Source organism: Haliotis asinina, chromosome 5 (assembly GCF_037392515.1).
Source record: "Haliotis asinina isolate JCU_RB_2024 chromosome 5, JCU_Hal_asi_v2, whole genome shotgun sequence".
Taxonomy (NCBI): Eukaryota; Metazoa; Mollusca; class Gastropoda; order Lepetellida; family Haliotidae; genus Haliotis; species Haliotis asinina.
Genome location: NC_090284.1, coordinates 14,685,463 through 14,968,452, shown reverse-complemented (window position 1 = coordinate 14,968,452; position 282,990 = coordinate 14,685,463). Strand labels below are relative to the sequence as shown.

Genomic DNA, 282,990 nt, shown 5'->3' with positions numbered 1-282,990 from the left:
CATAAACATTACGCGTAAATACCGATTACCCCACACAACGATAAAATTAGAGAGAGGTAGCAATTTTGTCGTTTGTAAAGTTTAAAACGATTCATTCATTCAGAAGACCTTTTAAATGTCAATAGCGCGACCCACTACCCTTAGCCAACTGCAGAATCTGTGTGGTTTATTTCCACACTAACAAAGGCAAGGCTGAAAACGGCCATTTCAGGTGGTTTAATGGGGGTTACCATAGTAACCTTTACTCTAATTTGACAGTAATTACTGACTTCACCGACCCCGCCTAATGATTTCATATTGAATTCTAGTTTATACACCTTCTCTACAGAACGTTTCGAATTATCCTCTAAGCTTAATTTCTTTTTATGTTACCGTTTACGAACTTGTTATTTTAGTTATTCAACGAGACGGGTCGTCGACCTGCATCCGTTATAATGTTATAGGGCAAGGCATAATTATAGACGTGAGAAATCAATTGAGTCGTCGAACAAGACACCCTCTAATATTGCGCTCATGAATACAACGTTACACAGATTATCGAATATTTACTTTATCTGGACGCATCAAACGGTAAAATCCAGTTTAGTCCTAACCCAGTATAATGTCCTGTGTTCTAATGTAGATACGAAACATAGGCAAACTATACCAAATTCTAAGAGGACCCATATTTTTAAAACGTTACTGCGCTCAATGATGCATTGATAAATAAAAACTGAATGGCGAACCATATAGAATACCCTCATGTTTGATGAGGGATGAAATTAAGCAAACAATAAATATTTATTGGACGATGATTGGTCTTGCACAGTGATTCTGTAACTGATTTCAGTGCAGTCAAGTTTGGGGAGCATTTTGAATTTTTCTGTCAAATTAAATTTTCACGTTTTGAAATTTTCAAGTCTTTACCTCGGCTTTCTGCCTACCCAATAAAGGGACCTATCCGGTCACAAACAACGTTACGTTAAAGCTACATCGGTCAGGTGGACTGAAATAATATCAAGTTATTTAGATAGATTTATGGGTCAATATACCCTCTACATAGTCTACAGCGGGGCGTATACGATGACATATAACAGGGAGCAGGGACTCCATATCTCATTAAGCCATTTCTGATATGGTTGCTTGGGACTCGCGGCATGGCGTACACTGACTTACTACAGAAACTGCGGTAAAAAGATAAACCAAAGTTTGAATATGGCTAAACCTAACCCAGCTTGAAAAGGTTTATTACCATGTTTTCATATTGTTTTTGTTTTGTTTGGTTTTTGTTGTTGTTGTTTTTTTGTTGTTGTTCTGTTTGGGTTTTTTGTTGGTTTTTTAGGGCGGGGGAAGGGGGTTGGGGGTGAGGTGGGGCAGTTGTTGTTTATTTATTTGATTTGGTTTTTTGTTTGTTATCGTTGGTTTTGTTGCAGTTTACAGACGAGTAACGTTTTCATGGTGATTGTATTGTTTTTATCAAATTCAATTTTTCAGTGAATATATATTTTCTATCGCCCTACAGTTAATATACCTTGCAGCTTAATACAAGGCTGGTGCCCCCACCCTATCAGCCCCAACTCTGCCGAGCCCTACCCTTCCGATCCTCCCAGCTGGCCACACAGTAACGGAGCTATTTCATCTACCATATCTATTTGCAGAAGATAACAACGGTTCTCCCTGCATGGCTGTGTACTTACCCGTCAAACTTGGGGATTACGAGCAAACGTAGAGAGGCTCAAGAGCGGCCCGTGTATTGTATTGAATATTTGATGAAGATAGCAAACACTGTTTGATTATCACAGTCTTATGTGATGTTATGTATTCTCTTCGTTATATTGGTAAATATGTCAAAACTGAAGTATTTAACGTCTAGACATTATAGTGGCGCTTCCACCGATTCATATTTGAAATATTCCCTGGTGTTAAATAAACAGGTTTCAGTTTAAAAAGCTTCCGAAAACCGCTTAAGTTTGCCTTTTCGACACACAGCCGCCATGATAACATTTAGCATCGCAAGAGTAATGCAAGTCTTGAAATAAAGGGTTCATCCTAATGTACTAACGAATGACAAAATACGAAAAGAATTAATGCAATGTAATATTTGCAGTATTCATCTGAACACTTGCAGTTTGTTGCGTATGTCCTCGAGGTCAGATGAAAAGTGAGTAAATAATGTATGACATGCATATTGCCTTGACGAAAATGAAAATTTGTATGATATGATTGTACATTGGCCGATGGTCATCCTGACAAAATATACTCGTCCATTCCACGAATGACCTCTTCAAGAGTGTGACATACGTTCGTTATTAATTTAATATAACATCTTTATAGAATGTTTTTTAGAGAAACCACCTTCTGCATATAAGGCAATGATCGCGAGTTCCAGGAGTTTATATCTCGAGAAACACATGATGAATTCATCCCAAAGAAAGGCTCGTTTTCTCTACAACGAGGGTTATACCACACAGAAATGTCACCACTTCAGCTTCATCATGTGCAGTCTTCAATACATATATACTGTTTGAGGTTAAACGTGCAAAATAAATGCTCATGAAAAATGTACCTTGCATCAGAGATCATACAATATAATATATTATTATATGGTCTCTGCTTGCATCAATACAACATAGCACGTATATTTGGGTGCCAAGCAGAAAATTACATGACACAGATTATGTTTTTTGCAACCCTCAGACTGCAAATAAGAATTATTATTTAAGACACACTTTGTGGTTTAAACTTTCAATATACCCTATTGCATCGTCTACTCACGTCACTTTCTCCAGCTCCAGACCAGTACTACTTGCATGTAACGCTAAACTGATAATAAACCCATACCCGTGCCATGTTTTAACTACGACTTACAAGCATCTGTAAGATTTAAGGTTTTTGTGAAATAAAACAAACACGTCTTCTCGAAGTATTGATCTATTCTAAGTTGTGTTTGTCTAGCTTAATACAATCAGTTGCCACTGTCCAGAACCCAAGCGTCCTCTGTAAGCATAACAAGGTCTGGCCAACCTTTGTTGTCAGGGATCGCCTACTCTCTAATAAACTGTTGTTTGCATTGTATTTACTTACAGTTTCTTTTTGACACCTTGAACAATAGGCCCGGCTTGTGATAGGTTGTTTGTTATTGGACGTCACGCTATACCTGGGACGCTGGTCTTCCACAAGAAGTTGGTTACTCACGCGTATGTGATATACCACATAGACTATAGGCAGCAGTTGTCGTAAAATGTTAGCTTAACAGATATACATGTATATGTATATCGGGCGAAAGAAAGTATACTCTCGAGGAAATTCACGCTTCTCTCTGGTCGTTACCGTGTGAACCGTGAAGATCCGGGTTGAAATTGGTCTTCGACAAACCATGCTTGCCGTGAGAGGCGACTAACGGGATCAGGTAGTCAGACTCGTTGACAGGCTGACACATGTCAACTTATCATAGTTGCGTAGGCCGATGCTCAAGATGTTGATCACTGGATTGACAGGTCCAGACTTGATTTTTATTTATAGATCGCGACCATTTAGCTGGAATATTGCCGAGTATGGCGTTAAACAACAAACAAACATTACCGTATATTCGGAATTTTCAATCCTGTGTTCCTTCACGTCATGTGCAGGTCAGCTGATAAGAAGTGTCCAGTGATATAGTGCCACTGATGTAGCCTAGGATGCTCACATCAAATACATCACAATGGAATAACAACTCACGTTTCTGTTTGTATCAGTGAAGCCAGCATCAAACATTAGTGTGTACCTTGTTTCGTATTTTTTTTCCTTTGGTATATGCTGTAATAGTTGCGTCCCACTTATTCAATACATAAAGAATTGTCTCTACTTTACTTTGTTTTGCTAAGAGTTAATGTTGTATCTTTCGAAATAAGTGTGGGTTTCGGGTAAGATTAGGCCCCAACTACAAGGAGACACGGAGATGTTGGGAGTTGCTGCCCTGAAGTTCACCCTATCTGACTTCCAATACATAAAGGGGTCCATGATGGGATCAAGGAACCGACTCTGACCTGCAATAGCCACGTGGAGACAAACACTGGATACTGATGACTTGTTTTGACCTGGAATCTGCAAACGGAGACAACATTGGATAATAAGGACCTGTTTGGACCTGAAAATGATACCTAGGGCTTGTTTTGAGCTGGAAATGGATCCTGAGGACTTGTTTTGATCTGGAATCTGCACAGGGAGAGGAACATTAGGCAATGGGTGCTTGTTTTGATCTGGGAAACCTTCACAGGGAAACAAACATGTAATGCCAGAGACCTTTGCTTCCCTGGAACCCCTGTTTCAGGAAGATACAGTTAGAACCTACAATACTTGAGCATGACAAGTATACTGTACTGGATGTCATTGCTGTCCTGGACAACCGCACGTGGAGACACGCTTTTGGTAACGGAGATCTGTCCTTGACCTGGATTCCCTTAGTGAGACAAGCATTGAATATTGGGGAACTCTTCAGACCCCGACTCCCTACATGGAGACAGGAATGAGTCAGCGGGGACCTCTTTGCCCCGCACTATCCCACTGGCACTGTGAAGTCAACCAGATCATCTCCGGCAGACGTGTACAGTGGACCTATTCCACAACCATGAGCGAAGATAAGATCGCTCTAAGTCTCATGAAATCACATGTACCTGCAATCAACCATCAAATCTTTTCAGTTTGCGCTGATAGTACACCATGATTCAGCGATCGTATTCAAACTCGCAGTCTCTAATTCGAAACACTTCATGCAGGGTAGATACTCAGTGAACAGTAAATCACACCCCTATCTCCTTGGGTTAACGTAACCTTGATAAACTGGGCCAGTGAGTGACTTAACACTTTATTAATTGACCTAATACACGTGTATTATCTTCAATGTCTTTGTCGGGGAGGGTGTGTTTGAGTTACACCCTGTTTTGCATGCTCCGCCACACTCCGTGAACTTTCGTTTTACGACTTAAAAACAACCCACAACGCATGCGCCGCACGCGCACAATATATAATGATATATGTTTCTATGGAGTCACGTGGACTTTATTCATACGAGTCAACGAACGAAACTAAATGTCAATATAATTGTGGGACATGTTAAAAAATAAACGCATATGTTTGCGACAGTGAAAGCCTGTAAGTGTATATTTTGACTAGGCAAACAACTATGTATCTTATTCGGGACGACGCACAAAAGCTCAAGACATTTCAAGTAATGCATGGGTTTAAAAAGTTAATATATTTCTTAACTGTTCAAGAAGTTATATATCTTTAACAACACAGCAAGATCAAAAACGCCAGTCGGTATTGCGATTTCTGAGTAGCCTTGTTGTTTAAGCGTTCATTCGTAACGCGGAAGTTCGAATCCCAGCTTCGGTATAATGTGTGACGTCTATTTCTAATGTACAGCCTCGCGACAATGCTGGAACATTGTTGAAAACGGAGAACATGCATTGTCCCTCACAGCGAACCGCAGAACATATATATGCCATTGCCCATTGCTCTCATGATTTAAACGTCTATATATGTCATGTGGAAAACATTTGACCAGTGAATGAGTTCGAAACCTGGTGTCACGACGATGATCATCACTAGTCTCCCTGCTGTCCAGGACTCGTGAAGATCCGGGGGTAGAATAGGCCATCAGGAACCCATGCTTGCCTTAAAAGGTGACTATTCTTATCGTAAGAGGCGATTAACGGGATCGGGTGGTCAGACTCGCTGACTTGGTTGACACGTCATCGGTTCCCAGTTTCGCAGATCCATGCTCATGCTGTTGATCACTGTATTGTCTGGTCCAGACTCGATTATTTACAGACCGCCACCATACAGTTTGAATATTGCTGAGTGTGGCGAAAACTTAACTCATTCACTATAGTCCAGCAACCAACCAAAGTATCAAGCATCCATGCGCGAACACCCAACACACCATGCACTTCCCTCACCTCGTCCATTTTCCCATGACCGGTGAAGATCTGTGTCAGAATCTTCTAACCGGATCGGATGGCTCGCTGACTTGGTAGTTGGTTGACACATGTCTCGGTATTCCATTTGCATAGATCGATGCTCATGTTGTTGATCACCGGATCGTCTGGTCCAGAAACGCTTATTTTGCAGACCGACTCCATATCGCTGGAATATTGCCGAGTGTGGTGTTATAAAACAAACAAACCAATCACCTTTAACCCATTTGAAGCTGCATTGCATCCCGTTGTATTACTCACGCGGCGTTACATAGAAAATCACCCACTGACACGACCACTCACAATTTACATGTCAAGTGTCAGGGTGAAGTGTCAAATGGGACCGATGTATTTATTACAACAGAAAATATGAAAGATACTATCAACACTGAATCATCGAGTAACCACAGCAAGTTAATAATGGTGGCCCTTTTCGATCGTAGCGCTAGAGCGCTCGTAGGTGTATGTTAAAGTATGAGAGTTACGATCAACTTAGAGCTACGATTGGTTTGTGGAACGGGGTCGGGGGCCTGAATTTTCTTATCGCTGAGATAGTGATCAGTTAATGATTGTGTGTGGCAATTACGACCATCTTAATTAGCGCTATGAGAGCTTCGAAAATCTAGGACCTGAGTCTTGATCCACAAAACCTTCGCAACGTTACGGCCTGTCGTAACTCTATGCTTTAGCATTGGCTTAGGACTGGTAAAGTGCTAAGAACGTTTTATGGATCGGGCCTGTGCCTCAGCCACACACAATTTTTCTGTTTGCTGACAGGGTGTTCAAATTAGCAGTACCAACTCTGAAGTTCAAATGACTCCTTTTAGACGATTCATCCAGAGATTACCTAAGAAAACAGTAGACGCTCACAATAAACACAACAAAAGTCAGATTTAAAATATGTCTTGTTAATTTTCAGATGAATCGACACATATGATGTATCGGGTTCTTCAAAGACCGACATCGCTTGATCAAAATTCCACGATAGTATCTACCTGAAACCGACATTGTCCTTCGTCCGTCTCATGTTGCGGTGAAGGCCACCACAATAGAGTGGCACTTCCCTAAGATTGAGGCCCTCGACCGTGGAACGTGTACTTGACGTAACGCGCAGCACTTCAAACCCACCGTCAAACGTGCTGTGTACCTGACCTCGCAACCTTGTGACCTGCGTGTAGATGGCGCCACACATCGTAAATTGTGTTGACCAGCGTTGTGGTCACCGTTCGGCCCCGACTGACACGTGCCGAGGTAATTGCACGCCCCCTTTACTTTTTACGGGATGGCGACAGGGCGCCCCTTGAAGATTGCAATGACAAGGGCTGTATAGACCAAGACCTCGACGAACTCGTGATAAAAATACGAGGAACGTTGTGGGGACGCGTAGAACAGGTCCGCCCAGTTAGAAAGAAGGTCACACTTAGCTGACCAATCAGGAAGGAGATACATTTCGACCCTGCTCGCGTTTTTCATACAGTGAATATACATGTCCTCTTGAGACCCAGGTGATATAGGATTTCCAAATGACAACCCTTGTCAAATAGGGAGATCCAGCGATGTGACTACGCTTCAATGCATATATCCAAAGATAGCTAGTGTGTTTTAAAAGAAGTAGTCATTAAAACGTCCCAGGACAGACTCACACTAGGGTTTATTCCCGCATTAAGGTGACACGCTAGTAAAACTCAACGCATCGTGACTACGAATATCTGTAAGAATGATTAAGGCTAATAATGTGTACTCCATTGCATAACTGCACGATATTTCGAGACGGTTATCTATAATTAGCATTCCCTAAGTCTTGTCATGTGTTTTATAACTCTTCCTCACTACCCCGACCCATGTCCTTATTTAGTGTTTTCATGTCCGTCCTCGAAGATAAAAATGTAAATAGACAAACCCCCACCCAAAGGCATGTTGGGTATTCTCTGACCTGTCACTACTGAGAGTCATCTGGGAGTAATAGTTTTTCACACACACACACGCACACACGCACACACGCACACACGCACGCACATACACACACCTCTGCTTCGCCCGCCCATGCCATTCCCCGCCCACAATAAGGTGTCTTAATTAATTTCCACCGTACATAAATGTCTCATAGCAGATTTTAAAAAAGACAACTGATGTGAACAGATGTGTTCAAGCAACAGTTTTGTTTGAGGAGGGATTGTCGTGGTATATCATTTATTCTTTCATTCATTCACATGTGTATTTCTTTCTTTTGTTCTTTTTCTTTCTTTCATGCATCCACATGTAATCCTTGCTCTTATCTCTTACTATAATTCATTCATTCAGGCAGTCAGTCATTCAGGCTTTCATCGTAAAATTCTGACTGATACAGTAAACTGGCTGAAGTACTGTTGAACGCAGCCGAAGTTGCGCTGGAAACAAACCAAGTCACTGTGTGGGTTGGAGTATGACGAGGCACACGTTAATTAGTACAAATGGTAAAGAAAGCAGGCAAGTGACATATCCGTGTTATAGATTATCCCTGATAATACTGATGTGTGTGTGTGTGTGTGTGTGTGTGTGTGTGTGTGTGTGTGTCCTGATACGTATGCTACAGATCCACTTTCAACCAAAATGGGACTAAATTTACTAAATCTAACCAACGTCCGTTAGCCTACAATCAGCAATATTTTACAATACAAGTGTGTTGAATGGATGAAACATTCGTAACGAAATAATTACAGAGGAATATAACCAAACTTCAAAAATCAAAGCCTCAAAGGACAAAAGCTGGCTAATAACGCCAAACGTTTAAAGGTCTTTGGTCACTTCCCACCGACAGCTGAAGCACTCCCTATGGCGTTATGTTGAAGATCACAGAGAACCTCCTGACCATTCCTTCCGCTTCGTGTGCACCTTTACTGCTCAGCCGCCTCCACCGTCTGCTGAAGATGGCGTTCCCTGTGATGTGCATAGGCCGTCAATGGCTGGAGGTTCCGGATGCGGATGCTGGTTTTAGGCATCCCCGCAGATATGGTCAGTATAAAAACGCTTAAAGGGTTATCAGACCCGCAGCTGTTATTTGACTTGAGATTCGACTGCAGATTTTGGAAAGATAAATATCACCCTGCCTTAGCCAAGCTTTAGAACTGATTTGTACGATATAGTCGAAAATCGTGTCTTAATTGATGCATTGTAAAGGACATTTCCAAAATGAAAGCACGAGTGACATGTTGTTTTGGGTTTTATTAACAAGTGTACGCTTGGTGTGGACTTACATGTTTTTTTACGAGTGCCAGGCTAGTGTAGGCTATGTCCACCTGTTTGTATCCTTCTTGTATCATCACTATGCCTGATAATGATGCATGTCCACAAGCTTACGGTACAGTCGGAATCGCGCAAACGCCCGTGCATTTGTTAGAGACATCCTGTGGAATCATTACATGTCGATTTTATCAAGATGGAATTATTTGTTTCCTCCTGCATTGAAATATTCACAATCATCTGACTGGATGTGCTGTCATACATGGTGTTTCAGGGTATGTGAATAAATGTTGCAACCAGAAGCAGCACAGGTCGACCCCGTATCTGGCATTGACAAATCTTAACTGAGAGCGTACGACCGATCTACTCTATCGGGATACGATGGCCTGAGATCAATCTACGCTATCGAGGTACGGTGACCTGAGATCGTCGGGGTACGTGACCCGATATCAGTCGACGCTATACTGATATGGTGTGATATCAATGTGCGCTATGGTGATATAGTAACCCGATATCAGTCTACGCTATTGAGTTACGATCATCTGAGATCAGTCTACGCTTTCGAGATACGATCTACTGAGAAAATTCTACGGTAACGGGATACGATAACCTGAGGTCAATCTACGCTGTAGCCACACGATGACGTAAGATCAATTTATACTAGTGAGATACGATGACCTGAGATTAATCTACGCCATATGGATAACATGACCTGAAATCAGTCTACGCTATCGGGACACGATCAGCTGAGATCAATCTACACTAACTGGATACGATGACCTGAGATCAGTCTACGCTATCGGGATACGAACAACTGAGATCAGTGAACGTTATAGAGATACGATGACGCAAGTTCAGTCTACGCTATCGAGATACGGTGACTTGAGAGCAATCAACGCTAAAGAGATACGAAGAACTGAGATGAGTCTACGCTACACGAACAACAGAGATCAGTGAACGTTATAGGGATACCATGACGCAAGATAAATCCACGCTATCGAGATACGGTGACCTGAGATCGGATGATAGGGTATCGAATACCACCACATGAGATCCGTGTAGGCTATCGTACTATTCTGGCACGGAATCACTCTGGCATGAGATCAACCATGTTACAAACCAGAGCATCCAATATCTCTTCAGGCAGCTTGTATAACAAGGTTAGCATCACCATGATATTATCTTCCATGGAGCATACAAAAGTCTTTGAAATTCACCCTAGTTCGCTTACCCGAGACTGTTACATTATTTGTTCTTATCAATGACTAGTAACATGCGAGGTCTTTTATTCTGAACAAACTCCAATTGCTTAAATTTTTCTACTAACCGGAACTGAATAAGACTGACAGAGAGCGTAAACACACTAAGCAGAGGTTTCTGGCAATAAACACGGAAGATTGATTAAACACGATTTACCCTTACACCTTCTCTCTGATCTTAAACAGACTTACTTCTCAGGCTACACAGGGTTGTTTAATACTAGGTAATGTGTATCACATTATAGTCATGCTAGAACGGATAACGTATAAAACGGGGAATCAAACTGGAATGTTTCACACCACAAGCGAACGCACGACCCGTTCGGCTAACGTTAGTCGACCACAAGGACCTCGAAACGACCCGTACCGTTAATAAGCCGAAGGGATGTGTTTTACTATGTAGTTATTTGGGTTACCGGTGCATTTTGCAAACAAACTGTTTGTGAATATTACTGTATGCTTTAGAACCGCAGAGAATCTACTACAACGAGTGCATGAACATTACTTGTTCACACAAGTACACGACCGGATAAAGTGTAACATGAATATTTAGATACACTTGAGCATTGGTGAGCTTGATGAAACATATAAATCATTAGATTATGTATATTCATGCACACTTATATTCCATTATTTTGGAACTGATTGTTACTCCAGTGTATATATTTATGAATGGTCTAATTGTGTCGTTTATGATGTTTTTGTGACACAAGGTGAAATCGATCAATATTTAACAATTTGCTATTGAGTAATGTTTAAAACCAATACGATTTGTGTAATCTGAAACCACGTATGCCTTTTACATATGCTTATGCATACAATGTATTTATATACAGGAATATATATATATACTTCTGTGTATATTTACGCTCCTGGGTGGCGTGATTCGGATTGGATGTACTTTCATGTTTATTCTCTGTGTTGTGGCGAGACTGTGTGAACACTCAGGTAATGTGCATAAATGAATATTCTAGCAGTTTGTTAGTTCGTTCGTTTCCGTTAGTTAGTTTGCAGTCGAACGTCAACCCAACCCAAACTGCCTCACGATCTGCTGGAAGTTAACAGTGTTTTTCATCCTATCGGGTACCCGTTAACTGATGAATGAACAGGGCCACCTTTCAAACAAAGTTATCTGTCAGATTACACGTGTAACGTGTATTAGAGGGTACAGTGAGGGATTCTAAGTTCAAGCATCGTTGAGTATCCTTGACCCGATCTCCCCTTAATGGCAACATTTCGGAATGGAGAATCAGTCTTCACCGACTTCTTAGAATTTCTTTCGCTCCTGTGCATGCGTCATTTGATAGAACAGCTATAATGTTATAGCATAGTCTCTACGAATCAGTCACCAGACGAAACTATCATGGCAAACAGTTCCTGGATATTTATCATAACAGTCTGGGGATATAATAGCGCGGATAACCCACTGTCTTGTAGGACCGTGGATGTTCTTCTGCAACATTTCACCTTTAAAAGATATACTTAAATATCTAAACAAAAATGTGCATATGGCGGTGGTCAGTAAATAATCGGATCTGAACCAGACAATCCTAGGGCAAGAGCATGAACATCAATCTACGTAACTCGGATACGATGACATCTGTCAACCCAGATATCGAGTCTGACCACCCTATCCAGTTAGTTACCTCTTTCGACATGCACGGGTTACTGAAGATCAATTCTTACCCGGTTCTTCACGGGTAAGAGGTATATGAAACCAGAGCACTAACTACTACTGGGCAAAATAAGTTAGGGATATTGGTATTTTTATGATTGATATATATCAGTGTGCCAATAAATACATATATCACTACTAATGATTTCAAAATTTACATATATCCTAACTATTTTTGTCCAGTATATATAGCAGACCGCACCTTTGTATACAAGCTCTAAATATGTGGACCGTAAAAGTACATGTGTATGTTCATCAGAACCGAAAGGTAACTAATGGTGGATCTCTTTACATGGCGCAAACGAAGGCTGCACATTTTCGACTACTGGAAACCATATACTTTATCTTCTTACTGCAAATCTAGTGACACTAAATGTAAGTATGGACCGGAGACTCTAAGTCGCCATCTACTGCCCATCAAGTAAACCATTCCCTCAAGTACACAATGCTTTGTTTGGTGTATTTTCGCGGCTGGCTATAGCACTCATAGGGCAAGGTCTAAGGTTACAAAAACAATCTGTCTAGTTAATTTGTTTGCGAAACATGTCCAGCATATGTTTATCCATAACAATGAGTCAGCGGCCATTCTCTGAATCTCTCAATCCCGTTTTGTTGTCAGGATCACAAAAAACACCTAGGGGTTTGCCATAGTAAATCATATGAATGCCGACGGTACATTATGTGCATGTAAGTGGGAACGCCATTCAATGTATCTCGGCTCCATATTCACCGATGTAGTTACAAATTGGGTGTAAAGAGATGGGAACCTGACTTTACAAACAGGAAAGCCTATGAACATTCAATAGACCACCATCTTCAAATATATATTTGATTCTTTTATGTGTCTGAGCCGATTGATACGGCTTAATATATTCCATCATCAATAGAGGAGCCGTCGTTTCCCATATGGTTTCCGTGGCGTATGGTGTGAATGTGTTTTCAGGCAAACCAGGTTTATGGTATTCCAGTCAGCAATAAATCGCCATGCATACAGCCAACTACATTTAATTTTCAGAATGACATTAAGGATTCCATTCGCAATGGTCAAGTACGCTCATTTGTAAAAGTACGCCCAATTTGTATTGACGCCCTTTGTGTGAAAAATCAATTACATTGATGTAGATAGAGGATTCCTATATAGGGCCATCCCCAGGTTGTAAAATCGTCTCAACGAGACACGAGCTGATGTAGCCCCAAGTCAAACGTCTAGACAAAAGAAGAGCAAGATGACTATCCTCATCAACTGCAATTGAGTCAGTCTTTTGTCATAGCCTGTGCCCCGGGAATAGGATACGTGAAGACCGGTAAAATACTCGTGTGATTTTCTTTTTGTTGAAGGTTTTACCTCTCAGTGTAACCTACTTGCTGCTCAAATTGCCCTTGCATGTTATTTCAAAGATCTCGCTTGCTGGAGTTGGTGCGGTTGAGTTACGGTTACAGACGTGTTATTGTGTCACAGGTAGAAAGTTCTCCCGGGACAAGTATTCCCACGACCTAATCTCAATTCCAGCTATCACGTCCCTCCCCCTGTCCCCGAACGCTAATCTGCAACCACCTCAGTCGCCCCACACATCCCCGGCGCCTTCCAGCGAGGCCGTGATTCGGGGGTGTCGGGGGCACCCGAGACGTGCTAACAGTAAATTGGGAGCCTAGCGTATTATAATATACACCTGTCTGTGAATGGTAATCACAGGTAGGGAGCGTCTTATTACCTGGATTCTGGCAGTAAATAATGGCATTCTTTCACAGACGCCCTGACAACTCTCAGTCACAGCGGGAAATGGCTTCTGTATAGGGTGCAATGACAATTATTTTTTAAGTCGCCATAGCACTCAAAACGTGTAGGCTTCAAGCTGAGCTGGAACATTCCTATATATCCCTGTCTCTGCATGTACCGATTTGCTTAAATAAAAATTCATACACATTTGACACCTGAAGCAATTGAATAGTCCCACAAAACCCATGCCACTTGTAAATGCGAAATGAAAGAAGAAACTCGACTAGTGCTCAAATGAAAGACACTTAGAAAGTCTGCACCCTGGTTTATTAATCCAATATACGACCGCGTCGCTAGACAACAACTGTCAGTGACAACAACTGACGCCACAGAATTATTCTTTCCCTTTTCACCAACAAGCCACGAGGTCCATATTTCCTGAATAACCAGGTCGTGTATTTCAATATTACGTCAAAAGTAGGTATTGTGAGTAAAGCCTTCATTCATAGGTGTCAACTAACGGCTTACCCTCTAATATAAACTCCCAACACTGATACAGCAACATTTCCACGACAAATAATGCAGAATAACCATGCCATGAGTTTGTAAGCAAACGGCTTATAAAAAATGTTATAATTAGCGTGTGACTTGGTTTTGTGACCCTTTTGGTAAGGGACAAAAATGACTTCCACGTTTTATATCCATGTTAGGAATCGAACCCGGTCTTTTTAGGGTGGAAAGCGGACCACCTTGAACCACCTAGACAACCATCTCGCCCCCAAAATGTTATAAATGTCTTGTTTTCGCGAAATCTGTGTTTCAATTTTTTATCATTTATTGTACACATCTTGAAAAGAAAAAGTAGCATTCTCGTCGTAAATCAATTGCTTATTGTTGAGCATCTCGTACCTCAGGCCCCCTTCCCTCTTAAGCCGTGTAAGTGAGTGAGTGTGGCTTCACGTATATAATATCACCAACCATAATTATCACAAGGACCACCTGTAATGGGCTTAACACGGTGTATCCAGCATTTGAGCCCTGGTCTTGGGCGTGGCGCTGTAATCACTTCTCTATCCCATCGTACCCCTAAAGGTAAGAATGGTACTTTTTCCCTATGTTGTGAAACGTTTATTTCACCTTCTCGAGGCGAACTATTTGTCTTTAGATCGAGAGTTGTATTTTAAAAGCACCGAGTGCTATAGCATCGAGTTATGTTGTGCACCATGAAAACAAAGTAATATTTTATGTCTGACATATGTTTGTTCTCTTGTCCTTTAACGCTGCATTGTAAATCAAATTTATATGCCGTCGGTCTGTAAATAATCAATCGGACCATGCAATCCAATGACTGCCCCCCATGAGCATCGATCTACGCAACTGGGTCAGGATGACATTCACCTACCAAACCAGCGAGTATGACCACCCGGTCAGATCCAGATCCCTTTACTCGCCTCTAAAGACAATGGTGGGCATATGGCTAATTATGTGACCGGATCTCCGCGTGTTTAGTGCATTGAACTAAACTGTTAGTCATAGTTCCTCTCGTAATGTTAGTCAAGTGGTTACGGAGTCGTTAGTTACGCCGAAGAGGGGCGGTGGGGTAGCCTTGTGGTTAAAGCGTTCGCTCGTCACGCCGAAGACCCGGGTTCGATTCCCCACGTGGGTACGATTGTGAGGCCCATTTTCTTGTGTCCCCCGCCGTGATATCGCTGGAATATTGCTAAAAGCGGCGTAAAACGAAACTCACTCACTCACTACGCCGAAGACCCCCGGTTCGATTTCCCACATGGAGACAACGTGTGAAGCCCAGTGATGGTTTTCCTCCGCCCTGATAGTCCAAGAGTATGAAGAAGAGTTTAATTCTATGTCAACCATTATCTTGTAGAATGTTTTTGTAAGTCATTCCGTCCATGAACCAGCAGTGAATATCGGGAATATCTGATTTCGAGAATACCTGAGTTGTGAAAGAAGAATTATTCGTTATTCCCCAACGATTTACCAATGCTAAATAAAAAACAATAATAACAGGGCCCTGAGCTGATGATGAGCTGTACCAGCCTGACTGTGCCAGGATCACCCGAACATTCTCTGCTGCATTCTATCCTAATCTGTAAAACGTAGTAACAATAAAAAGGAAGTAATATCTCAAACCGTTATGTTTCTTGTTGGGGTATTCCTTATACCCGTTATAATTTATGTATAAACAGCTGCTGGTCGTCATATGTGATAGGTATATGCATATTGAACTATAGTGTAATTGTGTGTCCCATGTGGAGATTGTTCTTAACAATAAACCTTATTCGGCATTCGGCTAGCTTAAGGGCCCATACCATATTGTCGCAACAGCTTTGAGACACCTTTAAACGGCGATATACTTTCACGTACATATGTATTGATTTGATAAAATATGTTAATATGAATCTCATTTGCTTTGAAGTATTGATAACAGTTGCGAGTCGGTCCATCCAACTCATTGTGCTGATTTTTTCTTATTTAGAAGAAAATGTATTACTTATGAAAATAGAGAAAACACCTCATTTAAGAAAGATGTAATTCTCGTGACAGTGCTTATAACTGGTTGTGTGAAGGGTCATATACGAGGCGACTTTATGAACTGGGTGGTCTGGAGCGATGACTTGGGGAACTACTGGCCATTATCCAGAAGCCATGGGTCGATGTTCATGATATCAATCACAGGTTTGTCTGATCTAGAAACGAATATTCGCCATACACACGTATCTAGAGACAGTGTTGTTTGCAACGTTAAACAATGGATGTGTGATCAAGGGATTGAAAGTTGTATACATTCCTCGGAAAACCGGACATCGCCAACTGTTGTCGGCGTGCTATATTTTACAAGCGCTTCGAGAGCTTATGATTCGGTACACGGGCGAGATTATAAATACATATGACACCACGTGGAATAATTAAAAGATGATGTACTATTACTAATCAGATATTATCTTTAATGTAATAATGATCACTGTACATTTTCATGATGATAGAGACTTGAAACCTGTGAGCATGTATGCAGGTACTTGATACAAACTGTTTGGTATATGCAACTACCTCTAGACCTACATGTACTATTGTCCTCCATGTAATAATCATCACTATTTACCACTAGTGAACCCCAACATGCATTTATGTATGTTGTCAATAAGTGATGTATGCAACATCTCCTGGAAATATAAACTTCAATAAAAAAGATAAGAGTATGGCAGCCTTATTTCAGAAAACGTTGAAAATAAAGCTGTTGATATTCGGAGCACAGCGAGAAACGATTTGTTTATAAAATTGAGTGAATGTCTTCTAATTTGTACACAACAGAAAATAATAGAAGTGGTGTTTTGGCGTTTTTCCCATTTCGGTTAAAATGTACATATTAAATAAATCCAAACCAAACTAATACATGAACCTAACATATATTATATTAATATAAACCGTTAAGAAACGACCAGATACAGACTGGTATCAGTGGGACACTTTCATTCAAAGTAAACCGTTTTCCTGATTCACAACAGCCATTCGTGGGGGAGTAAAGCCTCTGTTACAGGACTGGCATAAGGTCTGATGCGCGACTGCATGAACGGCATGAATAGGCTGACATAAGGACACAGAAATAAGGTTGTCTTATACAAAAATACATAAAAAAAATATTTGTCTGCAAAACAAACCCAAATTGATCCGAGCTTATTACGTCCGTCAGTTGGGGCAATGGAGACGCACCAGATCACTCCATTCTTGAGTAGGAGTTCTATTCTGCTTATTCTCAAGCGTCTAGGAGACGGACTAGTGTTGGTACTGCCTCGCTGAATTAATTAATTATTAACGTCCCCTAACCTTAGCGTTTATTAAAACCGCAATGCTTTTTTCTCTCTCCATTTGCTTATCTTCCTTGGAATCAACCAAATTAGAAGAGTATCTGCGACTGGCTTCAGTTGGAAAGTAGTTGCATTTTCTGCTGTGTGAAAGAAGAAGGTTTTTAAAAGATATGGCACCTCTAAAGACATCGACAGTTAGTTTTCAAGTAAAGTACACTCGTGGGCAAGAGAAAATGAACACATTTTATTTAGAAGTCTTGGCAAAGTTGTTCAAGTAAATAAAACCCTTTTAGGCCGAAACGGCCACACACTGATTAATCATGCGCCCAAACGCAGGATGTTGGCTGTGCAGAGGCACGTTAATTTGCGAAAAATTGCAAAGCGTGGTATCTCGGAGATTCTGCAGATACTTGTCAAGAACTGGTACAAAAAGCAGGGAATATGTGGCCAAATATCTCAGCTGACAGAAAACCTCTGAAATTATGCCACTGTTAACAACCCAAAAGAGAGAGAGAGAGAGAGAGAGAGAGAGAGAGAGAGAGAGAGAGAGAGAGAGAGAGAGAGAGAGAGAGAGAGAGAGAGAGAGAGAGAGAGAGAGAGAGAGAGAGAGAGAGAGAGAGAGAGAGAGAGAGAGAGAGAGGTATGAGGCAGATGGGCGCCAACAACAGCCATATTGAAAGACCCATAACTGTACACGTACTCCCATCATCAGACTGTTTCAGCGTTGCAGGTAGACTGGCAGCAACCAAGACAGGCCACAACCAGGCAGATCGCCATCTGCGTACTCTTCATCACGGCAACGGAAACGGCGGCAACGGCTCATGTCATGTCATGACGTCTACGGGTAGCAGGTGTCAGAGCTCGACGTCCCCTGCTCGGAATGGCCTTTACCCAGGAACATAGCCGTCGTAGGTTAAAGTGGGCAAGGGCTGTGCGTCGCTGGCTGCTAGGAAATTGGCAGCGAGTGGTTTTCACAGACGAAAGTCGATTCATTATGTTCAATAATGAGGGCTTGGGTCAAGTATACCTTCGCAAGGGAGAAAGACCAGCTCCGAACTGCGTCAAAGACGTGCAATCGTTTAGAGAAGGCGGTGTGATGGTGTGGGAGGTATTTGTGGGTATCAACGTACACGATGGGTCGTAATACGTGGAAACATGACGCTCAGAGATACAGAGAGGACATTCTTCGCCAGCAACAAGAGGGAACACCTCTGCAGCATGACAACGCCAAGCCTCATATATAGCGCGAATTGTCCAGAACTTTTTGAACGCCCATGATATCTAAGTTCTTCCATGACCAGAAAGTTCACCGGACTTAAACCTCATAGAGCACCTGTGGGATCACCTGGATCGCCAGGTGAGAAGAAGACTACGACCCCCAGCGAACCGACAAGAACTTGCAGACGCTCTCAAGAACGATAATAATTCCAAATGACCTCATTCGTTGGCTGACGATGAAAATGCAAGTCTGGGCGTGTATTGCTGCTAGAGGTGGTCACACTCGTTGCAAAGGATGTGTATGCGTGACCAGAGTCAGAGACATGCCATGACTGTTGTTGTGTCTGTGAGCTGTACTATTCCTACCCCGTTGTCCATTACATGGCACCAGAGACCATATAATAGATAATCTATTATATGGTCTCTGATGGCACGTACTCTTCTCTTCATCATAAACACTCTTATAAATACTGTTGGTGCATTGTCCCAAATGCTTGCATCATTAAATTACTATAACTTATAAACATTGCATGTTTTGCTTTGATTTTATCGATTATTAATAGGCGGGTTCACTTTCTTTTGCCCTCTAGTTTATATTTAATGTTTCAATTGGACACATTTTACGGACACTTCTTAAGATACTTAGAGTTATCTCCCCTCTGTATCGTCAGCACTATTTCATGTCTTCTCCGTTTTCATTGGTTGTTATTGTTACACCTCTAACTTTTTAATAAATTATCATCAGAATAATTCAAAGCCTAACCATAATAGTTGAATTCTTTTACGACCTATTAATAATCCAAACAATTATTATGTATTTTGTCAGCATTCACCTAATCCTGTATAATATTTTTGTTGTTCCAAACTACGTTCCGGCGAAAAAACATTCAGCCAATCAGAGATCGCGTCTTTTAGATCTACGTGACACATTGATCCAAGGGCTGTGGCTATATACACGACATCGTGTATATAATGCTCTTATATACACGACAAGACAATGTCGTGTATATAAGTCTGTTATATGCACGACGGTCCTTTTATATAATGGTGCCATTCACCCTGCAATAAACTAATTTAATATATGGTAGCATAATAATTGATACTGAAGTTTTTTTTGCGTCACTACCAGTGTCGACTCAAATTTCTGTCTAAAATTTGAAGTTATGGTACAAATGCTGTGTAGATATATTTTCGGGGCTTTTTATAAGACTTTGTGAAATGAATTTAATTATTACTAATCTTGCATGCAGATATATTTTGTGCTGCGATTTTTTAAATTTATAAATAAACACAAACTAAGTTCATTCAATATTCGTACAAGTGTTATTTTCAACATATTTGTACATGCTCATATATTGAGCATATCTGTAACAAACAATACGATATCTGCAACAAAAGATTTATTTTCCGTAAGTATTAAATGTAGTATTTTCCCTTATAGAAAGGCAATAAGCTCTGCAAGGCAGCTGGTCAGCAGTTACATATGTTTGGAGATGAAATGCTAAAAAGCAGCGGTTACCCCTGTATATGTCAGATGACAAAGTACACACCTGGTGGGAACTAAGTAATTAATTAATGAATATGTAATAAGGAATAAACCACCCTGAAACCACAATAAGCTTGTGATTGTGTATGTGAGCGTGTGATTATCCGATTGCTAATCTGTGTAAATGATTGATTGCGTGTATGCATGGGAGAGTGTATGAGTGAGGAAGAGCATTATTGTGTGCATGCGTGCGTCAACGTGGTTATAACTTCCATGTGATTGTTTTCTCTTATTTTACTGTAAAGCTGTGATATTCTGTCATTTTAGTGTCTCACAGGCCATACAGCCCAAGTGCTTATATATTTAATGTATGTACATATTGTAAAAGCACGTGACACTTTAGAAAACAGTTTCTCTATATATGTCTTAGGAGAAAGGCACCATGTCCCATGTCTGTGTTAGGAGAAAAAAATCTACAAGGCAATTTCCTTTGAGTGTGTTTGGGGACAAAACTCTACCAAACACAGGGTAAATGCGAGTGTTAAGAGATAAAACCATACTAGGCAGCTGACATCTCTAAATGTATCAGGCGATAAAACTCTACAAGGCCGCAGATGCCTCTGTTTATTTTAGGAGAAATAAGTAACCAAGGCAACGGTTACACCAACCGGGTATCAGTGTGTATTAGGAGACAAATTCTACTACGCAGCGGGTACTTGTGTGTATTAGGAGATAAACCTACAACGCAATAGGTACATGTGTGTATGAGGAGTTAAGTCTACAAGGATGCGGGTATCTGCGTGTTAGGATATATACCACCCAAGGAAGCGGGTACCCGTGAGTCTCAGGATATAAAATCTTCAAGGCAGCGGGTACCTGTGTGTATTAAGAGAGAAACTCTATAACACAGAATGACAAGTATGTGACATATTTTAGTCCAAATAAGTCTTAACATGTCACGGAATACACTTATGCAATATGACAATATTATAATAGAAGACACGAATACAGTACAGGTGGGACAACAAACATATATGCGGAATGACACTCATATAGGTGGGACAACCCCTGTGCAGCTGGAAAAACACCCATGCAGGTAGAACAACACTCATACAGGTGTGACAACACCGACATGGGTAGGACAAGACCCATATAAGTGGAATGATGCTCATGCAGGTGGGACAACACTTATATAGGTGCGACACTCATACTGGTAGAATGCTCGTGCTGGTGGAATATCATCAGGTGGAATGACACTCATGCAAGTGGGACAGCACCGATACAGGTGCAATGACACTCATACAAGTGGAATATCACAATGGTGGAATGTCGCTCACATAGCTAGAATATCAAACAGGTGAAATGACAGTGAAATGAGTTCCAGTCATATAAGATTCATGACGTGTTTACGGTGTGATTTCAGTGATATCCCTACTGTATTTGAACTTTTGCAAAGGTATATCGTTGTTTACACCTTCGCATATTTCAGGGTCTGCAAACGCGTCGCGATATAACAAAATTTGCGACAATATAGCCCACGATGTGCGTTTGAAAACCATCACATACAGTAGGGTTATCACTTAAATAGCACCAGCACCAAATAATAATAGAACTACATGTATGTCTACGTTCTGAGTAACAAATCTTCTGCAGTCACACATTGTATATAAAACATCCAGTCATTCACCAGTGACGAATGTAAACAAGACGGGGTTCATACTATGGAGCAAAGTGGACACATGTATCGGCCTTTCAGTTGCTCTTCAATTCCAGCACAAACGAAATGGCACCAACGGTCACAACCACCGCAGGAGACCTACTGATGTTTCTTTTGCCTTTCGGGGGGATCACTACAAAATGGTAGGTCGCAAAGAGTGTCTCGATTGTCCTTCATTTTCTCCACAAATGTAGCGGCTGCAATTCCCCTGAAGTACTCGCAGTGACACTGTCGGAATACACAACACGACATGCCAATGAGTACCGTCACAGCATTCTGAAGCATACTGACAAATAAGCAAGGTGTGTTTCAAGACTCCACTCATTTTAGTTTGCCCACTTCACATAAGATATTACTCTGTTCATTAAATGTGTACTGAATTGTAGATAGACTTCTCAATGGATGTGTCAAGAGTGTTTTTATTACAGCCGTTTTCTGTATTGCAGCTCTTTTTTGTTTTTGTATTTATTGTTTTTAGGAACCACTTTACCATAAGAACAAATACGCCACAGCTACTTCCATCCGCCTGTAGGCTACAGGGCACTTCTTTTTGTGTCCAGCATGCATCCCCAGGATATCGTTTTTTTTTCATGAACTCCCTGTAATATATATATTTTGAAAGGTATGCATAATGTAGACACAGTAGCGTTTCACATTCAGTACATTTACGATGATATATATTTTTGTATAAAACACATAAATGATTGCTGTGGGCAAAATACCAGGAACTGGACATGACATGCCCCTAAACGTAATGTGATTTGTGCCCTGTCCACGTATTGGTTGTGTTCTACAGACTGTTCCCAAGAACATAGCCTGGTACAGATATGGCAAATGTCCGAGGCATCTATTAAGCCCAACAGCAAAACTGTGTATCTGGGTTTTTTTTAATATGCATGTACAACGCATATGAGTAAAGAGGTACTCCTCTGCGGAATCATGGCACTATATTAATTTTGATTGATTAGATTAGATGATTAGTCTGGCAAATAGAAAGAATATTAGGTAAGTGGACACCTATTAAATGTAATAAACCTAAGAAAAGTTGCCTGACGACTATAGTCATCACAAATAGTTGACGAATAATTGACGAGTGACATTGGCGTAGTCGTGAGTATCGGGTACTGTTGGGTCCGTCTTGTCGAATTGAGGCTTCACTTGCAATTAAATGTCGACTTCACTCGCAATCCATCGTGGAAATGTTAACTACCGACGTCTTCAGCCTGACCAGCATTACCCAACAAAGATAATGGCCGTTATGTCATTGTGACAGGTACATACCATATTGTGTATAGAACGGCAGTGTACAGGGAGGCAGGAACCCTCACAGATATACTTATGTCACGTTGTAAGTTGGACCATTTTAGGTGGATGTAACGGAAGAGGTCAAATTGTTAGTACTTACCGCCAGTGTGAAATGTATCTTGTAGCTCTCACTGTTGACTTTATGGAATCCAGAATACGTATATCATGCGTCCTCATATTGGCAACCATAAGTATCCAGTGGTGACTAGTGCAGATCGACAGAAGGACCTAGTGGTATTCTGCAAGTGGTACCTATATCGAAGTCAAAACTCATTACTGTCAGAGCATTTATTTATCACCTTTATATAACCTCAGGTGAATTTCATAACTGCAAAAAGTTACATGTAAAACGACGACATATGCCAGATGATACTTACCTGATTGAAAAAAAACAGAACGTTGAGCAGAAAACTGTTTCTTTTAATACACCAAGACTATGTCAAGTTATCCATTCTCCGTTAAATTGCAACATGATTTGAATGCCGATAGCGTTGACAGACATAACAAGGACAGTTCATGCTTCTCTAATTGTCATACTTAAAACAAAGTTACGTGAACGTTCTTGACATTTGAATAGATGTAATCATTTTGCTGACTCTCCAATAGTTGGAGTATAAATATCAAATCGTCCCATAGTTTTCCTAGAATGATTACCCTCCCATAGTTCAAGAAGAGCGATGACCCTCCCATAATACAGCAGGATTTGCACAAAATTATGTTGTGACAAATTCCCGGACGACCTTACACCAGGAAATGTGTTTCATGTTCTCAACTGTCTTAATAAATAACAATAGATTATGTCATGGCCGGTATAACGTTTATTCTCAACTCAGAATGTCAGCGACAAGACAACACCGTCCCTCAGAACAAGTTTCAAATCACGTTCCTTTTCCGAAGCAGTGCCGTCATCACTCTTGTTGGTGGTGGTCAAAACTGGTGCAGCTGTTGGTGACGGTGCCGTGTCTGTCTCAGTAGGCTTGCTGACTGTCGATAGAGCCGCGCATGTACTTTTACTGGACTTCCTCTGAATGACACCATCTACGCGGGCTTCCATCTCTGCTGAGGTCCTCTACAATAAAGGAATGAATTATAGGTTATGGAAATAGTTCCCTTGAGATTTTTCTTATGCGCACACTGAACGATTTTCATTCTTTATATTTCGGAAAAGCAAACAATACAAACAACATTCAAATGTATCAGCTAGCCATGCCTTGCAGCTTCAGATTGCCAGAGACTTGTGTCCTGTCCTCTCAGCTATCAGCTGCTCGTCTAGGCCAGAATCATAGAGACGTGTTACTGTAGTCGCCCTCGGTGAATGATTTGAATAAAATCCACCAAATCCTGCCATTTTACACAGTCGTCCGACAGTGCCTCTCAAAGGGTGCAACTCAACCGGAATATCTGCATACCACGCATCTCTTCGAATAAATTTCAGAGGCCTCAAGTAAAATGCGGTGCACTTTCCGTCTTTAGGTCTTAAAATAGGATCAATTTTCAAATGTAATTACCATAAACACACGTTTCCAAAGTGTGAAGGTAGGGAGTTTAGTTTTACGCCGCACTCAGCAATATTCCAGCTATATGGTGGCGGTCTGTAAATAATCGAGTCTGGACCAGACAATCCAGTGATCAACAACATGAGTATCGATCTGCGCAATTGGGAACCGATGACATGTGCCAACCAAGTCAGCGAGCCGGACCATCCGATCCCGTTAGTCTCTTACGACAAACTGAGTCGCCCTTTATCGCAAGCATGGGTTTCTGAAGGCTTATTCTACCCCGGGACCTTCACGGGTCTCCAAAGAGTGCAACATAGTATAGTTAAAGTGATTAATGATACTGTCCCTTGCATAGATTTAAGCATCTCATTTTAATTATGCGTTAGTGAGTGAGTCTACTTTTACGTCGCACTCAACAATATTGTAGCGTCATGGCGGCGGTCTGTGAATAATCGAGTCTGGACAAACAAGTGATCAGTAACGTGAGCAATTGGAATTAATATACGATTATGTGTGTCAAACAAGTCAGCGAACCTGAACACTCGACCCGTTAGTCGCTTCTTACTAGCAAACAAGGATAAGATGGACTGGAGCAGAAAGAGTTTTACGAGAAGCATGCGCTGTATACGGCAATGACTAAACCCATTTGGTTTGTAAAAGGTAGAGCAGATGAAACTAATTCTGCGCGTAGCTCATAAGACTCTGACGTCTATACAAACTATGAAGATATATCAGGAAGCATATTTTCCTGCCAAATCCATTGATACCTCACCTGAGTGACACGTATTTTTCATAAAGCTGGACAAGGCATCTGTCTGGACACACTAAATTCTGGGAGACGTAGACACATTTTCTTTGACACTTTCGATGTTTTAAGCCACCTCTTTTGGTTTTCGATACATCCTCCATGTATCTGAGACGTTTTGACCCATCTACACCTACTGTTATTTCGAACTGTGAGTTTGGACCCGTTCTGAGATACCTATGCTCATCGCCTTCTCTAGGAGCACAATTGAGGCCAATGAGGTACATCACTGTATCTAATAGCTGTTGCGGACTGTGCTCCCCTAAGATCTCCTTCTCCCACAACACGTCCTCCTTATCTACACTGATCACTTCAGCCTGTCTTTTCTCTATTCCAATTCCGTGTCTAGCCAGCGACTTCATTCTTGCATCTAACAAAGACCTTAATCCCTGAAAGAAGTAAGACTCGAAAAGGTTTAAATGCGTCCATTTCTTCTGATGTAATACTGCAGAGAAGAGACAATTTCGTAAAGCGTATTTCCACGATATTACTCGCCCTTCTGATTTCTGACCTCAGCTATGAAAAACATCAAGTTTTATTTAGTTCACATTCCTTCTGAGCCAGTGGCATAATGCCAGGGTTTAAATCCATATCCTCTCTCCTACCCCTCTTACGCCGTTCTCTCACCCACACTTGATACAAACGAAGTGCCCACTTACTCTTGCTTTCAGTATTCGATGAATATGCTGAGTCGCACAATTTCTTAATGTCAAAATCTGATGCTGGCTGACCAAACCTTGCTGAATTAAAATCTACGCTATGTTCTGGAGTTTCAGGTGTCGGGGGTTCTTTTCACGTCACTTGCGGGGGAGGGTTACAGGGCAACATATTAAAAAGGTTGGATTCAATTTCTTGGCTTGCTTTGTACAAATCAGTATCAGAACCAGAAGAAAAAGCTTCAAGATCAACCAGTTCACATTTTCCCACATCAAAGTTTGGAACTGCATTATAATCACAATCAGAATTTAATAACATCTCAAAATCTGAATTAACGTCAACCTCAAAAGTGTCTGTGAAACGGTGTTGTGTAACAAACACGTCGATGTCGGAATCACTCATACTGCATAGGCCTACCGAGTTTCACGATGTTCATTGATGTACGTGTCATGATGTACGTGAATATATAACCACCGCCCTCCCATAGTTGAGCACGTTTATTTGCGTGTTTGAACGACACTTTTGGTCATGGCCATGTACAGCTAGAACAGTCCTCCATTAGTTTGGCTCGTGAACCTCGCTATTATTTTCGCACGTGAAACTTGTCTCGGCCTAACGGCCTCGAACAAGCTTCACGTGCGAAAATAATAGCGAGGTTTCGGACATTCTCCTATACATAATGCCATACATTACTGTTTCTCCACATGCAATTAATACATGTAATTATAACTAAATTCATTCTTCTATTTAAAGGGATTCAGCATGAACACATTTATGGTAACAGCGTGTGCGTGCATGGTGGGCGAACTGGTTGAGGCACCAGGCTCGTGATCTAGCAAGTTTGAGGTGTCGGTATCGAGCCCAACTATACTGACGCTTTAAGTGATGTCACAACCCCTAGTGTACAGTACACGACCCTGTACGCTTAAAAGAATACAAGAATCCGTTGGCAGATGACCAGATGATGGACAGTGAAATACGTGCAAACACTTAGTTACGGGTTCAGGAATGCGCAGTAAAATTGGACAAAGCACTGTAAGCGTCCCAGCTGATATATGCTGATATATAGCAATTGTATCATTATAAATATTGTGTCAGCTCATTCTATACTTGCTTGTATCTCTATATTTTAACATGGGAGCGACGTTCGTCCATTCATGACTTGTATATTTTCATGAATAAAATATGTTTAAAGAAACAATGCAATGGACATATTTATGTATTTTTGGGTCTGTATGACAGATTATGGATAGCTTATACGTACTACTTACCTTCTATAATCAATACTCTAGTGTCGCACAAGATACCTACTGCAGCGGATACCTTTGTATAACACCAGTTTAGGCTGCAGAAAAATAATTAAACGTTTCTCGGGCACATGTTTTTCAAACGTGACGAGGGCGGTTGGACCTTGTTTTTTAATTTTTGATAGAAAAAAAGGTGACGAGAGAGGGAAACGTTTTTATTTTTTCTCTCTCAGAAATACCGCTTGGAAAGTTTAGCACATGTTAATGAGTTGTAGATTCAGTACAACTCGTTCTTACAGACACTGATTCTTATAGTGGACAAATGTATGAACGGGACGAGGCAAAGTCAAACTTATTATTTTTAAAATGACAATAAAAATTGTTACGCTCACAAATAATATTTCACTCTTTTATATAGCCTTAAAACATCAACATGTCTGGTTCAGTGCATAACTAATGCCCAAGCTGATACCAATGGATCAGTCCAGAGGAATCAATTAGACAAATGGTTATGTTTATTCAGTATATTTATTACAAGTTCAGCAGAGATATAAGAAGAAAGTAAGTAATAAATAGTAAATAATAAATATGGTACTATGTTCATCATGACCATTCGTGACATATTAAGCACAGCGTTTCCACAGAATTTACACAACAAAATATTTGTATCTCTAGCATGTACTACTTATGGCCATTATCATTATAACTGATCGTGTACATTCTTGACACTTTCAGCACTGGATTTATATGTAAGTCTGATACAAGACCCCTTCATCTTGTGAGGAGATTTTCAAAGGTAAACATATCATGGATTTGAATGAATATTGGCGGTAATGTCTGCTTACGGTTTGGTGAAAGTGCATTAAAGTACAAGTATAAACAGTAGCACTTTCAAAATTTAATAGTGAGTGCTGTTAAGGTGGAGGCATGTACTACTTACCAACTGAGAAATGTATTCGTGTAATATGCGTCTCTCTCTCTCTCTCTCTCCCTCTCTCTCTCTCTCTCTCTCTGCCTGATTACATTGTGGAGATCAGTTCCGTAGCCCCTACTATTGGACAATATGACGGAATATCTTGACTGGGAATAATATATAACTGATAATTTATTTTAAAAGACATTCGAGAACCAAAAATATAATATTGCAATAATAGAATACGAGACAGGGCCCAGTTCAATGTAGCGCTTGTCCTCCGACGGCACAAGGGCTTGTAACCGGTGTACAAGCGATCTACCAATCACAGCGCGTCTTGCAAAGCGGGGAAGGAAATTATCCAGTCGTGTATATTGTACCACAATATACACGACGTCGTGTATATAGACGATTCGTGATCCAAGATCCAAGATGGACGGGAATAAGGATGAAAGTATACGGTGTGTCAACATCGCTCAAAAATTCATCGCTGCGGGTGAAAATGAGAAAGCTATTAAATTTCTGAACAAAGCCTTACGACTCTACCCACTTGAAAAAGCTAAAGGTAAGATAACAATCACCACTGATGTTGCGATTTTAGGTGATATGGTGCTGTCGGTTTTCCCAATTTTCGCAGACCAACCTAATTTTCCAAGAGTCCGGTTTAGCCAGATCGTCAGTGTAATGGAAACTTGTTGACGACCACGCCCAGGTAATCCTTGCTAAAAATTATATTGTCGTGATTTTCATATTAATCAAACCAATGTATCTACGTTTCAACTTGTTTTGTTTCATTTTCAATGTTAACCTGCGGGATCTGGTGAACTGGAACCGAATAGCTTAGGTGATATTTACATCTGATCACATGGTCATGGCTTTCCGTAATTTTCAGTCTTGACCGTAAGCATCTCATGCCATGGTGACCTCCCCAAACCCCTACATCCCATAACCTATATAGTTTAGTATTTTGCTTTCTCGTTTGGCATTTACTTTAGGTCTTATCCTCAATCACAGTTGTTATGTCAAGGATGGTAAGATTCCTGTTGCTTTATTTTGCTATTGTCTCGTAAAACTATCTATCAGTTATACAAGAGTATACATTCCTACACTTTATAACTTAAGACAATAGAGAGCTGAAATATTGTACATTACTTCCAAGCTATAGCATATTGCGGATTTCCTCAGCACTACAGACAGTAAGACACTGAGCACTGACAAGTTAAAACATCAGTATTGGATATCCCTGACACTATTTTACCGCTAGATTCATTGTATTATTCTTTCAATAAAAATTAGTATGAGAACTTTTCTTTCGTGTTCATCTTTGAATTAAAGTAAACATTCTGTTGATCAGTAGTTTTGGTAATTTCAAATTCATTAAATAAGGTAAAATGATTAAAATGACAGATCTGGAATGTTACACTAACATGATTGTTCCATTCTATGTTTATTTCACTGCCTGTCTATTTCATAGTTTGGATAAACACTTTGTTAGTGTCATGAGAATAAAGCTGTTACTAACACTGGATTAATTTGTCTAGTCTCTGGTGAGAGATGAAATGGTGTCAGACATTCAGGTTTCCGTTATGTGTTTACCAGTAGTTAAACCTCAATTGCAACTGGAGTATAGTAAACATCATCATGATCATGGTTCAACCAGATATTCAGTATGAACGTGATTACATTGGCCACTATTCAGTACAAGTTATGCTACTAATGGCTTCCAATGTAGTTATGTACAACAACGACAAATACAACTTACTTTGTGAAGTGTGTAACTTTAGCCAGCTTTTGGAAAATTGCGTCATTGTTCACATCAACCTCCTGATGCCTACTCGAGCAAGCAATTTTGATTCTGAGAAATATATATTGAACTGTTTATCATATTTGACTTTTGAGGTTACCACACACAGTGAACAGACAATGACAAACAGCGTTAATGAGTCAGAAAATGAGATCAGTTTCACTTGACAATAATAGAAGTCTTGATCAGTGATTAAATGTTTTGAAAACACAATGCTGTCATTACCAAAAACTGATGCACTCTTAACTTTGTATTTGAACATGTTGAAGGGAGACTTTGACAGTGGCAGTTACATTTTGTGAACATGGGTGCTCCTTGTGCACATGCATCAGAAGAAACCCTTGGTTCAAGTATTACATTGTCAGTTCAGAATATTACGTCTAATGGTATGACTGAAAACAAGAGCAGTCTAAAAAAATGGATAATCAGAATTTTGTTCAGGGGAGCAGTTGTTAAGGATTATGAAGGGTACCATACAGTTATTAACTATTATTGAAATGCAGAGTGCATCACCAAATGCATTTTAGACAAATTAATGTGATGAAATATGGTTAAATGTATGCACAAAGTAATTATTGGCTGCTTCTAAATTATGTCATCCACAAGGTTATTTTTCTTTGTAATGCATGCATAATGTATCATTATGTCTCCAATGACATGAATGATAATAATGTCTCTGGTTTGCTGTAATCTACTTCTCCAACATGTATGAATAATGGATTGATATTAAGTTAACAATTATCAATCTATATTGATAGCACACCCTGTTGAAAACCGACATTATCTGTTTCTTATTTGTTCATTTAATTATACTTCAGTCTTGCTGAATGATTTACAAAACAATGAAGGGGGTAGAGGGGGAGGAGAACCCCCGCCCAAAAATGCAGAGGGCATACGACAGAGAACAAGAGGAGGCACCGATCAGAAAGAGAAGGCCGAAAACCAAGAAAATGAGCCGGCTGACTACACACAAGAACAGCTGCAGCTGGTCAAACGGTAAGTGAACTGCAATGAAAAACTTTATCATGCTTACTATAAATTTTGAGTATTGGCTTCATTTTATATTGGTTATTTTAAGTTGACTTTTATCTGTTGACAGATAGGTGACTACATGTACCCAATACTTGTAGAAAGCATATTTAAGTGTTGAACAAACTTTGTGGATAACAATAAACTTCTTTTATTTCATGAGTGTGATGTTTCGATACAGACTCTTGTACTATTGTCCAGCGAGGTTTCAATACAGAATGTATGTCAAAACCTCAAACTCACAAAGTGAAAAAAGTTGTTATCGATAAAGTTTGTTCAGTATTGTACATCCCAGCTTCTAAAGTGACACTCAAACAAGAGTCTTGTTTTAAACTGGTCTTCATACTTAAATGAGGGATCTTGTGGCTACATGTGTGAATTGTGTGGTCTCTGATTACAGACAATGTAGATTCTTTGCTCTTGCTGGCAAAAACTGCTACACAAGACCACACCTGATATTGCTGGAATACTATTGGGATGTAAATGATATTACTGTGTGTAATATTGCCTTCACATTTTGAACCTTGTTATTTATATTTTGTATGCCCTGTAGTGTTGTAGACACATGCATTCAAAACATATATTGCATCAGCATGGTATCAGTATACATACTTTTGGACAGATTGTATGCATTTCTATCATGGCACACATGATTCTGATCGGTAGGCTTAAATTTCAAGTATCCTTAATTCCCATGAACATAGTGATATGATAAGATAAGCTACAAATGAGAATGGGAAAGCAAGTTGACTGCCGACACATCGATGCTTGCCATAAATGGTTACCATGCTTGTCGTAAAAAGGCGACTATTGGGATCGGATGGTCAGACCAGCTGACTTGGTTGACACGTCATCGGTTCCCAGTTGTGCAGGTCAATGTCCATGTTGGTGATCACTGGATTGTCTGGTCCAGACCCAATTATTTACAGACCGCCGCCATATGGGTGGAAAATTGCTGAGTGTGACGTAAAACAAAACTCACGCATATGACAATGCCTGCCATTAGCCCAAGGTGTCTACTTTCGATATGAGAACAACAATTTATCAAACATTTTTTCAGCTGTAACCGTTTCAGAATACCTACAGTTAAGTAAGACATATACTAAACACTCGGTCAAAGCCAGATAATCATTGGTCAAACATGAGCATTCTTTAACATGTTTAAGTGTTAGGAAATTTGATACCACTTAATAGTCTTATACATACTGTACACATCTCATTCTGAAGGGTTCAGTTCCAAATTATAACAAAAGTTATCTAAGGGCACTCAGACCACATCAGATTTATAGAATCATAAGAATCATCTCCTGCAGGATAAAGAAATGCAAGGACTACTACGAGATCCTAGGGGTAAGTAAGGAGGCCACAGAGACAGATCTGAAGAAAGCCTACAGAAAGCTGGCCTTGCAGATGCACCCAGACAAGAACAAGGCTCCTGGAGCCACGGAAGCTTTCAAGGGTATGTACACAGAAGGTTCTCTTTGAGGGTGGGGCCAGCATGGGTCCCAAATCAGTGTAATTAGTCTTCCTCTGACTTGCTTATTTACAGGCCAGGAATAATGGAATTTACAGAAATATTCTCATATCTCATTTTGTCAGATTCCCTTTCAAAACTTTCATGGTAAAATTGGAATTTTTGTAAGAGTAGCCTAATATCTGACTCACTGATTCTGGCCTTGCTAATATTGTAGAGAAAGGGCAGATCTAAGCTCCCTCCCAAGGCAAGATGTTTTGGTTACCTCTACAGCTTTATCATTGTCATCAGTGAGCAAGTGTCTGTTACAAAAATCTTAACTTTCCTGATTCTGTCTTATGTTAGAAAATGCATGTGTACATGTCTTTGAAAATGCCATTCTAGTGAATTGAGTGAAGGTTTACAACTGACTGAACTGTTTATTCGATGAATTTACTGAAGAGATTACTTGATAGTTGAAATAGAATTTCAAGTTTTCAAACAATCACATGGATACGGGATTATTCTTGCTGCATGGCAATCAGAGGTTCAAATATCCGATCACCCGATGCCCAGGACAAGTCAGTTTTCATTATGGACAATCAAATAATGGTATCATGCTTGTCCTTGGGCTACTAGATAATTTCCCCTAATGATTTCAAACTACAAATACAGTTGGATTTTATTTCATATCTGCTCATAATGTAGTTATAATAAAAAATAAATTTCACAATAATAATGAAGTAGAGCTATCATTCTTGGAAATTTATCACTCTTCGATAAATAGTCCAGTAAACTTTACCATCAAACATTGTGTCATAAAATCGGGGCAAGTGGAAAACTGGTCAGGACAAGTTACTTTCTTAAAGTCACTTGCCCTGTGGCAAGTGGCTTTTATAAAAAATTTGAACTCCTATACTGGTTTTTAAACATATTGATCTTGTGGTTGTGAGCAGTGTGCAAAATAGTCACAGGCCCATCTAGCCTGTGGCTAGTGAAAATCCAGACAGTCACTGGCCAGACTGGATAGTGAAATTTCATGGGTTCAACTTGTAAATATGTCTGTCTTTCCGGCTTGTTAAGATGTTATACAGTTTTCGGTCATGCAAGATTATGACCTGGTAAAATGTTCATCATATTTGCAGCTTAATGATGAAACATATCATCATATAACACGTCACAATTTAATTCTGGACTCACAAAAGTCCAGAAACTCTCAGCACTGTGGCCACTCTCTCACAAGGGATTTCGCAAAATTAAACAGGCAGCTGTTATGTATATGTGCTAAGGATGAAAAAATGAAAAACATTTTTTTCGAAAACTCAAAATTTAAACTCGCTCGCCCATGGGCTGGCCCATGGGCGAAAGTGTTTCATTTCATCCAGAATAAATGTTTTGGAGGTTGTAAATGAGTGAAAAAATGTTAATAAGTATCATGACACAAATTTCAGCTTGTTGTAACTTGACTCTGCTAATTGACAGCAATTTTAAAAATCTCGCCCATGGGTGAAAAACATCTTGGCCCATGGACGAGAATAATTAATTTCATTGAAACTACATGTTTTTTTCCAGGCTTTACAGCTTTTCAATGAATGAACGTGTATTTATTATTGTCTTGACATGAAATTAAGCTTATTTTGACTTAATTCGACTAATTTAAAGTGATTTTTCAAAACGCCTCGCCCATGGGCGAAAACCATTTGGCCCATGGGTGAGAATATTTACTTTTACTCAAAATACACCTTTCCCCATGTTTTGGAGGTTGTGAATGGATGAAAGTATGTTCATAAGTATCATGTCACAAAATTCAACCCATTTTGAATTAATTCCGTTAATTTAGAGCTATTTAACAAATCTCACCCATGGGCGAAAAACATTTTGACCCATGGGCGAGAATATTTACTTTTACCCCAAACACATCTTTTCCAATATTTGGAGGAACTAAATGAATGAAAGTACATTTATGAGTATCATGACAGAAATTTCAACTCATTTTGACTTAATTCCTCTAAATGAGAGCAATTTTGAAAACTCTCGCCCATGGGAGAAAGACATATTGGCCCATGGGCGAGAATATTTGCCTTCACTCAAAATACATCTTTTCCTGTGGTTTGGAGGTTGTAAATAAATGAGGATATATTTATGAGTATCATGGCACAAAATCCAACTCATTATGACTTAATTCTGCTAATTGAGACCGATTTTCAAAAACATCTCGCCCATGGGCGAAAAACATTGGGCACATGAACGAGAATATTTCCTTTTCACTCCAAATACATCTTTTCTAATGTTTTGGAGGATGTAAATGTATGAAAGTGCCATTGTGAGTATCATGACACAAAATTCAACTGATTTTGACTTACTTTTGCGAGTTCAGGAAGATTTTTAAAAAATATGCCAAAATAATCACTTTTACTCAAAATACTCAAGATTCTTTTCCTGTGTTTTGGAGGTTGTAAATGAATGAGGATATATTTGTAAGTATCATGGCACAAAATCCAACTCATTTTGACTTAATTCTGCTAATTTGTGACAAGTACAAGAATCTGGATTTCCACTTAAATTTTCATAGTTTTTTTTATTGTCTTGGAGGTTGTAATTTTATGATTGAAAGTGTGTTTATAAGTATCACGACAAAAAAATGAAATCATTCCGGTCTTAATTCGACTAATCTCGCTTGTGGACGAAAATATTTTCGTTTGCTCGTTTTCTTTATTTTGCAAACATATGGTTTAAAAATAGATGAAATTCTAATGAAAATTCAGTTAAATTTCGTGAGTTTAGTTTTATGCCGCATTCAAGAATATCCCAGCAATATGGCGGCGGCTTGTAGATAATCGAGTTTAGATCAGACAATCCAGTGATTAACAGCATGAGCATCTACCTGCACAATTGGGAACTGATGACATGTGTCAGCAAAAGTCAGCGAGCCTGACCACCCGATCCCGTTAGTCACCTCTTACGACAAGCATAGTCGCCTTTTATGGCAAGCATGGGTTGTTGAAGCCCTCTTCTACTCCAGATCTTCACGGGTCCCGAACACAGAGCTTTACTTCCAGCAACATATACAATGCACTTAGAATACTAAGCCTTGAGATTCTTTTGAATTTAGGTATTCTATAAATATACCAAAATTCAACCTATATCTATGAAGTTGAAGTTATTTGTGAAAGCCCTAATCAAGAGTGACCAAACTCCAGTGACTATGCTGGGACACATTAATAAACGGTGTTGTGAGATCTTTAAAATGTATTGAAATATGTCTTGCCAATTCCACTGACATTCGCCAAATGTACCTACCTAGTAGTTTTAAGTGTACCGACCCAGTTTAGCATGTTTCGTTTTAATAGTGTGGTCTCCATTTTTAGTGATTCCCGTTTGCCCGTCCCGGCTTTTCTTCGTCCGAGGTCTTATGGGGTATTCTCCTATTTGTTAGACCAGAAATAATCTACAACAGGGGTAGGTCACTCGCTTGTTTTCTTTACCATTTGTACTATTAGTATGCGCCTCCTCATGTTCCAATGCACACAGTGACCTGATTCGTCTCCATCGTAACTTAGGCTGCGTTTAACAGTACTTCAGCCAGTTTACTGTATCAGTCGAAATCTTACAATGAATGAATGAATGAATGAATGAATGAATGAAGAGCAAGAAGTATATGTGAATGAATGAAAGAAATAATAAAAGAAAGAAGTACATATGTGAATGAATGAAAGAATAAATGATACACCACGGCCATCCTTTCCAAAACATGCTAAGGAACGCAAAACTATCGTTAGATCACATGTGTTAACATCAGCTTGTTATTGTCTCCTTGGTCAGGCGTAACAATTGTCAGACAGGTTAAAACAACAAACTATCTGGTTGACTGCACAGCTGCCTGTTGACGTAATATACCCACATCACCTACTTTTCCTGCGTAACCTTCATCTACATCACCACCCTTAATATACTGAGCAGAGAGCACAGAAGGCCCTATAGCTGTAACCACTGAACCGTGGCGTCTCTCTGCTCCCAAGTTCCCAAGTGGGGGTGTCCTTGTCTACCTATTCCATTAATCTTTAAAACATCTAACAAGCTCAACGCATGCATTTGTTTACTCAAATGTGATGCTATACATATCATAAGAGTATTTTTTATGTGTTATTCAGTTGATAAATTATTATTTCATGATACATATATGTACAATATGTTGCTTCGATTCTGTAACTACCCACATTATGACCATTCTGATTTATCGAGTAAAATACGATTGTATAGTTTTGAGTTTGAATCTTGGCATATTTTTCCGGTTTGCCACTTTTGCACTCTACCTTTTTAAAGGGGGCGTGCATATTTTGGTGGTTTTTAGTATACCATCTATTCATTTGGATTTATTAATTTATCTGTTTTTGTTTTGTTTTGTTTTTTACTGCTAGTGAGCCTGTTAGTCTGCTTTGATAACTGTACATTTATTCTGACGTTTGACGAGCGGAACATGAAGTGTTGTTATCATGTATGTTATGTAATTATATTATTGGTATGGAGCGGCATTGATATGTATGTTTGTGCTTGCCAATCCAGTCCCGATTACTTGAGGAGATTAGTTTAAACTATAGATTAACGTATCCATACTATTAATGTGTAATCATTATATCGGGCTATGAGGAATACGTAATGTAATCAAGATTGACTCTGCGTTTACTTTTCTATTTTTTAAATACATTTTCACTATTTTTGCTACACTCAAACGGAATTACTTTGGCTTTCGTGATTGTGGTCTCTAAGTATTTTAGAAATTGTTGTTGAGACAACTGGAACTGTTGATCTGCAGTCTTTCAAAATTCATTTTCACGAGATACATTCTCCCTTTTTACCAGTTCTCAAAATGAACATATAGCTGTTTACACAAAGGTATCTTCCCGTAAAATAAGTAGGACGAAACGTGAAGCATAGCAGCTTTACTGAAGCCATAACTGATTGCCATAACTGAAGTTGTTAAAATGATCCTGAAAACTGTCATTTTCAACATTCACCTTGCAAGCAATTTTACCAAGAAACTAAATAACTCATTACTAATGGAAGGAGTGAACTGAAAGCCCATTTTATTAACTGAAGTCACTGATTGAACTCGCTAACATCGATTCACTTACATTCTGGTACACGTGTCTTATTTCGTTTCCATGACTAATCCCATAAAACAACACCGTTGTCACTACACCAAACGATTTTGACCACGAACCAAAACAAAGGTTTAACTTACAGGACTACCTGTAAGATATCCCTTTCTTGATAACGAATTTAACAGCTACGCCGAAATGCTGCTTACCTTATAAGAAGTTGTATATCCATAGAACTTTCGTATTTTTGTCCAAATGATCATTACCGTAACAGATATTACTTTGTCAGAGACCTCATGAGCCTATTTTCAAGTTCTAATCCACACACTGATTTCCACTTTTTCATCATTTTGACTTGTATCTCAGTTTGTTGAGTATCTCTGCACAACTCTCAAAGAAACTGAGCGGAACGATGACGCTTTCTGTTTCTTCCACGTTCACTTACGTAATTTCCGCAAAGCGCCTACGACAATTTGCGCCGAAAAAGTCATGTCTCGTCCGCTGGTCTTGTTTATTGGAGTATAACAGCTGCCGCTTTCAAGTGCATTTTACTTGTCATATACAAAATTCATCCATGGATCACATTAGGTCATTAGGGGACACCAGCTTTGAAATGAACAGGTGTTCGTGAGTGTATATGGACGAAAAAGACTGATTGCGCAAGACGCGCAGCCAAATATCTCACATTCAAAGGAAATCTCGAATTGATTGTTTTATAAGGCGTCGAGCTGACCAGTTGGTTTTGGTGTTGTGTATAAACCTCCTTTGCAAGAACTTTGTCAAGCATACCTGCTTTGTCCTTTTGCAAGACCTGCACATATTAGTCTTTGAAAGACATTGACATTTATGTGCAGGTGCTCTGGAAAACCTTGTCCGGCACGATATTCCTTCCCATTTAGTTATTGTGTGCATTCTCGGGCACAGTTCTCCAAGGTAGTCGACGCTCCGGGTGTCATTAGAACAGTGTTGAGCACTGTCACACTCCACTGCTTTTCGCAGTGCCCACTCCAGTCCTGTTGTGTATTTGATAAAACAATCGACCATCCGGGTGTGAACCAAAAGAGGATACCACCATTCTCATTCGGTGGATGAAATGGGATGAAGAAAACCCGCATACTCTTCATCACATTGCTACACCGTATTTACCTTAACGAATGTTTAAATATCACTTTATGTAAATAGAGCATCAAAACAAGCTGAAACCATGTATTATATTAACATGGTACTAACTATAGTCGATTCGAACCACTGCTTTACAGTTCACTGACTGGATGCAGGCTTTTCCCACGTGGCGGGGTAAAACTTAATGATCTATTCTCCCTCGCAAGGAAAAGTGAACCAATCAGAAATTAATTTAAACAGTTAATTTAAACAAATAGATGGAATACTAAAAACCACCTAAATATTAGTATGCACGCCCCATTTAAAAAGATAGAGCGCTAAAGTGGCAAGATTCAAACTCAAAACTATTCAATCGTATTTTACTCGATAAATCAAAATGGTCTCAATGTCATAATGTGGGTAGTTACAGAATCAAAGCAAAATATTTTACATGTTTATGTACGATTTAGTTAGCAAAGGCAGAAAAATCCCCGACAAACACGGCCGCTTCTCCTCAATACGTGGGTTTGTGAGAGTGAGGGTACTCCCTACAGGGCTCACTCCCATTAGTTAACAAGGTGTCCTCCCATTTTATGTATTTTTTACTCGATAGGTACGGAAATTAGGCGATGTGGGTATGTCATGACTGGTTGATTTCTCAGGATTAGGTGAATTGGGTATGGCAGAGTCGATATACTATGATCATAGGGGATTTAGCAACCATGTTGGAGTGAAGGAATGACAAAACTCTGTGACCTGTCCAGCGTGTCATACACATATATATCATAAAATAATAATTTATCAACTGAATAATACATAAAAATACTCTTATGATTATGCATAACATCACATTTTAATAAAAAGATGCATGCGTTGAGCTTGTTAGATGTTTTAAAGATTAATGGAATAGGTAGAAAAGGACACCCCCACTTGGGAACTTGGGAGCAGAGAGACGCCACGGTTCAGTGGTTACAGCTATAGGGCCTTCTGTGCTCTCTGCTCAGTATATTAAGGGTGGTGATGTAGATGAAGGTTACGCAGGAAAAGTAGGTGATGTAGGTATATTACGTCAACAGGCAGCTGTGTAGTCAACCAGATAGTTTGTTGTTTTAACCTGTCTGACAATTGTTACGTCTGACCAGGGAGACAATAACAAGCTGATGTTAACACGTGTGATCTCACGATAGTTTTGCGTTCTTTAGCATTTTTGGAAGGGATGGCCGAGGTGTATCATTTATTCTTTCATTCATTCACATATGTACTTCTATCTTTTATTATATCTTTCTCATTCATTCACATCTTTTATAATTTCATTCATTCTTTCACATCTACTTCTTGCTCTTCATTCATTCATTCATTCATTGTAAGATTTCGACTGATACAGTAAACTGGCTGAAGTACTGTTAAACGCAGCCTAAGTTGCGATGGAGACGAATCAGGTCACTGTGTGCATTGGAGCATGAGGAGGCGCATACTAATTAGTACAAATGGTAAAGAAAACAAGCGAGTGACCTACCCCTGTTGTAGATAATTTCTGGTCTAACAAATAGGAGAATACCCCATAAAACCTCGGACGAAGAAAAGCCGGGACGGGCAAACGGGAATTACTAAAAATGGAGACCACACTATTAAAACGAAACATGCTAAACTGGGTAGGTACACTTAAAACTACTAGGTAGGTACATTTGGTGAATGTCAGTGGAATTGGCAAGACATATTTCAATACATTTTAAAGATCTCACAACACCGTTTATTAATGTGTCCCAGCATAGTCACTGGAGTTTGGTCACTCTTGATTAGGGCTTTCACAAATAACTTCAACTTCATAGAAATAGGTTGAATTTTGGTATATTTATAGAATACCTAAATTCAAAAGAATCTCAAGGCTTAGTATTCTAAGTGTACTGTATATGTTGCTGGAAGTAAAGGGCTTCAACAACCCATGCTTGCCATAAAAGGCGACTGTGCGTGTCGTAAGAGGCGACTAACGGGATCGGGTGGTCAGGCTCGCTGACTTGGTTGACACATGTCATCAGTTCCCAATTGTGCAGGTCGATGTTCATGCTGTTGATCACTGGATTGTTTGATCTAAACTCGATTATCTACAAACCACCGCCATATTGCTGGGATATTACTGAGTGCGACATAAAACTAAACTCACGAAATTAAACTGAATTGTCATTAGAATTTCATCTATTTTTAAGACATATGTTTGCAAAATAAAGGAAACAAGCAAACGAAAATATTTTCGTCCACGAGCGAGATTAGTCGAATTAAGACCGGAATGATTTTATTTTTTTTTGTCGTGATACTTATAAACACACTTTCATTCATCTATTTACAACCTCCAAGACAATAAAAAAAACTATGAAAATTTAAGTGTTAAGAAGTCCAGACTCTTGTACTTGTTACAAATTAGCAGAATTAAGTCAAAATGAGTTGGATTTTGTGCCATGATACATATGAATATATCCTCATTCATTTACAACCTCCAAAACACAGGAAAAGATGTATTTTGAGTAAAAGTGATTATTCTGGCATATTTTTAAAAATCTTCCTGAACTCGCAAAAGTAAGTCAAAATCAGTTGAATTTTGTGTCATGATACTCATAATGGCACTTTCATTCATTTACATCCTCCAAAACATTAGAAAAGATGTATTTGGAGTGAAAAGGAAATATTCTCGTTCATGTGCCCAATGTTTTTCGTCCATGGGCGAGATGTTTTTGAAAATCGGTCTCAATTAGCAGAATTAAGTCATAATGTGTTGGATTTTGTGCCATGATACTCATAAATATATCCTCATTTATTTACAACCTCCAAACCACAGGAAAAGATGTATTTTGAGTGAAGGCAAATATTCTCGCCCATGGGCCAATATGTCTTTCTCCCATGGGCGAGAGTTTTCAAAATTGCTCTCATTTAGAGGAATTAAGTCAAAATGAGTTGAAATTTCTGTCATGATACTCATAAATGTACTTTCATTCATTTAGTTCCTCCAAATATTGGAAAAGATGTGTTTGGGGTAAAAGGTAATATTCTCGCCCATGGGCCAAAATGTTTTTCGCCCAGGGGTGAGATTTTGTTAAATAACTCTAAATTAACGGAATTAATTTAAAATGGGTTGAATTTTATGACATGATACTTATGAACATACTTTCATCCATTCACAACCTCCAAAACATGGGAAAAGGTGTATTTTGAGTAAAAGTAAATATTCTCACCCATGGGCCAAATGGTTTTCACCCATGGGCGAGGCGTTTTGAAAAATCACTTTAAATTAGTCGAATAAAGTCAAAATAAGCTTAATTTCGTGTCAAGACAATAATAAATACACGTTCATTTATTGAAAAGCTGCAAAGCCTGGGGCAAAAACATGTAGTTTCAATGAAATTAATTATTCTCGTCCATGGGCCAATATGTTTTTCACCCATGGGCGAGATTTTTTAAAATCGCTGTCAGTTAGCAGAGTCAAGTCACAACAAGCTGAAATTTGTGTCATGATACTTATTAACATTTTTTCATTCATTTACAACCTCCAAAACATTTATTCTGGATGAAATGAAACACTTTCGCCCATGGGCCAGCCCATGGGCCTACCCATTGGCCACTGTTCGCCCATGGGCGTGCCCATGGGCAAGCGAGTTTAAATTTTGAGTTTTCGACAAAAATGTTTTTCATTTTTTCATCCTTAGCACACATACATAACAGCTGCCTGTTTAATTTTGCGAAATCGCTTGTGCGAGAGTGGCCACAGTGCTGAGAGTTTCTGGACTTTTGTGAGTCCAGAATTAAATTGTGACGTGTTATATTATTCTCATTTGCTTTGCAATCTTTTGTTTAGTTTTTACACTAAAATTTAGTAGTGTTGAATTATTTTGTGGACAGGCATAGCTAGCCCAACTGGCTTGCAGAATTTGGTGACTATTTTATATGCTTGTTTTCACTGATACCCAGTGCTAGGATGGAGGTCTCAAAGCACACAGTAACAGTGACTACTGGCAGTGGTAGTATAGTGAACTCCACTATCAAAAGATCACTGTGAAGAGCTCAGGTCACATCATGCATCACAAGTACTGAGTACTGATCATGCCGTGAGGAAAAGATAACTCTAATTATTTCAGTGGCTTCTTTTTGTTCCAGCTATTGGTAATGCGTTTAGTGTACTGAGTGACCCCTCCAAGAGGAAGAAATATGATGTGTATGGTCCAGAGACAGACACCTCTCACAGCCATGCACATTCTGACTATACACATGGTGGCTACGAAGGTAAACCTACATCTCCTTTAGTGTGACGTTTAATAATTGTTGTAATGCAGACATTATTGATCTGTTTTATTCTTATTAAATGTTATGGTGGAATAGATGTTATATGTTGGTATGCAATCAAATGTAATGGATGGTTTGGTGTAAGAAAATGGTGTTGTGCCTTAGAATTAGAAAATCTTATCAAATTACATGGTTACAATGCACACAAAATGACAGGTTTGCTGGTTAACATTCAGCATTTGTCATCTGATTCAGTTGACAGTCACTTTCCTGTTGTTTACCAAATAATGTATCATTTCATTGTCTTGTGTAGGTTCCGTAACAAAAGTGCAACACCATCCAGGTTTTACCCTTGTATCATGGGTGACACCATGTGTGCAAATCCTACACACATCCAAATGACAGAATGTTAGTTCATAGAAACCTTAACTTTTGCAGGGGACATATCGCCGGAGGAGCTGTTCAACATGTTCTTTGGTGGAGGATTTCCTTCATCAGGTATGTTATATTATGGTTTGGTGGTTCTGTCATATTTACAGTCTGGAGTTGTCTGTATTAAAGAAGTCTGTTTAACTTTTTATGTTAAAACAATCAAGTTATATCTGGGACCGTTTTGGTGGGAAAGGGGAGGCTACTTGTATGTGATCAATATTACGACCGCTTCAGGGTACTAGGGATTCAAGTTTCCACTTAACCGTCGAAGGAACATGGAGATAAGCAATAAGCATGAGTCAGCATAAGTATCAAATATCAATTTTGCCATAAAAATTATATTAGCATTGCATTTTAATTTTGTATGTTCACACAATGTAAAAGTGACAAGCAGGTCTTGAACAAGCAGCCACACACACTGTGGCTTAAATACTTACTGTGTCACCAGAACGCAGAATGACACTGGCCACCATGGCAGGCTGAGTTTTGTGTGGACAAGTGTGAGTGGGGTTTTTTTACGAACATAGGGGATATGATCATTGCCTCATTCGTCCATCCGTCCGTCCGTTCTCATTTTGTTTCTAGAGCATAACTAAAACTGCTTCAATGTTTTCAGACCAAAAGTGGTAAATATATCAAAGTGAACCTAAGGATGTGCCTTTTGCTATTTACAGATATTTGGCATTATTATTTTTCCTAGTTTCCATGGAAATGAGTCAGGTTCAGTCTCAAGGAGGAGAGATGGGCTTCGTTTCTGGAGCACAACTCGAAAACTTCTTTGTATCTTTCAGCCAAACTTGGCAGATATGTAAGGAAGACTCAATAGTTTTCATTTTCATGGAAATGATTTGATTTTAGTCAAAAAAGGGAGGGATGGGGTTGGATTCAGGATCACAAATCGAAACTTCTTAATATCTTTTAGCGTAATTTGGCAGATCTCATAGTGGAGCTTTTTGCTATTTGCAGATTTTTGGCATTTTTATGTTTCTGGGTTTCAGTGGAAATGATTTGAATTTGGTCTCAAAAGGGAGGGATGGGCTTTATTTCCTGAGCACAACACGAAAACCGTTCAATATCTTTCCACAGATCTTGAAGTGATGCCTTTTGCTGTTTTATAGATATTTGGCATTTATGTTTTTCATGATTTCCATGGAAACAATTCAAACTTAGTCTGAAAAAACATCAAGTAACTGTCAGATGATTAGTTCTTTCAAATATGGGGACACCGAGGGAGGATATGTCATCTTCTGATGACTCTTGTTTTTCTAAGTGGGAGACAGCTTAAAATGAGTTTCCATTCTGAGATCAAAAGGAGAAATACGGCATGAGATCATGTAAATATTCCTAAAAATAGGATTTATTGTAAGTTTCTCGAATTATACATTCTGTTCCTAGGCACCACGCACTACCGGCGGAGTCGACATGCACACCACACGCACAACTTCTACACAAGAGACACACAGTCAGAGGTAAGTGAAGACAGTCCAGTGATCAACAGCATGAGCATCCATCTACACATGGCATGTATCAACCAAGTCAGTGACCCTGGCCAGTGACCTTTGACGCCTCTTGCAACAAGCATTGGTCATTGAACATCAATTCTAACCCGGATCTTCACGGGTGTCAATTGCTCAAGTCCAGTGAGTTAGATCCTAGAATCATATGACACAACATATGTCACTTAAGGAAGCTGTAGCCATGGTAATGTGTGTTTCAGAGTGGCTACACCCTGTTCCTGCAACTGACGCCCATCTTGTTGCTCATCTTCCTCTCTATCCTCAGCAGCTTCTTCGTCAGTGACCCCGTATTCAGCATGCACCGCACAGAGTGAGTAACAACAGCGAGCATTGTCACAGTTGATTTACATTGTGAACAGTACTGAAACCTTGTTGACACTTATCTAGCCCAGTGAGAATTTTTTATGTGTAGCAGGAGTCATATTTCAAGTGTTTGGAGTTAACAGTTTTATGAACCAAAGTTAAGAAAAGTCTATCATCATCCACCCTGTTACATATAAGCTGGTTTGATATGTCAGTACAACCAAAGCATGCCTTATGTTAAACTATGATTTTTTTTACTAGACATATAAGTCAAAAGTGTCAGTGCTTGATTATTCTTGCGGTTCTCTTGTTTGTTTCAGTAAATATTCTGTAGAACGGAAGACATACAATCTAAAAATCCCTTATTACGTAAAAGAGGATTTCCGACCCGAATATAAAGGTGAGATGCGTCGGATAGAGAGAAATGTGGAAGAAGAATACATAGGGCAACTAAGAGGGAACTGTTGGAGAGAGCGGAGTTATAGTAAGTTCACACTCAAGTTTTATTTATCTTTTGAGGCCATCCGATGATCCATAGTTTGTGTGAGTTTCTCCAGCCTCACCCTGAAAAGCGAATTTCGACAGCATTACAGTCGTGTTCTTATACTCTGAAAGCTTACCAAAGAGTAAAGATCTCTATATGTGTATAAGAAATCAGGTATGAATAATTTTGATGATGTTAACAAATATGCATCTTTCTTCAGGGTAAGCAAGCTGTAGCATTACACTGAGAGAGTTTTGGTTTTTTTATCATATAGTTTTCTTTCTCATAGCATTGTACATGTAAGGACATTCGTCACCCCTTGCCCCTTTCCGTAACATCCAAGAAGACTTGTGCCCCACTCGATTCTTGTTGTGTGCTAAAATACAACAAACCAATCAGAACACTCGTAGTGGATGCGGTGCTTTCATAAAAATAATCCTGACTACATAGATCGTTGATGGCATAATGTGATTGTTTAAAAATCATGAAAAATATCTATTGTTATATTGAAAGTACTAAGAACGTAGCTCTGTCTTGTGAAATTTTTGATAAAAATCATGTGATTGACGTGAGCCATTCAAATACATGCACATGTGTTTGTTTATCTCACTGGATCGTCAGTCTGTGTACTGACGATCTCGCTGGCTTGATGTGGGGACTCTACCTGCGCTTCTAACAGTCTCAAGAACTGTAATTATAAATTGCTAGAACTTACCAAAGAATGCTCTTATATATCTGTATAACTAATCAGCTGTAATATTTTACACTGGGCATACATTTCACATCACTGGGAATATTTTAATCTGACTTTCTTGGTCGCTCATACATTTTTCAGTGAATTCAGATAAAATTCCACTCGGGGTATGATAGCAAGGTCAAACCAATGTTTGAGAAAGATTTTAAAGTCATTTTGGAGTTTCTGCTTTGGGACATAATGTAGCTAGTTGTTTGGGGGTTTTTTTAAATATATTTTATTCCCATATTTAAAAAAACTAATCCCATTTGTGATTATTAACCCTGTTTAGAAATATAATTGGAATTATGAGCTGAACATCTAGTAATAGTTACATTAGAATATGACTTTAACAAATATCTTTCTCTCCTTTTTTAGTTGTATCATGGAGGTCTATTCTATAAAATAAATTAGGAGAAACAAAACCAGCAATACTATGTACGAGTACCTTGGTGATATTAAGAACCATCATAATCAAACAGACATAGAGATTCCTCTTCAAAGTAGTTTTGAAGTTATTATGCCAATATGAAATCCTTTGAGAGAGGCACAAGTCACTTTTCAGCTTGTCTCGGAATAACATGAGTTAGTCGTAATGTTGTAAGAGTCAAATTGTAGACATTTTGACCTGTGAAGATCCGGATTAGAATTGGTCGTCAGCAACCCATGCCGGATTGTCTTACTTCATTACTTATGTCTTTCTTTATTTTATTTTCATGTAGCTGGAATATTGCTGAGGGAGAGGTAATCAACAAACCAACCAACATATTTCACCCATGTACAGGACTTAATTTTGTTTGTTCTTAATTTCAGAGGAAAATCTCTTATGGAAAGCACGTAATTACGGAGATGCCAAGTTATATCAGCGTGCCCAGGACTACCAAACCCCGTCATGTGATCAGCTTCAGAAACTGTACTCTTGATCATTAGACAGGCTAGGAACCTCCGGCATGTCAACCTGGCAGAAACAGCATTCTACAAGGGACACGCGTTGCCCTCGCACTGACACACACATGTATGTTATGTTGCTCTGAAGTTCAGCTGGAAACATTCTGATTGTTGACAGTGTGATGCCTGAACTTTGCAGATGCAGCATAGTTCTGTATTTCGTGTCATAATGAATTTGAGGAAATTGGTCTAATGTCCATTCAAATTTCTATATTTACAATGTAAATAGATATATATGGACTGTCAGATTGTAAACATCCAGAGTTGATTTGGTTGTGTCGCTCCAATTGTGAAAGTTATGCCACACCATTGTACACTGTCATATGGATTATTTAAAGGAGGTCAGTGGGAAAATTCAGGTAAAAGTAATTCTTTTTTTTTTTCCCCTTTTTTCTTCATGTCACATTCAGTAGAGGTTAGCTGGTATGAAAAATAACCATATTGTTTTTCCATCTCCCGAAACTTTGCCATCAGTGGATCAATCCATAAGTAAATGAAATGAACAGTGTGGCCTTATCTGGTGACATGTTTAGTGCCTTCCCCCGGAGGCTCCATTATATGTCAGTGGATGTTGTGGAACTACAGGGATGAAAACAAAGGTCAGCATGTGTGATGGAATTGAGATTATCTACACTTAAACTGAAACTTTCTTTGTTTATTGTTTTAGTCACGATATGGCTGAAATATTGCCTAAGTGACTTTGAATTTTAACTCAGTGACTGATACTTCCTTTTGATCCCATGGCTACAGCTATATGTCAGTAAAATGGGAGTTATAAATGTCCTAGTTAGAAAGACCTCCTGTATTACGAGTGTGATCTTTACGCTGCTTTCAGCTATCGGTATATTACAGCAACATCACAATGGGAAACACCAGATATGGGCTTCATATGTGGGACATCAAACCTGAGTCTTTGGTGTGATAAACAAATGTTTTAAGCACTAAGCTACCTCACCGCCCATTCAATGTTATGAAGTTTAAGGTTGTCTCACTGTGAATGTGTTTCCTCTTGTTTTTATTCAGATAGGAGAACTTTCAGGGTGATGGCTTGATGGAAGCCACTACTATGTCACTAATAACACATCCAAAAATAAAAACAGGATTTAATATTAATTTATCATTATGTCCTAGTAAACAAAGTTACAAAAATAAAGTCTAAGTTTAGAAAGTTAAATTTAGAGTTCATTAGTTTCACTAACAGCATTTTTTCCTCAAATTGCCCCCCCAAAGTGCTTTGTTTGGAACCCTAGTAAAATCCCAGCTGCTACCATTGATCTTGCCATTACGAGAGATTGTGCAATATCACCAATGTAAGGCTTTGTCTATACTGGCAAAAACCAAAAAAATACATTAGTGTTGGAAGCAGTAACTAGCATGCTTGAGTGCGCACACAAGAATATATGGTATGAATTGGAAAGATTCATCACCAAGAGCACTAATTCTGAACTCAATCCATGGCTTACATCCATCTTGGACACAGCAAGTTTTATATATTAGTGTACAAGATACAAAGGAAAAACAGTTAGGTCTTGTAGATGTGCTTGATTCTTGAGACTAGTGGCCATGTTTAATCCTGATGTTGCTGAATGGTATTTCATTATTTTCTGTTGTGAGATACTGTGGAAACAGAACAATGATGCTTCAAGGCAAGGAGGCCTGCATAAGACAATAATGTGTTTCCCATTTCCACCTAGCTCTTTTCAATAAATCAGTGTCTTTTCATCACTTCCTCCATTACAACTGAACAGTGGAAGAGTCATTGCTTCATGTTTTTAAACTCATCTTTTAACACACTATGCATTTAATCTTTGTTTTTTATCCTGGTGAGGAAACGCTCCTAGAACAAGGTTCCAGCTTAAAAAAATATCTCCCTCTCAACTTGTCATGTTTGAGGCTGTCAACTTGTCGCTACATCGGGAGTTTCTTTCTTTGTTATTGTTTATGTTTCAGTATTCAGTGGTACTTCTATTAAGATGTTGGTTGCACAATTAGAGCGACACTTTTGACATATTTTTCATTGTTTCCTCATTCTTGTGAGACCTCTTGGGGTAATGGCTGTTGTCACTATTTTCCTCGCTCTCTATGCTGTTCCTGCCAGGTTTAAGTGCCCTGAACAGGCCAAACCAAGTTAACAGTTAAATAACACTTGCACTTCCAAAGTGAGATGTTCATACAAGGTCATTGTTACGCCATTCATATTCTAGGCAGCCATCTGTTGAAAATTGTCTAGAGGGGGAAGATAAGAAGATTTGTTTGGTGTTTTTATCTTTGGTTTTGAAAATGTTAAATCTGCTGAATGAAACTAGTAGTTCCTGAAACATGGGACATCACAGTAAGGATTGCAGTTTCAGCTGACGTATGTCAGAGGTTTTGATCTAGGCGTTATAAGACAAAAAAATGTTTTCATTTACATCCAACTTCGTAAAAGAAGTGCCATTTGTGGTAATATTAGGAGAGGTGGTCTTGGGATAGTAGCAGTAGAGTTGTGCCCCGTTTATTAGAACACATGTGTTTTTCTTGAAATTGCCCAGATAAATGGATTTCCAGATATCTGAACCAAGGACCATATGTACATGAACAAAGAAATGTACTAAGAAACAAACATAATAGGCCTCGGACATAATCTTTATTGATTTATAACACATCAACAAACACTTGCTTTTTCACCCTCATATTTCCTGCTTGATACACTATGTCTAGACTTAAAGCATGTTTACCAGCCACGAGAATAAGCAAATTCTGTGTTGCCCATGCTGTCATCAAAGTATGTGATTTTTCAATTAGCATTTTGTCATTGACGGGTAAATTGACACGCCTCAAATTTAACTCAGTGTCACCTTGCTATTTACAGGTAGTTAATCTTCTCACGCTTCAAAGACTGTTGTCTCCTTTCATGTTATGGCACACAAGGAGAATAGATATATGGTGTAACCATACTGACAGGTGCTCAGCCATCCTGATATAGAGAGACAAAAATGCATGTGTTTTGTATATGAAAATGACCGTCTGGTTACAGAAACCAGATTTCTTCAATAAGTAATTTTACTATGCTGTGAATTTGTTTTAAGGAATTTCATGCAGAAAGCGAGTTTTTCAGTTATCTGAGGTTCGGTTGAACGGAGCATGACTTTATTACCCATTTCCACATGAAATTAACAAAGACAGGTATTTCCTCTGACATCTCAACCACAGAAAGGAACACCATTACTTTCATGAGTTGTAAGCTTGACACAAAATCATAGCAAATATTTTGTAGCTTGCTTTGGCCTGGTGTTTTTATTTATCTTGATGTATATACAATACATGTTTAATATGTAAATACTATCAAGATTGTACAGGTTAGATTATATATGTAAATGTTGTGTGATATGACACAATTTTACGGCATCAGTTCATTTCATTCAATTTTCTATCAACAGCACAATACGTGTCACTTATTTGTCTACCTTGAGGATGAAAAAGAATTGACTTATATTCAAGCTTGTATGTGTATTGGCTATGTGGTTTAGTCATCTGTAAATAGACTCATGTTATTTAGAGTGATGAAAACTTACATGATCACATGGTGGATCACGAGGATCATTACTCTGGGCATCCTCAATAATCTCCAGGGTATACGTTCCAACAGTATTCCACTAGTACCCAGGATACATCAACAGTTTGGCCCGATGATTGTATTACCTCCCTTTGTTGACTTTTACCCAGGCATGTGTCAATGCTGGGAAGTTGACCAATCACAAGACTTCTATCGTGATCTTCTCCTTGTCTAACCAATTAAACTTGGAAACACAATTCTACCTGAGATACCATGAAATAGGTAGAAGGAGTTCTTGCATGTAATTTTTTTAAGGTTTCAGACCTGTCAGTTTGTTAATATGAGTTTGTTTTTTTCTAAATTGAGTCACATAGCAAGCAACCTCAGCAGCTGTGGCTGACATCTTTGTTGACAGTGGCAAGCTTGGTTGTAGGGGCGTATCTCATTATCCATGGTGAAGAGATGGAACCAGCAAAGGGAGGTTGCCATAGATACATTCAGGGTACGAATGGGGATTTCTCAGAACATATAAACTGGAGATAACTGAGGATGAACACTGTGCATTGAATGTTAGTGTGATTGTGTTTTCCTGGATGGGAGTCAGGCAATAATATATGTATATGAAGACCAGAAGATGCTTTTTGAATTCTTGTTTATTTATTCAAGCATACCATGTATTTTTCATCAGTAACCAGATATCTTTTCTTACTTCCTAGATCTTAAGGTTGATCTTAGATCTTGATGAATGTTGAACAAAAATGACCAAAAAAATCAAATTGTGAATTTTGTTGTCCAAACATATTATGGAATGTTCATTGAATGGAACTATGAAACAAGAATTAATGTGAGTTAACCTGATTTGTGTTCAGGTCCAAGTTGTGTTAATCATTCTGGTGTTAATGAACAGTGATGATCCCATGTTTCATTACAGTTAGATCTTTCACTGTGATACTCTGCATGAAGACTGGACAGCCTGTCCCTAGTTTTGGGAGGTGAAACTTTTTAAGAGCTAATCAACTTTTAGGCCTCTTGTGTCAGCATTCCCACTAGCATTAACACATACAACCTCTATCTAAACAAAAATGAACTTAATCAGTTCTTAATTAAACTCACAAGGAAATTGCCATTCTGATTGGATATTTTGTAAACTCTCAGCAAATCATTTCTGTGCACCATGACGTTTACATCGGAATGGACGTACCATTGACAGAATATTTGTTTTAATTGCAGTTTACATTATGTTTAGATTGGTATTTTCAGGTTGAAGTGGAATCAGCTCAAGATCTCATGGCTTAGGAATTAGTTTTGATGCAACCTTTAGTGGGGAGGTAATCTGATATCCATGCAGTTGGGTATCAAAGTGAAGCAATCGATCTGACTTTAATGACATGAATACCATCTGTTTCTCAGTCTGTGATTGCGTGATATTCACAAATGGATTACATGTACAGTGTGAATTAGACATCCAGTTTGTCCAAACCAAATGATAGTTTGTTCAAAAGCCATATTTCATTAGTCTGATGCCAAGAGGACAGAGTTCGAAACTAGTTTTTATATCTGTAAGTCTATTGTTTTCATATTTTTCCAAGTGCTGCAGGACAGCAGGGTAATTTGGAGAGACAAAGTGAGTTAATACTTAAACATTAATGTCACTTCGGCAATATTTCAGCCCTATTATGACAAGGTAAGCGACAGAGATTAGTGGTGGTGTGTGATTTTACATCATCAATGTTTTTCTGGTTTGTGCATCACCAAGTTCATCTATGAATAACAATAATGACATTTATGTCCCAGCTCTCTGGGGACTATGCAACCCATGCTGCCTGTGAGATGCTGAAAGTTAAAATTCTCATCCTACCGGGTACCCATTCAGGGTATCTCTTTGTTAGCAGTTTTAATACCTGCAAAGGCTTCATGTCAATTCACAGGTACTTTATGGACTGTACAAACCTGTAGAGTGTTTGTGATAACAGAGTCATAGACACCAATTAAATGAGCTGACTTCTCGTGTAGTGTTATAGACTTAGCGTGCAGTGTTTATTTTGTTATTTATACCAGTCACAGCATCCCTGGATGAAAGTGACGGCTGGAACACAGCAACTGGAGACTTACACATTTGCAACCAGTGTCATTGTGAACTGTAGATTGTGATATATAAATCATAATATATGGCTGTATTATTGATAGTAACTGTTGGAGTGTGAGTCGTTAATTTGTTTCCTGTGATCGACAGATAAGAGGGCGCCGAGCTAAACTTGATGATTTTATTTTGTCCTGTGTTGTGTGAATGAAGTAATGTGTATCTGAATATGAACCAACAAAGTAATGTTTGGCCCAAATAGGCCAAGGCTCCAAATTTCTTTACACCCTACATCGTGCCACCAAAGCTCCAGATTTTTGTAAACTTCTACATTGTTAACTCAAAAATGTTATCCCTTCCCCATCAGGGGGAATTACCCCTGCAATGGGGACAAAAACAAAAGATTTGAATCCTGTCCTACAGTGATCCCTACTCTGACATTGTGTACCCCATTGCATTTGTTTCTCTGCCACAACAATATATATCCTCTCTTTCTAATTCTTTCTAATTCAGATTAGCACCTTTTGGTTTCATTTCCTTCTACGTGTAATTATCTGGAGGCTTCTCCAGCACAAAAACTATTGGTATACACTGGATTGTTTGAGAGATATATTTGGTGAAGTGTGTAAGATGTACAAACTTCACTTTGTAAATAAACTTTAAATTAATGTAAGTTTATTTTCTTTTTAATATGTTTAGTCATCAAATGTTGCTTATCAGTGTTCTTGGTGCACAGCATCTTGCTATTTAAGGCACTGCTAAATTCACCAGGTTGTTGTTATCAGGTTGTGTCAGGATTTGCTGATCGTTGACTCCAGCCGTGTAATGCTTCCTGGTTTGTCAGCATCATCTGCTTCAGAGTGGTGTTGTAAAATGTGATGATACATGATTGTATCCCAAGATACATGTATCAAGTGATACAATACATAACAAAAATGGTACTTTTATTTGATGCACTTCCATATCATTATACAATGCCATGTAGAAATTGGTCAAATGTAACATATGTCATATTTGGGATTACACTTTCTCAGTAAAGTACAAATTCTAGTACATTTTTGTGGAAGTACTAGAATTTGTTCTTTACTAAGAACGTGTGATCCCAAATATGACACATTAATGTTTCTAGCATTTCTGGTACCTGCTGCTGTGATATTGCTTTTGTCATGAGCTCCTCGTCATATCTGGTTTGTCTAACCCAAATAGATCTATTTGGTCATGCAGCTTGCAATACTGCTGGAAGTAACATCAGAAAGTATTGCTAGATGTGAATAACAAAGCCAATCTCTCTGATTCATTACATATTTAAACATTCATCCATCACTATAAGGAACAAGAGAAGATCCGAGTTAGATCTGGTCTTCAGTAGCCCATGCAGGTCATAAGAGACGACTAACAGGATCGGGTGGTCAGCTTTGCTGACTTTGTTGACATGTCATCATATCCCAGTTTCGTAGATTGATGCTCGGGATGTTGATCACTGGATTATCGGGTCCAGATCACTGCCATATAGCTGGAATATTGCAGAATGCTGCGTTAAACAACAAACAAACCACAATTGTAAGGTCTTGCTTCAGTTCCTTCTTGCATCCAGGAGGTAACCTCACCAGTCCTTGTTCTGCTGGAGTGGAAGGCTGAAGGGAAGCCTGTCAGATCAATATTGGTCATACAACATGAAAGAACACACACATACATTCATGAAGTTTATTCACATGGCAAATCTGTAATCTCCCACCACAATAATTTTTCATTCATAATAATCCTATTTACATAACCATGACATCAGTATGGCATAAGTACAACAGTTGATTAACACACTATCGGTAGTACATGCTTTAGATAACAAATTATAGATCTAAACAAGAAGTTCTTTTGGAATATATACAACATGAATTCAGTATTTTACAACTTGTATCACAATGCAATTTATCACAGAATGCAGTGTGAAATAAAGACATCTGCAACTCTTCCTTGATCATGCCACAAAATGCAGTAATTGCCACAGGTGCCTTTCAAACCTATATCTCAAAATGCTGATCTCAAACAGCACTGGATGTGACAGCCTGTAATCAAGGAGAAATATGAAAGCCTATTGTCAAGGAGAAATTAAATCCTGTAGTCAAGGAGAAATGAAAGTCTTAGTTGAGGAGAAATGAAAGCCTTTCTGGATCAAATCAGTTTCCATACTGTCAATTACAAAATGCCTGTAAAAATATTATCCACAACTCTGTTTCAAATTTGGGCGACACAAGGTCTGATTGAAATCATGAGACTTTCACCATAAAAAAACACATTCTATATAAAAATATGTAATTAAAAGGCATACAGTTTTGTAAACTCACAACTTAACATTCCTGTGATATTGCAGCTTATGGATTTGGCAGAATGGCTGAACTCACAGTCAGAAACTGACTAAGAATAGTAGGCTTTTTTTCTTTCACACAGTCCTCACAATCATGGATGGTTTTAACAGACAAAAAAACATAACCTTCGGGACAATGTAAAGCCTTCTCCTGCAGTAGAACACAATATGCCATGCCCCTATCTGGTGTTTCCTGCAATATTGCTGGAATACTTGCTGTAAAGTGACATACAAACCCAACCTCACTCATTACATGAATGTATGAAGAGACCATGGAAAACAACATGAACATATTACTGAATAAATCTCATGCACATAATTAGCACTTTATGTAGTCTACTGCAAAAACAAATCAAAAACCTTTATGCCAAACAAGCATTTGTAGTATGCCAGTTACATAAATTATTTCGGCCTACCCATGCCATTAGGAAAACCCTGTACACCATATAATAGAACATCAATGTCCTGGATACACAGTACAGCTGTGTCAGGACAATACTCTGTTTCTCTCAAGTCCATCTGTCCATCAAATGAGGACAATAAGGGTCTGCTGCATGGCATATAGTAAAAGCTAAAATGTCACATATAACTGGAGTAACAGCAAACCCACTCATCTTTCAAACAAAACATTTGGTAACAGTATATAAACAGCCATTCATGTGTGTTACAAACAGTACAGTTTCCAAATGTTGTGACATATTTTACTCGTCTCACACCCTGACTTCTGAAAATACCAACAAGGACATGTGATGTTTGTAGATTTTGTTCATGCATCATCTCGATACAATACATTCTTCTATCACCTGCTGAGAGAACTTGGGCCAAGGAGCACTCAGAATATACTGGCAATATTTGCCATGCAACATGTCTAATAGTCTAGCAGTATCAGATCTACACACTGTTTCAGTATCAGGCAACAGTAAGACTTCAAGCTCATGCATAGATTCAAACCATTCCATTCTATGAGTTCTGCATGGTCTTAGTTCATTGCCTGAACAGAAACAGACACAAAATTACAGCTCATGGCGTGAACAAGGAAGGAGCATAGCATAGCAACCTGAAAAGTATTAAGATGAGGTTACTGAAATGGGAACATAAATACATAACAAAGAGCTGATTTAAAGACTGAAAGATTCTAAGCTGCTTTTAGTCATCATGCAGTAGTAACATGTAAGAACTGCACATGAAATGTGGTTAACCCTTCATACTGGGCTCATGATGAAAATCTGGCTTTAGGCCTTAGGCACTTGTCTTGGCCTATCACAACCACATACAACAGAAGAAAGGTTATGTCTCAACTTGATACCATCAACTGGGGCTATTTATAGTAAGCAGCCATGAGCGGAACAAACAGAGATGCCATTGATTAAGCAAATGTAGTATTGGGCAAAAAAGTAAAAAGTAGAAAAGAAAGAAAAAAGAGAGAAAAACTTAAACAGACATCCATCCTCATTTACAATATCAAGTCTATGCGAGTCAACATCGTTCTCCGACATCAGTTGGTGAAATGAATTAGAACTTGACTAGCAGAAAAAACGTTGACTCGAGTATCTGTCTTAATCCATCCTGGACACAATTTGAACACTAATATGCCTCATAATAAACGTCAAAATATCACACACTGAAATGTTTCATTCATTATATATGCTGATTCATGAAGTGACAAAGGGAATAATCTCCCTATTTGGTTACACGAAACCTTGGCACAGGACTGACCCTTGCTTGAATACACATGGACCAATCAGATCCCTATTCTGATTTCTAGGCAGATTTGTCTTTTATGCAAGTAGATTTTGTCACCACAAACAACTGTCAGTGACAACTCACACCTGATGTTACCAGAGTCAAATATCCTGACTTCCATGACAGTTCCGTCTACATACATCTACGAAAGTGTGTTTGAGTTAATACTTGCTGATGTTTAACAGGTGTGGTGTGTGTGTGGTGGTGGTGATGTGGTGGGGTAACCTACTGCATAAAGCATTTGCGCGTCGGGGTTTGATTCCCTACATGTACAATATGTGAAGCCCATTTCTGGCATCTCTTGTCAGGATATTGCTGCAATATTGCTAAAAGTGGCATGTAACCCAACTCACTCACTCACACTTGATATTTCCATAACATCCAAGAAACCCCAAAATCACCATTCTGTCATTCTGTGTATTAATACATTTGGTGTTGTTCACAATGGTTTAAACCCAGTACACACAAGTGTTGAAAAGATAAAATAGTCATTTCCCAGTCAAAAGAACAAACTTGATCCCTATAACAATTGTAAAAGGGTCACTTCCTTCACTAAAATTAGCCTTAATCGTCTACACATCAGATATCACAAATATCCAAAATCACTTGCAGCAACAAAGTTGCAATAGCCAGTCACTCATCCAGTCATGTCACTAAACACCACAAGATCCTCAGGTGGTGCCAAAATGTCCTCCAGGAATGAATGCCAACGAATGTTCTGATAATCCATGGAGTAACAATGTATAACTACCCAGGTTATAATGGTAGCCTTTATTCTGCAGTGCCAATGTTATGAAGCCGCTCCCCTGATTACATGGTGTAATAATGGTAGCACCTCTCTTCTGTAGCCACTCCACTGATTAGTCCTCTGTTCTGTGGTGGCTCATATTTCCCAGATATTGCGTGAAGGAACACTATGTAATCTTCCTGTGAAAATGGTAGCACCTGTGTTTTCACTCCATATCTTCCCCCATGTCGAGGTAGACATCATATGCCTCGCGGTTACAGTTGCCGTCCGATGTAAACACGTACTTGTGGAATGTTCCGTCAACACACACAGCTGAAAGTTAACAAGAGCAGATAACTCATTAGAGTCGCCCTAAAACCTTACCTACCTACCATGTACATGTTTCAAATGTAAGAAACAATGTCTCCGTTCCAGAATGAGAATGGACTATCTCATACACTTAAAAACATTACAATTTGAAATATTAGATGAAAGATTAAACCCTATGTTTACCTTATAGTAATCAACCAGAGGAAATATTTAATATTGCCAGTATTTACTGGAAACTGGAAATTTTAACTATAAATTGTATATTTATATATTTATCCTATCTCACGTTATGAATCTCTCTTCCTCACTTCAACCATGTGTGGAAACGTGCTGTCAGCCAAGTTGAATCAAATCTTCCCGGCCTCTGACCACCCGACCTCTGCCCCCGCCATACACATCCGTCAGTCATCTTCCTCATATAGCCCTCTCAGCTGATCACGTGACAACTTGTACTTGTCATTCTTGTCTTGGAGCTACTCGTAATCTGTGAAGTGGGGCGGGTTGGGTGGGCATCCATCGTGTGAGATAGGATAAGTATATAAATATACAATTTATAGTTAAAATTTCCAAATTTTTAAACTTATCCTATCTCACGTTATGCATTATCCCACACTTGGCAGGAGGGCCACAGATTACCCTCTGACGAACTCTACACACAAGGATGCATTCCACAAAGAGGCCAGGAGAAGCACCAACTCCCGATATGCTACTCCATACTTGTGATGGGTTGCTTCAATAAACTCCTTGGCTCACACGGCACAAAAACTCTAGGGAGTAGGCGCTCCCGCATTAATGTGGTTTTCAGCTGCAATTTTTGCTAGAGCAAAAGGACGCAGTTTGGCAAGCAGGCCTCCCCGCCCCACGATTTATCAGGTGACCCAAGTGATCTGGCACGTCCCTGCTACGCCTTACAGACACCAGCCCGGAGGGCTGCACCATGACCAAAGGACCAAACTGATGGAGACCCTCCACATCCGATATAATCCGAAAGTAGTGAGCTACAAACACAGTATCAGACTTCCAGAAACATCCTTCCATTATGGTTTGAAGCGAACAATTCCTGTGGAGTGCCATGGTGGAAGCGAGCGCCTTCGTCTCATGAGGCCTTGCCGATGACAATTGGGGAAGATTCCCAAAGCTATACGCCCGTAGAGTCGTGGACCTCAACCAAAAGGCTAGAGTTGTACGAGACACTGCTCCAGTGGAAGTAGTCGAAAGTGAAATAAACAGTCTCTTACGCATCCTGCGCCGGTTCTTTATACATCCTCAGTGCTAGAACTGGGCACTAGGATAGATCTTCAGTGTCTTCTGGACCCAATATGGATGACAATGGAGGAATACTGAAGGTGCGATCTGGCTGTCCTGGCAGCTGGTTCTTGGTAAAGAAAGTCCCACCGCAAACCAAGAACACTCTAGCATATCGAGACCTCTCAAAACGTACCTGAGAAACATCTAGAGCATGTAACTCGGAAATATGTGGCTAAGGCTAAAAGGAAAAAGGTCTTCAATGTTACATGCTCAAAATCCTTCTCACGCAGAGCTCAATTCTCACTCAATGTGAGATGAGCAAGTACAATGGAAAGATCCCAAGCCAGAGGTCGGAATTTCCATGACTGGTAAGTCAGTTTATATGATCTCAAGAGAGACTGGAGCTCAGGGACAATACATATCTTCACACTCAACCCCGACGCAAAAACTGTGTTAAGCATGGCTAGGTAAGAGACAGCGTAGAACCCTTCACCTTCCTAGAGGATCAAAGGTGCTGAAGGTACTCTGCAACCACCCGAGGCGATGGCGTAGTGGGAGACATTATGCCTTTCATTTTGCAGTATGATTCAAATTTCTTCCACTAGCTTTCATAGATAGATCACGTGGAAGGATGATGTTGTGATAGCAGTTGCAACATGCAAACAATAACCCTTTGCAGTTAATGCGCCAAACGTACAGATGAAGCATTAGTGGAGACCTATGTAGTTGATAGGAATGCGGATGAACGAGTAGGTTGAATAAGTTGGGAAGTGGAACTGGATCTGGAACTCCAACTCCTCTCCGGCCAGTAGGGTGCGACCAAAAACAGTATCATCTGCCAAGTCGCACGCAGCTTGAGAAGCACACGTGGAAGAAGGGCCGTTGGTGGAAATGCGTATGCATTGAGACCATCCCACGGAATTGCGAGAGCGTCTTGTTTCCAAAGCAACAGGTCTGGGATCAGAGACACATACAGGTGCAGTTGATGGTTGAATCTGCTGGCGAACCGGTCTCCTGTCGGCATCGTCAATGGAAGACAAACAGGCCATAACATCTCTGGATGCAACTTCCACTCCGTTGGGGATGGACGCTTCAGACCTGACAGAGATGTCTACGATGACATTATTGACCCCTGGAATATGATTGGCCCAAACCGATATTTTGACTGAGTCCACTTTGTCGAAGAATTGTTGCGTCCACCGTAGAAGTTGAGGTGACCCTGTTGATCCCATTCGATTGATGTGCCACACGACCACTGCTTTGTAAGATCAAACAGAAGGGACGTCCCCTGTAGTTCTGATGGCCAAGATTACTGCCCTGAGCTCTAATACATTGATGTGACAGGCGTGGTCTGCAAGAGACCACTGCCCTGCCGCTTGCTGATCGAGAAGGTGAGCCCCCACCTGTGTAGAGACGCATCCACTTACAGGTGGTGAGATGGAACAAACGACTCTAAACAAACTCTGTTGCTAACATTCAACTCTTGCATCCATCACAGTAGATGAGAGTGAAGCTCCATGGGCAGTGTGATCAGTGCAGACTGATATGAGGAGCTAGAAACACTTGCAATGGCTGGAGTTGAAGCTGACTTCTGAGGGTTAAAGCCTGAGCTGACAACAGCAGACCCAAGAGTTCCTGCCACTGGCGGAGCATCCTGGGTTGAGCTTATGCAGAGGGAATTAAGCATTGCATCTTGCTGAACCACTCCCTCAGAACAAACAGTTTGTTGACCTCTGTGTCGAACACTGCCCCAATGAACTGAAGGCGTTGAGTAGGAATCAGTTCCGACTTCTGCCGATTCACTAACCAGCCTAACTGGTGAAGTAGTTGCATCGTGAACTCCATGTGACGCAGGAGAAGAGCAGAATCAGCCTGAGCTTGAATGCAGTAGTCGATGTACGCTTCGAAGACTATCCCCTTGTGATGCAGAAAGCTGGTGATTGGCTTCATGACCCGTGTGAATAGCCACGGGGCCGAAGAAATTCCAAACAGGACCACCCGCCACTGATAGTGGGTGAAATCAAAAATAAACTGAAGAAATATGCGATCTGCAGATATGCATCCTGCAGATCGAGACTGACCATGTAATCCCCTGGAGATGATTGTTCTTAAAAGAGCTACTGCCACCATCCGGAAGTGAGGTGGAGCCTGTAGATAGCTCTTGTTGAATACCTTCATGTTGAAAATTAGCCTCAACTTGTCCAATCCTTCTTTGGGACTAGAAAAATTAGTGAATAAAATCCCGGATCGACTGGAGCTGGTCCCAGGGACTCTATCGCAAACTTCTGGAGTGACGTATCTATTGTGGTTCACAAGACATCCAGTTGCTGAACTGGATATGTTCTGTGTTCTGGTTTTCGGGTTAAGGGAGGATTTCCCACAACCGGGAGTTGAAAACCTTTGGACAGAGTGGTTAACACACAAGGGTCTTCCAGAATGGTCCAATTTGGTGCATAAATTCCAAGTCTTCCGCCTACTTGTGAAGACTGGATAGGCACGACTGGGGCGGAAGTACCCAGTCTTGCTCTGATGTCATGCAGTCACTGCTTATCTGACTTCCTGTTGGAGGACTGCTCGGAAATGCCTGATGGCCTCGGAGTGCCAGAGGAGCGACGCTGATGATTGGCACCTCTGCTTCCTCTCCCCTGAAAAGAGGATCCAGTCTCTGAGCTCAAGTCTGCGTTGGTGGTTTCATAACAGGCCGTCCGCCACTGTTGCATAGATTCCCCCACCTGTAATCTCTGATACTTCAGAAGCTCAACCGAAACTTGTAGATGTGCATCTTGACTGACCCTTTTAGCCACTTCTCTAATAGCCCCATTGAAAAGTGAACTACCAGACCAAGGTTGGCGAACTTCACTGTAATTGCAAACTGTCAGCAATCCATACCAGTAAAGATGGTGTGTCTACCACATTGATGCTGACATCTGAACTCGCCAAGCCATGAGATGAGGAAGACAGGGTGACAGACCGACGAACACCTACTGAGTTGTGAATCTGTAAAGAAGAGGGTATTGTAACAAAAGCGCCAGACACTTGCTGCCGAATCGCCGGAACTACGCATACCACAAACGCATCAAAATCCATGGGTTGCGATGTCACCATCTCCGGTACCGGCGCCCAGGAGATAAGCAAAGTAGGTCTGAATAAAGGCGTTGATGTAAACTGCGGAGCGCTATGTAACAAAACAGTCACGCCTGAGTAACCAGTAGAGCAAGTTACTAACAGTGCCCTGACAGCTGCAGTCAATACATGTGGAGTAGCCATCGACACAAGGGGCACACTCCTAACCACCGCACTGCTGACTGTATGTGCACTAAGCGCTGCACTCAAACCAACATGGGAAATAACCACTCTGTGATCAAACACCGAACCGAAGTCAACCTGAGTAAGTGCCGCATCGAACCCATACTGCTGTCAAGAGCGCTGCGCTTCAGAATACAGCATCGCACTGGAGCGATATGGTTGAAGAAGTACTGAACTGAGACTGCCCTGTTGTTGTGGAAGCGCCACTTTAGAGTGAATCGCCGAATTGATCATAAGCGTTTGAGTGAGCGCCACATCCAAACGAAGCTGTTGTTGAGAGTGCATCACTTCAGAGTGAATCGAAGCGTTCGCGTGAAGTGGTTGGGAAAAGGCCAAATCAATTCCACCCCTACCACTTAAGTGAATTGCCGAATCGGACTCAATCAGCTGATCTGCAACCACATCGTGGCCTTGAGAGGTAGACCAAGTCGCACTAGAGAGTTCATGAGTGAATTGATGAATACTGCGGTATCGTCACAATAGACGCCGGACGCAATGAAGGTTGTGGTTGTGATAAAACCATGATACATGGTGGCGACGACGTTTCGCCCACGTCCCGCGAGGCCTCCAAATTACTAGGACAAAACAATCGTCTGAAATTCTCACTCAGGTATGAGTCCGAGGCCTCATTCAAAAGAGCTTCATCTGTTGATCTCGAAGATGACCATCTAGCAACTAATTTGTGTCGTACTTTCCTCAGCTTTCATTAGATTGCCCATCTTCTGTTCACCAACGATCTCTATCAGACGACCGTCTATTAGCTACCTGCCTATAGAGAAAACGCCTCATCGTCTAACCCTTCACAATACATACATCTGTTTGACCCCACACAAATGCCTATGCAATCCACACATAAGTTTGTGATTGTCTGCCGCTGAGAAGTTCATGTTACATTAACTGCAACGTTTACATTTCTTAGATACCTTCTCTTTAGATCCACCCATGTTTATTCACAATTCCAACATATATCTTCACAGAGACAACACACATCCACACAGTGGAGCGACAAGAAAGAGAATGACAAGTCGTCACGTGATCAGTTGAGACGGCTGCATGAGCAATTGACAAGTGTGTATGGCGGGGGCAGAGGTCGGGTGGTCAGAGGCCGGGAAGATTTGATTTGACTTTAACAGCTGACAGCACGTTTCCACACATGGTCGAAGTGAGGAAGAGAGATGCATAACGTGAGATAGGATAAGTTTAAAATTTATGTAAATAAGCCAATCACAACCAGACAAACTTATACAAACCTGTAGAGGTTATGAATTCTTTGAAGAATGTCCTCCTTGGGGTACATATATAGCATTAAAATGTCCATTTTAAAATGCCTACGACAGTTGTAACAATATTGAATAAATATTTTACAAAACAAAAAACTCGTTTTGTCTTGTGAGACCACCCCTACAGGGCCCCTACCTGGGCCCCTTGACAGCCAAGAGCAGGTAACTCCCGCCGCGAACCTCGCACCTCACTTTTCATGCTGAACTCGTCAGACAGAATGTGGGGAGGTGGGTGGCCGTACCCCAAGGAGGACATTCTTCAAAGAATTCATAACCTCTACAGGTTTGTATAATTCTTTTTCAGAAGAAGTCCTCCTTGGGGTACATATATAGCATAAAACAGACTCCCAACGAACGTGAGTCGGGAGAGGCATTCTGTCTGCTAACATATACCCTTCACACACTCTCATACACTGCCGAAGCTGCGAGAGATAACAGAAACACTTACCCAAACACCGAGACCGCTGATGTCAATCAGGCGGGGGCGTGGCCAATGTGGGGTATAGCCAATGAATGGACTGATGGACATGAGTCCACGCCCTAAACTCTACACTGTATGGTACATTCCCCAAACCAGCGAACAGTGCCGGGAACAACAGTGCATAATAACAGTAGCGTATATCGACGCTATAAGAAAGTGCCATCGTCTTCTTGGTACTTTTTTTTTTTTTTTTTTTGTTATATATATATAAATATATATACAAAAACCACCACCAGTATAAAATCCACCACCATAATGAATTTACTGACCCATCACCAGAGGTAAAGAACACATGATCTCGATGTCATTAGCTCATTCAGCTAGGGAGGGTCACGACCCTGCCCACTGGAGAGAACTGTCTGACCAAACCGAGCACGCTCCCTCGAGTGTTTGTCCAACTGATAGTGTCGGATGAACGTGCTCGGCCGGCTCCAAATAGCCGCTGAGCAGATCTCCTCAATGGGCAGTGCCGCTGCATAAGCTTGTGATGTAGCCACTGCCCTAACCGAATGAGCTTTCAGCCCTTGGGGTATAGTTAACCCCTTATGGGTGTAAGCCATACAAATGGCAGAGACAAGCCACCTAGAAATGGTTTGCTTGTTCGCCGGCAGACCAGCTCTCCCCCCGCCATAACAGCAAAACAACTGTTTATCCTTCCGGATATCAGCAGTTCGTTTGATATAAGCTCTGAGAGTTTTACGGACATCTAAGACGTGAGCACGTCGAAGAGAGGTACCGGACGAGGGAGGCTGCATGAGCGTAGGTAGCTCGATAGGTGCTGTAACATGAAAAGCGCCTGCGATCTTAGGACGGTAAGAATCCGGTAACCTAATACTGACCCTGTCTTTATGAAAGACGGTCAGAGCAGGATCTGCTGACATAGCGTGAATGTCGCCAACCCGCCTGCCGGATGTTACCGCCACAAGAAAGGCAGCCTTCCAAGTTAACAGCTGGAGAGAAAGAGACGATAGCTCGTAAAAAAGAGGACCGGACAGCCAATCAAGAACGATTGACAAGTCCCACGGGGGACTAATCCGCCGGATAGTCGGACGGATCCTATCCACGCCTGCTAGAAAACGCTGCATAAGAGGGTGCTGCCCCAAGAGAGCACCGTCGACAGGAATATGGAAAACCGAAATAGCTGTGGAATAGCCCCGGATAGTAGACGCGGCAAGGCCGTTCTCTAGCCAGGACTGTAAAAATTCCAGAACTTCAACTAAAGTTGAAGAAAAGGGATCAAGAATCCCCCTGTCGACACACCAGCGCACATAACAGGCCCATCTATCCTCATATTGAACGTTTGTTGAATCCCTCCGCGAAGCCAAAATTGTGTCTGCAACTGGTGCAGGAATTCCGCTCGCCTGGAGGCGATCCCTGACAGTGGCCAAGCCACCCATTGAATCCTGGGATTCAGCTTTGAGACGACCAAAGAGGGGCAAGAAGCACTAACAGTCGAGCTGGTTGGGTGGCAAGCTGCGAGAGGACCCTGGGAATCAGTGGCAGAGGTGGGAACGCCCACAATACCCTGTCCGTCCAGTCGAGTTGGAAGGCGTCCTGGGCGATGGCTCTCGGATCCGGTATCCGAGAGCAAAACACCGGAATCTGGTTCGTCCCCCCAGAGGCAAACAGATCCACCTGGAACGACCCGAACAACCGGGAGATAGTCTCGAATATCTCCCGATGTAACATCCACTCGTGTGGAGCCAGAACACGTCGAGAGAGCGCATCTGCTCGAACATTGTCCACCCCCGCGAGATACACGGGAAACACCCGCACGTTGAACTGGTCGCACCAGAGTAGAAACTGCCACGCCTCCTGAAGTAGAGACGGAGACACCGTACCGCCCTGTTTCAGGATATAGGTCATTGCCGTCTGGTTGTCCATCTCTAGACGCACCACACAGCCGCAGACCATCTCCCGAAAATGTCGGAACACCAGCCGGACAGCTCTCAATTCTAGCACATTGATGTGCAGGTGCGTCTCGTTCTGCGACCACAGGCCCGAGACTGACTGACTGCCCAGTACACCCCCCCACCCCGTGAGGGAGGCGTCTGTCTGAATTGAGAGATCTGGTAAGGGAGCGTCCAGGGGCAGTCCCCTGGATAGATTCCCTACCACTGTCCACCACCGCAAATGAGGAAGTAACCACCCCGGAGCGTGGAGCATTGTCTCGCAGCTCTGGGAATGAGACCACATCCGAGCCAAGGCGTACTGAATGGGCCGCATCCTCAACCGCCGCCATGTTGCCTAGCAACTGGAGCCAAGTCCGAGCTGTGGCCGAGGGGGACTCGAGAAATTGTAGAACAACTCTCTGAACTTTGGAGATTCGATCCGGAGATAGGGAGACCAAGCCTCGCGCTGTCTCGAATCGTGCGCCTAAGAAGATCAGATCCTGTGTGGGAACGAGTTCTGATTTCTGTAGATTGATAATCCAACCCAACTTGGTGAGAATACACATGACTGCAAACGTCGCGTCTCGACTCAAGTGAGCGGCAAGTGCCCGAAGGAGCCAGTCGTCCAGGTACGGATGACAACACCTGCCCTGTGACCTGGCCACTTGCGCTGGGATTAGCATAAGCTTGGTGAACACCCTCGGAGCCGTAGCGATGCCGAAGGGAAGCACCCGAAACTGATAGCATACCCCGTCGAAGGAAAACCGGAGGTACTTCCTGAACTGGGGATGCATGGGAATGTGCAGGTATGCATCCTTGAGATCGATGGACGTAAGCCAATCGCCTCTTTCTACAGATGAGATCACCGACCTCAGTGTCTCCATCTTGAATGAAGGGACCTGCAACAATTTGTTCAGACCTTTTAGATTTAGAATAGGTCTGAACCCTCCGTCCTTTTTGGGAACTAGGAAATAAGTGGAATAAAACCCCTCTTGTTCCTGTCCCCTCGGAACCACCTCGATGGCCGCCTTGACCAGTAATGACTGGACCTCGGCGCGGAGCACCTCGGCTTTCTCTGGAACAGCCAGCACTGGCGTGCAACGGATTCCGGAAAAGAGAGGTGGGTCTCGCTTCCACTGTGGTAAGTGGCCATCCCTGAGTGTGGATAGGACCCAGGGATTGGATGTGACCTTTTCCCATTCCGGCAGGAAGAGAGAAAGGCGGCCACCCACAGGGACATGTGGTAGAAGGCAGTGAATCCCCGACGTCGGCAGTACTCCGCCTGCTTGATTCGGGGTCATGAAGGGCACCAGAGGAGAGACTACTGGGAAGTCGGTGCCGACTTCCCTTTCCTCTGAAAAAGCTACTGGGGCCTGGCAGCCTTGCTCTTACCCTTACCTTTACCCTTGCCCTTGCGCGCCTGCAAAGGCTGCGCCCATTTGGCAGTGTCCTTGGTTGGCACAGAAGGATACACCGAGGCAAGGGTCGAGGGCCGCGCACGAGACGAATGCGGCTGCTCCAATAAGGGTTTTGAAGCCTTAAAAGTGGAAACAGCCTCCGCGGCCTCCCGAACTACTGTTGCCGCTCCCGGAAACAGGGTGGAACCCATCCGGTAAGGCAACGCCAGAAGAGCCTGCTGCGTGGCCGGTGAATACCGCGCCACCGAGAGCCACAGCCTACGGAGGGCCATAACCGCAGACATCATCTGGCACGCTGAGGACCTAATCGAGTCCCGTGCCAAATGAGACTGCACCTCCGTAAGCTGCTGCGCTAGGGTCGAGGGGGTAGCCTCCCCCTCGCCCCCCTCACTGTCCACCAGCTGGCGCTGTAACACCGAAGTGTACGCAGCATGGATGGTGACTTTGAGACATTGCGCAGCGTTGCGGTACTGCTCCTCAAAAGACCTATAGGCGGATTTGAGGGCAGTCGCATTGGAAGTAAAGGGTGGTAGCCTCCGACCCTGCCTCGCCGAGGCAAGCGAGCTGCCAGATGAACCCCCCAGGGCAACCGACGCATAAATGCAGTCGTCTACCACAGGGGGGTTATAAATGCCGAGATCCCCCATCAGGTATCTCCGATCAAGCTCCGGTAAATCAAAGCGAGATCGGGATCCCGACAGGAGGGGATTGATAACATCGGCTAAAATTGACGGGATGATGCGGAGCCGAGTATCCGCCACCTTCGTCGGAGCGAATGCCTCCCCAGGGAGCCGAAACTCCATGGGGTCGGGCGTCGCCGTGGCCACAACCACCTGAGGCAGGACAGTAGCTATACGCTCCCGTACCTGCCTCAGGGAGGCGCCGAGCGAAAAAGAAGCTTCGCTAGGCCCCTCCCGACCCTCCCCCTCCTCCATGATCTCCTCGACGCGATCCTCCAGCAACGACGTCTCTGACTCGAGAGACAGCTCCGGAGGATCGGTCGAGGGAACATCAGAGAGTGAGAGAGGCTCGAGAAGAGCCGAGCGGCTCGACGCCATGGACCCGACCGAGACCGAGTCCGTGTGACGCATAGCCGGCCCCGCTTCCCTAGGAAGACCGAGAGAGGTCGTCCCCGAGTGACCGGCTACCGAAGTTGCTAACGGCACCGGTTCACTCACTAAGGGTGTCCCCACACCAATACCAGAGGTTTGGCTGGGGACCCCTTGGGACGCCATATTAGAAGCCACACCCCCATCCGGACGGACGCCGATCTCCTGACGGAGACCAGACATCGCGTCCGAAATGAGCGTGTGGACCGAAGCCATTTGCTGCTGTAAAAGATTAGTTAGCATATCAAGGGTTAAGGGTTGTGATGGTTGAGACGGAGGTGCACTGGATGAAGTGGAAGCCACCGCCGGGGGGGGGGCGACTGTACACTTTGCTGATTTGGAAGATTTCCCCCCTGCCGAAGAACCCTTCTTTTTCTCCCCTTTAGCTTTTTTTGAGGGTGGCTCCTGGGCCCAAATGTCACCCCCCGCCTGAATCAGAGACCGATAGAATATAAGGTCTGCGTGCCTAGTCTTTATGGCCCTGGGTGAAAACCCCTGGCAAATAGCACACCCCTGGTCGTCATGTGCGTCTTCAGCTAGGCACCTGAGGCAGGACGTGTGTGAATCTTGGGGAGGCAGCATGGCGCTGCATGTTGAGCATCCTTTAAACTGGAAAAAACAGAACCAAGCTATGTAGTAGCAAGGTCCGTAAATCCACTAAGCACACATAATTTTTACAGAGAAAAATAAAACGCACAGGCGATATCTAATCTGTAAAAAATAGCAGCTATTATACTGAACTGTGTGAATAGCCCCCAATGCGCTTATGTAGAGAAGCCATAAAGGATACTATACTAATTGCAAGCGAAGGAAAAATCCATAATCACCCCATAGCAATAGAATCCACGCCTAATTTTCTAATTAACAAGGCTGGAAACATTAACCATGCGGAACATGCTGACCGCCATCTTGTCAGCCACATGGCTGAAAGACGCGGACACCACGTAAAGTTACAACATTTCATGAATGAAAAGGTCTAACCTATGAATTCCTAATAGCGCCCGTGCATAAAAAAGGAACCATACATACAGAGTTAGAAGTCTTCTCACTCATAGTTATCCGTAAGCTTTGACAGTACTTGTGTCTTTGTGCTGGACGTCTGTCTCTTATGACGACAGTATGAAAAGTGAGGTGCGAGGTTCGCGGCGGGAGTTACCTGCTCTTGGCTGTCAAGGGGCCCAGGTAGGGGCCCTGTAGGGGTGGTCTCACAAGACAAAACGAGTTTTTTGTTTTGTAAAATATTTATTCAATATTGTTACAACTGTCGTAGGCATTTTAAAATGGACATTTTAATGCTATATATGTACCCCAAGGAGGACTTCTTCTGAAAAAGAATAATGAATGACACAATGAAAAGTAAGTGAGTCTGACTGTCTGAACAAGTGATTTCACACTGACCTATCACAGAACTGGAGGAACCAAAGGCGCAGATACAGGCACACTCCGCAGCTACAGTGAAACTGGCCAAACCCCATTGAGATTCAACATAGGGGCCAAGGAAGCCCATCTTCTTGAATCTGAAACAGAAATGAATCTCAAGCAGTCTGAGACTACCAACCTATGTTTAGGAGGGACTCATGGGTTTTTTTTACTTTTTTATTTCCTCTCAGACTTACTACTGCAAGGGAATATGGCCCAGATTTGTGATTACACAGTGTATGATATGTCAATTATGACAAATACCTTTACATCTGGTTATTGCAACAAGTTCACTGGAGTCAAAATTAAAATATGATTTGAATTGGCAGCTCTAAAACTAGACAGCCAAGTTTACTGATCTTCCAAGATCAGGTGGACACAGCTTAAGGGGGGTGCACAGTTCCTTTTCAAAAGAGTTTGAATGGTCATTTCATATACTTTTAAGACAAAGAGAGGTATGTGTGCGTGCATGCACCAACCTCTCTCCCCTCCCATCTCCGCTTTGGATCCGCTTATGCAATGTGACCAGAACTCAAGTCAACTATTGTGTGAAGTCATGAATACAACTAGAACGTCTTGTAGTACAAGGACATTCTTTCCTACATCTTAAAAATCATGAAACACCTTTTCCAGCTAAAACTCATCTAAAGCTTCAGAATTGTCTTCAGTCAAATCATAGGCATGCATAGACATGGTGTTGACAGGCCATGGACTGTAACAAATTTGGGATTCAAACCCACATTCAGATTCTCACATGAAAGCTAAGAGACATCTGGGCCCCTGCTTGTTTGCCATCACTCCCAGTATTATTCATTCATCCATCAGCAAACTATGGATCAGTTAATGATTTCTCTGATTACGGTATAATGGTATTCCCTTTCCTGTTATGATATTCATTCTATGTTGAGTTACATACAGAACAGATCTTGTACTCACGTTGATGTCCTGTTGAGTTTTGTGTCTTTCACAGCAAATATATGTACAGTTCCCTTGTCACTTGAAGCACATAGGAACGCTGAGTCAGCGCTGAAGGAGATGCTGAAAGCATACATACAAATATTAAAGTATCATTATGATTACAGTGACTGTCAACAGATATATAAAGGTCTTATTTTCCTATATGTCAAGTCTGTTTTTCAATATATCACGTTCATTCAAACTTCAATAATAACACCATAAGATAAGTCCAAGCAAAACATGAAAAGTAGTAAATCACTGAATCACTGACTCACTGAAATACGCTTTCTTCAAACTTATTTTCAATTATTTCATCCAATAAACATGAAACTTTTTAACACGCAAGCATTTTTGTTATATTGTCACATTTCTGAGGAACTGGCAAATATTTTACATCTGAATCATTATGTAAACTAAGGCTTTAATCTCCAGACACCAACTAACCAGTACAGGACAGCTGGGTCCGCACCTCGCCGCAGCTCAACCACAAGCTTCTTGGTAGCTACGTCAAATACTCGGATCAGGGTTCCCTGAATACATATTCCAAAGACAAGTAAAATAACATCAAGAGATTATTTGTTTTGATAAAACATAAACATTGATATAATATTTCACAGTCACAATACGGCTATAAGTTACTAGGATTTTTAGACTCTGTCCTCACAGGCAACTTTCCACATCAGTTTAACAAGAAGAGATAATCTGTAATTTCAAGGCATTAGTAGATTAGTCTTAATATTACCCAGTACGTCTTGAAAGAAAAATCTATAAAAACATTTCCTCAAATTGAGACATTGGCTGTTTTGGAATGCTGTCACAAACAAACTGCTGGTGACATTTTGAACAACAAATCACATCCTCTTTAATCATTTGCAACCCTTTGACAACATGTTGTTTTGGGCCTCTGATAATAATGGAACAGTTGTCATGATCAAACAAACTGTGAAAGGAATGTCCCTTTGTTGAATAGAAAAATTGCAGCATACACTGTTAAAAAATGAAATAACAAGAGCACACACACGTACAAACAATATAAGTCATTCACTGGTTACGAAGGGCACCCCTTATGATTATTAATGTTCCCTGAGCCCAAACACCTCAATGTTAATTTTAAACTGTTTCAAGCACGGTACCAGAGTACCAGAGTTAGGCAACAAAACAAACACTACTTACAAGAAGTACCAAATGAATTCCCAAAGTTCAGCATTTCCAGTGGGTTACACAGGAAATGTTACTTGCTTAGTAAGCGGGGTGCATTGATTGGCTCAGCAAATCAGGAAACGACATGTAAGTGTGAGGTAAGATAAAGTCGGATATGTGTTTTGAAAATCAAAAACCAGTCGCAGAAACCTACATTATTTTCATTTCTTCGCCACTATTTACAAGCATTGCTCACTACAAATCTGTGAACACAAAAACAAATATCCCTGTCCAAGATAAGTCCTGAAACAAGTGAATTCACCAAGTATGTATGCCGACCTTCCGTGATGCTGTTGCAAGGAGCTTCCCCTTCTGGTCCAGTGCCAGACAGGCCAGCTCACTCTGGTGGGTATTGATGGTGACAGGAGACACAGTGTGTTCCGGCTGCGTCATCTCAAGGTCCTAGACACAGAACAGTATCTGAGTGAAGTCAGATTCATGCCACTTTGAGTGGGATATCAGTTAAATCATGATATGTCTGCATCATATGTGAAGATAAATAAATCTGATTTATACCATGAGCATGTCTGTTTAGCTGAAAAATTAAGATCATATTCAAAGGACTGTTCATTATTTAGGGCTGGTGTGGGGAGATTGGGGGATGATATTAAGGGGGGTCACCCATTTTGTTTTGTACACATGAACTGGAGGGGTCAGCAAGTTTGTACAGATAATTTTTTGAAAATTATGGGAAAACTAGTGGGAGACACTTTGATCTTATCTTGCACATGACAAGCAGTGGGCTACACATATTATACACAAAATTAGGGGAAGGTTGGGGGAATGTCATTGACATCATACATGCATCTTCATAAAAAGCATCAGCATCCCCTAGAACGGTCCCTAAAAACAGAGCAAATCAAGGTTATAAGATCCAGGCACAACTAAGGGACTCAACTCTTCACATCAATTAATAGACACAGATCAAGACTTCGCTGTGCAATCATAACAGTTAGTTCATCATTTCCATACTTGACTACTAGCATCAAATGTGCCATGACACTGATTTCTTTGCTCTCATTTCATCATACAACTCACAGGGGGTACAGATGACCCAGTCATCTAACACACAATAATTTGCTGTTTAGCCTTTAGGGTTTCCTTAGGCACATCTGACACCTAATACTTAAAAAATCTATGATATTTAAATCCTGCTTCACCTCAGTTACGTTTCTAGGATTCCCAGTACTATAACACTGCTTGTGGGTTTCACCAAAGATGAACATCTGAGCCCCCAACACTGACGCATGGCGAAAGGATCAGGATGACCATTAATCAAACCAAAAACTACTTTATTTGTCTGCAAAACAACACTTTATGATGCTTTTCAATTCAGCCAATTCAGCTTCTTTTAATACTAATAGAAAGGCAATATAACAATTCCAGACACATTCCAACTTTTAAACTGGGCATTGTCCTGGGCCCTGTTTCTTATAATTGCAAAATCCAACAGAATCCACACAAAAGCTCAGATGAAGGAGTGCTCAGCATACATCGTATTTTTTAAATGTTCATGCACAAAACAGATGTTATCTGACTTCCATGGCTAAAAAACAGTCCCACTGCATCAGTTTAGATGGAAGTCACCTCTGTCAGTCCAACAATACTCACTGATCAGATCAAATGGGACATGATGGCATGCATTGACAAGTCAGCAAGCCTTGACTACCTGATTATGTTACTCACCTCTTACAACAAGCAAGGGTGGCTGAAGGTCAGTTCTAAGTTGGATCATGATGGATCACATGTCAAGTGAAGGTCTACTTACCACTACCTGCACGCTACCACACTTGTGGCCCGGGAACACCAGTGTCCGACCGAAGGGACTCACTTCCACCAATCCTGAACACAAACATATACAAGCACTACATGACCTTGTACGGGGCAATCACACAATCATACAATCACAGAGAAGGACTCGTCACAACACGTCAAGCAGATGTCAAGTAAATGGAGACAACACCAGCATCAAACAACCTGCTTGTAACTGACTTTCAACAACAACTTCCAGTTCTTCAACTTATGACATGGAAATGAGACGATTGCGACAAACATGAACAAACATGATGGCTGTATTAACTGCAAAAATATTTCATGAATTTGAAGAATTTGTCAAACTTCAAGGACAGACACAAATAAGACTTTGCTTACCTCTGGGGTTGTCCCTAGTGTCAAAGCTGCAGAGTTTCTGTGGGTTGTTTGGAAACGAGAACACATGGACTTGGTTCCTCAGAACAACGATAAGCCTGGTCGAGACAGAACATAACAGTCACAGAACAGAAAACTAGTCATCAAACACTAATTCTATCCTAATGGGAGAGTCTCCACAGTATAACAGTCAAACTTGCAGATTTAAAAAAACTACTGCAACAACCTACCTGTCTCTCTGTAAGCGGACTGCAACAACAGGCTGGGCAAAGGTGATATCCATTAGGATCTTCTGTTCTGGATCTTTCTGTGACTCATCCCAGACAAGTACTGACAGAAACACACACATATAGTTGTAGCAAAACACCATTCCATTAGCAATAAAGATCTACACTGTTTCTAACATCAACGCATGAGCAAAAGGATCATAACTACCTTTCTGTTGAAAAACAATGAAAAATAACAAGCATCTTCCTGGTATTTCCTGTTTCACTTGTAATTCTAAAGTTACGTAATCCCAAAACGTCTTAAAGAGCAGTACATGTATTCATTACAGGCCTGTCAAGGGACATGCATGATTTCATAAGAAGTTGGAGGCATATCACATAGGATAACAAACTCTGTACAACACCGCTTCACTGTAAGGAGCTTCAGTTCGGGTTCCAGAGATGAGCAACATGTCTGTTGCCATGTCAGCAAGGTATATGTTTTCAACTCACACACCAGAATTGGTGGTATACAAAGAAAATCGATAAAATGTCATCAACCAATCATTTTACATGTGAAGCACTGTAAGACCTTTTCACAATATTTTATCACATCATATAACAGGTCATGTTCTAGTATACAAAAAAATGGCACAGGTATTTAACTATTTCATAAGCTAAAATTTAAAAAGTCAGGGCAAAATGTGCTTCAAACTTTAGTTTCACATTCCCTTTAATTCTATCACATTTCATTCGAGTAAAACAGTGCTACGTTCATTTGTTGACAATTATAGGACATTCCAGAATTCATTTCTATCACATTTCACTTATTAAAACATTGCTGGGTACACTTGATAACAACTGCAGGGTTTTATGAATTTAATTGTTCTGCCATGTTAATCTGTGTAAATAAGGGAAAAATCAATTCTTTCACATCTCATTAAATAAAACAGTGCTAAGTACACTTATTAACAATTGTAGGGCTTCAATAAGACATGACTGTTCCACCATACTGATATGGGCAAACAAGGGAAAATTCATGGCTACTACTCACAATGTCATCAGCAAGCCAGCCAATCCCCAACAACACTGTTAACTAAAAAGTCACTAACCTGCTTTTTCATCAAATTTTGGAAGACTTCCGCCACCAACAAGAGCCAGGATATTTGTCCGGAACAGCATCTCGGCCATAGCCACACTGCCCACACATTCCACCCCTGGAACAGAACATCCCAATCTTTCACAGCTTTCATTCCAACAGACATTCTCCTTTACAGAAACAAGAAGTGATCTGAGAAAGCATTAAATGCAAAAACAACTCTGTACATAACTGATTACAGCAGAGTTGTTCAACTGGGATTATTTTCAAATTAAATCTAGTGGTTAGTCAAGTATTACCAGATATACGTATTGATCAGACATGATGACAAAGACTGGTCAAGAAGCCAAATCTATGCATTGACAGTGTAAATTGCCTGCCCATCCAAACTTAGTTAGCATATTTTGTTTCAATATTGGGTCAACTCATAACAATATACGTAAACTGCCTATATGTAACCATGGTAACCTACCTTGAAAAAGTATTAATATGATAGCAGCTAACCTGCGTTTTCTTGTTAATATCAGAGTCTGATGCATTTAGAAATCTCAGCATTGTTTTTCACAAACATTTTAATTTCTGTTCTTATCTTGTGTACACAAAGAGTGTTGTTTAAAGTTACCATAAACAAAGTTGTATTATAGATCTTGGCAATAGATTTTGTTTTCATCGTACTCAAACCCCACTGTACTGAGCAAAGTTGGCAGTTTGGTAGTTGTTCTTTCTTCTTATCCAATCAGATAGCAAAATGTTTTTGGTAATGACTTTCTAAATGAGTTGACTAGGGCTTTTGATGGTTTATCAGTTACAAATGGGCGCAAGATGAAAGCAGCAGAATGGACTGATAAAACATAGACACGCAGCTGGTGAGACCAGCAAGTACCATCTCTTTATGACATCACAATACACACTATCAAGTCTAACAACTTGTGTGGGTTTTCACAGCGATCCTCTAATCAGATTCTTTATTGTGATGATTGGGTTGCCATGCATACCTACCTTGGGACAGCTTCTGGGTGAGAGGATCCACATTATAAATGCGGAGACCTGACTCTGTGGCACATGTGAAGCAGCCTGTAAGGCACAGATGAGTGCATGTTTAGACATCACAGAAACATGGAGCCAAGACTCTGCAGTATTTAAAACAAGAAACAGACATGCACTCATACTTTAAAACAAAACACAGATGAGCCTTTAGAGCATCAGAAACAAGTCACAGACACATGTTTACACTTCAGAGTATTTAAATGAAGACAGAAATATGTGTTTAAATGTTACAGCATCAGAAATATTCACATTTCAGAAGATGTTTACATGTCACAGCGTACTGCATCAGAAACAAGACACAGAACACTCAGTTCAATATAATGATTAATAATTAATTTAATCCTTTCATCAGCTATGACTGGGATTATGATAGAATGTGTAAAGCCCTTAATCGGACATATAGTCAGGTGTACAAAGTCGTAAACAAATCAATTACCTCAGGGGTTGTGTTAAAATGAAAACCAGGTTAGGAACATAAATTGGATAGCTTTGATATCATCAGGCAAAGTAGACACCTGATCATCTTGCATATAGGTACCCATAGAAAGGGACTGTCTAGGGGTTGTGACTTTGAATTTGAGGCCAAAAATTCTGATGGTGACTACCACAGCCAAATGAATGGGCAAGTATTTTTAGATTGGTGCAAAGATCAGTTTCTACTGCAGCTTAACAAACCAAGTGTTTCCATAACCTGCGTGTGCCTGGTACCATCACACCCACCATGACCAAAATCAAGGTTTGGTTGCAGGATTTTCTCACTTCCTGTAGCGTGTCTTACAGGTAATCAGGATCATACCCACCTGAGACCAGGTGGAAAAACCTTGGAGTCAACTTTGTGTGCAGACTCTTTCAGTGTTGTCACAATCCCTAGTGTACAGTACACAACTCTGTGGTGGCCACATGAATATGTGCAAACACCTAGTTGGGGGTACAGCAACATGTAGTGCACTTGGACAAAGTACTGTGACTATGTGTCCCAGTCCACCCAGCTATGAATGGGTACCTCGTTAGGATGAGAGAACCTCAATAAACTTGGTGCGCCAAGTGGCAGCAAGAGTTGTATAATCCTCAGGGAGTTGAAATTGAAATACAATGAGTTGTTGAGATTGACATCCAGTGATTGAGGGAAAAACACCAGCGCCTTGAGCATGCACTAGTGCGCTATATAAATATCCTATATCATATCATATCATGATCAGAACTAGCTGCAAAACAAGGCCACATAGTTCTGCGCACACCAGTACGGCAGTGTGAGCTAAATCCCATCCAGCAGGGGTAACTGCAAGAATTTTATTACTCACCACAATTCCAAATTCAAGCTTTAGGATGTTAAAGAGCTTGTGTATGTTTTTGTTTTTGTGAGAATTACCCCAGTGGTGTGGTAAAAAGCTGAAGACCGTGTTCTCAAAACCAAGGATGAATGCTGTCTGCGGGACAGCATTAAGATCAGCAGAGTCGCTAGAGTCCTCAACCAGCAGAAATACTGACACTTGACATTTTGAAACGGTCCCAGACATGCACTGCCCATGCTTCAGATGAATGTTATCACTCACTCTGCCTGCCAGGTGGGTCACAGTATAGTTTGCTTCTTAGTAATGTTTCTACCATTTTTCAGATTTTATGAGAAATCATTATGATTAGGGAAAGGTACATAGTGATTGTTCATAGGTCGAGGTAGTATAAATGACTATATATGAGTTTTGAACCTGAAATATCAGCCATTATCAAAATAATTACCAAAAAACCATTCCAAGCATTTCTGGCATTAACATAGTCACATGACTTCTCCCACCAGGTGCCCATTTTCTGCTGGATGAACAGGGGCAAGTTTAAACTAAAGATTACAAACGAGCATAAACAAAGTTTTTATCTTTAAACATGACTGGGTTTTACTCTAAACTTGGAAATACCTAAATGTATGACAGTCTTGATAAAAACACACATACATCATCACTCAAAATTTCTGTTCATTCATGTTTCTGAACATGTTTTATGACCATGTCATCAACTTTTCAACCAACTGAAATGCTGTATGTCATGTAAATATGACATTAAGTAATGACTTGTGATCATCATGGCCATACCATAGTCCTGGTTAAAGCGCAAACTCAGCACTCCTCTGTTAGACATCTTCATACAGTCAAAAGTGGTTTTCACAGCATGAACTGAAAGGTGAAAAGTTCATATTCAATTAAGCTTGTTGGGTTAAGTCTTGATCATGATGCCTTATAGATACACCATTGCAGGGTTTAACATGGCATGCAAATATGCCTCTAGCATTCACAAATGTGGAGAATGGGCACAGTAAAACATACACTGAGACACACACAATTTTATTCATTGTACCAACAATACAAGTGTTTGGTTGTTTCTTTCCAAGCAGTTACGGGCATCATTTCAGCCACCAGTCCATGTGAACAATTCATTCCAGGCTGTTAAGAATTATCAAAACACACTGTTACTTTCCAGAATCCTTATTTTGCCTGCCATCCTCGATGATCTCCAAGGTATATGTTACGATGAATCTCCACAATAATCCTGGATGCATCTACGGCTTGACCCGATGATCTCATTACCTCCAGTGGCTGGCTTTTCACCCAGTCAGGTGTCTATGCTGGGAAGCTGGGCATACCAATCACAACTCACTTTTGCTGCTTAAATTATCTAACCAATCAAACTTGGCGACACAAATGATGCAGATGTACTCTGAAAGAAGTAGGAGTTCTTGCATACACTTTTTTAAAGTTTCGGACCTGTCAGTTTGTCTGCATGATTTCCCTAACAATCTGAGTTACACTGCAAACAAACCTTAGCAGCTGCTACCAGTATCTTTGTTGATAATGGCAAGTTCAGTTGTAATGGCGGCTTAGCTGATTGGCTACTGTGAGAATGCAGAGCTAGCAAATGGAGGTTATAAAATTATGCTATAGATGCATCCAGGGTACAGTGAAGATTTATCGACATGTATAACCTGGAGATTATTGAGGATGACTTCCTGCAAGGACCCATAAAACTACAATGTTTGTGAGTCATTGCGTGATGTTGGTTGACATGGTCAAACAGATAAATTCGGGAATACATGGAAGAGTTCATAAAAAATATAAACAAAGCAGTAGCGACCATGACTTAACAATGGACTTGGCAATATAGTGTTACCTGAGGGTGTCGGGGTGTTATACCCTTCTCCCTAGGCAATCTGTATTTCCTCCACTCTTTGTCTGGGGATGATGTAGCTAGACAGTATACTCAAGGATAAGTCCAGTTTGGCGTTCAAGTCCTTTTATTTTTGGGTATAGTTTTTCACAAACAAAGGTCCTCAAATATTTCCTAGTTGCTGGTCTAAGCACAACATTAGTTTACAATGTCCTGGAAGAACTTGTTGGTCTCTTGCACAACTTCTGATACTATAAGTTCATCTGAGCCATTCTCTCAATATACGGAGAGAACCTCTCAAGTCAACGGTGGGGCCCAGAATCGCGCACCACTCACGAAGATTGGAAACAGAACAATGTTACATGACAGTTTCGCAATCAGCATTTTCAGTGAATGATAACAAACCACCAGATTTCAGTCCTCGTAGGTACACAGGCTTCACAACTATTTTACAGCTGTTCACCTCAAAGTTTCAGTTATCAATTTCACACAAGTCGTAAGGGATAATAATCAATAGGAAGCTAAACTGAGAGCATATGTTGCAATACATATAACATACACTGTTACATTGTCCCAGAACGCGTGAAATTGTGCCTTTAATGCATCACTTCTTGTATCCAAAAGCGAGCTGAATTTGATGATCTGGTGATTTTGACTATAATGGGGGAGTATGTGCCTGATTGGAGTGTACAATAAGTTTTATCAGTAGGGTAGATGTCGTGAGAAGTTATATTGACTATGGCAGTCTGCAAGTTCATTTACATAAAAAGCAAAAATAAGAAGCATAAATTCAGTAAGGTCAGTCATCTGCTAGTGACAGGCCGTATATATAAATAGGAATCCACATAATCACAACACTTTCTTGCAATGTGGAGCAAAAAGTATGGCTCATTGTTGAAAACCCATACAGAATACCCAGCAACAGTTTCACCAATAAAATGTCATCAATGCTATTTATATAGGAAACACTTGATACTTTCGTGTGAAATAGATGAATATATCATGGGACCCTCTATTATTGTGGTAGTTAATGTTGTCGCCACAAGGATTATGAACGACTACTGACATTTGAAATTTTATATATATTTTCAGTTTATATATATTTTCTATCACAAATGTGCCATATAATCACAACTCATTCAACATCAGGCCCCCAAAAGTAATTGAAGGAATTACAGCAAATTTGAAGGAATTGCATCTCAAATGTAAACAAACGCAGCCCACTCGCGAAACAAATGCAGCGATATCAGTAGTTTAGCGGTAATAACAGGAACACATCGCCCCTATCGGAAGCAATGTCAGTAATACTGGAAACACGCTCGGCCATCTTCGGAGATTTTTCAGTCACAAGCGGAAACTCACGCAGCAAAACATTCCGCCGTTGGAAGAAGCACCCGTCTCGGTGAGTTTTGTTTTTAGTTCCTACTATTACATTTTTATACTTATCCATCTTTGACCACCCCTGTTGAATGCGTTTAGGTATGAGGTTTTGTCGGGGCAATAGCTTATGTTTTTAGGAAAAGATTGTCACTGCAGAAGAGTGTCACGAGTCATGCCCCTGGAGGTTGTTTACATCTGAACACTGAAGTCGTGCCGATGATTATGAACGTGCGCTAGATATAATATCAATTTTTTGTAAAATGTGTTTAAATTTGTCAGTCGCACTTCATAGGAAGAAAAATTTTGGTGCATAAACTTCTTTGTGGCGCACGTTCATGATGTTTGTAATCATCGGCACGACTTCGAATTTCAGGTGTAAACAATCTTCAGGGGCATGACTTGTGACACTCTTCTGCAGTGACAATCTTTTCTTAAAAACATAAGCTAATTTGCTCCAACACCACCTCATACCTAAACGAATGCAACATGAGTGGTCAAAGATGGATAAGTATAAAAATGTAATAGTAGGAACTAAAAACAAAACTCACCAAGACAGGTGCTCCTTCCAACGACGGAATGTTTTGCTGCGTGAGTTTCCGCTCGCGACCGAAAAATCTCCGAAGACGGCCGAGCGTGTTTCCAGTATTACTGACATTGCTTCCAATAGGGGCGATGTGTTCCTTTTATTACCGCTAAACTACCGATATCGCTGCATTTGTTTCGCGATTGGGCTACGTTTGTTTACATTTGAGATGCAATTCCTTCAAATTTGCTGTAATTCCTTCAATTACTTTGGGAGGCCTGAACATGAGCACAGCAATCTTGATTGCTTCATCTGTCTCGGAAATTGGCGTAACTCTATATTATCGTGGTATTGTTATTTCCATACTATGGCAAGCGATACAAGCAAACAACACTGCCAAATGTTTACTAAGACAAGTAACTAACGTAAATAATTTTTCATTATTAAAAATTATCTATAGATTTCATTCACATCAATAATATTATCATGTTTCAACCAAAACATTTGAAACTTCCATTCATTTGGATACAGGATGACAATAATATAACAAAATATTGTTTTACTACCTTAAAACGTACCATACAATTTTGCTGCTGTGTGCAGAGTGAAGCTACACAATACATCACTTTATATTATATTTCTAGCACGGAAAATATGTAGTCCAGCATAAAACTAGACGACTTCGCACAATACCAAGGTGCTTGACCTTGGCTGGAATAAGATTATGAGTTTATTCATATGAACCAGGAAAATATGCAAATGATCTTCTAGCATTTGCACTTGCAGGAATACTCTTGAAGAATTAAGTCATGTAGAACGGAAATGGGTCATTTTCATGTGGAATGAATTTCAAAAGTTATCCAAACCACATTGGTGATGTGTTGACAAACATATAGGCCATAAAAGAATTTTTTAAAGTAAGCAAATATCGAATGCGAAGGGGAACATGGAATTAAATTCATCATATTCATAAGTAAATGATTGTCAAGACACAATGTTTTAAGAAATGTTATGATGCCTGTTGAGAAATAAGAAGAAGCGCCTTTTCTGGAGCATTTACCTGATCACTGTGACATAAGCAACACTGCCCAACAGACCAGCTGATGGTGAACACTGTCGACAGTTTCAAAATATAAAATGGTTTTAGTGAGTTTCCAGTCAAAACCTGGTACTTTTAAGCAGCTACTTTCGATGCTGTCACATACTTAACAATGTTACATGTGTGTCGATCTAGGACGACACAATAACAGCGAGATGTCGAAATTTGCATCAACGGGACCAGATTTCCTCAACTTGTTTTTGTTTTCATGACGGTATGTGTAAAAGTTGGCACGGAAAATATTTCAGGATATTGCTTTGTAACCATGAATCCGATGAAGTTATAAATACATTTTATTATCCAACTAAACTCTAAAAATAAGTTATATCATTACTACGCACATGTGGATATTTCTACATCGATCGTTTATTCTGTGAGTCATACTGAAATAAACGATTATTTTAGCTATTTCATCCGGAAGTCATCATTCTTTTTGTAAGCTCCTTCGAAAAATGGCGACGTCCAAGGGAGCAAATACGTACAATCGTCAAAATTGGGAAGATGCTGTAAGTTTACTCATTCTCATAGATTCCACTGGCCATTTACGGCGTTCAAAGAGTTTCTGTTATTTTGTTGAGTGAAATCAAGCACCCAGGACAACAAATCTATTTAAAACGATGGGTGTACGTTAGAGCTAATGCACGCGTGGATTCCCCCAGTTACTCACTTACTTGGGCTACTAGTGACCATACCCAAGAGACATGTCACATAGGTACTATGTGTTTGTCGATTAGGAGAACTCTTTGATGATGTTGTATTTGTTTTGAAGTTCACTATCCAGTTGTATTAAGCGACGTAATCAATCAAAGGTTTACGAAACCAGAGACGCAGATATTGGCCTCACTATTCAGTCACTGATTCAGTGATCCTTAAGCCTAACTCAACCATTTACGGAAATAAAATTAATATCACATACACAGAGGTTTTCATGAGATGTATATAGGGTTTAGTACGCTATTTCATCATTACTCAAGTAGTCAGCGACCACTTATTACAGGATTTGACCTTTTTCACATGCTGTCTTGATATTCAAATGCCATAGACATATGTCACTCAGATAACCATGATAACACCATTTAAAACCTTAGGCCATTTTCTATGGAGTATCTAAGGTGTTACAGATATAAGTACAGTCAAGGTTTCAAAAAGCCTCTTCAACTGTTTAATGGTGACCTGTTGTTCGTCGGCAACATTTTACTGTTCTTAGCTATATGCCTATATACACATTTATTCAGGTGCTTTTCTTTTGCAGGAATTCCCAATTTTATGCCAAACTTGTCTTGGGGACAATCCATACATTCGAATGGTAAGCTTTAATTTCGTTTTTTAGGTTTGACAGCAACATACCCATGCTTGTGGGTGTAGCAAAAGTGATAAACATGTGAAACGTGGATCACATTGGGCTTTCTTTTAACTTATTAAGTTAAAGCTACAATGCTGTTATTTAACTGGAAAGGGATGTTGAAGCCAAGTCATTCTCATCAGCATGGAGGAGTGTTGGGGAATCCTAGTTATTAAAGCATTCACTCATCACATTGAAAACCCTGTTTAGATTTCCCACATGGGCATGATGAGTGGAGCCATTTCTTGTGTCCCCTTCAGAGATATTGCTGGATAAGACTAAACTCATTCATTCACACACTCTCATCAGCATGAAGGTCATTTAAGACATGTTAAGTCTGACAGGTCATTAATTGTTGGATATTGGTTTTAAAGATGTCAAGAATTTAATACTAATACACATACCCCACCAAAGATTATTGGTAACAAACCTGAAGTGGATGTTTTCATCGGAGATGCATTTTTGTTTAATACATTGTTTTTACTTATTATGCTGTTTACCAGTTCCTGATCTTGTTATATTTTTCATCACCATTCCACAGACCAAAGAAAAATATGGCAAGGAATGTAAGATCTGTGCCAGACCTTTCACCGTTTTCCGATGGTGTCCTGGTGCTCGTATGCGTTTCAAGAAGACAGAAGTCTGTCAGACCTGCAGCAAAATAAAGAATGTCTGTCAGACATGTCTCCTGGACTTGGAGTATGGTACTGTAATCCTTTCAAAACCTTGTACATTGTTGAGCTAACTTTATTGTAAAACAGTAAAAGTCGCATTATAGTTAGTATTGTTGTTGCATAGGCAGATCCAGAGGAGGTGCGCATCTTTCTTTTGAAAGATGTATCATGCTATGTATGTTTGCATCATGTTTGTGATTTACCTTCTGGTGTTTTTTAACCCAGTGTTTTCAACGTTATCTCATTTCAGGACTTCCTGTCCAGGTTAGAGATGCAGCTCTTAAAGCTTATGACAACATGCCCAAGTCGGACGTCAACAAGGAATACTACACACAGAATATGGAACGAGAAGTGAGTCTTGACATTTTGATTCATTTTCAACGACCAGTTCAAAATATATTTCAATAAACAGATAATGAATTCATAATGTCTCAAAGTCCCACAATGCACCTGTGGTACTAGTGTGACATTACTGAATGAGATTATTCCAAACTATGGGCAAGCAAGAATTAGTGTGAGAATTGACCTGACAACTGAGCTGTATTGGCATGTATGAGCGTCATCCACTGGGACTTGCCATTGTGAGTGAAATACCCCAGGTTGTCCACAACCACATGAGACTCTTCTGAGCAAGACATATTCAGCTACGCACAGCATTTCATGGTCATGCTCTGCACATGCACTAGCCTGCATCTGCTGTACCTTTCACAAACCTAATTGGTTTGCTCATTGCCATGCACCGCTTCCATCTTTACCAGCGCATTCTTTGCGCTGGTAAGACTTATTCTTGTTTGCCAGTACCTCCTTTCATTCTGCATTGTGGTGTGGTATTTCAGGATATAATTTATAAGGGTTATGTTTCTTGGGTGAGATTTACAACTGTCATGACATTTTCAATTCACTGGTTCATTCTCTCACATTCTTGTCCCATTTTTGGTCATTCACTCAACTGCCTCCGTGGTGTAGTAGTTAGATTGTCTGCCCAGAGTGCAGAAGGTTGCAGGTTTGATCCCTGGCCACATGATACCGAAAGATGTTAAAATATGGTACTACTTGTTCCCTGCCTGGGAACTTAATGACATTAATGGGTTAAACAAGGACTTGTCAGCTTGTACTCTGTATAATGAGTCTTAGTGGGGTTTTCCTGCTTAACTGTGGCATGATATTTTATTGAGCTAGCATTGTAAAACCAGCTGAAGTCTGGGCTAGTACAAGCAGCCACATATACACATGCATGCATCTCATCAAATGAGCGAAACATTCTTCGTATGACGTTAAACCCCATTTCACCTCTCCTCATTCACTTCCTGCTCTGTCCTCCATTTATATGTTCTTCACACACCTCTCACTCCTTTTTTCCTTCCCCCAATCATCATTGCTTCCTCACTTCCATCTTTACACACTTCTCCTCACTCGCTCTTCGTCACTGCTTTCACCCATTCCTCTCTCTCACCCTTCACAGTTTTTGTACGCACAACCTGTTACTTCTCTCTTCCTTCCAAGCAATGCTCTACGCTCACCCATCCCTCAAACCTCACCCTAACCACAACCATCACATTCCCCTCTACCGTCCCTACAACCCTCACACTCCCCACAACCCTCACACTCCCCACAACCCTCACACTCCCCACAACCCTTGCCCTTCCCACAACTCTCTTTCCTCGCCCCTCACCCTTTCTTCCTTGCTGACATGCCTGACACATGTCATCGTTCATCAGATTGATGCTCATGCTGTTGATCACTGGGTTGTCTGGTCCAGACTTGATTATTGACAGACTGCCACAATATGGCTGGAATATTGCTGAGTGCGGCGTAAAAGTAAACTCACTCGCTTACTCTTCCTAACAAAACACTCTATGCCCATCTCTTCTCACTCACCCCATATTTGCCCCGTCTCTTTATTCTCACTTACAACCTCACTCGCGTACACTTCCCTCTTCTATCCATACCTCACTCACCAACTAACTGGCCTTTTCACTTTCTTCTCCCTCACAACCTCACTCAATCCTCTCAAAAATGTCTCACTCAGTCCTTTATTCCTTACATGCTTTGTACATGCTTTAAATCTTAATATCCTTTGGTTCAGATTGCCAACAGTGATGGCACCAGCCCTGTAGGGGCACTTGCAGGGAAGGCTCAGGCGCCAAGTGATATGCTACTGAAGCTGGCCAGGACCACACCCTACTATAAAAGGAATAGGCCGCACATCTGCTCATTCTGGGTCAAGGGGGAGTGCAAGAGAGGAGAGGAGTGTCCATACCGGTCAGTGGCTGCAAGTGGATTTGATACATTTGTCTGTTATTAGTCTGTAAAACAGACATTTGAAAAATACATACATGTTATTTGGGATATGTTTTGAGGTCTTATTTTCATTAAATGACTATTGTACTATTCCAGGAATTCAAAAACACAATAATCTACCTCTTATTAAGACACCTGATTATGGCTACTGCATGTTTGAGAGTTGATTCAATCATGCAAATTCTAGAAGTAAGATTAGTCAACATTGGAAACAAATTTTGTTTATCTAAAATATTGAAAAGGATTTTGAACCTCACATGCTTTTCCTCTCTTCAGCCTGGGGTGTTAGCATGAGAATGGTAGTGACCACACGTGTCTCTCAGTATTTCATTCAACTAGAGAACTACTGTACATGAAGGCTTGCCCATATTGAGCTTGTCATGACCATTGCATTTCTTCCCTCAGTCATGAGAAACCCACTGATCCAGATGATCCACTGGCTGACCAGAACATTAAGGACCGATTCTACGGCATGAACGACCCTGTGGCAGACAAGTTAATGAACAGATACTCCAACATGCCCAAACTGGAACCTCCAGAGGATAAGACTATCACAACCTTGTACGTGGGTAACCTTGGTGACAAGGTGACGGAGCAGGATCTCAGGTCAGTGGTGCATCTGCTTTCTTTGTTTGATGTAATCTGTGTCTTGATTCAGTGTAAAATAAGCAGACGTTTTTGTTCAGTTTTCTTTGTTTCTTGTTACCCATGTTATGATTCAGAGGAAAAATAGCTGAAATCTTGATTCAGTTTTCTTTGTTTCAACTTACTAATGACATGGTTCAGATTAATAAGTGCTGAATTCCTTATTGTGTTTGCTCCAATTAATCAATGCCTTGACCTGGGGTCTGGGTAAGAACTGATCTTCAGTAACCCATGCTTGTCGCTAAAGAATTCTCACAGGATCAGGTGGTCAGGCTCTTGCTTACTTGGTTGATACATGTCTTTGTATCCCAGTTTAGTGGATTGATGCTCATGCTGTTCATCACTGGATGGTCAGGTCCAGATCTGATTATTTAATAACCACCATTATTGCTGAGATTACACGATGCCATTTAGAAAGTGGTCAAATGCAACATATGTCATATTTGGGATTTCACTTTCTTAGTAAACTACAAATTCTAGTACTTTTTTTGGTTGAGTCCCATCCGGGATTCGAACCCGCACCCTCAGAGTCAGGCACCTAATCGCCAACACACAAAGTCAGCCGCCTACCCCGCTCAGCCACCGCGACTTCCACAAAAATGAAAGTCGGACAACTGGTAGTCTAGACTGCGTACTTTGTGTACCCCTCTGATGAGTGTAAATTGGCACGGCTCCCACGGCCGAAAGCTATGATTACACGATGCCATTTAGAAAGTGGTCAAATGCAACATATGTCATATTTGGGATTTCACTTTCTTAGTAAACTACAAATTCTAGTACTTTTTTCGGTTGAGTCCCATCCGGGATTCGAACCCGCACCCTCAGAGTCAGGCACCTAATCGCCAACACACAAAGTCAGCCGTCTAGCCCGCTCAGCCACCGCGACTTCCACAAAAATGAAAGTCGGACAACTGGTAGTCTAGACTGCGTACTTTGTGTACCCCTCTGATGAGTGTAAATTGGCACGGCTCCCACGGCCGAAAGCTATGATTACACGATGCCATTTAGAAAGTGGTCAAATGCAACATATGTCATATTTGGGATTTCACTTTCTTAGTAAAGTACAAATTCTAGTACTTTTTTCAGTTGAGTCCCATCCGGGATTCGAACCCGCACCCTCAGAGTCAGGCACCTAATCGCCAACACACAAAGTCAGCCGCCTAGTCAGCCTCACTCACTGTCTTGATTTAGATGTAAAAGTGCGAAAGTCTTTATTCGCTTTCTTTGTTCAAATTGATTCTGGGTTAAAATGCTGAAAGGAAAGGAAGTAATGACACAGTTCCATATGTAGCATTATAAGGAAGATAAACTAGAGCAGTTTGAGAAGGAATCATTATTGGAGTGGCTGGTTTATATAGTTTCTACATCAGTTTAAACACATTTGTTTCATATGCTTTCATGGAAAAATAATTTGATCTATCTGCTCAGAAGCTATGTTGTTGTCTATTTCAGAGATCACTTCTACCAGTTCGGTGAGATAAGGTCTGTGAATGTTGTCTCAAAACAGCAGTGTGCATTTGTCCAGTTCACGGAAAGGCCATCGTCTGAGACTGCAGCTGAGAGGTCGTTTAATAAGCTCATCATCAATGGTCGCCGGCTGAACATAAAGTGGGGTCGGTCACAGGGCCAGCAACAACTGACCGGCAAGAAGGAGGAGGATGGTCAGATGCTGGAGCCAGTGCCAGGTCTCCCAGGAGGTGTGTGGGCCTCAGCTTCAGTTGTTCTATTTATTGCTTTTTTGTTGTTGAACGCCACAATCAGCAATATTCCAGCTGTGTGTTGGGGGGTCAGTAAAGAATCAAGCCTGGACCAGACAATCCCGTGATTAACGTCATAAACATTAATCTATGCAATTGGGATACAATGACCTGTCAATCAAGTCTGAGACTATCCAGACCAAGCAAGCCTGACCACCTGACCCCGTTAGTCACCTTTTGCAATTATGGGTTTGCTGTAGATCAATTTGAACCCAGATCTTCATGGATAACTAGCTTTAGAATGGGCAGTGCTATACAAATGAGGAGATTGTGTGCAAGTACAACATGATTTCAGTACTTAAGACACTGATGTAAAAGGGTTGAGGGGGACAACACTATTTAATAGGTAACTGGATAAATTTAAGTGTGAGAATGAAGTATGGGTGTAACACAGTCACTGTACTGGCAAACAAGGATAAGTTGGTCCAGCTCAGGGAATGTGTTTATGGGAAGTAGGTGGTGCACAGCAATGAGCAAACCCATTTTGTTTGTAAAAGGGAGAGCAGATGTAAGCTAGTGCATGTGCAGTGCATGACGCTGAAACTGATTCCAGGTGTAGCTGTAGGAACGGGCTATGCGCTTCACCCACTACACTTAGTCGTGGACAACCTGGGGTTCACTCACAATGGCAAGTGCCAGTGGGGGACACTCATACATACTAATACGGGTCAATTGTAAGGTCGGCTCTCAACTCATCCTTGTTTTCCATTAGATGTGTGTTTTACTTCAAAGGTTGTAAATTGCCTGTTCTGTCTGTTTCCCAATGCTGACATTGTGTATTTCAGCACTACCACCCCCACCAGAGGAGCTGGGCAACAACTTCTTCAACCTCCAGGGCCCTCCTCCAGCTCTGCCACCCCTGCCACCCAGGGGGATGATGCCCCGTGGGCCCCCACCTATGCCTCCATTTGGTATCATGCCAAGAGGGCCACCGCCTATGGGTAAGTTTGCACAAGTCTTTTATCACTCTTTTGTATGATTGTGAATTACTTGTTTGATCCATCATGAACACTCCAGAAGAGAGCACTGTCATATTGTGGTAGGCAGAGTGTTTGCCTGTGTGCCTGGTAGGCTGTGTCTAGATTGGTTTGGTCTGGTTGTAGCCATATTGCAGCTATATGAGGGTAGTCTGTCAGTTTTACAGTATTTGAATTTCTCTGTGTCCACATGACCATCAGGGATTGCATATCATGCCAGTGACCCTGGTTCCATTCCCCATGTGCATACATGTACTCTGTGTGAAGCCCATTTCTGGTGTACCTTCCCATGATATTGCTGGAATATAATTAAAAGTGGAATCAAAGCAAAAAAACTCACTCACTCACTCACTCACTCACTCACTCACTCACTCACCCACCCACCCACCCACCCACCCACTCACCCACTCACCCACCCACCCTTGTTATCATTATTGCTGTTCTAATGTAATAACCAACCCGTGAAGGTCCAGGGTAGAATATTCCTTCAGCAGCCCATGCTTACCATAAAAGGCGACTATGTTTGTCGTAAAAGGCGACTAACGGGATCGGGTAGTCAGGCTCACTGACTTGCTTGCCACATGTCATTGGTTCCCAGTTGTGCAGATTGATGCTCATGTTGTTGATCACTGGATTATCTGGTCCAGACTCGATTATTTACAGACCGCCGCCATATAGCTGGAATATTGCTGAATGCAAACTTAACTCACTCACTCACTAATGTAGTAACCCCTGTGACTGTTGCAGGTATGCGCATGCCTCCCCCTCCCCCAGGTATCATGCCCATCAGGCCTCCCCCCGGGGTACACATGAGGCATATGGTGCACTATCCATCTCAAGACCCCACGCGGATGGGGGCAGTGTCGTCAGGGAAACAGCCACAGCAACAGCAGCAACAGCAACAGCAGCAGCAGCAGCAACAGCCTCCTCCACAGCAGCAACAACCGACTTAGCAGTCTCTGACATATGGCTGGAATCATTAACATGTGAATATTGTAATGCATTTTGTAAGAGCAGACATCACATGGTTGTCCTTGTTCATGTCTATTCTTGTTTGTTAGATGTCATTGTGAACTTAAAGCTACCCTCTCTATATTTCTGTACTTAAGGTATAAACATTTCAGTGCCCTTTTATTTTCATATCCTTAATTCGGAAACATTGTGAAATTATTGATATTCAACCAATGGGAGATGGGGAGATGAAAATGAACCAAGGTTGAAAGAACAATGCTGAATATATTACCATGTTTTACAAGCAACCTGCCTGTCTGTTTTCCAAAGTTTGACAAATGTGCTTCCTGGGGGACAATGTTTGTTTTGAATCGCTATGTGTTTGTAGATAAGACAACAACTCAGAGTTGTAGTCGATATTATTATGTTTTACTTGGAATTTGGCTAACAACACTAAAAGAAACTGGATGGCTGGGAACCAATACACACAGCAGCAACAAAGTACTTGTCATAGTTTTTTTTTCTTTGTAAATGGACATTTCAGTCATGAGTTCCAGATTGGCAGCATTGAGTATATTGAGTTATTCCCCTTGAGGAGTGCCATTTTGTTGAATGCCATTATGGTCTGACCTCTTGCTCCCCCACTGTGTGTGTTTGTGTGTATGTAAAGATCTGAAAATGTGGAAATAAGTAGCTGTGGTTGTTGGAGGTGCCAGTGTATTAATTTCTACCAATATGTAATGGTGCTGCCTATATATTTTACATGCAGAATTGGTGTCTAATTTTGACTTTAAGATACAAGAAGAAGGATTTCAGGTGCTTAGGTATACTTGTATCAAGAATTTGGAAACTTTTTTGACTAACTTAAATTGTGTGAACTGCCATGGAGAGCCTGTCAGATCTTCACACATGCAGAGGTATCATATCAGAATGAAAGATTAGATTTTAATACAAAAACGTTCTGTTCCTCCTGGTCAAACTGTTCTGTGTACTGACAACAATAAGTCATTGAGCATTTGCTTTATCTACTGAAAACTAATGTAGCCGGTTGAGGCCGTGTTCTCTTGTCCTCGTAGTGATATAGCTGGAATATTGCTAAAAGCGGTGTGAAACTAAACTCACTCACTCACGGACTCATGTCTTCTGTGTTCAATCCACACTGATGGTACATTCCCGTACATGTTTGTGGGTTTTGAACTGTCATACACATTACACGTTTTATCACCATGTTTCCTGACACAGTAATTTCTTCATGGGTTTCCACCATCATCACTTCTAATACATGTTGGATGTTGCAAGGGTCCCGATCCACCAAATGTTTGTAGCGCTTCGACACTTGAAAGCCTATGATAAACTATAGAATTACAACAGGTCATAATGTGGATCAGGACCAAGGTACAGCTTTCAAAAGAAATCTGGTAACCTAACCACTGGCTTCTCACTGGAACTACACTTGGTGAAAAATCATCACAGCACTGCAAGTTAGCTGTAGGTATTTATAATTGCAGGCAAAATGGAGTGTTTCCAAACCTTTACTATTGAGTACCTTTAGTTGTTTATCAAATTGTTTCCCAGTATATCCAAACTGCTGTGCCATCATATATATGTGAGGGGATGTTGAACATGGCAACCAAAACTTGTGTCATTATGTTTCGACCATTTTATTCATGCACATTGTTTTTAAACATCATACACTTTGTATCAGAGGAGATACAAAACCTGGAATCATTTCTTGTAAATACCGAAAAATAAAACTTGAAAACGTCCTTGAACTTTCTGTTATGATGTACCATAAGGGTGTCAGTATGAGGAATAAAATATTTCATTTTATAGTCCAATAGCATAAGCACAATCAGAGGCAAGTGTTCATTAAAAATTCTCAAACAGGAGGTACAAGTGGGGATAATAAGTGTCCCTTTGTTTCATTACTCATGAGATTGGGGGTGATGTTTATGTTTGAGCTTGTCAGTGAAGCCATTTGTCACACACCTCACAAAATATATACACATGAGCATTAATCATGCAAGATCACAACAGAGATGTCAGAAATGGTCTTTACACATTGGTCTTCCACCAGCGAATGCTTTAACCTTGACCTCTACGCTGCTACACTGCCCCAACAAGAAGTCAGTATCAACAATGCAGGAAAGCACTCTAAGGGTTCTGGGAGTTCGTGCTCTGAAGCCCTGCCACCATGGGTATAGTCCTAGGCCAAATGCTAGAAAAGTCCCTATCTTTTAGGATCTCTCAGCAGCAGTAAACGTGTTATTCAGTAATTAGTATGACACCTCCCACCCTCCAAAAAGTGATGTGCAACTAGCTACAGGAAGTATCAGGTTACTAAAAACTAACTGGGTTCAGTCCACTCCACTGTTGAAACAGTGTCAACATGTTCATAAACAAACTGCTTGAGAATTGATCACATAGTCTAATGTGTGGTGACAAGCACTGGTGTTCAACATGGTTAAGATATGCAGTATGGGTGATAAGGCTTACCTGATTTTCATGATATCTCTACATTTGGCCTAGGAGTAGGTAATGAGGAGTGGTATTGAGCCCCTTGAAACCCCACCCAACCTCAGACTGATCTCGCCATTGCCTGTTTTAGTCACTCGTACAGATAACATCTACCAGTCTCCCTAGACAGGCCATCAGACATCGAATTCTCATGATCGAAAACCTCGTTCCTGCCACGGTAATGTCTCCATGGCATTGCTCTGCAAATGGACGATGATAGCTTGAGAATGGTTAGGTCCGACTTTGTCATCAACGAATATCGGAGGACTAGCAAGGGGTGAGTGAGTCATATTGGAGCTTTACTTAGCAGTTAACAATAATCTAGCTCTATGGCGGCGGTCTGTAAATAATCGAGTCTGTACCAGACAATCCAGACGAAACAGCATGAGCATCGCTCTGTGCACTTGAAAACCGATGGTCAACCAAGTCAGATCCCGTTAGTCACCTCCTACGACAAGCATAGTCACCTTTTACGGCAAGCATGGGTTGCTGAAGGCCTATTCTGCCCCGAACCTTCACGGCGATGGATATACAAATCAGAACGTATTATCCAGACTGAGTACTTCCCGTTGATAACGTTGAGCAGCAAGGAGTTTATAGTACGGTCATTCCGGCTGTCTAGTTGCACAAGCCATCAAGGAGTTTATCCAGACTGAGTACTTACCCTTGATAACGTTGACCACTGTCAGACCCAGGTTCTGTGATGAGATCATCGCTTGGCCAGCACCAAACGGTTCTGCTGTATGGGTCATCCCTTGGTTATACTTTCCCTGACATCTCCATTCGTGACAACGGCCGTCGCAAGACTGTTCTTACCAGAGCCTGAACCACGTCAGGTGATCCCGTGTGTGCCTATCTGTGTCATGATAGTCTTCTCCAGTTGGCGGCGGTGGAGAGTCCCCTTCATGTCCTACGCAGGTCTTCGGTATTGGCCGTGTGACTGCGTTGTTGTTGGACTGCACTTGTTCAGCATGTTTAACGGATATTATGTATCACTGGAAGTCGTGAAATCTTAGATGTAGACTAATAAAGAGTGTCAGGTAATTGGCAGGACATCCCTGTGTACTGCGTGAAAATAACTACAATTGTGTATCCTGTAAAGGTCTACGTGTACGTCGACGACTTTTAAATCAGGAACGTTTAGTGCAACTACTACCATGAAGACGTTTATGCCAAAGTTTGCTTGAAGCCTTCGTAGTAACGTCTTAAAGGCGGTATATGCAATCTTCAAATTGCACAAGACATCAAGGAGTTTATAGTACAATCATTCCGGCTGTCTAGTTGCACAAGCCATCAAGGAGTTAATAGTACAGTCATTCCGGCTGTCTAGTTGCACAAGCCATCAAGGAGTTTATAGTACAGTCATTCCGGCTGTCTAGTTGCACAAGCCATCAAGGAGTTTATAGTACAGTCATTCCGGCTGTTTAGTTGAACAAGCCATCAAGGAGTTTATAGTACAGTCATTCCGGCTGTTTAGTTGAACAAGCCATCGAGGAGGTTATGGTACGATCATTACAGCTGTAAAGCTTTCCAAGCCATCAAGGAGTTTATAGTACAGTCATTCCAGCTGTCTAGTTGCACAAGCCGTCAAGGAGTTCATGACACGGCCAGTATGGCTGTCTAATTCTGCAAGCGTCAAGGAGTTCATGACACGGCCATTACGTCTGTCTAGTTTTGTGAAATCAAGTCTAAACAGCCTAAAATAGGTGCGTCATGAGTTTTGACTTGAATAGAGTTAATAATTATGAATGTTCAGAGGAAGTTAGTTAATTAGTCGAGGAGCTGCGTGACTGAAGGCCGTCTGTCCATTTCTGGGAAGAGTATTCTTTGGTGTGATCAGAAGATTCAGCGTCTTAATGGGGATGCAGTCTACTAGCATATATTAATTACAACGCCAGTGAACACTTTAAGGGAAATTTGGAAGGAAAGAAACAGATATTTTTTCGTTGAAAAGATATCATTCAGTGGTTGGTTCAAGGCAGTTACTTCACGCAGCAAGGTGCCAATAAGAAAAGTTTAGATCAGTTTGGTGCTATAAATTTATTACCTCGGTCGCCGTATCCACTACAGCATTGTCTTGATTTTCATTCTCAGCTCATTGGGGAGTAGACAACCCATGTTTAAACTTAGCAACTATTCCTACCGGGTACCCATATACTGGTGGATAAACGCGGGTATATTCCGAAAACGCCCAAGGACACGCCAGGTATTCTTCAGTTGCGGGCATGATCGAAGTCCAAAGTCATGCTGCCAGTCGACCTCGGTCTCTCATAATCTACGCTGCGTCCTAGGGTCGCTTTTTCAAACGTTTATTGCGATCTGTACGTAGAGCTACGTGCCCCAACGTAATTATGTTTATCTCGTATGACAACTGTATCTTTTGTTAGATGTGCAAGAGAAGGATTTTAATCCACTTTGAACAGTATTACGCGAACCGAAGTCCAAACTGATGCTGGGGTGTTACATTTTTCTTTCTTTGTTGTTTCACGCCGCACAAGTCAGTATTCTCGGTGGGGTGTTAGTCATCGGACAATCCAGTGATCAACAGCATGAGCATCGATCTACGCAGTTGGGATACGATGACATGTGATCGACATCTTACCAGCATGGGTTGCCGAAGACCAGTTCTAACCCGGATCTTCACGGGTCCAGATGCTATGCACTCGCGATGGGTTGTCACGTCGTTTGTCCTGAAAAGAAAGTATTTCATTGCGAAGGGCAAGCATGCCTTACGACATTGTTTACAACTAAACGGACGAAGCCCAATGTGCGTTGTATTCGTAGCCACTGGAATGTGAAAAATTAATGAGAAAGTGCAAAAAGCACGTTGAAATGGTTGACAACAATAGCCATTTCCCCCATCACACACACACAAGAGTTTGCCAGGTTTGACCATGGGCAAGCTGCATTCGTAACTACTCGTCTCTTTCCGTAAACAAGAAGACGCCACCCGGCTTGCCGGAATGACACGAGTAGTTACGAATGCCCCACTGCGCTACTTTTGCCTTTAGTCTGACATAATCGAATACTATGGGAACTTGTTAGGATCATCACTAGATGATACCTTCTGAGTAGATAGTGAGTGAGTGAGTGAGTATGGTTTAACGCCACTTTTAGCAATATTCCAGCAATTTCACGGTGGAGGACACCACAAATGGGCTTCACACATTGTACCCATGTAGGGAATCGAACCCGTGTCCTCGTAGCCCTCCGAGTCCACGCTTTGATCACTAGGCTACACCACAGCCCTCCTGAGTAGAAAATAAAACATAAATATATAATTTGGGTATTATCAACGTACATATAAGAATTGCATCAACATTTTAGACTGCCACTAATACGTCCCTTTAGAATACACTATGATTGCGGAACTGGAAATGAATGAACAGGCTAATGTTTCAAACAAAGACAGGTTACACCACATCTTTCTACATCCTGTATACATATCCTGAGAACTTTTCCTTCGGTCACAGATTAGCTCGTGATCAAATATTGTTTCAATAATTGCTATAGAATTACAAACGCTTATCCTAATCTGTACCTTGAGTGTTCCTTCTAAACAGCTATAGAATTACTAACATTTTTAGTAGGTACGTTAAGTGGTGTTACGTTGGGTTGACATGCAAGTAGGGGTAGTAATCAAAGTCTAACTCTGTTACCTGAGTGGGTGTGTGAGTATGGTTTTACTATCGGTTTTACTAGCAATATTCTAGCAATATCACGACTGGAGACGCCAAAAATGGGCTTCACATAGTGTAACCATTGTATCTCATTCCTGAAACAGACGAAGCCTTTACGGCAATGTCCAGAGGATCTGATATTTTCTGATATTTTCCTACGTCTTGTTAAAAACTGCTACACGCACAACATGAACCCTCCGTGACCAATCGTCTGTTATGATATATTCAACCATGTTAAAAAGTTGACACTTGTTAAATTCAGTCCCACAATGGAAGTACGTACACAGTCTTTTGTCTATCACGCCGCAACAGCCAAGTAACAAAACAGACAATGTGTTTTGCAGAATTTTCTAAAATTATTTGCTTTACTTAAAAATGATACACACCGTTCAATGACACCCACCACGAACTACACACAAATACAACTGTTGGAAGAGTCATTAACAAGAGTGACCTCCTAGGGCGGCATCGTCTCATGAGTCATGGACATCAGCTGTCGGAACCATAACCGGAAGTCACGCCATTGGTCGAACTTGCTGCCATGGGAAAGCAAAAATTGTTGCATTCACATGACCAGAACTACCAAAAGACAAAGAGATTTTGAAAAGGTGCATTTGCAAGGACGGACTGACGGACGCTACGACGGAGTCCAAAATCTTACTCCCAGCAATACCCGTTGCGGGGGATAAAAGTATGACCTGTTGGGGAGCACACTGACGTCGCTCCACAACTGACGGTGTTCGCACTAAAACTCGGGAAGACCTTTTGGAGGACATATTGACGTCACTTGCTCGTCATGGCACAACTGGCGGTGTCTAAACTTGGAGATATGGACTGAGATCATGATATTGATCTTCACTGTCAATCACAAATTAGTCCCTTGAAATCTGTGATCAGTAACACGTCTGAAAGTTGAAAGTTCGTGCGCACTCCTGGACCTTCTGTCACGTTGTGTCCTTGAGAGACCATTATTCGTATTCACGACCAGTCTAAGTAAACTTAGTCTCTGTACTTTTCCTTACACTCCACCACTGAGCCTAACAAAACCTTATGGGAGGTCTGTGAATGGGGGGTACGAACCTTTCCGAAATAAAAAGTTCAAAACGTATGCGCGAAATGTCCACTTTCGCGATTTGTTAAGCTGTGCTCTGATTGGTCAATCTTAAAGGTTACCTGACGCGACCTCCTTCTAATTTATGTTAGAGTCAGTGCAGGACATATGCCCTCGTGCCATTGCGAGGATTAAAGAATTTAAACAAAAAATTAGGAAATTTTGAGATGTCCCCAACTTGAATGCTTCACTGTACAATATATATAGAGGGTACTAAACGACCTTCCGTGTAATACCATTTTACACTACAGAATCTTCAACGGGCGGGTAATATAAGGGTAACGCTATTTTTCAGGGCATTATCATTTGCAGAAGCCCGAGGTCTTTCATCAACTGAATTAATTGAAAAGACCGAGGTTTGTTTGTTTGTTTGTTTGTTTGTTTGTTTATTTGTTTGTTGTTGCCGTGGATACATGACTGACTTAGGCTGTGACTTTGAGGATGTCATCTTGTACGCAGCAGATCTCCCAAACGTGAGCTTTATCAAACTTGGTACACATGTTTGCCATGTTCAACATGATCCCTAAATGTGCCTTTTGGGGATTACATCAGCGCGTGAGTTACATTTTCGTGGTTTCCGTGACACCAAGTTTCACTTCGACTGAAATTGGTGGCTGTGCTCAATTACGGAGCAAAGCTTTTAAACCGTTCAATATTTCTTCTCCAAACGTGGCACATAGATAGGTCTAGTGGTCTAGTGGTCTAGTGGTGTATTGGTGTAGTGCCTTTTGGTAGGTTTGGATATCTGAATAAAACATGTTTTGCAGATCCATGGCAACAAGTTCGACCTCGACTGAAGTTGGTGGTAGCGTTTCTTTCCGGAGCAGAACTGTAAAACGTTACAACACTCTCCTCTACCTCTCTGTCATATTCACACCAAAACATTGACATACTGTAATCATAATTCATATTAATGAACAGTATTTTGCCGTTGCGGGGATATTGATGACTTTGGCTTGAGATGTTGAGATGATTTCTAACTATGAAAGTAGCAAAGAAAATGTTGCTTAATTAACCAGTCACTATGATTAACGAAACTGATTTCTTTCATGCCGTTGCGCTGTCGCAGTATCCTTTTCTTTCATAGTTTGTGATGGCGTATGTTGAAAGGAAATTCGTATCTTTTTGTACTATCAGGGATGTAGGAAGCACTTTGAATGGCATGTGAAACATGCATTGTCTAAAAAAGTTGATGCAGTTAACAGTTACTTCCCTTCCCGATCGTGTCGAGACACGCCCACTTTCTGTGACCGAGTAATCGCAACCGGCTGTTATATTAGACATCGCTCTCCCTCGTTTATGAAAATCTAAATGATATTATACAAATAAAAAAGAAACATTACACCTGATAGAAAATTTCCATATAAAAACGGATGAGATGTATTATGAATTCGGATATAGGATTTGATATTTTAATACCAAAGACAAAAATAAATGAATAAATGATTGCTTCGGAGGGAGTGAGAGCGCGTAACGGCACCGAGCTCCCAGCTGTGTCCGTGCCTGCCCTACAATCGTCTAATAATAGTGTGAGCATCGCAGGGAGAGGTTCGCGTAGCAGACAACATGTCGGGTCGTGGTGGTAAAAAGAAACAGAAGATAATGTCGAGATCTGCTCGATCCGGGGTCCTTTTCCCAGTTGCCCGAATGCTCCGCTACTTGAAGCGAGACACTCATCACTTCCGTATCGGGGCCGGAGCCCCCGTTTACATGGCTGCCGTCATCGAGTATCTCACTGGTAAATAGCAACAGAACACACAATATCGCACACCGTGTTGGTCACTGAATGCATGTGCAGTTATCAATCTTACTACACAGTTGAGACATAATATATGCCTCCACAATGTATCGGGTAATCTGTTGATTAATACATACTCATACTTGTTGATTGAAATGTATTACAATTTCAAAGTGTTACACATCGTCATGACCTGTGGAACTGTGAGTTGTCTCCCTTAGACCATTTGAGTTCAACCTTCTAGTTTTCGCTCGCCAGATCAGTCGATAGAACTCATAATCGAACAGGTTTCACTGGCTTAGAATTACAGTGATATATATTTATGTGGAAGTAAACTTAATTATATTTAGAAGGTGAACATGTATGAAACTTAATGGAAACAGTATGCGTTTGGCGATGTTGCAGCAGACGTAGGCTATAAGCAGCAAAAGGTGTCGAATAGATTAATTTCAATGCTGCTTTAAACAGTTTAGGAAAACGTGTCATATAATCAGTTTACTGTGGAAGTAAGTACTAGATTTCAGACATTTTTGGTTTTGGTGACAGCAGTTATATTATGTATACACATATTATGACTACACACTTGATGTTGCAAAATCTAAAAGGGGATGTCAATAGCATTTCATTCTGATATTTTAGACATTTAATAAAAGAAAAAATTGAGTTGGCTTGCATCTGAGCCTCATTCTACATTTAAGGAAACAATTCAGTTTGACGAGATTTGACAGTTACAATCAACTGTTGCTGACAGGTATGGCACTTACAGAGAATCAATGTTGACATACATCTGTCACTGTATCAATGAAGTTGATAACTAAGGTCCGCGTCACTTAAAAATCTGTCTCCAAGCAGAATATATCTGTGACCAAGTGGGGAGGGTTCTACTAACATATCACACAAGAGAGATCCAGTTTATTTTTGTATTCTATGCGTTTCTGTATAATGAAACACATGGAGCAGTCACACACTTTAGCTTCCCTCTCACTCCCTGTGCTCTCACCCACACTCTCTCACTCTTCTCTCACTCGTTCCTTCTCTCTCTGTGTTCACACCCACACTCGCTTTGTCTTAAACTCTCACGCTTGCTCCCTCTCTCTTATGAGTTGATCTTTCATTATGGACCAATGCTGGGGCAACCTTGTCCCGAGAGCCTTAAACATCCCAACCGATTCTGGGTTCATCGGCGATGTTTCGGAATTATCATTACTGGTTACATGAAAACTTGATATCAGTGATCAATAATATGCTATTTTTGAGACTCAATACTCACAGTATTTATCCGATTTTCACATTTCAAAACATACATCAAATAACGCTCTGAATTGCGATTTCGGGTAAGGTGAAAAATGGCGACATTTACGATGAAGCCTATTTTGAAAAGCTATCTTAAGCACCTTAGCTTGGTCTGTGATTACAGTGGATGGTATCACGAAAAAGGGAATTTTCAGCAGAATTGAAAACTTTGAAGTATATATATGTGCGTGGTATATTTAGAATTTTATTGGACTTCAAACTGAGGTATGTAGAGGAGGGACATATATGTCCCTGTGGCATCCAGGGGGTTAAGCTACCTCAGACAACAAGTCTTTATTGCTTTAACCCCAAACACTAGCCCATGTATATTCCTTGTCCATACAATGTACTCATATGGAATCTTGCTTTCAGCTGAAATCCTGGAGTTGGCTGGCAATGCAGCACGAGACAACAGGAAAGGGCGGGTAACTCCCAGACATATCCTCTTGGCAGTTGCCAATGATGAAGAACTGCACCAAGTGAGTTGTTATGGCCATCAGTGATATTCAGCACAAGCTTGGTCGACTGTAGCTGCACCTGGTCTACAGTGCACAGGTCAGGAAAAACTGAGCAGCGCTGGTCACAGGGTGCTGTTTGATATGTGATCGCATGAGACAGCTTCACTCGTGGTTGTCTTCGGTTCTGCCCCACACTGAACCACATATGGCACTTGTTTTGCCTAGATAGGCTACACAAGTGACAGTTGGAAATGTGCCCATGTTCACCCAGCAGTGTATGGGTACCCGGTAGGATGTTATAAGGCATTGTTAACCCAGTGGGCTTGGGGTGTTCTTTTAACCAGGATGATAATGTGGTGACCGTAGCATTCTTTAGGCCATGCATTGTACACATTATAAATATGCATTTTAATGATTATTGGCTTAGGGTATGCTCAAAATAGGGCTCTTGGACTGATAGATTCCTGTTTTTCCCTATACAGTCGTTCTACCCTCTCTCTGAAGTTATAAAATCAGAAACTGGAAGACTACTTACATGTCAGTGTTGTGGTTGTTGAGATTCATGGTGTATGCCACTTATATCCCACCCATGATATATATGGAGGGAGAGACCAAAAATCAGTTTCTTGAAAAACATTTTTGACAATGTAATTTGTCAGCTTGTGTGTTTATGATTCTTCTGACTGTTGACTTCATCATTGACTGACTCCTTGCAGTTGCTGAAGCATGTGACTATTGCCTCAGGAGGCGTTTTACCAAAGATACTCCCCGAGTTGATCGGGAGGAAGAAGGGCAACAAGTTCCCCAACACCCTCCTCTCCAAACCTGTAACTGCAGCTCCCCCTAAACCCAAGAAAGTAGCTGACAGCCCAAGTCCCTCCCCGAGTGCCAAAGTGGTGAAGAAACCTTCACCAAAGAAAGTTAGTGTTGTGTCAGTCAAAGGCAAGCCAAGCAAGGTCAAGGGAGGAAAGGTCAAGGTCAGTCATTTTCATGATTCATCATTTGCTATGCATCCGTCCAAGTTGGTTAAAACTCGCGAATATTCATTACACTGCAAGATTTTGATAATTCACAGACTTGGGCCACTTCCTAGTTTCTGGTCAGTGATGTAAACAACTGCTAAGGATCACACATTGGTGATCTCTGCAGAAAATGTGTTTATCGTGAGAATAGGAAACCTGCGAGAATAGGCGACAGCCCTATAATGCAGGAGGATATAGTCGACGCCTCATCTGTCTGTTCGTCTGTCCACAATCATTTTGTTTCTGAGCATAACTCAAAAAACATGGGAGATATATCAGTCATAACCTAATGTGGTCCCTTGCTATTTACAGGTTTTTGTGACTTATCATTTTTTTGGTTTCCATGAAAAAGATTCAGACATAGTCTCAGAAGGGCTTCGTTTCTGGAGCACAACTTGAACACTTCTTCTTAACATCTTCCAGCAAAACTTGACAGATATGTGAGGCTGACCCCAAAGTGGTGCCTTTTGCTATTTACAGATTTTTGGCTTTTATTTTTGCTGGTTTCCATGGAAACGATTCGGACTGCATGTCAAAAAGGGAGGGATGGGCTTCATTTCCAGAGCTTGAAAACCTTACCTTATGCTGTTTAAAGATAGTCTTAAAAAACATCAAGTAACTGTCAGATGGTTATCTTCTGATGACTCTTGTTATAGGAGGCGAGTAATGGGATCAGTTGGTCAGGCTTGTTTGACTCAGGTCGTTACATCCCAACTGCATTGATCAGCTCACATGATGCTGATGACTGAATTGTTTGATTCAGAAACAATTCTTTACAGACAGAGTCATATAGTTGAAATAATTCTGAGTGCGGTGTTCAACTGCTAAGGAGCAAAATAGTCATTTCTTACGTTAACTTGTATATTATATGGCAGCCATATTGTAAAATGACATTTCACTGTATTGAATGGATATTTTGGAAAACATTTTCTCATTAGTTTACTATGAACCTGTTGGGAAATCTTATGAGGATTATTCGTGAAGTTGTCTGTTGAATGATAGAATGTCAGCAGATGTTGACATCATGGTGGATGTAATCAGTGTTTAATTGCTGGTTCCATGCATTGACAGGTGAACGCTGGGGACAGTAGCAACACCAAGATCGGTACCACTGATGCCAGTGGATTCACCATCCTATCTGAGAAGAAACTCTTCCTGGGACAGAAGGTAAGATGGGACCAATCATTTTGTAGAGAAAGAGAAGTCCATTGTCAAATCCACACAAATAGTTAGTCAAGTCCTAAGATTTGTAGAAAATCTGCTGTTGCATATCAACTTGTTAGATTACGCAGCTGTATGGTTGCCAAGTGGTCTCAAGGGGGTAACCATTTCTTTGAGCACTCTTTTATGTTTCGGCTGTAACACTGATGTAATATTTGCTTATACAATTAAGGTACCCATAATGGATGTGCATAGTTATGTCCCTTGGTTGTGTTAGGATCTTATTGTATCATAAGTAAACTGTGCTGGTTAAAACAGAAATAGTATGGATCAGGCTCACTGACATCATAACTTGCTGAATTGATCTTTACATGTCACATCAATCATTAATTGGTCCAGATGAAATTATCTTCAGGCTGCTATTGTACTGGTGGAATATGGTTTAGTGTTGTGGTGAACAAGTATCAATTGCCTTTTTGTAGATGACTGTGCTCCAGGGCGACATTGTAAAGATGTCTGCTGATGCTATTGTCCACCCCACCAACTCCACATACCACATGGGTGGAGAAGTAGGTGGGTACAACTTGACAGATGGATTAACAACCCTTGATGCGTTCACCTATGATGCATGTTTGGCTGGGTAGATGTATTTGACATTGAACTTATCCATTTGATATTCCTCGCTGCAGAGGTATGAGTTGTCTGCCATCTTCCCATGTGTTTTCTGTCTCTATAAAGGATAAGATATCTGTCTGCAAGACACTGTGTTATATTCAAATATGTTTGTGTTATATGATTTGCCTGTCCTATTTTACACAAGATATTTGCTGTGTTGTTCAGGTCAGGCAATGGAGAAAGCTGGAGGAAAGGAATTCCGCCAGGAGATTGACAACCTTCAAACAGCTCATGGACCCATTGATACTGCAGGGGGTTAGTATTGTCATACTAATGGCCTTAGCATTGTCATACTGGTGACTAGGGTTAGGTCCAGTGATACTGCAGGGGGTTAGTATTGTCATACTAGTGGCCTTAGCATTATCATACTGGTGACTAGGGTTAGGTCCAGTGATACTGCAGGGGGTTAGTATTGTCATACTAGTGGCCTTAGCATTGTCATACTGGTGACTAGGGTTAGGTCCAGTGATACTGCAGGGGGTTAGTATTGTCATACTAGTGACCTTAGCATTGTCATACTGGTGACTAGGGTTAGGTCCAGTGATACTGCAGGGGGTTAGTATTGTCATACTAGTGACCTTAGCATTGTCATACTGGTGACTAGGGTTAGGTCCAGAGATACTGCAGGGGGTAGTATTGTCATACTAGTGACCTTAGCATTGTCATACTGGTGACAAGGGTTTGGTCCATTGATACTGCAGGGAGTCAGTATTGTCATACTAATGACCCACAGTATTGTTATACTGGTGACCAGGGTTAGGTTCATTGATACTGCAGGGGCTTAATATTGTCATGCTGGTGGCCTTAGCATTATCATACTGGTGACTAGGGTTAGGTCCAGTGATACTGCAGGGGGTTAGTATTGTCATACTAGTGACCTTAGCATTGTCATACTGGTGACTAGGGTTAGGTCTATTAATACTGCAGAGGTTAGGTATTGTCATACTGGTGACCAGGGTTAGATCCGTTGATACTGCAAGGGGTTAGTATTGTTATACTGGTGACCTTAGCATTGTCATACTGGTGACAAGGGTTTGGTCCATTGATACTGCAGGGAGTCAGTATTGTCATACTAATGACCCACAGTATTGTTATACTGGTGACCAGGGTTAGGTTCATTGATACTGCAGGGGCTTAATATTGTCATGCTGGTGACCAGGGTTAGATCTGTTGATACTGCAGGTGGTTAGTATTGTCACACTGGTGACCCATAGTATTGTTATATTGGCAACCAGGGTTAGGTTCATTGATACTGCAGGGGGTTAATATTGACATACTAGAAACCTTAGCATTGTCATACTGGTGACCTGGGTTAGACCCATTGATACTGCAGGGAGTTAGTATTGTCATAATAGTGGTTGTAATGTTGTCATACTGGTGATCTGGATTAGACCCATTGATACTGCAAGGGGTTAGTATTGTACTGTGACCGACATTAGACCCACTGTATGGGTTCCCTGTTGTTCAGATCTGATATCATGAAGCAGTACTACCTATTCACCACTTTGCTACTCCTCAAACTGAATAATCTCAAACCTTAAAAGAAGAATTAACATCATGTGGTATTAAATGTAAATTTTAAATCAAGTACTATTGTCAGCATAATAACATTATACATTTCAGCGGCCATGTGCCCAGGTCGTAATTTCCCTGCCAAGTATGTCATCCATGTGAACAGCCCATCTTGGGGCTCAGCAAACTCGCAGCAGCAGCTAGAGAAAGCTGTCAAGAATATTCTTACTCTCGCTGACGAGAAAAACCTCAAGTCTTTAGCTATTCCTTCCATCGGGAGTGGGAAGTGAGTTGATGCAAGTGATCATGTTATAGGCTGACAACAGTGGATGATAGTCATAACATCGGATGCGTCATTGTCCTCAAAGTTGTACATATTTTCATAGAATTTATATTTCATTTCCTAACTCATCGTGAACAAAGACCTTGGAGTTTTGTTGAAGATGTAGTCAATGTTTAGAAACTTCTTTTTGAGAGTTCTCATTTAATATATAAAATTTACTATTACTTGCATACCCATATGCTTGTCATGCCACTGTTGTTCTGGTCTATACATGAACATTGAAATACTCAATGCAGGTATTGCCTCTAGTTCTGCATCTCGGAGGTGGCATAGAGAAACCAAATTTTGATGCATGTTTTATACTGTCCTTGGATAAAACCAGAGTTGGCTGCAGAACTTGAGGCTCCATCTGTGTTGTTTTGTTGACATGGATTGACTTTAGTTGTTTGTTTGTCCAGCTGTGATCAGTCAAGGCTTCCACTTCCCAGCAAAGTATGTTATCCATTGTAACGGTCCCACATGGAAAATGGATAACCCACAGCAATTGCTGGAAAAAGCAGTCAAGAACTGTCTAACTTTGGCTGATGAGAAAAACCTGAAAAGTCTGGCCTTCCCTTCTATTGGAAGTGGACGGTAAGGCATATCAGTTACCTGTACTAGTAGTGTAGACTGCTAACACTGTTTAGTTGGCTCTTGGCTTGCACTAACACCTGCCCTACCCTTGCCATCTGGTGTGGACCACCTCTTATCTGATCCCTTTCTGATATAGATGGCCTAGCATGCACTAATACCTGTCTGAACACCTGTTGTTTGTGACCTCTCAAACCACTTTCAAGATTATCACCTTTCCGAACATTGTATGGTGACGCCCCCAAACACCTAACAATGGTGAACTCCTAAAACATCTAATGATGGTGATCTCCCTGATCACCTAATAATGATGACGTCCCCAAACACCTAATAATGGTGACCTCCCCGAACACCTAACAATGGTGAACTCCTGAAACATCTTGTGATCTCCCTGATCACCTAATAATGATGACGTCCCTAAACACCTAATGATGGTGACCTCACTGAACACCTAATGATGGTTTACACCCTGCATGTGTGAAAACATCCCTGAAACCGCTCTACTATTGATTACCTATGTGATCAACTTTCATGGTATGGCTTTACTGACAAATGCAGTAAACACATTATGTTGAGAAGGCCTGTCTAAATAATGGGATTGGGTGGTCAGGCTTGTTGACTTGGTTGACACGTCATCAGTTCCCATTTCGATGCTCATGCTGTTGATCACTGGATAGGTCTTGTCCAGATTTGATAATTTACAGACTGCTGCCATATGGCTTGTATATTGCTGACTGTGGCATAAAACTAAACTCACTCGCTCACTTTCTGCTGTTGACCTCTCTTATTATTTTTTCGCTGTTGGCTGGTCTGGACATCCCTGCTGTTGGAGACTCTGGAGCCCTTTTTGCTGTTGGGGCCTCTGAACCCTACCTGCTGTAGATCTCTCTAAACCTTTTTGCTGTTGGCCAGTCTAAAGCCATCTGCTGTTGGTCTTTCTGGACTCTGCTGTAGGTTGCTTTAGACCCTGCCTGCTATATGTCTCTCTAAGCCCTTTCTGCTGTAGGACTTTCTGGACCCCACCTGCTGTAGGTCTCTTTAGACCACTGCTTACTGTAGGTTTCTCTATTCACGCCTGCTGTTGGCCTCTCTAAACCTACCTGCGGTAGGTCTCTCTACACCCGCCTGCTGTTGGTCTCTCTTTATCTGCTTGTTGTTGGTCTCTGTAATCTGGGTGCTGTTGGCCTCTCTAAACTCACCTGCTGTAGGTCTCTCTACACCTACCTACTGTTGGTCTCTCTTTATCTGCTTGCTGTTGGTCTCTGTAATCTGGGTGCTGTTGGCCTCTCTAAACTCACCTGCTGTAGGTCTCTCTACACCTACCTACTGTTGGCCTCTGCGAACCCTTTCTGCAGTTGGACTCTCTAAACCCACCGGCTGTTTGTTTCTCTTGATCCCCCTGCTGTATACTGTTGCTAAAGCCCTCTGATACAGGTCTCTCTAAACCCCTTTGATGTTGGCTGCTCTAAAACACTTCTCCAAAAACCTTCCAATGTAGGATAGTTGAAAATATTTTTATGCTATTTTTCATTTTTTGACTGATCACAGCTGAACTGATTTCTTTCCGTTGCAGCTGCATGTATACATTTTATTCATTTACATGCAATAATTTCATTGCCTAAAGCAAATATTTTTGACAGTCAATTCATTGTTGCTACTTTGCATTGTCAGGATGCAGTAATCATGGGATTGTATCCCAGAAAAGCTTGGATTATTATCTTTGCTTTGTGATCACTATATGCCACCAATCTTTTCTTCCACATTGAACTTTCATTACACTTCATGATTAAACAACACACCATTAATGATTCACTCACACAATTCATTGAATGTCTTCAGCACAATAAGTCATTTTGATTGTTCTCCTTAACATATTTGTTGTGAGGGGCAACAAATGGATGGGGGTGGGTGTGTGTGTGTTCTGACTTACGCGATACCTGCCATCTGATCCAAGTTGTGTAGCTTGATGCTCATAATGTAAGCACTGGATTGTCTGGTCCAGACTTGCTTATTTTCAGACTGTCATCCTGTGGCTGGAATGCTACTTACATTGGTGTTAAACAGTCGACAAATTTAGCATCAATCACTTGAGTTGCCACGTTTCCAGAGTTCGTAGGTCCTGCTCTATGAAAAGTTTGTAACACTGTGAAATTTTTTTATCTATGATAAACTTACGACATGTTGTAACATTACAAACACTTAATAGATTGGGACTGGGACACTCCCCTGTGAAAATCTGGGGTAGATAATAGATTGGGACTGGGACACTCCCCTGTGAAAATCTGGGGTAGAATATGTCTTCAACCCATGCTTGCCTCAAAACAATGCTTGATGTAAGGGGCAACTAACAGGATCGGGTGCTCAGACTTGCTGACTTGGTTGGCACGTGTTAACTGTTCCCAATAGCAAAGGTCGATGCTGTTGATCATTGGATTGTCTGGTTCAGACTGAATTATTTACAGGCCACCGCCATGCAGCTGGAATATGGCTGAGTGCGGCGTAAAACTAAACTCATTCATTCCTCATATGAAAGCACGATGTTTGTGTTGTCCTACTGCACTCTCAAACCACAATACATTTGTTCTCACTGTACATGTTCTTTTGTCCTAGTGCCGGGTTCCCGAAACAGACGGCAGCTCAGATCATCCTCCGTGCTATCAGCAACTACTTCATGACCGTGATGACAAGCTCGCTGAAGCAGATCTACTTCGTACTCTACGACATGGAGAGCATTGGGATATATACCAGTGAACTAGCACGACTAGACTCCTAATGTGCCACTCATGTCCTCATTTCTTCATCTCCTTCAATGATTCATCTGACCTGTTTGCCTGGATAGAGTACAGCCATATTTACATCTTCATAAGAAATAGCTGAACTCACATGCTATTTGATTGTTGATGAAACGATACAGTGTTTGCACTGTTAATGTGCTGTTGCCGTATCTATGCAGAACCTGATTCTCATGTTCAAATTTTTCATTTTAAACATCTGCTTAATATACTGAACAAAAGAAAATTGAGGATCATGAATTTTACCTATGGTTCATTGTGGGCTCACTTTCCTCTATTACACGAGGAAGTGGGTAGCCTTGTGGTTAACGTGTTAGCTCGTCATGTCAAAGACCGGTTTCGATTCCCCACATGGGCACAATGTGTGAAGCCCTTGTGTCCCCCACCATGATATTGCTGGAATGTTGTTAAAAGCAGCATAAGATAAACTCACACACTCTCATCTACTACACAAATATCCCCCCAAAATATATGATCCTGAACTATTTTTGTTTGGTATATATCACCAAAATTATGCATTTGTGTTCAGTCACACAGATTGTGTGTCATCATCATCTTCATCATCATGTTAATAGTGACATAATACCATGCTGTATGTAGTCAAGCCAGGCACTCATTTTCTCAAGACCTCTCTATGTGTGATGCACACACATACACACATACACACATACACTTGTCCAGGCAAACAGATCCATCCTCAGACTGTGTTCATGTCAAATTCGTGTGAGTGAAACTGAGGCCATGCTTACAAGATCAAGGTCATTCTTAATTACCTGAACTTCCTGTTTCTCTTTCATGTAACTTGTTCCAGTGAAACATATAAAAACAAAGATTGGGTTCTTCATTGGGGGATATTAATGGTGTATTTACATGAGTAAAAAGTGAACAATTAGTTTGTAGTTAAATATTTAAACTTAAATATGTGAAGTTTATTTTTTAAATTCATTATACGCAAATAATGTGTTATACTATGTTATATACATGTATGTCTTAAAAAGATTATTAAGAGGAAAATAGTTTCATTGTCTAAAGTAATCGTTGTATATGTTTAATGTGACCTTGATCATCTAAATGTGGATTTATCAAATTGTTTCTGTGCTTTTGACAATTTTCTGAAGGGCAGCCTGTTAGTTAGGTTCTTTGAGAGGGAGACTCATTTAGGTCTTTTTATGCCCAATGTAATCTGTTTTGGCGAATGATTGAGACTGGTTATTGTCTGGCGTTGATGTTTTATATTTACCCTGTATTAATATCAGTGTAATAATTCTTGGTGGCTGCTTATACTCACGCACTGCGTAACATGGCAAAGCCATGTACTAGCTTTAGTTCCACAAATATGTTGTCAATGTTTCACATTATCCTGAAAACAAATGCGTTATTGTCATGTGATTGCCTGGTACAAACATTGAACTTGCATTGAACTTTCTAGTTTGCCAGTTTGCTCATTCAAGATGTTATCAAGAGGCTTTCACTATTTAGGGTATGTCAACATTGCTAAGGGTGGTTTCTTAAGACTTTTAGTGTCAGATTTCTGAATATGTGTTCAGGGTTTGCTGGTTTATTGTAAGTTTTTTTTATATAAATAATGAGTTTTTTTACTAGCAAGAATCAAGGGAACTAATGATATGAATGTGTTATTGAGATAAACATTTATAAAAGTCATAGCAACTGCATGCAAGATCTAATCACAATCAAATTTCACATCTCCATTAAGAACATATAATACACACACAAGCCAGAATGTGTATGCTTAGCTTAGGCCATACCAATTTTATTTCTTGTTTTATGGATTTTTGTGAAAACCTAAAGGCAGGAGGGAAGTTCTAGAAAAAGAAAAATCAGCAGTAAAAGCCATAAACCACATGAGTTTCCATATAAACTCTTTTGGTTTGTTTATGCTGACTAAGCTTAAATTGAGTGAGTTAAGGTTTCACACTGATTTGAAGAGTATCCCCTATATATCACATTAGCATTTTATTTTTTGAGCAAAAAAAATTAATTTAAAAGTTTGGTCTTATTCTTGAAGAAATATGACCTGCAGATCAGTAAAACAATAAATGAAATTGGTCTGGCCTTATACGGGAAATCACAATCTCTTGTGCATTTGAACTTTGCCCTTGGTTAAGAATGTCCCCGAGCAATGTTGTGGCCCTTACAACCTACCATAGTTGGCAAACATTTGGGTTGGTTTGTCATCACCATGTGCCAGTGGCATTTAACCGTGTTTACAGATGAATCAAGATTATCTCTTATTTGCAGCTAGCAGAAAATCTTGTCTCATTTTTCCATTCTCTGAAATTCTTGAAAGAAATTTTGAAGTGAAACTCAGTGTCTTGTCACATGCCCCTGAAAGGGCATCTGCAGAGACCGCCAAGCCACTTCAATCCAGCTATACCGGCACACCTTTGCATAGAGGTAAATCTGTTTCTGTACATTCAGAATCCACTGACATGGTCATGACTTGAGCAAGTTCTTCAGGCAGAATGGTGTGTTATGCCAGGGCAACCTCAGGCAACCAGCAGCATGCTACCAAGATGTCATATAAGTGTTTGCACAACGTAATGAACAAACCAGAATCTGATTTGCTTGCCTGAAATATATTTCATCACCATTTGTCATCATTAGACATCATTTCATCAGTTCCCTTATCTTTTTTCAGTAATTCGTAAAAAATACAAAAACACTCAAATTTTTCTTTCTGAAAAATAGTGCGTCAAGATTTATATTTCAGTAGTTTGAAATTGTATCGGCTAAAGATTCTGTAAGGACCAAAGTCATTAGCAAACTTAAACTGTACACAGCCATATCCCTAATTATCTAACATTTTGATATATGTCACATGGTGCCAGGATAACGCAATGTGGACATTGTTTATTCAATTTAGGTGCAATTTTGCTAATGTGAACACTACCACTGCCAATGCATGCAGCAAAACTATCACATTATACAGGTGTAACTTTCATTAAGGGCTGAGTAATCAGGTGAAACTTTTACGTCATCAGGTTTTTTTCTGTTCCAATGCTGCTGACTGTTTGGTTCTTACAACCAGCATCTGAGTGTCATTCTTGACCTTCCACGTGTACTTCCAGTCCACTATCAGTCATGTCCTGGAACCCCGCTAGCTTTATTGAAGAAGTGATGTCATCACAGCTCAATAACTTTGCGCAGAGCTGTTCTCACAATGCTCGCAATGAAATTTTAATGTGTGGCTGTATAACGTATCTAGAATCAGACGAGACGTTACTATGTCGAGCTTGAGATTTTCCCGTACACTTCTCAGGTGATTATTTGTTGTATAGGTCCTTTGTCTACAACCAAATTGCCGGAACAGATGCCAGTTTCATATTAGATTTACATGAATAACAAGTTACAAAAATTCCTGGAGGGGGCATGGGGGAAGGTAGACATAAGCAAGAGTGTTCGCTCGTCATGCCAGGAGTCCTGGTTCCCACACCAGATGGATACAAGCCTGATGTCTACTTATTTTGAAGGATTATTACCAAAAGCAGTGTAGAACTCTACTCATGTGTCATTAGGTATCGGGATTAGTCTGTAATTGATTTGATTTGGGAATAAATCAAAATTAGCGATAAAATAGTTTTTCAAAGTGTTCCGTATGTTGGAACCATATGTTGTTTGTTTTTAATTATTTTTGTTATTCATTTCAGTTGAATTTTATATTTTCACATGTTGAGGAATACTTGTTTGTTTGACCAAAAATAACTTGACATGGACGTAAGTTTTGGTAAATCTAAAATCAAAACTGGATTTAGAACTGGAAATGTTCTGTGACTGCTTCAGACCATTGTGTCTACTGATGTATCGCGCCATAGCTTACCATGGCTTACCATGGCTTACCATGGCTTACAAGGCTTAAAGTGTATCATGAGCAGATGTATGCTATAATTGTGCAACAATTATCAGTGTAAGTACTCACCTCTGTTCTGTGAAGGAACTGACCATTTTATAACCTGGGAAGACTGTGAGGTATGTTTCAGAAACACTATTTTGACATCAAAAATATTTTCTGTGGAAGGATGAGGCAAACAACTTTTTGACAACACATTGGGACAGCAGAATGCCAAAAGAACAAATAATTTAAAAAATTATTGAAGATGAAAATATTTTTATCCAGTATTATTTTCACAGTTTTATTTTGGTATTTTTTCAAATCTCAGCTTCTCAAGATATAAAATAATGGTTTCTGAACTCCAACATTTGAGGTAGTCATGTATTTAATGACTTTGTTATGATAGTGTCTGTTGTAGAGGACTGCATGTGTTTTTATTTATTTGTTGAGGTGAATGAACAATCTAGTGACCGAACGGCACGAATGTGTATTCCATCCCACATGTTGTATATCACCCATATTTACCATCGTCAATCATTACTCCATGCAAGACGATAATCATGTGCCATATAACTTATATATATCCATGCATTATCCTCTTTGGGGTGCTGACTCAGCAACTTTATCCTGCACACTTGCCAAAGTCACTGTAGGACCGATACGTCAGATGTTCTAATTTCTAAATGATTACAATTTAATGTTATTCTGGACCCTGGTTAATCTAGACACTCTGGCAAATGAGTCTTCCAGATTATGACTGTTACTGTCTATGTATGATGTTATTCTCCCACCCTAGATTCCCTGGAGATGGTATTTCAGAAAATTTTAACCATCCTGATTAAAAAGGTTTGATTGTATTGTTTTTCATATGCTGACTTGTACTGGCAATGTGTTGGATACAGTGAGCTGTCTCGCTGCCCCTGTCATCCTAGCCCACTCCTGACATACACTGTTGTGCCAATGTGAGATAAAGGTGGATGTGCACTCTCATTATAAATACATATTTCCTTCAAATGATACCTTTACATGAAGATCAGACTCCCAAGAACTGAAAAGTCCTACTGCAACAAGGCTTTGAAATTCTTAGTAAACAAAGCTGTCAGACCATCCTATTTGATGTCTGCATTTTGAAAATGAACTTAGACACCTTGTTTCAACAACTATTGGCTGTATTACTGTGATTGTAGATATATATTTTCCATCTTTTCTGATGTCATGGTATGTACATCAGTAAATGAATATGGTATTTCTGTTGATTACATGACCAAAAGTCACAGTTTCTGAATTTAAAATGGTACAGGATCCAACTTCCGAATCAAATTATGAATTAAAAACGTTCAGCTGAAGAACCATCCTTCATTAAGATTGGGATGTCAAAGTGACTTGGCCTTCATCTGACAATCTATGGAAGAGTTGTCTGACCTTCACCTTAAGGCATCATATTAAATAATCTGAGTTCAGTGAGAGTGTAGCATGTATTGTCTCCACTGGCAACAGGATGGCAAAGAACTTGTACAGTAACTATACACGTGAGCAAGTTTTATGGGGGCCATGGTTTTATTGGACCACCACAGTTACGTGATAACATTTGTGTTTTCTGACTGCAAGATACTGATATTAACATGATTAATGCCTATGAGTAATCAAGTCAAAGATTGATGAATTAATTGCACACTGGATGAGTTAGCAACTAATGTGTTCAGTAATGTTCTTGAGATGGTTTGGTCTTTCATCACTGATCAATTTTCACTTTAATTTTACATAGGAACAAAATGATGTTTGGGGTAATTTCCACTTTGTATACTTATCAAAACTTCCTTGCTGTCAGATTTGCATCTTTGTTATGCAGGGTTTGCATTTTGCTAAATCTGCATTAAGCATGAATCGATTCTTTAATCTCAAATTACCTTGATTTTCAGTATTCAGTATGCTAATCTCCTAAAACTGACTGACCAATCAGAGCGCAAGTTACAAACCAGCCTTTAGTTTGATAGGAAGGAATCCATTTCCATTTTTTGCTAGTCTTGATGTTTGATTGGTGTGTAATTTCTTTTCCCTCTGAAAATCAAGGGCAGATAATTTGAGATTTATCAGAGCACATGAATGAATCAAGGGACCTTATCCACAAAGTGTTAACAGCACCACGCCATTCACAAGCCAGTGATGTAGCTTAGAGTTACGATAAGTCATAATGTTACAAACACTTTGTCAATCGGGACCCAGGTGTAGTTTACCAAAATGTGAACCCTGAAGATACAGAAGACTGTAGATTTGTTGCATCTGTTACTGCATGTGGTATTTTTCAACCACTCAGATTAGGATCAAAAGCAATTTGGGAATATCTTGTGAACATGCAGTTTAACCACCAACAACAGAAAATGAGCAGAGCTTCTGTTGGCCTGTTTTTTCATCCATCATAATTTTCATCAGATACCACTGGACCAACGAGACTGAAAGTTCACATTTTTGTTTTCACAAATGATGACTCGCTAAACTGCAACAGCAACCATTTTGAAAAACTCTTAAGCGAACATATTTTAACCTTCATTTTACCATGGTTTTGAAATTCTTTCAAAGGGCAATTTATTTGTGGGAGCTCAACTTAAGCATGTTTTGCTTATTTATAGATTATATTTTGTTCAAGTAATTAAATATAAGTTTTTAGTCCTCCATATTTGAGCATATGTGTTTTTAACATTAGTATGGACAGAAAAATTATCTTAAATGTCTGTTTTTGTTCACACTTGAAAATGTTTACATGTAGATCAGCTAGTGGTGTGGCAGTTGATTCGCAGAAATGACCAAGAAAACGAGTCACATGAAAGTTGGTCAGACAGTCGAAAAAGTACAAGATATTCCAAAAAAATATCTGTATTTGAAATGTTTTCTCATCTCTCATTACCAGCAGAGAGTATTGTACAGTTCTGAGACTTGTTACTGTTTAAATAATCGGAATGACAACAATGTGCTAGTGATACAATCTGTTAACAGCATAAAAAGCAATGTTCTTGTTGATATTTATAGGAAATGATCTTTTTTGTTTTGAAATTAATATATTTGATCTTGTTGATTTCATCTGTGATTTATCCTCTAGCCAATTTGTTATAATCGTAGATATTAATTAGTTGTAGAGTTTTGTTATAAATTAAGAATAACAAGCTTGGTATATTTATCGAGTGAAATATATTGTTAGACAACTTTTCTGTGTGAATAATCCATAGTCTGCACAAGTTCTGTTGGAACTGAACTCTACAGTCGGAGTTAATTGTTATGCATAATATTATTGGATATTTATCCTTTTCAAGTCATTTTAAACAAATGAAAAGAATCCCCTAATATAGAATGTTAAGTTTTAGTTTGTTGTTCAAGTTTCAAATGTTGATGGGAATAATTTTGATGTCTGTCGGGTGTTACTGCTATTTTGCTTAATAAAAGAAGATACGAATTATTAACATTACATTTCCAAGTTTAGTCAAGACTTATTAATAGAGATATTGTGCATCAGAAGTAACAGGTTTGATTAAAATTAACTATTTTTGTTCATTAAAAATTGGTGTTTTTAGATTCTGCTGAAATGCAACTAGTTCGTTTTTTAAACCAGTTATTGCTTAGAACATCAGTTCATAACAAAGTGGTTCCCAACAATTGAATTCATGGATCTGCAGGGTGCGTTTAATATCAGCAGGTGGGAGATTTGACAAGGGGCCAGTCTGTGATGTTATCACTCACAGCTAACCTCCATTTGTAAACATCGGACTCTGACGAATACACATAGAGTATAAACTCCATGTGCTCTTCGTCGCATGCCACCGTGGTCCCCTATGCAGTTGAAATGGATTCTTCCATAGCATGTGGAACACGTATTGTCCTAGAACACAGTGTCCACGTACAGTTACGTATGTTTAGTAGTATAAGAAAATATTTCTACTTCAGTGGCAATAAGTAATGAGTTTTGGCTTGAATGAGTTGATCTACTGTTGATTATCCAGCCTTGTTTCAATGTGGATACAGTATTGTTTAGTGAGAATTGTTTCAAGAGTGGTATTGTTACATTAGTCATTGATTGAGCCTTCAGTCTCGATGTGCAGACTCTGCTTGGATGGATTGTGTATGGTGGAATAAAATGGTAACATCTCTTGCGTGTTGCTGGTTACACTATCTTGTCGTCCATTAAAACATCAAGAAACAAAGAACAGTGGGAGAGAAAATATACCCAAGAAATAAAGTGAAGGACCACCCCAATTTTCAAAGTATTTAATAGTTCATATTATGATCCATAATATTGAATATTGGGGTGATTCTAACTCTTTTTGACGGGGTAACCAAGTGGTTAATGTGTTTGCTCATCATAACTGGTTAAATTTCAAATATGGGTACAATGTGTAAGGCTATTTCTGATATCCCCCAACTAAATATTGCTGCAATGTTTCAAAAAGCGATGTAAATGAACAAAGCAGAACAACAAAAGAGTGTCCAGAGAGTTGTGTTATATCTGGCAAAATACTGTCCCTATCGATGCTTGCAGGAGAAACAATATGGTGCTCATACAATAGTAACAAGGGCTTTTTCGACCAACAATGATATGCTCCAGTGCAAGAAATGGCCCAGTAGATCAGGTGGTCAGACCAGGTGGCTTACTGTACGTTAGACAGGGTAGACAGAAACTATGATCACACATGACATTAATAAAGTGGTAAATGTAACGTTATATTTGGGATTTCACTTTCTTTGTAAAATACAGATTCTAGTACTTTTGCTGGGTTGAGTTCCATTCAGGATTCAAAACCACACCCTATGAGTCTGTCACCTAATCACCAGCACACAAAGTCAGCCACTGCAACTTAAAATGATAATAGTGACAAAGATAATGATAATTCATTTAAACAGAAACTAGTATCCATATGACTAGTTGCTATTACCCCGGATAAACCAAGCTGCCAAGGCACAAGAAGGTTATAGTCACTTTATTCAACTGGTTACCGTTCTGTGCTGAGTGAATAGAGGCAACAAACTCACTTGAGTAAGGTGAGACCACATGTATCACATGTGCATTGTTGTGGGGCAGGACTGAAGTCCTGGAAACTCGCAAGAGTCAAGCTGTCAAACATGGTCACCCATCCAGGACTCTGAACTCCAGGTTGCGTACCTTCAACTGACTTGTGACCTGAGCTCTGTGCACAGGACCACATACTTCCACAAAAATGGGAGTGGGACAAATGCTAGTCTTGACTTCGTGTACCCCTGTGTTGAGTGTAAGTTGGGACTCAACACAACGAAAGAACAAGAATCTGTATTGTATTTTACTAAGAAAGTGTAAGCCAAATATAATATATGTTACATAAACTATTCATCTTCAAATTGGCAGTGGAGAAAAAAAAAACACTTGACTTGATTTAAATGTTTATTATGTTATTTCCTCAGCTGAGAACATGGTAAAATATTGCACTATTGTAACAATGTGGAACGTACCAGTTTTGTTATACCGCTGTAGCATAAGATAACATATTTCTATTTTATCACAAGTCTCCCTCTGACCAAAAAAGATAAAGTTTTTATCTAAAACATAACCTAATCACCTCATTTACTTCCATTCAAATAGTTTCACAAACTGATTTTGTTCACCAATCATATGGCATGTGAAATATACACAACTGTCAATTCAAATGGTCACAAGTCAGTGTCATAGATATACATGTCTATTTCCATCAAGCCAATTACTCGGCCCTAAAACGCAAATGAACCCTACTCTACTCAGTGCTTACTGCAACAACATCATTGCTGGACTCTGATAAAGTGTGCACAGCAGATACCACAAGGCTTGGTCACACACTGTACCTGCTATCACAATGTTGACAGATAAATGCTCTAAATATGGTCAAATATGAGTGAGTGAGTGAGTGAGTGAGTGAGTTAATATTTAACGTCACATCTGCAATATTTCAGCCATATCTTGATGGGTCCAAATATGTGGGGCGGTCAAAAAGTATGTAGACTCACCAACAAAAGGAGGTTCTTTTTATGTTTTTCAAATTCGTGTTCATGTTTTTTGACATATCTATCAAGCTCAAGCAATTTGGTTTTGCTATGTTCCAGTCTCATGATGACCATTTTGCTTGATCTAATTTCTTGGTACCCTCAAAAAACGCAAAATTTACAATAAATGCATCACAAACTGCAGAAAACAAAGTACGCAAGAAATACTTTGTGTGTCTGAGATTGGTAAAAGTCCCCAAAAATCACACTTAGATATCAAAGTTCATAAAAATGCAATTTGAAATTGCAACTGCTTCTCGCTTGTTAAAGTGACTCCGCTCTTAATGTTGCCTGAAAGAGCTTGTTTTCGAGACATTACCCATCCCCTTTCAGATGGCGTAATCATAAGGACATTATTTATTGTAATGTTTTGACATATTGATACATGATGCCAAGGGTTAAAACTAAACACTGAATGGTCACACAAGTGTCAGTTCACAATATATTGTAGACAGAACCAGCTTTAATATTTGCACACAATGTTTCAGGCATACTCAAATGGGGGTGTCCTTAAGACACAGCCCTCGACTAAATATAAATTAAGCAATCCAAATCTTTGACTGTTGATTATGACAGGATGTCCTCCAATACTATACTGAACATATTTTATATGATATACTCTGAGGGCATACCATTATCCATCATCGATATCTCCAGGGTATACGTTCCGATAAGGCTCCATTATACCCTGGATGCATCTACGGGTCGGCTCGATAATTTTATTACCTCCCTTTCCTGGCTTTGCATTCTCGCAATAGCCAATCAGCTAGGCCGTCGGTATAACTGAGCTTGCCAGTGTCAAGAAAGGTAGCAGTCATGGAAGTTTGCTCTCAGTGCGACTCAGAATTTGGGGAAATCACACAGATATATTTTTAGGTACGAAACTTTAAAAAAAAAAACATGTGTATGTGCAAAAACTCCTTCTACCTCTTTCAGAGAGCCTCTGCATGGTTTGCATTGCCAACTTTACTCGGTTAGATAATTTGAAAAGCGAAAACGAGTTGTGATTGGTTTGCACAACTTCCCAGCATAGAAACCTGATTGAATAAAAAGCCAGCCAAGGGAGGTAATACATTTATCGGGCTGAGCCGAGGATGCATCCAGGGTATAGTAGAGACTTGTTGGAATGTATACCCTGGAAATATCGAGGATGACCATTATCCAAAAGGTACCAAATGACAGATCATTTTCATTTTCTGTAATTTTGTTAGAAATATTATACCCCAATGTGTTGTGATGACTAATATCTCATGAACCACACATGCAAAATTTTGGATATGACTTTGCTGAAGATTCCTTCAGAATAAAATGGGAGCTTTTCAAACACTCAACATTGAGAATGCAGTTAGTCTACAAACTTTTTGATCTACCCTCATATTGGTATGAACACTTGCTTTACAATCCTCTTCAGGGGAACCAAGATGTGTATTGATTTGCTAGTTAAAATAGACATTACACCAATGAGTAAACAAACTTTTCTTTGTGCATGTTTAATCTGTTTATATGACTTGACAGCTGACTGTAGGAAAGTTATGAACAACATTTGTTTTCATGGATGAAATTTCTCATTTCAACAGTCAGTCTACACTTACCAAAGAAGTTCACACACAGTTCTACCGCAAAAATTCAATAAAAGAAATCTGGAAAATTAATACTAATTTTGAGTTCAAATTCATAAACAGAGACATCTCTACCTCAAATGAGCTATGATTCAAATGGTTTATGGATACTTTATGTTTTCTTTCTTAAAAAAAGTGCTGTTTTCCTAGAAAACAAATATATACTTTTCAAGTATTTATGAAGAAATACCATCTCCTACAATGAAAATAGTAATTATAGATATAAACATGATTTATGTTGTTGATAGCATCTCTTCTCTGTATCACCTCAATCATTACAAAGCAACTACTAATGCTTTCAAATCACAAGCTACTACTCTTACAGAATTCACGATATTTTCTCCCCATTGTGAGTAAGAAAAATGTTTATATCATTAAGCAACATCCAAAGTCATGAAATCACAACATCCACTTTATCACGTAAGTTTATCTTGTGGTCAGCATAGTGGGATATCGCCATGGTTATCGCCCTTGCTATGGGATCTTGGTCCCAACCTACGTCGGACAGTGCCAATCCTTCTCCAGATGACTCTCTTAATCACCTTTTCTCCAAGGCCTTGAACTTCTCCTCTGCAGGTTAAATCATTAAACATTAGTATGGGTCTTTAATGTGGACAACAAAATCTATCATAGTTTTAAACAGCGCTAAAACTCTTCTTGAAATGACATCTGTTTATTAGAAACAAGCTCATTTACTGACAGAACAAAACTGAAAGCAAAACAGATCCCAAATTTGTCACAGGTTTTGTGGGAAAGTACAGTCTCATACTGAGGTCAACATGCTGTGACAGACAGACAGACAGACAGACAGACAGACAGAAAAACTAATGTTGCCAAGGCAACATAATTTAACAAACTTAGTATTGTGATGCAGTGAACATGTAAATGAGTTCAGTAAACAAGAACTTCTTCTAAGCTCACATCAATGACATTCCTTTCTCACTATAAACATTTGACGCTAATGTTGTCAAAATGCAACAATAATGCTTCCCCAACATGTGTTTCTGTGACAAATACTCAAATCATTATTCCAAATATTTTGATATTTGAACACACACAGCCAATAGTCTCTCTCACTTTCAATGGCGATATAACTTGGGTAAGATGAAACTGCATCACAATGTTGTACAGACTAATGCAATGTCATATGTTACTATAACATCAGAAACAAATGACACTGGTCCTTACTATATAAAGTTTACTGTTTACAGATGGAAGAATTATGTCACAGGAAACGATAAAAAAAATCTCTTTCTTTGATATCAGCTATTTGAAAGTCGCAGAAAAAAGTATTCATCACTTTTTATCCACTAGTTTTCAGGAGATGTCAGAAGATATTCACTACATATGTAGACAGCAACACAAAGATTTGTTTTCTTTTGACTCAGAATCACAATCTAGTAATGCAAATAATGGGTGAGAGCACTCTCCACTCAGCCCCCTCATGTTCCCTTCACACTCTCATCATGAAGACTGAGTGAATGGTGTGTGTTGAGTTAAGTGATTTGCGTTCTTCACCACTTAGGTAGTATTTTCCACAATATCATGACAGGGTGAGTGAGTGAGTTTAGTTTTATGTCACACTCAGCAATATTCCAGTGGCAGTGGTCTGTAAATAATCGAGTCTGGAACAGACAATCCAGTGATCAAAAGGATGAGCATTGATCTGCGCAACTGGGAACTGATGACATGTGTCAACCAAGTCCTCAAGCCTGACCACCTGATCCTGTTAGTCGCCTCTTACAACAAGCAGTCATGGTAGTGGAGAAAGAAATGGGCCACACAAATTGTAAATATGTGGGGCATCCAACCAGATGGACATTAATTACCTCCCTTGGATGTTCATTATTTCAAGCTTTGACAACTGAATCCTGAAAGGTAAATGTGTATATTCTTTTACTGTAAAGTTCTTCTTTTTCTTCACTTACTTTATAACAGTGTTAGCATCTACACCAAAACATCCCATCTATTGCAATAAAGAAGACTATCCACAACGCTCCTTCAATTTCAAGTAATGTGCTTGTAAAATTAGCAATATCTAATGGAACCAATAACCTAAATAACTACTTGCAAACAAGGATAAGTTCAGCACCAACCTGACATTTGACCTGCATTAGCATGTGTGAGTGCCTCCCACTGGTGCTTGCCATTGTGAGCAAAGGGGTCCCAGGTTGTCCACAATCAAGCAAAGCGTGTGGCCAGTCTCCTACGCGCAGAATCAAGTTTATCATCATGCACTGCAGGTGCGCTAGCCTACATCTGCTCTCACTTTCACAAACCAAATGAGTTTGCTCATTGCCATGCACCACCTACTTCTCGGAAACACGTTCTCTGTGATGGCCGAACTTATCCTTGTTTGCCAGTATATACATGTGACTTGTGCCTACCTAATCTCTTGGAATATTGGTCAAGATTGTATGCTGCTTGTTCCAGAGCCACAACACTCTCCTCAATCTCATCGATCTGGTCAAGGTAGGGCTGAAGACTTTTGTCTGACATAAAACACATGAAACACATGAAAACATGTAGCACAGAAGGAGCAAATAGGATATACGCTGTGAATAGCATCATTCTCATATTTGATGGGTACAAGAATATGAACTTTAAGCTTCAATGGAAAGAAAAAGGTCATTTGTGTTATCCACTCATTTTCCCCTTATAAACTAGTGTGTCTCTTTTTCTCACATTTGTCATTCAGCTCTGTAAGCGATGAGCCAATGCTAACAGCAATATTTTTCATTTCTGAATATTTGCAGATGGTGACTTTGTTCATCTTTTCCAGGAGCTTGTAGTCTTCCACAGTTCCTGCAAAAACACAAAAGTAATAGCCTCACATACAATTCACACTTAACAGCAGCCTCATTATAATGTTCAACACATTTCACCAAAACATTTAGTCCCTCAGATATATATAGTCATAAATAATTCCCTGTAGTAGAAATAATTACAGTGTGCAGATCACTCACCTTCTAATTCACCTCTGAGATATTCTGCTGTCTTTTGAAATGTCTCCTCACACAGTTTTACAACATCTGATGGCGGTGTATCTTGTCCATCTTGTACGCTTTCCTGCTGCACAACTGCAACACAATTTACACATGCATTTCCTATGTACATCATACAGCATTGTGAAGTGTTTGTAAAGTTTGTTGTGCTGAATTTTACAAGAACACCTAGAAATATTGTGGCATTGTTGGTGCTGCATAGTTGTACAGTTATAGTTCAGTCAGCATGGACAGCACAATTGAAACAAACAAAAAACAACATCAAACAATATGCCAAAATGAGGTATATGGAAATGTTTGAATTGGGTGATTGTCACTAGTGTAATTTGATAACCACAAGCGGATATCACTGACACTTCATATAACCATTTCTTATAGGTCATGTGTAACGTAAAACACAACTTTGCTGATTCTGATACATTTCGTACTTACAGTAACAAATTATCAAAAATACAAATTCAACCTAGAAACTTGAAAAATAATGTGAAGTAAAAAACCCAGGACATTGGAGTTCAAATGACTGACTAATTTCATCGGCTGGAGTGGAAAGACATTTTAACTGCTATGCTGAACAGCACACATAGGTTCACACAGCTTGAACCACGATGCATGGATGTTTTCTAACAAAGAAGGCATCTCATAAAAACACAGCAAGTGATGCAAGCAAAGATCATTGTTGTAAAGAACAAAAGAACAAAAATACACTGATTTCATACTTTTTCTAATTTATTTCACGTCTTGCTTTGGGGGTTGGCACATTTGCAAAACAGGTTTTCAAGAAAGTATAGCATAAGAAATACTAACATCACTGTTAAAAAAGTGCTCAGCTTGAAAACTCCAATGTTTTAATTTTAATTCAAGTCCATGGAAACATATAAAAAAAATGATGATTGTGATGAGTAGCCTCTGTCACAGACGAAACTCAATGTCTGTTTTATTGCCACCTATGTATCTGCCTGCCTGTCTGCTAATGACAAAACCCTTGAAGGTCTGGGGTAGAATAGGCCTGCAGCAACCCATGCGTGCCACAGAAGGTGACTATGCTTGTCATAAGAGGTGACTAACTGGATCAGGTGGTCAAGCTTGCTGACTTGGTTGACACACGTCATCAGTTCCTAATTGCACACATCGATGCTCCTGCTGTTAATCACTGGTTTGTCTGGTCCAGACACAATTATTTAGAGACCATTAATGCTGGAATATTGCCGAGGGCGGCGTAAAACTAAACTCACTCATTCACTTGCTAATGGTAACATGCTAATAAACAAAATGCAAACTTCAATCACTGACCACATGCAATTTAAACTTAAAACCTATGAGGGTGTACATCATAAATGGCTCCTTCAACTGCGTTTTATCTCTGTCACATTATGTAATTACATGTACACTGAGCAGGCATGTGTGACTTTTGCAGCATGACATGTTATCATGCCTGTTGACTGAAAACAAACTGCATGTATTTTTCTTGGGTGATTAGATTGGATGGAAACTGGTGCAAATTCAGACTGTCAGTTTCAAGTCCTGCTTTGTACTTGGACGAACAACATTATCCAGCCATGCAGTAGTTCAATATCTCAGTACTTGTTGATTGGATCGAAAGCAAATGCAGAAAAAGGAGCATGAGTAGAAGCAGTCTAAACTCGCACTCATCTAGACTAAAGAAATCACCTGGTTTAGACAGTGTGCCAGATTGCAGACCTGACACTCTTACAAACGACATGAACTGAACCAGTTTTGTCAATCTTATATACATTTTAGTATTATGTGGGTCTCTCAATTCCTGTACACATTGCCTCAAGTCACTAATTACATGTACAAGTATACCAGTACTAAGTTTAGATTAAATTGTCTTCATATTTCTCTGCAACCATGTAGTTTTAATGGTTAGTTGGTGACAAAACACATCTATCTGTCTCTTCACTACATGCCATATTAGACAGTGCTAATTACTTTAACACATATTCGAGCAGCTCCTTTAATGCCAAGATCCGGAATTGACAGCTGCTGGACAGCAGAGCTTTTACATGACGATAAATGTATAAACCACAGACATGACTGAGATTTTATGCCAATTCTGACAACTTGCCAGACTGGACAGCTTCTAGTTTTGACGGCTTTCATTTTATTTACAAAACACAACATCTCTATTACATACACACACCTGAGCATATCAGCAAATGAACCAGCCAATGTAAAGTTGTCGTTACACTTGAGTGCACACACACCCTCTGACTGGGTTCCGTATCACTGCTGCTTCGTTTCGTGGGTAGTAAACCCAACTTCCCAAGTACAAAATATTACACTTTTGATTTGTAATTGTATGCTAATGATCTGTTTATTGGAGTTTTTTTTCAAAATCAGAAATGAACATCATATGTTGTTTAAAAAAGATAATTCAGTTTTAATTATATTTGTTTTTTGGGGTCGCATGTAAGCTTTAAGTATCGTCAGTTGTAATCCTATGTAATTTACAAGATTCATTTTCTACTTCTTGACCTTCCTTTCCAGGAAACTCACTCGTGATCGAAACACTTCCTTTATCAGTGAACCCATATCTGATTAAATGCACAAATTCATATAGTAGTTGGCCTTTTGAATCATAACCCAAACCTACATATTCTCTTCAATGCCTTTACGTTCACTATTTTATACAAGAGAGGGGAGGGGACAAAATGCACCGCAACTGGACTGTACTTGAACGGTCTACTGTTGCAATATTATTTATTTTTAAGAATCAGATTAAAGAAGAAGCAAGTTAACCAGCAATAAATATGGAAAGTCATCAGTTTAACCTTTCCCATGGGCGGGGCTTGGCGTTTTCGCGTTTGACTTTTCCCGTTGTTCCTGCTTGTCCGCCATTTTGGATCATTTGACAACCATACATCATACACGAATATATTTTGTACTATTCAGCACTTTCTGGACGATCAGGAAAACCTCCCTTCGTCAAAATATACATAAGAATAGTTTCTAACATATCATAGCATAAAATGATATGATCTAAATTGTGTTTCAATTTTATATTTTTTTATGATTTAAGCGATATTGGCGGAAGTAAACAACAACCGTCAAAACTGCATGATCACCGAGCACGCGTCTGCTACCATTAGGGTACTGAGAAGAGAGACAGGCGATTGAACTAGACCCAGCTACGTCCCGTTATTAGACAGACATCAGTTGTTCATGTTATTTTCACAAACATAATGGCATCATACTACGACGAACACGATTGTGAGCCTCTGGGAGACGGAGAACGTCCGAACCATCTTCTTCACCTAGCAAGGTACGTTACTACGTATCCAATAGTGTTACAACATTAGTTTTTAAAAACGATTTAAAGTTTCGGTACAGGTTTTGGGTTTCTGCGTCTTCTTGATAAGTATGATTATACGGTGATTGTCGTTAGGATTCTAAGTTATCTTTATGATGATTGGTCCTTTGGTTATTTACATATCTTCAGGATGATATAATTATATTTCTAAGTCATGATGGTGATAACCAATGAAAGAGTTCCTTCCGTTCCCTCATATTCTTTCTTCTACAGAGCTAACACAAAGTAGTTCAACCCTATGTATTACACTTAATTTTGCCACTTTTACTTAATTTTGTCCCCTAGTAATTGCTGATTTAGGTTCTGTTAATAATTCTAGAATATATCAATGAATATATATTAGTTGAGATGGAGAAATGGGAGGAAACCTTACCATTACCTTCACTGGGTTGCTGCGCCACCTGAAAGAACAAGAACTACTTGGGGTGTGTTCAAATAACAGCAGCATCTGATGGGCGTCCACCGTTCTTATTGTCCAACTGTTTAGGTTGAAGAAATTCTTATGTGTATAGCTGCACAGTCTCCATGTACAGCAAATTCGAGAATGCAGACGGACCACTTTATGTTATTAAATTGTTGGTGCGAAACATTAATCTTTCTGGATCAGTGCCTCTATAATGGCAATGATCTTAAATGCATCATTAAACAACATTTCATCTCTGCTTGTCCCTCATAAAATGAAGTAGAAATATGAGGTACCACATTTCTAGGTCCTTGTCACATAGCATGCTAGAGAGAGATTCCTTTCCAAATTTTGTTAAAGCAAAGTTAAAGAATTGGGGGCTGTTTTCATTCACATCACAGTAATAGGCAATTTCACTTTGTGTGAGGTTTGTATTTATACTTGTGAGACATTTTGTGGAGGTGCTGTTTCAGCTTCAACCCCTGTTATGTCATCAAAGATATTGCAACTTTTGATTGTCATGGCATCTCCAGTGAATATGTAACAGTGAAAAAATTGTCGTGACAAAAGGCTTGACAAATCTCCGGGGAGCCAGCAAAATATGACACTGACAAGTCTAAAATATTCGGTAATATGTATTGACCAAATAGCAAGATACAAAGATTCACAATAGAGGACTCTGATACAATGCAACTGAGTCAAACCTCAAGTAATGGGTCACAAATATAATATCAACTCACTACTGCTAGACACATATTAGATGATCCTGCGCACTAAACGCATTTGTGACAAGAGAGGCGGTACAACGAATTTTGCGAGCACACTTGGCTGCTACAGGGAGCCTGACGATTATGCACGTGCAATACATGCTAACCGTGACATGAAATCAACACCGCATATTCCTTTGAATGATAAGACTGCAATTTCAGGCATAAGATACTGATATTCCACGCTAACCTTTAGTTAAGACGAAGACAAATAGATGATTGGGGCATTGACAAGCATTTTAGATATTCAACAATTTTGTTTTAAGAAACCCAGGAAAATGTCATTTGCTTCGTGAAATGGATCGGTGGTCCTAAACATATTTGCTCAGTATACTGTGTTGATTCAATTCGTTGGGATTGTACCTGTTCCCAAATCGAGTGTGCTATAACAATTTATGCGTGAAACGCACAGGGAAAATGAACTTCTCGATATTTGTCAGACAACCTGTCTCCCTCTTGTTTCAAGTGGATCGTTCTGTGGGGCGTTCCCAAGTATGCAAATTGGGGTCATTTGTCAGGTCGTGGATCATCTTATATGTGTTTACCAGTGGAGTCCTGGTTTTCAGTGAGAAACAGTTCTACTAAATCTTTCACAACAAAGCGGTGTTGACTGTAGGTTGAAAGATGACGAAGAGGCAGGCAGATGGATGTAGGCCGAATGATGACACAACTCCAGGAAAACATTTATAAGTCCAGCCTTATAAATACTCAGTCACTGATTCCTGAGCATTCCTGTGAAATATGGATCAGCTCATGATCAGCTTGTGTTTACACACCAAATGGATGCAGCTTTAAAGTGCTGCTAAAACATGCTAAAACATACTAAAGGCATGCTGCTAAAACACCATTACCGATGATACAAAATGTGAGCCAATAATAACTATTATTTAATCAATGATAATACAAATTACAGAAAATAGACTCTCATAACAAATACCAGTGAAGGAATAATTGTTTTGTGTGTGTCGTTTCATTTATATAAACTAAATTTGCATGTCTGCATGATTTTTCTAGAAAGCTAAGTTCACATTGGTCAAGAAACCAGGGATTCTTCATTTAGAAAGGGTGAATACATTAAGCAGAGATGTCGTCATACCTTTCATTCCGTATGACACCAAAACATCTGATTTTTTAGATTGGATTTCATGAATATTTGATTTTTGTAGATCACCTAAATAAAACAGCTGACATGAATAACATTTACCTGTACAGACAAAATGACTAACATATACCTTAACAGAAAGTATTCATTAATGTTTGCATATCTGTTTTACAGTGGAAGCTGACAAAACCGGCATCTGTCCAATCTGGCAAGTTGTCATCACCGGCATAAAATCTTAGTCCCATCCATAGCTTGTACATTTACCATCAGCTGTTCAATCTAGCACTTTGTCTTAAGCGGATTATTTCTCCATTTCCCAATGTGTGCCAGTTTACACAGCTTCCACTGTAATTAACTCACTTCTTAGGTGAACATAGCTGTCAAAATGCATGTTTCTTCTGCAGTTCATGCTTGCTGTGAGAGTTGATGAATATTATCAATTTATCGCATCCCTCTGTATCTAGTAGTGTATATTAATGTTCACACCATAAATAACTGGATTGTCTGATCCAGACTCGACAAGGTAAAGACACAATATTGAATAATGCTGCATGCAACAAGATAAATCCTTCATTGAAAGAATGTTTTGAAAAGCTGCTTCCATTTTGTCTCCAGATTGCTGCTTGACACAGGATATGCAGCAGATGAAGACTTTAGCAGGTGAACAGCAGTTTTCTAATTTATAGAGGGATTCCAAACTAGTTTTGTTTGACAGATAGTCATATTAACTGTGCAATAGTTGGTTATGATTACTGCATGTGGTTACTTCACTTCATGACTGTTGTATTTACTTACTGTGTCATACAGAATCAATTGCTGAATATACTGATGGGATCAAGTAAGGGAACAAATATGTACAAATGTTACTATTTTCATTTACAGATATCTTTGCTTTCTTTGTATTTAACTGTGGGTCAAAATATAATAACAGTGTAGGAAAGATAGCCCATCCCAACATCTGAGACAGGTGAGTTTTGTGGAGGACGGTTTAAATAAAATGTATTCCATCCTCGTGTCAGGTCAGTTTTCAGATCTTGATGGAGATGTTGAGGACTTGCCTGAAAACTAGTTCTGTAATATTAACCAGATGATTCCGCTTGGAGAGATTTATCGTCCAAACTCTGTGTGTGCATATTAAATGATAACTTGAAATAAAACAAGCCATTTTCAAGTCTCGAAATCATGTTTTATGTATATTTGGAGGACAGGCTAGATTTTGTCATGACTGGTAAAAGATCTGACCAGCCAGTCCTGTGGACAGGCTAAATTTTCTACATCTTTCCTAGACTGCTAATAAAATTAAAAACAGCAACATTTGTCAAGTACCCCTAAGTAATTGAAGGAATTACAGCAGATTTGAAGGAATTGCATCTCAAATGTAAACAAACGTGGCCCACTCGCGAAGCAATTGCAGCTATATCAGCAATTTAGCGGTAATAACAGAAACACATCAGCCACATCGGAAGCAATGTCGGTAATACTTGAAACACGCTCGGCCATCATCAGAGATTTTCGGCTCACTTCCGTGATTTGTGGGTCGCGAACGGAAACTTACGCAGCAAAACAAGGCGTCGTTGGAACGAACACCCGTCTCAGTAAGATTTGTTTTTAGTACCTACTATTACATTATTATACTTATCCATCTTTGACCACCCGTGTTGAATGCGTTTAGGTATGAGGTGTTGTTGGGGCTTTTTTATTAAAAGACTGTCACTGCAGAAGAGTGTCACAAGTCATGCCCCTGGAGGTTGTTTACATCTGAAGCCATGGCATGTGCATGCTGTGGCAAACCCTTACTTTTTGCTGAACGTTCACTGGATGAACAGTTAATCTTATCTATTTTGTGAATAGCAAACATTATAAGCATGGAAAACATTTGTATTTCAATTATTTGTTGTCATTTCACTGTGCCGGCTTGATCATAAAACGACTGTTTCTGTCTAGATCCAAATTTCCCCCGGCCAGTCTTCAGCACATAATTCACAAAATAATTCAAATGATTCTTTCTACTAAATGCCAAAAAGATATGAAATTTATGGGGGACCCAAATTATGTTATAGCATGTAAACACGCAAAATTTGCTGATCTCTAAGGCGGAATCTACTAATGAAAGCATTACTTATGGCATGGAAAGCTGATCTGTTCCATAATATCTATGATACTGCATGCCATGAAGTAGTTTATGAGCCAAAATTATTCTTCCTATGAAATGCAATGGACAAATGTAAACAATTTCCAAACGCATTTTTACAAAAAAACTGATGTTATGTCTAGCGCACGTTCGTAATCACCGGCACGACTACGATGTTCAGATGTAAACAACCTCCAGGGTCATGACTTGTGAGACTCTTCTGCAGTGACAGTTTTTTCCTAAAAAAATAAGCTATAGCCCCAACAACACCTCATACCTAAACGTATTCAACATGGGTGGTCAAAGATGGATAAGTATAAAAATGTAATAGTAGGAACTAAAAACAAAACTCACCGAGACGGGTGCTCCTTCCAACGACGCCTTGTTTTGCTGCGTGAGTTTCCGTTTACGACCCACAAATCATGGAAGTGAGCCGAAAAATCTCTGATGATGGCCGAGCGTGTTTCAAGTATTACCGACATTGCTTCCGATGTGGCCAATGTGTTTCTGTTATTACCGCTAAATTGCCGATATAGCTGCAATTGCTTCGTGAGTGGGCTGCGTTTGTTTACATTTGAGATGCAATTCCTTCAAATTTGCTGTAATTCCTTCAATTACTTAGGGGGGGCCTGTTTGTACGTTCATGTGTTCCCATATTCAATTTCATCAGTATATGATTGCACCTGTTCAACTTGACATGCAAGGTAAATACAGACTGTTAGAAAACTAGTTAGAAATTGATGGTAACAGTGATTCAAATGGAGTATTGTATTGTGACTTAAGTATAGTGTAAACACATATTGTGACATACTTTCGATAATATTTGGCATGTATATGGCACTAGGAAATGATTTGACTTTGTGGTTTGTCTGTTCTAGAATTTTTGGAGGAGAGCGGAAAGTTCCTCCTGCTGCTAAGAAAGTTGTTGAAGATCTCCCAACTAAACTTATAGGACCAACACAAGCAGGTAGATTAATTTGAGGCTCACTTGTCCTAATGTGTTGATTTCAGCTGTCTGTGGTGTTGGGGAACATTGTGCTTTCACCTATGAAGACACTAAATCAGTACACAAGGGTGGTTCAGGATGTGAACCAATTGTTTTCTAAGACATATGAAAGAAAGAACTAAAGCTCAAAGGAATATATTTTGACTACACCTCTTCCATTGTACTTAACTTACTGTAACCCAGAATAAATTGGCTGGCACAGAGAATGCGTTTATGATTAGTAGGCAGTGCACGGCAATGAGCAAACCCATTTGGTTTGTGAATGGTAGAGCAGATGGAGGCTAATGCACATGCATGCCAATGAAATTTATTCCACAGGTACCTGCACATACCTTGCTCATTAGACTCTCACCCATCATACGACACTTTATCGCTGACAATCTGGGGCTTTTCTCTCACAATGGGCTGGGACTCATACATGCCAATTAATGTCAATTGTAAGGTCGGTGCTTAACTTGTCCTTGTCGGCCAGTAGTGCCCTGAGGTGAGGATTAACAAGAAAATATACCCCTCAACACAATTAAAGGACCATCTGCATCTGTGAGACTGAGACAGATTTACTGTAATGTGAAAATTTAGGATGGTTCTTAACTGCCTTTGAGAAGCATACTTTGACCTCTAACAAACAAAGGCAGTCCACAGGGAAAATGTTCCTTGAATGGTATGTTGTGGATGCATTTCAGTTCATTTAATAATGTGTTGTTTTTCCCTCTCAGCTCAATGTATCAAGTGTTCTGTCTGTCTTGCGGACTTTGATGAAGAAGATGAAACAAAAACATTGCCCTGCCAACATCAGTTTCACTCAAAATGCATTGTACCATGGCTAGAGAGAGTAAGTTATTATTGTGTTGAATATGGGCATTTAATGCTTCAGTTTCATTATAACTTAACATATCACTGTTTTTTTGTCACAAAGAAAACCTGGGTTCGATTCTCCACATGGATACAATTTTCTGTTGTCAACCTCCAGGTTATTGGTAAAAGCAATGTAAACCAAAGTCGCTACCAGTTTAATTCTGAAATGAAATTTATCACTTTCAACATTAACCAAAATGCACAGTGAAATGATCTCATTTCAGCAAGGCTGAGTGTGTGTTTCATGGTGTTATAGCCATGTGTTAGGATTATGTTACTGCTTTGCAGCCATTGAAATAGAAGTCTAAACATGTTGGTTAAATGGTAGAACCACTAAGTTTCACAACTATATAAATAAACATAATTCATCGTGGTTGGTCTAATAGCAGAAATGCCAACCCCATCTGCTTCAATAGTATTCATCACAAATAAGAGATTAAATAACATTACAGAGAAAAAAATAGTAACACACTCATCACAATTACTCTCATGTGTCCAACTGTTTGACTAACCTGAAACAAATTATAATGTTTTTGTAACTTAAACAGGCCTTAACATACCTTCATCTACAATGTTAACGATGTATTGCATATGGTTTTGACAAACTGGTTGCAGATATTATTTACGCATGTCAATCTGTCGATAAACGAAGCTGTATTTTTGTCTTTATTTACGAGGAAAAAAAACGCGTAGACAAATAACTAAAAATCATACATATATACTACACGCTCGTAACATCGTATTTTCACACCAGAATTCATAACAAATACGATTTTTTCGTAACGGTTGGCATCTCTGTAATAGTATCTACAGGATTTTACTTGTACAAAAAATTGCAGTGAATTCCTGCATTTGATTCTGCTGGGGGAATTGGCATGATGTAGTTTTGATGTGGCAAATGTAAATGGTTTGTCTAACTTATGAACGAACCATAATGAATGTAAAACACAAACATGTATTCTTTTCAATTTGCGTAAATGTTTTTTTGTGATCTCAAGTGATGGAATGAACAGCCAGTGTTCACTGAGAGGCGACTGGCAGCCAACAAATTGCCTTGCACATGCAATCCATGTCCCGTACATGTGCTGCCCACAGTACTTGTGAGGAATACATAGTTCATACTGACAAATAAGCTAATACAGGACAGCGATCGTTTTGTAGTCTAGATAACACAGCCAAGCTAGAGACCAAAGGGTTGCAGGTTTGAAACCAGTTATCGTCACTAGTTTATAACAGTGTGATATTGTACCATGGCAAGACAAGTTGCATCAATCATAAATAATAGCCATTTCAAAAGCTCATATCAGGGTAAATAACGACCGAATAAAACCAAGGTTATGAAGTGATCAGAATTTAACCTGATATGTTTTTGAAACGTTATTCACAACCAAGGTTTAGATATGATCAGTGCAAAGTCACAGCAGAGGTTCTGGAAGGAAGTAACTTTAATGCAGACAATATCAGAAATAGGTTAACAATATATTGTCAATGTGTTGAATTATGAGTTTCAAAATGCAATCTTGAAAGTGTGTGTGCAAATACCATAGACTCATTATCAGAATGGTGCTAAAAGTAGCAATCTCACAATATCCATATGGTAGATATTTCAGTAAAGATCCTTATACCACTGTCAAACCAAGGTTCTATACATAAACATCACATCTAGATACTTATCCATACAATACCTTGTACATGGAGGCATAAAAATCTTGCCCTCCAATCAACAACAAAAAGATATCATTTTTGAAGATACTTAAGTTCTTTATTACAAAATCATGACAGGAATGTAGTACAAGATCCAACATTAGTTAAGATTTAATTGTAGCCTGACTTTACTGATGGAAAACACAATCTTACTTAGTTGAGATGTAGAAAACCATTTCTCTTTTTAAAATCCCTTTGAGTTAACTGACAAATATACACAAAAAAATGACAACTTAACATAATTTGCATTTATGTAATGTGATACCTTCACCAAACTAATATGCTACAATAGAAAATTAATGATATTTTACATAAATGACAAATTACAAAATAATTATTAAAACAACTTTGCAGTGCTTAGTTAAGCATCCTTACTGTATGTTAATGACTCCTGTTTGTTATTTCCGACTAGAGTACTCCCTGTATAGAAATATTTCTTCCAAGTAGTAAAGCACAAAGGTCATTACTGCATATCTTGTAAATCTTAGGTTTCCGACTAGAGTACTCACTGTAAAGAAAGCTGAAGTTTAATTTCTGAACTCGTTGAAAAGTGCACCGTTTGTTAAATATGAACCTTGGAACATTCCTCTTAACAAATTACAACACAGTACAAACATTTGAGAACAGAATGTCTGTCAATGTTTAGATGTGACCCATCACTGCTTGGCCTTGCACATTTTAACCTGAATTCAAATATTTCCTGAAGTAGGCCATTAGAGTTCAAATTCTGTGTATTTCTGCATTTTTTTAGTTTCTGTCATACTTTCTAGGCCTTTATAAACCAAACAGTGATGGGTCACAGAGCGAGCTTCTAATCGTTTGTTTTCAACAGATGTGTTTATTATCACATGCTGCCCTTGTTTTGCAGGTTAATTCCTGCCCTGTGTGTCGACATGAACTGCCGACAGATGACCCCGATTACGAGGAATACAGGAAGCACAAGGTAAGAGTGGGTTTGGTTCTGTGGGACTTTCCCAACTTCCAGAGCTTGAGCTTTTCAACCAGCTCGAAGCGATCGTCTTGTTGCTACATTGCGCATTCAGATGTAAGGAGCGCTGCTCAACTGATTCTCCATAGGCTATTGCCCGGAGTTTGGCATGGATATGTAGCTTGTTGGCTCTATACTTCTGTGGAGACATGTCCTTGACCACATACCACAAGTTAATTTCACACAGCAAAGTAAGCTGTTGACATTCGAGAAACTATCTAGAGCCACTGACAATTACCTTGCTTGACAAGATTATATATGGAATGAACCTTACATCTCGACATTACATTGATATTACAACTTGCACAGTAATGTTTCTTAAAAATTACATTCAGTTTTCATTTTTACAATACAGTGGCTAATGAAAGCAAACAAGATTATTCTTATTATTATCATAGTCATCAAATGATTAAATTTGCCATCAATGTGTAAGTGTTCTGAGAATTCAAATTACGGTTAAGAGATGCAGAACACCTTAAAATGAATTAGCATGTTATCGTCGGCTGCAGCTTGCAGCAGGCGGGCGGGCAGGTCTGTGGTGTGTCTGGGTGATGACGTCTATGAGCCAGACAACACAGTCAGTCCACATGGTTGGTTTTCCACAATCTCACTGGTAGGCCAGGCTTACTCTTCATGGTTGATACTTGACACATTCTCGTCAACCTTCATCTTGTAGTGAGCAATAGCTCACTCTATGATTAAGGGAAGAAATAATGATGAAATACATATTAGCAACCTAGAACATTCTTTGCAAAGTAACAGAAAGAAACATACATACTTCTTAGTAACCTAGAAAGTACTTTGCCAAGTAACAAAAAAATATGCTGAACATGAAAAATAAATACTGGTTTGGCCATTGTTCAAAGCAGCAGTCAGCAATATTCCAGCTATGTGGCAGAATCAAGTCTAGACCGACAATCCAGCCATCAGCATGAGCTGTAGTGCGATACGATGACTTGTCAACCAAGTCAGTCTGACCCACCTGATACCATTAGAAATCTTTGCAGTTACCTATGGTAGGTTATGGTATAACAACATCAAATATTTACAAACAATATTAACACTCTTATTATGATTGCTGGAACATGTCTCTCTTGGCTGCTTCTCTTGACCCTTCTTGTGACTACAAATGGTAACAGCAACTCTTTTATTCCAGGCTCGAGCTAAGCAACGTGAATATGAACTGGAATCCTTACACAACTCCATGTTTGGATGATGAAACATCTAAATGCTGTGATTAATGAAGAATAGTGGCATGAAGAGGATCCATTAAATGTGGAATGGGAAAAGACTTTGTTGGAGGAATGTCAAAAGTTACATCTTTGAAGTCAAGAATCAGATGTGTCTTTCCCTTACATTATATTGTCATGCAGAAAGACTTCTAGACTTACTTTCCCAATATTGGACCATCTACGTGTAATAAAGACTTTTGCCAATATATCTGTTTTTCGTTGACAAGTTAACCCTTGTCATTCAGGGGCCAAATGAAAAGTGCCAGGAATGGAGTGACTGGTTGTAGATACAAAGGCTTATTTTATTTCTGTATAAACAGATGAATGACTGACAAATAAGTAGAATGTTAATGGAATCAAAATACACAACTGAAAATGGCAAGTAATAACTTGTACAGATTTAATTTGAAATAATGTTTGGCAAATGCAAATGTAATAAGCACTTAAAGGAGCACGAGAAGATTGTAATTATTGAACTTACTTTCACAACAGGTAAAAAGTGACTGAAAATCTATTACACTTAACTGGTGTGATTTGTTCCAACACAAAAAGCACAGAAATGACCATTTTGTCATTTTCCAGTCAGTTGAATGCAGGCCCTAAAAAATTTCACAGGCAGTTCATATGTGATTGGACAGGTAACAGTTGGACTCTTGGATTCTGAAGTTAGCCAAAACCTGTGCCTGTGTAAACTACTCTGTCCTTGTTTCACCAGGTGGAATGTGATGCAAGGTGGAATTGAGAACCATACTAATTCCCCAGAAAGTGGAGCAAGAACAGAGCTATTGATATTTTGAATCTTCACGTACTGAAAAATAATCATGTTCTGTGCCATTGACAGTGTTCTGAAATGTCCATGTGGCATTTGTCTCCAAGTGAACTTTTTAAAATTATTTTCTTTCTTAGTAGATGATAAACTGGTGGATGTAGGTTACACAAATTGTAGTTACTTTGTCCTCTAATACAATATTAACACTGAATAAACCTGATCTTCCAACAAAATCCTTGAGTGAAGTTAATAAATACTCATTGCGTTCACCAACCTTTGATTCCTTGTTCATACCAAGTGACCAAGCGAGACATACCAGGTTTGAGGTCTCCAACATCCATAATTGGCACATGGTTGAGACAGCTTTTTAGGAACTTAAGCATCCCCAATCCCTTACCACGTAACCTCTCCAAAAACAGTAGTCCACAACTCATGTTAGCAAACTGTACTATTCCAGAAATGATTATAACATGTGAATCATTGTTATTAAAGTCTTTTCTACATGAAAGAGCATTCTTAATGTTAAATGAAATGATTGCAATAAAATAACTGAACTGTTACTTTCAAGCACTCTAAAAGAAGTCCTTTTGCAAATAGTAAAACAATGATAATGAACCATCTAAATAGCTTGTGCAAAGCAAGCCAATTTCATGAAACTATGCGATTTCTCACTTGTGGAATGCATAACATTGTTTAAGTGTACCAGCACAACCTGTTATCTACTATTACACAAGGAATAGGTAGTCTTAAGAACGAAAATTTCATTTCTGCTCAACTGAATACTCAAAATGGCCTAATATGCCAACAAAGAAATGAAAATTTCCATCAATATTCAAATCGTTTTGCCGTTATGTTAACCTTTCCCTACATCCTTGTTTGGAAGTATGGACCAACAAAATATTAAGAGAACCAAGCTGTGGAAAACCACAGGTCTAGATATTCACCATTAGCTATTTCATGCATAGACCTATGGTCATAGCATGCTTACTTCTTTCAGGAATATTAAATTTCAAGGACATTCAGCTGCATTTGTCGGTATATTGTTTGAAAGTCCATTTGAGAGGAGCCATAAGTAAGTGTCGGTGTCTAAGCTTTTTTCTTGCAACCTACATTTATAGGATGTTTGTGCACAAGATGCATGCAAAAGGTATGTGAAAACTCCCAGTCCAAAATATCAACAATGAGCGAGGGTTGAACCAGTTGTTGCTTCGATCCTTGTGTCAACAGGGTTTCCAAAAGTTAATAAATATCATTTGTTTCTTCTTACAGATCATATGGGTCACTTCAGCAGTACATACATTAGATGTTTTTTATAATTTTTTTTCATAAATGTAAAATTAACTTGTGAAAACCCATCGCTGTTACACATGCAGGAATAAGTCCAATATATCACTTCTGCGCATATTCAGTGTGAGAGGGTCCGCCTGAAAAGTCCCAAATGTCAATGAAAGAAATCTGCAACTGTCCAGAGCATCCATTTCAACATGAAGCAAGTCTATGGAAGAAACTGCAGTAAACTAATGGATCTTATTTTTGAGAGCATTTATAAATCCACACACTTCCTTCAGAGGAAGTTTACTGCAGCTGACCAACTTTGCAAACTGCTCTCCTGCTGTAAAACATTTCCCAGTCGTCGATTGGAAAAGACGTGGATACTCATCAAGAGCCTGTAGAATCCCATATGCAAGAAAAAAAGATTAACCTATTCGGACCCTAGACACGAGAGGGAGTCAAGATACCACCCATACATTGCCGAGGTCTTACGTAGCTTGGATTACTTAGAGAAAGCAGCTCAGATGAGAAACCACGATAGTTTTACCAGACAGGGAGCAGTCTTTGTCAATTAACATATCACAAAACTACTTTTAAAATTGAGTTTTTGTTTATTTGTGATGACATGTAAAATCTATTCACATACATGGAATGAGAAAAAAAATAATCAAGGCCATGACAATTAGTGAGAATGAAATAAAAAGCTTGAATGACTGTCTTATGATACACACGAGCACGATGACATCTTTGCAGACTGAAGAGACCCTGTGAAAGAGACAAAAGACTGCTTTTACTTTTACTTCATATTGGTCAATCTGTCACTTTTCAAAATGGATTTTGAGCGTCGTGAGCTGCTAAATCTAGGTGCATTCACTAAAATTTTGATCATTTTTGAAGACATCATGTACATTTGTCAAAAGAATCATCAGCCAAATGTCAACAACTATGGCTTCTCTAGGGACCTACCATGAATTTTACTCTGATGCGGCTTATGATCGGTTGTATGGGTGGTAGCCCCCACCCCCTCTCTTTGGTGCCTTTCCATAGTTACTCTGCTGGCCTGATAAAGAAACAGAGGGTATTGAGTTGCTTGAAGAGAAACAAGTGTTACCAACTTGGGAGTTGAAAACCAGGAGCATGCACTCTCCACATAGAACTGAAAAAATGTGCCACAGAACAAAAGCAACAAAAAGTGCATACTGTCAAACAACCAAACACTCTTTTCTGGACTGGGCATCTCAAAGTTCCAAAACAATTCAAACCAACACGTCAATGCCCATCAGAGTTTTCACTGGACCTTTTGTATACATCAAGTGCACATCTACTATCCCATTCACTACCATGCAAGTGACACTAAAAGATTTATGACCCTGTGTAGTACACATGTAGAGAAGAGTGTTCCTTGTACACTGATCCACCAACACAAAAGTGACAAACACCACATGACAGCTACAGTCCACTATTCAATTCTACACTGCACATGAACCTGTCGCAGGGGAGAAAATTAAAAAAATACATAACACAACCTGGCTCCTAAATGTGTGTTAGATGTATCTACAAACAAGCAAGGGGTTTTAGAGAAGCATCCCAGAGATCCATCATGGAATGAGGATTTGAGACAGAGCAAGTGCTTGGCTGGCTATCAACACAGCAGTCAAACAATGGAGCATGTCTCCTCCTAGCCTACAACCAGTCAGCAGTCAACTCACCTTGGTCCTGGTTATAGCCCCAGCCTCCGTAATCATAACCTTCAAAATTACAGAAAACTAGCATTACTACCAAGGTGCAGATAACCTTAACGATACTATTTCCTCTGTGTCAGATAACATTCAAAGTTGGTTGTAAATAATTTGCATTCAACCAAAATTCATATAATCCACATAAACAATTGGCATTGTATGTTGGGATATAACATGTCCTGTGTTATGCAGGTGTATGTTATGTAGGGGTTAATTTGTTTTTATCATAAATGTAGAATTCATAAGAAAAGACATTCTACTCATGGAGTTCAATGTCTTCCCCCAACTCCACTAAGCAGTATTAGTTGTAGACTGAGATGTAGAAATTGCAATTGTCTAAAAAGCACACTAACATGCCATGGTACCATGCCTAATCCTAATAATTTCACTTATGACCTCCACCAGTCGCCAGACAAAATTCAGATGGGCATTGAACTTTTCACATACAAAAAAAATATATATACTTCTGTAGATTTAAAAATTTGAAGTGGCACTTAAAGCTGCAAACCAAAGAAACTCTTTTACTAAATAACATTGTATATGAGATATCTGACCTTTGAAAATGACATTACAATTGAATTTAAGCTTAATAGAGTTTAATTTCATATTACTTTTAGTCATCATTTCTCAAATTACAGTTGCCAAAACAGGGCTACCAGATTGATGGCATGGACTCCGTCAGATCATTGGGCACGCTGCTTCAATGAAAGCTGATGTCAGACTTACCACCGTATCCTCCATATCCACCATACTGATCATATCCTCCCCATGGGCCATATCCCTGGTTGTAATCATATCCCTGGTAGCCACCATAGCCACCATAGCCTCCATATCCACTACCATATCCACTACCATAGTAGTTATTGTAGTTGTTGTAGTTCTGATTGTAGGCCTGATGCCAGCCTTGTCCCCAGCCACCTGCAGATTCAAAGCAATCATGAAGGTATAAATCAAATGACTTCACTTGCAGTTGGCACAATATCGCAACTGTTTGCTCAGTCAGTTTGACTTTCATATTATATTAACTGAAAAGGTTTGGTGACCACATAAATATAAATCCTTTAAAATGAACATGTTAATAATAAGGATAAAATTACTTTGTTTTATTTTTAAATTGCAAATACAATAAAATTTACTGTGTGACATTGCAATGTCCTACCAAAAGCATTAAATCATCTTGATTGTTGATGAGAATTTATCACTTGACTGCATTTAAACTAGCTGTAATAATTACAAAAGAAAAAGCTTGTTACAATGGTGTAGAACCACAATGGCAAATATAGCTTAAATACAATGTACTATACTCAGCCTCAATTCAGTGATGCTGCCAACATTCCACAGGTTTGGCTTGTCTGAGCTGTTTGAATGGCAGCACATTTACCTATTGTGCACCATGCGCAAGTAAATATTGGGAACAGACACTCAATGACAAGGCAAGACACGACAAAGAGCAGACAATGGCCTGACATGGCAAACAATTTCACAACAGAAACTTCAGTTTGTTTCAATGTTTTGGGGGTCTTTTTTTTTGCACAAACAGCACATGCAAAATTTCTTCAATTTAAGAAAGATCTGAGGTCACCTTCCAATTTATCATGCATCTGGTCCAAAATTGCCCATCAAATGAACAGAAACTAACACTTATCCATGCCATGTTTGTACTCATATAGGGTAGCAACTATCTGAAAGAGCATAGAACTTTCGACAATTTTGCAGCAGCTTGTTAATTATTAAGGTAAATTAATGCATGTTACAATATTTCTTTTAGAAATAAAAATGTGGAATATACCAAATTCGTGATTTCTAAGTTGTTTCACTTGGAAAGGAGTACAATGAATGGATAAAGTGTAGTGCCTTTACTGGAGCCACTATTTTATCAGGCCATGCAGCTCACATCGTCCCCTACCTCTGCCACCTCCGCGGCCTCCAAATCCCCACCCACCTCCGTAGCCGCCTCTGCCTCCTCTACCCCTGCCAGCAGTCGGTGTTGCACGTTTGATATCCACCTGAAAAAGAATCTTACAGCTTACAACAAATACAAACTTCAGAGTCCCCAACACAGCTAACCAGTTAGGATTAAAGACAAAAGGGGGATGGGGAATGAAAAAGCCCATCATTAAAGATGAAATTAAAACTCAATTATCAAACCTGAAAACCAGCAAATATACTGCAAATGAAACTGTAGATTACTTCCCTGTCAAGAAGCCTGTTGAAAAATTAAGGAAAATATGCAGTTAAATATTAAATTTAACACAGATGATGGGCGGTTAAACTATATTTAACTGGCGATAAATGTAAACTAAAATCAGCTTAACAAGTTTACATTTATCATTGCCGCGAGAGTTACATGCGGAGGTACCTCTCTGAATCAGACCTCAACTGGCAATATTTCGGCTCCTTTGTCCCACCAATTCCATCGCCTGCAGGAAAGCGGAACAAAACGAGGATCATTTAGTGGTATCGTCAGATCTGGGTACCTCTATCACTATTTGAGCCTTTACCACTTACTATTACACACACTGCCAAGCAGCAGTCTTACCGTTTAGACATAAAACTGAAGGCAAGGTAAATCTGTTACTTGATCGTTTTCAGCCAACCGGAACCCGATACCATTGTCTTCCCTTTTTTTTAAATTCTAATGAACAATGGGAGGAAAGATGAAATGAAGATCTAAGATGAATTTGCCATTTACCTGTAATAGAAAATAGACTTTATTAAAGCGTATTTGAGACATAACAACGGAATGCTTCATAACCCTTACCTCTTGATCTCCAATCTTGTGTTTATTTGTTTCTAAGCAATTCTTGAGGCCCTCTTCTGTTTCAAACTCTACAAAGCAAAAGGCTCTTCTCTGTTCTTTGATCTTGTCATATGGCAGATCCAGTTTTGCAACCTATAAATGAAACGATTTCTTAGTCATATCTAAATACAAACAGGGGCCTGAAAGATAAAACAAACACACACTTTCACATTGGTCTGCACCATTAACATTTTCCGTTTTCATAATAGACACTCAAATTGAAATGAAGAGCAGTATGCTTGAAGTTCCTTTGCCTATTGCTGCAACACTGTGATAAATCCTATCAATTTGAACACTAACTTAGCCAAAAAAAGATTAGACACTTCTGCCTTGATCAACAGGATTATATAAGGGTATATCTTTGTATCTCCTTGTGATTCAGGGTATAATCATGTCAAAGTATGTGACCCTATGCACTGCACAAGACCTTGTTGAAGTTTAATGTTTTCTGAAACTGATTTAAATATGCTCCAAGGAAGAAATGCAATAAGTTCCAATCCCACAGAAATCCTGTTCAAGTTAGGCATTGAAAAATACCCTTCCCAGGCTTGACATGACCTCCCCAGTATTTGATAGACTATGAAGATACTCTGGACATGACACAAAGTTCAAGGTTTCATAATTGTAGAGTCAAACTCAGACAAAACTCACATCAACACAGCCCACAAGTTTCTACCATTGACAAAGCAGACGTTTCAGGTGGTTTACATTTTCAGTGATTTTGAACTTACTTCTCCGAACTTTGAAAAGTATGATTTGATGTCTTCCTCTTTCACGACTGGATCTAATCTGCCCACAAATATTTTATTTGCCTTTGCTCTTGGATTTGCTTTCTTTGGGTCAATATTCCTCCCATGAAGTTTGTGTTCCTGTTCCTGTAGTGCCTGTGGGGTAAAACAAAAACATAACATCAACACATACAAAAATATTATGGCTTCATACGCAACATATGAACATGTCTGCAGTGACAAGTGTTGTTTCTTTAGTGTTAGCTATCTCTGTACCTTAAAACTCACTTTCTCTAACATGTTGATATTAAGTTTCAAATATATCAGTGTTAACAGATATATCTCTCAATACCTACATGTGAACACTTTGCTTACTAGTGCTGGCAACCGCTTACAATATGCAGATCGATTATCAGAACAGTAATCTGTCAATAACTGAACAATATACTTTCTGATTTTGATCCTATCAATGCCAATTGGTCATACAAATTTGATGATCATTGATGAAGGCAAAATTAATTATCTGACCACTTATTAGGTCAATCAGTCTTGCACTCGAGACAAAAGCTCATTCAGATTTGTCACCTTAAGCAATACTTGAGCAACACCAGGCCGGATAACACCAGAAATGGCCTTTACTTATTACACCATGTGCAGGACTCAACAGCCACAATAATTGAAAAATAGTAATTGTATCGTAACTCCATTTTCACCGGTGCACTCTGAGGCTAGAAAACAACTTTGTATGGATTGGCAACAGTGAAAGTATGTGTTGATGCCACTTTTGGCAAAATTCCAGCAATATCATGACATGGGACACCACACATTGTACTTATGTTGGGAATCGAACCTGTGTATTCTGTGAGGCGAGCAAACGCTTTAACCACTTGGCCACATACAACTCACTCCGACAATGCCATATATATCAAGTCCTGAAGCTGGCTGAAGACTATCAAAAGTCCATCACGTCAACCTTACTCAAGAGCAACCAAAACAAGTGATACAAAATAATGACAACCTTGAAAATCTTATTCAAACATCAGGAGCATGTGGGTTCTACTTGGGTGTGAAAAACAAATGGTGGGCAAATCACTGTCAATTTCATACATTATCATCACTTGCTCAATAACATTGTTAGAACCTACACAGGAACATCTCTTGCTCTGTAACAAGTCATTCATCCATAAACTGTCATCCTTCCTTATTGATGAAACTTCTTAATCTCTCAAAAAATGGTATTTATACAGAGAGAGTAGTTGAAATGCTATCAAATACATTATCAATATCAAAAACGTGCTTAAATGGACTTCCTAGGAGGGTGATGAGGGAAAAGAATTGGTGCACTAATTAGGAACAAGTTGAAAATGACAAAAATGTAATCCAATAAGCACTGCGGTTGCGAAACCTAGCCATTGCCACATGTACGTAACATCAGAAGTATCATGTCAACAAATGCGATATCATCAGGCAACTTCACTTTCTGATTAAGCTAAATATCTGGGCTTAGTTCATAGCTTTAATCAAAATTTCATTCCACAATTCTCATATAAAGGTAAGGGAAATTGTCTTAAGGTTTCTAGTAGTATACCTGATCAGATTACTGTTAGAGATGCATTTATCACAAATGCCACAACTTGACCCATTTGTGTGCATTTGTTAACTGTAGGTTTTGTGAAGAGTGCAGAAATTAAATTATGCATATGCAGTCCAAATCTTCTGCACATGATACTTTCATCAGTCAGGAATCATTTGAGAATTTGGGTTGTTTTTAATGCTGCTGTTTTAAGGTACTTCTTAAAATTAAGCACAACAGAATTTACATGTTCAAAACTTGCATGCAAAGAGTGCTGTGCATTTCTTAGCAAGAAAAAAAAGGTTTCCACCTTAACCTGAACACTGCGTGTGGTTTCAAAGAATATGTAACTAGGGAAAGAGTTCTTTCTGTTCCCCTATAATCTGCAGTTAAACTCAATACACTGTGCTTCATTTGTTTTGCAAGTCCTCTAGTAATTGTGTTGGGCTTTGTTTATAATTCTGGTGTATACAGTGACTGGGAAAGAGCATTGACAATGGGCCATTTTCAGAATTATTAACCATTTTCTGAATTTAGAGTGGGCCACTGCCCTTATGTCAATGGTGAACTTCCAAATTTTAATGGGCCATTTCTCATTCCTATGTGCAAACTACCCCATGGCCACTGCCTTTGCCAACCCCTTTTTCCTTGCATTTATAACAAAATCAACCTTTGAACATTAACAAACTTACCTTTTCTAAACACTCTACATCCTTGAACACAACAAATCCAAAACCTCTGGATCGTTTTGTTTCTAGATCTGTCTTCAATGTGCAGCTGACGACTTCACCGAATTTTGTAAAATAATCTTTCAAATCCTCTGTAAAAGAAAATGTAGACATTCAGTCAATGCTATAAAACACCACTTCCAATAGTAGGTTGCTACAACATTAAATAATTATATGCTAAAAATGGTGCAGGGGTTTTCTTGCAAATTGCTTATATTAATAAAGTGATAAAGTAATAAATCATGACTGGAAACTTACTTGATGTGGTTTCCCAACTCAAACCGCCCACAAATATTTTTCTGAAAACAGAAACAAATATGAATACTTTCTGCACAGACTATGCAAAAACTTGACTTCAACAAAATGTTGTGAAGTGGAAAAACATGCATGCCTAAACTTCAGCTTGTCCACTCCAGCATTTCCAAATGATGAAAATTTGTTTACACAAGACATTATCTCTTAAAACAAAAAAGCACCACAGTAAATGACACATGATGATTGGTAAATAAGGCTGTTGTGGCCATATCTAAACCTGCCCCCCCGTTCCTCAGCACGATCGTAACTCCAATATTTAACATAGACTTATGACAGCGTTATGATCGCATTAAGGAACAGGGCCCAGAAACAAATCTTTCCACACCTACAAGTTTGTGCTTCAAAAGGTGCAAAACAGAAAATAAATGGGTAAGAGTTCCACCTGTAGCCTCCGCTTGAAAAGTATTCTATTTATTAGGATTATGTTGATGTTTCAGAATTAGGTAATGATCTTAGGGTTTGGGCTAGGATATGGTTTAGGGGTTAGGGTAATGGTTAGTGTTAACGAGTTTTGATAAATAATCATCTGTTCTTATTTGTAGAATCATAAAATTAAACAGGGGTTACAGGCAGAAATCTTTCCAATAAATGCATGCAGACTTAATAGAAACTACTCGCATAATAAATGGCTACAATTGCATTTCATGTAGTCAGTGGTTAACTCATACAATGAGTTTGTCTTCAATTTTTCATTTTACCTCTACAGGCTTGGATTACTTTCAAAATTAACAAGCATGGACTTAGATCCATATATTTGAGTGTGCCAACTTGCTCTACACGCTTGTTTGACACATTAACTCTGTCGTAAAATTCACAGTTTAGTGAACAGATATATTCATGCATTTTGTTCACTATATTTGGCACATTGATTTATTCATCATGTTTTACTCACAACCTGACTGGTATGATATTACTGACATGTTGAATGAATTCTAAAATGTTTCAGAATCAGTTTTCTATTACTTACGACACGTTGACCATAACCTAGGCTATCAAATGCCATATTGCAAAGGCTGGCAAAGGTCTGCAGAACATGAAACAAACCTGATGGGTTTGTTCATCAAAACTGATAAATACTACATCTAAAAGGATCAGAGTACATATCTTGTTGCTTTGACAAACCACATCCTTATATTTGGGATAGGAATACATGCCAAGGAAATGTTTTGTTGGCCCCGTTTTGTTTAACACTGAGCTCGCAAAGGTGTTTCTCTGTCACCATGTTTTTAGGTTTGGTTAACTGTTAAACTTATCTAAGCGTATTTTAGGATGGGAAAATACTCCCTGTGCAAAATGCGAAATGTTCAATGCAATTTGACCACTCGCATTTAAACATTCTGTACACGTTTCGATCACTTTGTCAACTTACAAACAAAAATCCGATGTCCAATATTAAATACAGTACAGGGTCATGGAAAATACGAGTATGCATACTTTTCGTCCAAAATATTGTGAATCGATTGAGTTCCAGAACTTTCTGTTGCGATGCTTTGAAAGAATAAAATCTACATCTCCATTTGACCGAAGCCGAAATGGGGTGACATACAACGTTTCTTAGGCTCACGGGAAACCACAATGCTTGTTAAAAGTATGAAAAATCTCCCCCGGTATTAAAACGCAATTATTTACGTGCTTTTCGCGCTTTCAGGCCTCAATGAAGCTTAAAGTTTCTCTTATGAAAATATTACGTATGTACTTTCTCCGATGTTGTCCTTCCATCGAGAGTTATTGTCGCTGCACGACATAACAGATCATTTACGGTTGGCAATTGGAATTTCAAAAGTGGGTCATCAGTTAGCGACAATGAAAGCACATGGCAAGCCGGCCGCCATATTGGACGGCAATTTCCAAGACCTCGATCGGCCTGACACCGGTTGTTAAGAGGCCACAAAGACGCGATCAGGCCAGCTGGAACAAAACATCTCTCCTTAATAACCTTACATTCGTTATAGAGTGTTTTCAACTATTGGTATTGCGGTATATTCATGTACAACGAACCTTGCGTCTTCGTTCCCATCGTCTTTAGATTCATCGTCACCGGAGCCTGCATCTTCTGTTGTTTCCTGGCCTTCCATTTTTTCTTGTACATATGCCCCTGAATTTTCTTCAAACTCGTTTCCATTTTGACCATCAAAATTCGAATAATCCGTCTGACCATATGCGTCTCCTTCTGCCATTGTGTCGGATGAGTTAAACACTACAAGCTCCTGATCAGTAAAGGCAGCAGACAAGCGCGCAAGGCTTTGTCCAAGGTCATGTCCACGTGACTTGTGTATCTGGCTCCTATTGGTTCGTTTGATCACATGGTCACAATCTAACTTGCTTCCCCGTGGATCTTGCTTTTACCCGAGCCGGAGAAATGTTATCACAAATGTCACAACCAGAAATGACATATATATAGACATCGAGGCAACCAACATATTCAGTTTTGCTTACAGTCTCAAATCACATTGCTCTTGCACGTCTGCTCTGGTAAACGTGACTTGGCATAAGCTGAAAGTAGAACCCGGATGATATACAGCATAATTTATTGAATCTTTTTAACAATGACCATGAGTCACTCCCAATAAAAATAAATGGCTACTACTGTCACAGCTACATTTCAAAAGAATGACAATTCAAACAGATATGTAATGCAAAACACTTTGATACGCTTTACTACACCCCTCTCTGAATTCCGATCAGGAGACATCGGACTCGCCTGCTGAGTTGGTGGGCAACACAAAGAAACTGGATTTTTTAATGTTTGAAGCGGCTTCCTATAATCCATTGTGTTGCCAAGATCTAAATACGTGTACCATACGATCATCCCGAATTACACTCTCTGAGATATTACGAAGCTGAAAACACCAATATGTGATGTTCCTCCTGATATTCAGAATGTTTAGCTTACACCAGGGATAATCTACAATCTCTATATTGGCTCCCTGCTTACACATTCCACATTTACAATCACAAGTGCAGTTATGCAACCTCTTTTCACTCACCCGAAAACACCCCTGACTCGTCATAAGTTTAACAATATTATTTTCATTACATCACATAAAATATTCACCCCAATGCAAATACGTTTATCACTCGTGTGCATACAATCTGGTGATAATCTCACAAGGAAATGGGTGACATAAGTAGCATAAAATTATCTTAGATTGCAAAGTTGACAAATGTTTTTCTAATCGTGGTCGTTTTGTCAGGACAAGTTTGCTTTGTAAAATGCGCCCCGTGGAATCAGGGAAATGACAAACGGGGTCGATTTTAAAAAGATATTGATAGCAATCTATACTTCAGTATTCATAGAATTATCTACAATACTACTGTAGTGCATTTTCTTGTATTATATGAAACACTGCATGCCAAATACATGTAGGCCGAGTCTACAGTGCATCACGGCTTCTAACAGGGAGCCTATAATAGTTGTAGATTATCCCTGTTCTAGGTAACCGGGAAAGAAGCATCAGGAAAAAAGAATCAGTTTTTGCTTGGAAAAAAATAAACAGGAAATAAAGAATCCGTTATTCGTGGGATAATGAACCAATGTAATATAATACATGTATAATCATTGCTTCAACTGCTTGACAATTAACGATGACACTTCGATGGGCATGTTTTTTCGTTGGGTGGGGGGTGGGGGCTGGGGGAGGTGTTGTGTTATGGGGCTTTTGTCCGAGAGGCCTTTCTTCTGTGGGGCTACTATCCTGTGGGTCTTTTTATGTCCACCACGTTTTCTATGATAGAGGTGAAGTTGTTTTCAGATGCCGTTGAAGATCCAGTTTAGACTTGATCTTTAGTAGTCCATGCTTGTCCATGCTTGAGGCGACTAACGGGATCAGGTGGTCAGACTTATCGACTTGGTTGACACGTGTCATCGTATCTAATTTGAGTAGATCGATGCTCATGCACTGTATCAATCTATGGAATTTCTGGTCATGACATGTATCTTGAAAAATGCGTAATTAAACAAGAAACATGAAAACAAATGGCAAGCATCTACGGGTTCAATATAAATATAGTTCACGTGTCATTGTCGTTTAAAAGGTTGTTACATACGGTTATTAATAACCCTTCTAAGATACTAACAAATAATGACAGATTGCATGGTTATAATGACAGATTGGTTATAAAATTGGTTATGGGGCTCTTCTTGTAACTGAGAGTGAATATGACATAGTCTATATTACAACCCCTGGACCACATTATTTTCCCTACTGCCTAGTTAAAGCCTTAAATGAAGCAAATCTACCCCAGGTCCTGAATCTCTGATCTCCCCGTGGCTCATTTTCAGTATATATCAGTTAGTTTGTTACTATCAAAATTGTATATATCCAGAGACCAAGCATTAGTCTAACTGCTTCCCCAGTTGGTCCAGGTTCATTAGCCCTTTGTGGGGCCACTCGTCTGACCCACAATCATGACTCACATTATGTTCCCTTACCCCTGATCTGTCTAGAAGAAGCAAGGCTAGAATTTCCTCAAGTTCAGTTATCTCACTATGACTCCTTTTTGAATGTCAAAGGATATTATGTGTTTCAGTCAGCGATCTTAGTGCAACGATAATCTACCTTCCGTAGACAGTACAGCTAAGGTAGCTTTGTGCATGTGACCCTAGTTTGTCATGAAAGTCTGTAGCAAATAATCCTTAGTACAAGAGGCCATGTACGTACACAAGTATGTTATTACACTAACACTTAGTCTGTTGTATATATACTGAGTCAAAAAAGAAACTTCACAAAATGTAATGTTTAAAAATAATGAATAAATTTTATCTGATGATACACCTATGTACCATCTTTCGACACAAGAAAAAACGGTAGCAAAACCCACTCAAACCCACCCATTCCTCGTGCAAATGACTTCAGTGCCAAATCAGGGTTTGATCTTCACATCGAAGTTTTCTTCATTTGCATGTCTTTGCGTTGGCCTCAAGAATTGAAAAATAAACAATTTTAAACCACACTTCTAACGGTACTTTAAATGCCACCATTGTCAAATGTGCAACGTGAACGTGCCGTTGGCATGTTGCAAACAGGCAGATCAGTTATTGACGTCGCAAGAGCAATGGGATGCAGCCGTCGTACTGTGTATGACTCGCGAGGTCGTCTACAACAAACTGGCACTTCTGATCGCCAAAGGTCGAGTCGTCCACGTGGTCTGGAGTAGAAGACCGTCAAATCGTCCTACGTCACCTACGTGACAGATTTCTGCCCGCTACACGAACCATGCAGGGCTGAGATGTTTAGAGGTCGACTGTCCTCACAGACCATTCGAAATCTGCAATCTGCCAATCTGCATTCTCGACGTCCACATTGTGACTTGACTTTATGTATACCCATGTTTTGGAACAACGATGTAGCCTAATGGAACTGATTATGGCACTGTCAGCGTATCGAGTACATCACACAGATCTCAGCACCGAAATGATAACAATTTAACAATCTTACCATCTCTTGTTCTTTCATAGTGCCTTGAAGAAAGAATGTGAAGTTTCTTTTTTTGACTCAGTATATCATTTTCATAGAAACAAACGGTTTCTATTGAACTGAAGGCGAGAAGGGGGATTCAAACCCCTATGATATCTAGACTTGCATCGTTAAGGGGTTTAGGATTTCAGGAAGTAGGAAATTCATTCTCTATTCACAAAGCAACCATTACTAAGGTTAACCTTAACTCCCTTTCTTTAACATTACACTAAGGTTACCAAAGTCTAAGGACTGTAAGGCTGACTAGTCTATCACTGTTGACAAGTCCAGAATCTCCGAGTTCCGTGATATTTTATAAGATAAATCAACACTGTTATTTCTTCATGTATTTCCAAGACTAGATCTTTTCCCATAGAAGAACTGTGGCATCCAGTCATGTCACAGAGCACAGGCACCGATGTGGCATTATTGTCAAGCTCCAAGTTGTTTCGCTTGGTTTTCGAAGGGTTGTCTGATATTGGCCTGGGCAAATATTCCTGGGCGTGTTGTCTGTCTCACACTAACTGGATCATATTATGTTTAGCGGTGCATGTAAAAGAAAGGTCCTTAGTAAATATGAGTCTAAATGTGTTCGCGTGAGTTCATTTTTACGCCGCATTCAGTAATAAAATGTGATCACAGTGAGGACAGAACTTGCCAAGACTAATATACAAGCACGTTATTTATTTCTTTGTGGTTGTAGAATGTGGTTTTTATTGATAATGACCCCCAGAAAGTGTAGCCCAAAATGGAGTTGTTACGATACTCTCAATTTCTCATATCACGTCTGTCCATCTCAGTACTGAAGCACTGTGGATGACAAGCTCTTGTTTATTGTTTAACGCCGCAATCAGCAATGGTTCAGCTATATGGCAGCTGTCTGAAAATAATCGAGTCTGGACGACAAGCCAGTGATCAACAGAATGAGCATCGATCTACGTATTTGGGATGCGATGACATGTGCCAACCAGGTCAGCAAGCATGACCACCCGATCCACTTAGCCGCCTCTTACGACATGCATGGGCTGCTGAAGACCACCTCTAACCCGGATGTTCACGGGTTGCCATTTTATAACCCTTCAAGAGATCCGATTTGGGTTTAAACAATTCATGATTTAAGGTATCACGAATTCGCTTTAAATATTGTGATATTATATACAGAGAGCTCCCTAGACCATTTAAAAAACAAAAACAAATTATATTGTACTGGTAATAGTCTTTGGCCTGGCGCTCATATCAAGGCACATTGCCTGTGTACAGCTCTACGTAATTACTATCCCCGGTCATAGGACATTTTCGTGCTTTCCAACACCCTTTCAACTCCCTAGGGAGTATACAGCCTTGCTGCCTGATTGTTAGGTGCAATGAACTTACATTGCTAACACATGCCCATTTTACAGCTGGGTAAACTGAGACAAGGTGGATCTAAGTACATATCTTGTCCAAGGATACTACACCAATGTGCCCACCCTGGGACCCGAACCAAGACGCCTCCACCGGGGATCGAACCCTGGCCTGCAGGATGACAGGCAGACGCCTTATCACTACACCACTGCGCAGTACATGTACTTACATATGTATGAAATCAAAACGCTACGTTCATACTCTGCAGTCGAATCTTGATTGTCTGTATTTCGTTTCATGTTTTATATTTCGATTGTATGTAGGAATTAGTTGTGACAGGTCATTTTGTAATCTAGGTAAGATATGTTTACATTCAAAACTAGCCGTGTCTTATCTGTTGAGTGCACACAATGTGTGTGCATGTTGATAGGCATGTGTGCATTTGTAAACTTCTTGCAGTTTTAGCTTATATTACGTGTTGCGTGTACAGGCAGCGTTTACATCCCACCATAAAGTTAAAACATCCAACACATTTATCGTTTGACAGTCACTATACAAATTTAAGTTTGAATCGTTTGCAATGCCATTTTATTTTGTAACGGATAAGCTTATGGACCATTTGAACCTCTCTCGGATAACGACATAACACATGTTATATGTGATGGTAAATTGTGGATGGGAGCAGTAATTTATGTTTCAGTGTTTAAATTAGTCTGTCTCACAGTCCTGCAATAAAAGGCGACTATGCTTATCGTAAGAGGCGACTAACGGGTTCGGGTGGTCAGGCTTGCTGACTTGGTTGACACATATCATTGCTTCCCAATTGTGTAAGTTTATGCTCATGTTGCTGGTCACTGGATTGTCTGGTCCAGACTAGATTGTTTACAGACCCCCGCCATATATAGCTCGAGTATTGCTGGGTGAGGTGTAAAACTAAACTCGTTCACTTACTCACTGTCTCACAGTCCCTAAACCACAGTATTTTCCCTACTGCCTTGCCCTCTCTGCAATGCTTAGGTTCTAAAAGAAACAAGTTTTGATTTCCTCAGATTCAGGATCTTTGGTCTCCTGGGGCTCCTTTTCAACTTTTATAGATTTGTTTGTCACTATCAAAATCATATATATTGCGCGACTGAGCGTTAGTCTATATGTAGATCTATCTATAATGTGCCACTAAACTCGTCGCATGTAATACATTCAATCAGTGCGCATTGCCTCAACTGCGTTCTGTCTATAGCCTCAAGGCGGGAGTACGTAACCAGTCTATTCTGACACGGAAACGTTCAATACGCGTGCGCAAACACGACCCCGAGCCATAGCAACGTTTCAACAATTTGCTGTCACTTGATTGTGTGACTTGAGAAAAGTTTGGCTACAAGGCTAAGCAGCAACACCTGAAAGGTAGTAACTTCACTGCTATTATACTGTATGACTTATTTGGTGATCTGCGATATAGGCAGCGAATTGTCAGTTGACGTTTTTGTATTTTGATGCGTTGTATCCATCGTATTTCATAGCAAAATATTGTATACTTTTTTCGTTGTCAATATTCCGTGTATTTTTTATTGAGGCTTTCTTTTGTTATGTATTGGCTGTAATTATGAATGTGGGGTCATCAGTAGCCCAAGCAGCTATCATTCATTTCTGTTTATTTTTCCATAACTGCACAAGCTGCTTTTCCAAACTCGAACTAACATCGACTTGAACATGTGGTCTTGAGATTTTGAAAATCTTCGTTTTCTCACTAGTATCAAACGAAATATAACTGAATCAGTCAAAGAGAATCTCTTGGGTAGTGTTGATATTTTACCATGACTTTCGCTCATCTTTATGCTCGTGCTTCCTCTCTCATATATATTTTATCACAAACCTGAACGTTAGTGTAACAACATAGCAAAGGAAAATGATGTAGCCAATATTCCATCGTATCGTGTTCTAGACCATGTTATTAATATTTCATAATAAGTAGTTTGAGCCCATGTAACCAATATGTGTCAAAACAAATGCTTTTGTGTAGACTAATGAAGATTCAGCTTTTGCCATCAACATTCACACTGTCAACCACTGGTTTGCAATGATGTATGTTTAAAATATTATTTCATGTCTTTTATCATATTATTTTTATCAAGTTTTTAAACCATGACCAAATATACAATTTGGAACATCTGGAAATATTTCATATTATAGTATTGTGTATTGTCTTTAGGTAGTGATATACCCCAAATATCACAATGGCTGCAGCAAGTGTGTCCCAGAGAGTTGAAGACAACCTCCGAACATTGGCACAGACAAAGCGTATTCGGGTTACAGAATTCTTTCAGGACTTTGACAAACTGCGATCGGGGTATATTACAGGTACATAGTATTCAAAGTGAAATTATCATTCATTCTTAGACATTTTAATGAATTTGAAAGTTAACAGAATGAATAGGTTTCAACACAGCCAGTTGGATTTAGTTCTCAGAGTATTATAAACAGATTTTTGGGGGATTTCAGAGCAGTGAATTTTTCCTGTTATACCTCCTGTTAGAACCTTTGCTTATTGTAGAGCTGCCGGACATGGATGGAGTTATCAGTGACTCAGTTGAGTGTGTGTCATTGTGTACTGATAGCATTGTACACTGCTCATGCTTTCAGTCAGTGGTTTCCCTTGTCCAGACATTTATATTCTGATATGGAGCCGATTGTGTTTCTAACTTAACCTCACCAGAACATTCACTCACGCTCATCATTTTGAAAGAAAGCAACTGCAAGATGTTAGTCAACATTAATTACCATTATTATCCACAGGTGGATCCAGACGGGGGTGCAGGTGTGTGTGGGCATCCCCACTTTTGTCCAGACATTTTGTTAAATGATCGTTGAAACTCAGGTGCACACCCCCTTTTTCTCAGTTGTGTGCAGCCCTGCTTTCTCAAAAAGCTGTATCTGCCCCTATTTTCAAACCCTCAAATTCATGGTTACTGCTGGCAGATCAAGGATCCTCATCAGGGAGCAACGCAACCAGAGGTTGGCATGGCTTAGGGGCATAACTCATACAAGTCATGCCATGCCATGACAATGAATTCAGATGTTTGAAAAAGGGTTGCAGTCAAATGATATCTACATACAGGATTGACTGATGGTGCATGTAAGATGTGTATCCCCTTTGATTCACCAGTGTCCCACTTCATGCCACTGTGCTAACCCTTTCTTGTTTTATGGATCCACTGCTCATTTGTTTTTCGAGAATAAAAAAAAAAAAAAAATTAATTATCCCTTTAAAAAAAATAAAATCCTACTCTTTTTATTGGTCAAAAATGTAAACTTGCAAGAATGTTTTGTTTAGATTGTATTGCTATTAAGAAAATTACTTTATTTTCATTTTTTTTCATCTGCCTCTAGGTTTTCTGAGGACAAACATCCATAAAAAAAGAAATAAAACTGGTGTGGCCTAACATTGTTGCTTCCAACTGTTGTAGAGCCTCAGTTCTTCCGCTGCCTGTGGCAGACATTGGGCGTTCAGCTGAACCCTGAAGAAGAGGTAGCTCTTAGGGAGAAGTATGACCTTTATCGAAATGGCAGGGTCAACTACAAGCGCTTCTGTCAGGAGATTGATGGCACATTCAACCCAGGGGACCTGACACAGAGGCCAGCACCTCAGCAACCACTTGAGTTGTAAGTCCAATGAGAAACCTTAGTAGATATCAAATGTCCCATAACTTTGTTAAAAAAGGTTCCCAAGACTTGTCACTTATTGTGAAAGAAGACTTTATTGTTTGTTGTTCAGACTTAGATTTGTTGTCCTTGATGCCATGCTCCCTTTTCCATTTATAGCAACCCCTGATTTCAGGCTAATGTTCTAGACCTTGGATATTGCTGAAAAAGACTTGAAATCAAGAGAAATGTTAACATGCTGTGTTATGGGATAATTCATATGTTAATTATGATGTTGTGAAAACTGCTACAGATAATGTAGTGCAAAATTATGCACCAAAAACAGAGGGAACCTTTCTCTCGTATGTTGTTCCAAATGTTTACATCCACAGTCTTGGCACTATACGGTCAGTGCGACCACTGAGCACCAATTCAGAGACACGGCTAGTAGAGGTCTTGAAACACATGATGAAATTCTATGAATACCATGGCATCAACTTGAGAACATGTTTCGAGGATTTTGACCGCCATCACATCGGAGTCATCACAGAGAGCCAGGTACAAAAATGCATTTGGACACGAGTCGAGTCACTGTAAAATACAGGTGCAGGTTAGATTAAATCTATTATTGATCTTCAGTAACCCATGCTTGTCGTAAGAAGCAACTAATGGAATTGGGTGGTAAGGGTCACTGACTTGGTTGACACATGTTATCATATCCCAGTTGTGTAGATCAATGCTCATCTTGTTGATCACTGGATTGTCTGGTCCAGACTTGATTATGTACAGACCACCGCCATATAGCCGGAATATCGCTAAGTGCACTCTAACACTAAACTCACTCACTCACTGTATGTCTTCAACAAGATTATTTTAAAAAGTATGAACGTGAAAGAAAAAGAAATGCTGACATATATGTGATATGTGCAGTCTGAGTAAACTTAGCCTCAGTACTTTTCATTACACTCCACTACTGAGTCTAACAAAACATTATGGGAGGTCGCATCAGGTAACCTTTGAGACTGACCAATCAGAACACATCTTACCCAGTCGCAAAAGTGGACCATTCGCACATACCTTTTGAACTTTTTATTTCGAAAAGGTTCTAACCCAAATGATTCCGAATGCTATTTAGCGTACAATCCCTGTCAGGTTACACACACGGAGCGTGTTACAACCATGACAACGGCGAGTAAACAGTCACTGAAAATAGTCTTTTTGGCAATATTCAATGATGTCATCTTGCGGAAACCATGTCAGTGGTAACCATGTCAACAGAAACCCCAAAGAGTATATACTGCAGGTCAAATAACTGTGTTATATGCAGATTTTTGTTTGTGGAAAGATTTGTGTCAGTGACCTGAATATTTTGTAATTTCCTTCCAATCCTTAAGTAGTAGCCATTGTCTGATTGGTTAAACCTATTTAACAGTCTTGCTATTGATTGCATGGTCATAGGTCTCTCAAAAGTTACCTGACACAACCTTCTACTAGGGTTTGTTGGACTCAGTGGTGGAGTGTAATGATTAACACTGAGACTAAGTTTGGTGACATGTGCAAGAAATACAAGAAACGTTATGTTTTATGTACGTGTAGCAACATGACCCTGACATACTGTTGCCTGTGTTACACAGTTTTATCGCAGTTTTCCTGGTCCCCCTGATGTGTCGGAGGCAGATATGAACTTACTGGCGACAAAATATCGTGACCCTGAGCGTCCTGGCATCATCAACTACCTCAATCTCCACAAAGACATCACATCCCTACAGCAGATGCAGGTGCAGGAGACACAGCTTCCTCCAATGCCTCAGATGTCTTCCATTGACTTTACTCCAGTCACGGTAGGGATGACTATTGAATACGATCTCATTAAAATTACATCTTTTATCCAATATTTGTCTCTACATGAAGAAGTCAAAAGAATTAAGAGCAAAATTTCACTCTCTAGTCTGTATGAACCATATGTGTGTCCATAACCAGTCGGATGTGACATTATCTTTCAAGTGTCATGGCCATATTTTATTTACTCTCAGAAATTGTATTTGGGTTTGTTTTCAAATGAGACTGCAGATATAGTGGGCTGAATGTTCCGTTCACTATGTTGGTGAGAAGGTTTTTCTCCGATGAAATCCATTCAAGAGCTTAATGTACAACGTAACCATACAGAAGTAAATGCTTTGAATATTATGAGTCCTTAAGTCCTTAAGACCAACAGGGGAAGACTTTAAGACCTATAGGGGAGCTGTTTGCAGCCAACAGGGAAATTCCAAACACCAGATGTGGAAGACAATAAGGCCAGTTGAGGAAGCCCTTTGAGGCCAATGGGGCAACTACAGTGGAAGCTGTCTAAAGTGGCACTCATCGGGACTGAAGAAATAATCCAGTTTAGACGACATGCCAGATTAGAGAGCTGATGATAAATGTACATGTCACAAATGGGACTGAGATTTTATGCCGGTGTATGCCAACTTGTCGGAATGGACAGATGCCGGTTTTGACAGCTTCCACTGTACTTGCCAGTACAGGAAGTCTGTGAAGACAATAGGGAAACCCATTATAAGGTCCACTGGGGAAGTCATGCAGTCACCAGGGGAGGCCAATGTGACTAAAATGGGGAGGCAGTAAGGCCAATAATGAAAGTGCTTCAGGCCCACAAGAAAACCCCTAAGACCAACAGGAGGTCTTTGAGGGCCATTAGGCAAGTCCATAAAGGCCAGTGGGGCAGGTTTTGAGACCAGTAATGAAATCCCTCAAGACAAATGTGGAAAGGAGGCGTTGACTTTTACTTTCCTTTCTTTCCCCAGGTGAGTGCTGACCCCACACTGAACCAGATATTTGACAGGATCCGAGTCGCTGTGTACAAAAGTGGCATCAGAACTATTGAGTTCTTCAAAGATCATGACAAGCTACGGAGTGGGGTGATCACAGAGAACCAGTTTGTGTGTGGATTGGCACTGGCAGTGGGAAAGGAGGCCCAGCTGTCTCGTCCTGAGATACAGAAGGTGGTTGAGTTCTACCGCCAGCCTGATGGAAGGATCAAGTACAAGGAATTCTGTGATATCATGGAAAATGGTACAGTTTTTATAGTTTCTGTATTTGAAGATATTGTAGTAGTAGATATTTAACATGTATGTGAAATGTGAATATATAGTATAACGATAATGATGAACATAATGCCCCAGATTTTGCCTGATGTATGTGATAACTGGTACCACCTATCAGGCAGAAGTATTGGTGCTATGCAAACCTTGCAGATTCTCATTTATAATAAACATTTAGTGTCCAAAGTGTATTTGTTTTGTGAAATTGGCTGTTGGTGTCTTTATACCCCGGCAACTTGACTGATGCTGTCAAGCACTTGTCAACCAAGGCCAGGTCTGATTGTTAAGATTTTTTGTTGTTTTCATACTAACTTAATTCTTCTTTGAGAGTCTTCATAGTTCTTAAAAGTCCAAGAAATGACAAATGGAAAACCAAGTTCTTTGCATAGTCAACTTCTTAACTGCAATGGATGCAAGGTTTTGGCATAGATACTGACACTGTTAAGAGGGTAAGATTCTTTATGGATAACAATTTCTTTATTGCATATGATGCGACGTTTCGGTATGGATCTTACCCTCTTATCACTTACCAGCTTCTAATAATGCCAATCAAACAAATTACTGACATTGTTATCAAGCAAGTCTTTGTTGGTCTGTTGTCATCACTTGATACGATGTTAGTATCTACATACATCTTGCATTCATTGCAGTGAAGAAGTTGACTATCCTTAGAACTTGGTTTTCCTGTTGTCATGTTCTGTGTCTTTTTCAATAACCCTGCTCAGACAATATGTAGCCTTGATTCTTTCTCATAGAATTTGTGAATGGTAACAATGTAACTGTATGCTGGCATTTCTTTCAGCATTTAACATTCCTGACCTTGACAAAAAGCCAACCCAAGAAGCTGTGAGACCTCCCAAGGGAGCTTTGTCCAGGGTGGGTATTACAGTCCATGATGGAAAGGCAAATTGCAAGAAATGCAGTTCATTGGTCATAGGGTAAAGGTCTGTCTTGCTGTACACAAAGGACCTAGTTGTGGCAAGCAGGTGGGAAGTTAAGGGCCACTTAAGGTTGCCAGTATTGATGACCTTACTGAATGTGTGTCTTGCTGTTAGGTGGCGTTGTCACATGGATCACTGAAGGTTGCCAGTATTGATGATCTTACTGAATGTGTATCTGGCTGGGTGGTGGTGTTGTCACAGGGACCACTGAAGGTTGCCAGTAATGATGACCTTGCTGAATGTGTATCTGGCTTGGTGGTGGTGATGTCACAGGGACCACTGAAGGTTGCCAGTATTGATGACCTTACTGAATGTATATCTGACTTGGTGGGGGTGATGTCACAGGGACCACTGAAGCATGGATGATGTAACTGCACTTTTCTCAAACATGATGTTGATATTAAATTGTTTTGTTTCTGTGTAACCAGGGTTTGAAGACACTGAGTGAAAAGGAAGATCAACGTGTAGAAATGGTGTTGCGCGAACTATCTGAGAACGTGAGGCGTCGACGTCTGATGATGTACCCCTACTTCAAAGACTACGACAGGGTAAGTGTCTCACTCCACAATCATGGCTAGCCCAGTTAATGGTCATGTGATTCTTGTCACATCACAGCTGTTTGTTTAAGATGGGTCCACAAACCCCTGGGACAGTGATAATTTATCATTCACAGTGTGCATAGACAGTATTCAATGGGTATTCAGTATCTGTTGACTCTTTGGGGTCAAGTCAATACCGTCTTCTCCTTAGGCTCTATTCATAGTGCATTTATGGTCATTTGCTTCTGTTCGTGTTCTGCCTCTAGTAGACTAAGGCTTAGTCCCTGAATATATATAATTTTGATAGTAACAAACAAACCCATTTTATTTGAAAGGAGCCCCAGTGAGACCAGAGATTCAGAACCTGAAGAAATCTAGACTTGCTTCATTTAAGAGCTTTAGCACTGCAGAGAAGGCTTGGCATTAGGCATAATAACGTGGTTCAGGGACTGTGAGACAGACCATGTGCATGTCATAGTTACAATTGACAGGATGTTGCACCTTTGTGCATTATTCAGTGCAGTAGAGTTCTTGTTAACATTACGTCTACATGCAGTCAATAAATACAATCTTTGTAGTTTTCAGGGCGTATTGTTTTGTTGCATGTGCAGAGCAAAATCCCATGATTTGATTAGAAATGACAATAGATGGTAAAACATGAATATTTTGAAAGTGAGGAACCTGTTCTTTGTTAAGATATTTATAACAGCTTGTATGTAACATCACTACTTTGAAGAAGCACACATATAACGATATATAGTGAATAGTGAATAGGAGAGGTGAAATTTCAAAATATAGTGTTCTTGAATATTCTGAAATTAAACAGAGAAGGGTGTTGTATATTTTGTGCTCCTGTTATTTCTTGATTTTTAGATATACTTGTTATATCATCAGCCGTATCATTATTCCCAATATTAACTTGGTAAAATTATGTATTGATGGCATTTTGAAACTAGAAAATAGAATGGGTCAAGTTAAGTTCAGAATAGGAAGTAATCTTGTGAACATAGCCTGTGCAGATTACTGCCTCTCCAAGCTGTTGAGATAGCTGGGACATAGACTAGCTCTTAGTCTCTGAATATGTTGAATTTTGACAGAAACAAATAATCCCATTTAAACTGAAAAGGAGCCACAGTCAGATTGGAAATTCAGAACCTTGGGGAAGGTAGACTTGTTTCATTTAGGACTCTTGAACTCCAGGGAAGGCTAGGCAGTAGGGGAAGTAATGTGGTTCAGCGACTGTGAGACAAACTAGCTGGGCCACTGTGTGCTGATGCAGGCCTGCCAGATACCAATGTACAGGGTAAACTGCTGACTGGGGTGACCTACTTCTACATGTTGACCTAGGTGGTGCCGACTTTAACATGTGGATGCCATGTGACTCATTGTTCTGATGCCAGATGCTTGCATAAAGACAAGTTTTCTGTCTTGAAAGGTCTTGATTGGTATTTTGTTTTATCTTAGGCCTCAATAAATGTGGATAGAGTTGAGTAGGGGCAGACTTAATGAAACAAACTTTTAGGAGCAATCTTCCTGAACTTAAACCTATTTTACAGAAAAATGTGTTTAATTTTTATGTTACCAGTAGCCTTCATGGGTATTAGGAGAATATTTTGTTGTGTGTGTAACTCAGTTGAGAGACACTCCCCTCCCCTTTCCAGAATCTTTCCTGACAATTTAAATCCTTATAAAAAACATGCATGGTCTCTATGTGTCTAGTTTTGTAATATAGCAAACTAGTAAATGAAGTCTTGAGAGTAGTGTACTAACCAAGGTGTACTACAGTTATGGGTTTCCTTCATGTAAATACTGCTATTTCAGAATATTAGATTTAAGAATATGAAGTATTTTGAACTTGTATTTTTATCTCATGCGCTCAGTCCCCATATCATGTTTTGGGGAAAATATCTTGATAATTGGAAAAAGACAAGAACGAAGAAAGATGATGTTATTGTCAATTCCACCAGAATGAAACAAGAGTTAAGTATTGGCAGATAAAAATATTATCTAACTACCTACAAGTTCAGATAAGGCACCTGTCATAATGTCACCTTACGTACAAGTGAAATGTTAACAGATATTTTTCAGATTTCTTGTTAATGTTATTCATCTCATTGCAGATATAAGGTATAATTACAGGGTGTATTGTATTACAATTACATATCATGTAATCAAAGGATATACCTTGAGGACACAAGCAGTAATAACAAGTCTGTATGATCATCATGTTTAATATATGTCTTGGAGCCCATTTTATTTTAGCTAGAACATATAAAAATAAAACATTGCTTTATTATTTGTTTAAATGATATTTTCATTAAGGTTTGATTTCATTTTTCTTAAATTGGGTAACTTTTTAATTTGGTTGTGTTTCATACACATGTTTGTGAGCGAAAGGTCAAGATGATTACTGAATTTACTTCCCACAGCCTCATGTCATGCCAGACCATGTTTCTATCTTGACAAAGTTTAATAATATCACACTATCCAGTTTAACTTTGTTTTGTCAAGAAATGAAAAACATTGTTGGAGTTTGAAGAGAGGCCTTTAACTTAGTAATTCTCTGTAACATGTGTTAGATTTGGGATTACACTTTCTTAGTGGAAAAACATGTCTAGTTATTTCTTTATGTTGAGTCCCATTCGGGATTCAAACCCACTGTAATTTTACAGCTTTTAGAACTTTCAGTGCATAATGTCATCCTCATTTTCTTCATCATGGAGATTGTGACATGTGTCATATTATGTCACCCTTGTAGTGCATATGCACCTTTACCAACCCTCTTACTGGTTGCATGTGAGTAGTCAAGTGTATCTCCTGGTCAGCCATATGTGGGGGTGGGGGTGTAGATCGAGGGGGATTAAGGTGGGGATGTAGACTGGGGTTAGGGAGGAGAATGCTGCTTGCTGTGATGTAACAGTTCATTGACACAACAACCTTTACACCTCAGGGGGTCTCTCTGCAATCAGCCAGGCTGTTAGGGTCAACCATTCAAGTGTTAGCTTTCAACAATGGCATGTGTTGGAGACATAACATGATGTAACATTTGTACTTTGTTGCAAAACATTTATTATGCTTTTAAGCCAGCAATTACTGTCAGCCATAAATGCATGTCTGTTTGCATCTTTTGATGCTGAGATGAAGGGCATCCTGTCCCATCCTTGGGCTGTGAGGTTGTTGCGTGTGATGTAACAAGGAAACTTGTAGCAGAGTCTATGCTTATATTTGCATGTGTGGGTAGATAGAAAAGGAGGAGTTGGGGAATATAGCAGGTTACTACTTGCTTTGTGTCAGTTTAATGTACCATTGGTGTGGACTTTGATGTACGTATTGTCTCCTTTTTCCCTCAAAGGTATTCTTTTGAAATTATATTCTCAAATCAATAATTTCATTGACAGAATTACCAGTTCAGTGTGGATTTGACTTTGTCATTTAAATGTGTTCTGATATTACTGAACATCTGAATTTTTTTTCCATTGATTTGTCTTAAAATTATGACTGATATTAATAAACATCTAAAAATTGTTTCATCGATTTATATACAGTAGTCATATTTATGAACATCGGCAACTTTTTCATTGATTTATCTTATCCTAGGTTTCATTGATTTGCATGGAAATTTGAATACATTTTACAAATTATTATGTTAAAGAAAATATGTAAAAATATTAGTTGAATATTGTGGTTGGCAAAGTCTTGCCATCAAACAATGTCTGTATACATTCTTCCCTCTGAAAATGTTCAATCACGTGTTAATGGTCTTCCTCTTTCTGCATCTCAAAGATATCAACTAGTGAAATATACATGCTTGGGAAATTATGTTGCAACTGATATCAAAGGCAGGCAAATATCCAATGAGCAATTTCAGTATCTTTCGAAAACTTGGAAAAGAAAAGTCATCCCCCAAACCTGGTAAAACAGATTAATACCACAAAACTGTTTGTTTAGTTATTATGTGTGAGTGAGTATGATTTTACGCCACTTCTAGCAATATTCCAACAATACTACATCAGGAGGCAAAAGAAATGGACTTCACTCATTGTATCCATGTGGGGAATCAAACCCGGGTCTTCAGCATGTTGAGCGAATGGTATAACCACCGGGCTATCCTACTGACCCTTAGTTACCATAGTTACTACAAACAGCAAACTGATGATGGGTTGGGGTGGTGAGTGCACTATCACAATACTGTTTGTTGCCTGTTGGTGAAAACAATTAGTCTGGGATTTATCACACAGTGAAGAATAAGATTACTGTAGTGTTTCCTGTTCACAGGGTATTGCCTACACTCGGGTTGTGACCAAGACACAGTTTGGGCGTATCCTGCACTTCCTAAGTCTCAATGTGGCACCAGAAGATCTCAAGCTGTTGTGTTGCAAGTTTGAAGATCCCACCAGTGGGGATGTCAACTACCCTGCATTTGTACAGGCAGTGGATCAAGGTTGGTGTTCCTGAATAATGATGTTTATCACTTTGATGATTGAGAAATACCATGTCAAATTAATGTGCTGTATTGTTAAAATTGTTTGGAGGGTATATATGCATTTTTGAAAAAAACATTGGCCAAGTAAGTGCTCTGTGTAAGTGATGATAAAGTCACTGAATTTGATGAAGCGTATGGCTTGGTGATGATGATCATTCACATTGTACATGTTTCTCCATAAAAATTATCATCACCCCCAAGACCGTAATTTATAAACAGTTCCATAAGTGTTTGGCTTGACCATGTATGTGTTTTTCAGAGTTTGTGGGACATACCTTAGAGAATGTGAATCTCCAGGATGAGGAGCGTACCAACCAACCTGTCCCCGATCCTCCTGTGCAGGAAAGTGAGGTCAGCTTCGAGGATCTGATGGCTCGCATCAGACATCATGTCCTCACCAACAGGCTGAGGGTAGGTTGAAGTATTCTAAGAGAAAGAAATCTTTTTGTTTCTGAGCATCTTATTTATAATTAATTAGTCATAGTGACTTGTTTCTGTAATAAAACACATTTTAGAGATTCTGGATTACTGTAATTATGCACTCAGTATTTTGTGCTTGTCACTGTCAGAATTTACAAAGACAGGAATTCTGTGGGCAGACTTGCTGTCATGGATGATGGCATGTTTTTGAGTTTGTTTTGCAAGGTCATTAAGTGATGACATATGTTGTAGGCATTCACTTTCTTGCTTAACAGTTCTGTATTAGGGAGTCACTAGCAGCTTAGAGTTGTCTGAGGTGCCATAGTTTGTTATCCAGAGTTGTCTCCCTTTGCAATGTCAAACCCTCATATATAGTGAGTGGTTTTGAATCAGCTTCCTCCCAGACTGTTCTTCATTTGTCAGCTTGTAGGTATTGATCAAAATGCTAAAGATCTTCATCACATATCACATGCAGTGTACTGTATAGCAAGTTCAGTAAACTGGATATCACATTGAAACTGTGAGTAATATATTGATAAGATATTGTGGACCAGGAGTCAGACTCATGCTGTCAATTTGAGAAGTATCTGCAAACAATGTTTACAAAAACATGCAAACAGACTCTTGCGGACCAATTTTTTTTGTATGAACCTGATAGGTTGCAAAACTAAATATTTAGATTATGAGCATTGAGGGCTTGTCTTTAACTTGTCAACAACAATCATGTGCAAGTCCGTGCTTCCTTTTTATAATGGTAGCTATGCTCCTGCCAACATCTACTTCTGCAACTTTTTCAGTGGCTAGCTGGTTGGCGTTGAGCTGACCCACCAGGACATAACTTGGAAGCTCAGCATTAAACCAAACTAACTCACTCACTTGTGTGTATCATTTCCTTGTTTTATTCCTGTCAGGTGAAAGAGTACTTTGAAGACTACGACCCCCTCCAGAGCAACTGCATCAGCAAGAGTCAGTTCCGACGGGGCCTCGGACTGCTGGGCTTGAGCAAGCTTGGGGCTCATGACCTGATAGACAGCCAGTTTAAGCTGTTGTGTGACATGTACCAGAACCCTAGCAAGACTGACCAGGTGTACTGGACACGCTTCATGGACGATGTGGAGAGTGGTCAGTATACATAAACACATGTCTTGGGTTTCAAAGTTAAATGTTTCCATTCATAGTTTCATCACCTTTACATAAGGAATGGTTCTGCTACCTGCTGACTGTAGACAAAATTTCACCTCTTTCATCACCTGTAACATATAGGCATGGCTGCACATATAAAAGGTATATAGTTGCACCACCTGTAACATGTAGGCATGATTGCACATCTTGAAGATATATACACGGCTGCACCACCTGTCACAAAGGCATGGTTGCACACCTAAAAGGTTTATACATGGTTAAACCACCTCTAACATATATGAATGGTTGTGCACCTAACATCAGACATATGTTTGCACCATCTTTGCAGCATATAGGCATGGTTGCACACCTAAAAGGTATATATATGTTGCACCACATGTAACACATAGACATGGTTGCACACTAAAATGTTCAAACCTCAAAGGTATATACTAAACTGACAGTTGCACCACCTGCAACATATACCCATGGTTGCAAGAGTAAAATGCACAATACATGGTTGCACCACCTGTAACATATAGGCCTGATTGCACTCCTACAAGGTATGTACATGGTTGCACCACCTGTACATTGTTACATCACCAGTAACCTATAGATTTGGTTGCACTACTGGTGCACTCATCTATTTTTTTAATCTCTGTATTTACAGTTTTCACTGAACCGAATCTGGAAAAGAGCCCGACCTATAAAGTTCCACCCTCAGAGACATTCCGGGTGCCCAAGCCAGGCAGCATCAGCTGGGAGACAGCCAGTGATGACCACAAGAACTTGTATGAAGAAACCATGGAGAGACTGAGACAAAGAGCTGGGCAGCGCAGGCTCCTGGCTAAACCAGTGTTTCAGGATTTTGACAGGTAGAGCAACATTGTGAAAACACAAAACTAACAGAATATGGGGAGGTTTTCATTGAATCATAAGTATCAGTGGTTTAAGTTGCTTGTGTACTCCAATACAGTGGCTCATGTAAAATCACTTGCACTGATAATTTTTCCACAATACTGGATGAATTTCTTGTTCAAATTTTAAATAATCAAAATAATTAACATTGGAAAGTCAACTGGGCAGTGTAGCATAATATACACATATCCTTGCCTGACAGAAAAAAACTCTGGACTGGAGTGTCCGGCATCCCTTATTTCCACCACTGTCACTAGATTATTTATAAAACGGGGATTAAACCCTGTGAAGCAACCACTGAGTCTGCCATGGTAACATTATCTATAGGTGAATGTTGAATACTGTGAACATCATAATACTTGGATATATAAGGCCCATTGTGATTCGTGTTGAGGAAAGTCATATGTTTATGTTCCCTGATAACTATGGACTAACTAGATAACAGATCACTAAATGATTGGGGTAGACCGATACTGTAAAGCATGTTGATAATTCCTACTGTTTTTTCGTCATCAGTGTGTGTAATTGTTTCTAAGTTTTGCTAGCCATTCGGGTGAGCTATACCTAAAAGTTGATAGCAAAAAACTGAAAACACTTCTTCAAAATTTGAATGTAGATACAGGTTTCATCATTAAGCAGCTAATATGATAAATATTTTTATCAGACATCTTAGTCTTACATGATTTAAAAGAGTAACATAACTTAGTAGCCCAGTGGCTATTTCACACACTGTCATCATACCTGCATCAAAGAAAAAATACATTTATTTGCAGGCAAATTCAATGTTAGAAATAAGGACTTTTCAAAAGTAACAATTTTGAACAAAAACAACAAGTTGGCAGTGAGGGACACTAAGTACAAGGTTTACAAACATTGCTCAACACCCCTGTTTATTTATATGATGACTTGTGATGCTGAATGCAGTGTAGAAGTACTGAAAACCAACTGATTCTATCCAGGCACAACAACAAGCATGTGACCCGCTCACAGTTCCGACAGTGCCTCACCATGCTAGAACTCCACACCACAGAGGCCGAGGCTGCAGCTCTGGAGGCCAGGTTCTGTAATGATGTGGGCTTCAACTACCAGGCATTCCTGGATGAGCTGCAACCTCCCATACCGCCACAGCTCATGTACGTGGAGAGACTGAAGACATTACGACTCACCAACGAGAAGGGCAAACTCCCCGAACTTAATCCTGCTGGAGACTTGGAAGAGGTCCTACTCAAACTGAAGACTAAGGTCAGTGGTTCTTTCAGTAGTCTGTCTCACATTCCCTGAACCACATTATTTTAACAACTGTCCAGCCCTGTCTGCAGTGTTAAAGCCTTAAATGAAGCAAGTCTAGATTCCCGCATGTTCAGGTTCTGAATCTCTGGTCTTCCCATCTGACTGAGGCTCCTTATCAGTTTATATGGGCTTGTTTGTTACTATCAAGATTATATATATTCAGAGACTACACATTAGTCTTGTTCTTTGAGGTGATCTTGAGGAATTTCAAGGTATTACGGTCCCCTGTGGTCAGTTTTAGTTGTGGGTGCCAACATGTATTAATAATGTAGACTCTTGTTCAGGCCTTCTGTCACTGCAGTTATCGAGACTTGATTGTATAGAGCCCACTGTGACAGAGCTGGAAATACAGTGATTAACAATATTCAGTTCCCCTTTCAGGGCGTACTTTGTATTATGAGTCTAGGTTCTTGTCCAGAAAGCCTTTGCAGTATTACAAGCCATCATTGTTACATAATTAATCATTCGCTTATGAATGTTGTAATACCATCAAGTTAAAACATCAACATGTCGTTTTTAGTGTATTTAAAAGTTTATAATTAGACTGTTATTAGCTAATTTTACTGGACTGGTTTCCATTTTGGGTGAAAGGAACACATTTTTATTGTCAAAATATTTGTTAAAGTTAAGCGACATAGTAAATCTCAACATACTGCTCATGTAATAATGCAGTCATGGCCCTTCAATCTTGTGACACCATAGATGACAATGCGTAGTAGACTTCACACATATATGACATTTGTAATGATGCCAGAAGGATAACTCTTTATTTAATGATAAACTTTGCAACATAGAAACATTCTTGTTCACTTCAAATGTTCATGAAACATTAATAATAAATCTCTATTATATTAGAGTTTCACACTGCATTTACAAACTTACGGTATTATCTTCTGTCATGTTCAGAAACTACAACAATTCTGACATATTTTTTAAAATCAGAATGATTCTCTCATATGGTGATGCTCTTGAGTTGATACTATCTCTTGAATGCAGTGTTGAGTCAGTGCCTTTACATTACAGGTGTTCAAAGCCAGAATAAGGGTGTTGGACTTCTTGAAAGATTATGACAAGTTACGGTCAGGCCGGATGTTGAAGACATCATTCCGTCGTGCTCTGGACCTCGCTGGCTTTGAGTTGAAGGAGTCAGAGGTTTCCATGTTGGAAGACAAGTAAGAAAGCAGTGGTATAAACTGAAACAAGTCTATTGTTTTTATCAGGTCAGCAAGTCTGAACTTTTGATCCTGTTACTGACCTCTTGCAACAAGCATGGGTTGCTGAAGACCAATTCTATCCCGGATCTACACAGGCCTTTGAAGATCTGCATTAGACTTGACTTCATCAAACCAGTCTTGATGTAAAAGACATCTAACAGGTCGTCAGTCTTGCTGTCTTGGCCAGGCGGTGTCCCACATTCTTACTTTTGATGACATCACTGGAGTCTGTTGATACTTTGGGGGAAGCCAAAGAAAGGCAGAAGTCACAGACTCACATACATAAAGTTTAATATATCCTGTATATAAGAGGTTTACTTGGTCTTGATTTGCAGATCACCTAAATTTCAAACTGGTCTTTCGGTTTACAAGAGTGAAGGAGAGAATGAGTGAATTGGGTATTATGTCGCTTTTAGCACTATTCCAGATATATCAGGGGGAGAGACCAGGAACTGCCTTCAGTGTCACATTGTGCTCATTTGGAAAATTGAACCCACGCCTTCAGCATGACAAGCGAATGCTTTAACCACTAGGCTACCCCGTTGCTCCTAGTTTCCAAGACACTGACTTATAGTTTCCACTTACTATGGAACAATAACTCATGTTTTCCTGTTTATTCAGGTACGAGAGCCGACGTGATCCTGACTACATTGACTACCTGGCATTCTCAGATGAGCTGGAATCCATCTTCACTGTGAAGAACCTGGAGAAGGCGCCACTGCAAGAAACAGTCCAGTTCCAGCCCCCAGTGGAGTGGGAGCTCAACTCTCTCCCTGCAGACAACGAGGCCAAATTTCAGGCGTGCATGGCCAAGATCGCAGAGAAGGTAGGTTGTTGTCCTTGCTGACATAGACAGCAAGGGGGTTTAGGCTGTCTGACAGTCACTGAACAGTATTGTTTTCCCTTCTTCACAGCCCTTTCTGTAATACCGAAACCTCAAACCTAATATGAATCTGCCTTTGAATACTGTAAAAGCAGATACTAAACACGCAACGTTATCTGTCTAGGTACGCAAACACAGGATGCAGCTGTTTCCCTTGTTTGAGGACTACGACCGTGTTCACAATGGAGCTGTGTCCCGATCCCAGTTTCGCAGAGTTCTCACAGAACTGGAGCTTGGCAGCATGGTCAGTCAAGAGGAGTTCCAACTCCTGTGGCAGAAGTTTGACATCCAGATAGGCGGCAAGGATGATGTCAACTACATTGCATTCTGTGACTTCATCTACAAACTAGCTGGCTTCGAACCAAGAAAACCCTAGAGTGACATCAATTTACAAAGGAAACATTTATGTGATTGTCACAAGGAAAGAAGTATTATTTATTGACTATCCAATGATGGTCTGGAGATAAACTATGTTTGTATATATATCCATTGAGATGGTACTTTTGGGTAGCGGGGATACTATCCATACATCTCATGTTTGCTGTTGTCTCATTCTTACATAGTAATTACTGCTGCTGCCAGTTTTAAGGCTTTTTTGTCTCATTAACTATACAGTATTCTAAATACTTTATTGTTCCAGTATTCAGGATTTACTGACAATAATAAGTTCATGTCTCAGGATGTCGTCTCATTTGTTCACAATTTTCAGATGTAAATACTTTTAATAAATTCTTCAGAGTATTTTATCAAGACGGTGCAGGAAGTATGGTTTTAATGCTACATTCCGATCACTTGCCTGTGTATTGTTTTAGTTCTTGGTTAGTATTAAAATATTGACAGTATTTTAGATATTTTGTCATGCACCAGTGTTTAAAATATACAGAAATTGATAGAGTTTACATTATGTCCTTCAACAGTATTTAACACATTTTGCCAAGACCTTGTTCTATTGCTTGTTTAATATTCTATAAACAGTATTATGAACATGGAGCCAGGAGAATGTCAGAGTTTGTAGATTTGTCTGACATTCACTGTTATCAAAGAAAACCAGGATGAGATATTTCAGTGTGAAGTTTCTACAAACTGTTTTTCACACCACAAAGAGCATTACGAAAATGTTGCTTGACTGCAAGGTTGATATTCTAAATATTTTAATACATTGTGTCAAATTATTTTATTAAATATAATATATGTCTCATTTTACACATTTTTTAACATATGATATTCTTGTGATTGATGTTCCAGAGATATTTATCTATATTCCAGCAGAAGTATTAACTGTTACAGTGTTTCAATTAATTATTTTTAAAAATCATTTCAGCATTAATGTCAATATTCCATAGTTCAATCACAGTGGGTACAATTTGAACATGGATAAACTTGCCGACAGAAGTTAAAATATGCTGCACTATAATGCAGTGACTTGTGCATGTGGTCAAGTATGCATCTCAAGAGCTGTGGAAGAGGTACGCAGCACTTTATTTGGAACATACAGTATTAGAATGGACTGCTGAGTAGTGCTCTACCCTATTACTGTTTTGCTTTAAAACTGATGAGTTACTACCGCGATGTACATATTTGACATACATTGTTTAAAATAAAATTTTAAGATACAGATGTGAAAAGCAAAACTGGTTTATGTCTTATGTTGAACATTTGTACTGCTTTGCCATGGAGAAGTGTTATCTGCTAATAGACCCTGGTGACACTTTGATGTTGACAAGAGGAGTTTAGACTAGTAGTGGCATGAAACATGTTTACCACCTGTGTTGAATGTCTGGGACCTGGAAGATGTTATGCTTTCTTTCACATAGTGTTTGAAATACATGTAGTTCAAACATTTTGCTAGTCAGTCAGGCTAGCTGTGCCTGAAAGTTTCTAGCCCACAAAATACTTTACTAGCACCAAACCTGAAGTAAGCAAAAGATTACTACAGTAGTATGACCCAACCACATGGCCCCATTACACCTCGGAGCTTCGATGTGTGAGTGGGTGAGTTTTACGCTTATATTCCAGATATACAGCAGCGGACTGTAAATAATCGCGTATGAACCTTATAATCCAGTAATCAACAGCATAAGTATCGATCTATGCATGTGGGATACCATGCCATGTGTCAACTAAGTTATCGAACCAGACCACTTGAGCACTTTGATGATCTTCATGGTCAAGGTATGGGAGTTGTGATCACCTTGGCATTCAGTTCCGTTTGGGGAAGGGAGTCATCGAACCAGACCACTTGAACGCTTCGATGATCTTCATGGCCAAGGTATGGGAGTTGTGATCACCTTGGCATTCAGTTCCGTTTGGGGAACGGAGTCATCGAACCAGACCACTTGAGCACTTCGATGATCTTCATGGTCAAGGTATGGGAGTTGTGATCGCCTTGGCATTCAGTTCCGTTTGGGGAACGGAGTCATCGAACCAGACCACTTGAACGCTTCAATGATCTTCATGGCCAAGATATGGGAGTTGTGATTGCCTTGGCATTCAGTTCCCTTTGGGGAACGGAGTCCAGTTTGTCTGAGGTAATGAAGACGATTACAATGTTTACCAAACTTAAAACTGTGAAGAGGCCAATCAGTAGTAGTGGTACAGACCCAGAAACAAAGACATATGATACCCAATAGAACCCATGCAAGTCTAGGGGCGATGGGGTAGTCAAGTGGTGAAAGCGTTCGGTCGGCACGGCGAGGGCCCGGTTCGATTCGCCTCGTGGGGACAAGTCCATTTCATGTGTCCCCGGCCGTGATATTGCTGGAATATTGTTGAATGAGGCCTAAAATCAAACTCACTCACCCTGCAAGTCTAAACTAAATGTGGTAAATCTAGACTGCCACAGTTTCATAAAATGATTGAGTTTCTGGGATACTTTTTTCATCAAATTTTATGAATACAGTCGAGTGATTTTGTAATATATGCTTATTTCGAATGACAGATGGCCCAGCCAACCAGATTGCAAGCATCCAGCTACCTTTTTTTAAATATTGCATTTACACGTCTCAACCGGTAATGCTACTTCTCGCATACTTTTCTCTCGGCTGAGCTTCCTTTGGCCTTCAGTCTAATTGTCTTACACCGACAATCACGCTGCACACTAACAAGGCCCTTGTTTTATCACCCCTAAGCGGTGTTTGTGTCCAGGAACGTTAGTTGTTCTGTTCTCAATTGATTGCATTCGCATAATCACCCTTAATTAGTTATCTCAGTTTGACAGGTTTTTATGTTAGTCCAAGTTTTGCGAAACTTCACACCTTTACGGATCAATGACCATGACGCTGTCAAAAATTGGACACTACTTGGGGGAACTACATGACTGATTTAAACAGTATTTCATTTCCAGAAGGACATGCAATATACATTAGACATTAACAAACTGCAACAGGAAAAGGGATCAGCAAACAGGCTGCATCAGCATATGTATAAATCCTACTCCTTAACATAATGCTATTAAAAAAGAGTGTATAACTCCATTCGTGGAAATAAAGAAATCAGTACTTCCAATCTAAGTACATACGGCACCACGATTTATGGAAAACGGCTGGTAACATTTAAGAAATTATGAACCGATTTATTATCACTTTTTTCATACTGAGACAAAGATTCATCGCAGCTTAGAATAGCATGAAAACGTATATTATTTTGAAAGAAGTATGATTGAACCTAAATCTATCACATAGAGGACACTGAAGGAAATAATGAAAAGGGGTCCTCTCCAGTGTTTCCGATGTATATAAGGGATCAGAATATCAGTGGTTGATGTCATGATCAACAGTCCATGGAGTATGGGAATCTATCAGAACTTCCTGCGTTAAGAAAGAACATGCACTAGTGTTACCAATCAAATCTATTAACCATGTCCTTATAGATGACGAACCTGGATAAGTTTCAGGTACGTCATTACCCCCGAGGGCAACGGGGTTATAACTGGTTTTCAATAACCCATCGTCGTCTAAAGTAGCGGCAAACGGGCTTGGCTCACTGACGGCTGATTCATAGCATCTGAAACAATGTAGCAGATGGCATCTCAGTCACGTAGACTATAGATCAATAGGAATGATTGTACCTCTTGGTTCGGTTATTACTTAGTGACCGTTCTCAGATACATGTGGATGGAATACTGCTAACTCCAGCATAAACAAATATATAGATAACATTTTTTTCAAATTATAAGTTATCAGTATTTTTGTTTTTGTCGGGGTGACAAGTTGCAGGCACAAAAAGCGTTTGATATAACCAGGAAGCCTATAAGACGCTGTAGATTATCCCTGACATAACCAAGGTACTGATTGAGAATGTCACCGACATGCCAGCATGGTTCACGTACAAACATATTTTTTTCACGCATGTATAAAATAAATTGGTCATGATTCTACATATGGCTGAATATTGCTGTAAAGAAATTTTTTAAAAAATGGCTTGGAAGTTTTGATGTTTGGAGCCAAGGACTGGACCTACATTTTCGAAGCTCTCTTAGCCCTAAGACACTGATTCCTCGTACCACCGTCAGTGTTGGCTTGTTAACTTATCAGGCGTCTTATTTCGAGCATGAATAAATGTCCGCTCAATGCAAGTTTCAACATTCAAGACAAAACGAGGACTTCGCCCATACATGAACTTTATCAAACTCCCGATATCGACAGGGAAAGTCCCTCTTGGTTTGGTTGAACGGTAGGCTACGGGCTGACGCGATGAACCACGTGACGAAATACTGATGTGTGATTGGTTGTTTCCCATAACAATCACAAATCGGGCAACCGCGCCATTAGATTCTACGCTGTTTTCATGGGGCGTTTGCAGGAATAGTTACATATCGGAGAGACTGAGAATTCTTCCATCTGGTCGTTGCTTGAATTTTCACAAGACGTGAATATTAATGCGTCATATACCAGGTAGGTTTGTCGATATAGTGTGTTATGATCCGCAGACTCGATTGCTGGACACGTGTGTGGACGGTGTAGAGTCTCGAATCTGACAATCCACAGGCTCTCTCGCGATGCCATGGCTAGACTTCGGAGAGATGCTGGGCTTGTTTATACTAGGTTCCATACCTTTGCCTAAGCCATAGTTGGCAGCAAGTGATGCACAGAATTGAAAAGCATCAACTAGGATAGCAGCTACGCACATGCGGCCGTTAATTGCGATGCAGAGAAGATGCTAAATGTCATTATGTAAATACACGTTTTGCCAGTTGCAGTTGGCAACAGCGAGCTCAGCACAGCGCCCGGGAGTCAACCTTTGAGGTCAGTCATTCGTAAACCAAAGGCGTTGGGCGTGGCCTGGTCATTGAGGACTACGTTTCAGAGTGTCAAAATAATAAAAATATTATTCCGAAAATATATAACTCTATTAATAAATACAAGAAAGTAGCCTAGATTTATCGAGAAAATGTCTGCCACCGTGTGACCTAAATGACATGACTCATTCATGAAAATAGACGCTTTGTTTTTTAGATGGATATGGTGAGTCATTCACAAGTAAGCTTGAAGTATGAACGCCAAATAATGGTGATAATAATTATAAAACCAAATACACGTATTCGTATATTTCTATAGTTTTATGAATAATACCAGTGTTATGATTTAGTATTATGGACTATTGGTTTGGGGAAAAGGGGGAGGGTTACTAGTATTTAATGAAATATGGCACAGTGAAGTGTGGTTGCTAAAATTTATGGTTCCTTTTTTATTGCTTGGTTTGCTTTCTTCAAAGAATGATTTACACATTTTCTGGGATAGATTTTAGAAATATTTAGGGACTGGTAATTTATGATGAAGGGAATTTAGAGGCACTTGTTAAAAATAAAATGTTTTTGTGTGTTATTGAAAAAAATCTGTAACATCTACACTCCAAAGCACAAGGCTACACCTTGGTACCAAATAATCTGCAGGATGACCTAGATTGATACACCTAGTATTTTAGGTGTTTGAAATGAATGATGTGTTTTGCTGTAGCTATCTACAGCCCATAACAATAATCAACTGCTAAGTCCAGTCCATTATGTTTTATTTTTGTGTCTATTGTTTTGGGTCAGAAAACGTTGACTATTGGTTGTATGTATCATAGTTGTGCATTGGTGTTGAATGAACTGATGTTTTGATATTTACTTTTAATACATATTCAAACATGCTTGTTGGTAAAGTCAAAGGTGCAGTGTGACTAATAAACAGTATAACATACTGGTAATAGCAGATGAAAAGACCATAGCCTATATATGCCGATATTTATTGTTTATATATGTTTATGATAATGATCATGGTTGCACAATCCATGAAGATCCAGGTTAGAATTGATCTTCAGTAACCCATGCTTGTCATAAGAGGCGACTAAGGAGATCTGGTGGTCAGACTCTCTGGCTTGGTTGACACATATCCTATGCCAGTTGTGTAGATCGATGCTCATACTGTTGATCAGTGGATTGTCTGGTTCAGACTGGATTATTTACAGACTTACCATATAGCTGGAATATTGCTGAGTATGGCGTAAAACTAAACTCACTCACTCCATGACAGTATGCGAACTGTGACATCTCATTTAGCAAACTTGGACTACAAGCACTACAGTGATTCATGCAGAGGATGTAGTGATAACAAGGACATCTTCATAATAGCTCTGAACAACTCATCTCAGAAGTGCATCTTGCAGGGAAGAACTGCGCCAGTGATAATGAGTTATTTGCTTGTGAAACTAAAGAACATGAGAAGTTTACTGTGGGAAGATTTAAACATTTTACAATAAGAAGTTTGGAGATTAAAGCCTCAACAATAAAGAGTTCCATGGAGAGTACAGGTCAGCTGTAAGAAGTTCTTTGGAAGCATAATGAATCAGAAGTACATTGCAATATGCGATGTTTGTAAGACTTCAATGTTGAGTCATTTCTCACTTTTCCTGAATGATGGTGTATATGATTATGACACTACCTGTTCTGAAGTTTGGACCCCAAACCTGACAGTAGTAAACATTTCAACAATATTTATGAAAGGTTACAAAACAAAATAGTTGCTATGCTTGTTTCAAATCCTGAATACTAGGTGTTTCTCCCTGATTAATTTGCCATCACAGTACCTCTGTCCATCATTTTCACCAAAGTGTTTATAACCTTGGGGAAGCATCACTTGAGCTGAGACTCAATGTTACAATTGGAGTATTGAGCATCATCTGTCCCAACTCGCCATGACCCACTTCTCTGCTCCTCCTCTTCTTCCAAGCTGTGTACTGATCTCGTGATAAATATGAAACAGACCAGAACTTTATGAACTGATTTTATAATGAATCAGGTGTTGCTCTTTAGTTTTGGATGGACATTAATAAGTCTGGAACAAATTTCAGCTCAACTAATAACATAGAGTTTTTATGAAATGTATTTTCTAGATGCAGTAGTAAAACCTATTTGATCATTGCCCTTATGTAATGAAATTTGGAACCACATCAGGTTTGAAGATCTGAACTATCTGTTTAATGTATAAGCACAGCAGGCAGAGGGTGTAAGAATTGTGAATCAGTATCTTTGCTGTATCATTTTACTTGGTATCATCTTTGAAAAGGTTTTCACTCAGATATTGTTCTTTTCGTATTTATGTCTTTTTGGAAACCTAATGTTTCAGAAATGTGGAAGTTTTATTTTAGGTTAACTTAGTGAAGTGTTTCACCACATTTTTACATTTTTAGAAAGAAATCCAAATGAACAAAATTTCAGTAATCTTTAGTTCATTACAGGTGCTTTCAACATTGAGAGATTATTTAGATCGGTGTGAAACTATTTGTTTCAAAGGTACATTAACTAATCATTGCAACTTTAGAATGTTAAGCTTTCTGTTTATTTTTTCATTATGAGAATAAAGTTTATATAGTTTTTCAAATATGTTTATGTTGTATTTCATTTTGATGAAATGACAAGGTGTGCACTAGTTTCATACATGGGAAGTAATGTATTCTTGACTTTGAAGGCGAAAGGTACTCTGGTATCAGTATCAACATTTTCAAGTGTAAATCAGTGGGATAGAACACTTATGTGTCATGCTGTATTCACTTTGCAATGTGTTTCACTTGCCTATACAATGAACTGGGCATGTCCATTTGGTTGGTAAATTGTGCTGCATTCAGTGACATGATTTCACCAGGATAACATTTGCATCAAGGGTCAAAATAACAAACCTTATCTTGACTGCAGAACCACAGTTTCAAGGATGGGAAGTGCGTGCTGTGCTCTTCCTTCATATGATCCTGTCAAGTTCACAAGAATTGCTTGTGCCTTGTTTAGGCCAACTAAATTCTAGTGAAACCTCTTCTAAATGCTCTGCTGATTGCTCTGGGGAATTACCTCTACAAAGCATCCAGTGTTACAAGAGCTTGAAGAAGCTAAGTTTACAATATTCTCTGCAAGATATTACTCCATGATACTACCTTGAAGGAAGAAATGATTCCAATTCACCATTACTTCAGAAATGGTACTTGCTGCTTAATGCCACTCAGATGCTTGTCTGATGTAAGTGTTTTCTGTAAAGTTTGTGTCATCTTTGAATTTCCTATGATGTGTCCTCATTGAATGTTGAAGACACTCACAAAGCAAGCGTTCAGTAGTGTCAGACTGGGACTAAGCTGATGGAGCAGTATCAAAATGAAGCAACAGGGATGTTTTCGGATACATTATAGGATATACTTATGGAGACAAATTAGGGAACACATGAAAGTGTAGGTGCTCCTTTATGCAATTCCAGAATTTCACCCACAGTGTCATAGGCAACTTTGGAAGAATTCTGGAAAAGAATAAAGGTACTTTCATGTGTTCCCATATTCGTTTCCATGAATATGTTGTTTGAGTATTATTGTTACTGTCTGAATTCTGCACGTGGATGTTTATTTAACTGTAGTACAGAATTTTAACTTGAGTATTTCAGTTACCCAAGATGTGAAGTATGTGTACTGGACAGAATGTTTTGTTTCACAAAAGTGTAACAGTTGTCACTTGAAACTGCAGAAGAAAGATTCAGCTTGAAAAATTACTGCAGACTTTTGTTATTGAAAACATGTTTTTTTCTTTGGAGTTACTTTTTCAGAAATTATGTGTAGTATATTAATATCAGAACATTCAGCATACTACATCTACCCAATGGGCAAGGGAAGCTATTCAGACATGACACGGCATTGAAAGTATGCATGGTAATTGCCCACTCAACATACAGCAGTACCTACATTACAAGTTAAGTCTGTCTAAAGACGTGAATAAGATTGTCGCATAACACGATATGAAATGTGTACTGTTCATAGGTAGAATCTCTCTCATGTGGTTCGGTTTAACTCGTATAATGTCAGGATCACAGTAATAGCTGCTGTCCTGAAAAGTCTTTTGAAACCCCTCTTGAAACCATTGAGTGTTTGGGAATAACTTGAATCACGTTGATGTAAAGATGGTGCAAGTGCAGATGATGACTTAGGTTCTTAAAATGTTTTGGTTTGGTTTGGTGGGTCACTCTGTAAATATTCAAGTCTGGACCAAACAGCCCAGTGATCAACAACATGAGCATAGTTCATGTTCGTGATATTGAAGTTAGCTCTTTGCCATTTTGGTATTTGCTGCAGAAGCAAATCCAGTATGATGGGAAAACTCAGTTTTCACCAAAGGAGAATGTACCTACTTGGTAATGCGATAACAGAATGACCATTATGAGAGACATCTTATTCATATCTGAGTGAATAAATTTTAACTGCTATGGCAGACATTCTTTAAATATTCCTAACAAGTATGAAAAGTATTTTAATCTGTTTACCACAATGTGGATGGTAAGTTAGCTGACTGTCTGAATCATTGTCCCATCAACCAACTGGTTTGATTCCCATCATGGATGCAGTGTGTGATGACATTTGATTTGCTTGAGTAATACTGAAAGCAACATGAACCATGCTCCATTTTTGTATCATGAGAAGATGAGGTTGATTTAGTTCATATCTTTGTGAAGTGACTTCTCATTGTGCAGACGTTGTGTTTGTATCAACTTTGTTGATATACTGGTATGTGAAAAGCAAGGTTTTCTTGAGCAAATTTAAGCATGTTAGAGATTTTGTAGTTGGGCGGTACTCAGAAGTTGGACATAAATGAATACATGACAGGTTTATGGATTACAACTTCTTTTTATGACATTTCATTTACTTGATGGAGCAAGAATTAGCTCTGTGACATCGAATAAAGAATAAAAATAACTGTGATCCATAAAAAAATGTTATGCTTTCATGGGGATTTTGTGTTAGGTCCTTTAGGTATTCTTGTTATCATCATTTTATGGACAGACTTACACATTCATTCTATGTGCATGCCTGTTGCCTTCTCACCCAGAAAAGCATCTTCTTTGGAACCCATGTTGTCTATGGTCCAGCAGTTGCTGTGCAAATTTGTGTCACTCTGTCATCCCAGCCAATCTTTTAATTCGGCTTCTTGGTTTCTTAGCATGTCCTGTGATAATTGATTCGATGAAGGTATTAAATGATGTGACATTACACTTTAGACTTTCTCTCAGACTGTCATACTTGTCAGATGATATTGAAATTCTAAGTTACCTTAAAACCACTCACTTTAAATTCTCTTTACAATGTTTAACTGAATTTGTGCAAATATCTGTATGAGAATAGTTGCATAAACTGATCATTGTATCATTAGGTACATAAGGTAAGGTTGCCACATGAGATCATGAAAGAGCTTGCCAAGTACCCAGTATTAGGGAAGTAGGAAACACCCAACAGCCACCTAGTACCCAATAGGAGGGAAGTATGAAACATGCATAAGATTGTTAAGACATCAATTATTATGGACCCCGTGGTAGATAAAAGTGGACATACAATAAAAGATTATCATCAGTGTGATGACTTTTCATATAATACATTATGGCTAGATTGAAAAAAATACATTTTCGACAATGTAAGACAAAAGTGTAATTTTTATCTTTAATATCGTTTTAAGTTTTGATTTTCCTAACCTTGAGTGATAAAGATATATTCATCTATGTCACAAAAATATCATGTTTTCTACAAAAATAGCATTGATGACATTGTATTGATAAAACTGTAGCTGCTTGCCACAACTGGGTCTTTAGTATGTGTTTTCGTTGACAATCCATACTATCCCCTCTGCTCTGCGAGAGAGTGTTTTGATCACATGGCTTCCTGTTTTATACATAACCTGTCACAAACAGACAACTGATCTTGCTGAATTTCACTTTCTATTGTTTTGTTACAAAGGCAATTTATTTATTAACGATCTTGGGTAAATAATGTTGATGTGCATTTGCCCTTTATATAACTTAACTTCCGGATTCCAAATGTCAGTGACATGTCTCACGACAGGAACTGGATATCTGCCCTATCGATGAAACTGTTTGTATACTCGTGTACATACTTCCCCGATATAGCGCCAGCAATGCAATTGTCGAAATCAACAGAACGCACGCTTTGGAATAACTGATGTATAATGAATATTTGTACTTAACTATAGTAATTTCCCAAAAATAATAGTGGTCAGTACTGCTGATGGTATCTCCTTGATTGTGTACATTTAAAGCTGGCATGAACGAACCCAAATACAGAGTTATGTGATTAATTGTAAATGCCTTATGTTCGATTGAGGTTATGAATTAGAACATAGTAAGCATTAAGTGACATTACTTTGACATAACAAGTTTGGAATGCACAAAGAACAAATTGGAAAGTTTGTCCTAAGCAATGCCTTGATGGCACAGCATATGTTTTTCCACTTGACCATTTTACATACAGCTGAATGGAGGGGCAGATAATTCAGCTTTGTAAGTAGTGTCTTGTTACTTTACAACAGTCCTCCTTCAGTATCTATTATGTTATCCATCAGCTTCCAACACAGCTTAAGTGTCTGAGTAACAGTTTGTCCACTGATTAAGCCTGATCCATCCAGGGAGCAGTAGGATATAGCCAGTAGGTCCTACAGAGTAGGTCCAGTTTGAATGGAGAGAAGATGAGTGAATGAGCATTTGTTATGCCACATCACCTGTTTTTTTTTTATGTGAACAACATTTTACAGTTATTTTTCTGAGTATTTGGTGTCTACACCAATAGTGTTGAATATCGAGAAGTTTTTGTTTATGGTGGTTGAACAGCTGCCAGATTATTGATGCAGGGTTAAGAAGTGATTACTCGTGTTGTTGTCATGTGGTGAATTCAATGTCATTTTGGGCTTTGAGATTAAATGGCTAAATCGATATGAACAAGGAACTTGGTCTTTGTGTTGGTCATTAATGATAGCATGATTAAAAGTGACAAGTGTTCACTGAAGGGTATCATCAGAATATTGGCTGGTCATTTTCACTTATGAAAATTAATCTGTTGTTATACAACCACTGTTTGATGAGATCCATGAACATGCCAAGACATTGATGTTGCCGTAATCGTATGTTTTCCTGTCTTGTTAGTGTTGCATGTGAGTTTAGTGCATCCCAGGGGCCTCATGTCTCGGGTAAGGTTGTAATGTTTACAGCATCTTAACTTAATCAACATAAGATAACTCCACTGAAATCTAACACAACAGAGTTAAAATGGCCTGTCCAGTATTCCACGGAGCTGTTGGGTAGCCTAGTGGTTAAAACAATTGCTCATTATGCCAAAGACCTTAGTTTAACTTCCTATATGGGTATGAAGATCATTTCTGGTGTGCCTTACTGTGATATTTCTGAAATATTGCTAAGAGCAGATTTAAAACCATGCTCATTCGCTCTGTTTTCTACATAAGACCAAAATTAAGTCTGCACAAAAAGTAATATGTTCCTATGACTAGCTTTATAATCCTCAGCAGCTTGGGATGGTTGTGACAGATTAACAGTTACTAACAAGGTGGCCAGCCTAGGTGAACAGTTGATTTTGTGTCAACTAACAGCGACTGTGAGGATTACTGCTTGTAACATCAATAACTGGATTATTGACTGGCCTTTTGTTGTGAGCTGGAATACTGCTGAGTGCTGCATAAATTAGCTGGAAAACCTTTGAAAAATATGTGGTCCCATATGTTGGTATCATCTCTTAACATATTTTGTGAACATGTCAATGTGCAGTCTTCAGTAGAATGAGACCTTCGGGGTCTGTGTGTCTGAAGCTTGTGTTGTTGCCCTATTTAGTGGTGACAGTATGGGAACACAGGTGATCGGGGATCGCTGTTAGGGGATCACAGCAGATCATAGGGGAAGATGATTAAGGGACCATGGCTAGAGGATCGCAGTTAGGGGAACATAATTAAGGGATCACGGTTAGGGGATCGTTGTTAGGGGATGACAGTTAGGGGATCTGAGTTAGTGGATCATAGGGGAAGATGATTAAGGGATCATGGTACGGGGATCTCAGTGGATCATAGGGGAAGGTGATTAAGGGATCATGGTTAGGGGATCGCAGCTAGGGGTTCATGATTAGGGATCATGGTTAGGGGATCATGCTTAAGGGGTTAGGGAATCATAGGGGAAGATGATTAAGGGATCATGGTTAGGGGATCTCAGCGGGTCATAGGGGAAGATGATTAAGGGATAACGATGAAGGGATCACAGTTAGCGGATCAAAGGGGAACATGATTAGGGATCACGGTTAGGGGACCGCAGTTAGGGGATCATGGTTAGGGGATCACAGTAAGATGATCTGCTTGTGGCTGCCATATCAGTAATTGTGAACATCATGTTCATTATCCATTACAGTGTCTTGGTTTGTGAGGAGATGGTGTTTTGTAAATTTGGTCCCATTGATACAACAGGATACAGTTTCGCTTTTTGGAATTCGGCTTGTGTCATTTCTGATCTTCAGTGTTCCTTTTGGGGCAGTGGAGTAGCCTCATGACAGGGGTTCAATTCCCATCAGTCACATTTCCTGCTGTTGCATTTCTAAAAGCGGTGTAAAAATAGTCTCACTCACTCACTGTGATTCATATTATTTCCTTTGCTATTATCCAGCTTTTATTCTTGATGGAATCTGTACCATTGGATTACTGAAAAAATTTTAAAGCACAGTTTTTCTTCTGTCAGTTACTTTCTTGCCACATATGCTATGCATGCAGTTTGTATTACAGGACAAAAGAGGCTTTGTGGACATTTTGAGAAGTGTCTTCTCATTTCTTTTCCCATTGATTTAACATGACACCTGTGACCCGTGAAGGTCGGGGGTGGTATAGGCATTCATGTTTGCCATCAGGTGACTGTGCTTGTTTAAGAGGCAACTAACAGGATCTGGTGGTCAGGCTCGCTGACTTGGTTGACACGTCATCAGTTCCCATTTGTGCAGATCAATGCTCATGCTGTTGATCACTGGATTGTCTGGGTCAGACTTGATTATATATAGACCGTCGTCATATAGCTGGAATATTGCTGAGTGTGACGTAAAACTAAACTCACTTACTCACTCACTCATTCATGACATCTGTTTAATTAAGTAATGGTAAACGTGGAGTCACCATGACATGTTTCAAACATGACCCCAAATCTGCCAATGCTGTTCCAAATAATGTTAATTGTGTTCCTAATCATGTTAATTACACAGAGTATTTGACCTATACATATGACGTGTCACCTTTGGACTTGCTTTCTCCTATAAATGCGCATGACTATTCATGTTTTGATCCTGTGTTCGTGAAAGTCTTTGTGTATTTAGATTGTTTTAACAGATGTTTAATTGACGATTTTCCTATTCCTAATCATCAAGTACACAAAGTACAAGTGAGCTATGGTTTGACATGAAATGCATGTGGTCCCATTTTTTTGTAAATAATTCTTCACCTAATGATCCAATCGATCTCAAACTTTGCAAGTGGATGTTTTGTCAGACAGCCTAGTCACATTGTAAATCACTGATTTTATGCATTTGTATGAAAGAGTCTGTCTATGTAACTGTCAACAAAAATAAACAGCAGAATGTAGACAGCTTTCAGAGGGAGGGAGCCAGTGACTTTCTGACCCAACACTGCTGCTGTTACAGGTCATGGTCACCCTCAGGAGTCCACTCAGTCGACAAGGGTGGTTGGGTGCCCTAGTCACGTCAAAGACCCAGATTCAATTCCCCACATGGGTACAATGTGTGGAGGCCATTTTTGGTGTCACCACACTGATCCTGCTAGAATATTGCTAAAACAGGCATAAAAATAAACTCGCTCAACTGACAAGTGACATTTTAGAAGCTGGTATGATGAGGATGAAGACTTTTATGGATAAACAACTTCTTTCTTGCAATGGATGCAACGTTTGGGTGTAGATTTTGCTTGACAGCGGTGTTAGAATCTACACGCAAACGCTGCATCCATTGCAAGAAAGAAGTTGTCTATCCATCTTCACCATGTGACAAGTTGTAGAAAAGACTACATGATTACATGACACATTTTATGGATAACAACTTCATTTTTATTCATTATACATTGTTTCAGAGCTAATTTTTGCTCCTTAATCAGGTGAACATCATGTTTCTGACTTGAAACCCACAGAAATACAATGAGCCTGAGTCTATGCTGAATAGGGTTGGTGGGGTAACCAAGTGGGTAAAGGATTTGTTCATCATACTGAAGACCCAGGTTCATTCCCAATGTACAATGTGTGGAGCCATTTCTCGTGTTCCAGGGTGTAATATTTCTGGAATATAGCTAAAACAGACTAAGCATGAAATTAGTAATCAACATTTCCAATGAAAACACTTATGACAAAATGACAAATATGTACTTTTTCAGTTCTGCCTGATGTTCAATCAACTGAATAATTGGTAAGACAAACTAAAGTAAGTGTTTCCTTTGAGTACACTGCTGTATATATTTGATTCCATATGTAATAAGCAGACTCACTGGTCAGAACACCTGCTGGTTCATGTCAGGAAGCAGGTCATGGTTTGATTCGTTGGCTTATAGTGGCAATTAAAGTGGTCATGTATGATCGGTGCAAAGGAGGGAATGTATACCAACCCAAGAAGAATTTACAAGGTGTGAGATCATGGTCTGCCAACACAATAACTAAGTAACCTGTGAAGATCCGGCTGAGAATTGATCTTCAGTAACCGACGGTTGAAATTCTCTTCGTATCTCAATTTGGGACACCAGATATTTGCCTCAAACATACACCATTGTGGAGAATCAAATCAGCCTTGTTTGAATCCTTAGAATGCCCTGCAGCCTATCTGGTGCCAACAATGTGGCAGAGAAACGAGTGTGTTCCGTACCTCAGAACCAATTTCTTTGAGGTCTCTGAGGCCAATTGTTCCAGAAATATTAAAGCATCAACTGTTGCCTCAACTTATTGATCATAACATTCACATCAGGGAAATAACAAATGAAAACGCTACACAAATACACAGATGTTTGGAGAAGGAATGGAAGTGAACAGACTTGGCCGTGAAACAAAATGTTTTTTGCTGGACATTTATTATAAAGGTGGTTCTTTATAGGTTCTTGTTGTGCATATGTATTGACAGTAATGACCATACTTTAATGGTGTCATATTTCCTGATGACCCTGTCCTATGTCCTTTGTTAGTTACCCTCCTGAAAAGTCAAAGTGCATTTTACATTTTATTAGAAAATGTCCATGTTTGATGACCTCACTGTCATATATTATTGTGACCCTCTTGATTCCTGACATGTGACCCACCCTTAATTATCTTCCATCATGCAGGTGACAACCCTGAAGATATGGGTTAGACGTGATCCTCACCAACCCATGCTTGTCATAAGAGGTGACTAATGGGTACAGATGGTCAGGCCTCCTGACTTTGTTGACATAGTATCCTAGATGCATAGATTGATGCTCATGCTGTTAATCACTGGATAAATTCACAGACCACCACGTGTGTGGTGTTAAACAACTAAACCAAACCTCCTCTGACAATAATGATGCATCTCTGTGTGAGTCATACACTCCTCCTAACTAAGATCTTGTGTCTGGTGAGATGAGCACAAAGCCCAACAAATATTACCTTATTTATTATTTAGGTACAGACAAGTTCAGAAAATTCACCACTTACAAGTGACTTATATAGCATGTGTGAAGCCCATTTCTGGTGTCCTGTGCTGTGATATTGCTGGAATAATGCTAAAAGTGGCACAAAACTATGCTGACTGACTCACTGTTATTTCAAGCTTAACTTACCTTAGCACAGCTACTTTCAGAAAGAAATTGGGTAAATTAGTCTGTCTGTGATCCCTGAGGCGAAATCATTGTTAATTTCATAAATTTAAGAGTTGATGATATGGGCACATCTGACATCTATAGAAATACAGCAATATTGACAGATTAAACAACGTTCATATAATCCAGCAATGACACAGAAAGGGCAGTAAAATAATTAGTTTTTGCACAGACTGGTGACAGACTGATTTGTTGATCTGTTACTTAGTTCAGTGTTACTATGGTGATGGGTGGCTGAATGGGAGAAGCTGAATTGTCTTTTGTTGTTGGAAAATAACATCTTTCATCCAGTCTCCAACTGTTGCTGACATTATTACCTCTGTACATAATTGAAATTAGTCTTTGGGGAGATTTCCTTGAACCACCAACACAATAAACCATGGTAACGTAATTAATAAAAATACCTCAGAAATAGTGGAAATAGGTCAATTAACTCTACTTATCAAGTCACAAATGTTTCCAGCGTGACAGCCACTATTATGTTTTGTAAGTACTAACCCTTGCTAAATACCAAGACATAATTTCATAACGATAAATTCAGTTACCCACGCACCAGTTGACACTTTGTTTCATCTCATGACTCTGGGAATTTAAAAAAAAAAAAAAAAAACCACAATGGCTCTCATAAAGCATCAGGTGCACTTCATTTTCCAGTGAATTAATTTATTAACTGTCAATCAAAATATATTGATAATCTTTTCAGCTGAAGTTTTAGCTATGTTGTGTATATTTTTAAAAACCCATCACTTTAGAAGTGAAGTTAATATAGTTGAAATTTAATATGCTTGTTCCCAACTAGCTGACATCCTTATGTATTCAAAAGGTATGAATCGAATCCTGAGCAGCAATTTTTAAAAAATAGTATGGCATTTATTCTGAAACATCTTTCTTCAAAATTTGAATTATTTGTTGATCTCTTTCTGCAATATCTTTATATCTGGCTATTCATCTTTTGTAGTTACTCCTATTGTTGGGAATCAGAAACCACATTCATTATCGATTATCAGAGGACTTGTGGTTAATGATTATTAATTATAATTGAAATGTATTCATTTTAAATGTAAACACCAATTTCTAATTTCAGTTGATGTAATTATGCTGTCTATTTATACAACAAATATTTATCAGTACGTCTCAGTACATTCACAATTGATGCAAAAGTTATTTACAGACAAGTTACAGTTATATTTGTAGTGATGAATTCAGAACTATGAATACAGAGCACATAGCTTTATGCATTCGAGGGCATGTTTGTGCATGAAAATTCATAAAATGTAATCATAATTTTACTTCTTTCACGTGTGTTATGTTGTTACAACAAAATTTTGATTGAATGAAAATAAATCACTGCTACATGAGATGCCCTTGCTTGATGCCAGCACAACTAAAAACACACCCATTTGGTCAGTCAGGGTGACCTCTTGTTTGGGTTTTGTTTTCAACCTCTTATGTGGACAACCAAGTTTTAGGGGTCAATTTCCATTACAAATTTTATATTCAAGTGGACACTAATATCTGCCTATTATGTTGAAAATGTTTAATGAATGATTTCCTTTTTTTCAGTTTGTGACTTGACACTCAGAAATGTGGTTGCCAGAACCCTACACACGAAGGTAGGTCCATATGTCGCCTTGGTTATGTGAGGGATGACTAGGTTCATATCCCATTTTGATATTGATTAAATTGTCTTTCAGAAGCCCAAAATTTTCTTTAGAAATGACTTGTGATAAGGAGGATTTTGGTACAAAGTTTCAAATTGATTAAATTCAAAGGTATTTAATTGAAGTTTGAAAACACTTGATAGAAAATTTCCCTTCAACTATGAAAATATAAGAATTTTGATAAAGCTGAAGTGATATAGCATCAGTTAAACGCAATGTTACAATTGGTTGATTTTACAAACTTTGTGGTCAGTTATGATCCTCATAGTCTGAACCCAGTCGATACCCACTCATCATGGTCTGACTCAGGTACTCCCAGCAGTCCCATCAGACTGCAAGATTCTAAAGCATCCTGCTGGAATATGAGTTTGAATCTCTTGGTTAGTTTTCACACATTATGAGCAATACATACATAGTGTGTCAGGTGTTGTCATGGCGTGGGTACAGCTTGTGTGACCTGTCAGTTGTTCTCACATTTGATGTCAAATTGTGCTTTAAATATCATTGCTCTTAGCACATTCAGTTCATTAATTCTCAGTTCTCAAACTAGCTAATAGTCATTTGATATTTCTGTACTGATTTCACAACCATTTGTCACCTAAATCACTTAAAGTACTTTCTATTACCATGGCTACCAGTATTAAAGTTGAATGCTTCTGATACTGATATTATTACTGTTGTTATTACAGCCTGCGCAGCGATGTCTGAACAGGCACAGCTCAACTTTAATATCCCAAAGATCAAGAGGCAGTTGTCCAAAGGTACGTACAAACACCTGTGCAAAGCGATCATTTGTTACATAGTCATTTTTTGCTGTATTTTCTGTTTCAAGCTGGGGTGGTGGGGTAGCTTAATGGTTAAAGCATCTGCTTGTCAGGCTGAAGACCTAGGTTTGATTTCCCACCCTCGGAACAATGTGTGAAACCCATTTCTGGTGTCCCTTGCTGTGATACTGCTGGAATATTGCCCATAGCATGGTAAAATTAAACTCACTCTGTTTGCAGCTGTGTGGATTCAAATGTGGTGTACCATCCTTGCAAATGGCTGTGTAACTGTGTCATTACTTTCATTTTTATCCCCCCGGCATGTAATGCGGGGGGATATAGTCAACGCCTCATCTGTCCGTCCGTCTGTCCGTCCGTCCGTAATCATTTTGTTTCCGGAACATAACACAGAAACCATTCAATATTTTTAGACCAAACTTGATAGTTATAATAATCTCAACCTATAGTTGTGCCTTTTGCTATTTACAGAGTTTTTGGCATTTTTATTTTTTCTGTATTTCCATGGAACATTGTGGTGTTAGTCTAATGGTGGGATGGGCTTCGTTTCTGGAGCACAACTTGAAAACCATTTGATATCTTTCAACAGGTCTTGGCAGATACATGAGGCATATCTTGAAGTGGTGCCATTTGCTGTTTACAGATTTATGGCATTTATATTTTTCATGATTTCCATGGAAATGATTCAAACTTACTCTGACAAAACATCAAGTAATCTTCAGATGATTTGTCCTTTCAAATATGTGGGGGCTGGGGGGATATGTCATCTTCTGATGACTCTTGTAATCGACGTCTCGTCCGTCCGTCCGTCCGTAATCATTTTGTTTGCGGAGCATAACTCAGAAACCGTTAAATATCTTTACACCAAACTTGATACATATATTAATCTCAACCTATAGTTGTGCCTTTTGCTATTTACAGAGCCTTGGCATTTTTATTTTTTTTTGTTTTTTCATGGAACATTTTGGTATTAGTCTAATGGTGGGGAGGGCTTCATTTCCGGAGAAGAACTCATACCGTTCAATATTTTTCTGCAAAACTTGGTAGATATATGTGGCAGACCCCAAAGTGGTGCCTTTTGCTATTTACAGATTTTTGTGATATTTTATTCTCTCAGTTTCCATGGAAATGTTTCGAACTTAGTCTCAAAATGGAGGAATGGCTTCATTTCCAGAGCAGAACTTAAAAACCATTCAGTATTTTTCTGCAAAACTTGGTAGATATGTGTGGCAGGCCCCAAAGTGGTGCCTTTTGGTATTTACAGGTTTTTGTGATGTATTATTTTTCTGGGTTTCCATGGAAATGCTTTGGACTTAGTCACAAAATCAAGGGATGTGCTTTGTTTCCGGAGCATTATTCAAAAACTGTTCAATATTTTTCTGCAAAAAATGGTAGATATACCAATCAGAAGCTGCAATGGTGCCTTTTGCTAGTTACAGGTTTTTGTGATTTCTTAGTTTTTTGGTTTCCATGGAAACGATTCAGACTTTGTCTCAAAAGTGAGAGGTGTGTTTCGTTTCTGGAGCAGAATTCAAAAAGTTCTAATATCTGTCGGTGTAACTTGGTAGATATGTGTGGCAGACCCCAAAGTGGTGCCTTTTGCTATTTGCAGGTTTTTGTGATGCATTATTTTCTCAGTTTCCATTGAAACGGTTCGGACTTAGTCTCAAAATGGAGGGATGGGCTTCGTTTCTGAAGCAGAACTCAAAAACCGTTCCATATTTTTCAGCAGAACTTGGTAGATATATCAGTTGGAACCTAAAGTGGTGCCTTTTGCTACTTACAGGTTTTTGTGATTTCTCGGTTTCCATGGAAACGTTTCAGACTTACTCTCAAAAGTGACAGGTGTGTTCCGTTTCCGGAGCAGAACTCAAAAACTTCTTAATATCTGTCAGTGTTACTTGGTAGATATGTGTAGCAGACCCCAACGTGGTGCCTTTTGCTATTTACAGGTTTTTATGATGTATTATTTTCTCGGTTCCATGAACACATTGCTGATTTTGTTTCCGGAGCACAACTCAAAAACCATTTCATATCTTTCAAAAGATCTTGGCAGATATACGAGACAGATCTTGAAATGGTGAATTTTTCTGATTACAGATATATGGCATTTATATTTTTCATAAATTCCATGGAAACAATTCAGACTTGATCTAAAAACATAATAAATAACTGTCGGATGATTTGTCCTTTTAAATATATGGGGGCCGGGGGATATGTCATCTTCTGATGACTCTTGCTTAAATTATGCTTTGTTTTTTGTAGACAACTTGAGGAATGTCACCCTCACTAGTCGTGATGCAACCGAGTTGCTGCAGGCCATTGACCGGTGTTACCTTGACCAGGAAGTTCGAGGTCAGTGGGAGGTCAAGGCCATACAAACCTTCGACAACCGGGAATTAGAAAAGGAATACAGGTATGCCCAATCCATTGCTGGATCCAGGGGTCTTTGGGGTTGGGATGGGGGTGGTTCCTTTTGAAAATAACCAATGGCCACATTAAAGATTTTATTGGCACTGATGGAGCAAAGGGCTGGTTCAAGGGGTTCAACCATCCCAAAACTCCTGTATCTGCCTATCAGATTTACCTTGAGTCCTGTATTTTTGGCTCTCTGGGACTCCTACTCTTAATTTTCAGGGGTCCTGGAGTAGAAAATGGGGGTCACAGACACTTAAATAGTATTGTTACTAATATGTGATAATATTGTTGCAATTCAGTCACTGTTATTGTATTGTGTATCATGGTCATCACAGTAATTAAACTGCAAATGATATCATAATCCAGCTAGTAGCAGACGCAGAGATAACTTATTGTTAGTTGATCAACATGTTAAGAAAATGTATTTGGACATTTTCTGCATTCCTGTGGATGGGCTAGTCTTTTTCGACGCGTTCATTGTCAATTTCCATGCATACAGGATGCTGGAATTTGCTTCCTTTAAATCCCTGTGCCCATGCAATCACGCTGCGGAAGTAAAGATTGACATGTATGTTTCACCCCTCATGATAGCTATTAGCCTACCTTTATTCATAATATTTTTCCTCAATGCAAATATAATTTGTTTAGGCCAGACCACTTTTGTTTCTTGTCTTACAGCTTTTTTTCTAAGACAGGAGGGGAAAAAATTAAAATCACCAGTGAAAGTAATGTTCCTTCTAAATGCTAAAAGTATTTAGCTTTTGGCATTTTATGGAATGTATATGGGCCAATAAACAATCTCTAGGAAACTTTCTTGTAAGTTTACATTTTTGGTTAATAAAAACAGTAGGGGTTTAATTTCTGAGTGGGGAAAATTAATTTTTATTATTTTTCTTTTTCCGCAAAAAATTCACCTGGAGGATGCAGAATCAAGAAATCAAATTGGCATGGCCTTAAAGAACTTAAAATATTTAAGGGCAGGAAAAAAATCATGTGAAGAAAATAGTATTCTGAGTCAAACCAAAATTGTACTAATGATATGTTATATCTGAATTTTACTGAATTTTACATCACCTAAACATTTTTCTGATCTTGATGGCATACTTTATGGGATGTCACTTGTGGAATAATGATTGTTATATGAGGTCTGTGAAACTTTAAAGTATCATAATGTTTGTTGTTACCAGAGAAAAGCGTGCAGAGCTGAAGGAGTCTGGGCGCCATGCCCGGGAACTGACAGAGCAGTATGCCTTTGTGTACTTCAGGGAACCAGCTGGCATTGTGCCAAGCATAGCTAAAAATGGACTGCGAGCAAAACCCAGCAACTTTAATTGGCTTGGTAAGTTCAGTTTGGTGTTTCAGTGGGAATTTGTCAAAATCAGATTGTGGCAAGTTTAAATTGTTTAAAAAGGATGACATTATTCCCAAGCGTGTGAGTGATGATTGTATGACAGATGTCGTTTTATGCATGCTGCGATGAATTTTATGCTTGCCATTTTTATGTTAGAAGTTAGAAGCCATTCAGTTGAAGCATCGAGCCATATTGGAATACCTGGTGCAGTGCTGTTCTGGCAATCATTCAGTCAAGCTTGCACCTTTATTTCACCAGTCTTTTTGTTACATGAAATATACAGTTAATATACATAAAAGCAACAAAATCCTTTCCATGTCCATGAGAAATGTCTCCTAAAAGCTCTTTGTTGTATGTACTCAGCAATATTACAACTAAATGATATGGTGTGTAAATAATGAAATGCTGTTCATGTTTGGCCCATGGGCGGCACCCATCATAAACATATGCAATGATTAGTTAACTGTTGAAAAATTGGGATATAATTTGGGAATCAAGTCTTTGAAGGGCATTTAGAAGTGAAATGCATATAAGGAAGTTGATATCCACAAATCTTCATTCTTAATTTGGGAATGTATGGTAAACATGTCAAAACATCAAGTTGTGTGCTTGTCTGCCTCTGGTAATCCTCTTGCAGAATGCTTTCATGAGCTGTTCCACTGTATGGTTTTTTATTGTTTGTTTTTTTGTTAAATGCCACACTCAGCAATGTTCCAGATATATGGTGGCTGGATGTTGATAATTGAGTCTGGACCAGACAATCTGGTGGTCATGACCATCAATCTACACAATAAGGATACGATGACATGACTGAACCAAGGCAGCAAGCCTGGCCACCTCATCCCATCAGTAGCCTCTAAAGACATGCATGGCTTGCTGAAGATCAGTTCTAGCATTGATCCTCATGGTTTCCACTGTTTGAGCTGGGACTGAATAGGTCCCCAGAATTTTATATTTGTCTGAATCTGGGTTTCACTAAAGGAGACACAGGTGCTTGGGTGTACAGTCATGCACCTTCGCAGGCAGAGTAGCTTGACCTTTGTTTGAATCTGGGTTTCACTAAAGGAGACACAAGTACTTGTGTGTGAAGCCCTGCACCTTCGCCAGGCAGAGTAGCTTGACCTTTGTTTGAATCTGGGTTTCACTAAAGGAGACACAAGTACTTGTGTGCGAAGCCCTGCACCTTCGCCAGGCAGAGTAGCTTGACCTTTGTTTGAATCTGGGTTTCACTAAAGGAGACACAGGTGCTTGTGTGTGAAGCCCTGCACCTTCGTCAGGCAGAGTAGCTTGACCTTTGTTTGAATCTGGGTTTCACTAAAGGAGACACAGGTACTTGTGTGTGAAGTCATGCACCAGGCAGAGTAGCTTGACCTTTGTTTGAATCCCTGACTTGCCATGTTTATGTTTCCAGGTTCGCTAGTCCATTACCAGTATGTGTAGATTTCACTCAACAGGTCAAATCACAGAACCTGCAGGGCTTTGGGCTTTCCTCCTTCTTGGTAGGGTAACCTCTTGGTTAAAGGTTTCGCTTGTCACGCTGAAGGCCGAGTTCGATTTCCCACATGGTACAGTGTGTGAAGCCCATTTCTGGTGTCCCCTGCTGTGATATTCCTGTGATATTGCTAAACGTCATGGAAGACTAAACTCACTCACTTACTTTTTCTCAAAGCTGACATACGATGATCAGACTTCATATCACTGTTCAGTGTGGCACTGCAGTTACACTGCACTTTTTGACGGGGTCCAACTGTACAATAAGCAGATATCACAGATGTCTAACCAGGGACTTGTAATTGTGGTGCTATAATAGCATCTTTTCAACAAAGATACTCAATCAACTCAACTTTATTAGCCATATTAATTGGTGACAATTATCAAAGGCACAAATATTTATGCATATGATATGACTATTTAAGCTGGCTAGTGGGTTTGATGGTACCCTATTATCCCAATGTGTAACATAGCTCTCTATACTGTGCATATATCTGTCAATATACAATTTAGGCCAGACACATTTTACTTTCTGTGTTACGGTTCCTCCGGTGTCAACTTTTCAAGAACAAGAAATAAATGATTACACAATGCCATTTAGAAAGTGGTCAAATGCAACGTAAGTCATATTTGGGATTTCACTTTCTCAGGAAAGTACAAATTCTAGTACTTTTTGGTTGAGTCCCATCCAGGATTCGAACCCGCACCCTCAGAGTCAGGCACCTAATCGTCAGCACACAAAGTCAGCCGCCTAGCGCGCTCAGCCACCGCGACTTCCACTAGTCATAAATATGACTTACGTTGAATTTAGCTTTCGGCCATGGGAGCCGTGCCAATTTACACTTATCAGAGCGGTACACAAAGTACTCAGTCTAGACTACCAGTTGTCCGACTTTCATTTTATTGTGGAAGTCGCGGTGGCTGACTCAATCAAAAAGTACTAGAATTTGTACTTTCCTGAGAAAGTGAAATCCCAAATATGACGTACGTAACAAGAAATAAAAATTAGTAAAATGAAAAAATAAAATCCTAATAATAATGTGACATAAGTGAAATACTCTTGATATCAGTGTGAAACTTAAACTCACTTAACATATTTTTATTTGATGTAAATCAGTCAAAAGAATTAACATGGAAACTCAAGTAGGACAAAAATCCATGACACAAGAAATAAACCTGGTCTGGGCTTATCACAAATACTAATATATTTTTACATCAAAATATTATGCATCAAAGCACCAGTGGTGCAGTAACAATCATCATAATTACCCACATTTGTCTACCTTGTTTCTTTACAGATCTGTATTTACAAACATGAGAAAGGTCATCATCACATTCTCACAATCATTACTACACTTCTGAGTGTAATACCGGTATATAATACTGTTAGTCTTTGGGGTTCTCTACTTGTGGCAGCCATCTAACAACTACAGATTCGAATTTACTTGAAACAATATTTAAGCAGGGTTTTCACACAATAACACAAAAGTGTTATTCTCACTGGCATAAAAATACCTATAACAGTGGTTCCGAGGACGGAATAACATCTACTCTTAAAAAAATGTAGGGAACTGAATTTTCAATTTGGATAAGAAGCATAAGCAGAAACAAACTTTTCAAAGACAGACATCTTACGAATGCACCGCCATTTTTCTTTTTCACCTCCACTAAACGTATCATGTGGGATGCACATTTACAACCCTGCACAATAGCCCCATACTTGTGCATGGGGTGTCATTCTACATTTTGACTGGTTTCAAGAAGGTTGTTTAATCTACTGAGACCATTAAATTAGACAAACATCCCACAGTTGTTAGTGTTTGTTTTGAGCCATTCTTTTCTTTGAAAATGAAAATTGTACACATGCAGATTTTATTACATACACTAATCATCTTTATTACATACACTAATCATACACAAAGATCGAATACTTTACAAACAACTATGGTCATAAAGAAGTGCAAGTTGTGATGCACTCTCAGAACATTCATGATTATCACATAAACATTGACTGACACTGATATATCTCCCAATTATTTCAGTCGTAAATTAGAATTGAAGTTCCCTACCTTCCCTTTAAAAGTATATTAAATACCCCCCCAAAACTATCAGTACCATCTGAGTGGTAAGAATACTCAGTGTCTTGATAACTTCTCAGGGGCTTTCAGCTGACAATGATGGTAAATATAAGGCAGTCATACTGTAACATATGGCAGATGAGGTGGTTATAATATGTCATGTAGCATCTTTGTTAGGCAAGGGAATTAACTAACTGGTGAACTGAACTAGGCTGGGAAGTCGTGACTCAGTTGTAGTGCCATCAGTAGCTATCATGGGTTACATCCCTCCTGCGTCCCTGCCACTGGCCGGTCAGAATCTGTATCACATGTGTTAGCTTTTATGACATGGCATTTCTGATTCAAGACATTCATTTGTCATACGTATGCCCTGTAAATTCTGCAGATAACCAAAAATCTGAGCATCATTTGTCATGGTTGTGTTAACTGTTTGTCAATTTTGTGAGAAGCATAGCAAATATTGGCCTGGTAAAATATATATGAAAAGCTTTAGCTAATTTTGGTTTGGGAAATGACCTTTGATCGTCAATCAGGTCATCAGCAATGTACCCAGAGTTTATATATTGTTTTATCATGTTGACACTTATCATGATCATATTTCTTAACATTATGTAACAGAAACAAGTATGATTGATAGCAAACCATACGAAACAATCACTGGAAGGTGGTCCATTTTTGTACACAAAGGTGTAATTATGATATTCATCATCATGATATTCAGGGCTCCAGATAAGGGCTGTATCAGCATCTGCATGAATAAAAAATATGCACGATATGGTAGGAAAAAAGCAGAAAACGTAGCTGATATGCACCACAGCAATGGTGTACGGTCGTAGAATCATTTACAGACATATTTATCTGAAAAAGTATTACTTTATTGTTTATTCACCTGTTTACACGAGTATCAATGCTGTGGTGCATATATGAAACGAAACACGAGATTACTTACACACCATTAAATTCCATTCAGTACACTTTTCCCAGTACTCTTATGTTGAAAAAATAAGGTGTACGTACACCTCATGTTGAAAAATTATCTGGAGCCCAGATGTATATTTCTTCATTTTGATGAGTCGGGAAACAGTGTTTCATTATATTGACACATGACGTTTTAGCTTCAAGTAACATTTATCACAGATTTCTAGGGGAGTCCCAAATGAAACAGTTGGAAACTTCCTGTTGTGAGGTGTACGTTCTGAGGCATCTTGAACATATCATCACTCAGCACTGATTGTAGGCCTCTTAATTGTTTCTCACAGTTTTGTTAACACCAGTGATAATTAGTCAGTGAGATAGCAGAACTAGGGTGTTGTCTTTCCCACAACGCTGTCATAGGGAGGGGGATCACCTCGTGGCTGTGATACTACTACATTTGCATCTGTTCCTGGTTGGGTCATCACGACCTGGCTGTCAGCCTGGCCATTGCTCAGTCTGTTAGATCCGTTGTTCAGTCCATCACTTGGTCCGTTGTTCAGTCCGTCACTTGGTCCGTTGTTCAGTTCACCATTAGGTACCATGTACTTGTTTCTTTGTTCCTTCTTTTTGTTCTTGCGATGACCCCGAGTGTTAGACGAGTAGTGAGTTGGTGCATCAGAACAGGTGTCCACATATGCAATTTGCACCACGTTGTCGGTGGTGTCGTTCACACAGCCGCCGCAACAGAGACCACATGCAAACTGGTCACATGGGTGACACTCGTTGCAGTCACATTTGCAGTCGTTGCATCCACAGTCACCGTCAAGGCAGTTGCAGTCGCAGTTACAGTCACCACAGGTACAATCTCCGCAGCCACCACAATCTACGTCACCCATGATGTTACACTGTGATTGTGCTGTTTATCTGGAAAGAGTAAAGTTTTCATCAAAGTCAAACATTTCATCGGATGCATTTTCACGTTGATTGATTGCTATGACAATTTCGAGAATCTTTTAGTTGAATTTCCCATTCTATAAATAAAGATAAAGTTGTGACAGTTTCACGATTTCACATGAGTTGAAACATGAAACTTGTCTTGTGGGAAATATGATATGAAACAGTAACACTACCTCAGGCATTCCTGGACCGTTCCTGAGTCCTTGGATATATTTTCTGCCAGAAATTATAGTGAAACAGCTACTCAGACAATACAATGAGATGTGGTTACAAAAGAGGAGTTAGGAGAAGCTAAGCCCTTTGTGGAAAATGGAAAATGTCAAATTTATAACTATCAGAAAACAAATTGTGGACAAAAGACCTGTTTACATAAATATTATCAAAATGACTGAAAATCTAAAAAGCAGCCTTTTCAAGAAAGTTATCCTCATCTTTGAGCATTGAAGAGATGCAATGAACCAAGCCAATTTTTCAATCATGATAGCATTTTTAATTGCAAAGATTTACGTTTCCTATGGCTGCAGTGGACGAAAAGGTCCCTTTGTCATTCCATGTCCTGTTGTGATAGTCCACACAAATTTCTTGACTCATTTCATTCCTAAAATTTGCACAGGAAATGGCCCACCAAGATGCACTGTGTAGCTTTTCCAAATGATGGACGTAAACAACAGGAACTTGTATTAAGGAGAGGCTTTGTATTAATGTACATAACATTCTGACAGCATCCTGTTGAGACTCTTTACAATTTGGTGGTGAGCCATACTTTCTGGGTAGGGCCACTGTGGCCCAGTCTTCTGTTAATGAGTCACAATATTCTTTGCAGAATTGTCTCCCTTGGACATATGACCAAGCTATGGGGCTGTAAGTAGGTCACACCAGCTTAGTACTCCTGGTGACCAACAACATTTAATAACTTTTCAAATGGCCTCATGGTCGTCAGTTGACAGTAGGGAACTGATAATCCTAGCAGGAATATCACATTACTGATCTAACCATTCCCAAATTACCCAGCTATCATGACTGTCAACAGGTGTGACAGGTAACCACGGTTGTACTCTTGGTCCAGTCAAGTAAAGTCATATTTTGCGGTCGCACCATTTGGAACCAGAACTGGTTCTTGAATATGCACTTGTTGCTAGAAATCGGATGTCGGGAGTCATCGACAGGGCCAATTCTTACACGTGTAAGTTGTCACAATGCATGCAAAGGGTGCTGGAAACCAGTTTAGTACCAAAAGTGGACTAGCAGGCCTATGACTTCTGGTTTGAATGCCAGTTCACCTTGATTTTGTTTTTCATTTTATTGGCATCATGCATGTTGATTTCGCTGAAGTATAAGCGGACATACTCAATTATCCTCAGACATTTTTGAATGAAGCATGTATATAACTGGAAATAATTTACAACTTTTTGGCTTTGTGTTCCTTTATAGTTTACTAACAGTATGTTTTCATTTGTCTTATGTGTACACTGCATGCACAGGTGTTGAGTCATATCGACTGCAGAACTGCATGGTTACGACATTAAATATTCCTGTTCTTTGTTGCCTTTTTGATCCCAGTATACTTGCGATTATTCATGTCAAGCTGTTACTGGGACACTTAAACACAGTTATTTTGTAATATTTGATATGCTAGATTCAAACCACATATTGGAGTAAAGAGGGAAAAAGTGGCTCTCATGGGTTTAATAATTTGAATATTGATTCATTTAAACAGGAATGGATGGATGATCATGAATAATTTCGGTTTCTGTTTGAATCTATGATTCCAGAGTAGTGAAAACTGACACAGTATAGATAGAAAAGGGAGAAATAATTGATGAGGTTTCCTGAATGGAATGTTACGAACTGTTAACCACCTGTAACTGTGTACCTGATGCTACCTAGGTAACTGTTATGTCACACACAGATCAGTAGAATCTGTCTGTTCTGAAATGGGAAGTGATGAACTGCCCTCGGTATCTGTTTGTCTGATACAACCTACTTGACCATTACACACAGTTCAGTAGAATCTGTCTGTTCTGAAATGGGAAGTGATGAACTGCCCTCGGTATCTGTTTGTCTGATACAACCTACTTGACCATTACACACAGATCAGTAGAATCTGTCTGTTCTGAAGTGGGAAGTGATAAACCATTATCCCACTGTAACTGTATCTTGGACTACCTGGGGAACCATTATGTCACACAAAGGTCCAGTAGAATCAGTGTGTACTTGAATGGAAACTGATAAACTATTTTCTTACACACCCAATGGATGAGAAACCCATGTGAGAAAACTGGTATCACGCAGATCGATTCCTCATCCCGTGATTGGCTACTCCATGGTGATGACCTAAGGTCAAGTTATGATGGACAGTTTTCTGGATTAAAATTCATTGATAGGTTACTCATGCTTCAATCGAACAGAAACATGTTACTTGTACTTAAAAAGCCCTTTACACATGCTATTTTTGGTACTGAAACATAAACAGGTCACATAGAATAAATATAAAACGTATCTCTTTATTTTCTAATTCCTTTTATTTAAACTTTTGATTCTAGTCATGAAATCTAAATGGCTTGAACGATCAGTGATACCTGTGTAGACAATAATGTGAAAATCGCCATTAGAGATAAAAGCCTGGGATCCACTTCAAATATTTAAAATATACGACACTGGTAATTTTACTGAAGAGATGCTACAAGTCTCATATGTACTTGACACAATAACATCATTGTTTCTGTGATGATATTGATGAAGATGACATTTTTCACTGCTAAACATGATGATTCTTTCGATAAAGAACCACTTCCCGCTCCGAGTTCCTATGTGATTTCAATGTTATTAAATTCACTCATGACAATCATAAGGAAAAGAAACAATGTAGAACGTTTGCAAGGGTTCAGAAAAGCAAATGCCAACACATGTCCCTTTGTATTCAATCGAAAATGTTCAGGAATGGTTAATCTACACGTAAGTCATTGCTTTTAAGATGTTCCTCTGATGCATGATAATGCAAAGTTCATGTCTTCATAACATACAGGATGTAATCAACTCACAATTCATACTGACAACAACTCTGTAAATTCCACAACACGCCAAGTGGCTGTTTATGTTTACACTCAATAGTTTGGGCTCCAGTAGATGCGAACATTGAATGTAAACTGGTACACAGGTACAGATCCTTGGTGTGTGGAAATATCCAAAACAATCTTCTGATGACAACAACCACCAAACGATAATGATGACATCACATGCTCAAATATTTTATTCTTGCAAGAGTTAAAATCATCCACATTTACATGGTAACATCGTTGTTTTAGAGTGCTTAAGTAATTTTCTGTCATCTTATCGAGTGACATTATCACTATTGACTCGATGACGCAAAGAGGTGGCTGAAATGTTTTGGTGGAGGGTCACCTTGGTGATGAGCTGTGATTAGGAAGCCTAGAACAGTGACACAGTGACTCATTCATAACATGATGTTCTGTGTTCATGAGCAGCTACAATGTGAAAATATGACATTTGAATCTATTCAACCATAAAGTGGTGCGATTTTATGTTGTGTAAGAAATAGATTACAGTGCTCGTGTCTGTCAGATACCATTTATCATACAAATCATTTAGAAACATATTTTGCGAGTTAAATACCTTTTGAAACAACTCATAATATAAATGGTTTCTGACATTTGACAGACACATGTTTAGTAATCTCTATATCTCTGTGTAACTGTGTGTCTGATACTGGCTAGTCAACCATTACTTCACACACATTGCCAGTAGAATAGTAAGTAATAATATCATCATAAACCGACCTTACTGTATTGCAGTGCTGGTATATACTGATCACTTTCCCTTGCGTGTTTTGCTGCCTGTACACAGTGAGGACCTAAATGAAGTGCTTATCTAAGTCTGCATATCTTGGTCAAATGTCAGCGATTTGAGGGAGAATGAGGAGGGTCAGAGATAAGGGATAGCTCATCTGGGTCAGGAGTAAGGAGTGTCAGTATGGAGAGTGTTGGATAGTTAGGTAATGTGAAGAAATATCAGTGCTATTGTTGTGTGGCGATTTATTCATATTTAAGCAAAATGGGTGTGTTTACTTTACATTGTACTAAATAGCACAATGTGTTTTATTCTGTATTACGTATTACATCCTGGTTTGTGGAACTGCCAATGACAGAAATAAGGATACTGGAAATCTTTCATTATTTTACTTTTGCATATACACCATACTACATGTACTGTAAGCGAGTACGTTCTCAGTGTTATGGATAAACACATTTGACTCATGTCTCCATAGCTAGGTTTCCGTGTTAAGACATGACATAGGAAACATAAGGAAACTCACTAGAGAAACTTTGCGTCATCAACTAACAATGGCCTGAGGCATAATATGGTGAACCACAAATTTAGAGAAAACAGTAGCAGAGCAGGAATGTACTGTTGCCTTATTGATGAATTTTCAAAATAAGTCAGTCTCAACATTTGAACTAATTTTGTTCACTATCGCTGAATCTCTGAGACACAAAAGCACGCTCACAGAAGTAATTCATGTTTATATTTGTCTATCCTATGATGTATTCAAAAATGTATTATTCATGACTCTGAGATTAGCTATTTATACGTTCCGGTTGCTACAGTCAGTGTTAGGAATACAATAAATGATTTTATCTTACCTCACACGTGAATGTCGCTTTCTGATTGGCTAAGCTCTATTCTATTATTTTCAATGTACATCGCTTGGAATTCAGAATTCTTCTGGTGCTTCATGGTAGTACTTCTTTGTCTCGAATAATATTGAATCATGCATGAAGCATGGAAATTACCAATGTTATGCAATTGAAAATCGATGGAAGGGAGATAACTTTAAATCTGTTTACCCTCTGTCCTCTGCAAAATGGCTATTCGCCTTGTATTCAACAGAAGCACTTCAAACAATTTAAAATTAAAATTCAGGTGTTTGGTAAGCTAAATACGTTGTTCACTGGTCCCTGGGGGTCCATGGGCTCCTGTGGGCCCGAGGAACATAAACAAACCTCGAGGGTACATGAGCCGATGGCCCCTTGTGATTAGTAGACAACTTATAATGTATTTCAAGATTGCCCATGCATTTTAACAACAGACCAATATCATAAGCATGCTCATGGAGCTGTCACAAAGTATGGCATGACATGATGCTTGAATCACTACTACCATATTGTTGACTTAAAGTTTTACGTGAAAGGATTCTGTGTGTGTGTACAACATTATTGTGGCCTGGGCTGTCCAACATAACAGGCTTGTGTAACTGGTTCAAGTTACTCGGTTACTCACTAGGCCGTACAAACACAGAACAGTGACCTGGAGGCACTTGGAGGGCTTCTTCCTGAGTCACTATCTACTTGATGATTCCAGTCCTCGTGAATAAGGGCATGTATTTGAGGTGTTTGTGTCAACAGGATGTAAATAGTCACTGTATTTCAACATAATGTTTGTGTACGGTTTCTGAGATGTGTGGAATGCAGTGATACTACTACCTGACTGCTGCTTCTGTATGCATTGTAACTGAATAAAAAATGTGAAATATTTAAAATAAACTTAAATTAAAGATATTTTCATTTTTATAAATACCCATTTGAAATTTACTTTTGCTGAAATATTTAGAGAAGGAAAAAGATTTAAGTTATGCATGAAAAGGGAACCATATTTAGTGTTTAAAATGCCCTGCTGCAAGCAGAAATAGTTTCCACATTTTGCTAGAGAGTTCTGCAAGCTATGCCTGAAAGTAACTAGCCCCCAAAATAATTTCACTACTGTGAAATTTGAATGTTGAAACAAAGTAAATGATTACAAAAATACCTGATAAAAGGATGTTGTCGACATGACATGGGTTTCATCAGTAAGCAGTTAATATGATGAACAAGTTTAGTAGGCCATAATCTTGCTTGATTTAAAATGGATTAGATTTTTACAAGTGCAAGAGTGCGATATGTTGTACATGAAAATTCACTAGCCATTCAGGTCAGAGACTGTGGAGATTTACTGGAACAAATAGCTTTTAAGGAGAGAAGGGCAAGTGGGTAAGTGGCTATAATTTGCTCACTGTCTCCACGTGCCCTGAGCAAGCTGGAGGCCACTCTGTAATTAATCTATATTAGTGCCTGCTACTAAAACCTAAGCAGTACATGACAGTCTATGTCATCTGTGTTTGTTACACATCTTTACTTAGAGAAAACAGTGTCAGAGAAGGAGGGTACTGTTGCCTTGTCGATGAATTTTAAGAATGTGTTAGTTTCAACATTTGAACTTATTTTGTTCACTATTGCTGGATCTCTGAGACACAGATGCTCGCTTATACATGTAGACACACACTTGCTGTCTGTCTGCCTATCTGTCTCTCTTTCTCTCTCTCTCTCTCTCTCTCACACACACACACACACACACACACTCACATCCCAACAACAATAAAAACCGTAAACACAGACACCTTCACACACACACTTTCATAAACATATACAGGGAGGGACATAGACATACCCACAGTGACAATGACATGCAATGGCATAGACAATTACACTCACTCACTCAATCACTCACTCACTCATTTACTCAGACATATGGAGATACATAGACACGCTCACAGACACACCCACCCACATCCGAAACATCCATGTTTAAACCTCCCACAACAACACAGACCAAGACACATGCCAGCACATTCCAGAGCATAAGCCCCAACACTACACTGTTCACTGGCCTCGTGTCCCACAAAGAACAGAAACAACTGACCTGGAACAATAGGTTTACATACCAGTAGAAGTCCGCCTTTGACCAATGCTGTTACCTGCTGCTTAGATTTGTGTTGTGTCACCATCAACACTACCATTTAGAGATCTATGTGTCAGTCAGGATATTGTGGTGGTCAGACCTGGCCACAAGTCACAGCAACCTGCCGTGTTCATATTGTTGACATTTATATACACTCCTGCCATCTAGTTAGCATTGAAGGGAGGCAACTCTTGAGGACCTCATTTATAAAACAAGCCTCCACCTCTGTGTCATACCATAGTATTGTGCAATCAGTGGATTATATTTGTCACCTTTGTAAATGCCAGAGACATGCCTGCATGTATTAAACATGAGACTACTGAATGTTTGGATCAGTGAGCTGTCAGTGTCAATAAATGCTAATATTATTGCTACATGCAGTTGCATTGATAGGATTAGTGAATCTGGGTCATGACAGACTAAATTTATTTCTTGTTTTACAGATTTATGTCCTCAGAAAACCTAAAGGCAGGAGGGAAAAAAGCAATTACAAAATTACCAGTCAAAACAAAAACACACATGAGTTATCATGTTAACTCTTTCGGTTTCTTTTATCAACTAAATATAGATCGAGTGAGTTTAGGTTTCACACTAAGTCCAAGAGTATTTCACTTATAGAACATTAATGTTAGGATTTTAGTTTTTAAACATGGAAATTTCATGTTTATTTTTTTTCTTATTCTCAAAAAAATATGACAAGTGGATTTGTAAAACAAGAAAGAAAATTGATCTGGCCTCAGCATGTAATTCAAGATGCTTTGGTAACTGATTCATTCTCACCAGACAGGCAGTCAATGAAAACATGTGATCAAGTTGTCAGGTGTCAGACATTACGTGTCCGTCTGCTCAGACCATCTCGAAACACATCACGTGACATGTAACTGTTATGATGAGCCCATTAATGTTGGCATTGTATAGACTGATTACCTAATTACTAAATACTTAGGCTTTGATGACAGTTTGAATATTGGTTTTCAAAATGTTGGAGAAAGTGTTGCAGTATATTTTTTCAAATGACATTGGGACAGTTGTTTATGTTTTATTCCATTTGTAAACTTCAATTTATATTAGAGGGATTTACAATCTCTCTGTAAGTAAAGAAAGGGTTCAGATTCTTTTCCTTCAAAGAAGAGACGATGGGTAGCCTGGTTCTTAATACGCTTGCCCGTCATGATGAAGACCTGGGTTCGATTCCTCAAATGGGTACAGTGTGTTATGCTTGTTCCATATTTTGTCGAAAATACATACAAAACATACTTTCATGAGACACATAGACACCAGATTCAAACACACAGTTAACACAGAACTGTGTTTCATAAAATGTATGCCCCTTTAAAATTGAGGATCTGTGGGTAGCTTAGTGGATCAGTTGGTCATCATGCTGAAGACCCAGGTCTAATTTCTCACATGGTTATAATGGGTGATACCCATTCCTGGTGTCCCCCTGCTGTGATATTTCTGGAATATTGCTAAAAGCAGTGTAAACGTAAACTCACACACTCCTGTAAAATTGTGAACTGGACAAAGAGCAAGTTTGAAGCATGCATATGATTAATTTTATATTTCTGAACTATCTACAAAATCAATGATTCTGTGGTATCCAGCATTTACTGATTATGTCCTGTCATATTGCTGACAGGTTGTTGGCATCTTGGAATTTGGAGAGGATGAAATGATTCAATAAGTAATTAGTCTCCTAAGTTCATACTAATTGACACCTTTGGCCCAGCATCACTTTCATCATCTTGTTCTTCTGAAACGGACTTGTCATCAGAACCTGGGATGGGTACATCAACCTCTAAACTGACAGAACAGCAGCAAAGTTTCTTCAGCCATCCCTCACTATCACTCTCAGACCTGTCAGCCATCTGCCTTGGTATGGAATTGGTAGACCTGTCATGCACAAAATGCTGTGTTGGTATTTCATAATGAACAATAGTCTTACATCATTGAAATGAGAACAGATCTTATGAACGTGATTTCTGGTTAGAGTTAATGGATGGGGTGGTTAGGCATAATAACAACACAAAACAACTCACTAGAATTTGTAATTTACTAAGAAAGTGAAATCCCAAATATGACATATGTTGCATTTGACCTCTTTCTGAAATGGCGTTGTGTAATCACAGCTTTCTGCCGTGGGAGCTGTGCCAATTTAGACTTATAAGAAGGGTTCACAAAGTACACAGTCTAGACTACCAGTTGTCTGACTTCCATTTTTGTAGAAGTTGTGGTGGCTGAGTGGGCTAGGCGGCTTACTTTGTGTGCTGGTGATTAGGTGCCTGACTCTGAGGGTGTGGGTTCAAATCCCCCATGGGACTCAACCAAAAAAGTACTAGAATTTGTACTTTACTAAGAAAGTGAAATCCCAAATCTGACATATGTTGCAACTCATTGTTATGGTTGTAGACTCTTGTGCTGTCTCGTGATTATATCGAAGACACACATCAGGTCATGTTTAAGTATTTAAGTATATTAGTGGTATGATGGACTGGATATTTTCTCATTGTGCTTGCTGTGGTTACTACGTTATAGACCTTAAGTACTCAAGCTCGTATGAAAAGATGAACATTTCTGTCTGGATAGGATAGGATAGGATAGGATAGGATAGGATAGGATAGGATAGGATAGGATAGGATAGGATTTGCCTTTTCAGGAATTTGTGTTACAATCAACAGAGCTACCAACACATCAAAGACATACAAATTAATAACATATTTACATAAATTCATGAATTTTAGTATCTTCACGTTTGTTTGAAAGAGATATGGTGCTCTCACTAAAGAATGTGCAGGCTATCTTTGTTTTCACAATTGGAACTTTGTAGTGGTGGCCTGCTTGTATTCTGACATCGTGTTGCTCAATGATCAGAATGACAGTGTCCATAACTGCTGGCCTGGGATCATGGTTGTCACAAGAAAAATGAAAACTGGGAAAACATTACCTGACATGTAAAATACTGTTGACATAATTTGAGTCTTTGCTTCATGTGATGGGATGGGGACAGGAAAGACATTTCACTGCAAGGATATAAAGTTTGGATTGTTAGCTAAAGAGCCATGAGTGAATTTAGTTTTACATCGTTTTTAGCACCAGCACAGCATCACAAGCAATATCAAATTGAAAAGCATGGACAATTAACCAGGAGTGATGAGGCTGTTAGGTGGTTCAACTTCAAGTATTTGCTTGTTCTGTTAAAGGCCTTGTTTTATACATGATATGGGTACTCTTTTCAGACACAGTATTGTTGACAAATTATCATTGAATTATTGCTAAAAGCAACATAGAACGTAACTCACTCACTCACTTAATGGACCCGAACATGTAATGCTGAAGACTATCATCACCTGTGGGCTCTTAGTCTGTGTCTCTTCAAGATCTCTTCAAGATCTCTTCAAGATCTCTCCAGGGTCTTCTCGGACAGGCTGGCTTGGCCTGGTATTAGTAAGCGGTAACAGTAGGATGTGATGTGTGTTTTGTAGAAGTGGAGCATCTAACCTTCCTAACTTGAGACAGGTTAGCATTAGAGTTGTGTTGTACGGGAATACTTATACTGGGTCGGTACATCAGGTTACTGATTCTGATTGGTGCAGACTCTGCTTCCTATGGATGATGTTTGGTTCTGAATGGTTGATTCTGACCTCTCGTCATCAGGATAAGAATTGTCGACAGGTTTAGACACCACCTACAAACTCTCCCACCGCCAACCAAATATTTAAATTCACATGTGTTTGCTTCAAGTCAAGTGAGAAATCTCATGTTGTGCGTACTTGTTGTTATATCTTGCATGATAGTCTCTCAATGCCTTGTATTGTTTTTTACCCAAAAGGGAGATTCTGATTGGTGGCGGATGGAGTTGACTGGGTGAAACACATGTTTATTTGTAGAGGCTGGATCTGATTGGCTGAATCAGATATTGATTTGTGGAGGAAGGCAGGAGCTGATTGGCTAAATCTGATGCATTCTGATACACAAGGTTGATACAGTGTTGTAATCCCATGATGTAATTTTATTGCAGGTGACAATACAAGCGGAGTGTATGTATGTAAACATCCTGATGTCCAACTGAAGCTTGCAGAGCTGAGGGAGGAAAAGCTAGCCTGTGTTTGCGTATTTAAGGTAACATGATATTTCCAAACATGCTCCATGACAACCAAAAGTGAACGATTTTTTGTCAAGAAGTTAAAATTAGAAACTGAGATTGCCACTTTCAGACTGTTCATGAAGGCATTGGGTGCTGACAAGGAAACTGCAGGTATTTCAAAAGGAAATTAGTGGTTTTGTAGCTCTGAGATTGAATAATTGGACATCTTGCAATGAAACAAGATGTGAAAACATAAAACTTTTCCTCCCAACTTGTTATGGCTATCACATATCAGAAGTCAGCTTTGTTCAAGTATGCAGTTAAACTGCCATTTGTTCCATTGGCCATCATGCTGAGTGTAGTGATAAACAACAGACAAAAATATTCAATGGGGAGGAACAGGGCCTTTCAAATTTGAGGCAATACATGGCTATTGTATTGTGTAAATTTAATGGTGATCAATTTTACAGAATGACAGACAGATTATATTCGATAGGAGACCTTCGGCCCAAAATACAAAAATTTCAGGGTGACAAAAATATCCCTGTGAAAGATACATGTTTACATACATATAAAAGCATAGAGTAATATATATGCATAATATAGATATATCATATATATTACAGTGCCATATTTTTTGAGCTTTAAAAAAAAATTGAAGTTAGATGCAGATTATCCTAATTATTAGAAGAAATTATAGAAATAGAGTTAATTAACAAGTTAGAAATGATTACCAACAAGCGTAAACTTCTGAGGTCAATTTACTATCTTTATCATATTTATGTATTCAAAACATAGGCACTTGTCTAATAAGGATACTTCATTACTGTAGTCAGAAGCATGCTTTTCAAACTGCAAAATTTCCCAGAAGAAATGCACTGCACATGTTCTCATCAATGCAAAGAAACCTCATGTACAGAAAGAAATGATTATGTTTTTAGGAAATTGCTGTCCTGAAATGATCTGTGATCGCACAGAGGCGGAAAATCTCCTTTGTGTAATTGTATAAACTTCCTTGCTGCAGTGTTACTTCTTGGTACCAATCCAACATGGCCTTCCCTTTTCATTTCCTGTAAAACTGTTGTATTTTTGGTGCATAGACAGTGATCACGGTAGGTTTTGTGCGAGTGCTTGCAGAAATAAAATTATGACGATGTCGTCCACATCTTTTGCATGTGAAATTTCAGTACAATCCTGAATCATGTTAAAAATTGTTGTTTGTCTATATGTTGCGGTTTTAAGGTACTTTTTGAAATTATGTAGATCAGAATCTATGCATCCAAAACACGCACAAAGTATTTTTTGCGTGGTTTCATTATTTTTGGACGTGAAAAATGCATGTTTCTGCATTAACACGAACACTGATAGAACGCTTTGAATATGATTAGGTTGGATCAGATCCTGTGACATACTTAATTCCCCTTTACAGCAGTGAAATGGAGAGAGATTTTGCCTGATTTGGATAAACTGTCATTGTTATAACTATCGTTTAAAACAATGCGTCATTGTCATATTGTTATCTTCAAACATATTTACATATAACATAATATATACATTGGGACTGAAGAAATAATCTGGTTTAGACAATGTGCCAGATTGTAGAGCTGATGATAAATGTACAAACCCCAGACAGGATTGAGATTTTATGCCAGTGATGACAACTTGCTGGATTGGCCAGATGCTGGTTTTGACAGCTTCCACTGTATACATATGTTAACAAATAATTTATTGGCCAAAGTTTCTTCATGTTCATCTACCTTCCAAATTGTCTGTCAAAGTCAAGGGTCCATTATGTATCATCTGAAATTAGTCTGGTATGACAGCACAGTGTTATGGGTATACATACTGATACAGTGGAAGCTGTCTAAACCGGCACTCATTGGGACTGACTAAATAATCAGGTTGAGACAAAGTGCTGGATTGTAGAACGGATGATAAATGTACAAGCCATGGATGGGGGGCTGACATTTTATGTAGGTGATGACAACTTGCCAGATTGGTCAGATGCCGGTTTTGACAGCTTCCACTGTATGTTAATACGCTGTTTGCAGCATATCTTCAGTGTACTGATATGTGCATAAAGAAATGCATTTTATGATCTGATGATTTGAATTAAAAAGAAGAGACTCATTCAAAACAGTGTTACAGAGGTTAACCAAACCAAATATTTTCCTGTTAATTTCCATAGTAATGTAATATGCAAAGAAGGTAAGACCATCAACTACCAGCAAAAACAAACAAAAATAACAAGGTTAACCACAAGCTAAATGGAAAGCAGGAAGCTGCACAAAATGTATTCAGCATGAGGCATTTTGAATGAAGACAGAATTGGGTATAGGAAAAAATAATCAGTTTTAATTATTAGATATTACTCTGATTTAGTATACTTACATTTTACATCCAAGACTGTAAATGCAAGATGTCTTGTGGTGTAAGCTGAACTGCAACCCATCGTGGGGGTGTCAGCTTATGCATGACACATACCATTTTGACACTGAGTTTAGGGCTCAAGTCAGGGGATTGGCTCATCCATGGGGTTTGGCTTATACACGGTAATATACAGTACTGGATAGATATACTTTTGAAAAACACTAAACTCAGCTGATTCTGATTTGGTGTTGTGAAACCTTGAGAAAAGGCTCAAATTGATTTTCCTTCATTAATCACAAGTTGTCTCCCCTTCAGGTGACTCCAGGTCGTTGCAAGGCACAACAGATCACAAACTCATCAGAGCTTCTAGTGGAACCCACCCCCAACTATGACTGTCACGTATCGGTCAGTGCAGCTCAGTCCCATTCCACGCACACAGTCCAGCTGCAGAGATCACAGGTAGGCTGGAATGTTCAACCATTTGGGGCATAGATATTCTGTCTTTAGCTTCTCATTGTATTCTAGCAGTTATAGTGTGTATGTAGAGGTTGGCTAATGGTTTGATGAAATGAGCAAAACATCTTGTGAAAAATGTGAAAATTTGTTGTTACTGTAATTGCTATAGGCCTCCTTAGATTAAAATGCAGAATAGAATAGACACCCCCACCACCCTCCCTGCCCAGTGAAACACAGGTTTGCTTTTCACAGCGTTTTCAAGTTTGGCATGTTGTACTCTGGGACAGGCTCTAGTGAATGCTTCAATGTAACAAAATATAGTAGGGATAATATAGGCATAAACTGCCAACACTCTGCTGAGGTGTGAGGAGGTTTATTTCGCAGTGGAGCATAAGATTGGTAAACAACTAACTGTAACAATACATACATATATCACACATAATTCATACTTGGGTAAATACATCGGGATACTTACCAAGAATACTGTAGTAATGCAAAGCAGGAATAATATTACTTATTACACATATAGAATTTTGGAATTATATATTATATCATTACGCATAACGTAAGTCTTTGCACTAAAATACACCTGCCTCAAAAGTTTTTTTAATATTTGCAGATTTACCTGTATGAATACACAGATGAAGCTCTGCCATCCACTAGGCCTCGTCACTGCCTGCCATATGCATTGCTGCAGTATGAGAGGAAGGAGACATCAGGTGCTGCCTATGGACAGACTGGTCGGAGTTCATACGGCTCGAAGTCAACAGGAAGTGAGTACTGGAAGTCCTCCCAGGGTGCATCGGGTCACAAGTGGAAGTCCCGCGGTGACTTGAACGTGGTTCCCAGAAGAAGCAGCTATGACTCAGTGGTTACCTATGGCCGACAAGAGTCTGGATTTAGTCCTTTGCCATCTCCCCCTGTGCCAGTAGGCAATGCTGGGTACAAGATCCAATCTGTCCGAGAGGACCCGCGTATTGCCAGGAGGAGAAACACTTCTGATGTGGCTGAAGCTACAAGTGATCCAAGACTAGCTGATCCACGAGTTCCTCCTAGTGACCCTAGGTTAACACCAGCAGATCCGCGGATAATGCCAGTGGATCCTCGTTTAATTTCAAGTGATCCCCGCCTTGCTCATTCTGATCCAAGGATCGCTTTAAATGATCCTCGTCACAGAACCATTGACATACCCTCAGGTCAGCATGGTGATGCCATGTTCAGTCAGTTCCCATCAGAGCAGAAGACAATCAGCCCTCAAATGAAGTCAATGATTAAAACTGTAGAGCAGCTCTGGGGGACAACTGGCCAGGATGAAATGGCCATTACGAGTGAGGATCAGGCACAAAACAGTGTTGTCAAACAAGTCCAGGAGCAAATGGACCAGAAGAAAGCTGAAGCCAAAGAAAAAAAGAAAAAGATAAGCTTTGCGGATTATTCTACAAGATTCAAACAATCTGACAAGCAAAATGTAGCAAAGTCGACAATATCCATTTCCTCACCACCCACAATCACACCAGTCCCAGTTCCTTCAGTTCCAATAACGGCAGTGGAAGTTGTTAGCGACCTGACCTCAGTTCCTGCTGCTCCTGTAACCAGTGCCATGGAAGGTCCAGCAGTGGTGACCTCATCCACTCAAGCTGGAATCTATCCTCCGAGTCGCTTTTCCAAGGCAGGCTTATCAATTCCTGCTGCAGCAGCTTGTGTCTCTACCCCTAGTCAATTCACAGAGCCAGAGTCAGAGCCTGTCTCAACCCCAGTTTCATCTCAGATTCCCGTGCCTGTCCCCGCTCCTGTTCCAGCCCCGGTGCCTCCTCCACCTACACCATTTTTCTCAGCTTCTGAACCAGCTCCAGCTCAGATGCCATCTCCATTTTCAGTTTCAGCCACATCATTACTACCCTCCTTAACATCTGATCCAACAGTGTCACAAACCATAGTTTCACCCACCTCTGTTCCTGTGGCATCTGACCCACTCCATTTCCAAAAGTATCATGATGTCTCTGGTGATGTCTCTTCCTCAAATCAAATCTTCATGCCTCCATTAGCCCTATCACCTAATCAAAATACACCAAGTGATGATGTCAAAGATTCAGAATATTTTCCTGAGTCCCCCACATCTGAAGTTGGCTTAGTTACCAAAGATGCATCTCTTCCTTATTCCCCAAAAGGGAGTGCTGACTATAAAGACCCATATGCAGCTGTCAAGAAGATTATTCAACTTGATTTTTCAAAACTTACGCAAAGTCCTGTAGGTTCACAAGCTCAGAAGAGCCCTGGGTCTGCCTCTTCTATGAGTAATCCCTTTGCTAGAGAACTGTCAAAGAGTCCAGTACGTCAAGAATCACAGAATAGTCCACAGAAATCCAGTGCTCATCCAGTGTCAGTGAGCACACAGAACAGCCCAAGAGTGGCAGATAGTCCCTCTTTTCCTGTCTCTGTTGTTACAGATAGCCCAGCACATCAAGGAATTCAGTCCAGTCCTAAATCTAGTGTTTCTTTATCTTCTGTTCTGCCTGGATTGTCTCTGTCAACGTTAAGTCCGGGAACACCACAGAAACAGCCTGTAACTCAGTCTGAGCTGCAGAATGAAGCACAGCAAGCCACACCAAAGGATATGAGTCAAGACTATGTCAAGGATCTTGTAACTAAACTTCAGTCTTTTGGTGATGTCAAGGACATAATATCTAAACTTGTTCAGAAGGGACCAGCAGTACAACCTCAAACCAAGCTTCAGCAAGCTCCCCATGAGAGATACAGAGAAATAAGTTCCTCTCCATTTCAAGGGTACCACACCGGTGACTCGGGACAGCAAGGATTCGGGGTCAGTGTGTCTTCTGGTAGAGAACGTCTGGAGTTTGGTGATGCTGACACAGATGCCAGACAACACAGTTCAAGATGGTCGTTGTGGCAGAGCAGCCAGAGGGATCGAATTTACAGGGATTCAGACTACGACGAGTATAAATGGAAGGACTCAAGATATAGTAGCACTGAATCTTCAAGGCATTATGGGAGTTCTCAGTTTGATGACTTCTGGAAGGGTCATAATGAGGATGTGGACTACAGGAGGCGGGATGACAGGAGACGAGACACGAGGTACAGGTATGATGATGACCGCAGATCACATGAATCAAGATATGATAGGAGATCATATGATCACAGGCCAAGACGTGATAGCCCCAGACATGAAGATGCCAGTAGGTATGGTGATGTAGACTATAGGAGTTCCAGGTACCATTCTCCACGTAGATCTCCACGATCAGACTATGGCAGAAGGGACTCGCTGGATCATCACCGTGACGATTCAGCTCCAAGAAGGAAATCTTCTACAGCAAGTGTTGATCAGTTGAGATTGGTGGATGATTATGTGAGTTCTTACACAGATGTGAGTGACAAGCGGAGTTACGATGCTCGAGATGATAACCATGAGTGTGAGGACTTGTGTGAGGGAGTATGGATGGCCCCACGAATAGATGGTGGTGAAGTTAGCAGTGATGTGGAGATGACTCCTGTGAAGCCCTCCCCACCAGACAAGATGGACACAGTAGTTTCAAATAGCCCCAAGGAAGAAAAGAAAGACAATGGTGATGATAAGCCAATGAAGAGGTCACTGTTCACAGAGAAAGAACAGCAAATATCAACAGAGCAAGAGCAAATCAAAGTTTGTATTTTGAGCTTTTGATAATACATTGTTCAAACCACTTAGATCATCAATATATGTCACTGTAAAGGATACTTCATCTAAAAAATTTATAATCATGTTCAAGCTGATGGTTGTGAAAACTTGTTCCATGGCAGATTGTGAAGTATTTGATATTAAGATCCCAGGTTCAAACAGAAAGTTAAATCATTTGATCACTAGGTTTCCCCCAGACGTTTTCATCATCACAAGGAATATTTACAACACCATGTCTGGAACTCACCACTCACAATTGTAATTAGTTGATCAGATCGGCTTTGAATTGTGTCACTGTTGTCTTTCCCCATCATGCATATCTTCAAGTGTTTTGGCATGGTATAACATATTATTAGTGAAAATTACTCAGTACCTGATAAATTGTCAAGCTGTGTGTGTGCAAGTGTGTGTGGGGGATGGGAATGGGGGATTCACTCCCAATGTTCCCTGTATTAATATTAAGCACAGACTGCTTTAATAACATGTAACTGGTGTATTTTGGTTTGGAGCAGGGGCTTATTATAGAGAATGTAGCAGTTCATTAACTTTCCAATGTGGTGTAAACCAACTTCCTGACCCATGTTTATGTATCATTTTGACTTTCCTTTCATTTATAAAGTTTTTCTACAAAATAATGTGTTTCCAGAAACCCAAGCTCCGTGACATCACTGAGGTGGACAAGACTGCTGCTAATATTCCACCATCTGTGAAGCCCCCAGTCACGACTCCGAAGCCTGAGGAGGCAGCACCTGTAGTCCAGGCTCGGTCGTGGACTGAGGTGATTGAGAAAGAAGATCTCAAGAACAAGAGAGTAGTGCAGGGAGGTAAACCAGATGTGGGCAAGAAGGTTAAAAAGAAGAAAGTGGACAAAGATTTAGCTGGTTACAAGAAGAGAAGAAAGCGGAAAAAGAAGCTTCCTCCTAGAAAGAAGATTGATTTAGAGGATGATCAGAAACCATGGTCTCCTTGTCCATCTGAAAACTTCAGTATTGAATATGAAAATGATGATATTGATTATGGAGACTTCAGCTTTGATCAGCCTCATACCTTTGTTGAGACACTGCCTAATTCTGATGATGACAGCTACAGTTACGGGACAGAGAGTGTGTCAATGACATCGGTGGCTTCTAGACCTGCTTCACCTAATGTGGAGTTGGCTCAAGTTGGTGTGTGTCGATCAGATGATGTCCGCAGTATTCAAAGTTTACAGCCCAAAGTAGAGTTGACCAACTATTTGCAGGTAAATAGTCAGTGCTTGGTAATGAACTCACCAGCTGATATCTTGGCAGCCATCTGGGATTTATAAAAATTAATTGAGGAAAATCCCCCATATATATTTTTGCCTTATCTTTTGCATGTTTTATTTGCATTGTCTATCACTTTGTGAGTTCATAAGATTACAGACCTTCACTGAGAGAGCTGCTGTCAGTGGAGCTAAAACACTAACAAATAAACAAATAGAGTGAGGGCTCATATAGCTGCTTCACATGTATGAAGCATCATTTTTACAGGGTGATAATAAATTGCTTTGTCTTTTTAGGTATTCAGTCCCAGTGCTGGAGAGTGTCCAAAGTGTAAAGATGTTGCCAGCTCTATTCAACCCTATGTGCGACATCTGGATCTTGAGCAGGAACTCATGACAAAGGACTGTGAATCGTACAAAGAGGAGCATAATAGCTCTATGATGAAAGCGGAAATAAAAGTAGAACCAGATTTGTGCACTTTTGAGTTTCTGAGGGATGTGAAACCAGCTTTGAAAAAAGAGGAGGACACAGTGAAAAGTTCTCACTATTACAAAACAAACACAGTGGTTGGACTTGATCTCATAGTCCAAGAGGAAGAAGAACCAGACCGTCTTGGGGAGGTTCAAACAAAAGCTGAAAAGATGGAAGTAAAGAAGGAGGAAGTGAAGACAGATGAAGTGAAGAAGGAAGAAGAGGTGATGACAAATGAGAAGCTGACCCAAAAAGTAGATGAAAAAAGAGGATATAACTCCATTGAAGGTGACAAACCTCTGCATCTGAAGCTCAAGAAGATTTCCACAAAGAAGGAAGCAAGCTCTCTGAGTGAGAGAGCACAGGAGAAGGAAAAAAGAGATGCTAAGTCTAAATCTACAGATGAAGATCTTGACATCAATGGAACTCACAACACATTCAGTCCAATTAAAGATATCATGAAACGAAAATTGTCAATTACCTTATGTGTTGGTGGAAAGAAGAAGAAATCTGAAGCAAAAAGCACCAGTGTCCAATCTGAGGTGAAGGTCACTGATACCAGAACTACTTCACCAGCAGTATTGTTGCCAGTACCACATCATTCAGTTACGTCACTACCTGTGACTCCATCATCTCCACCATTGTCTACGGCAGTGGTGTCTGCACCGACGACAAGAATCATTCCTACAGTTCAGTACAAGATGGGTGTCAAAAAGTCTGCATCCTCCGTTCCTGCCAGCAGAAGCACTTCCACCAGTTTAGACAGCAAAGATTCAGTGAAATCTGACTCAACAATCTCTAAAAGCACCAGTGTGTCTGATGAACAGAACAATGTTGTCAAGAAGCCCAGTGGTCAATCTATTCCTGTTCTAGGTAAGAGTAGAGGATGCAGCACACCCCCAGTGTCAGTGTGGGTGCCAGTTGAATCTGCACCACCAAAGACAGAAACTCAAACAACAAGCCTTGGTCAAAGTACTGTACAGTCGATGTGGATTCCCACTTTTTCTGCTGCCTTGTCTGGCCAACCTTTGGTTCTGCCTGCTTCCTCACAGGTTAGGCCTTCAGTTCCTCCTGTTCAACAACCTCAACCACCACCACCACCCCAAGTTTCAGCGCCAGGATTTCTCCAGCCAGTCACTACCAGACTCCCTCCAGTAAATACAATACCTCCTCAAGGCACATTGCCACCAGGACACCTTGTCCCATCACAGCAGCAACACCTGCGGTTTCCTCCTCATCCTGTACAAGCACCTATCATGCGCCCACCACCTAATCCTAACCTTTCTCATCCTCCTGTTCCATTGAGGTTTCATCAGCAACCACCAACTTTTCACCAGTCGATGCCCCATCATGTGCCGCAACCTGCTGCACCACCTCAGCCTCATATGGTACCTCAGCAGCGACCACCTGTTATGCCATCTCAGACAATACAAACAAGTGCGGGTCCCCCTCCACCAAGACCCCCACAGCCTGTTGTGAGACCTCAACCACCGATGACACACCCACAGCAAGTACATGGAATGCAGCATGTCAACACAGCCTATCCTCCTCCTCCACTCCATGAGAATACACAGCCAGTAAGACTACCAAACTATGGGTTCTCACAGGTGTGTCGACCTGGAGGTATGACAGCCCTTCCTCCACCTCAAGTCGCTTCTAGTATTCCTGTTCTTGGGCAGCACCAGGAGAGAATGCCATTGCCTCTACAAGGACCACCAACTGCCCAACATGGACAACGACCCTATGTTCCTAGTGGTGTTCCCATTCAGAGACCACTCTTCAACCCAAATCAACCTCCTCCTCCTCTTCCAGTACGCCCAACATCAATGTTAGTGCATGTTCCCACATCTGGTATGCCCCCCTCAGCAGAGCCACGGAAGTCTAGTGACCCAGCGGACTGGTTTGCTGACATGTTTGCCCCAAAACCAAGAGAATCATCTGTGCCAAGGGAGTCAACACCAGAATCTCATCAGTCTTCCCCAGAGAAGCAAAGCACCAAGGAACATACACCAGAATCTCAGTCTTTGTTTAGTAAGCCTTCAGACAGCTCCAAGTCATGGAATCTTCCTTTTGATAAAGGAGGGAGTAACGGTTCAACTTCCAACCCTTCAAGTTCTACATCATCACCAATAAGACAGGGTCCTTTTTTAGGCGAATCTAGCCGGGATGCACATGCTGGGGAGGCTGTGCATGCTGGCAATGACATAAAAACTTCACATTCCCCAAACAGGAAAGTTGTTATGCAGTCGGTCATCTCAAAACTTGAATCAGAGAAAACTGAACACAACTCACCTGAACCGAACCCTGACAGGAACTCTCTCAGCCCATCACCAGGACCCAGACCAAAGGATAAATTATTGGGACAGCCATTGGATATTTTATCCATGGAAAGGGAAAAGATCCTGAATGCACTTGAGGACCTATCTTATAGTGCAAGTGATAGTGAAGAGAATCAAGAAATGCAAAGAAAGGAACTGAATGCTCATGATGCTCATGATGCTCTTGATGCTCTTGATGTGCATGATGCTCTTGATGCTCTTGATGTGCATGATGCTTTTGATGCAGGAACCTTGCAGGATTCCTCAGCTGATGTCAAACCCTCTATTGATATCAAGTCTTCCCTGGATGGAGTGTCATCAGAAGATGTAACATCCTCAAATGAAGTAAGATCTTCAAGCGAAGTAAGAGCTTCAAGTGAAGTGAGACCTTCAACTGATGTAAGATCTTCAAGCGAAGTGAGACCTTCAAACGAAGTAAGATCTTTAAATGAGATGAGATCTTCAAGTGACATCAGATCCTCTAATGATGTGAGATCTTCAAGTGAGGTCAGATCCTCAGATGATGTTAAATCGTCAAGCGAAGTGAGACCTTCAAGTGAAGTGAGATCTTTAAATGAGATGAGATCTTCAAGTGACATCAGATCCTCGAGTGATGTGAGATCCTCAAGTGAGGTCAGATCCTCCAGTGATGTGAGGTCTTCAAGTGATGCAAGATCCTCAAATGACGGGAGATCCTCAAGTGATGTGAGGTCCTCAGGTGAACCAAGATCTTCAAGCAATGTAAAATCATCAAATGATTTGAGATATTCAAGTGATAGGAGGTGTTCAAGTGATAGGAGATCCTCAAATGATGGAAGAAGTTCAGGTGATGGAAGATCTTCACGAGAATCCAGGTCCTCAAGTGATGGGAGATATTCCAGTGATCGAAGATCTTCAAATGATGGAAGAGCTTCAAGTGATCGGAGGTATTCAAGTGATAGCAGATCTTCACGGGAAGTAAGACTCTCAAGTAGTGGAAGATATTCCAGAGACAGGAGAGCCTCTGTTGATGATAGATCCTCAAGTGATGGAAGATATTCTGGTGATGCAAGATCCTCAAGTTATGGAAGATCTTCAAATGATGCAAGATCCTCAAGTAGTAGAAGATCATCAAATGATAGGAGATCCTCATGGGATATCACTTCCAGAAGTGATGTTAGATCCTCTGGCAATGTAAGACTCATGTCTAACATAAAGTCTTTGCATGAGACAAACTCTGAACAAGACAGTAGGAAGGTCTGCACCACAAGCAGAAGTGGTCCAAAGTTGGAACCAGTCATTATTCACATTGACAAGGAAGATGTAAGAAAAGTTGAATTGCAGGAAAATGCTGATTCAAAAGAAAACCAAAAAGAGACTGGTTTGAATGTGCAGGAAACGTATGATAAAAAACAGGACATGAAACCAAAGACATCCTCTTCTGGAAGACAAAGACAGGTTATCAACACAGGTGCTACAGATTGGTCAACTTTGCTTCTGAATAAGAGTACCAGGTATTCTGATCACAAACGTAGTACTGATTTAGTGAGGAAATCAAGAGAAACTGTTGATTACAATGATGAACTCTCATTTGAATTATATCGATGTGATCAGGAGAAGCTTGAGACAACTGACACTCCTGATGACTCTTCAAGCATCTCTGGAGACAGTATTGAAGACCTGGATGAGCTCAGTGACAAGCTGGTGTCAGAGAACAGCCGAGATGATGGGTCTGTTAGAATCGTTCCCCTCACCATTGAAAAATACTTGAAGTTTAAACTTGGTGTTTCGGATCCCAGTAAGGTAAAGGACAGAATTCCATGGCCACTGAGCACTGTTTTAGCTGAACAAACGAAGCATAAAAGACGAAGGATGGTTCAGAAAGCGAAAGTTGTTGCAGCCCATTATGAGAAGAAGCTGGAGAAGAAAGCTTGTGGTAATTTCCGCTTGTGTCCTGATGACTCAATCACAGAGGTATCTCTTGAGAGGAAACTGGAAGACTTCACCAAGGAGCAGATCCTTATGGAGCTGCAGGTGGTACAGGAGTGCATTAAGAAATGCTCCGAGGCACTTCAAAGGACCAAACAAGACACTGCTCCTGGTCAGTCTTCCGGAATGCAGAATTGTGTGAATCTACCCTTGAAAAATCCACAGAATTATCTCCAGAATGGTATCATGTCACTTGAATTCAATTTACAGATTGCCCAAAATACTGTCAACCTTATGACAAATAGTATGGAATCAAGATCAAATGGTTTGTCTGTAATGCAGTGCCACCAGAAGATGACAGGTGATGTTCAGGGACTGGTAAAATCAAACAATCTGAGTCACATTCAGCCAACTCAAGGCCAGTGGTTCAGTCAGTATGAAGGGCCACAGTCCAAGTGGAATGACCTAGAAACTCTGTTTGGAAACAAAGGTCCATCTGGTGGTCCTGCTGACAACTGTATAGATTTCACCAGTGACATTCCTATAGTGGTGGATAGTGTACCCTCAGGCCAGAGTCATGGCAACAGTCAGACTCTTAGTAGACAAAAAGATGCCCTACAGCAGGTGGCCAGTGACTTGATGGAAGGATTCCAGAAGTTGAGTTTCATTGGCCGAGCGCATCAGAAGGTTCCAGATGACATTCTGCTTCAGAGTGAGAAGAGAAAATACCACTCGGAAGAAGGATGCTTCTTGATTCTGTTATCTGCTATTTCCAAGAAGCCCTATGCTCGCCTCCTGTCCATGAAGCTGGACATCGAGAAGCTTGTGAAGGAAAAGTTAGAAGCAGCCATCAAGAATCAGACAGACTTAGTGCAGAGTTTGAAAAATGACATTCATAAGCTTCATGATGACCGGAAGAAGCTATTGACAACCTTTACTGGCTCTTTGGGCAAGAAGCGGTTAAGGAAACTGAACCTTGTGAAGACCAAGTACCAAGTGTGTGTGGGCTATCTGAACAAGGAGTTAGGTTCTGAAGGGCTGACCCGCCTCAAGTACTTTGCCACGCTCCACCAGACAATCAACACTCACGTGACTATAGTGCGCAAAGAGCTGGTGAGTTCTCTGTAACATTTGAAATCGACATACAACCCCTTGGTGCATAACATATGCAACCACAATATCAGTGATCTGAGAAAAGAAGCATTTATCTATATATGTACTGAACAGCAAAAGAAATGCAAATTTAAAACAAAAATGAAAAGTAACTTAATGCTTTTGTCTTCTGTTTAAAAACTTGGCAAAGGCCATGGTTGCTTTTCTTTTGCTATTCAGTATACAAACCAATCACAACCTTTCGGTGATTTCCCTACAGTAGGCTTACTATCATTTTTTTCTTCTATTGGGTGTGTGAAGTGTTTTTACTCTTTTTCCTTTCTGATTTCAAAATAAGTCCTCAAGTTCAGTTTAAAATGCAGCTTGGTTAATGTACCAGTAACGAGCACCCAGTATCAGCAATACTGTGGTATTTATTGCTTACTTACTTGTACACACTTTCATTGTGTGTTGTGTATTGTATTTATTGGATTTAAAGAGACCAAGGCTTCCTTTAAGCTAGCAGATGGTTCTTTGAAGCCTCAGATGTGTCAAATCTCTTTCACTCTTGACTTCACAAAACCGTCCATGATCAGTGTTAATATGACTGAAAACTTGTGAAAAGTAGCATTAAGCCCTGTATGACCCACTCACTATAGCATGATTCTTGTCTGTTCCAGGCATCACCAACTCTCTAGAGACAGGTCTCATCACAAGAATCAAGATCAGTATTGATTCCACAACATTTAACGTTAAACATGTTGTATAAACCCATTGAATATGTTTGTGTTTCCAGTTGTAGGTGTTTCAGATTAGAAGAAAAACATGTTGTCATTTACTACTTAATACCTACCACAATTAATTTTGTTTTGTGGAATGGAAGTTGATGGAAGTTCAATTCCATATTTGTGTGCATCTGTGGGTCAGTAAGGAGGCCCTTAGATGCCAGTTGCAGAGATCAAGGCCACAAAATTTAATGTTAGGCATGATGTTGTATATGTTTGTAGACCTGGTACCTGTTTGACTTTTTTATATACCTTGTTATGGACACTGCTTCATAAGCTTCATGCACGTCTCAGATGTTCACTGAGGTGATCTAATAGACAAAAATGGGTACAAGGTGTTCACAAAGTGGTGGTGAGGACAGGAATTTGATGTGTGAGCTCAAGTAATTTTGGCAGAATTCCAGCAATGTCACTGCAGGGGACACCAGAAATGGGCTTAACATGTTATGCCCATACAAGAAATAAAACCTGAGACTTTGAAGTGACAGGTGAAGGTTTTAACCAATAGGCTACCCTACTGCCCTGATCTCTTAGGAAAACCAGGTCTATGTTGATTGTGTGGTATCCTCTTTTTCTGCTGAAACAATCATGTCTGAGATTGCTTTTAAATGCCATCATGGAATTGGGCCATGATTGCTCCATCATATGAATGTCAGGAGAGCATTGTTGGTTTGATGCTGCATCAGAAGCGTCAACAGTGGGGTGGTGGAGTAGCCAAGTGTTCAAATTTTCATTACACTGAAGGCCTGGGTTGGATTCCCCTCAATGTGTGAAGCCCATTTCTGGTGTCCCCTGCCATGATGCTGATAGAATGTTGCAAGAAACTGCATAAAAACAAACTCACTCGACCACTTAGTCCACAGTCCTGAAATACCCACAGTATATTGCATTGTTCTTCACCACCAACAGCACCCACATTGTGCTGTAATCCACATTGTGCTGTAATTGAAATACTCTTGAAACAGCATGGAACCAGAGACCATATTTTAGTGCATGGCCGTTCATTAAACCAACTCACTACCATTGTATGTTGTATATACTTGAATGTACAATATCTAGATGAGTGTATATGTTAGTTAGTACACTGAAACATCTGACATTGTAGAAGATAGTTACATACACTAGATTTAAATCCTTACAAGATGTTCAATAACAGGGTAAACTGTGCATGTATGTGCAGGGAGAAAGAGCATTTTGTGATCATAAATAGCTATGAATATGATCCAAAAAGTGACTTGCAAATATGATGTCATATTTTTGTTGTTAAAAACATATCTAATGAGTTTCAGTGTTGTAATGTTTCACACATAGAAAAAGTGATCAGAAAACTTGCATATGTATGTTAGGTTTGCTTCAAATATGGAGTTACACATGCTTCACCATTTCCAACCAACAAGAAGCTAGGACTTCATGGGAAGATGTCCCAAGTTAATAGGTTGGATACAGTCGTGTTATACACATTATGAAAGACCATATTCAGCATCAGACTAAACACCTGACACAGTACATAGGTATACAGCTCAAAAGTAGTTAGGAACATTTGCTATCAGAGATTAACTACAGAGGCAAAATCAGGTTGTCCTTATCTTTTTTGAGTAGTATAATTTGGTATGTGACATACATCAATAGAAAAATGTTAAACACCACTAGTTTATTGGCAGATATCACATGCATTTTCATATTTTTCGGTAAATCAATAAGAAAGAGATGTCATTGTAATGAATATTCATCTGAGATATCGCATACCCAATGAAAAATTAGTAATGGAAGAATATGCGTTTGCGTCTGATGATATGTAAAGGAGGAAAGGAAATGAAAGGTTGGCTACTCCAGGAGCTGTGTTCTTCTGTTACCATAAAACAAAACATCACTGAAACATCCATTTTGTGTCAGTATTCAGTATGTGTCTGCTGCAGTGGAAAACAAATACAATTGTATTTTGCCAGAAAAAAATGCATTTGATTAAAAAAATGACTAGTTCATATGGTGATACATTGTATATTAGGGAAGCGTTTTAGTACCAAAGGGAAAATAAATTTATCATCAATGTAGAAAAAAGTTTCCTCAACATACATGCAAGCATCATGTGCTACGATCTTCCACCATAGACAGATCCAAGGGGAGTTGAGTGCGGGGGTTCAGGGGGTACAACCCACCTTTGAAAATGAATACTGACCACATTGGAATTAATGTTTTGCATAGGTGAAGCTAAGGTGGGGTGGGTTCAGGGGGTTCAGACTCCGCCTCCTCCCCTCCACTTTGAAAATTTGGATCCGCCTATGCCCACATAGATGTAAGCTTCGTCTACTTAAATGTAAGTATTTTCCATGTTGATGTCGACTTCATCTACCTAGATGAAAGTGCCTTCTACTTAGGATATACTTGTTAGGCTGTGACACTATTACAGAAAGTGGTGGTGGTGAACGTTTTTCACAGGTATATGGACTGACTTGACTTGATACGGACAAAGATATGTTGCTGTTGGCTTGTGTGAATGGCTGAAGCATTGTTGGACAACAGAAGGCTGACAGGGATAGTGATGTGCTATCCCCTGCTTTGTCTGACAGGGTGTGTGTTGTATCAGGCTGTTGTATTGATTGAAGCTGTGGAGATGAGGATGTTGTACTCGTACTAATGGAGAACATCTGCCTGCATTGATGAGAGAATTAGCATTACGTTATCAGCATTTTTATAAATGATGTTACATTATCAACTTTGTTTTGTATGTTTTATAGTAACAGTTTAATGTATTCATTGTAAAATCATCAACTTATTTTGTGCAATAAAACAGCTTGTTGGCATAAAGACTAATATCTTTGTGTTTCTCATCTATGTGTGGGTTGTTGTTCTTTGTAGGCACAAATAGGAAATGGCAAGATCTTTCGTAATGTCGGTGTTTGTGTTGTTTAATGAATCACTCAGCAATATACCATATTGCATATATGATAGTGGACAAGGCAAACAATGGTCCGATCTGTTATCAACCAGGGCTGATACAGTTGGAGTGTGTATGGTATATGATACACTGGAGTAGGTATAGTAAATGATACAGTGGGAGTTGGTATGGTACATGATACACCTTGCTTTACATGTTTTAAACATTTAAACGTTCTATTCATTTCACACCTTACATTCATGTGTGCACTGAGTTACCATTTTAAGTGATGTTTGGCCTCATATTTTCCGATGTGAGTGTCCGACACTGAAGAAACAACTTGTTCATGACAGCCGGTATTAAAGTGTTCACGGTGTATGACAGCGATTTCCGAAATTCATTATCTCATATAGTCAGTGAACATTATTCGGAATCTGAAGAAATATATGCAGAACAAGAAATAAGGGAACCCTCAATAATCGTAGCAATCATCAGGTTTTATTTCAGGAAATGTAGCACTCATGTGAGGTATAAGTCAATATCGAGTGTGACCACCGTGTGCAGCAACACAAGCACGACACCTAGCGGGCATACTGGAGATGATACGACGAATCGTAGCTCTTGTAATCTGCTGCCACTCATACTGAAGAGCTACACCAAGTTCCTGGAGATTTGCTGGTCCTGGGCGCCGTGCACAAAACATTCCACAAATGCTCTATTGGCGACAGGTCAGGAGATGTGGCAGGCCATGGAAGTGTCACAATGCCTTCTTGTGCCAAAAAGTCAATCACAACACGAGCTCTGTGGGGTCGGGCATTATCATCTTGAAAGATGAAGTTACGTCCAACTCTGGGCCATTGGAACAACAATGGGGCGTACAATTTCATTGACGTAACGTTGACCAGTAAGATTACCAGGAACAACAATCAAATCTGTCCTCCTGTCGTAGGAAACCCCACCCCAGACCATGATGCTTCCACCCCCAAATGAATCATGCTCCAAGATAGTGCTGCGACTGTACCTCTCACCACGTCGTCGCCAAACACGTTTGCGACCGTCTGTGAATCTCAAACAGAACCTGGACTCATCAGAGAACATGACGTGATGCCATTGACGTACTGGCCAACCCTGACGTTGTCGAAACCACGGCAAACGAGCCTGTCTGTTAGCTCGTGACATGATGACACCATGAACAGGACGCCTTGATTTCAGAGCACCTTCACGTAGTCTGTTACGCACTGTACTGTTCGAAAGTCGTATTCCCGTGGCAGCATGGAACTGCCTCTTCAGTTCTGGTGCTGTTACGAAGCGGTTACGCAGTGCAATTACGCGAGGCGATCTTGTCTGGCTGTTGTTTTGCGATGACGTCCACGACCAGGCCTCATTTTGACGTCACTAGTCTGACGGTGGACAGCAACATGCCGGGAGGTGACGCTTTCGGACTTGCTAAAGAACCTGGCTACATGGTTCTGAGAATCTCCAGACTGTAGCATCCCTATTTTTGTGCTGACGTCAAGTACTGTCGTGGTGGCATTTTGTTAGTTCTTACAATCGCATGCATGTCATGGCTTAAGTACTCTTCAAAACGTGCAATGCACGTGTGCTCGTGATATGCATGCATTTAACAATACCGTGTTCTGTGTGTTCAATTGCTCTGGGTTTGGGGCTCAGGTTTTAGAGTCATTGCGATGCAAAGTTACCCTGTCGTATCGGGTCAGAGAAAATGACTGTAGGGGTTCCTTTAATTTTGGGGCCACGTATAGCTCTGTCCACACAAAGCCATAGCCTTCCCAACATCCAGCACTACCAATCCCATCTCCATCCAGATCTGCAACCTCACCCCTCTGTCCAATATGGCACGACAAACTACTCTCCCACTGACCCCAGTCCGAGCTAGTTGATGGTGATGATTTGGAGATTTTACGTACGCTCTCGGAAGGACGGAAGGACGTTGCGGTCAAATGACATTTTTCGGGGACTGTATTTTTTGCTGCCGTCTTTTATTTCAGGCTGGGTTTTTGTTTAGACTTCTGTATATTGTTACTCGTATGTTATGTGGGATTATATGCAGCCTAGAAACCATTTCTGTATATATATATAACCGAGGCTCTGAAGGTTTGGGTGTCATTTAATGAACTTAGGGGTGTTTGCAGAGATAGGTGAATGTTAAATGCTAGTATACAGTGAAATTAGCAGGGCCATTCTGTGTTGCACTGTATTGGGTGCACTTACCCTTTTAGTGATTTCTGTGAAGGCGGGAATTTCATTCTGTGAAATATGTTTGTAATTTAGTTACCCACAGTCAGTATTTTTAGATTTATGTTATATGTGTTCAGTTTTTATTTATTTACCCCCAGTCAGTATTTTTAGATTTATGCTATATGTGTTCAGTTTTTATTGGTGTTTCAGTTTAGACATTGAATGTATAACTAGTTACTTTGACACTTTTCGAACATATTTAGTTTTGATTGACTTTTGACTGCATTTTATGTTTATTTCCAAAGAAATCTAGAGCAAAAAAAAAAAGCAAAAACATGATTGTGTAAATAATGTTTCAGGTAAAGAGTTGTATACGTTGCTCACCTGTTTACGCGAGAGTTTCGATTGTCATATACTAGTGGAAGTCGCGGTGGCTGAGCGGGCTAGGCGGCTGACTTTGTGTGCTGGCGATTAGGTGCCTGACTCTGAGGGTGCGGGATCGAATCCCGGATGGGACTCAACCGAAAAAGTACTAGAATTTGTACTTTACTAAGAAAGTGAAATTCCAAATATGACAGATGTTGCATAGACTAAACATTCGGGACAAACTTTCCTGCCTCTGGAGACCCACGCATTTGAACGTTACAAGCACAAATGCCACATGTCCTTATCCCTTATACGCATAAATGCATGAAATTAATGCCTCACTCATTGCGTGTGTGAGGGTCTAGTCTGAAATAAGTCAAATAATTGCGAGCTCAGGAATCAGGCCCAGAATCATTAATGTTGTTCAAAATCCTTTCACGCTTGTTATTAACTAAATAAGCGGAATTGAGCTTGTAAAGCAATGAATGGAAATGAGCGAACCATGTTTCCATTACGCTGCTATGATTGCTCACAGGACTGCTTGGTACTGCTTGTCTTATCTCAATATTTATATACGTAATCCGATTTCAAAGCTGATCAAATCTCGCGAAACAATCCTGCAATGTTAAAGAATGTCCGGTCTGGCTCATTTGCTTCAGCAACTTTAAACAATGACAACATTTCAATCAGACCCCAATGCTTCGTTCACATACACATGATTCCCATGAACGGGTGGTATGTTGTCCATGTACTACACGTCGACTGTAGGAGTCTAGTGAAACATCACTTAAGTACTGTGGATGTAGAAACATTTCAACTACGGTTCCTTACCCAGACTCGATACAACGTTTATACTGAGCTGGATAATTAGGTCTTGATATGGAGGCTTACTTCCTGAATGCGTCGACGTGAAATGTACACAATATGGATGTAAATACTGACTAAATGATGATACGTTGCACAACTGAAAAGACAGCATTTATGTTTGATTGGGTAATGCTCCACCAATGTTAGATGTAGTTTGTAAATGGGGCCAAGATTATGATATAAAGTGAAATACAGCAAAATGCGAGGTGTCTATTGGCTGGGAGTTGCGGCGCGCTCCTGTAATCTAGCTACTTGGAGGCCTGGTTTGGGGACGATTTGAGGACGGGGGTTCTGTCTTCAGGCGTACTATGTCGATCGGGTGTCCGCACTAAGCCTGGCATCAATATGGGGTCATCGGAGGAGTCTGATGTCACCAGGTTGTCTAAGGAGGGACGCATCGGCCCAGGGCAGAAATGCAGCAGGCAAAAGTCCCCGTGTCGCGCAGTAGTGGGATCGCACCCGTGAATAGGCGTCTGTGGGTAGCCCGTCCAATAAAGTTGGACCCATGCCTTTTTGCACTTGTCTACCTTCACACATACACACGCCTCACTCAATGCACATCAAAACACGGACTTTTGGCTTGTTTAAGATAATTCAAATTAAACAGCATGCAATCAATGCTATTTGTCTCACCTTTATCATTCTCTTGCCATGTGTTCCTTCGGGAGTGTAGGTGCGCATGCGTGCGTGCGTGCGTGCGTGCGTGCGTGCGTGTGTTTTGTACACCCATTTACACACGGTTTGATTTGGAGATCATTAATTGATGCTACTGGTTGTGTGAACGCACAAGTGACTGAAAATCACACTGTTCTAATGCAGTGTATCGTGGTGCACGAAAGAGTCATACATAGATATTCAACCATCACCCTTCTGAACAAATCAAGTTACTGTGCCCACTATTATACATCCACTATCATCTGTATCCACTGAGGTGATGGTCAATGTAGCGAGGTACACTGTTTAAACAGCTCGTCAACGCCAAAGCTGCTGAGGAATGTACGAGATTCCCATGCAGTCACTGTAAAGTGTACAATCCCGGTGGCCTCACGTCCATGCTAATGTCTCCAAGAACCCCCGACCAGCAAAACCACTCCCACCCAGCCCCAACCCCATTTCAAACAAACTCCTGTGCTTCGTTTACACATACATGATTCCCATGAACGGGTGGTATGTTTTCCATGTACTACACGTGGACTGTAGGAGTCTAATGAAGTATCACTGTTGAGTATGTGTTTAGATCTGCACATTGGCTATTTTCTTGTACTCTCATGTTGATCAGCCGCCTGTTATTTCCAAGGTACAGGTACACACAGCCAAGATGAAACGATAAGATCTCTCAAAATCAAAACCCGCGACAGTCATTGTCTTCCAACACCTCAAGGAGTTAGCTAAAGAAGATTTGCGTCCCTTGTGTGTGACGGCGAACGTAAAATGACATCTTATCAATATTTCGCTGTTACACGTTCAACGTACACCCGTCTTTGTGTATTTGTGGGAGAGAAGATAGTTGGAGTCGAGTTCTAAGTTAAGTACTGTGGATGTAGAAACATTTCAACTACGGCTCCTTACCCAGACTCGATACAACGTTTATACTGAGCTGGATAATTAGGTCTTGATATGGAGGCTTACTTCCTGAATGCGTCGACGTGAAATGTACACAATATGGATGTAAATACTGACTAAATGATGATACGTTGCACAACTGAAAAGACAGCATTTATGTTTGATTGGGTAATGCTCCACCAATGTTAGATGTAGTTTGTAAATGGGGCCAAGATTATGATATAAAGTGAAATACAGCAAAATGCGAGGTGTCTATTGGCTGGGAGTTGCGGCGCGCTCCTGTAATCTAGCTACTTGGAAGCCTGGTTTGGGGACGATTTGAGGACGGGGGTTCTGTCTTCAGGCGTACTATGTCGATCGGGTGTCCGCACTAAGCCTGGCATCAATATGGGGTCATCGGAGGAGTCTGATGTCACCAGGTTGTCTAAGGAGGGACGCATCGGCCCAGGGCAGAAATGCAGCAGGCAAAAGTCCCCGTGTCGCGCAGTAGTGGGATCGCACCCGTGAATAGGCGTCTGTGGGTAGCCCGTCCAATAAAGTTGGACCCATGCCTTTTTGCACTTGTCTACCTTCACACATACACACGCCTCACTCAATGCACATCAAAACACGGACTTTTGGCTTGTTTAAGATAATTCAAATTAAACAGCATGCAATCAATGCTATTTGTCTCACCTTTATCATTCTCTTGCCATGTGTTCCTTCGGGAGCGTAGGTGCGCATGCGTGCGTGCGTGCGTGCGTGCGTGCGTGCGTGCGTGCGTGCGTGCGTGCGTGTGTTTTGTACACCCATTTACACACGGTTTGATTTGGAGATCATTAATTGATGCTACTGGTTGTGTGAACGCACAAGTGACTGAAAATCACACTGTTCTAATGCAGTGTATCGTGGTGCACGAAAGAGTCATACATAGATATTCAACCATCACCCTTCTGAACAAATCAAGTTACTGTGCCCACTATTATACATCCACTATCATCTGTATCCACTGAGGTGATGGTCAATGTAGCGAGGTACACTGTTTAAACAGCTCGTCAACGCCAAAGCTGCTGAGGAATGTACGAGATTCCCATGCAGTCACTGTAAAGTGTACAATCCCGGTGGCCTCACGTCCATGCTAATGTCTCCAAGAACCCCCGACCAGCAAAACCACTCCCACCCAGCCCCAACCCCATTTCAAACAAACTCCTGTGCTTCGTTTACACATACATGATTCCCATGAACGGGTGGTATGTTTTCCATGTACTACACGTGGACTGTAGGAGTCTAATGAAGTATCACTGTTGAGTATGTGTTTAGATCTGCACATTGGCTATTTTCTTGTACTCTCATGTTGATCAGCCGCCTGTTATTTCCAAGGTACAGGTACACACAGCCAAGATGAAACGATAAGATCTCTCAAAATCAAAACCCGCGACAGTCATTGTCTTCCAACACCTCAAGGAGTTAGCTAAAGAAGATTTGCGTCCCTTGTGTGTGACGGCGAACGTAAAATGACATCTTATCAATATTTCGCTGTTACACGTTCAACGTACACCCGTCTTTGTGTATTTGTGGGAGAGAAGATAGTTGGAGTCGAGTTCTAAGTTAAGTACTGTGGATGTAGAAACATTTCAACTACGGCTCCTTACCCAGACTCGATACAACGTTTATACTGAGCTGGATAATTAGGTCTTGATATGGAGGCTTACTTCCTGAATGCGTCGACGTGAAATGTACACAATATGGATGTAAATACTGACTAAATGATGATACGTTGCACAACTGAAAAGACAGCATTTATGTTTGATTGGGTAATGCTCCACCAATGTTAGATGTAGTTTGTAAATGGGGCCAAGATTATGATATAAAGTGAAATACAGCAAAATGCGAGGTGTCTATTGGCTGGGAGTTGCGGCGCGCTCCTGTAATCTAGCTACTTGGAAGCCTGGTTTGGGGACGATTTGAGGACGGGGGTTCTGTCTTCAGGCGTACTATGTCGATCGGGTGTCCGCACTAAGCCTGGCATCAATATGGGGTCATCGGAGGAGTCTGATGTCACCAGGTTGTCTAAGGAGGGACGCATCGGCCCAGGGCAGAAATGCAGCAGGCAAAAGTCCCCGTGTCGCGCAGTAGTGGGATCGCACCCGTGAATAGGCGTCTGTGGGTAGCCCGTCCAATAAAGTTGGACCCATGCCTTTTTGCACTTGTCTACCTTCACACATACACACGCCTCACTCAATGCACATCAAAACACGGACTTTTGGCTTGTTTAAGATAATTCAAATTAAACAGCATGCAATCAATGCTATTTGTCTCACCTTTATCATTCTCTTGCCATGTGTTCCTTCGGGAGCGTAGGTGCGCATGCGTGCGTGCGTGCGTGCGTGCGTGCGTGCGTGCGTGCGTGCGTGCGTGCGTGTGTTTTGTACACCCATTTACACACGGTTTGATTTGGAGATCATTAATTGATGCTACTGGTTGTGTGAACGCACAAGTGACTGAAAATCACACTGTTCTAATGCAGTGTATCGTGGTGCACGAAAGAGTCATACATAGATATTCAACCATCACCCTTCTGAACAAATCAAGTTACTGTGCCCACTATTATACATCCACTATCATCTGTATCCACTGAGGTGATGGTCAATGTAGCGAGGTACACTGTTTAAACAGCTCGTCAACGCCAAAGCTGCTGAGGAATGTACGAGATTCCCATGCAGTCACTGTAAAGTGTACAATCCCGGTGGCCTCACGTCCATGCTAATGTCTCCAAGAACCCCCGACCAGCAAAACCACTCCCACCCAGCCCCAACCCCATTTCAAACAAACTCCTGTGCTTCGTTTACACATACATGATTCCCATGAACGGGTGGTATGTTTTCCATGTACTACACGCGGACTGTAGGAGTCTAATGAAGTATCACTGTTGAGTATGTGTTTAGATCTGCACATTGGCTATTTTCTTGTACTCTCATGTTGATCAGCCGCCTGTTATTTCCAAGGTACAGGTACACACAGCCAAGATGAAACGATAAGATCTCTCAAAATCAAAACCCGCGACAGTCATTGTCTTCCAACACCTCAAGGAGTTAGCTAAAGAAGATTTGCGTCCCTTGTGTGTGACGGCGAACGTAAAATGACATCTTATCAATATTTCGCTGTTACACGTTCAACGTACACCCGTCTTTGTGTATTTGTGGGAGAGAAGATAGTTGGAGTCGAGTTCTAAGTTAAGTACTGTGGATGTAGAAACATTTCAACTACGGCTCCTTACCCAGACTCGATACAACGTTTATACTGAGCTGGATAATTAGGTCTTGATATGGAGGCTTACTTCCTGAATGCGTCGACGTGAAATGTACACAATATGGATGTAAATACTGACTAAATGATGATACGTTGCACAACTGAAAAGACAGCATTTATGTTTGATTGGGTAATGCTCCACCAATGTTAGATGTAGTTTGTGAATGGGGCCAAGATTATGATATAAAGTGAAATACAGCAAAATGCGAGGTGTCTATTGGCTGGGAGTTGCGGCGCGCTCCTGTAATCTAGCTACTTGGAAGCCTGGTTTGGGGACGATTTGAGGACGGGGATTCTGTCTTCAGGCGTACTATGTCGATCGGGTGTCCGCACTAAGCCTGGCATCAATATGGGGTCATCGGAGGAGTCTGATGTCACCAGGTTGTCTAAGGAGGGACGCATCGGCCCAGGGCAGAAATGCAGCAGGCAAAAGTCCCCGTGTCGCGCAGTAGTGGGATCGCACCCGTGAATAGGCGTCTGTGGGTAGCCCGTCCAATAAAGTTGGACCCATGCCTTTTTGCACTTGTCTACCTTCACACATACACACGCCTCACTCAATGCACATCAAAACACGGACTTTTGGCTTGTTTAAGATAATTCAAATTAAACAGCATGCAATCAATGCTATTTGTCTCACCTTTATCATTCTCTTGCCATGTGTTCCTTCGGGAGTGTAGGTGCGCATGCGTGCGTGCGTGCGTGCGTGCGTGCGTGCGTGCGTGTGTTTTGTACACCCATTTACACACGGTTTGATTTGGAGATCATTAATTGATGCTACTGGTTGTGTGAACGCACAAGTGACTGAAAATCACACTGTTCTAATGCAGTGTATCGTGGTGCACGAAAGAGTCATACATAGATATTCAACCATCACCCTTCTGAACAAATCAAGTTACTGTGCCCACTATTATACATCCACTATCATCTGTATCCACTGAGGTGATGGTCAATGTAGCGAGGTACACTGTTTAAACAGCTCGTCAACGCCAAAGCTGCTGAGGAATGTACGAGATTCCCATGCAGTCACTGTAAAGTGTACAATCCCGGTGGCCTCACGTCCATGCTAATGTCTCCAAGAACCCCCGACCAGCAAAACCACTCCCACCCAGCCCCAACCCCATTTCAAACAAACTCCTGTGCTTCGTTTACACATACATGATTCCCATGAACGGGTGGTATGTTTTCCATGTACTACACGTGGACTGTAGGAGTCTAATGAAGTATCACTGTTGAGTATGTGTTTAGATCTGCACATTGGCTATTTTCTTGTACTCTCATGTTGATCAGCCGCCTGTTATTTCCAAGGTACAGGTACACACAGCCAAGATGAAACGATAAGATCTCTCAAAATCAAAACCCGCGACAGTCATTGTCTTCCAACACCTCAAGGAGTTAGCTAAAGAAGATTTGCGTCCCTTGTGTGTGACGGCGAACGTAAAATGACATCTTATCAATATTTCGCTGTTACACGTTCAACGTACACCCGTCTTTGTGTATTTGTGGGAGAGAAGATAGTTGGAGTCGAGTTCTAAGTTAAGTACTGTGGATGTAGAAACATTTCAACTACGGCTCCTTACCCAGACTCGATACAACGTTTATACTGAGCTGGATAATTAGGTCTTGATATGGAGGCTTACTTCCTGAATGCGTCGACGTGAAATGTACACAATATGGATGTAAATACTGACTAAATGATGATACGTTGCACAACTGAAAAGACAGCATTTATGTTTGATTGGGTAATGCTCCACCAATGTTAGATGTAGTTTGTAAATGGGGCCAAGATTATGATATAAAGTGAAATACAGCAAAATGCGAGGTGTCTATTGGCTGGGAGTTGCGGCGCGCTCCTGTAATCTAGCTACTTGGAAGCCTGGTTTGGGGACGATTTGAGGACGGGGGTTCTGTCTTCAGGCGTACTATGTCGATCGGGTGTCCGCACTAAGCCTGGCATCAATATGGGGTCATCGGAGGAGTCTGATGTCACCAGGTTGTCTAAGGAGGGACGCATCGGCCCAGGGCAGAAATGCAGCAGGCAAAAGTCCCCGTGTCGCGCAGTAGTGGGATCGCACCCGTGAATAGGCGTCTGTGGGTAGCCCGTCCAATAAAGTTGGACCCATGCCTTTTTGCACTTGTCTACCTTCACACATACACACGCCTCACTCAATGCACATCAAAACACGGACTTTTGGCTTGTTTAAGATAATTCAAATTAAACAGCATGCAATCAATGCTATTTGTCTCACCTTTATCATTCTCTTGCCATGTGTTCCTTCGGGAGTGTAGGTGCGCATGCGTGCGTGCGTGCGTGCGTGCGTGCGTGCGTGCGTGCGTGCGTGCGTGTGTTTTGTACACCCATTTACACACGGTTTGATTTGGAGATCATTAATTGATGCTACTGGTTGTGTGAACGCACAAGTGACTGAAAATCACACTGTTCTAATGCAGTGTATCGTGGTGCACGAAAGAGTCATACATAGATATTCAACCATCACCCTTCTGAACAAATCAAGTTACTGTGCCCACTATTATACATCCACTATCATCTGTATCCACTGAGGTGATGGTCAATGTAGCGAGGTACACTGTTTAAACAGCTCGTCAACGCCAAAGCTGCTGAGGAATGTACGAGATTCCCATGCAGTCACTGTAAAGTGTACAATCCCGGTGGCCTCACGTCCATGCTAATGTCTCCAAGAACCCCCGACCAGCAAAACCACTCCCACCCAGCCCCAACCCCATTTCAAACAAACTCCTGTGCTTCGTTTACACATACATGATTCCCATGAACGGGTGGTATGTTTTCCATGTACTACACGTGGACTGTAGGAGTCTAATGAAGTATCACTGTTGAGTATGTGTTTAGATCTGCACATTGGCTATTTTCTTGTACTCTCATGTTGATCAGCCGCCTGTTATTTCCAAGGTACAGGTACACACAGCCAAGATGAAACGATAAGATCTCTCAAAATCAAAACCCGCGACAGTCATTGTCTTCCAACACCTCAAGGAGTTAGCTAAAGAAGATTTGCGTCCCTTGTGTGTGACGGCGAACGTAAAATGACATCTTATCAATATTTCGCTGTTACACGTTCAACGTACACCCGTCTTTGTGTATTTGTGGGAGAGAAGATAGTTGGAGTCGAGTTCTAAGTTAAGTACTGTGGATGTAGAAACATTTCAACTACGGCTCCTTACCCAGACTCGATACAACGTTTATACTGAGCTGGATAATTAGGTCTTGATATGGAGGCTTACTTCCTGAATGCGTCGACGTGAAATGTACACAATATGGATGTAAATACTGACTAAATGATGATACGTTGCACAACTGAAAAGACAGCATTTATGTTTGATTGGGTAATGCTCCACCAATGTTAGATGTAGTTTGTGAATGGGGCCAAGATTATGATATAAAGTGAAATACAGCAAAATGCGAGGTGTCTATTGGCTGGGAGTTGCGGCGCGCTCCTGTAATCTAGCTACTTGGAAGCCTGGTTTGGGGACGATTTGAGGACGGGGATTCTGTCTTCAGGCGTACTATGTCGATCGGGTGTCCGCACTAAGCCTGGCATCAATATGGGGTCATCGGAGGAGTCTGATGTCACCAGGTTGTCTAAGGAGGGACGCATCGGCCCAGGGCAGAAATGCAGCAGGCAAAAGTCCCCGTGTCGCGCAGTAGTGGGATCGCACCCGTGAATAGGCGTCTGTGGGTAGCCCGTCCAATAAAGTTGGACCCATGCCTTTTTGCACTTGTCTACCTTCACACATACACACGCCTCACTCAATGCACATCAAAACACGGACTTTTGGCTTGTTTAAGATAATTCAAATTAAACAGCATGCAATCAATGCTATTTGTCTCACCTTTATCATTCTCTTGCCATGTGTTCCTTCGGGAGTGTAGGTGCGCATGCGTGCGTGCGTGCGTGCGTGCGTGCGTGCGTGCGTGTGTTTTGTACACCCATTTACACACGGTTTGATTTGGAGATCATTAATTGATGCTACTGGTTGTGTGAACGCACAAGTGACTGAAAATCACACTGTTCTAATGCAGTGTATCGTGGTGCACGAAAGAGTCATACATAGATATTCAACCATCACCCTTCTGAACAAATCAAGTTACTGTGCCCACTATTATACATCCACTATCATCTGTATCCACTGAGGTGATGGTCAATGTAGCGAGGTACACTGTTTAAACAGCTCGTCAACGCCAAAGCTGCTGAGGAATGTACGAGATTCCCATGCAGTCACTGTAAAGTGTACAATCCCGGTGGCCTCACGTCCATGCTAATGTCTCCAAGAACCCCCGACCAGCAAAACCACTCCCACCCAGCCCCAACCCCATTTCAAACAAACTCCTGTGCTTCGTTTACACATACATGATTCCCATGAACGGGTGGTATGTTTTCCATGTACTACACGTGGACTGTAGGAGTCTAATGAAGTATCACTGTTGAGTATGTGTTTAGATCTGCACATTGGCTATTTTCTTGTACTCTCATGTTGATCAGCCGCCTGTTATTTCCAAGGTACAGGTACACACAGCCAAGATGAAACGATAAGATCTCTCAAAATCAAAACCCGCGACAGTCATTGTCTTCCAACACCTCAAGGAGTTAGCTAAAGAAGATTTGCGTCCCTTGTGTGTGACGGCGAACGTAAAATGACATCTTATCAATATTTCGCTGTTACACGTTCAACGTACACCCGTCTTTGTGTATTTGTGGGAGAGAAGATAGTTGGAGTCGAGTTCTAAGTTAAGTACTGTGGATGTAGAAACATTTCAACTACGGCTCCTTACCCAGACTCGATACAACGTTTATACTGAGCTGGATAATTAGGTCTTGATATGGAGGCTTACTTCCTGAATGCGTCGACGTGAAATGTACACAATATGGATGTAAATACTGACTAAATGATGATACGTTGCACAACTGAAAAGACAGCATTTATGTTTGATTGGGTAATGCTCCACCAATGTTAGATGTAGTTTGTAAATGGGGGCCAAGATTATGATATAAAGTGAAATACAGCAAAATGCGAGGTGTCTATTGGCTGGGAGTTGCGGCGCGCTCCTGTAATCTAGCTACTTGGAAGCCTGGTTTGGGGACGATTTGAGGACGGGGGTTCTGTCTTCAGGCGTACTATGTCGATCGGGTGTCCGCACTAAGCCTGGCATCAATATGGGGTCATCGGAGGAGTCTGATGTCACCAGGTTGTCTAAGGAGGGACGCATCGGCCCAGGGCAGAAATGCAGCAGGCAAAAGTCCCCGTGTCGCGCAGTAGTGGGATCGCACCCGTGAATAGGCGTCTGTGGGTAGCCCGTCCAATAAAGTTGGACCCATGCCTTTTTGCACTTGTCTACCTTCACACATACACACGCCTCACTCAATGCACATCAAAACACGGACTTTTGGCTTGTTTAAGATAATTCAAATTAAACAGCATGCAATCAATGCTATTTGTCTCACCTTTATCATTCTCTTGCCATGTGTTCCTTCGGGAGTGTAGGTGCGCATGCGTGCGTGCGTGCGTGCGTGCGTGCGTGCGTGCGTGCGTGCGTGCGTGCGTGCGTGCGTGTGTTTTGTACACCCATTTACACACGGTTTGATTTGGAGATCATTAATTGATGCTACTGGTTGTGTGAACGCACAAGTGACTGAAAATCACACTGTTCTAATGCAGTGTATCGTGGTGCACGAAAGAGTCATACATAGATATTCAACCATCACCCTTCTGAACAAATCAAGTTACTGTGCCCACTATTATACATCCACTATCATCTGTATCCACTGAGGTGATGGTCAATGTAGCGAGGTACACTGTTTAAACAGCTCGTCAACGCCAAAGCTGCTGAGGAATGTACGAGATTCCCATGCAGTCACTGTAAAGTGTACAATCCCGGTGGCCTCACGTCCATGCTAATGTCTCCAAGAACCCCCGACCAGCAAAACCACTCCCACCCAGCCCCAACCCCATTTCAAACAAACTCCTGTGCTTCGTTTACACATACATGATTCCCATGAACGGGTGGTATGTTTTCCATGTACTACACGTGGACTGTAGGAGTCTAATGAAGTATCACTGTTGAGTATGTGTTTAGATCTGCACATTGGCTATTTTCTTGTACTCTCATGTTGATCAGCCGCCTGTTATTTCCAAGGTACAGGTACACACAGCCAAGATGAAACGATAAGATCTCTCAAAATCAAAACCCGCGACAGTCATTGTCTTCCAACACCTCAAGGAGTTAGCTAAAGAAGATTTGCGTCCCTTGTGTGTGACGGCGAACGTAAAATGACATCTTATCAATATTTCGCTGTTACACGTTCAACGTACACCCGTCTTTGTGTATTTGTGGGAGAGAAGATAGTTGGAGTCGAGTTCTAAGTTAAGTACTGTGGATGTAGAAACATTTCAACTACGGCTCCTTACCCAGACTCGATACAACGTTAATACTGAGCTGGATAATTAGGTCTTGATATGGAGGCTTACTTCCTGAATGCGTCGACGTGAAATGTACACAATATGGATGTAAATACTGACTAAATGATGATACGTTGCACAACTGAAAAGACAGCATTTATGTTTGATTGGGTAATGCTCCACCAATGTTAGATGTAGTTTGTAAATGGGGCCAAGATTATGATATAAAGTGAAATACAGCAAAATGCGAGGTGTCTATTGGCTGGGAGTTGCGGCGCGCTCCTGTAATCTAGCTACTTGGAAGCCTGGTTTGGGGACGATTTGAGGACGGGGGTTCTGTCTTCAGGCGTACTATGTCGATCGGGTGTCCGCACTAAGCCTGGCATCAATATGGGGTCATCGGAGGAGTCTGATGTCACCAGGTTGTCTAAGGAGGGACGCATCGGCCCAGGGCAGAAATGCAGCAGGCAAAAGTCCCCGTGTCGCGCAGTAGTGGGATCGCACCCGTGAATAGGCGTCTGTGGGTAGCCCGTCCAATAAAGTTGGACCCATGCCTTTTTGCACTTGTCTACCTTCACACATACACACGCCTCACTCAATGCACATCAAAACACGGACTTTTGGCTTGTTTAAGATAATTCAAATTAAACAGCATGCAATCAATGCTATTTGTCTCACCTTTATCATTCTCTTGCCATGTGTTCCTTCGGGAGTGTAGGTGCGCATGCGTGCGTGCGTGCGTGCGTGCGTGTGTTTTGTACACCCATTTACACACGGTTTGATTTGGAGATCATTAATTGATGCTACTGGTTGTGTGAACGCACAAGTGACTGAAAATCACACTGTTCTAATGCAGTGTATCGTGGTGCACGAAAGAGTCATACATAGATATTCAACCATCACCCTTCTGAACAAATCAAGTTACTGTGCCCACTATTATACATCCACTATCATCTGTATCCACTGAGGTGATGGTCAATGTAGCGAGGTACACTGTTTAAACAGCTCGTCAACGCCAAAGCTGCTGAGGAATGTACGAGATTCCCATGCAGTCACTGTAAAGTGTACAATCCCGGTGGCCTCACGTCCATGCTAATGTCTCCAAGAACCCCCGACCAGTCCCCGCCTCTCCAACCCTTACCCTCTCAGCAAAACCACTCCCACCCAGCCCCAACCCCATTTCAAACAAACTCCTGTGCTTCGTTTACACATACATGATTCCCATGAACGGGTGGTATGTTTTCCATGTACTACACGTGGACTGTAGGAGTCTAATGAAGTATCACTGTTGAGTATGTGTTTAGATCTGCACATTGGCTATTTTCTTGTACTCTCATGTTGATCAGCCGCCTGTTATTTCCAAGGTACAGGTACACACAGCCAAGATGAAACGATAAGATCTCTCAAAATCAAAACCCGCGACAGTCATTGTCTTCCAACACCTCAAGGAGTTAGCTAAAGAAGATTTGCGTCCCTTGTGTGTGACGGCGAACGTAAAATGACATCTTATCAATATTTCGCTGTTACACGTTCAACGTACACCCGTCTTTGTGTATTTGTGGGAGAGAAGATAGTTGGAGTCGAGTTCTAAGTTAAGTACTGTGGATGTAGAAACATTTCAACTACGGCTCCTTACCCAGACTCGATACAACGTTTATACTGAGCTGGATAATTAGGTCTTGATATGGAGGCTTACTTCCTGAATGCGTCGACGTGAAATGTACACAATATGGATGTAAATACTGACTAAATGATGATACGTTGCACAACTGAAAAGACAGCATTTATGTTTGATTGGGTAATGCTCCACCAATGTTAGATGTAGTTTGTAAATGGGGCCAAGATTATGATATAAAGTGAAATACAGCAAAATGCGAGGTGTCTATTGGCTGGGAGTTGCGGCGCGCTCCTGTAATCTAGCTACTTGGAAGCCTGGTTTGGGGACGATTTGAGGACGGGGGTTCTGTCTTCAGGCGTACTATGTCGATCGGGTGTCCGCACTAAGCCTGGCATCAATATGGGGTCATCGGAGGAGTCTGATGTCACCAGGTTGTCTAAGGAGGGACGCATCGGCCCAGGGCAGAAATGCAGCAGGCAAAAGTCCCCGTGTCGCGCAGTAGTGGGATCGCACCCGTGAATAGGCGTCTGTGGGTAGCCCGTCCAATAAAGTTGGACCCATGCCTTTTTGCACTTGTCTACCTTCACACATACACACGCCTCACTCAATGCACATCAAAACACGGACTTTTGGCTTGTTTAAGATAATTCAAATTAAACAGCATGCAATCAATGCTATTTGTCTCACCTTTATCATTCTCTTGCCATGTGTTCCTTCGGGAGTGTAGGTGCGCATGCGTGCGTGCGTGCGTGCGTGCGTGCGTGTGTTTTGTACACCCATTTACACACGGTTTGATTTGGAGATCATTAATTGATGCTACTGGTTGTGTGAACGCACAAGTGACTGAAAATCACACTGTTCTAATGCAGTGTATCGTGGTGCACGAAAGAGTCATACATAGATATTCAACCATCACCCTTCTGAACAAATCAAGTTACTGTGCCCACTATTATACATCCACTATCATCTGTATCCACTGAGGTGATGGTCAATGTAGCGAGGTACACTGTTTAAACAGCTCGTCAACGCCAAAGCTGCTGAGGAATGTACGAGATTCCCATGCAGTCACTGTAAAGTGTACAATCCCGGTGGCCTCACGTCCATGCTAATGTCTCCAAGAACCCCCGACCAGTCCCCGCCTCTCCAACCCTTACCCTCTCAGCAAAACCACTCCCACCCAGCCCCAACCCCATTTCAAACAAACTCCTGTGCTTCGTTTACACATACATGATTCCCATGAACGGGTGGTATGTTTTCCATGTACTACACGTGGACTGTAGGAGTCTAATGAAGTATCACTGTTGAGTATGTGTTTAGATCTGCACATTGGCTATTTTCTTGTACTCTCATGTTGATCAGCCGCCTGTTATTTCCAAGGTACAGGTACACACAGCCAAGATGAAACGATAAGATCTCTCAAAATCAAAACCCGCGACAGTCATTGTCTTCCAACACCTCAAGGAGTTAGCTAAAGAAGATTTGCGTCCCTTGTGTGTGACGGCGAACGTAAAATGACATCTTATCAATATTTCGCTGTTACACGTTCAACGTACACCCGTCTTTGTGTATTTGTGGGAGAGAAGATAGTTGGAGTCGAGTTCTAAGTTAAGTACTGTGGATGTAGAAACATTTCAACTACGGCTCCTTACCCAGACTCGATACAACGTTTATACTGAGCTGGATAATTAGGTCTTGATATGGAGGCTTACTTCCTGAATGCGTCGACGTGAAATGTACACAATATGGATGTAAATACTGACTAAATGATGATACGTTGCACAACTGAAAAGACAGCATTTATGTTTGATTGGGTAATGCTCCACCAATGTTAGATGTAGTTTGTAAATGGGGCCAAGATTATGATATAAAGTGAAATACAGCAAAATGCGAGGTGTCTATTGGCTGGGAGTTGCGGCGCGCTCCTGTAATCTAGCTACTTGGAGGCCTGGTTTGGGGACGATTTGAGGACGGGGGTTCTGTCTTCAGGCGTACTATGTCGATCGGGTGTCCGCACTAAGCCTGGCATCAATATGGGGTCATCGGAGGAGTCTGATGTCACCAGGTTGTCTAAGGAGGGACGCATCGGCCCAGGGCAGAAATGCAGCAGCCAAAAGTCCCCGTGTCGCGCAGTAGTGGGATCGCACCCGTGAATAGGCGTCTGTGGGTAGCCCGTCCAATAAAGTTGGACCCATGCCTTTTTGCACTTGTCTACCTTCACACATACACACGCCTCACTCAATGCACATCAAAACACGGACTTTTGGCTTGTTTAAGATAATTCAAATTAAACAGCATGCAATCAATGCTATTTGTCTCACCTTTATCATTCTCTTGCCATGTGTTCCTTCGGGAGTGTAGGTGCGCATGCGTGCGTGCGTGCGTGCGTGCGTGCGTGCGTGTGTTTTGTACACCCATTTACACACGGTTTGATTTGGAGATCATTAATTGATGCTACTGGTTGTGTGAACGCACAAGTGACTGAAAATCACACTGTTCTAATGCAGTGTATCGTGGTGCACGAAAGAGTCATACATAGATATTCAACCATCACCCTTCTGAACAAATCAAGTTACTGTGCCCACTATTATACATCCACTATCATCTGTATCCACTGAGGTGATGGTCAATGTAGCGAGGTACACTGTTTAAACAGCTCGTCAACGCCAAAGCTGCTGAGGAATGTACGAGATTCCCATGCAGTCACTGTAAAGTGTACAATCCCGGTGGCCTCACGTCCATGCTAATGTCTCCAAGAACCCCCGACCAGCAAAACCACTCCCACCCAGCCCCAACCCCATTTCAAACAAACTCCTGTGCTTCGTTTACACATACATGATTCCCATGAACGGGTGGTATGTTTTCCATGTACTACACGTGGACTGTAGGAGTCTAATGAAGTATCACTGTTGAGTATGTGTTTAGATCTGCACATTGGCTATTTTCTTGTACTCTCATGTTGATCAGCCGCCTGTTATTTCCAAGGTACAGGTACACACAGCCAAGATGAAACGATAAGATCTCTCAAAATCAAAACCCGCGACAGTCATTGTCTTCCAACACCTCAAGGAGTTAGCTAAAGAAGATTTGCGTCCCTTGTGTGTGACGGCGAACGTAAAATGACATCTTATCAATATTTCGCTGTTACACGTTCAACGTACACCCGTCTTTGTGTATTTGTGGGAGAGAAGATAGTTGGAGTCGAGTTCTAAGTTAAGTACTGTGGATGTAGAAACATTTCAACTACGGCTCCTTACCCAGACTCGATACAACGTTTATACTGAGCTGGATAATTAGGTCTTGATATGGAGGCTTACTTCCTGAATGCGTCGACGTGAAATGTACACAATATGGATGTAAATACTGACTAAATGATGATACGTTGCACAACTGAAAAGACAGCATTTATGTTTGATTGGGTAATGCTCCACCAATGTTAGATGTAGTTTGTAAATGGGGCCAAGATTATGATATAAAGTGAAATACAGCATAATGCGAGGTGTCTATTGGCTGGGAGTTGCGGCGCGCTCCTGTAATCTAGCTACTTGGAGGCCTGGTTTGGGGACGATTTGAGGACGGGGGTTCTGTCTTCAGGCGTACTATGTCGATCGGGTGTCCGCACTAAGCCTGGCATCAATATGGGGTCATCGGAGGAGTCTGATGTCACCAGGTTGTCTAAGGAGGGACGCATCGGCCCAGGGCAGAAATGCAGCAGGCAAAAGTCCCCGTGTCGCGCAGTAGTGGGATCGCACCCGTGAATAGGCGTCTGTGGGTAGCCCGTCCAATAAAGTTGGACCCATGCCTTTTTGCACTTGTCTACCTTCACACATACACACGCCTCACTCAATGCACATCAAAACACGGACTTTTGGCTTGTTTAAGATAATTCAAATTAAACAGCATGCAATCAATGCTATTTGTCTCACCTTTATCATTCTCTTGCCATGTGTTCCTTCGGGAGTGTAGGTGCGCATGCGTGCGTGCGTGCGTGCGTGCGTGCGTGCGTGCGTGCGTGTGTTTTGTACACCCATTTACACACGGTTTGATTTGGAGATCATTAATTGATGCTACTGGTTGTGTGAACGCACAAGTGACTGAAAATCACACTGTTCTAATGCAGTGTATCGTGGTGCACGAAAGAGTCATACATAGATATTCAACCATCACCCTTCTGAACAAATCAAGTTACTGTGCCCACTATTATACATCCACTATCATCTGTATCCACTGAGGTGATGGTCAATGTAGCGAGGTACACTGTTTAAACAGCTCGTCAACGCCAAAGCTGCTGAGGAATGTACGAGATTCCCATGCAGTCACTGTAAAGTGTACAATCCCGGTGGCCTCACGTCCATGCTAATGTCTCCAAGAACCCCCGACCAGCAAAACCACTCCCACCCAGCCCCAACCCCATTTCAAACAAACTCCTGTGCTTCGTTTACACATACATGATTCCCATGAACGGGTGGTATGTTTTCCATGTACTACACGTGGACTGTAGGAGTCTAATGAAGTATCACTGTTGAGTATGTGTTTAGATCTGCACATTGGCTATTTTCTTGTACTCTCATGTTGATCAGCCGCCTGTTATTTCCAAGGTACAGGTACACACAGCCAAGATGAAACGATAAGATCTCTCAAAATCAAAACCCGCGACAGTCATTGTCTTCCAACACCTCAAGGAGTTAGCTAAAGAAGATTTGCGTCCCTTGTGTGTGACGGCGAACGTAAAATGACATCTTATCAATATTTCGCTGTTACACGTTCAACGTACACCCGTCTTTGTGTATTTGTGGGAGAGAAGATAGTTGGAGTCGAGTTCTAAGTTAAGTACTGTGGATGTAGAAACATTTCAACTACGGCTCCTTACCCAGACTCGATACAACGTTTATACTGAGCTGGATAATTAGGTCTTGATATGGAGGCTTACTTCCTGAATGCGTCGACGTGAAATGTACACAATATGGATGTAAATACTGACTAAATGATGATACGTTGCACAACTGAAAAGACAGCATTTATGTTTGATTGGGTAATGCTCCACCAATGTTAGATGTAGTTTGTAAATGGGGCCAAGATTATGATATAAAGTGAAATACAGCATAATGCGAGGTGTCTATTGGCTGGGAGTTGCGGCGCGCTCCTGTAATCTAGCTACTTGGAGGCCTGGTTTGGGGACGATTTGAGGACGGGGGTTCTGTCTTCAGGCGTACTATGTCGATCGGGTGTCCGCACTAAGCCTGGCATCAATATGGGGTCATCGGAGGAGTCTGATGTCACCAGGTTGTCTAAGGAGGGACGCATCGGCCCAGGGCAGAAATGCAGCAGGCAAAAGTCCCCGTGTCGCGCAGTAGTGGGATCGCACCCGTGAATAGGCGTCTGTGGGTAGCCCGTCCAATAAAGTTGGACCCATGCCTTTTTGCACTTGTCTACCTTCACACATACACACGCCTCACTCAATGCACATCAAAACACGGACTTTTGGCTTGTTTAAGATAATTCAAATTAAACAGCATGCAATCAATGCTATTTGTCTCACCTTTATCATTCTCTTGCCATGTGTTCCTTCGGGAGTGTAGGTGCGCATGCGTGCGTGCGTGCGTGCGTGCGTGCGTGCGTGCGTGCGTGTGTTTTGTACACCCATTTACACACGGTTTGATTTGGAGATCATTAATTGATGCTACTGGTTGTGTGAACGCACAAGTGACTGAAAATCACACTGTTCTAATGCAGTGTATCGTGGTGCACGAAAGAGTCATACATAGATATTCAACCATCACCCTTCTGAACAAATCAAGTTACTGTGCCCACTATTATACATCCACTATCATCTGTATCCACTGAGGTGATGGTCAATGTAGCGAGGTACACTGTTTAAACAGCTCGTCAACGCCAAAGCTGCTGAGGAATGTACGAGATTCCCATGCAGTCACTGTAAAGTGTACAATCCCGGTGGCCTCACGTCCATGCTAATGTCTCCAAGAACCCCCGACCAGTCCCCGCCTCTCCAACCCTTACCCTCTCAGCAAAACCACTCCCACCCAGCCCCAACCCCATTTCAAACAAACTCCTGTGCTTCGTTTACACATACATGATTCCCATGAACGGGTGGTATGTTTTCCATGTACTACACGTGGACTGTAGGAGTCTAATGAAGTATCACTGTTGAGTATGTGTTTAGATCTGCACATTGGCTATTTTCTTGTACTCTCATGTTGATCAGCCGCCTGTTATTTCCAAGGTACAGGTACACACAGCCAAGATGAAACGATAAGATCTCTCAAAATCAAAACCCGCGACAGTCATTGTCTTCCAACACCTCAAGGAGTTAGCTAAAGAAGATTTGCGTCCCTTGTGTGTGACGGCGAACGTAAAATGACATCTTATCAATATTTCGCTGTTACACGTTCAACGTACACCCGTCTTTGTGTATTTGTGGGAGAGAAGATAGTTGGAGTCGAGTTCTAAGTTAAGTACTGTGGATGTAGAAACATTTCAACTACGGCTCCTTACCCAGACTCGATACAACGTTTATACTGAGCTGGATAATTAGGTCTTGATATGGAGGCTTACTTCCTGAATGCGTCGACGTGAAATGTACACAATATGGATGTAAATACTGACTAAATGATGATACGTTGCACAACTGAAAAGACAGCATTTATGTTTGATTGGGTAATGCTCCACCAATGTTAGATGTAGTTTGTAAATGGGGCCAAGATTATGATATAAAGTGAAATACAGCATAATGCGAGGTGTCTATTGGCTGGGAGTTGCGGCGCGCTCCTGTAATCTAGCTACTTGGAGGCCTGGTTTGGGGACGATTTGAGGACGGGGGTTCTGTCTTCAGGCGTACTATGTCGATCGGGTGTCCGCACTAAGCCTGGCATCAATATGGGGTCATCGGAGGAGTCTGATGTCACCAGGTTGTCTAAGGAGGGACGCATCGGCCCAGGGCAGAAATGCAGCAGGCAAAAGTCCCCGTGTCGCGCAGTAGTGGGATCGCACCCGTGAATAGGCGTCTGTGGGTAGCCCGTCCAATAAAGTTGGACCCATGCCTTTTTGCACTTGTCTACCTTCACACATACACACGCCTCACTCAATGCACATCAAAACACGGACTTTTGGCTTGTTTAAGATAATTCAAATTAAACAGCATGCAATCAATGCTATTTGTCTCACCTTTATCATTCTCTTGCCATGTGTTCCTTCGGGAGTGTAGGTGCGCATGCGTGCGTGCGTGCGTGCGTGCGTGCGTGCGTGCGTGTGTTTTGTACACCCATTTACACACGGTTTGATTTGGAGATCATTAATTGATGCTACTGGTTGTGTGAACGCACAAGTGACTGAAAATCACACTGTTCTAATGCAGTGTATCGTGGTGCACGAAAGAGTCATACATAGATATTCAACCATCACCCTTCTGAACAAATCAAGTTACTGTGCCCACTATTATACATCCACTATCATCTGTATCCACTGAGGTGATGGTCAATGTAGCGAGGTACACTGTTTAAACAGCTCGTCAACGCCAAAGCTGCTGAGGAATGTACGAGATTCCCATGCAGTCACTGTAAAGTGTACAATCCCGGTGGCCTCACGTCCATGCTAATGTCTCCAAGAACCCCCGACCAGTCCCCGCCTCTCCAACCCTTACCCTCTCAGCAAAACCACTCCCACCCAGCCCCAACCCCATTTCAAACAAACTCCTGTGCTTCGTTTACACATACATGATTCCCATGAACGGGTGGTATGTTTTCCATGTACTACACGTGGACTGTAGGAGTCTAATGAAGTATCACTGTTGAGTATGTGTTTAGATCTGCACATTGGCTATTTTCTTGTACTCTCATGTTGATCAGCCGCCTGTTATTTCCAAGGTACAGGTACACACAGCCAAGATGAAACGATAAGATCTCTCAAAATCAAAACCCGCGACAGTCATTGTCTTCCAACACCTCAAGGAGTTAGCTAAAGAAGATTTGCGTCCCTTGTGTGTGACGGCGAACGTAAAATGACATCTTATCAATATTTCGCTGTTACACGTTCAACGTACACCCGTCTTTGTGTATTTGTGGGAGAGAAGATAGTTGGAGTCGAGTTCTAAGTTAAGTACTGTGGATGTAGAAACATTTCAACTACGGCTCCTTACCCAGACTCGATACAACGTTTATACTGAGCTGGATAATTAGGTCTTGATATGGAGGCTTACTTCCTGAATGCGTCGACGTGAAATGTACACAATATGGATGTAAATACTGACTAAATGATGATACGTTGCACAACTGAAAAGACAGCATTTATGTTTGATTGGGTAATGCTCCACCAATGTTAGATGTAGTTTGTAAATGGGGCCAAGATTATGATATAAAGTGAAATACAGCAAAATGCGAGGTGTCTATTGGCTGGGAGTTGCGGCGCGCTCCTGTAATCTAGCTACTTGGAGGCCTGGTTTGGGGACGATTTGAGGACGGGGGTTCTGTCTTCAGGCGTACTATGTCGATCGGGTGTCCGCACTAAGCCTGGCATCAATATGGGGTCATCGGAGGAGTCTGATGTCACCAGGTTGTCTAAGGAGGGACGCATCGGCCCAGGGCAGAAATGCAGCAGGCAAAAGTCCCCGTGTCGCGCAGTAGTGGGATCGCACCCGTGAATAGGCGTCTGTGGGTAGCCCGTCCAATAAAGTTGGACCCATGCCTTTTTGCACTTGTCTACCTTCACACATACACACGCCTCACTCAATGCACATCAAAACACGGACTTTTGGCTTGTTTAAGATAATTCAAATTAAACAGCATGCAATCAATGCTATTTGTCTCACCTTTATCATTCTCTTGCCATGTGTTCCTTCGGGAGTGTAGGTGCGCATGCGTGCGTGCGTGCGTGCGTGCGTGCGTGCGTGTGTTTTGTACACCCATTTACACACGGTTTGATTTGGAGATCATTAATTGATGCTACTGGTTGTGTGAACGCACAAGTGACTGAAAATCACACTGTTCTAATGCAGTGTATCGTGGTGCACGAAAGAGTCATACATAGATATTCAACCATCACCCTTCTGAACAAATCAAGTTACTGTGCCCACTATTATACATCCACTATCATCTGTATCCACTGAGGTGATGGTCAATGTAGCGAGGTACACTGTTTAAACAGCTCGTCAACGCCAAAGCTGCTGAGGAATGTACGAGATTCCCATGCAGTCACTGTAAAGTGTACAATCCCGGTGGCCTCACGTCCATGCTAATGTCTCCAAGAACCCCCGACCAGCAAAACCACTCCCACCCAGCCCCAACCCCATTTCAAACAAACTCCTGTGCTTCGTTTACACATACATGATTCCCATGAACGGGTGGTATGTTTTCCATGTACTACACGTGGACTGTAGGAGTCTAATGAAGTATCACTGTTGAGTATGTGTTTAGATCTGCACATTGGCTATTTTCTTGTACTCTCATGTTGATCAGCCGCCTGTTATTTCCAAGGTACAGGTACACACAGCCAAGATGAAACGATAAGATCTCTCAAAATCAAAACCCGCGACAGTCATTGTCTTCCAACACCTCAAGGAGTTAGCTAAAGAAGATTTGCGTCCCTTGTGTGTGACGGCGAACGTAAAATGACATCTTATCAATATTTCGCTGTTACACGTTCAACGTACACCCGTCTTTGTGTATTTGTGGGAGAGAAGATAGTTGGAGTCGAGTTCTAAGTTAAGTACTGTGGATGTAGAAACATTTCAACTACGGCTCCTTACCCAGACTCGATACAACGTTTATACTGAGCTGGATAATTAGGTCTTGATATGGAGGCTTACTTCCTGAATGCGTCGACGTGAAATGTACACAATATGGATGTAAATACTGACTAAATGATGATACGTTGCACAACTGAAAAGACAGCATTTATGTTTGATTGGGTAATGCTCCACCAATGTTAGATGTAGTTTGTAAATGGGGCCAAGATTATGATATAAAGTGAAATACAGCAAAATGCGAGGTGTCTATTGGCTGGGAGTTGCGGCGCGCTCCTGTAATCTAGCTACTTGGAGGCCTGGTTTGGGGACGATTTGAGGACGGGGGTTCTGTCTTCAGGCGTACTATGTCGATCGGGTGTCCGCACTAAGCCTGGCATCAATATGGGGTCATCGGAGGAGTCTGATGTCACCAGGTTGTCTAAGGAGGGACGCATCGGCCCAGGGCAGAAATGCAGCAGGCAAAAGTCCCCGTGTCGCGCAGTAGTGGGATCGCACCCGTGAATAGGCGTCTGTGGGTAGCCCGTCCAATAAAGTTGGACCCATGCCTTTTTGCACTTGTCTACCTTCACACATACACACGCCTCACTCAATGCACATCAAAACACGGACTTTTGGCTTGTTTAAGATAATTCAAATTAAACAGCATGCAATCAATGCTATTTGTCTCACCTTTATCATTCTCTTGCCATGTGTTCCTTCGGGAGTGTAGGTGCGCATGCGTGCGTGCGTGCGTGCGTGCGTGCGTGCGTGCGTGTGTTTTGTACACCCATTTACACACGGTTTGATTTGGAGATCATTAATTGATGCTACTGGTTGTGTGAACGCACAAGTGACTGAAAATCACACTGTTCTAATGCAGTGTATCGTGGTGCACGAAAGAGTCATACATAGATATTCAACCATCACCCTTCTGAACAAATCAAGTTACTGTGCCCACTATTATACATCCACTATCATCTGTATCCACTGAGGTGATGGTCAATGTAGCGAGGTACACTGTTTAAACAGCTCGTCAACGCCAAAGCTGCTGAGGAATGTACGAGATTCCCATGCAGTCACTGTAAAGTGTACAATCCCGGTGGCCTCACGTCCATGCTAATGTCTCCAAGAACCCCCGACCAGCAAAACCACTCCCACCCAGCCCCAACCCCATTTCAAACAAACTCCTGTGCTTCGTTTACACATACATGATTCCCATGAACGGGTGGTATGTTTTCCATGTACTACACGTGGACTGTAGGAGTCTAATGAAGTATCACTGTTGAGTATGTGTTTAGATCTGCACATTGGCTATTTTCTTGTACTCTCATGTTGATCAGCCGCCTGTTATTTCCAAGGTACAGGTACACACAGCCAAGATGAAACGATAAGATCTCTCAAAATCAAAACCCGCGACAGTCATTGTCTTCCAACACCTCAAGGAGTTAGCTAAAGAAGATTTGCGTCCCTTGTGTGTGACGGCGAACGTAAAATGACATCTTATCAATATTTCGCTGTTACACGTTCAACGTACACCCGTCTTTGTGTATTTGTGGGAGAGAAGATAGTTGGAGTCGAGTTCTAAGTTAAGTACTGTGGATGTAGAAACATTTCAACTACGGCTCCTTACCCAGACTCGATACAACGTTTATACTGAGCTGGATAATTAGGTCTTGATATGGAGGCTTACTTCCTGAATGCGTCGACGTGAAATGTACACAATATGGATGTAAATACTGACTAAATGATGATACGTTGCACAACTGAAAAGACAGCATTTATGTTTGATTGGGTAATGCTCCACCAATGTTAGATGTAGTTTGTAAATGGGGCCAAGATTATGATATAAAGTGAAATACAGCAAAATGCGAGGTGTCTATTGGCTGGGAGTTGCGGCGCGCTCCTGTAATCTAGCTACTTGGAGGCCTGGTTTGGGGACGATTTGAGGACGGGGGTTCTGTCTTCAGGCGTACTATGTCGATCGGGTGTCCGCACTAAGCCTGGCATCAATATGGGGTCATCGGAGGAGTCTGATGTCACCAGGTTGTCTAAGGAGGGACGCATCGGCCCAGGGCAGAAATGCAGCAGCCAAAAGTCCCCGTGTCGCGCAGTAGTGGGATCGCACCCGTGAATAGGCGTCTGTGGGTAGCCCGTCCAATAAAGTTGGACCCATGCCTTTTTGCACTTGTCTACCTTCACACATACACACGCCTCACTCAATGCACATCAAAACACGGACTTTTGGCTTGTTTAAGATAATTCAAATTAAACAGCATGGAATCAATGCTATTTGTCTCACCTTTATCATTCTCTTGCCATGTGTTCCTTCGGGAGTGTAGGTGCGCATGCGTGCGTGCGTGCGTGCGTGCGTGCGTGCGTGCGTGCGTGCGTGCGTGCGTGCGTGTGTTTTGTACACCCATTTACACACGGTTTGATTTGGAGATCATTAATTGATGCTACTGGTTGTGTGAACGCACAAGTGACTGAAAATCACACTGTTCTAATGCAGTGTATCGTGGTGCACGAAAGAGTCATACATAGATATTCAACCATCACCCTTCTGAACAAATCAAGTTACTGTGCCCACTATTATACATCCACTATCATCTGTATCCACTGAGGTGATGGTCAATGTAGCGAGGTACACTGTTTAAACAGCTCGTCAACGCCAAAGCTGCTGAGGAATGTACGAGATTCCCATGCAGTCACTGTAAAGTGTACAATCCCGGTGGCCTCACGTCCATGCTAATGTCTCCAAGAACCCCCGACCAGCAAAACCACTCCCACCCAGCCCCAACCCCATTTCAAACAAACTCCTGTGCTTCGTTTACACATACATGATTCCCATGAACGGGTGGTATGTTTTCCATGTACTACACGTGGACTGTAGGAGTCTAATGAAGTATCACTGTTGAGTATGTGTTTAGATCTGCACATTGGCTATTTTCTTGTACTCTCATGTTGATCAGCCGCCTGTTATTTCCAAGGTACAGGTACACACAGCCAAGATGAAACGATAAGATCTCTCAAAATCAAAACCCGCGACAGTCATTGTCTTCCAACACCTCAAGGAGTTAGCTAAAGAAGATTTGCGTCCCTTGTGTGTGACGGCGAACGTAAAATGACATCTTATCAATATTTCGCTGTTACACGTTCAACGTACACCCGTCTTTGTGTATTTGTGGGAGAGAAGATAGTTGGAGTCGAGTTCTAAGTTAAGTACTGTGGATGTAGAAACATTTCAACTACGGCTCCTTACCCAGACTCGATACAACGTTTATACTGAGCTGGATAATTAGGTCTTGATATGGAGGCTTACTTCCTGAATGCGTCGACGTGAAATGTACACAATATGGATGTAAATACTGACTAAATGATGATACGTTGCACAACTGAAAAGACAGCATTTATGTTTGATTGGGTAATGCTCCACCAATGTTAGATGTAGTTTGTAAATGGGGCCAAGATTATGATATAAAGTGAAATACAGCAAAATGCGAGGTGTCTATTGGCTGGGAGTTGCGGCGCGCTCCTGTAATCTAGCTACTTGGAAGCCTGGTTTGGGGACGATTTGAGGACGGGGGTTCTGTCTTCAGGCGTACTATGTCGATCGGGTGTCCGCACTAAGCCTGGCATCAATATGGGGTCATCGGAGGAGTCTGATGTCACCAGGTTGTCTAAGGAGGGACGCATCGGCCCAGGGCAGAAATGCAGCAGGCAAAAGTCCCCGTGTCGCGCAGTAGTGGGATCGCACCCGTGAATAGGCGTCTGTGGGTAGCCCGTCCAATAAAGTTGGACCCATGCCTTTTTGCACTTGTCTACCTTCACACATACACACGCCTCACTCAATGCACATCAAAACACGGACTTTTGGCTTGTTTAAGATAATTCAAATTAAACAGCATGCAATCAATGCTATTTGTCTCACCTTTATCATTCTCTTGCCATGTGTTCCTTCGGGAGTGTAGGTGCGCATGCGTGCGTGCGTGCGTGCGTGCGTGCGTGCGTGTGTTTTGTACACCCATTTACACACGGTTTGATTTGGAGATCATTAATTGATGCTACTGGTTGTGTGAACGCACAAGTGACTGAAAATCACACTGTTCTAATGCAGTGTATCGTGGTGCACGAAAGAGTCATACATAGATATTCAACCATCACCCTTCTGAACAAATCAAGTTACTGTGCCCACTATTATACATCCACTATCATCTGTATCCACTGAGGTGATGGTCAGTGTAGCGAGGTACACTGTTTAAACAGCTCGTCAACGCCAAAGCTGCTGAGGAATGTACGAGATTCCCATGCAGTCACTGTAAAGTGTACAATCCCGGTGGCCTCACGTCCATGCTAATGTCTCCAAGAACCCCCGACCAGTCCCCGCCTCTCCAACCCTTACCCTCTCAGCAAAACCACTCCCACCCAGCCCCAACCCCATTTCAAACAAACTCCTGTGCTTCGTTTACACATACATGATTCCCATGAACGGGTGGTATGTTTTCCATGTACTACACGTGGACTGTAGGAGTCTAATGAAGTATCACTGTTGAGTATGTGTTTAGATCTGCACATTGGCTATTTTCTTGTACTCTCATGTTGATCAGCCGCCTGTTATTTCCAAGGTACAGGTACACACAGCCAAGATGAAACGATAAGATCTCTCAAAATCAAAACCCGCGACAGTCATTGTCTTCCAACACCTCAAGGAGTTAGCTAAAGAAGATTTGCGTCCCTTGTGTGTGACGGCGAACGTAAAATGACATCTTATCAATATTTCGCTGTTACACGTTCAACGTACACCCGTCTTTGTGTATTTGTGGGAGAGAAGATAGTTGGAGTCGAGTTCTAAGTTAAGTACTGTGGATGTAGAAACATTTCAACTACGGCTCCTTACCCAGACTCGATACAACGTTTATACTGAGCTGGATAATTAGGTCTTGATATGGAGGCTTACTTCCTGAATGCGTCGACGTGAAATGTACACAATATGGATGTAAATACTGACTAAATGATGATACGTTGCACAACTGAAAAGACAGCATTTATGATTGATTGGGTAATGCTCCACCAATGTTAGATGTAGTTTGTAAATGGGGCCAAGATTATGATATAAAGTGAAATACAGCATAATGCGAGGTGTCTATTGGCTGGGAGTTGCGGCGCGCTCCTGTAATCTAGCTACTTGGAGGCCTGGTTTGGGGACGATTTGAGGACGGGGGTTCTGTCTTCAGGCGTACTATGTCGATCGGGTGTCCGCACTAAGCCTGGCATCAATATGGGGTCATCGGAGGAGTCTGATGTCACCAGGTTGTCTAAGGAGGGACGCATCGGCCCAGGGCAGAAATGCAGCAGGCAAAAGTCCCCGTGTCGCGCAGTAGTGGGATCGCACCCGTGAATAGGCGTCTGTGGGTAGCCCGTCCAATAAAGTTGGACCCATGCCTTTTTGCACTTGTCTACCTTCACACATACACACGCCTCACTCAATGCACATCAAAACACGGACTTTTGGCTTGTTTAAGATAATTCAAATTAAACAGCATGCAATCAATGCTATTTGTCTCACCTTTATCATTCTCTTGCCATGTGTTCCTTCGGGAGTGTAGGTGCGCATGCGTGCGTGCGTGCGTGCGTGCGTGCGTGCGTGTGTTTTGTACACCCATTTACACACGGTTTGATTTGGAGATCATTAATTGATGCTACTGGTTGTGTGAACGCACAAGTGACTGAAAATCACACTGTTCTAATGCAGTGTATCGTGGTGCACGAAAGAGTCATACATAGATATTCAACCATCACCCTTCTGAACAAATCAAGTTACTGTGCCCACTATTATACATCCACTATCATCTGTATCCACTGAGGTGATGGTCAGTGTAGCGAGGTACACTGTTTAAACAGCTCGTCAACGCCAAAGCTGCTGAGGAATGTACGAGATTCCCATGCAGTCACTGTAAAGTGTACAATCCCGGTGGCCTCACGTCCATGCTAATGTCTCCAAGAACCCCCGACCAGTCCCCGCCTCTCCAACCCTTACCCTCTCAGCAAAACCACTCCCACCCAGCCCCAACCCCATTTCAAACAAACTCCTGTGCTTCGTTTACACATACATGATTCCCATGAACGGGTGGTATGTTTTCCATGTACTACACGTGGACTGTAGGAGTCTAATGAAGTATCACTGTTGAGTATGTGTTTAGATCTGCACATTGGCTATTTTCTTGTACTCTCATGTTGATCAGCCGCCTGTTATTTCCAAGGTACAGGTACACACAGCCAAGATGAAACGATAAGATCTCTCAAAATCAAAACCCGCGACAGTCATTGTCTTCCAACACCTCAAGGAGTTAGCTAAAGAAGATTTGCGTCCCTTGTGTGTGACGGCGAACGTAAAATGACATCTTATCAATATTTCGCTGTTACACGTTCAACGTACACCCGTCTTTGTGTATTTGTGGGAGAGAAGATAGTTGGAGTCGAGTTCTAAGTTAAGTACTGTGGATGTAGAAACATTTCAACTACGGCTCCTTACCCAGACTCGATACAACGTTTATACTGAGCTGGATAATTAGGTCTTGATATGGAGGCTTACTTCCTGAATGCGTCGACGTGAAATGTACACAATATGGATGTAAATACTGACTAAATGATGATACGTTGCACAACTGAAAAGACAGCATTTATGATTGATTGGGTAATGCTCCACCAATGTTAGATGTAGTTTGTAAATGGGGCCAAGATTATGATATAAAGTGAAATACAGCATAATGCGAGGTGTCTATTGGCTGGGAGTTGCGGCGCGCTCCTGTAATCTAGCTACTTGGAGGCCTGGTTTGGGGACGATTTGAGGACGGGGGTTCTGTCTTCAGGCGTACTATGTCGATCGGGTGTCCGCACTAAGCCTGGCATCAATATGGGGTCATCGGAGGAGTCTGATGTCACCAGGTTGTCTAAGGAGGGACGCATCGGCCCAGGGCAGAAATGCAGCAGGCAAAAGTCCCCGTGTCGCGCAGTAGTGGGATCGCACCCGTGAATAGGCGTCTGTGGGTAGCCCGTCCAATAAAGTTGGACCCATGCCTTTTTGCACTTGTCTACCTTCACACATACACACGCCTCACTCAATGCACATCAAAACACGGACTTTTGGCTTGTTTAAGATAATTCAAATTAAACAGCATGCAATCAATGCTATTTGTCTCACCTTTATCATTCTCTTGCCATGTGTTCCTTCGGGAGTGTAGGTGCGCATGCGTGCGTGCGTGCGTGCGTGCGTGCGTGCGTGCGTGTGTTTTGTACACCCATTTACACACGGTTTGATTTGGAGATCATTAATTGATGCTACTGGTTGTGTGAACGCACAAGTGACTGAAAATCACACTGTTCTAATGCAGTGTATCGTGGTGCACGAAAGAGTCATACATAGATATTCAACCATCACCCTTCTGAACAAATCAAGTTACTGTGCCCACTATTATACATCCACTATCATCTGTATCCACTGAGGTGATGGTCAATGTAGCGAGGTACACTGTTTAAACAGCTCGTCAACGCCAAAGCTGCTGAGGAATGTACGAGATTCCCATGCAGTCACTGTAAAGTGTACAATCCCGGTGGCCTCACGTCCATGCTAATGTCTCCAAGAACCCCCGACCAGCAAAACCACTCCCACCCAGCCCCAACCCCATTTCAAACAAACTCCTGTGCTTCGTTTACACATACATGATTCCCATGAACGGGTGGTATGTTTTCCATGTACTACACGTGGACTGTAGGAGTCTAATGAAGTATCACTGTTGAGTATGTGTTTAGATCTGCACATTGGCTATTTTCTTGTACTCTCATGTTGATCAGCCGCCTGTTATTTCCAAGGTACAGGTACACACAGCCAAGATGAAACGATAAGATCTCTCAAAATCAAAACCCGCGACAGTCATTGTCTTCCAACACCTCAAGGAGTTAGCTAAAGAAGATTTGCGTCCCTTGTGTGTGACGGCGAACGTAAAATGACATCTTATCAATATTTCGCTGTTACACGTTCAACGTACACCCGTCTTTGTGTATTTGTGGGAGAGAAGATAGTTGGAGTCGAGTTCTAAGTTAAGTACTGTGGATGTAGAAACATTTCAACTACGGCTCCTTACCCAGACTCGATACAACGTTTATACTGAGCTGGATAATTAGGTCTTGATATGGAGGCTTACTTCCTGAATGCGTCGACGTGAAATGTACACAATATGGATGTAAATACTGACTAAATGATGATACGTTGCACAACTGAAAAGACAGCATTTATGTTTGATTGGGTAATGCTCCACCAATGTTAGATGTAGTTTGTAAATGGGGCCAAGATTATGATATAAAGTGAAATACAGCAAAATGCGAGGTGTCTATTGGCTGGGAGTTGCGGCGCGCTCCTGTAATCTAGCTACTTGGAAGCCTGGTTTGGGGACGATTTGAGGACGGGGGTTCTGTCTTCAGGCGTACTATGTCGATCGGGTGTCCGCACTAAGCCTGGCATCAATATGGGGTCATCGGAGGAGTCTGATGTCACCAGGTTGTCTAAGGAGGGACGCATCGGCCCAGGGCAGAAATGCAGCAGGCAAAAGTCCCCGTGTCGCGCAGTAGTGGGATCGCACCCGTGAATAGGCGTCTGTGGGTAGCCCGTCCAATAAAGTTGGACCCATGCCTTTTTGCACTTGTCTACCTTCACACATACACACGCCTCACTCAATGCACATCAAAACACGGACTTTTGGCTTGTTTAAGATAATTCAAATTAAACAGCATGCAATCAATGCTATTTGTCTCACCTTTATCATTCTCTTGCCATGTGTTCCTTCGGGAGTGTAGGTGCGCATGCGTGCGTGCGTGCGTGCGTGCGTGCGTGTGTTTTGTACACCCATTTACACACGGTTTGATTTGGAGATCATTAATTGATGCTACTGGTTGTGTGAACGCACAAGTGACTGAAAATCACACTGTTCTAATGCAGTGTATCGTGGTGCACGAAAGAGTCATACATAGATATTCAACCATCACCCTTCTGAACAAATCAAGTTACTGTGCCCACTATTATACATCCACTATCATCTGTATCCACTGAGGTGATGGTCAGTGTAGCGAGGTACACTGTTTAAACAGCTCGTCAACGCCAAAGCTGCTGAGGAATGTACGAGATTCCCATGCAGTCACTGTAAAGTGTACAATCCCGGTGGCCTCACGTCCATGCTAATGTCTCCAAGAACCCCCGACCAGTCCCCGCCTCTCCAACCCTTACCCTCTCAGCAAAACCACTCCCACCCAGCCCCAACCCCATTTCAAACAAACTCCTGTGCTTCGTTTACACATACATGATTCCCATGAACGGGTGGTATGTTTTCCATGTACTACACGTGGACTGTAGGAGTCTAATGAAGTATCACTGTTGAGTATGTGTTTAGATCTGCACATTGGCTATTTTCTTGTACTCTCATGTTGATCAGCCGCCTGTTATTTCCAAGGTACAGGTACACACAGCCAAGATGAAACGATAAGATCTCTCAAAATCAAAACCCGCGACAGTCATTGTCTTCCAACACCTCAAGGAGTTAGCTAAAGAAGATTTGCGTCCCTTGTGTGTGACGGCGAACGTAAAATGACATCTTATCAATATTTCGCTGTTACACGTTCAACGTACACCCGTCTTTGTGTATTTGTGGGAGAGAAGATAGTTGGAGTCGAGTTCTAAGTTAAGTACTGTGGATGTAGAAACATTTCAACTACGGCTCCTTACCCAGACTCGATACAACGTTTATACTGAGCTGGATAATTAGGTCTTGATATGGAGGCTTACTTCCTGAATGCGTCGACGTGAAATGTACACAATATGGATGTAAATACTGACTAAATGATGATACGTTGCACAACTGAAAAGACAGCATTTATGATTGATTGGGTAATGCTCCACCAATGTTAGATGTAGTTTGTAAATGGGGCCAAGATTATGATATAAAGTGAAATACAGCATAATGCGAGGTGTCTATTGGCTGGGAGTTGCGGCGCGCTCCTGTAATCTAGCTACTTGGAGGCCTGGTTTGGGGACGATTTGAGGACGGGGGTTCTGTCTTCAGGCGTACTATGTCGATCGGGTGTCCGCACTAAGCCTGGCATCAATATGGGGTCATCGGAGGAGTCTGATGTCACCAGGTTGTCTAAGGAGGGACGCATCGGCCCAGGGCAGAAATGCAGCAGGCAAAAGTCCCCGTGTCGCGCAGTAGTGGGATCGCACCCGTGAATAGGCGTCTGTGGGTAGCCCGTCCAATAAAGTTGGACCCATGCCTTTTTGCACTTGTCTACCTTCACACATACACACGCCTCACTCAATGCACATCAAAACACGGACTTTTGGCTTGTTTAAGATAATTCAAATTAAACAGCATGCAATCAATGCTATTTGTCTCACCTTTATCATTCTCTTGCCATGTGTTCCTTCGGGAGTGTAGGTGCGCATGCGTGCGTGCGTGCGTGCGTGCGTGCGTGCGTGCGTGTGTTTTGTACACCCATTTACACACGGTTTGATTTGGAGATCATTAATTGATGCTACTGGTTGTGTGAACGCACAAGTGACTGAAAATCACACTGTTCTAATGCAGTGTATCGTGGTGCACGAAAGAGTCATACATAGATATTCAACCATCACCCTTCTGAACAAATCAAGTTACTGTGCCCACTATTATACATCCACTATCATCTGTATCCACTGAGGTGATGGTCAATGTATCGAGGTACACTGTTTAAACAGCTCGTCAACGCCAAAGCTGCTGAGGAATGTACGAGATTCCCATGCAGTCACTGTAAAGTGTACAATCCCGGTGGCCTCACGTCCATGCTAATGTCTCCAAGAACCCCCGACCAGTCCCCGCCTCTCCAACCCTTACCCTCTCAGCAAAACCACTCCCACCCAGCCCCAACCCCATTTCAAACAAACTCCTGTGCTTCGTTTACACATACATGATTCCCATGAACGGGTGGTATGTTTTCCATGTACTACACGTGGACTGTAGGAGTCTAATGAAGTATCACTGTTGAGTATGTGTTTAGATCTGCACATTGGCTATTTTCTTGTACTCTCATGTTGATCAGCCGCCTGTTATTTCCAAGGTACAGGTACACACAGCCAAGATGAAACGATAAGATCTCTCAAAATCAAAACCCGCGACAGTCATTGTCTTCCAACACCTCAAGGAGTTAGCTAAAGAAGATTTGCGTCCCTTGTGTGTGACGGCGAACGTAAAATGACATCTTATCAATATTTCGCTGTTACACGTTCAACGTACACCCGTCTTTGTGTATTTGTGGGAGAGAAGATAGTTGGAGTCGAGTTCTAAGTTAAGTACTGTGGATGTAGAAACATTTCAACTACGGCTCCTTACCCAGACTCGATACAACGTTTATACTGAGCTGGATAATTAGGTCTTGATATGGAGGCTTACTTCCTGAATGCGTCGACGTGAAATGTACACAATATGGATGTAAATACTGACTAAATGATGATACGTTGCACAACTGAAAAGACAGCATTTATGTTTGATTGGGTAATGCTCCACCAATGTTAGATGTAGTTTGTAAATGGGGCCAAGATTATGATATAAAGTGAAATACAGCAAAATGCGAGGTGTCTATTGGCTGGGAGTTGCGGCGCGCTCCTGTAATCTAGCTACTTGGAGGCCTGGTTTGGGGACGATTTGAGGACGGGGGTTCTGTCTTCAGGCGTACTATGTCGATCGGGTGTCCGCACTAAGCCTGGCATCAATATGGGGTCATCGGAGGAGTCTGATGTCACCAGGTTGTCTAAGGAGGGACGCATCGGCCCAGGGCAGAAATGCAGCAGGCAAAAGTCCCCGTGTCGCGCAGTAGTGGGATCGCACCCGTGAATAGGCGTCTGTGGGTAGCCCGTCCAATAAAGTTGGACCCATGCCTTTTTGCACTTGTCTACCTTCACACATACACACGCCTCACTCAATGCACATCAAAACACGGACTTTTGGCTTGTTTAAGATAATTCAAATTAAACAGCATGCAATCAATGCTATTTGTCTCACCTTTATCATTCTCTTGCCATGTGTTCCTTCGGGAGTGTAGGTGCGCATGCGTGCGTGCGTGCGTGCGTGCGTGCGTGCGTGCGTGCGTGCGTGCGTGTGTTTTGTACACCCATTTACACACGGTTTGATTTGGAGATCATTAATTGATGCTACTGGTTGTGTGAACGCACAAGTGACTGAAAATCACACTGTTCTAATGCAGTGTATCGTGGTGCACGAAAGAGTCATACATAGATATTCAACCATCACCCTTCTGAACAAATCAAGTTACTGTGCCCACTATTATACATCCACTATCATCTGTATCCACTGAGGTGATGGTCAATGTATCGAGGTACACTGTTTAAACAGCTCGTCAACGCCAAAGCTGCTGAGGAATGTACGAGATTCCCATGCAGTCACTGTAAAGTGTACAATCCCGGTGGCCTCACGTCCATGCTAATGTCTCCAAGAACCCCCGACCAGCAAAACCACTCCCACCCAGCCCCAACCCCATTTCAAACAAACTCCTGTGCTTCGTTTACACATACATGATTCCCATGAACGGGTGGTATGTTTTCCATGTACTACACGTGGACTGTAGGAGTCTAATGAAGTATCACTGTTGAGTATGTGTTTAGATCTGCACATTGGCTATTTTCTTGTACTCTCATGTTGATCAGCCGCCTGTTATTTCCAAGGTACAGGTACACACAGCCAAGATGAAACGATAAGATCTCTCAAAATCAAAACCCGCGACAGTCATTGTCTTCCAACACCTCAAGGAGTTAGCTAAAGAAGATTTGCGTCCCTTGTGTGTGACGGCGAACGTAAAATGACATCTTATCAATATTTCGCTGTTACACGTTCAACGTACACCCGTCTTTGTGTATTTGTGGGAGAGAAGATAGTTGGAGTCGAGTTCTAAGTTAAGTACTGTGGATGTAGAACCATTTCAACTACGGCTCCTTACCCAGACTCGATACAACGTTTATACTGAGCTGGATAATTAGGTCTTGATATGGAGGCTTACTTCCTGAATGCGTCGACGTGAAATGTACACAATATGGATGTAAATACTGACTAAATGATGATACGTTGCACAACTGAAAAGACAGCATTTATGTTTGATTGGGTAATGCTCCACCAATGTTAGATGTAGTTTGTAAATGGGGCCAAGATTATGATATAAAGTGAAATACAGCAAAATGCGAGGTGTCTATTGGCTGGGAGTTGCGGCGCGCTCCTGTAATCTAGCTACTTGGAGGCCTGATTTGAGGACGGGGGTTCTGTCTTCAGGCGTACTATGTCGATCGGGTGTCCGCACTAAGCCTGGCATCAATATGGGGTCATCGGAGGAGTCTGATGTCACCAGGTTGTCTAAGGAGGGACGCATCGGCCCAGGGCAGAAATGCAGCAGGCAAAAGTCCCCGTGTCGCGCAGTAGTGGGATCGCACCCGTGAATAGGCGTCTGTGGGTAGCCCGTCCAATAAAGTTGGACCCATGCCTTTTTGCACTTGTCTACCTTCACACATACACACGCCTCACTCAATGCACATCAAAACACGGACTTTTGGCTTGTTTAAGATAATTCAAATTAAACAGCATGCAATCAATGCTATTTGTCTCACCTTTATCATTCTCTTGCCATGTGTTCCTTCGGGAGTGTAGGTGCGCATGCGTGCGTGCGTGCGTGCGTGCGTGCGTGTGTTTTGTACACCCATTTACACACGGTTTGATTTGGAGATCATTAATTGATGCTACTGGTTGTGTGAACGCACAAGTGACTGAAAATCACACTGTTCTAATGCAGTGTATCGTGGTGCACGAAAGAGTCATACATAGATATTCAACCATCACCCTTCTGAACAAATCAAGTTACTGTGCCCACTATTATACATCCACTATCATCTGTATCCACTGAGGTGATGGTCAATGTAGCGAGGTACACTGTTTAAACAGCTCGTCAACGCCAAAGCTGCTGAGGAATGTACGAGATTCCCATGCAGTCACTGTAAAGTGTACAATCCCGGTGGCCTCACGTCCATGCTAATGTCTCCAAGAACCCCCGACCAGCAAAACCACTCCCACCCAGCCCCAACCCCATTTCAAACAAACTCCTGTGCTTCGTTTACACATACATGATTCCCATGAACGGGTGGTATGTTTTCCATGTACTACACGTGGACTGTAGGAGTCTAATGAAGTATCACTGTTGAGTATGTGTTTAGATCTGCACATTGGCTATTTTCTTGTACTCTCATGTTGATCAGCCGCCTGTTATTTCCAAGGTACAGGTACACACAGCCAAGATGAAACGATAAGATCTCTCAAAATCAAAACCCGCGACAGTCATTGTCTTCCAACACCTCAAGGAGTTAGCTAAAGAAGATTTGCGTCCCTTGTGTGTGACGGCGAACGTAAAATGACATCTTATCAATATTTCGCTGTTACACGTTCAACGTACACCCGTCTTTGTGTATTTGTGGGAGAGAAGATAGTTGGAGTCGAGTTCTAAGTTAAGTACTGTGGATGTAGAAACATTTCAACTACGGCTCCTTACCCAGACTCGATACAACGTTTATACTGAGCTGGATAATTAGGTCTTGATATGGAGGCTTACTTCCTGAATGCGTCGACGTGAAATGTACACAATATGGATGTAAATACTGACTAAATGATGATACGTTGCACAACTGAAAAGACAGCATTTATGTTTGATTGGGTAATGCTCCACCAATGTTAGATGTAGTTTGTAAATGGGGCCAAGATTATGATATAAAGTGAAATACAGCATAATGCGAGGTGTCTATTGGCTGGGAGTTGCGGCGCGCTCCTGTAATCTAGCTACTTGGAGGCCTGGTTTGGGGACGATTTGAGGACGGGGGTTCTGTCTTCAGGCGTACTATGTCGATCGGGTGTCCGCACTAAGCCTGGCATCAATATGGGGTCATCGGAGGAGTCTGATGTCACCAGGTTGTCTAAGGAGGGACGCATCGGCCCAGGGCAGAAATGCAGCAGGCAAAAGTCCCCGTGTCGCGCAGTAGTGGGATCGCACCCGTGAATAGGCGTCTGTGGGTAGCCCGTCCAATAAAGTTGGACCCATGCCTTTTTGCACTTGTCTACCTTCACACATACACACGCCTCACTCAATGCACATCAAAACACGGACTTTTGGCTTGTTTAAGATAATTCAAATTAAACAGCATGCAATCAATGCTATTTGTCTCACCTTTATCATTCTCTTGCCATGTGTTCCTTCGGGAGTGTAGGTGCGCATGCGTGCGTGCGTGCGTGCGTGCGTGCGTGTGTTTTGTACACCCATTTACACACGGTTTGATTTGGAGATCATTAATTGATGCTACTGGTTGTGTGAACGCACAAGTGACTGAAAATCACACTGTTCTAATGCAGTGTATCGTGGTGCACGAAAGAGTCATACATAGATATTCAACCATCACCCTTCTGAACAAATCAAGTTACTGTGCCCACTATTATACATCCACTATCATCTGTATCCACTGAGGTGATGGTCAATGTATCGAGGTACACTGTTTAAACAGCTCGTCAACGCCAAAGCTGCTGAGGAATGTACGAGATTCCCATGCAGTCACTGTAAAGTGTACAATCCCGGTGGCCTCACGTCCATGCTAATGTCTCCAAGAACCCCCGACCAGCAAAACCACTCCCACCCAGCCCCAACCCCATTTCAAACAAACTCCTGTGCTTCGTTTACACATACATGATTCCCATGAACGGGTGGTATGTTTTCCATGTACTACACGTGGACTGTAGGAGTCTAATGAAGTATCACTGTTGAGTATGTGTTTAGATCTGCACATTGGCTATTTTCTTGTACTCTCATGTTGATCAGCCGCCTGTTATTTCCAAGGTACAGGTACACACAGCCAAGATGAAACGATAAGATCTCTCAAAATCAAAACCCGCGACAGTCATTGTCTTCCAACACCTCAAGGAGTTAGCTAAAGAAGATTTGCGTCCCTTGTGTGTGACGGCGAACGTAAAATGACATCTTATCAATATTTCGCTGTTACACGTTCAACGTACACCCGTCTTTGTGTATTTGTGGGAGAGAAGATAGTTGGAGTCGAGTTCTAAGTTAAGTACTGTGGATGTAGAAACATTTCAACTACGGCTCCTTACCCAGACTCGATACAACGTTTATACTGAGCTGGATAATTAGGTCTTGATATGGAGGCTTACTTCCTGAATGCGTCGACGTGAAATGTACACAATATGGATGTAAATACTGACTAAATGATGATACGTTGCACAACTGAAAAGACAGCATTTATGTTTGATTGGGTAATGCTCCACCAATGTTAGATGTAGTTTGTAAATGGGGCCAAGATTATGATATAAAGTGAAATACAGCAAAATGCGAGGTGTCTATTGGCTGGGAGTTGCGGCGCGCTCCTGTAATCTAGCTACTTGGAGGCCTGGTTTGGGGACGATTTGAGGACGGGGGTTCTGTCTTCAGGCGTACTATGTCGATCGGGTGTCCGCACTAAGCCTGGCATCAATATGGGGTCATCGGAGGAGTCTGATGTCACCAGGTTGTCTAAGGAGGGACGCATCGGCCCAGGGCAGAAATGCAGCAGGCAAAAGTCCCCGTGTCGCGCAGTAGTGGGATCGCACCCGTGAATAGGCGTCTGTGGGTAGCCCGTCCAATAAAGTTGGACCCATGCCTTTTTGCACTTGTCTACCTTCACACATACACACGCCTCACTCAATGCACATCAAAACACGGACTTTTGGCTTGTTTAAGATAATTCAAATTAAACAGCATGCAATCAATGCTATTTGTCTCACCTTTATCATTCTCTTGCCATGTGTTCCTTCGGGAGTGTAGGTGCGCATGCGTGCGTGCGTGCGTGCGTGCGTGCGTGCGTGCGTGTGTTTTGTACACCCATTTACACACGGTTTGATTTGGAGATCATTAATTGATGCTACTGGTTGTGTGAACGCACAAGTGACTGAAAATCACACTGTTCTAATGCAGTGTATCGTGGTGCACGAAAGAGTCATACATAGATATTCAACCATCACCCTTCTGAACAAATCAAGTTACTGTGCCCACTATTATACATCCACTATCATCTGTATCCACTGAGGTGATGGTCAATGTAGCGAGGTACACTGTTTAAACAGCTCGTCAACGCCAAAGCTGCTGAGGAATGTACGAGATTCCCATGCAGTCACTGTAAAGTGTACAATCCCGGTGGCCTCACGTCCATGCTAATGTCTCCAAGAACCCCCGACCAGTCCCCGCCTCTCCAACCCTTACCCTCTCAGCAAAACCACTCCCACCCAGCCCCAACCCCATTTCAAACAAACTCCTGTGCTTCGTTTACACATACATGATTCCCATGAACGGGTGGTATGTTTTCCATGTACTACACGTGGACTGTAGGAGTCTAATGAAGTATCACTGTTGAGTATGTGTTTAGATCTGCACATTGGCTATTTTCTTGTACTCTCATGTTGATCAGCCGCCTGTTATTTCCAAGGTACAGGTACACACAGCCAAGATGAAACGATAAGATCTCTCAAAATCAAAACCCGCGACAGTCATTGTCTTCCAACACCTCAAGGAGTTAGCTAAAGAAGATTTGCGTCCCTTGTGTGTGACGGCGAACGTAAAATGACATCTTATCAATATTTCGCTGTTACACGTTCAACGTACACCCGTCTTTGTGTATTTGTGGGAGAGAAGATAGTTGGAGTCGAGTTCTAAGTTAAGTACTGTGGATGTAGAAACATTTCAACTACGGCTCCTTACCCAGACTCGATACAACGTTTATACTGAGCTGGATAATTAGGTCTTGATATGGAGGCTTACTTCCTGAATGCGTCGACGTGAAATGTACACAATATGGATGTAAATACTGACTAAATGATGATACGTTGCACAACTGAAAAGACAGCATTTATGTTTGATTGGGTAATGCTCCACCAATGTTAGATGTAGTTTGTAAATGGGGCCAAGATTATGATATAAAGTGAAATACAGCAAAATGCGAGGTGTCTATTGGCTGGGAGTTGCGGCGCGCTCCTGTAATCTAGCTACTTGGAGGCCTGGTTTGGGGACGATTTGAGGACGGGGGTTCTGTCTTCAGGCGTACTATGTCGATCGGGTGTCCGCACTAAGCCTGGCATCAATATGGGGTCATCGGAGGAGTCTGATGTCACCAGGTTGTCTAAGGAGGGACGCATCGGCCCAGGGCAGAAATGCAGCAGGCAAAAGTCCCCGTGTCGCGCAGTAGTGGGATCGCACCCGTGAATAGGCGTCTGTGTGTAGCCCGTCCAATAAAGTTGGACCCATGCCTTTTTGCACTTGTCTACCTTCACACATACACACGCCTCACTCAATGCACATCAAAACACGGACTTTTGGCTTGTTTAAGATAATTCAAATTAAACAGCATGCAATCAATGCTATTTGTCTCACCTTTATCATTCTCTTGCCATGTGTTCCTTCGGGAGTGTAGGTGCGCATGCGTGCGTGCGTGCGTGCGTGCGTGCGTGTGTTTTGTACACCCATTTACACACGGTTTGATTTGGAGATCATTAATTGATGCTACTGGTTGTGTGAACGCACAAGTGACTGAAAATCACACTGTTCTAATGCAGTGTATCGTGGTGCACGAAAGAGTCATACATAGATATTCAACCATCACCCTTCTGAACAAATCAAGTTACTGTGCCCACTATTATACATCCACTATCATCTGTATCCACTGAGGTGATGGTCAATGTAGCGAGGTACACTGTTTAAACAGCTCGTCAACGCCAAAGCTGCTGAGGAATGTACGAGATTCCCATGCAGTCACTGTAAAGTGTACAATCCCGGTGGCCTCACGTCCATGCTAATGTCTCCAAGAACCCCCGACCAGCAAAACCACTCCCACCCAGCCCCAACCCCATTTCAAACAAACTCCTGTGCTTCGTTTACACATACATGATTCCCATGAACGGGTGGTATGTTTTCCATGTACTACACGTGGACTGTAGGAGTCTAATGAAGTATCACTGTTGAGTATGTGTTTAGATCTGCACATTGGCTATTTTCTTGTACTCTCATGTTGATCAGCCGCCTGTTATTTCCAAGGTACAGGTACACACAGCCAAGATGAAACGATAAGATCTCTCAAAATCAAAACCCGCGACAGTCATTGTCTTCCAACACCTCAAGGAGTTAGCTAAAGAAGATTTGCGTCCCTTGTGTGTGACGGCGAACGTAAAATGACATCTTATCAATATTTCGCTGTTACACGTTCAACGTACACCCGTCTTTGTGTATTTGTGGGAGAGAAGATAGTTGGAGTCGAGTTCTAAGTTAAGTACTGTGGATGTAGAAACATTTCAACTACGGCTCCTTACCCAGACTCGATACAACGTTTATACTGAGCTGGATAATTAGGTCTTGATATGGAGGCTTACTTCCTGAATGCGTCGACGTGAAATGTACACAATATGGATGTAAATACTGACTAAATGATGATACGTTGCACAACTGAAAAGACAGCATTTATGTTTGATTGGGTAATGCTCCACCAATGTTAGATGTAGTTTGTAAATGGGGCCAAGATTATGATATAAAGTGAAATACAGCAAAATGCGAGGTGTCTATTGGCTGGGAGTTGCGGCGCGCTCCTGTAATCTAGCTACTTGGAGGCCTGGTTTGGGGACGATTTGAGGACGGGGGTTCTGTCTTCAGGCGTACTATGTCGATCGGGTGTCCGCACTAAGCCTGGCATCAATATGGGGTCATCGGAGGAGTCTGATGTCACCAGGTTGTCTAAGGAGGGACGCATCGGCCCAGGGCAGAAATGCAGCAGGCAAAAGTCCCCGTGTCGCGCAGTAGTGGGATCGCACCCGTGAATAGGCGTCTGTGGGTAGCCCGTCCAATAAAGTTGGACCCATGCCTTTTTGCACTTGTCTACCTTCACACATACACACGCCTCACTCAATGCACATCAAAACACGGACTTTTGGCTTGTTTAAGATAATTCAAATTAAACAGCATGCAATCAATGCTATTTGTCTCACCTTTATCATTCTCTTGCCATGTGTTCCTTCGGGAGTGTAGGTGCGCATGCGTGCGTGCGTGCGTGCGTGCGTGCGTGCGTGTGTTTTGTACACCCATTTACACACGGTTTGATTTGGAGATCATTAATTGATGCTACTGGTTGTGTGAACGCACAAGTGACTGAAAATCACACTGTTCTAATGCAGTGTATCGTGGTGCACGAAAGAGTCATACATAGATATTCAACCATCACCCTTCTGAACAAATCAAGTTACTGTGCCCACTATTATACATCCACTATCATCTGTATCCACTGAGGTGATGGTCAATGTAGCGAGGTACACTGTTTAAACAGCTCGTCAACGCCAAAGCTGCTGAGGAATGTACGAGATTCCCATGCAGTCACTGTAAAGTGTACAATCCCGGTGGCCTCACGTCCATGCTAATGTCTCCAAGAACCCCCGACCAGTCCCCGCCTCTCCAACCCTTACCCTCTCAGCAAAACCACTCCCACCCAGCCCCAACCCCATTTCAAACAAACTCCTGTGCTTCGTTTACACATACATGATTCCCATGAACGGGTGGTATGTTTTCCATGTACTACACGTGGACTGTAGGAGTCTAATGAAGTATCACTGTTGAGTATGTGTTTAGATCTGCACATTGGCTATTTTCTTGTACTCTCATGTTGATCAGCCGCCTGTTATTTCCAAGGTACAGGTACACACAGCCAAGATGAAACGATAAGATCTCTCAAAATCAAAACCCGCGACAGTCATTGTCTTCCAACACCTCAAGGAGTTAGCTAAAGAAGATTTGCGTCCCTTGTGTGTGACGGCGAACGTAAAATGACATCTTATCAATATTTCGCTGTTACACGTTCAACGTACACCCGTCTTTGTGTATTTGTGGGAGAGAAGATAGTTGGAGTCGAGTTCTAAGTTAAGTACTGTGGATGTAGAAACATTTCAACTACGGCTCCTTACCCAGACTCGATACAACGTTTATACTGAGCTGGATAATTAGGTCTTGATATGGAGGCTTACTTCCTGAATGCGTCGACGTGAAATGTACACAATATGGATGTAAATACTGACTAAATGATGATACGTTGCACAACTGAGAAGACAGCATTTATGTTTGATTGGGTAATGCTCCACCAATGTTAGATGTAGTTTGTAAATGGGGCCAAGATTATGATATAAAGTGAAATACAGCATAATGCGAGGTGTCTATTGGCTGGGAGTTGCGGCGCGCTCCTGTAATCTAGCTACTTGGAGGCCTGGTTTGGGGACGATTTGAGGACGGGGGTTCTGTCTTCAGGCGTACTATGTCGATCGGGTGTCCGCACTAAGCCTGGCATCAATATGGGGTCATCGGAGGAGTCTGATGTCACCAGGTTGTCTAAGGAGGGACGCATCGGCCCAGGGCAGAAATGCAGCAGGCAAAAGTCCCCGTGTCGCGCAGTAGTGGGATCGCACCCGTGAATAGGCGTCTGTGGGTAGCCCGTCCAATAAAGTTGGACCCATGCCTTTTTGCACTTGTCTACCTTCACACATACACACGCCTCACTCAATGCACATCAAAACACGGACTTTTGGCTTGTTTAAGATAATTCAAATTAAACAGCATGCAATCAATGCTATTTGTCTCACCTTTATCATTCTCTTGCCATGTGTTCCTTCGGGAGTGTAGGTGCGCATGCGTGCGTGCGTGCGTGCGTGCGTGCGTGCGTGTGTTTTGTACACCCATTTACACACGGTTTGATTTGGAGATCATTAATTGATGCTACTGGTTGTGTGAACGCACAAGTGACTGAAAATCACACTGTTCTAATGCAGTGTATCGTGGTGCACGAAAGAGTCATACATAGATATTCAACCATCACCCTTCTGAACAAATCAAGTTACTGTGCCCACTATTATACATCCACTATCATCTGTATCCACTGAGGTGATGGTCAATGTAGCGAGGTACACTGTTTAAACAGCTCGTCAACGCCAAAGCTGCTGAGGAATGTACGAGATTCCCATGCAGTCACTGTAAAGTGTACAATCCCGGTGGCCTCACGTCCATGCTAATGTCTCCAAGAACCCCCGACCAGTCCCCGCCTCTCCAACCCTTACCCTCTCAGCAAAACCACTCCCACCCAGCCCCAACCCCATTTCAAACAAACTCCTGTGCTTCGTTTACACATACATGATTCCCATGAACGGGTGGTATGTTTTCCATGTACTACACGTGGACTGTAGGAGTCTAATGAAGTATCACTGTTGAGTATGTGTTTAGATCTGCACATTGGCTATTTTCTTGTACTCTCATGTTGATCAGCCGCCTGTTATTTCCAAGGTACAGGTACACACAGCCAAGATGAAACGATAAGATCTCTCAAAATCAAAACCCGCGACAGTCATTGTCTTCCAACACCTCAAGGAGTTAGCTAAAGAAGATTTGCGTCCCTTGTGTGTGACGGCGAACGTAAAATGACATCTTATCAATATTTCGCTGTTACACGTTCAACGTACACCCGTCTTTGTGTATTTGTGGGAGAGAAGATAGTTGGAGTCGAGTTCTAAGTTAAGTACTGTGGATGTAGAAACATTTCAACTACGGCTCCTTACCCAGACTCGATACAACGTTTATACTGAGCTGGATAATTAGGTCTTGATATGGAGGCTTACTTCCTGAATGCGTCGACGTGAAATGTACACAATATGGATGTAAATACTGACTAAATGATGATACGTTGCACAACTGAAAAGACAGCATTTATGTTTGATTGGGTAATGCTCCACCAATGTTAGATGTAGTTTGTAAATGGGGCCAAGATTATGATATAAAGTGAAATACAGCAAAATGCGAGGTGTCTATTGGCTGGGAGTTGCGGCGCGCTCCTGTAATCTAGCTACTTGGAGGCCTGGTTTGGGGACGATTTGAGGACGGGGGTTCTGTCTTCAGGCGTACTATGTCGATCGGGTGTCCGCACTAAGCCTGGCATCAATATGGGGTCATCGGAGGAGTCTGATGTCACCAGGTTGTCTAAGGAGGGACGCATCGGCCCAGGGCAGAAATGCAGCAGGCAAAAGTCCCCGTGTCGCGCAGTAGTGGGATCGCACCCGTGAATAGGCGTCTGTGGGTAGCCCGTCCAATAAAGTTGGACCCATGCCTTTTTGCACTTGTCTACCTTCACACATACACACGCCTCACTCAATGCACATCAAAACACGGACTTTTGGCTTGTTTAAGATAATTCAAATTAAACAGCATGCAATCAATGCTATTTGTCTCACCTTTATCATTCTCTTGCCATGTGTTCCTTCGGGAGTGTAGGTGCGCATGCGTGCGTGCGTGCGTGCGTGTGTTTTGTACACCCATTTACACACGGTTTGATTTGGAGATCATTAATTGATGCTACTGGTTGTGTGAACGCACAAGTGACTGAAAATCACACTGTTCTAATGCAGTGTATCGTGGTGCACGAAAGAGTCATACATAGATATTCAACCATCACCCTTCTGAACAAATCAAGTTACTGTGCCCACTATTATACATCCACTATCATCTGTATCCACTGAGGTGATGGTCAATGTAGCGAGGTACACTGTTTAAACAGCTCGTCAACGCCAAAGCTGCTGAGGAATGTACGAGATTCCCATGCAGTCACTGTAAAGTGTACAATCCCGGTGGCCTCACGTCCATGCTAATGTCTCCAAGAACCCCCGACCAGCAAAACCACTCCCACCCAGCCCCAACCCCATTTCAAACAAACTCCTGTGCTTCGTTTACACATACATGATTCCCATGAACGGGTGGTATGTTTTCCATGTACTACACGTGGACTGTAGGAGTCTAATGAAGTATCACTGTTGAGTATGTGTTTAGATCTGCACATTGGCTATTTTCTTGTACTCTCATGTTGATCAGCCGCCTGTTATTTCCAAGGTACAGGTACACACAGCCAAGATGAAACGATAAGATCTCTCAAAATCAAAACCCGCGACAGTCATTGTCTTCCAACACCTCAAGGAGTTAGCTAAAGAAGATTTGCGTCCCTTGTGTGTGACGGCGAACGTAAAATGACATCTTATCAATATTTCGCTGTTACACGTTCAACGTACACCCGTCTTTGTGTATTTGTGGGAGAGAAGATAGTTGGAGTCGAGTTCTAAGTTAAGTACTGTGGATGTAGAAACATTTCAACTACGGCTCCTTACCCAGACTCGATACAACGTTTATACTGAGCTGGATAATTAGGTCTTGATATGGAGGCTTACTTCCTGAATGCGTCGACGTGAAATGTACACAATATGGATGTAAATACTGACTAAATGATGATACGTTGCACAACTGAAAAGACAGCATTTATGTTTGATTGGGTAATGCTCCACCAATGTTAGATGTAGTTTGTAAATGGGGCCAAGATTATGATATAAAGTGAAATACAGCAAAATGCGAGGTGTCTATTGGCTGGGAGTTGCGGCGCGCTCCTGTAATCTAGCTACTTGGAGGCCTGGTTTGGGGACGATTTGAGGACGGGGGTTCTGTCTTCAGGCGTACTATGTCGATCGGGTGTCCGCACTAAGCCTGGCATCAATATGGGGTCATCGGAGGAGTCTGATGTCACCAGGTTGTCTAAGGAGGGACGCATCGGCCCAGGGCAGAAATGCAGCAGGCAAAAGTCCCCGTGTCGCGCAGTAGTGGGATCGCACCCGTGAATAGGCGTCTGTGGGTAGCCCGTCCAATAAAGTTGGACCCATGCCTTTTTGCACTTGTCTACCTTCACACATACACACGCTTCACTCAATGCACATCAAAACACGGACTTTTGGCTTGTTTAAGATAATTCAAATTAAACAGCATGCAATCAATGCTATTTGTCTCACCTTTATCATTCTCTTGCCATGTGTTCCTTCGGGAGTGTAGGTGCGCATGCGTGCGTGCGTGCGTGCGTGCGTGTGTTTTGTACACCCATTTACACACGGTTTGATTTGGAGATCATTAATTGATGCTACTGGTTGTGTGAACGCACAAGTGACTGAAAATCACACTGTTCTAATGCAGTGTATCGTGGTGCACGAAAGAGTCATACATAGATATTCAACCATCACCCTTCTGAACAAATCAAGTTACTGTGCCCACTATTATACATCCACTATCATCTGTATCCACTGAGGTGATGGTCAATGTAGCGAGGTACACTGTTTAAACAGCTCGTCAACGCCAAAGCTGCTGAGGAATGTACGAGATTCCCATGCAGTCACTGTAAAGTGTACAATCCCGGTGGCCTCACGTCCATGCTAATGTCTCCAAGAACCCCCGACCAGCAAAACCACTCCCACCCAGCCCCAACCCCATTTCAAACAAACTCCTGTGCTTCGTTTACACATACATGATTCCCATGAACGGGTGGTATGTTTTCCATGTACTACACGTGGACTGTAGGAGTCTAATGAAGTATCACTGTTGAGTATGTGTTTAGATCTGCACATTGGCTATTTTCTTGTACTCTCATGTTGATCAGCCGCCTGTTATTTCCAAGGTACAGGTACACACAGCCAAGATGAAACGATAAGATCTCTCAAAATCAAAACCCGCGACAGTCATTGTCTTCCAACACCTCAAGGAGTTAGCTAAAGAAGATTTGCGTCCCTTGTGTGTGACGGCGAACGTAAAATGACATCTTATCAATATTTCGCTGTTACACGTTCAACGTACACCCGTCTTTGTGTATTTGTGGG

At 40.7% G+C, this 282,990-nt stretch overlaps 9 protein-coding genes, 1 long non-coding RNA gene and 1 pseudogene across 15 annotated transcripts; 6 read left to right on the top strand and 5 right to left on the bottom strand.

The window, feature by feature from the left end:
• Positions 1-24,169: 24,169 nt before the first annotated feature.
• LOC137283212 (zinc finger MYM-type protein 3-like) lies at positions 24,170-26,771 on the bottom strand (annotated as a pseudogene).
• Positions 26,772-28,896: 2,125 nt separating this feature from the next.
• LOC137283731 (dnaJ homolog subfamily B member 12-like) lies at positions 28,897-53,194 on the top strand. Its single transcript, XM_067815396.1, has 9 exons — positions 28,897-29,045; positions 31,103-31,280; positions 32,627-32,772; positions 43,110-43,235; positions 43,674-43,733; positions 45,063-45,136; positions 45,385-45,494; positions 45,808-45,971; positions 47,518-53,194. Exons 1-9 carry the CDS (start codon positions 28,913-28,915, stop codon positions 47,625-47,627), a joined length of 1,101 nt encoding a protein of 366 aa, XP_067671497.1. The 5' UTR covers positions 28,897-28,912; the 3' UTR covers positions 47,628-53,194.
• Positions 53,195-54,957: 1,763 nt separating this feature from the next.
• Positions 54,958-83,617, bottom strand: LOC137284322 (WD repeat domain phosphoinositide-interacting protein 4-like). Its single transcript, XM_067816088.1, has 12 exons — positions 83,356-83,617; positions 79,324-79,404; positions 77,192-77,266; positions 76,206-76,310; positions 75,118-75,217; positions 74,891-74,985; positions 74,508-74,581; positions 73,019-73,141; positions 71,984-72,069; positions 71,519-71,620; positions 70,562-70,680; positions 54,958-58,432 (listed from the first exon to the last, which is right to left on the bottom strand). Exons 2-12 carry the CDS (start codon positions 79,373-79,375, stop codon positions 58,326-58,328), a joined length of 1,038 nt encoding a protein of 345 aa, XP_067672189.1. The 5' UTR covers positions 79,376-79,404; positions 83,356-83,617; the 3' UTR covers positions 54,958-58,325.
• Positions 83,618-83,826: 209 nt separating this feature from the next.
• Positions 83,827-93,807, top strand: LOC137283783 (pre-mRNA-splicing factor RBM22-like). 2 transcript variants are annotated; one of them, XM_067815466.1, is made up of 9 exons: positions 83,827-83,900; positions 84,647-84,700; positions 85,278-85,440; positions 85,661-85,761; positions 87,497-87,672; positions 88,117-88,317; positions 89,809-90,053; positions 90,899-91,054; positions 91,838-93,807. In XM_067815466.1, exons 1-9 carry the CDS (start codon positions 83,847-83,849, stop codon positions 92,041-92,043), a joined length of 1,356 nt encoding a protein of 451 aa, XP_067671567.1. In that variant the 5' UTR covers positions 83,827-83,846; the 3' UTR covers positions 92,044-93,807. The 2 variants fall into 2 exon arrangements, with proteins under 2 accessions (XP_067671567.1, XP_067671568.1); XM_067815467.1 differs by having other exon boundaries at positions 83,839-83,900; positions 85,278-85,443; positions 85,664-85,761.
• A 7,023-nt stretch (positions 93,808-100,830) lies between these two features.
• LOC137283478 (core histone macro-H2A.1-like) lies at positions 100,831-118,898 on the top strand. 2 transcript variants are annotated; one of them, XM_067814999.1, is made up of 8 exons: positions 100,831-101,087; positions 102,753-102,859; positions 103,555-103,815; positions 104,932-105,027; positions 105,504-105,594; positions 105,862-105,951; positions 107,950-108,124; positions 110,732-118,898. In XM_067814999.1, the coding sequence occupies exons 1-8, from the start codon at positions 100,916-100,918 to the stop codon at positions 110,892-110,894; spliced, it is 1,155 nt and encodes a 384-aa protein (XP_067671100.1). In that variant the 5' UTR covers positions 100,831-100,915; the 3' UTR covers positions 110,895-118,898. The 2 variants fall into 2 exon arrangements, with proteins under 2 accessions (XP_067671100.1, XP_067671099.1); XM_067814998.1 differs by lacking the exon at positions 107,950-108,124 and adding an exon at positions 107,320-107,494.
• Positions 118,899-120,151: 1,253 nt separating this feature from the next.
• LOC137283464 (biogenesis of lysosome-related organelles complex 1 subunit 2-like) lies at positions 120,152-128,298 on the bottom strand. 2 transcript variants are annotated; one of them, XR_010956857.1, is made up of 6 exons: positions 128,213-128,298; positions 125,382-125,495; positions 125,101-125,220; positions 124,803-124,907; positions 121,931-122,985; positions 120,152-121,484 (listed from the first exon to the last, which is right to left on the bottom strand). XR_010956857.1 is itself a non-coding variant. In XM_067814976.1 (5 exons), exons 1-5 carry the CDS (start codon positions 128,277-128,279, stop codon positions 122,954-122,956), a joined length of 438 nt encoding a protein of 145 aa, XP_067671077.1. In that variant the 5' UTR covers positions 128,280-128,298; the 3' UTR covers positions 120,152-122,953. The 2 variants fall into 2 exon arrangements, 1 of the variants encoding a protein (XP_067671077.1); XM_067814976.1 differs by having other exon boundaries at positions 120,152-122,985.
• A 152-nt stretch (positions 128,299-128,450) lies between these two features.
• Positions 128,451-139,137, top strand: LOC137283465 (E3 ubiquitin-protein ligase RNF181-like). The gene is made up of 6 exons (XM_067814977.1): positions 128,451-128,703; positions 131,639-131,683; positions 134,033-134,121; positions 134,877-134,992; positions 137,588-137,662; positions 138,864-139,137. Exons 1-6 carry the CDS (start codon positions 128,624-128,626, stop codon positions 138,921-138,923), a joined length of 465 nt encoding a protein of 154 aa, XP_067671078.1. The 5' UTR covers positions 128,451-128,623; the 3' UTR covers positions 138,924-139,137.
• On the bottom strand, positions 136,756-151,375 carry LOC137283462 (heterogeneous nuclear ribonucleoprotein D-like). Of its 3 annotated transcripts, XM_067814973.1 has the most exons (10): positions 150,862-151,375; positions 148,807-148,847; positions 148,513-148,640; positions 146,251-146,403; positions 145,481-145,612; positions 144,662-144,725; positions 143,446-143,637; positions 142,690-142,728; positions 141,947-142,040; positions 141,572-141,745 (listed from the first exon to the last, which is right to left on the bottom strand). In XM_067814973.1, the coding sequence occupies exons 1-9, from the start codon at positions 151,038-151,040 to the stop codon at positions 141,970-141,972; spliced, it is 999 nt and encodes a 332-aa protein (XP_067671074.1). In that variant the 5' UTR covers positions 151,041-151,375; the 3' UTR covers positions 141,572-141,745; positions 141,947-141,969. The 3 variants fall into 3 exon arrangements, with proteins under 3 accessions (XP_067671076.1, XP_067671074.1, XP_067671075.1); XM_067814975.1 differs by lacking the exons at positions 141,572-141,745; positions 141,947-142,040 and adding an exon at positions 136,756-138,399 and having other exon boundaries at positions 150,862-151,369; XM_067814974.1 differs by lacking the exon at positions 142,690-142,728 and having other exon boundaries at positions 150,862-151,369.
• A 5,579-nt stretch (positions 151,376-156,954) lies between these two features.
• Positions 156,955-175,841, top strand: LOC137283543 (EF-hand calcium-binding domain-containing protein 6-like). Its single transcript, XM_067815102.1, has 16 exons — positions 156,955-157,064; positions 157,870-158,018; positions 159,125-159,320; positions 159,692-159,857; positions 160,934-161,140; positions 162,104-162,371; positions 163,203-163,276; positions 163,770-163,889; positions 168,156-168,321; positions 168,623-168,774; positions 169,695-169,905; positions 170,576-170,780; positions 171,783-172,065; positions 173,137-173,285; positions 173,949-174,153; positions 174,335-175,841. The coding sequence occupies exons 2-16, from the start codon at positions 157,895-157,897 to the stop codon at positions 174,584-174,586; spliced, it is 2,778 nt and encodes a 925-aa protein (XP_067671203.1). The 5' UTR covers positions 156,955-157,064; positions 157,870-157,894; the 3' UTR covers positions 174,587-175,841.
• Positions 175,842-178,939: 3,098 nt separating this feature from the next.
• On the top strand, positions 178,940-231,007 carry LOC137283190 (uncharacterized). Its single transcript, XM_067814634.1, has 11 exons — positions 178,940-179,102; positions 192,920-192,969; positions 193,707-193,778; positions 196,065-196,215; positions 197,405-197,556; positions 213,820-213,920; positions 216,571-216,714; positions 217,331-220,369; positions 221,031-221,624; positions 221,925-227,438; positions 228,098-231,007. Exons 3-11 carry the CDS (start codon positions 193,718-193,720, stop codon positions 228,113-228,115), a joined length of 9,774 nt encoding a protein of 3,257 aa, XP_067670735.1. The 5' UTR covers positions 178,940-179,102; positions 192,920-192,969; positions 193,707-193,717; the 3' UTR covers positions 228,116-231,007.
• LOC137283191 (uncharacterized) lies at positions 199,398-209,971 on the bottom strand. Its single transcript, XR_010956852.1, has 2 exons — positions 209,785-209,971; positions 199,398-202,976 (listed from the first exon to the last, which is right to left on the bottom strand). It is a non-coding gene; the product is annotated as an uncharacterized lncRNA (long non-coding RNA).
• Positions 231,008-282,990: the final 51,983 nt, after the last annotated feature.

Excerpts from the sequence above, each read along its gene's own strand:
- LOC137283190 (XM_067814634.1), top strand. The coding sequence starts at position 193,718 with ATGTCTGAACAGGCACAGCTCAACTTTAATATCCCAAAGATCAAGAGG. Across the intron at positions 193,779-196,064 it reads CAAGAGGCAGTTGTCCAAAG|ACAACTTGAGGAATGTCACC; the intron begins GTACGTACAAAC and ends TGTTTTTTGTAG. Across the intron at positions 220,370-221,030 it reads CAGAGCAAGAGCAAATCAAA|AAACCCAAGCTCCGTGACAT; the intron begins GTTTGTATTTTG and ends ATGTGTTTCCAG.
- LOC137283462 (XM_067814973.1), bottom strand. The coding sequence starts at position 151,040 with ATGGCAGAAGGAGACGCATATGGTCAGACGGATTATTCGAATTTTGAT. Across the intron at positions 146,404-148,512 it reads ATGTAGAGTGTTTAGAAAAG|GCACTACAGGAACAGGAACA; the intron begins GTAAGTTTGTTA and ends TTTACCCCACAG. Across the intron at positions 145,613-146,250 it reads ACTTTTCAAAGTTCGGAGAA|GTTGCAAAACTGGATCTGCC; the intron begins GTAAGTTCAAAA and ends TTTCATTTATAG.
- LOC137283731 (XM_067815396.1), top strand. The coding sequence starts at position 28,913 with ATGGACGGGAATAAGGATGAAAGTATACGGTGTGTCAACATCGCTCAA. Across the intron at positions 43,734-45,062 it reads TGGAGGATTTCCTTCATCAG|GCACCACGCACTACCGGCGG; the intron begins GTATGTTATATT and ends TTCTGTTCCTAG. Across the intron at positions 45,495-45,807 it reads TTCAGCATGCACCGCACAGA|TAAATATTCTGTAGAACGGA; the intron begins GTGAGTAACAAC and ends TGTTTGTTTCAG.
- LOC137283464 (XM_067814976.1), bottom strand. The coding sequence starts at position 128,279 with ATGGCGGACAAGCAGGAACAACGGGAAAAGTCAAACGCGAAAACGCCA. Across the intron at positions 125,221-125,381 it reads TCTCAGAGGTGAATTAGAAG|GAACTGTGGAAGACTACAAG; the intron begins GTGAGTGATCTG and ends GTGTTTTTGCAG. Across the intron at positions 122,986-124,802 it reads CCAATATTCCAAGAGATTAG|AGGAGAAGTTCAAGGCCTTG; the intron begins GTAGGCACAAGT and ends TTTAACCTGCAG.
- LOC137283783 (XM_067815466.1), top strand. The coding sequence starts at position 83,847 with ATGGCGACGTCCAAGGGAGCAAATACGTACAATCGTCAAAATTGGGAA. Across the intron at positions 87,673-88,116 it reads GGAGAGGAGTGTCCATACCG|TCATGAGAAACCCACTGATC; the intron begins GTCAGTGGCTGC and ends TTCTTCCCTCAG. Across the intron at positions 88,318-89,808 it reads GTGACGGAGCAGGATCTCAG|AGATCACTTCTACCAGTTCG; the intron begins GTCAGTGGTGCA and ends TGTCTATTTCAG.
- LOC137283543 (XM_067815102.1), top strand. The coding sequence starts at position 157,895 with ATGGCTGCAGCAAGTGTGTCCCAGAGAGTTGAAGACAACCTCCGAACA. Across the intron at positions 158,019-159,124 it reads GCGATCGGGGTATATTACAG|AGCCTCAGTTCTTCCGCTGC; the intron begins GTACATAGTATT and ends CAACTGTTGTAG. Across the intron at positions 161,141-162,103 it reads TTGACTTTACTCCAGTCACG|GTGAGTGCTGACCCCACACT; the intron begins GTAGGGATGACT and ends TTCTTTCCCCAG.
- LOC137283478 (XM_067814999.1), top strand. The coding sequence starts at position 100,916 with ATGTCGGGTCGTGGTGGTAAAAAGAAACAGAAGATAATGTCGAGATCT. Across the intron at positions 102,860-103,554 it reads ATGATGAAGAACTGCACCAA|TTGCTGAAGCATGTGACTAT; the intron begins GTGAGTTGTTAT and ends GACTCCTTGCAG. Across the intron at positions 105,595-105,861 it reads CCACATGGGTGGAGAAGTAG|GTCAGGCAATGGAGAAAGCT; the intron begins GTGGGTACAACT and ends TGTGTTGTTCAG.
- LOC137284322 (XM_067816088.1), bottom strand. The coding sequence starts at position 79,375 with ATGAAGATGTCTAACAGAGGAGTGCTGAGTTTGCGCTTTAACCAGGAC. Across the intron at positions 72,070-73,018 it reads TTGCAACAGCATCACGGAAG|GGAACCCTGATCCGAGTATT; the intron begins GTCGGCATACAT and ends ATATGTATTCAG. Across the intron at positions 71,621-71,983 it reads GACCCAGCTGTCCTGTACTG|CATCTCCTTCAGCGCTGACT; the intron begins GTTAGTTGGTGT and ends GTATGCTTTCAG.
- LOC137283465 (XM_067814977.1), top strand. The coding sequence starts at position 128,624 with ATGGCATCATACTACGACGAACACGATTGTGAGCCTCTGGGAGACGGA. Across the intron at positions 128,704-131,638 it reads CATCTTCTTCACCTAGCAAG|ATTGCTGCTTGACACAGGAT; the intron begins GTACGTTACTAC and ends TTTTGTCTCCAG. Across the intron at positions 131,684-134,032 it reads GCAGATGAAGACTTTAGCAG|AATTTTTGGAGGAGAGCGGA; the intron begins GTGAACAGCAGT and ends TGTCTGTTCTAG.